General features: G+C 46.0%; 1 protein-coding gene across 1 annotated transcript; it reads right to left on the reverse strand.

Annotated features, from left to right (window-relative positions):
* Window positions 1-250707: 250707 nt before the first annotated feature.
* On the reverse strand, window positions 250708-253856 carry CD248 (CD248 molecule). The gene has a single exon (XM_069644900.1). The coding sequence runs from the start codon at window positions 253744-253746 to the stop codon at window positions 251554-251556; it is 2193 nt and encodes a 730-aa protein (XP_069501001.1). The 5' UTR covers window positions 253747-253856; the 3' UTR covers window positions 250708-251553.
* Window positions 253857-288358: the final 34502 nt, after the last annotated feature.

Raw genomic sequence — 288358 nt, forward strand, 5'->3', positions numbered from 1 at the left:
GCGCTCTCCCACAGGAGTGTCTCTTGTGGTGAGAGGAGCGGAAACGGAGGATGAAGTAGAGGAACTCAACCTACTACGCTCCTCGTAAGGTACAACCTTTGCTAATGGCCCCACCGTAGAGCGACCTTAGGTGTCGCTTCATACTAGTCGTACCAAAGCTGTACGAACCAAGCCTCCCGCGACTCAGCACCATTTTGTACTGGTTGCAGGTGACTTTGTTTGCACGCGCCTTGGGTACATTACCATGAATGGTAAATAACCGCCACACCAAAGACTCACGGCGAGTGCTGGTAGTAGGGACTTCCACTACCTCATCCTCATCATCCTCTTCATCCTCCTCTGCATCCTCACACCTGTTCCCCTCTTCAGGCCCTTGGGGAGGTGATGGTGGTGGAGGGGGTGAGGGTGGTGCTGAGGCAGATGTAGCACCAGGTGGCAGTAGAGGAGCCATGGATGCCATCAGGTTTCAGAAAAATCTGAAGATTGGCAGCAAAATACCAGCCCAAGTAGACAATGCTTTGTCAAATATCCACAAGCACAATGAGGATGAGCTCTGGGGTGTGGCCTTTTATAGGGGTGCATGTGCGCCCTCTGCGGACACCCGCACTGTCCGCGCACAGATCAAACATCCCAAAAAAGCTAAAAAAGTACCAAAAATTATGTAGAGAATCAGGGTGATTGTCTGGGACATGTGCTATAGTGAATGTTTACTATAAAATACTGTGGATAGCCTGAAAATGCACTTTAAATATGTTCAGGGACCTGGACAGTTTCCACAATTCAGAACACATGATCAGCGTGCGTGCGGTCACATGATGGCGTCGCGAATATGTCCGCGAAGAGAATTGGTGCCCACAGGACATCAAATGCACGGGAATGGTGCGCATGTGCGTGGGTGTTCTACGGACAGCGTTCGGGTCCTGAAATTAATTAAAAGTGTGACACAAGTGACGCGAACAGTTACGCACAGACGCAATGTTCGGAAAAGTTACGGGTGTGGTGCACATGCGCGTAGATGTTCTTTAGGCAGTACGGATAGGTAAAGTGTCCTTAGAACACCCCCATTTTACATATATGCGGACAACCCGGACACCAATTGTGTTCTTAGTACAGTTCCCATTTGCCTACGAACAATACGGACAGGTATAGTGTCCTTAGGACACCCCATTTTGGTTAATTACAGACATCCCGGACACCGCGTGTGTTCTAAGAACGTTTACATTTTGCTTGCGAACAGTACGGACAGGTATAGTGTCCTTAGGGCACCTCCATTTTGGTTTTTACGAACATCCCGGACACCGATTGTGTTCTTAGAAAAGTTTCAACTTGCCTCGAACAGTACGGACAGGTATAGTGTCCTTAGGACACCTCCATTTTGGGTTTTACAGACATCCCGGACACCGATTGTGTTCTTAGAACAGTTTCAACTTGCCTGCGAACAGCACGGACAGGTATAGTGCCCTTAGGACACCTCCATTTTGGGTTTTACAGACATCCCGGACACCGATTGTGTTCTTAGAACAGTTTCAACTTGCCTGCGAACAGCACGGACAGGTATAGTGCCCTTAGGACACCTCCATTTTGGGTTTTACGGACATCCCGGACACCGATTGTGTTCTTAGAACAGTTTCAACTTGCCTGCAAACAGTACGGACAGGTATACTGTCCTTAGGACACCTCCATTTTGGATTTTACGGACATCCTGGACACCGATTGTATTCTTAGAACAGTTTCAACTTGCCTGCAAACAGTACGGACAGGTATACTGTCCTTAGGACACCTCCATTTTGGATTTTACAGACATCCTGGACACCGATTGTATTCTTAGAACAGTTTAAACTTGCCTGTGAACAGTACAGACATGTATAGTGTCCCTAGGACACCTCCAATTTGGGTTTTTACGGACATCCTGGACACCGAGTGTGTTCTTAGAACAGTTTCAACTTGCCTGTGAACAGTACAGACAGGTATAGTCTCCTTAGGACACCTCCATTTCGTGTTTTACCTCCATCTCGGATATCGATTGTGTTCTTAAAACATTTGTAACTTGCCTGCGAACAGTTAGTGTCCTTAGGACACCCCCATTTTGGTAAATTGCGGACATTCCGGACACTCGCACTTTCTGTGCACATCCTAACTGCCTTTTTTTTTTTAAACGCAAAAAAGAACTGAATTAAAACGCATAATATTTTTGTTTTATTATATATAGATGTACAATTTATGAATGAGAAGGGGAAGCAGAAACTGATAAACACAGGGGGATTGGGGGTTTCAAGAGGATGGATAGGAGGCCATGAAGGGATGGAAGTCTCATCAAAACGTTTTTGTTCGTGAAGAGGGTTTGGGGATAATTGACTGGGATATGGAGAGGGGGGACAAGTACATGTGGGACAATGATATTTAATTTTTCCTTTTATGTGGTCCTCTACAAAGTTCTTCAAATGGTTGAAATTTGCCATGAGCATGTCCATTTTTTTTCCATGTGCTGGAGAGTCTTATCCAATGTATCTTTTGGTGTACTATTTTCAATGTTTGTAAGGTCTGTTAAAAAAATAAATAATATATATATATATATATGTTAAGTGTACGTAAAGTAATGCTTATTAATTTGGTTATATCGAGAAGTGTCTACCATTAGTATCACTATCTTCAGACATTTCCTCATGTGGGAAATTCTCCTCAGGCCACTCCAAAGTACTGGACATTTATGTGAAAAAATATATATATATCACTTTTATTGTAGCTTCTGGTAAATTGTGTTCTTATTGGTCTGTAGATCTGCTGTTGCTCCTAGTTGTGCAGTTTCTGTGAGGTAATTATGTTGAAGGCTATCTTTGTTTATTTTGGTATATTCCATTTAGTACATATGGTATTTAAATGGATGGTTGATGTGTTAGATATATTTATTATTTATTACTACATATAATGTGTTTGTGTGCTGGTTTTTGAACTTGTGCACTGTTCATATGGCACAATATAATAATTCAAGATACCCCCTGAGCTTTTGGGTAGTGTTGCTGTTGTCCGCGTACGTCCGCGGACATACGCACAGTCCGCGGACATCAAAATCACTAGCTGGGGGTTCAATATGTTCTATGTTACATGTATATAAAGTCAGGGATATGATGTTAAGTTGTGCTACTAAAAACCTATGAAATTCAGTAAAAAAACGTTGTTAAAGGGACATTATGGTTAAGTTGCGCTACTAAAAACCTATGCAATTCAGTAAAAAAACTTTGTTAAAGGGACGTTATGGTTCCAAGTATAACCGAAAAACCCCTGAAATTCGTATGTTATGGTAAGCTAACCAACCATAACTCGCGCCACCACCGTGCACTGCTAAGACTAACACCCAGGACATCAAAAATGACATCAGAAATGTCATTGATGACATCACTGATGACATCACATGTGCATTCACTTTTCATGAAAACTCTGTAGAAGGGATTCTTATTGTAATGTTGACAAAAAAGTGTCAAGGATCATTGGAATAAATATCATGAGCTAATTAGTGCATTAAACAATGCGTTGATATAAATAGCATTCTATTATGAAGTTCTATCCAGTATACTAAGCTACTCATGCAGAAACATAAGCAATGTGTGCAGCATACATGATGAAGGTGCAATATTCATAATCTTGCCATGTTGAATAGTGAAATGATAACTGCTTATTTATTAGAGTTTTGCGTACTGTGAAACATGTAATAGAAACATGTAATATGTAGCTAATAAAACCCAGTTACTACATTATTGCATTACTGGCCACAAAACACAAACAGACAACAACACATACAAATAGAGCATATAGAGAGAAAGTGAAGTAAACAAAAAAACAGCAGTATTACCCGACAATTTTCATAGCGTAACTGATTATCTTCATGTACAGAAATGATTGCTCTGCTTCAAAGCTACTACTTCCCTATGTATAACTATCACATATTGTGACTAGACCCTAATGAAAGTAATGCACGTGCATTGTGTACAAATATGAGCATATTCAGGGAAAGTACAGTAATAAAAAAACAACAGAACTATAAAACAGTGTTGATAACCGTACTTAGCATCTTCATACATACAAAGCATTTTTGATTTTTTCATAAGCTTTGACTGGACCCTAAGTGAATTACTGTAAGAACATATTTGAAGTAAAAGTCTACAAATATGGTACTTTGTACTATAGTATAGTGAATTTTTATTTCCTGACTGTTACTGGCCTAGATATATCAGTAAAGGAAAAAAAGAGTGAGCCAGACATGTGATGTCATCAGTGATGTCATCAATGACATTTGTGATGTCATCTTTGATGTCCTGGGTGTTAGTCTTAGCAGTGCACGGTGGTGGCGCGAGTTATGGTTGGTTAGCTTCCCATAATTTACGAATTTCAGGGGGGTTTCGGTTTTACTTGGAACCATAACGTCCCTTTAACAAAGTTTTTTTACTGAATTTCATAGGTTTTTAGTAGCGCAACTTCACCATAACGTCCCTTTAACAACTTTTTTTACTGAATATATATGTATGTATTCTACTTTGTATATGTTTGTTTCTTTATTTATAGCGCGCGCCAGACCAGAAAGTATCAGGGCGCAAGAACAAGAATACTTTAGGCTTACAGGTTACAAAGTTACTGTCAGGGACTCAGGTAGGCAGAGACAAGGACAGGCTAGACGTAGGGGTGTTGTGGGTACTGTTTTGGGCACTGGAGGGGAAAGACAAACAAAGATGCAACCATACAAAAGGCTGCTTTGCCCCATGTGCAGGAGAAAGGGTCTAAAGACTGCGTTTCCCAGCAGCCGGCGCCAAAGGACTACAATCCCCAGCATGCCCAGGGACGTTTTGGGCCAATCAGGAACCAGGAAGGGCGCGGCCGCCCCATCTCGCATGCGCAGAGCCCCGAGCACGGGGCTTGCGCTTGAGACTCCATGCCGACAAGACGTGTGGACCGGAGCTCCAGCAAAACTACACGCGAGGGGCCCAGCCCCACCCGAGCAGCAGCCCGGCCCCTCGCCCACACGAGATAAGTACTCCTCTTTGTTCAGGGCCCAAAGGGATCGAGGGGGAAGTGCAGGGGGCGATTGCTTGCCACCCGTGTAAGGAAACCTGTGTAAGCTCCGACTTGCGGGCTCCACGACCAAAGTGGGGGTGGTTGGTACTGCGTCGCTCCTGCGCCTTGGATTCTGGACTTCGTGACAGAAGCGCAAGCCCACGTAATATTCAGGTGCCCGAGCTACGTGGCCAGCCCCCATTGAAACCATGGAAGAGATAGCCAAAGCCCTGCAGGACTTACAAGGTGAACTGGCAGCGTCTAGACAGGACTACGCCACCCTGTCCGCTCAGGTGCGCAGTTTAGCGGCTCAGACAGCGCCCTTACCTACCCAACCACCCACTCCGGTGCAGGTACACGTAAGTCCGGAGGCAATAGTTCCGTTGGCACCTCCTGAGCGCTACGCTGGAGACCCACAAAAGTTCACCACTTTTATTACTCAGTGTCGTCTCCATTTTTTGACCAAGACTGCAGCCTTTCGGTCTGTTCAGTCCCGAACGGCGTTTGTAATTTCGTACCTCACAGGGGACGCTGAGGCATGGGCAAACCCATTAGTCCAAAAAGACCATGCCATTCTTTATGACTGGGATGATTTCCTGGCGGAATTCGAGAAAATATTCAACCGGCGAGCTGCCACCCTTTGCAAGGATCGGGAACTGTTAAGCCTCAAGCAGGGGTCTAAGGAATTAGTGACATACGTCACTCATTTCAATCGGCTGGTAGCCGAAGCCGACTGGCCCCGTGAGAAGCGGATGTCCCTCTTTTATCAAGGTTTGAGGGATGACATCAAAGACCTTATTGCCCAGGTAGATCCACAGCCAAGGGAATGTTCAGAGATGATTGATCTGGCCTTACTGCTTGACCATTGAATGGCAGAAAGGCGGGGCGATAAACGAAAGGGAGATTCACGACCCGTGCCTCGGTTGGATCTGTATAGGGGATCCCGGGGGGTGGCGGCCAGATCTGAGGGGGAAGAACCGATGCAGATAGGTTCGGTTCGAGGTCCCCTCACTAAAGAGGAAAAGGAACAAAGGAGGAAGGACGGCCTCTGTATGTACTGTGGCAAGGCTGGGCACTTTGTTCGTGAATGCCCAAGCAAGCCCAAGACCCAGGGAAACGCTTCGGCTCGTCGGTAGTGGGGGTCACCCGATCGAGCCTGTTGAGTAGTAGGGCCCCAATGGCAGGCATTTCGAACTATGCTACGCATGTCACCTTGACGGGTTGTTTGGAGTTCCAAACACAAAAGAAACAGGTCACTATGTTTGTGGACTCGGGAGCGACAGGTAATTTTATGGATGCCCAGTACGTGGTTACCTTAGGTATCCCAGTACAGCAAAAGGCAGACCCGGAACCTGTACGTGCTGTAGACGGCACTCCTCTCAGCTCAGGGCCCATAACACATAACACTTGTTTGGTGACGTTACAATGCGGAGCTTGGCATAGGGAAAGCATTGCCTTTGATATCATTGCCGCCCCGCAATTTGGGCTGATTTTGGGATTACCGTGGCTAAAAAAGCATAACCCCCAAATCCATTGGACCACAGGGTCAATCAGTCTGGACTCACCGCATTGTCTTGAACATTGCCGGCAAGAAAGTACACCTTCAGTGTGTGCTCTCAACGTCTCGGTTAAGCAGGAAATGCGTCCCGAAAGTATACCCCAAGAATACGCAGATTTCATGGACGTGTTTAACAAACAAGCTGCAGAATCATTACCCCCACATCGGCCATTTGACTGCAGAATTGATCTGGAGCCTGGGGCTACTCTACCGTGTAGTCGTATATATGCCCTAACGGAGGCAGAAAACAATCACCTCCAAGAGTACATAGCTGCGAATTTAAAGAATGGATTTATTCGCCACTCTGATTCGCCAGTGTCCTCCCCTTTATTCTTCTTACCGAAGAAGTCTGGAGAACTCCGGACTTGCATAGATTACCGCAGAGTGAACCAGATAACCATTAAGAACCGTTATCCGCTTCCTCTCATCCCGGTTCTTTTGGATCAAGTTAGGGACGCGACAATCTACACCAAGTTGGACCTTCGAGGCGCTTACCATCTTGTGCGGGTGCGCGAGGGAGACGAATGGAAAACCGCCTTCCGGACCAAGTTCGGATTGTACGAATATCAGGTTATGCCATTCGGTCTCTGTAATGCCCCCGCTGCCTTCCAACATTTCCTGGATGAGGTCCTTAGAGAATATTTAGACGTATGTGCGGTAGTGTACATAGATGACATCCTAATATATTCTCAAAATCTCCAGGAACATGTCCAACATGTACGTGCAGTTTTGCAAACGCTGCGAGAATACCACCTTTATGCAAAACTGGAGAAGTGCGAGTTCCATTGTACCACCGTGGAATTTCTAGGCTACTTCCTGACCCCAACCGGCGTACAAATGGACAAGAAAAAGGTGCAGGCAATCTTGGATTGGGCTCCCCCTACCAGTGTGAAAGAGATTCAGTCATTCCTGGGGTTTGCGAACTTCTACAGACGCTTCGTAAAGAACTTTTCTGCATTGGTCACTCCAATCACGAAGCTTCTCCGTAAAGGCTGCCCTTTTGAGTGGGGCACATCGGCCGACCAGGGGTTTCGACAGCTCAAAAAGGCCTTCACCGACGCCCCGGTACTGAAACACCCGGATTTGTCTAGACCTTTTGTAGTGGAAACGGACGCCTCTAGCTACGCTCTAGGTGCTATCCTGTCCCAGCGGGACCCTCAGACAGGCCTGCTACATCCCGTGGCCTACTTCTCAAGGAAACTACTCCCAGCTGAACAGAACTATATCATTGCCGATCGGGAATTGTTGGCAATTAAAGCAGCTCTTGGTGAGTGGCGACACTACCTGATGGGGGCACGTCATACCACCACGATCATAACGGACCATCGTAACCTCCAGTTTATAAGAACCGCCAAGACGTTGAGCCCGCGCCAATTGCGATGGGCTCAATACTTTGCCGAGTTTGATTTCATCATAACGTATAGACCCGGAGCCAACAATCGAAAGGCAGACATACTGTCACGATACCCCGAGTCAGCAGAGCGAGAGGCAGGCATTACACCACAACCTATTATTCCCCCAACACGTATCGTTGGAGCTACTTCTGATTTCTTTGAGGCCGTATTAAAAGACCTCACTATGCAGGACGTCCATCAGTGGTGCAAACAAGATCCTCAAAATACTTTCGTTGAGGGACTCCCCTACCATGGGTCAGCCTTGTACTTGCCCACCAAGCAACTACGGGAAAAGGCCTTATCTTGGTGCCACGATTCGTCATTGGCAGGACACCCAGGAAAGTCAAAAACTCAGGAATTGGTGGCTAGACATTTCTGGTGGCCCAAGTGGCGGCACGATGTTCTGCAGTATGTGTCTCAATGCGAGGTGTGTGCTCGAAATAAAGCTAGTCACCAAAAACCTGCTGGGCTCCTTCATCCTCTACCGACCCCTTCGGTGCCATGGCATACGATCACCATGGACCTTATTGTGGATCTTCCCGAGGTTCAGGAATTCACTTCTGTATTGGTAATTGTGGATACCTTTTCGAAAATGGCTCACTTCATCCCATGTAAGGGAGTCCCGACTGCTGGTGCAATTGCCGAATTAGTTCTGCAAAACATAGTCCGCCTTCATGGCCTTCCCTATTGTGTGGTCACAGATAGGGGTCCACAGTTCACCTCTCGCTTCTGGCGTGAGTTTTGCAAGATTCTGGGAATGGAAGTCTGCTTGTCGTCCGGATACCACCCCGAGACAGATGGCCAGACAGAACGCGTGAATCAATGCTTAGAGCAGTATTTACGGTGTTTTGCCACAAGTAGGGAGACAACCTGGGTCCAGCATACTTGGTTGGCAGAATTAGCATATAATAACGCCACACATGCATCCACCAAAAAGACTCCGTTCTACTGCCTTTATGGGCGACATCCACGGATCCTCCCAGTGGCCATTCCAGTTTCAGGATTTGAATTGCCTACGTTGGCTGGACAACGGTTGGGCATAGAGCAGGTTTGGAAGGAGGTGCAGGAGAATCTCACAAAGGCCAAGGACGCATATAAGCGCTATGCTGATAAGCGTCGTCGACCCAGCCCACTTTACTGTGTAGGAGATAGAGTGTGGTTATCCACTCGCAACCTTCGCATGGAAGGACCCAGGAAATTACAACCCCGATATTTGGGTCCATTCCCAATAGTTAAAATTGTGAACCCTGTTGCAGCTAAATTGACCTTACCTCCCCAAATGAAGGTACATCCCACTTTCCACACTTCCCTCCTGAAACCCGCTCCACATGGGACAATTGCTAGAAAACCACCTCCCGTTATGGTGCAAGGGGAACCTGAGTACGAGGTTCGAGCAATATTGAACTCCAAACAAGATAAAAAGGGCCAAGTGTTTTACCTCATTGACTGGGTGGGGTATGGCCCTGAGGAACGCACCTGGGAACCCTCCCAGCATGTACATGCCCCCAGGTTGCTGCGTACTTTTCACAGGAACTATCCTAGTAAACCCGGAACACCTGCCTTCTGTGGGAGGGGGAGTACTGTCAGGGACTCAGGTAGGCAGAGACAAGGACAGGCTAGACGTAGGGGTGTTGTGGGTACTGTTTTGGGCACTGGAGGGGAAAGACAAACAAAGATGCAACCATACAAAAGGCTGCTTTGCCCCATGTGCAGGAGAAAGGGTCTAAAGACTGCGTTTCCCAGCAGCCGGCGCCAAAGGACTACAATCCCCAGCATGCCCAGGGACGTTTTGGGCCAATCAGGAACCAGGAAGGGCGCGGCCGCCCCATCGCGCATGCGCAGAGCCCCGAGCACGGGGCTTGCGCTTGAGACTCCATGCCGACAAGACGTGTGGACCGGAGCTCCAGCAAAACTACACGCGAGGGGCCCAGCCCCACCCGAGCAGCAGCCCGGCCCCTCGCCCACACGAGATAAGTACTCCTCTTTGTTCAGGGCCAAAAGGGATCGAGGGGGAAGTGCAGGGGGCGATTGCTTGCCACCCCAGAGCCCCTGCACCGCTACGAAAAAGCTAAGTGCTTAGAGCTTCGGCGCTCAATGTGCCGGCGGCATTCTTTTGGGATACATTGACCTGTGCGGGCGTTTTGTCATTTGGGGTGTTTCCGCCTCTTGGAGACCATAGCAGATCCGTGAGGTGAAAACACAGCTCCGGAGACACCTGCCACAGTTTTGGGGCACAAATCGATCACGAGGGTCTGCAGGAAGATCGCTTGTGCATTTGAACATGTTTGCAGGGATCTGCAAGGAGATCGCTTGCGTAGCATAGTGCAATAGCACTATACAGGTCTTGAGGGGGGCATTAGAGAGTGTGTCTGTGTGAGTGAGTCTGCATGAGGTGAATGCAGATAATAACAGAGGGCATGTTCTAATGCTTGTTAATTTCTTTTAGCTTGGACCTTTTGAGAAACAACCCTTCAGACGTGCCAAGGACGTGACTGCTCTTCATGGACAGGACACAGAAGACCAGAGCTAAGTTGCATGCTAACTCCTGTACTGTTCCGATGACTTAGGGTTAGGCAGAGTTAAACTGTTCTTATGTGCAAATTGGTGCTAATGTACAAGTAGCTAGTAAGGGCTGGGAACACCAGAACAAAAGTAAGCAGCAACCAAACTTTCCCTGTAGAACTCCCCATTCCCACCCATAACCTCTACCTCACCCTCAATCCGGTTTACCTAATTCCCCCTACCTATCCAATCATCGAGACCCTAACCCTCCTTCCCTGCTCTGGTCCAGGAAACCCGTGTAAGCTCCGACTTGCGGGCTCCACGACCAAAGTGGGGGTGGTTGGTACTGCGTCGCTCCTGCGCCTTGGATTCTGGACTTCGTGACAGTTACATGGTTACATAGATCCAGGTCAGTACAAATATAGCATGTAGTACATATGCATTTACAGGTATGGGTGCACAGTAGTAAGGCCGGGTCCAGATAGGTTACTGAGTCGATTAGCCGGTAATGCTAGGATTACTGATCGTTACCTTTAAACCGGTTGATGATATTTGATCTAAAGTGGGAGTAAGATTGGTCAGTCCTTAGGGTCGGTGGAAGAGAGTTCCACAGTTGGGCCGCTTTGACGGGGAAGCTATTCCCTCCGGTTGGGGACATTTTGAAGTGAACTGAAAGGCAATTTGTATAGGCTGCTCTAGTAGGTCTAGATGTGACTCTTCTTTTGAACCCCTCTATCAGGTATCTCAGTGCTAGGTTATTGAGGCATTTGAATGTTAGGGATGCAGTTTTAAGTTTAATTTTGTCTACAGTGGAGAGCCAGTTGGATTGTCTTCTAATCGTTGATATATGTTCTCTTTTTGAGATTCCTAATTCTGCTCTAAGGGCATTATTTTGCTGTATTTGAACGTTGTGAGTAATATATTTGTTAGATCCCAAATAGAGAGTGTTGCAGTAATCCAGTTTGGACAGCACAAGTGCTCTTGCCAAGGTGGTGCAACTGGTTGTGGAGACGTATGGTTTTGATGATCTGATCAGCTTACACGTATGGGCTGTGGATGATACCATAGCATTCACCTGTTTGGCAAAGGTGAGGCTGGAGTCGAGTTAAAAACCTAATGTTTTTACCTCTTTAGCGACTTTGATTAAGTGGCCGTCTATGACAAATGCTGTGTAGTCTTTGCTGAGTTTCTTGATGTTCGGTTTAGTCCCCAGTATGATGAGTTCCATTTTGTCATCATTCAGGCATAGTTCGTGAAGTGCCATCCATGCCTGGATGATGAGGTATATCTTATTCACCAAGGCCAAATCCTGTTTGTAAGCCCTGGAAAGTGGGATGAGAATCTGAGTGTCATCTGCATATTTAGTGTAGGTGACACATAGAAGGTCCAGATCTTCAAACAGCGGCTTGGTAAAGATATTATACATGGTTGGGGAAATGCAAGAACCCTGGGGTACACTGCACGTAATGGGAGCAGGGTCTGCAGCTGCTGAGGTAGAAAAGATCCTCATAGTTCTTTCACTTAAAAATGATTTGATCCATGCTATAGCTTGGTACGAGAAGTGCGCTGCAGATTCTAAGTGGTTGCAGAGCACTTTGTGGTTCTCCAGGTCAAATGCTGCTGAAAGATCCAGGAGGAGAAGCAAGGCAGTCTTCGCTTGGTATCTAAGCTCGTGCACCTGGGCCTTAACATCAATACATGCTGTTTCAGTGCCATGCTGTGGTCTGAAACCTGATTGCCGGGTGCTAGGAGTTGGTGCAACTCCAGAAAATTTTGAATCTGTATATAGGCCACTCTATCTAAAATCTTTAGTAGGAATGGCACCGTGGTGATGGGCCTGTACTTTGTAGGTATAGCTGGGCCCAGTCATTGCAACTTAAGGAGGGGGGGACGCAAGATTCCTTCAGATTGCTCGGTATTGTGCCTGAGGAGAATGAAGCATTGATGAGTTTAGAGATAAATGGAGATAAATCTCTTGCAGCATCTTTTATTATTTGTGCAGGGCAGTTATCTCCTCGACAGTTTGAAGGTTTGAGCGATAATATTATTTTTTCAACCTCCAGTATGGAGACTTTAGTAAAGTTAAATCGTTCTGGTTTGGCAGTAATGTGTGATTTGTCAGGTTGGGTAGTTGTGGGAGGTATGTTTAGTTTTTTCTTATCGATTTTGACTTGGAGGGTGGCAATTTTGTCACAAAGGGCCTTCTGACTTTTAGAGCACCATGTTTTATTTTTGACACAATTGTCAGGTACTGGGAGGGGGTCCTCCAATTCCTTCCGTATTGTAAAGAGCTCCCTGGTACCGCATTTGGCTTGCATTATTCTGTTGTCAAAGCTTTCTTTTTTTGCTCGCCGAATTTCATTTTTGTATTTTGTGGAGGTATTGATGAGGGTGGCTTTATTCGCGTCTGATGGTACTAGTCTCCAAGAAGATTCACACTTACGTTTTTCTTTCCTTAGTGATTTCAAGTACGGTGTAAACCAGGCATTTAGGTGTGCTCTAGGTTTACTGTTTCGCATTTTTAATGGGGCAATAGTATCAGGGCGTTGGTCATAACGGTGTTAAATTGGTTAACTAAGGTGGATGGATCTAGTGTGTAGGGCAGGGAGTTTAAGGTGGGGAGAATTAATGGTAGTAACCTATGTGTAGTTTTGTTTTTTTATTCCTTGTTAACATAGGGGGTGCTAGAGTATTATTTTGGGGTAGGAAGATTTTAGCATCTATAGAGAAGGCTATAAGAGCATGGTCTGTCCATGCTTGAGGGCTAATGGCAGTGATGGTTGTGTTGCAATTATGGTCTGCCACCCAATCAAGTGTTCAGCCTTTATCGTAGGTGGGCTGTGTCACTTTTTGTGTGAAACCAAGCTCTGAGAGGACATTAGCTATGTTTGTGGCTTGTGCATCTTTCCGTGATGGCTAAGAAGTTGTAGTTACCTATAATTAGAATGTCGGCAATTTCTGTGGCATGGGCTATTAATGACCTGGCATTAATAAGTGCTCCTTTAAGGATGGGGTTTGATATAGGTAGTGTAGGTAGGGCAGGTGTAGTGTATTTGGCTTGACTAGTTCTAAGTTTGTGATGTTTGTTTGTTTTGTGGTTGTATTTAGTGGCGGTACTTGGCGAACGATTCTTTTGTTTGGTAGAGTCCTCACAATGAATACTACGACGGACACTTGCAGGGTGGTACCTAGCAGGCAATGTGTATATTTTTGGCAATCTCGAGCGTAAGTTAGAGTTCCTACGTGTAAGGTCACATGGTACAAGGGAGATAATGGAATTAGGACTGGGTACCTTTACTGGGGCTGTTCAATATCTAGGGTGGTCGTAGACAGTTTGGTACTACAGTTCAGCATTTTTGTATGCACGTTTTGTAGAGGTGCGCTTGTTAGAAACATTATTGACCAGGGAGCAGTTAGGTAGAGTAAGATAATAAACATTATGAAGCGAGGCTGTGTGGATATCTCTGGAAGTAGGCTAAATCGATAGGCAGATCTAACTAAACAGGTACATTAAACATTGCATTTGATGGGCAGTGCCATAAGGGCAACTACAGATCAGTTAGGGAGTATCTGGATTAGCAGGGTATGGTTAACTTTAAGTTTTCTTGATAAACATGCTAATACAGTGTAAAGAGTTCAATATACTGGCCCCGTTAGGGACTTACATGCATTTGCAGGCACTATTGCCAGTAATCAGTATAAGGCCAGGAAGTGAGCTGGGCGTATACATTCGATAAGGTGACTTCCCCCAAAGAGAAGTGAGGGTCCCACAAAGTTTGTCTATGCCGCTGTATTCCATACCTTGTGCTCGGCCCCATCACCTTCCCACACAGATATGTTAATGTTAAAGGTATTTGTACCATGCAATGTCACCAACAGAATTGGTCCCCAGGCGCTCAGGCGGATCTGCGAGAGAGAAGGCGGGATGGTGGCAGCAGACTGCAATTGAGATGGCCATTTAGGCCAGGCGCTCAGGCAATTGCCAGTCTTTCCTCCATTTGAATAGGAAATAACTCAAACCATTAAGACAGTGATTTTGGCTTTGAAGCTTCCATCTTTCAGGCAGTGCTAATGGTAATTGGCTCCTGAAAAGAATGCATTTGAATGCATTCTTATTTGCGTCGCGAACCATCCTTCTAGCCACTTGACCGTTTTCTTCTTACGCGATCTTGTAATTATAGTTATCGTTATCACGTAGCTAGTAAACAGCTGACAAAATCAAGATGGCAGTCATTTTTACATAGATTGCTGTCTTTCAGACAGTGCTAGTAATAACTGGCGCCAAAATACACTTTGTGATACTGTTTCCTCTGCATCTCGAACAACGCGTTCAGCTTTGGAAGGCAATTTCTGGCAGATATATGCATGTGTATTAAACAGGTAACGGTTAACCCTGCCCTCTCCCGCCGGGAGGACTAGAAGGCGACTTTTCATCACATATCCTGCCAGTGCATTGCGGTTTTCGCTATCACTTTAAGCCTCTGACAAAAAGAGAAACTTTGGTCGCCACACCCTCTGCTTTGACCACCCTTCTGTCTTAAATAATGCATAATAAGAAGCACGGTGTAGTGAGTTCGTCCACCAAAGAAAACACTGGACCCAGGCTTCGCTGTAGGCACGTTTATTGTCCGTTGGTGTACATGAGGTAAGTGACAGACAGGTAAGTAGACAACGTCATAGATAGACAAAACACTGGACATCCACACCCAGCCAGCTCCTAGATGTAACTGCCACTCCCAGAACACTCCAGCAGTCATGCACACAGCGTTCCACACTGACCTCACGTCATTCCAATGCCTCCGCATTGCAAACACCAACCTCAGTCGGGCTCCGTCATTAGCTGATTAGTTGGTGTCCCAACCTTACTTACCCTCACTCCTACCCTTTCTTCTTCCCCCACCCACCGTGCAATGACATATAGGGCAGTGAGGCACGACCCTCCAATAATGACATCACGGGAGGGGAGAGAAGCAGGATACTAGGCCTTTAAGCAAAGTAATGACATGCATTGCTAAAATGTGAATGCCTTCCGAGTGTGACCTCTGGGTGTTTTTATTTACTGTTTGCAGCCCTGAATTCCCTGCAATCACCTGTGCGGCTGATGTATATGAGGTCAGGACAATCTCAGGTCACAGATGCCAACATTCCCCACTCAATTCGGAAAATGCTAGTCCAGTTCTGGTTTTAATTTGGCATTCTGGGACTTGAGGTTCCGGGTTTTCCGCATTTATAATACCAGGGGCCAGATTATCTAACATTTGCACCAGCTCTAAATATTTAGCAATATTTAGATAATACAAAATGGAGCAAACAGGCTTTGTCACAATCTGTATTATCGAGAAAAAAAACGTTTGCACTAGGGCAAAAACGAGTCTGTTGTGTGTACTATGTTTGCTGCATAACATAAAACAAAATGAGTTTATTCCATCTCTTTGTACGCAGCCAATTTAGCACATGAAACTTTTCCCCTGTGAAACATGTTTAGACAATATTGATTGGGGCTAAACCTGCTTGCTCCATTCCATATTACCTAAGCAGCAAAACTGGTGGTGACTGCCATTTGCTCCATTTTTGTGGACATGCGTAAAGCTTTAATAATCTGGCCCGTAAAGTCCCAGAACACAAAGGAAACCCAGGACAGAACTACCATCTCCTGACACGTTGGCATACATGTCTGCATAAAATACACACGCTGGGTTTCCTTGATTGATTGCCATTTATATCAAGGAAGAGACGAGACTGGCAATGTCAAGAACGAGAGGTCCGTACTGCCCCAGTCACGCGCAGCCTGCAGTGCCCCCCTTGGATTCAGGGGAAGACAGAGCCATAAAGGGTTAATGGCGGAGGCATTGACATACTTTATAGCAGCTTGCAGAAGGACAACATGGGCCAGATTATCAAAGATTTGCATGTTGCAAAAAAAGTGTAGCAAATGAATTTACACAAGTTTTGCTGCTCTGATAATAGAGAATGGAGCAAACAGGTTTTGCCCCAATCGGTATTACCGGTTTTCACCTGGGTAAATTGGAGCAGACTGTTTTATTTGCTATGTTTGCTGTCTAACATGAAAAGAAATGTAGTGGACAACTTTTGTTGTATGCTATGCGGCAAACATAGTGCAGGAAATGGCCTGATAAATGTCTGCCCCAGTGCAAAGGTTTTAAGATAATATGGATAGTGACAAAATCTGTTTGCTCCACTTTTCATTATCAAAGCATGTGCTCACTATTTAGCACCAGTGCAAATCGTTGATAATCTGGCCCTTGAAGCTAAACGAGCGCAGAACAATTCCCAACAGGAGCCAGGTTATCAAACATTAACACAAATTATAGAAAGTGAGCAAATGCTTTGATGTTATAGAATGGAGAAAACAGGTTTTGTCACAATTGGTATCATATACAAATATTTGCACTGGGGCAGAAATATATCATACTGTTTTTTGTACTATGTTTGCTGCATAAGACAAAAAGAAATCTGTTTGTTATATTTCTTTTCATGTTACTCATCATAGTAAATAAAACACGTGTCCTTTTTGCCCTAGTGAAAAAATGTTTAGATAATAAATAAATCTGTTTGCTCCATTCCCAATTATCTAAGCAGTGAAAGCAGAGCTAAATTCATTTGCTCCACTTTATTTGCACAAGTGCAAATCTTCGATATTCTGGCCCCAGGTACAGTGAGGAAAACAAGTTTCAAGAAACAGCAGCCGAGCCCTGGTTTTGCGTAGCTATGAAACGTGTACAGTATGGAGGGAATCTGCATGTGTTTGCTTGGGAGCCCTGGCCCTCTTTCTGACAACTCCATCATCCATTTGACTCTATTAGGTGGCAAGCGGTCAAGAGCCCAGAACTGTCTGGGAACAGGGATAACTTATCATGCTCCCATGATCAATAAATACTGAATTATCTGTATTGTTAAAAGATGTCTGCATTATCCATATTTCATTGATTTAGAATAATAAATAATGAAGTTGAGGCTGACTTATTTTGTGTTTTAATCAATTTTTAACTGGTCGAAGTTCTATTTGTATAATCACTATTTTTACCACAGAATACATCGGGGTTTGGGGGTGGCTGCCACCCTCCACAGTCCACCCCGCACACCCACCTCAACCAATATATCCTGACACAACCCACCATCTATCTTATAGTGGTAAGAACATGGTTAAAAAAAACGATTTTGAAGGAAATACGAACAACAATAAAAAGTATTGTAATAAAACAGGCCGTTTTCAGACGCTGTACGCATTCTCTGCTCTTTGGTTCGAGATGTCACATCGCATGCTGCTACTTGCAGTTTTGCCTTCGGGAGTAGGAACAAAGCTGCAATCAGACTGTTGGTTGAACATTAGAATCCATATATTTTCAAATTAATTTATAAATTAATCTGTGTACTTTTTAAGTCACTGCTGTAAAATAGTATTCATTTGGTGCTTTAAAGTCAGACATTAACACATGATGGTGTACAAGTTTGTTAAAGAATATGCAGGGTACTCACTGAAAGGCATATTAACATTATATCGCCAATGGTTTACGCCGGTACTGGTGTATGGTTTAGAGGTCATCACTATTACCAACCTTTCATTTCTAGACAGGATCAAAGGTCTATTTTGGCGCACCATTCTGGGGGTGCCACGTTCGTGCCCTATTCACTATATTAGGGTGGAACTTGGCCTGCAGTACTTAAGATCCATTGTAAGGCAACAACGTGGTTTACTTAATTTGAAAGCAGTGTGTCACCCAGAGAGTGAACTGTTACAAATCATTGATACACATGTTGCTAAAATTGACATCTCCACACACAGGTGTAAATATATGACTAGTTGTAGTGAATATTTTCAAGAACTGCAGTGGGTGGCAAAAATGAATCAGTGTGTTTTTTTCCCTGCAATTAGAAAAGCGTTCAAAACTAAAGCAAAGAGAAATGATTGGGAGATTAATTTTACTCGTATGTATGAATTGAAACATTTTAAATATATTGAATGGATTGTACATACGTTCTATAGACCTCAAAGATATTTAATACAATGTCCAGATCCGTTGATTTGGAATTTCAGACTATTAATGCAAACTAACCAACTTCTGGTGAAATCTACCTTTGGTCATCAATGGAAGATCATGGAAAAAGATAGATATTGCTGCATGTGCCAGAACGTCCATGAACTAGAAACTGTGAGGCATGTATTAACCTCCTGTCCTGAAAAACGAACACATTATATGATGTATTACGGTCGTTTCGTTCATAACATGGAATCTGTACAATCAGAGGAATTCTGGACATGGTGCTTAAATGTGCAATCATTGGCTGTACACATTGCTTTATGTAGAGTATGGAAAACAGTTCCACCTAAAAATGAAAGCTTTTAACAAATATCTGTTATGGATATGTAATAATGCTCCAAGGAAATGTACCGCAGTTTTTAAGTATTGTATGGTTAATTGTACTATAATATGAATGATCGAGTATTTATTCTTTCTGCTTTTATAAAGCATTTAACTAATTTAAGAAAGTAAGTATGAATGTAAAAGTTGTAAAGTTTTATGAACTGAAAAACAACCTAATAAATAAATAAATAAATAAATAAATAAATAAATAAAATGAACACATTTGTATCAGCTGCTGCTGAGAAGATGTGTGTTGAAGTGGCTAAAGCGCAGATTGGGCTGAAATCCCAGCTTCATCGCTTGATTAAACTGTGTGACCCCGGAAAAATCCTTTTGTCTCACTGTGCTGCATCTACCGAAATTTAGACAGCGGCTATGCATTTTGTGTTGTTGTGTGTAGTGGTGCTGGAAACTAGCTTTGGGATTTGCATTCTAGAGTGTGAGGACGCAGGACACCAGGTATGGATTTTGTGTTGTGGGGTGGGGCTGTGTCAGGACAGCAAGTATGAATTTTGTGTTGTGTGGGGTCTGAGGTGTCATCATGGTAAGTAGGGCTCTTAACTGAGTCTTAGAGGTAAACCAGATTTCTGGTTAAGTTCATTCTGTCTCCCCTCCCCTATCCCAAACTATGCAGCGCATGTGTTTACTGTAGTGTATTTCTAAACCCTGTGAAGACTTCACACACAACAGCAAATTAATCAGCAGGTATAATAATCTAAGAAACATCAAGCCAATTCACCATATCACATAGTACCATATCACTGAGCACTACATTGATTATACAAAACTTTAGCAGCTGCCTGTGGCATGGCTTGGTCTATTAGCAAGGAGATTGAAATCTCTTAAAGGTATTTTGCTTGTAGAATAGAAGGGTCTGCTATTTAAGGAAATCTGAAATGACAAGATTGAAGTGGCATGGACATATTCCCTTTGATTGTTGACACAATACACAATGGGCCTCATTACAAGCCTGGCGTTGGACCTTGGTCCTGTTAGCACCATGGTCCATGCCGGATTCCGCCATAGTGGATGGCGGATTTACCGCCCCATTCCAAGGTTGGCGGGGCGGTAAATCGCTATTCACCATGGCCCCTTCCCCATTCCCATTTTTGGCCCATAGGGCTCAATGGGAATGGGGAAGGCGCTAATTACGGCACCGTAAATTACGGTGCCGTAATTAGCACCAAGGTCCCTTAGCGGGTTGGACTTTAACGCCTGCAAAAAGCAGGCGTTAAAGAGTGAATCTGGCGTTAAGGGTTTAACAGCGCCGCAGCCTTTTACGGCACCGTTAAACTCTTAACGCCAGGGTTGTAATGAGGCCCAATTTTTCCTAACAACCACCACTTTGTCAAAGTGTAACAAGGGATGTCCTAGGTTGGGTTTTGATGGATAAACAGCAGGGGACAGAAGCAGAATTGAGCGGCCATTTTCACAATAATTGGGCTGTAAAATGCACCATTTAACCCAATCTCGACGGAAAGAGAAAGAAAGACCTCACCCCCAAGAACCTTTCTAGGTTGTTTGTTGCTCACCTGATACGCTTGGTGGCACTGGCTCTTTAGTTGGAAAGAAATTCATCGACCGCTACTCCGCCTCTCTGCCACTCCGCCGCTCTGCCGCTCTGCCGCTCCGCCACTCCGCCACTGCCTCAGCCCCTGCGGGAATGACAGGTTTAAATATATTGATATTTCCCTATTGTGGTGTGTTTACTTGTTCAGGTCTTTGAACACATCCCATCTGTATCGTGTCTGATCTCACGATGGGGCGTGATTCTTTGTAATTCTGGATAGGAATTTAGGGACTGATCTGAAACATATTTTTTAATGTTGGCCAAATGTTGTACCAATACCCTCTTTTCCATGCTGTCCCAACCGCCATCACAATGCCTTATATTTTCTTAGCATCGATTACTACTACTTTTTAAATGTTATTTTATTCCTTTCTATGCCAATTTCAGTTAAAACGAAAGATGGTTGTGCATTTGGATCTAAACTACTCCATTATTCCTTAGGACATTGCCACATCCTCCTTTCCCTTTGTCTGTCTTCACATTCCACTCTCTCCTCCCCTTCCCCATCATCTCACATCCGTTTCTGAAAGATAATTGGCAACCACTTTCCACCCTCTAAACTCCTGCCCATACCACCCAGATCTTCTAAATATGGCTGTCCATAGATGATGCTGGTTTAAAGCATTGATTGGCATAGAATTTTAAAGGGGATGTTTTTTTAAAAGTTCTGTATGACACAGATCGTAAATTCCTATGGAAATGAGGTACTTTTGGATGAAAAAAGTCCTTTTGTAAGGTAAACACAAATTTAACATTTAACACAATTGGATCTATGTGGGCAGGACTTCCGTTCAAATGGCTGCATTGGAGTCCCTGGTAGGTCAGTTTAAAGATTATATTTTGTTGACATTTTCAAGAGATAGCGAGTAACCAGTGACAAGAGGCCTAATTCATGGAATGATTAGCGCCCGTTTGTCGATTCATGGAACACGATGTGCGATATGTTGCCAGGACTTGCTTGTATTTCACGCTGGCCTGGCAAGTCTGTGCGTGCGTGTGATGGCCGTGGGCTAAGCGCCAAGCATGAGGGTGGGCGTGGCCTGCGCATGGTGTGGGGAAAACGGCGCAACTTCAAAAATGGGGAGTAGCTAGCGAGGAAGTGGGTAAGACGCGTATTCATGGAATCTATCGTGCTATTGAAATGCCTGCGCAAGTCCTTCAGCACATCCGCCAACCGAAGGCTGGCATAAGTACACACGCACGTGTGTTTTCTGCGCACAGGTGGGATTGCACGTTGATTTTCAGGGTGAGTGTACTCGATCGTGGTTCCGACGTCACGTAGGGGTGCGCATATGCTGTGTTGCGGTGTACAGGGACATTATACATGGGTTCGCACAAACATTTCTTGATTCGCGATTTTGCATACACACGTTGTACATACACATGTTGTACATACGCGGGGGGCAGGATACAGTTATGGGGGAACCCGTGCCCTGTTTGTAGGGCGCATGTATTCGTGCTTGGGTGACAGCTCAAGGGTAGCATATCTGACAGTTTCATGCATTGCGTCTTGGCGCATCGGGGGCGTTCCTGCCATGACTTGCGCTTACGGGTATTTTGCACGCTCAATTCCTTGAATACGCATGCCGCGCAATTTATTTCATGTGCCAAGGCATCGCGCACTGTCCTTCTATGCGCACAGGCCTTGAGCATTTGTTGCACGCGATTCTATGAATCAGGCCCAAGGTGTCTTCAGCTACACCCGCAGAGGGACATTGAGGCACTCTGATGGCCAGTAGAAGCCACACACTCTGTGATGCGACCAGTGGAGGCAGTACATGAATGGGGGATGCCCAGGAGCTCCCCCTTGACACGCAAGATCTAAGGCACAGCTGCCTCCTGCTGAGAGTTAGTGGGAAGCCCATGGCAGAGTTAAAAGGCAGACATACAAATACACACACAGCTGATTCCCTGTAAACCTGAGCCATGATGCATCTGCCTGACCATAACATGAGGGGCAAATGACTTAAAGGGAAAGTTCGCTCAAAAATTGTATTGTTTATAAAGATGGGTCATAATCAAAAATATGTATATAAAATATTGTTTTTTTTTAAGTTCCTCTGTGAAATCTGTGGGAAGTGAAGCTGAATGTTTTCACATGGGGGCACCCATTTTGTGAAATGAAGTGGCCTCCTCTGCTCATGTTGTTAAACCCAAAGGTTCCCCCAAGTGGAGTACGCTACTGCCATATGTCTGGCTTGAACATAATGCTGCGCCGCACCACTGCACTCTTGCTCTTGCAGTATGGGGAACCATGGAGAGATGACTGCGAAGAAATGACCCGATCCCTATAAAAGACCTCAATTACTAACTTGATGATCCCAGTAACACTTATCCTATGTTAATCCTTGATACCTTAGTAGATGTTTGCTTCATGCAACTTGGAAAAGACCCATCACATAAAGCTTTGTCAGCTTAGCGCCAATCGAAAGTAACAATCCCCCAACCAAACAATCGCTGGTAATATTCTGAAATGAAGACGCTATATCTCTATGCCACTAATATGGATTTTGGCAGGAAAAGGATAGTAACATCAACAAGAAATTACTATTCCTGACAGATCCTTTCTACTCCTAGTCTATTGGCATCTTTCAACACCTTCAATCCTCCCACCGCCTGGGTCATTTCTTTCAGATGGGGAACAGTGATGACACTCTTGTGTCATTGACATCTTTCTTGTCTGGTCTCAATCAATCCATTAATTTAGCTTTTTTCCAAATTGCGCAGATTGTGGTGTAATGTAGAGTTCCTCAGGGTCCTCCCCTGAGCGCACTCCTTTTCTGTGACTACTTGGGATCCTCCAATTTAAAAATCTTTTCTTCCATGATGTGGACATCTTATTAAGCATCCCGAGTAGCCTTGGGGTTATGTACAAAACTAAGAAGCGGATGAAGTCGGATGAAGTCATAATCGTGAATCTAAAGCTCCTATTCCAAAATACCATTGGCTATGTAGAATATGATAGATTTAATAAACTGCTATTAGTAAAAAATAGCATGAAATTATGAAAGGTAACAACACATCGATGATTATGCTTACATTTAAATTGTGGAACGAAATTCAGAAATGTATGGAATTTTAATAAGTGATCTTTTTAATCCATGTGTCATATTTTATTTCCTTTTATTATTGTTTTTTCTTGTCTTCTACCTCAAATGTGAAAATATAATGCATAAATATCATGCTGATCGCTGTGGATATAAATAAAGAAAAAAAGGTGTAATGTATGGTTCTAGCATCTCCAAGTAAACAACAATGGTGTTTCTGTTAGGGCCTAAGTGTGAGTTCAGTATTATACTGAGATGTTATAAATGGTGGTCATAAAGAGAGGGGAGTTTGGGAGATTTGGAGGGAGGATCTGTCAATGAAATATACACCTCTGCCAAAGCCTTCAGTTTGGTTGGCAAAAGTAGGCAGTACCTCTGGGCAATGTTCCCTCTGAATATTTTTCTCTAAGTGCGCAACTGGTTGCCTTTCTTGCGCACTTCATTTTCCATGTGCACAATTGACTCATAAGGTAAGCCACTTTGTGAGCACGCGTAGTTAGTAAGATACCATCTCCAAAGAGAGTTTGAAAAGGAATTGCCCCTTCCAAACCTCTGCAATTCTTCACTAATCTGCATAAAAGTTGCATTTTACAACACTTTTTCCAAACACATATGTTACAAAAAATGTTTTTATATGTGATCATAAAGATAACTCATCAACCAGTCAAGACCTCAAGATATGCCACAGTAGCTATCAAAAGTACTTATGTGAAGAGAACAATTTGTGATTTATGTCACTTGAAAACCACTCAGGTGTATTACAAAAAAACAAATATTGCTTTTCATAACTGATGTGGTTATCAAAAATCAGACCGGATACAATATTTTCAGATGGAATAAAGTCAACCAAAAGCAATGTATCAGAAAACATGCCAATAGGAGTTAATGTGCCACTTTAATGAAGTAATTCAAGGGCCATGAGAACATGCCTCTCATATTTTTTGTAAGGATAATTGCGTCAGATTAACCGCACCACAAAATATGATGATCAAAATATCCTAACTTCTACTTATTATCAACATTATGTTGTCCTGTGAGTTACTCAAAAACAGCCTTACAGCTTAGAGGCATATACACCATCCATTTGTTTTCCCCTAAAAACCAAGAAATGTGCCCAATGGAAACAATCAACACATATGAACCAACCCCTGATTTCTGCCCACAAAACTCCACTGATATTTTTTCGAATCAGTGATCAGCAGAGCAGTGGCGTAGGAATAATATTTCTGTCCAATCTCAAGATGAATTTTAAGGGCAAAGAACATATTTTACTAAGCATAAATTATTCCTGTTGGCAAGTTGGCAAAGCTAATTACATGTTTTTCTCCCTGAAAAATCATTTCACTCTAAATAGGAAGCAAATTCTTATCAGAGCCTTGCTTGTAACTGTGTCATAGGAAGTAAAATGACAGGGCACATAATACAGCCTATAGTTTTACTCACCCTTCCTCACCACTGCCTAGGCACAATTCAACAAGAGGCTTACAGAGGTTTCCTATAGGTCCCTCTTGAAGTAAATCACATATTTATGCCTTTTAGGTTAATAGCATCAATACTCACTGTACAACAGCTTCACAGCCTTCTTCCGTAACTCAGGATCCCTCTGTAATACATTGTTATCAGTTAAACAAGATGCAGGGGATGCTACAGTCAGAAAACACAGAACACATGTTTAAATTGAAATGCCATCAGCAGTTGAGCATAGAAAGAAGCAGAAAGTGCAACTCTCTCTAGACTTTTGCTAGAGTTTCCTTTCCTTCAGCAAACAAACACATTTTCTACACTGTACTGTACTGTCAACTGACTTGATTTTTGAAAGTTACTGATTTGTTTACCACCCGCAAGGAGTGTGCTCCTGTGCCCCTTCACCAGTACCCTTCCCCACCTCCTGTGCTTGCCTCCAACACTAGTTGACATGGCACTGTAAAACATGAGGGATTTTAGCAGTGAAACACTCACTGGGATATTTGCATACCCATAATACTGTGCAAGCAAAACATATTTAGTGCCTCACCATTTTATTATATGCATATTAAGAAAATGTAATGAATCTGCAGGTTCACTAACATTTTGCAGAGCATACAAGATCGTTTGCAACATATTCCAGCCTTATATTGTTGGGTAGGATTATACAACTGATAAGCGATATCGTTATTGTATAACATCGAATTACAATATAATTTGTTAAGGTCTATGCCCAATGCAACTCTGAACACTTAGAAAGGATGCAGATTGTGTGGAAAGCATTCTACTGTCTGAATATCCTTTACCCTAATACTATAGATGAGTAATACTGTAAGTGATTTCAATCCGGCACTTCACCTAAATCAGTGCCTAGCGTGTAATGCACAACTGAAATCCTTATTTATTTTATGTTTAAAAGTTCTTTTATTCTGAACGATGTACCACTTATATCACGCCCCTCTCTTGGAGCCAACCCGATCACACTGAACCAGGAATAAGGCTGGTTTGCAAAGTTAAAATATTTATTTATGTATTCACAATATAATGACACTATGTTTAATGGGTATACAATAATCACCAATGGGGTGATGTGACACTAAGCAATCTCTTTAATCACAAGGAGTAATAGTGGCCAAAGCAATTCAGCACAGAAATAATACTTTTGTGCGTTTTCAAATCAAATAGCAATGGGGTTACTATTTCCCCCTGCACACCCCTCAACCCCACAATATGCAATGTAGAGAGATAGGAGGAGAGAGAACCGGTTTCAGGAAAGCAGAATTCAAGCAAATGTCAATCCCAATTTCCCCCCAGCAAACACAAGAGAGAAACAGAATGGATTGGCAAACTGTCAAAATAGTTTTAAAGTTATCTGAGAATGGATTGGGTAAAACACTAAATATGGTTTAAATCACTGAAATTGCTTAAATTCCAATGGGGTGCCGCTTTATATGGTTGCAGACAAACACTAGGAATGATTTGACACTAAGAAGCAATGTGCAAACTGAAATCTGAGGTCGTGTGCAATTGAAAGCTGTTATACACGTTATAGAAATTTCCTAAGACAAAATTTGCTGCAAACTTTTCCGTGCACGGTAATCACGATTGCGGGAGAACTATAAGGATTTCTTGGTTCTATGGAAAGCAGAGAATGTTAGCTACAATTTTTTTTCTAGCATAAAATTTGAAAGAGTTATGGATGTTTTCATGGAGGTTGTTTTTCTGAGATAGGTGCAGAAATGAGAAAACAGGGATGCGCTTTCAAAAGACAAACAGGGATTGACTATGAAGAAGCAAATACCACATGGGAGCACAGCCACTAGACCAGGGTGCCTCTGGATCAAGTTTTTGCCTGCCGAGGAGTTTGCCTTCTCCAGATGAAATATATCAGCGCAAAGATATGTTTAACAATGCAAGGACAGAAGGAAGATAGTAGGGATAAGATAAAGAGTTCAGGCAATTCAAAAAATATTTCTAACAATGCAGTTCTGGATATAAGATAGGATGGATTTAGATAGGGATTGCTATGGACAGTACATATGCTAGTGACAGTCCTATACTATGGATACTCACTATATAGGTTTGAACAGAACCATCAGGAATTCTGGTCCGTCAAGATCATGGATTCTGCTCATAAATTCTGCTTGGCACACCGGACTGGGACAGGCTGCTGGGCACACCACACTGGACTGGGTCTGCAATGGCTCTGGTCACAGCTATCTGGTCACTGCACAGCACAACTGGATGGGATCTTTTGGTTCTGGTAAGGATTCTTTTAGCAGGAAAGCAGTTACAGCGGTTACCAGACATTTGGTCGAAAAAAATTGGTCGACCAGACAAATGGTCGAACCAATTTGGTCGAAAACCAAATGGTCGATTTTTTTATTTTTTTTATTTTCACCCCTTTTTTTAATTTTTTTGGGGGGGTCCCCCCCAACCCCCTTTTTTTCTCTAAAAACCCCTTTTTTTAAAAAACGAAAACCCGAAAAATAAATATATAAAAAAATAAAAAAATTCAACCATTTGGTTTTCGATCAAATTGCGTCGACCAAATGTCATTCGACCAGTTTTCAGTTGACCAAATGACTGGACACCGTTACAGCACAGCCCGGCTGTTTCTTTGGTTTTATGGGATTCTTTCTGGAAATTCAAGGACTAGTTGAAAATGTTTCAACTGATAGAGTGGGCCTTTCTGCTTGCCAAGTTTCTGGAGTCTGGAGCAAGGAAGATGTCTGGTCCTCTCGCAGGGTGCTACGCCAGCAATCGGTAAGTGGGTGAATCTGTGTGTCCTTTCTAAGTCCTCAGCTTTCTCTATTTATGCACATGATAAAGGGGCGTGTGTGCTGAATTATCCTAAGTGCACCCCCTTGGCTGGCTTTTGGCTAGAGTCTCCCCTCTCCCTTGATTGGAGGAGACAACAGGGTGTCACCATGATGATGTGGTTTTGTGAGTCAGAGAATCCTCCCCTTGACTTTTGAACATGAAATCTACTTTTAGTATAATACATATTTACAATTTCGCAAACTTGATAACAATAACATATCTAGATCACATATTTTGGGCCGGAACACAATATCAAGTTTATCCAAAAATGTGTACAACTGTGCGCATTGCATATGGGCATACATGTGTGAGGTTTCATGCTTTTGACATGAATACATTTGGAGTAAAAGCATAATTTTCACAGTTTCTTCCCAGAACATAGCACAGATTTCTGGCTCCTCTTCAAATGTGTAGCCAAAAATTAGTTTCAGAAGTCCGGGATTTACATATTTTTTACAATTGTACACAGTAAAGTATCAGTCTTTTTAGAAATATGCTTTTTGTCCATTGTGAATCAACAAAAGGTTGTCTGTCCCTGCCTCCTTCTCCTTCTTTCAGCTCAGAAGCAATCTCTACCCCCTTCTTCTGGCAGAGGCCATTTACGATCCTTCCTGATTGGCATCTCCTTTCCTTGGAGGAAGTCCATTGTGCTCTTCTCACAGTAGCCCACATTCTCCTCCCCTCTTAATCATCACATGGATGTGAGTTCCTGGTCTAGAGAACAGAAGGGAGGTTCCTGGCCCTGTGGGGGACGTTGTTTGTGGTTTGGCTTGGAGTCAGGCTTAAATTTAAATGTCACTTTGTTGCAATTTTCTTTGTTTAAATAAATTTGTAATTTTAAAACAAGCAGCTAGAACACTGATTCCAGACTCTAAACCATGAAGTTTAAATAGTTACAACCTAGTTTACTCTTGATAACAGGTCACTTAGATTTCAAACATTAGATCTTAGTGGTACAAGTTTACAGTTTTAATGCAGGCTTTTGAAAACAGTCATTCAGGCGGCCGCTGGTACTGCGCCCAGATTTTGACAGATCCCACATGCAGGCACTCTGGCTGTGGATGTTTTCATGACAAATTCAGCTATTCAGGATACTGCAATTTCACAAGGATTTCTTGAATTCAGTAAATGTGACACCCAGCAAGAATATTGGATGTTTGTGGGTGTTTTGTACCAGCATTCTGCAGTTTCAGCAACCAGGAAAAGATTTAAGATGCAAGATTTTGGATTTCTTTCAGCAAGCACTGCTTTTCATGCAGGCTCCATTTTTACTAGTTGGGCAGCCCAATTACATGTTTCAGGAGTGAGGTCTCCGTTTCACCACTGACAACATGCATGGTAGACTTGGCAGCTATCTTTTTGTGCTTTGTAGAGCGCAATTTTCATAGGTTTTGGCGTGCATAGGGGTTTTGCGGCCATTTTGATGATTTTGGCACAACCAGAACACAGTGATGCCGCAGGGCAGAGCATAAGTGGGTTAATACATCCCACAATACCTGGCATAGCCCATACACATTATCCCTTGCAGGCCAAGTAAGTGATGTTGCAATGTTGCTTTCCACTTATAGGGGCAATGCTAAAGTAGGAGACTATGAGCATGACAATGGTCTACTCAAACTTCTTAGAAAGCCAATTAATATTTGAGTTTTATAATGCGTTGCAAGGGACCATTTTAAAGTGCTTGCGTGACATATGTACTAAGAATAGGAAGCATGGGATGAGGTTTCACATCCAAGTAGCCTGTTTAACTACAATTAGTATCCGATTTTTGAGATGATAATTAGGTAACATAGTGTGGGTGATGCTTTTATTATTAATATTATTAGTCTATTTATTGAGCAGAGACCTGGATTCGGGAATCAACAAGTGTTTTACAATCGTTGGGGTAAGAACACAGTGAGGGAAGCAGACACAAGGGAGTGGGAGCTATTAGGGGAGGGCAACAGCAGCCAATTTTCAGCAAGAGACCTGGGGGACAGATCAGAGTCTCAGGTATGATGGGAGTGGCAAGTGTGTTGATCTTTGTTTTACGGAGGAGCCATTCCTTGAAGAGGAAGGTCTTGAGCTCTTTCCTGAACTGTAGCAGCAATGAGGTAAGTGTGATGATGATGGTAGGAGGTTCCAGAGTCTTGGAGCATAGTCGGAGAAGGCTGTAATTCTCGTTTTTCTTTCCTGCATCATCAGAGTTCAAGCCTTTACATTTCCTTACTTCTGGTGGATTGCAGGCCTCTTGTGATGCTGACTTTCTCAGTGAGGTAGCTTGGGGGCTTCAGGGTGACAGCCCTTTAGATGATGCAACAGGATATGAAGATAATACAGGCTTGCAGCAGGAGCCAGTGCAGTTAGAGGAGTGTGAGGGCTGAATTTTCAGAGTCCTTTCATGAGTCGTGCTGCACCATGCAGGACACATCTCAGGAGTGCCAGGGTAGTTCCTGGAAAGCCTTCCAAAAAGGAATGTTGTATAAGGCACCATGAATAACAGATGTTCTGGTACTTAAACACTATTCTAATTACAACAAACATAAAATAAATGGATGCAGGTACATATCTGGTAACCTTTCACATAGCAAAGAGAGGATGAGTCAAGGTTCTCTGGTAATATCTAAATATGTTTTGGGGTAGTGGTTAGAGTAAGTGTGTCGTAGACTAAAGCATAGGATTCATTGCCGGGGAGGGAACAGGAGTTGGTTAATGTGTGCAAGCATATCTTAGTTAGATTTCTCTGTTTATGGAGACACTTTTATATTAGTTTCTACCTCTTGTGTCTGCATTCTGTTTTTAGGTTTTTAAGGTCATGTTTGCATGGTAGGGTAATGTAAATGAGCTACATTAGAATAGCACGACTAGCTAATTATTTTAAGAGAAAGCAAATGTTAGGTAATTGCTGTGGCTTGTGCCTTAATACATCTTTTTGCATAGGTGAGAATTGCCTGTGTGTGGTGCTAAAAATCTGATGAGCGGCACCCAGAAGGAAGCTGGGCAAGCGCACATGCGCACAGCTTAGAGGGAACATTGCCTCTGGGATGCCAGCACATAGAAGATGAACTTGTAAGAATCAAATAACTATGTTTTGGAGATGAAGACACAGTCAGGAATGCAGTCAATGATGGTGTTATAAATATTGTAGGCATTGCTCACAATGGGACATAAAAAGACAGCCACTAAGGAAATAAATGAAGGTTGCTCCTAGACTCTACACTACATTAAACTATTTAACCTTTATTTACATAACTATAGGTGGCAATATACATGAGTATAATTACACACTTTAAAATCAGTTTCATTAAATCCAGAATTGTTTTTGTTGTTAAAAGGAAATATTGATATAGAACTATCTTATCTAAAACATGATTACAAGTAACCTCTAAAGTGAGAGGTGCATTCTAAACATCTTCCCATCATGTAAACAATTAACCTTTTACACATATCGTACAAATGTGTATATCTAATATTGATAACGGTCTCCAATTCAACCTGGTTCAACTAGCAGCAACCAACAACTCTTCTATGTACAAATCATATGTCTATGCATTGAACATATGCTTTCGAGTAACTGATGGGTTAATCCTAGAGTCAAGAGCAGTTTCATTTAACTCTAAAAAAAACAAAATGATTTGTTCCTTTACATAGATCCTCATTAGTCAAGTAACTTCTTCAGGGGGTTGTTAGTCGAAAAGTCACATCACATTGGGAACTGGAATTGGTTGAATCCACCCTTAGAAATGCACAGCTCAACAATACATAACATACTAATCAAATAACGTGAGTCATAGCCCAACACAGAGCCACCATCATACAACATTTGAAAAATCTTTTCTTCCATGATGTAGACACCTTTTTAAGGCAAAATAAGGGGGCTTGATTAATGAGACTCGGTAGGCTCCTACTGCAAACAGTATCACTCTCCTGTCTTCAGACAGCCCAAATCAGTCAAGCCGCTCACTCTACCCAGCTGCTTCACTGCAGATCTTCCTGTCGCTCCATGGGATATGTGTTCGCTCCTCCAGGACCCGGCACAGAGAGCAAATCAATATAAGGAGAGCTAACACACATCCCTGCTTATGCCCTACATGTACAATGGAGTTTCGACAAAGGTGATCCGTGGAGTCCAAACTGACAGCCAAAGATCATCTTAAGGTATTCCCCAGCTATACAGTTTCTGCCATAAAAGATTCTGGTCGACAGTATCAAATGCTGTCAAAAAGTTGATAAATCCAGTGTGAACTGGTCTAATTTATGTATTCTTTACTTTTAAGTGATAAGGGGCTGTTTGATTATAGGGCATGATATCAGATTGTGTAGACCACTCACAGAGCTAAGCTAATGGCACACAGCAGAATAACTTGGAAGGAACAGCAATCATGGCTATTGATCAATAATTTTTGGATCATTGTAAATTCCTCATCTATATAGATCAAAATACTATCAGTCCAGTTAGTGGACAGGAGACCAGTGACACTTATGGCTATAAACAAAGCATGTAGAACATGTGCCCATTTTTTGGGGGGCCATGTCAAGCTGAGAATTATAAACCTGATAGTATTCTCCCATCTACTCCCCCAGGATCTTCCATTCAGGTGGCCAGGGAAGGGCCATCGCTTTTGTAACCAGACCCTGGAGGTGGCCAAGCGAGGGAGGATCACCTGAGTGAAGGGATATGGGGGATTGGGAGGAGAATACCCAAGGGTGATACATGGTATTCCCCCTATCCCAATTGTACACCAACCCACTCTCTGTCAGCCTTCATGGGGTATTTCCTATCTCACCCCATCTCCCCCTCCCCATTTACAGTAAGTACTGGGACAAGGAAGAGGTATTGAGAACAATGATGATTACCCATAGGAACAGCATGGGGTTGCAAGGGGAGGCATTCTACATCTCACCACTACGCTGTCCCACTAATAGAGTCAGACAAGGTCAGGCACTTTACTTCAATCAGACACACCTGACTCTACTTGACTCTACTTGACTCTCAGGTATACTATAAAGGTGTAGATCTGCCAGGACAAATGAGCGAGCTGGGGATGCTGGCTGGATCAGGGAAGCTAGGGAGCTGGAGGAGCCCACGGAAATCGGAGGGGGACGGGATGCCAGAACCCTGACTCAGTTTGTCAGAGCGGTTGCAGTGTGCGAGGGAGCCTTGTCTCCATGGAGCCGGATTGGGGATACCTGCAATTTATTGGCTGTGTCCAGGCCAGTGTTCTTTCCCCTGGGACGTGTGAAGGTACCAGGGCTGTCTGAGGGGCAGGTGGTGAGACCCTGACCCTGACTGTGACACATCAGCCTGCCAGCGCTGCACTACCGATGAGTTTCATGCGAGAGAGAGAAGCTCAGTATCGTGCAGGTGGCTGGAGCGGGAACCGCGACAGAACAGGCGAAATGTGAAAGGTGGAGCGAGGACCGCAAGAGAAAGACAAAGCCTAAGATATGAAAGAAAAAGGAAGGAAAAACAGCTGTGAGCAGTGCAAAAGCAGAAAAGAATAGAGGAAAGCGAAGAGAGGGTGCAAGCGACCTGAAAATGAAATATACCAAAGTCAAGGAGTGGAAAGCAAAGAGAGGGTGCAAGCAACCCGAAAAGAAAATATGAGTGTGCAATTAGCAGGACAAAGCGAAAAAGGTGAAAGGGTGCAAGGCAGAGTGGCACAGAAGTGTGAAAGTGAAATAGAAGTGTGCAAGCGGCACGGGAGAGTGGGAAATCGCACGAGGCACAACCAAGTGGAAAGTGGAAAGAAAGCAAGAACAGAAGGAAAAGACAGAAGAAAGAAAAGGTGTCAGGAACCATAGGGCAGAGCGTAAACAGAGGGGTCAGTGGTCAGAGTGGTCATGCCTGGGAGGATCCAGAAAACCTGGCATTCTCGAAAGTCTCTGACACTGCTCCTGTGCTGACTTTTGGTGTTTTGTGTTTGATCTTTTTGGTGAACGTTTGTTTGCGACAAGAGGGATCTAAGCATGGGGAAGGGAACCCCAGCAGGCCCATTGAAAATTGTGAAAGACAATGTTCAAAGGAAGGAATCTCAGACTTGGGAAAGGGAACCCTGAGGGGCCTGAAAGGAACTTTGAATCCTCAGTTGAGTTGTAATGTGAGAAGCTGTGAATCTCTTGACCCAGAGAGGCCTGGATTAAGAGGGGTCAGTGTTTGGGGATGGAAACCCCAAGAGACCGAGAGACATTTTAAAACTGTATTGTCCTGCTGCAAGAGCCCTACCTGGAAGATCCAAGGGCACCCTGTTGAATAGAACTGGCAAAGCTGAACCTGGATATTTTTGAGTTAACATATTTTCGAACTGGCAGAACTACACCTAATGGTAAGGCTACCTGAAACCACCTTTGGTTTACATTTCTTTTTGAGCCACAATTCTCACGGCGCACGCTCCTACAACACATGCTACTACAACACACATGCACACACTCTTACCACATTCGCCCTTAAGACACACACTTATGTCATGTGCTGGTAAGCTATTATGCTATAACACAATCCTGTTTGGGTATTTGACACAACTTACCACACTGGGCTCCCCAAGTCAACTGTCCAACACACGATTGGTTTTGACCAATCCCTATCAGCCTTCTAGAAGCCCAAGGTTGATATGTGGATGATTGTGCAGGCACTGATCCTTCAAAGGGACCAGCCTGACACACTGATAGACGTCACCTACCGTGACTGACACTATGCCATACCCTCCTGCCTTCCTGAGTGCACTCTAGAAGCGTGGGCTGGGTGTTTTTTTCAATGTTTTTCTTTCAATTCTCTTCAGTTCCAGTGCCCCCTGCCCCACTTAACACAGTGCATCATTCAAACATTGAAGACTGAAATGTGTGTGAAGTGTATTCAACATATAATACATGCCTCTGTTTTGCTAGTCTAATTATGGTACTAACTTGTTGTTTTCTTTTAGATCAATACCTCATATATATGTATGGCTTTATATATAATGCTTCTCATTGATCCCATCGTGGATATTCAGTACATACCTGAAACTCAACGCCTCCATGACTGAATTCCTACTCCTGATCAACAACACCAAACACCCTGACATTCCTGGCTCTCTGCTATGCATCTAGAGTGCTTCACCCCCCAGCTACCCACCTGCCCCAAGTCCCTTGGGTTCAACATTGACAGGCACCTCTTCAGAAAATCACATAGCAAGGAATACACTAACAGCTTGGCACCAACTCAGAAAACATCTTCAGATCTGCTGTTTGAGCCTTGCTTCTCTCCCACCTCGATGGAAGGCCTTCCAGCAACTACCCTGGCATCCCTGAGATGTGTCCTGCATGCTGCAGCACGACTCATCAAAGGACATTGCCATGACTCTCATTGAAATGCACTGGCTCCCACAGCAAGCCTGCATCATTTTCCAATCCTGCTACATCATCTACTGGGCTCTCACCCTGAGATCCCAAAGCTAGTTCACTGAGAAACTCAGCATCTCTGGAGACATACGATCTACCAGAAGTAAGGGCGTATGTGTATGTGAATTCCGCCAGTGCAGGAAGGAAAGAACGAGAAGGCAGGACGTCTATGTCTACGCCCGAAGGCTCTGGAACCTCCTCTCATCATCATACTTGCTCCCTTGCTTGTACTGTTCAGGAAGGAGCTCAAGACTCTCATCTTCAAGGAATGGCTTCTCTCCAATACAAATGTCCACACACCCTTCACTCCCCAACCTTTTTTAAACTTCGTAATCTGCTCCCCACTGTTTGCTCCCCTGGTTACTTGTAGATCCCCTGTTGACAAATTGCCCACCTTCCTCTTCCTCTGTTGTTAACTCCCCAGTCCTTTTTTTCTCTGCTCCCCACACCAGAGGCGTTGCTAGGGGGTGGGCTGAGGGGATTATAGCCCCGGGTCTTTTGGTTGTAGCCCTGGATAGAAGCTCAGCTTTAGCTAGCCCCAAATCACACCAGCCCCGACATTAGCCTAGCCCCTGATCTTTTCCAGACCTAGCAACACCCCTGCCCCACACCATGTTCTTCCCCCTATCATTTTAAAATGCTCCGTTGCTTCTTGTAGCTAGGTCTGCACTCAATAAATGTCCTAGCGCCTAGATGCCTCCTACGAGGCAAGCAGTGTGCTATATAAATGTACTACCAGCACCTTAATAATAATAATAATAATAATAATAATAATAATAATAATAATAATACCTGGCAGCCCCTCCCTGCCCCTGGAAGGACAGCCTAAAAATTTGGATGAGTAAAGCATGGCTGTTTTAGCCCTGGTTTTTCATGTATTTATTTTTTATTTATATTGCGCTGGTAACTCGCAAGTCTTGGGGCGCAGAGACATGGACACGGAAAGATAGTTCCATCATTTAACTGTGATACAAGCAGCAGAATCCCCCTGGGACCATTAACCAGAGAGACTGACAACTTGAGATTGCAGTGTTATGGGAAAGTACATCATACCCCCAAAACCTCTGTCTGTCAATGCCAACACATTGCTCTTCACCGTCTTGCAGCCGCCACACCCCGTCCTCTTTTTAAGGCCAAGGTGCTGCACACTTTTTTAGGAACCACACTTCACCTTCTATCTTTCCAACTCCTCATTTCATCATGAAGATCCCCCTGCAGGGCTGCAGCATCAATTGTTACCGAAGGTCTAGGGTTGCATCACAACCTGGTGAGTTCTAGGCATTGGTGGTGGGTGGATTTATTTTTGGACTTTGTGAGAAAGGTTTGGGGTTTGTGGGAGACAGCAGGGTAGACCTCTGGGTGAGACAAGCAAGGATTCTGGCCCCTGCTCAGACCAATGCCTGATATACACCTTGCCCTGCCTTGATTGGGCCTACTCTCAATGGGCAGATGTCCCAGCAGGCCACTGAGCATAGCACCCAAGCATGTTACAGTGAGGTTTGAGGCATCTCTCAGCCTGCCAACCAGCATGCTAAAGGAGGTGAAATGGTTGACTGCACTCAATTGTCAGCAGTTGTCCTCTGAACCAAGTGTGCTTGCCTCCCATAACCCTTAGGAGGTAGCCTAGAGCAATGTCTGAATTTCCACAACACCCCTTTCCCCCATTTGCCTACTCAAAGATGCTAGTTTTATACGCCTTTTCACTTCTTCTTCCCACTAAGTTGGAAAAAACTAATCACCATGCAAGTATAGAATCTAAAGTGATGAATACCCAAAGGGTTACTGCCAAAACCTTTGGGGAATTGGCTGTACCTCTTTTTGAAGGTCTTGCCCCATCTAATGAATCACATGTTTTATAGAACAATTTTCCAAGATAACTTCCATGGTTATAAACATTCTGGCGCCCATTACCATTCAAAAAACAAAAAAGAAATGTTTGCCAAAACGTGGTTCTCTAAGGACATAATTTGGCACAGAAAGTTGAAAATACTTTGGAAAAGGACATTTGTGAAAAAATCCCTCTCAGGAGAATCTCACTCAATATCGGAGTGCGGCACAATAAATAAAGATGTGATCAATACAGCAAAAAAAATCACTTTGAGAATCAGATTGATTCTGCCAAATCTGATGAAAGAGAACTGTTAACTATCGTAAGGGAAATGGAGGGAAAAACAAGTACCTTTCCCACCATTGTCAAGAGTGATGCATGGTGTACTAAAATTCAACAGGGCTTTGCCACAAAAATTAATTCCCACCGAGCCACTTTTGAGGCACATCGAGCTGCCTCAACTTTTGTTCACTACAATAAGATGAGCACAGTGGAACTCCCCACCAAAAACACAAACTTTCCCCCTGAGTTCTGCCTTAATCAATTTACTAGGTGGAGGTCCTAGAGATTGTAAAGAGTCTGAAACCATCTACCTGTATTGGGGATGGTATCAGGTAATATTATCCCCATATATATGGTTGCCGTAAATAATATCGCTGGGAAAAGGTTGCAGCGATATTATATGGGTGACCATATATATGGGGACAGGGGCAAAAAAAAAAAAGAAAAAAAAAAGTTTGGAAGTTTGGGGGTTGCGGGGGTGTTCCCGCATGTTCCATGCAATAATGTCACCACAAAAAACAGCCATTTTTCGGCAATATTTTTGCATGGCGAGATTTTTGTGGCAACATTATTACATGGAACCTTGGGGATATATGCCCAGCAAGTATGATTCAGGAAGCCATCATTCCCCTTCTCCCTTACGTTACTAATATCATTAACTCCTCTTTTGCATTATCTATTGTGCTTCCTACTCTTAAGGAAGTGTGTATTGCTCCTATTCTCAAGAAGGAAATACTGGATCCTGCGTTGATGGGGAATTATTGTCCTGTTACCAATGTCCCTTTCCTATTAAAGATCTTGGACAAGGCAGCCTATCTGCAGTTTCAGAACCACATGGTCAAGCATGGCTTACTAGGTGATTTACTGTCTGGTTTCCGTGCTATACACGGTACTGAAACTGCCATGCTTGACCTGATAAATAATTTGACTGGTATCGTGGATTCCGGGAAGGTGGCCTTGCTGATGATCCTTGACCTCTCGGCCGCTTCTGATCCTATCAATCACACTCTGCTGCTCAAGAGGCTGGGAAATGCCAATTGCTCACAATCCACATTACAATGGATGGCATTCTTTCTTGACCACAGGATGGCGTGTGTGGCTGTTAAGCGATTTCAGTCACCCCCATAGTTGCTGACTTATGGAGTACTGCAGGGTGCCTGTCTCTCCTCAACATTTTTTAATCTATATACCCGGCCGCTATTCTACCTCCTGGATGCTGCGGGTGTTGTATATACCAACTACGCGGATGACACCCAGGTGGTCTTCAAGCTGTCAGGTGTCTACGAGAGGGATACCCAGTTGATCAACCAGATATACAACATGATCCAGGAACGGATGGATGCCAACTCTTTGACCCTAAACAACAGTAAGACAGAATTCATGTTGGTGGGTTCAAGTCAACGGTTAAGTAAACTGGAGATTAGATAAGGTCAATTCACAGTAGCAGATTAAACTAAAGCCTCCTGCTCCTATACGACAAAAGTTATTAGACATATTAAACCCTACTTGTCTCAAAAAAATGTTGCCATGTTGGCCATGGCTCTCGGCAATTCAAGAATAGATTACTGCAACAGTCTGATTGCAGGAACCTCCTAAAACCACTTGAAAACCTTACAGGTGACACAAAATGGTGCAGTGAGAGCTGGCTGTGTTTTAGCAAAAACTGCTCATGTCACCCAGGCCCAGAGGTTACCAGTGCAGCACTGCATCAACTACAAATTCCTTACACTGACATAGAAATGCTTGGCAGGAAAAGCTCCATCTAACTTAGCAAAGAGGCTGACGAAGGCCACTGCCACACGCTCTTTACGCTCTAGCAATCTTGACCTTCTACATATTCCTAGACGTAAATGTAAGCACTTTGGTGGCACAGGTTTTGATTTCCGTGCCCCTAGGCTTTGAAATTCTGTCCCCCTAGAATTAAGAAATAATCCCTCTCTCCTTGGATTAAAAAAAAAAAAAAAATTTCTAGACCTTTCTCTTTAACTCTGAGGACTAGATATCCCTGTTGCTCTGTATCTTTTATTGTGATTTCTGTCTTTGATCCTATCGCTTGCCCACAACTTTGTCTCTCTGTTTACTTTTGGTCTTTTCTCTTACTTGTGTGCACTGAGGCTTCCGGGTGGGTTGCCCCTTACAAGAATGACATAATAATAATAATAATAATAATAATAATAATAATAATAATAATAATAATAATAATAATAATTTCTTTTGGGATATTATGTAGCTATTTTAAAGATTCTCAGAGAGAGCAAGAGAGAGAGAGAGAGAGAGACCACGAGGGAGTGAGAGAGAGAAAGAGACAGATAGTGGGATTGACAGGTGGCATTGCGAGCTAGATTGATGAAAACAGTAATTAAAGTAATGCCCATGCCCAAACGGGCTATTTTAAGCAGTAAACATATATTTGTATTCTAAAAGAGAGATATTTTTGTAATTCGTACCTCTTTATCTTTAATTATTCAAGCAACTTAAATGATGCATTTTTATTTCAAAGTTCCTTTTCAGATCTGGCAGTAATACTCTGAACACATCCTGGGAGATGTGTGGGTGGAAGCCGGGGACAGACCCCCACGGGTCACTCGTGTCCCACTGTTTGTTGGGAGTATTTGTGCTGCTTATTTTCTTTTGTTGGGAATATTTTCCCATTTTTAGGGAATGCAATTGGCTGGTAGGCGGCTTCTCTGTAGAGCTGGAAACACTTATCTCTATGCACTCTTGTTTTATGCAATATTTAGAAAGGGATGGAAATAGCTCAGTGAATTGAGTGTTTGACGCTAATAACTCTGCTCATCCTAAATCACATCACAATAAATCATACTTTACCCAAGCAATTTTAATAAAGATTCCTTTTTTAGTTTCAGAATGATTTCGAATGTGCTTTGCATATTTTACCACAGTTAACTGGTTCTGCTCACGAAAGAACATAATGCAGAATTCTAAGTAGGTTTTTGTAAAAGTGAAGATCAGATGGTGATTTGACCGACTGTAAATTTGATATAAAGAAACTGATCACCTTGGCACGTATCCCAGCTTCTCCACTCCACTTAACCAACATATGTGATACTAGGCACATTATTTTACCACATATGGCCTGCTGTTCCCTGGGCTTATGAGGCTGTATTCTATAAACATATTCAAAAGCCAGTCTGCTTTTAAAAGTGCCACATGCTGCAAGGCCTGCTCAGCTTCCTTGTAGATGGGGTGAGACACTGGTCTTGATGTCAGCAATGTTGCAGGTGTGCCTCCACAGGGAATGTGTGAGGGAGAAGAGCCTATGCCGCAGGTGCATGTTCATACCGCCCAGCGGCAATGTATGCATTTAGATGACAGATTCTATGATCCTGGGTGGTAATGTTGGTAGCACTTATTATCACTACTGCTTGTCAAGGAATTAAGGGTTCATGTCTTCTTACAGTTTGTCCTCCATCTCATTCTGTTAGAATGCTTCCCCTATGTTCCGATGAATTTCTTGATCAATAGTGGGCTCATTACAAAGAGTTTAATAGCACTGTCACTAGCACCAATGAAATGTAACATGTGGTGCTTATGTAATTAATTATTAGACTACAAACTAAGGCGGTCCTTCAAAGGTGGAAAGTTGGGCTGATTTTCTTTTTTAATGAAATACTGCTGGAGAAAGTTAATGTCTCCACCAGTGGTATTCCTGAAAATCCATCCAATTCAGAGTTTAACACTGTTAGAGGAGGTATTTCTGCAATACTTCTGGAGGTATTTTAGAAATACTACCTGATCCAATGGCAACCAAAAACTGTGTTTTTTTAAAAACATTTCCAGTCATTTCCACCTTTAATGTGAAGGTTACAATGGATTATGTGCAATAGGCTCACAACACTACTGCACCTTTTCTTGATGCACAAAAGGATCAATTCTGGTACCTTTATGCATTACATGTGTAAGTGGTGAGGGCTGCACCAGAGATCCCCATCTTTTCATCCCCTTAACATGGCCCTTTGTAAAAACATGTTTCACTATATCGAAGGGAGGGGCCCGGATTTTTAAAATGCTCCTCTTAAATGGGCAGATTTTCAGCAGAAAGACATTTTTACAAATCTGCCATCTATAATCCCATGGAAAACTGTTGTGGTGTCCGATCGAACCCTGAAATTGGCAGACAGTAAAATCAATGCCATTTACTAAATATTGCTGATTTTCCCATTACCACCCACATCTGAAAGACCGCCTGTATTTTTCATTTATTTGTCTTATTCAGAACACTCTTATGTGAGTAACAAAAGACATACATACCAATCAACTACATATTAACACATATATGGATTGTCACATGAGCACATGTGCATCCTTCCACATTTACTTTACCAAGTCATAAATAAACTCAAACTCATCACCATAGTCACAGAAACAAATGCATATACACAACAACCAGAAACACACTTCAAATTCCTTGAAAACACAAATAAACATGATCGCTTCCTCTTAATCCCACTCTATCAGCAGATCGCTGATAGATTGCCCTCACGGTTTGCTGTGCTTCCAAGAACTGAAATATGCAGCCAATTTTCCAACAAAGCGCATCTTGGTTGCAAAATAATAACCAAGTCCCCTGTGCCTTTTCGATCTGCGTTGGAATGCCTGAAGCTGGGAAAGCAGCAGCAGGAGCCAGAAGAAATCTCTTTGATATGAACTATGAAAACCCACCACATTATTTGGGTCCTTGGGGCCCAAATGCACCATACCCACCATGCACCCAGAACATGCACCCAGCAACCCGGTGGCCTGTTCCCAATGTATACTCAGGTTACCCACCGGGATCACCAGGACCACCAAGACACCTGGGACAAGGTTATTCCCCAGGACCATAGCAACCTGGACAGCCAAACCTTCATGGCTATCCTCAATATGGGTGTCAGAATACTCCTCTGCAGGGATCAGTGTATACAGACACACCTCAGAATTCAAGGTTTGTCATCAAGAGAAGAGGAGGTATGAATATGGAGAGGGGGGACCTTCGTCTTGTTTTGTATGTACCGTTTGCTTTCTTCTAGGGATAATTTTAGCCTTTGTCTGAATGACACCCAGTGTAGCAGTTCTATTTTATTATGTGAAGGAGCACTTCTTTCCTGATTTTGGAGATCACTTTTCTTTTTAAAAGTATGTTTCATGGGGGGCGCTGTTGCGCTCAATGGAACTAGCAGCATAGACGCCAAGCTCTGGACTGGGGTTTCCATTCGTTCAAAAATATCCTGCTCATAGCCGCACCTTCCTTCTTTGCTCCACAGCAAACGGCAAACAGACATCCAGAGGCTGCACCTGCCGCTCCACAGCCATCCTGAGCCACCAGGCTGCGACAAAACAGCGCCGCGAAGTCCGCGAAGTCCCGCATAGCAGCTCCAGCGGGCACGGCTCGCATATCTGCCGTACGCCGCGGCGTGGCGCCTGGGTGGGGGAGGGGCACCTGGTCTTGCGCTTCTCGCGCCCTGCCCGCGGCAGTGTGTGGCACCCACCTGTGATGGGGTGGGTCTGGTGTGCCTGCGGCTGGAGCCCCCGATCAGTCGCCGGCCCCTGGACTCCCAAGACTTGATCCGGCTCCCTCGCATTCAGCCCGAGGGATGGGCTCGGTGCTGGAATAGAGCATCGCTGAGGGCTGCGGCTCTTCTAAGAGGCTCCACACCGGCCCCCTATCCATTGGTTCACCTGCTGTTGGCGGTCTGTGATAGCGGACCCGAGGATACGGTATGGGGATGGGGGGAGGTGCAGGATTTGGCCCTCGTGGGGCTGGTGCCCATAATTACCACCATAATCACCACCATCTCGCCAGGAGCTGGGGTTATAACTAGATCAGCAGTTCTGGAGGCCATAAATCCCGCCCATACATGCCGCTGAGAGGGAGTTGGCGTCTCCCTTGGGGTCCTGATCATTAGCGGCCTCTCTGCCCCCCCTGCCACTCAACACCAACTGGCACCAGGAACAGTTTGCCCTCTGTGGACGCAGTCAAACACTTTGTACTGGACACCTGGGATTGCAGAGTAGTCAAGAGCTGGTTCTTATGGAATGATTTATAGCAGGCCCCTGCTGTTGGTTTGACTACCTTCCCTGCACACAGCCGAAAACGGGACTCTCCTACCCCTGCAGCTGGCACGGGCCTCTCGGCTGGTGGCGAGTGGACCCAACATCTCCTGCGGTGTCCCTACAGCCCCCTGGAAGTCTAAACACATAATACACTCTGGTGGTCCCAGCATAGCCCTCCTTGTTGGCTGAACAAGGGGGTCTTGGATACCTTGCTACACTCAGAGGGGCGATAACAACATCATCCTTACCCACCCGCATCTGTCCGTGTTCCTGGAGATCCCCTCCCACCTACACCATGACCAAAGGAACAGCCGCAGGAAAAAAACAGAGTTCCATGAACATGTTCACGAAGACCCCAGCTAAGCCAACAGCTGAACCGCTGGATGAAATACCTGCAACATCGTCCACGCCGGTCCCTGATGACTCGCAGAAGATGTTAGAATATATTCGCGAGGGGTTTACCACTCTACACACAAAACTAAATGACATGAATGGCACCATCTCATCTATAGAGGCTCATATCGAGAAGACTGATGGCAGGGTGGCGGAGATAGAAACCAGGGTGGGAGCCACTGAAGACGAGCTGGGTTCACTACGGGCCACGGTCTCCTCACTTTCCACCCGGATGCTGGCGGTGGAAAAAAAGAACGACGATTTAGAATCTCGCTCGAGACGTAATAATTTACGCATTGTCGGGGTACCCGAGGACAATATAAACGAGTCAATGGAAGACTTTGTGGAACACATGCTGATATCACTCTTAGACTCTCCGAAACTTTCCCCGCAGTTCGCAGTGGAAAGAGCCCATCACTCCTTAACTACAAAAACCAAAGCCTGGCGCACCTCCACGCCCCATTATAGCCAGAATTTTGAATTTCTGGGACCGGGATGCGCTCCTGAGAGTGACTAGAATCAAGGGGGATCTGCGTCTGGGCGCTGCAAGGATTCATCTCTATCCTGATTTCTCTGTAGTGGTGCAACAGGAACGGAAAACCTTTGTGGCAGTAAAAAGAAGGCTTTGAGATTAAGGGGTCAAATACTCCATGTTATTCCCCGCCAAACTAAGAATTGAACACTTGAATCAGACATTCTTCTTTACGATCCCGGAAGAGGCCTCAAAATTCATGGACAAACATTTCCCAGGCTGATCTTCAACTGCTGCAATGGTACTCACAGGGCCCAATCTTTAAGCCCCAGGTTTATGCCAGAAGGTGACCCCATCGTCACCTGCATTCACAGGTTTAACTATGTTCCACCGAAACCCATCAACAGTTTGGATCTTTGTTTGTTTCTGTGATATTGATCCACTCACGCTTCTCACACTAATTACTCTGGTTATTTGTACGGTATTGAAAATCTCAGAATATTTCCCCAGTCCGGTGCGTCACCGTCAGGCCAGCTAACAGGCCCCCAGGTGTTGATGCCAATGAGTTTGTTGTTGCTATGGTTGGGGGGAGTATCCTCCCTCTGTTTGGGGGAGGTATGTGGGAGGGGGGTTCGGGAGTTATGTTAAAAAAGACTTGACAACCACAAGAGATGACACACAAGCCACAGTATTGTTTCGCAGACATACGGATGAGATGAAATGCCCACTCCAGCTGGGCTGGTTGTGGCTACAGCCGCATTATAATCTAAAAGTCAACCAACACATCCACGTTAATGGTGGATAGTAGCTTAGCATTTATGAGCTGGAATGTAAGGGGGTTGGGTAACCATAAAAAGATGTGGCAGATACAACTTTATGCTGAACGCCATGGCATTAAAATCCTGTGTTTGCAGGAGACCCATGCCCGCTCTGAGCATTGCGAAAGGTTTGCTAAACAATGGGGGCCCCAGAGATATTACACCAGTTATTCCACCCAAAGTCGAGGTGTCCTCACTATTATACACAGAAGCCTTAAATTCTCATGCTCCCACTCACTGATGGACCCACAGGGAAGATACGTACTGATCCACGGCAGGCTGCAGAATCAAGAGGTAGTTATCCTGAATATTTATGGACCGAACATTGATGACCCATAATTTTACATGCACTTGGCCTCTGTGCTTGAGGGCTATCCCCTGGTTCCTATTTTATGGGGTGGCGACTTTAATACAATCCTAGACGTTAATTTGGACAGATCAGACACTAAACCGCGCCAACTCTCTAGGGCAGCCCATTCTGTTCTGACAACACTCCCTCGGCTGGCTGTTGTAGACACCTGGTGTCTCATGTACCCCGATTCCCGCTCATACTCTTATTATTCCTCATTGCACGACTCACACTCTAGGATAGATAGGTGGCTTATATCAGACATACTGGTCAGATGCCTATCCCATCTGGTGATACTCCCTAGAACTCTATCCGATCACTCGCCTGTGACCATCTCACTGAAATGGGGGCATGACTATAATAGAATGAGACAGTGGAGGTTGAGCCCCAATGCGCTACTTGATCAGGTCTTCGCTCCTGAGCTTGACTCCTCTATTGAGGAGTTCTTTGAGGTTAACACTAACTCTGTGTCATCACAAGCCACCCTTTGGGAATCCTTTAAAGCATCCATTAGAGGCATCGCCATCTCCAAAAGTAGTGGTATCCTGAAGGGGATCCGCTCTGATATCGCCAGTAGCAAATCGTCCACCCTAGAATCTCAATATGCCCAGGATCACTCCACTGAAACTCTGGCACTCCTCGGGTTGGAACTAGACATTTTTAGCAGCCTGGCCGAACGCGAGGTAAAATTCTTAGATAGCCCTCACTTGGTGAGGAAGTATGGCGAGGGAGAGCGGCCGGGTCGTGTACTGACCAGACTGATCCGCCGGGAATTCAGAGCCCCTAACATACCGGCGATAGAGAGACACGATGGCACTTTGGCCATGTCACCACAAGACATCAACTCAGAATTTATGGCATTCTACTCCTCCTTATACTCTAAAGTTGATGGTCCCCAAATATCAGAAATAGACTCCTATTTAGACAACCTCCCTCTCTCAGTCCTTGCCCCAGACGCCAGTGCCTCTCTTGAGAGACCATTCACTCCCGAAGAGCTTATGGAAGCTATTGAGTCGTTGGCGTCAGGCAAGGCCACTGGCCTTGACGGCCTCCCATTGACTTTTATAAAAGATTTAAATCGCTCCTAGTCCCACACCTGCTGGCCCTGTGGGAGGACGCATGCGAGGAGGGTATACTCCCCCGTCACTTTGTGAGGCGATGATAACAGTCCTCCTCAAACCTGGTAAACCCACCACCCAATGCGGCTCATACCGCCCCCTTTCGCTAATTAACTGCGATTTCAAGATATATGCCAAACTACTAGCTACCGATTCGCTGCATTCATGCCTCACATCATTCACCCAGATCAAGCGGGTTTTGTCCCCGGTAGATCCACATCCCTGAATCTGAGAAGGCACTTCAATGTGATCAATAGGATCGGTCCAGGGGTGCAGGCAGTTGCGGCCACCCTAGACATGCAGAAGGCATTTGACTCAGTTTCATGGGAATATCTGTGGCGAGTCCTGGAGAAGTGCAAATTCGGCCCCAACTTCCGCACCTGGGTTAAACTGTTATACACTAAACCATCGGCCAGGGTTCGCATGGAAGACAGATGGTCCGCCCCCTTCCAGATAGCCAGAGGAACATGACAGGGCTGCCCCTTTTCCCCGCTAATATTCGCAATAGCCATGGAACCCTTTGCTGATATGATGCGACAGGCACACTCTCATAGAGGCTTGCGTACTGCAGGCCAATCTGATATTGTCTCGCTATATGCGGATGACGCTCTCCTCTATATCCGCTCCCCAGAAATCAATCTCTTCCCCAATCCTGCAAGATGTGGTATGTTTCGGACACATATCTGGGCTGAAAGTAAATTGTTCTAAATCTCAACTATTCCCTCTTACAGATTGCACACAACCCCCTACTGACCTAGGGGGATTTACATGGTCCCAATCCAACATCACTTACCTGGGGGTCCAGGTCTCCAGGAGGACAACTACCGTAATTACCTGACGAACCTAGCTACCAAAACTGCTAGCTGGACCAGACTGCCCATCTCCTTAGCGGGTCGGATAGGAATTCTTAAAATGGTGGTGCTGCCCCAACTACTTTACTGATTCACTAACCTCCTCCTGTGGCCAGGTGATGAGTTCTTTCGTTCACTACGCCACATAACCAACACCTTCCTATGGCACTCTGGCGCAGTCCGACTCAAATTGACAACACTGACCGCCCCAAAAGAGCTGGGCGGATTTGGCGCCCCCGACTTCACCAGGTATTGGTTGGTGGCTCAGTCCCAATTTGCCTCCCACTGGTTCAACACCACAGACCCCCTCCTCACGTTCGGCTGGAGAAACAGACTCAGCGATCGTATAATTGGCTCCCTTACGCTCAAACCTGCCCCAGCCGATCCGGATCCAGCGGATCCAGTTGCTAGTACCTCCCTGGCCCTCACCAAGATTTGGAAACTGGTTGACACCCCACACCCTTTCCATGGGGACCTGCCACTCTGGAACTTCTTCTCTGATGTCCCACGCATCCTACAATCCATTGTATCCCGTTGGGCTGACGCAGGCTTCTTGGCTATCCGTGATATTTTTGAGCAGGGCATCTTTCTTGAATGGGCGGACCTCCCACCGCCCCTTAAGCGGAAGCCATCAGCATGGCTACAATACTCCTCGCTCAGGAAAAATCTCAAAGCCAGATACCCCAACTTCCCCTCAATCCCACCTGACGAGCCCATACTTGCGGAACTATGTTCCTTCGACTCCTTTAGAGAGAAAATATCAAGGCTCTATAACCTACTTCAAGCCAGAGCTGCCCCCTCCTTTACTAAACTGAGACAGAAATGGCAAGAGGACCTTGAAGTTGAGATCACCGATGAGCGTTGGTCCCGAATGTGCGCACGCACCCACAATGTGTCCTACAACTCCCGTTATACATTAATACAATTTAAAGTGTTACATAGATATCAACACACTCCTGACAGATTACACCACATGTTCACAAAGCTTCCGTCCAGCTGCCCTAGATGTGGTTCAGACCGAGCCCCCTACATTCACATGATCTGGTCCTGCCCGCAGATTGCACAATACTGGTCTGAAATATGCTCAACATTTTCAACCATACTGGATCACACGATAGACCCATCTCCAGCACGATGCCTTTTCCATGACTTCCCACAGTTGGGTAGTGATTCAAGGAAGCTGGCTGGACTCTGCATGATATTTTCTGTGCGCTGCATCTTGATGAACTGGCTTCAGCCCAGGACACCCACATATGCACAGTGGATCAGGACAGTCACATGGGCGCACGATACAGAGGAGGCCTGGGGTATACTGCAACATCCGCAATCGAGACCTAGAGACATTTGGCAGATATTTTGCACCTATATGTCCACCATTACCTCGAACTCAGACGCTGAACCCCCCAGCCCTTCCCCCTCCTCCCACTAATGCCTGCTGGTGAAACGTGACTCTCAATCCCTATAGCTAGAATATCACACTGCCCCCATCTTCCCTATAATGTAACTGTAATGCTGACACTGTCCTGAAATGTATGCTTTGTGTAAAAGTTCATATTGCTGTCTAGATAGTGATCATCTCTGTGTCTTCGTGTGTTGTCAAGTCAAATAAATAAAGGTTTAAAAAAAAAAGTATGTTTCATAGTTATTTGTTGTAAGTTAAAGAATAATTGTCCAAGTGCACACTCCATAGCCAAAATGACCAGCAAGACCCAGAACACAGCTTCTTGTCATGTATGGCAGTGGCTAACCAGTGATATGATATGAAATGATATGATAGGTTCTTTATAATGCGCTTAATACCCAGAGGTTTCTAAGCGCGGACCAGGGGATCGAACTTGTGTTGTTCTGTGTCGTCTTGCTTCCAAGTCGAGCACTTTGCCTCTGAGCTGTCCTCCCGAGACAGGGTAGTCTGTTGTCCACATGTGAGCCAGAGCAATGCTGATAAGGGGAGTGAATTTAAAGTTAATGGATGGAGCAAGAGGGGAATGGAAGTCTGAAAGTTAATTGTAAGGAAGGTGGGTGAAGGGGCAAAGAGGATGTAGTGCAAAGGAGGGACAACAGAGGGAGATGGGTATGGTAACTATGGTAAATAAGACAGAGATACACACCTGGAAAGGTAAGTCAGCTGACTGAGTGACAGTTGTGAATGTCGTGCCTGACCTGAGTGCCACTGCACACAATTGAGGGACTGGCTTAATCCATTTCTTTTTCTGATGAAGGGATGCATATATGCTTGTGAACATGTGCTTCAATTAGGTCTTCTCTTATATTATGTTAGGTTGCTTTGTCATGTGACTAGTGCTTTGAAAGCCAGATTTATTGAACACTTTACTAATTTAGGCTTTGAATATCAATAGCGCAGAAAGTGTTTTGTTGGTTCTAATATTGAAGACAAAATAGGAGAAGATGAAGTCTCCTCTGCTGTCTACACTTGAAAATGTGGAACCAGGAAGCTAGGGCCCAAATCCCCTCTTTCACAATGGACACATTGGGCCTCATTACGAGTCCGGCGTTAACCGAGGCGGTAAAACCACCTGGTTACCGCCGGACTCGTATTACCATTCCGCCTCCGTGATTCCCGGAATTACCGGGGCATTACAACCCCGTTTTTCCGGGAATCACGGAGGCGGAATGATGTAAATCCCCATTCCCATTGAGTCCTATGGGACTCGATGGAAATGGGGATCATGGAAACACCGGCAGCATCTCGTAATGATGCCAGTGTTTCCTCGTCCGCCTGCAAGCGGGAGGTGTTAAACCCGCCAGGTCAGACCTGGCGGGAATATCACCTCCCGCCTGCAGGGGTCGGACTCAGGCGGTCCGGAAACAACGGTGGCGGCGGGTTTACCGGCACCGTTATTTCCGGACCGCCTGGGTCGTAATGAGGCCCATTATGTGAGAACCTGTTTCGTGCTTGCAACTATGCATCCTTTGACATATCTTCCAATACCTCACCTATCCTCACTGTTTCTCTGCCATTATCTCCATCATCTTCTTCCGCTTAGACTATGCAAACTGCCTTTATCTAGGCGCACTGGTTCCAGCTAAGGAAATTGCAAAGAATCCAAAATGCTGCGACCGGCCTGCTCATTGGCCTCCCTCCAAGAGAACACATCAGCCCCACACTAAGAGTCCTCCACTGGCTCCCTATTGGTCAGCGTACTATCTTTAAAGCCATGTGTATCACTCACTGTGCCATCCACAGCATCGGGCTGAAATTCCTCCAAGACAAACTCTACCACCCCTCCAGGACACGCAGATCCGGCACAGCATCTCCCCTAGTTGTCCCACGTACAGCTGCACCAGACTGGGTGGATCCTCCTCCATCCACATCCAAGCTCCGATCATCTGGAACTCTCTGGCTCCCAACATTCTCCACATTGACAATCACCTAGCATTCAAAAAGGCACTAAAAACCTTGCACTATCCTTCCTCCTACTGAAATCTTTCCCATGCTATGCTGTGATACCCGCACAGAAGCACTGCCCCAAACTCGACAACACACCTATCCATTTAAATCTCCACGGATGCCGCCAGTATTCGCAGAGGCACACTGTGATAAACTCAGCCTCCCTCCCACCCCCAGATAATCATTCATCACTCCCCCATCCCTCTGGGCCCCTCTCCCACTACTCAGGCTCTCAATCTAGAGAGACCTCGGATGGTAAGAGCCACCAACCGTGTTGGACCTAGGGAAACGACATTGAAGATGAACTTCTTCCGAGTTTAAGGTATGTATAACTTGTACCACATCTGTGGACACAGGATGCAGGCATTGCCACCCATCCCTGCACCATAGAAGGCAGCTATGGCTGTGTAAATCCAGTCTAGTAGTTCGCATAGCCGTCCACACTAAAACCCCTGACGTGCCTCAACACCTCTGCTATTAGTATACAGTGACAACCTATGAAAATATTTTGGTATATCTGAGCACGCATCGAGTCTCGGGCACTAGCGCTCTACCCTAAACCACCAACAGCACCCACCCATGGGCCTGACTTCCGGACTCCTTATTGGAGCCTAGCCAGCCAGCCTAACCAGCTTACCTAAGTTCTAACCTGGCAAAATGCCAACACAAATCTCAAAGTTAACTCTTAGAATTTCAAACACATGGACTTCAGTCCCAAGGGCGTTCCAACCACAAAGCGCATTGAGCCCATACAAATGGGGAAATGGGGAAAGGGTGCTATATAAATGACGAATACAATACAATCCAGAGCAAACCACTTTTTATCACTGTGCCTTGTTTTCCACAACTGTCTGTAGGGAAAGTCTCTCATATATGGGTTTATAATCTATAGTGTAACTCCATAAATAAATATTAAACATTTATATCATGCTTTTTGGAAGGGATATAGGAAGCAAGAGATGTTCTTATGTGGGGGTGGGTAGAAAGGGTGCCAGGTATGGGTTTTGTGTTGTGTGGTGGGGAGGCAAGAAGCCATGTATGGGTCTTTGGCAGGGCCATTGCATTTCTGTCTCTTATAATGAAGCCAGACCCCTGGCTTGGCTTTACCAATGAGCTCTCTGGCATCTCCACCTCTATGCATTGGTCTAAAACTAAAGATGGGATATGATGAGATGAAAAGAGATGGAGCCTGCTGTCAAATTGCAAACTGGGACATGAGGAAACCTAGCTTCAAATCCTAGCTTTCCCATTTCACCACATTATTGTAACCTGGGGAAATCCTTTTACTTCAGTTGGTATGTTGGGGAGGGGTTCTGGGGGACTTGGTCTCTAAGAACCACAAACATAATTGAAGGATATGTTGCATTAAAGGAAAGCAATGTCATTGTTTGTTTCTTGATATAATAACAAACTATAACACCATTTAATTAAAAAAAAGGAAAGTAATGTCAATATTGCCTATTATATTTACTTGAGAATGTGTGGGTGTGGAAGAGGTTGGGGCACTGCGCCATGCACTAGAAAACTGTACTAGCCCCCGGGCCAAACATTTCTAGTCCTCTTCCGACTGCTCTTACAGCAGTGCATGGCATGTGAGCCAGTATTTACATGTTTATTTATATGCCTAGCATGTGAGGCTTTAACAGATATGAGATGGTCGGAAAATGTCCATATGAGGCTGTAGTGGTACAGGAAATCCTGGTCTATGATGGATCTGCCGGGTGTCCCCCTGGCACATCATGGCTGCACCCTCCGAAGCAGCACTGTAATTACCTGATGGGTGACAACTAAAATAGTCTCTTACCCACCTTAGTACTAGTGGTCATTTTATTAATCATATGCATCGTCGTTTTTTGTTAATTACTTTTGTGACATCACTTCCTGTAACACCCTCAGGATGAAATGTTATGTGACGTCACTTCCAGTGTTGGCATCAGCGAATTGACACTGCTGTGTAACAGAGTACTGTATTCTGCCAGTACCAGAGTTAAGGAAGCTTCATGGACTGATTCTGCTCAGTGCATGTGCTGTACCCATCTTGCCCAACGCCCATTACTAAACATACCTACTTAGAGCCAAGAGCTAGGGGCACAAGTAATCGGACTGCTGATGTCCGCTGCAGCCACCATGCCACAGTCTGTGGTTTCTTCTAACGGAATGCATATCTCTTGGCTTACTTCCGGCTGTAGTACTAGTACAAAAGACAGTAAGATAGCACAGCGGGTTGAACGCTCGCTGCTGCGATCTCTGCGTGATTTGCCGGTCTCAGCTTCGAATCCTGGCAAGGCCAACTCAGCCTTCCCTCCTTCCGAGGTCGATAAATGAGTGCCAACTTTGAATGGGTGACATTTTAGGTGGATATGTGTTATGTAAGGCATTTTGGAGGAAAGCGCTATGAAAATAACATATCTTTATCATTACTAGTAAATCTAAAACGGGCCTGAATTTTCAGTGCGGAAAATACTTTGAGGAAATTAGAAAAGCTCTGTGGAAAGCAGAAGTACTGTGATGCTGGAGGGTGGCAGGGTGAGGTCAACTTGAGCGGGAAAGCTAGACACCATTGACCTGGGAACCCAATCCCTGCAATGAGGGCACTGAATGTGATGATGTCCTTTGCAGCTTGTCCTCTGCAAGTAACTCAACCCTGGGTCCATTTGACCTCATCTCGTCCCTGTACTCTTTTCCGGTTCTTCTCAATAATGTGCACGTGCAGCCTGGGCAGCAGGCCGTCCTGTTTAATGGCCTGGCCCAAGAAGGATCAGCAAGGATGGCGATTGCCTGCAGAGGGTCAGGGATTTGCTCATTGCTCTTGCAGGAAGACACCCCAACAATCCACTCATCAGCAGAAATATATGGGAGTACCCCCCCCCCCTTTTGCTCAGCATTCTGGGAAAATGGTCCAGGAAATGGATGATGTGTTCAACACCTCCCAGGCGCCAGTCTCCTGAAGAAAAGAGTATGAAATAGGAGCCAGGTTCCTGCAGGAATGCAGGCTGTGGTGGCAGGGGTGAGAGGTGAAGTCGGTTTGCACATGAAGGAATTTGCTACGGTTTGTTTACAGCTTTAGGATCACTTTATGTAGAAGTACGACCTGCCAAAAGTGGGTCCCAGGAGCCCCAAACTCTTCAAGCCCCTGCAGCGGAAGGAGGGCGGGAATAATAGTTCACAGACCCCAGTCTGGGTGCGACTGCGGTGCCAAGAACCCCTGAGGTTCTGCTTAGGGTGATAACAGGCTGCTGTAGTCAAAGACAGAGGCTAGCGCACAAAAGCCATACCATATGCTGTGTGTCTGCGGATATCCATACTGTGTTACCTTGGGTAGGACAGCCTTGCACGCCTGCTTCACAGCAGGGCTGGGCCATGGCCGTGCAAGATGAGCAAAGCATAGGGAGATAGTTACGAGCTCTGCGGTAGGTCCCGAGTCTTGGAAACATTATTGCACATCATAGCGGCCATTTTCCCGGGATTTCCCATTAATCACATGAATACATCGGACTCGTTTTTCTTGTCTAATTCCGTTTGCTCTTGACCCGTGTAAACCATCTACAGATGTGTTTTTGTAAAAACTGTGAATGTGTTGGTTGTTAATGTAGCACTTGGCCGTTGTAGTGCGACTACCGCAGAGTGAGGCAAAAAGCGAGAAAGCAGTGGCTCAAGAATGGAGGGTTCCGGAGACCATCCTGGTTTAACAGACTGTAAACATCTCGTCGTAGGACTAGCACCTAATTTCCTAATCTGAGTAGACAGGCCCGGCTGATGATGTGTAGTTCTTTGGCTTACTTCACTATTAACTTGGCGCGAACATGCCGGCGCGAATGGGGCAAGCCGGTCTGTGCCTGTCTGGCAGGAATATAAAGTCCTTAGCCTTGTCCATCTCCTCATATTTGCTTGGTGAGTAGGAGTGACTGCAAGAATACCATTGTATTTTTTTCACATATTTTATAACTTTTAAGATCGCATTGTGGTGCTTTTAATTAGTTCAGATTGTGTACCTATCACCTGTGTGAAATACTTGCTATATACTTACATTGTCGTGTTAGCGTCTTCTAACGTAGCCAGTAGTGCGATTTCAATGAGGAAGTCTGACCTTACTGCACGCACGAATTACAAGGAAAAACTACATTTCCCAAGAGCACTTGTAGTTCTTTGGCTTACTTCACTATGAACCTGGCGCGAACACGCCGGCACACAGGGGGCAAACCGGTCTGTGCCGGTCCGTGGCCGGACGTGGTGACGTCTTTACACCTCTCTGTTTGGAATGGGTCTACAAGAGGTACTAGCAGCAATTGATGCCACAAGAAATATTTTCATTAAACCAGCCCAAAATAATTTCTCGTCCGTTCGCGTAAATACACCCATAACTACTACTAATTCGGAGCTTAACTCACTGCATTTGCAGGATCCTTTATGTGCCCCTATAGATTGCCTTATGACACAGGAAAAAAACATTGATAATGTCACTTCACATGCAGATGAGCAGACTATCCTTAGTCTGCCAGTAAACATTGCCGAGGTCAAACATCTTCGTCAGCCTATTGTGCCAGTGGATACACTACGTTGTATGCTTTTGAATACAAGGTCGTTGGTTAAGCATGCACATGAGGTACCTGATTACATCGAACTGCACCATCTGGATATATGTGCTGTTACAGAAACATGGGGAGCAAGTGCAGCGGGACCAGCCCTGCACCTCTCCATCCCAATAAGCTATAGCATGATAAGATAGGACAGAATTATGGGGAGGGGAGGAGGAGTTGTGCTTATATTGAAAAACACGCTATCGGCATGGGAAGTGAAAGGTCATTTGATGGATGGGGTGGAATTTCTGCATGTGAAAGTTGGTATGAATGCGGTTTCAACTATAAATATTATATTTGTATACCGCCCCCAACCTCCACTGATAATTTTATTTTAGCACTATCTAGCTGCTTACTGCCCTTCATGAAACCTAAAGCACATATTATAGTCCTGCGAGACTTTAACTATTGGTTAGGACACAAGGATGACCCAACTGCAGCAGAGCTTTCACAATCCCTTTTAGATCTGGGTTGTAATCATTTAATTCACGAACCTACTCATGTATTGGGTCATACCCTTGACTGGGTATCTGTAGTGAACACGCCCTGTCAGGACGTCTGGGTATCTCCCTGTCCCTGGTCGGATCATGCATTTGTGCATTTTTCAGTCTCTGCACCCTTTCCCATTAAAATAAAGCCGAAACCTGTACCGGCAGTAATGGAACAGAGTTTTAAGTTTCTGATTTATGAAAGAATTGAACCCATGTTTAGGCTCCCATCTAATATTTCAGATACAGAGATTTCAGAGTCCCTGGCTTGTAAACTCAAGATGACAGTGGACATGGTGACCAATACTCTTGCTCCACTTAAACGTAAAAAGAAATTTACTGAGAGTAAAAAAGTAAACCTTGGTTTTCCCCTGATTTACAAATACTGAAAGCTGCGTCCCTTAAACTATTCTATATTTGGAAGACTAATCAGATGCCTGTTCACTTAGCTAATTCTAAAACCACATCCAAGAATGATAAGGTGGCAATAATAGCAGCCAAGAAATCCTTTCATATTCTAAGAATCTCTCAGGCCACTTTTGATTCAAGAGAATTATTTAAAATATTCAAAGAACAGGAGACGATACCTCAACCCAAGGCTTCTACTAGTTTTAGAGATGATAAATGGTGCCTTGAGATCCAGAATGTCATGTCACAGAAACTAGAGGGGATCCAATAAGGGATTGCTAGTAAAAAATCTCAGATCTCTGATATTGGGGTAAGTAGGGCCCATACTTCTTTTGAGAGGGATAAAGACATTCCCATATTTAATTTTAGCCCCATCATTTTCTGAGGACTTAGCTTTGGTAACATCTAAACTTAAGGCCACAAAATGCACAGGTGACCCCTGCTCTTCTATTATCATTAAGATCTGCCCTCTGTTGTTAGTGCAGTCCATCTGTAAGTTTATTAATTCCTCATTAACATCTGCCTTAAAACAAGCATGGGTTACACCATTACTTAAAAAAAAAGATTGGACCAAAGTATCCTAACTAACTACAGGCTGATAACACCCTTTCTACTTAACATCTTGGACTGAGTGGCCTACTTGCAGATTTCCCGACACCTTGACCTATATTCCATCCTAAATCCTTTAAATCAGGGTTTAGACAAGGTTTCGGGACTGAAACATCTTTATTGGACCTCAAATCCAAACTACTTAGTAGAATGGACAAAGGCCTTGGATCTCATTAGATCAATCTGCGGCTTTTGATCTTGTTTATCATACCATCTTAGCTGAGCGGCTTAAGGAAGTAGCTAATTTATCAGCAGAAGCCACTCTATGGATGTTATCCTTTCTATCAAATAGAACTAGCAGAGTGAGTGCAGAGGATTCTATGGCGCTGGCTATCCCTGTGTTGTTTGGAGTACCGTAGGGTGCCTGCACCTCGCCATGCATATATAATATTTTCATGGTCCCCTTTTTTTTGTACCTAGAGCGGGAAGGGATCCTTTTTTCAACACTTTTTTCCAACTACGCGGATGACACACAGGGGGTCATTCCGAGTAGGGCGGTAAGGGTTACGGTCACCGGTAACGAGACCGGTGCCGTTAAACCCTTACCACCCCATTCCGAGTTCCCTTTGCGGGTTGGTACTTAACGCCTGCTTTTTTGCAGGCGTTAAAAAACCAACCCGCAAATGGACCTAGGAGCTAATTACGGCACCGTAATTTACGGTGCCTTAATTAGCGCCTTCCCCATTCCCATTGAGCCCTATGGGCCAAAAATGGGAATGGGGAAGGGCCCATGGTGAATGGGGAATTACCGCCCCGCCAACTTTGAAATGGGGCAGTAATTCCGCCATTCACTATGGCGGAGTTGGAAAAATACCGGCGTCAACCATGGCGCTAATAGGGCCATGGTTAACGCAAGGGTCGGAATGAGGCCCACAATGTGTTATCCTGCTTTCAGGATCTCACTGCCAGGACGAAATAGAATTTCCATCATTGAGGGCTGGATGATGCAGAACAATCTGGCTCTCAGCCATGGCAAGACAGAACTCATGGTTGTTTGTTCAGTAAGCACCCTGTCCAAATTGGACCCTGAGTATAAACATTTTCTGCTGGGGGATGTAAAAATGATTACTCTCCCCAAGGTTAAAATCCTAGGGCTTGTTCTAGATCAGGTGTTAGATATGAAACCTTATGCAGGTTGCACTGGTGCTTCCGCCACTTATTATATTAAACTACTAGCCCACCTGAGACCTTACATCTCTCAGGACAATGCGGAAGCAATCGCGCCAGCCATAATTGGAGCAAAGATTGATTATTGTAGCAGTCTTCTGGCAGGAGCTAGCAAAGTCTCCATCAACCGGCTTCAAGTTGTTCAAAATGGGGCTGTGAGAGTGGTGTTGGGCCTCTCAGCACGGGCCCACGTAACCAAGTCCCGCAGCGCATTGCATTGGTTGCCTGTGGAAGCTCGTGTAACATTTAGGAACTAGTAATCACATTTAAGTGCCGAATGGGCACAATGCTGACATAGTTACAAGACCATGTTAAGGAAAAACCTAACCCTAGAAACCTGAGATCTAGCAATCAAAAGCTATTATTTCTGCCTAGATGTAAGACTAAGAAGGTGCAGGGAGGAGCATTCTTCGGTATAGCCCCTTACTTATGGAACGCATTACCTATCACTCTGAGAACCCATCAATCCCTGGGTGTGTTCAAAAAGGAGGTAAACACATGGTTGTTTTGCTAAATAATCAGACTCTGGTGCCTGCCTGTCCGGTCCTTTGGCTGGACAATTTCTTGACTTTCCTTCTTTTCTTGATTTATCTGTGTTTTGTGCCATGAGTATTGTCTTGTCCGCGCCCTCACACCTAAGGGTTTATGGTTGAGCTCTATACATTAATTAAAGTAAAGTAAAAAGTGTGGGGGGACCATTTCGTCATGATGGTTTGGAAACCCCCTTGCTTAGAGCAGAGAAAAGTCTGAGGGGGCGTGGCTTGGTACCAACAAAGATGGCTGCCTGACCGCTTGTCTCCCACTGGCAACAATATTAAAGTCTTTGTTGCAGCACTTGAATGAGGATGAAATGTAACTGAAAGTATACGATGATCCTTTACTTGTACTTGGAGCCTGGGCCTATTCAATTTGTAAGAACGGCAGTGATCTCAGGATGCTGTAGCATGACAGAGAATGTATGTGTTTTCTGTTGCGCTTGTTAGTGATCCGAGCTTCCTGAAAGAGAGCTTATGTTAGACCGAGGTGTGCTGCGCCACAGTACGTATGCAGGCTGCTGCGTGTTACTTCACCTTAATATATTATAATTTAAACTTCGGAGCTCCCTCTGGTGGGTCTATTGCACATTTCTACCACTGCTTCTCTCTCTTTATATGAATTTACCCGTTGCCAAGCACTAGTCTTCATACCAGATTGCCCATAAGTGACCAGTGATGTAAAAGTGCGTGCTTGGGTGAAACTACTTTTATCATGGCCTCATCTGAAAACCCCCCAAAGGGCCAAACAATAAAGAGCTTGCTAATCCGACCTATGTGGACCAGAAAAGACCCAAGTGTCACTCCCCTCCTCCCATTCAGACACATTTTGGGCTCCACAATGAAAACTATTCTGTCAGAGTTGAGAGCTTTGAAGTCCTTATTATATAGTGCTTGGTTGGATACATGGAATGTGTGAGGTCACTGGAAGAACACTGTGAGGGTGACTGGAATGTTTGTGTATGAGTGAGGGTCCAGCCCAGGCAATTGATAGATCTAAGCCTGGGTGGTGAGAGCCAGTGGGTTCCTCCAGGGCTCCTGAGATCCTGTCTTGTCCCTAAGCATATACTTGATGTAACTTAAATAAAGGAACTTGTTAACAACCTACCTGAAGTGCCAAGGAGCATCTTTTATACCATCCTTCATGGAAGTACCCAATAATAAATTACAGAAACTTGATGACACATGGCCATCCTTTGAAGCTAGAATTGGCGAGATGGAGAGGAGAATCAGTAATGCTGAGGATGTAACACATCGCGTCATGCTGCTTGAGAATCAGTTCACCAACTTTAAAAGCAAAATGCAGAGTTAGAGAACAGAGGGCGTAGGAATAATACCCTGCTCTTACACGATCTGAATGACACAAGGCCAAGTAAGATTGTTGTTTTGTCCTCCCTTTTTGTTTCCCCCTCATTGTCTTGTTGCGCCCAGAGCCACTGGTGTACAGGCGCACTATAAATGCCATATAATATCATATCCTCATTTATGGTCTTCTGGATGGTATTGAGGGTAATGACCCAGTGTTGATTCTTAATAATATATTTCCTCATGTAATAACACTACAAACAACAACCATCCTCAATGTTGAAAGGGCACATAGAAATGGTTCCAAGGATCACATTAAATCACAGAGGAACTCCACATCACAAACTTTTATTTGTTATCTTCTAGAATATACCAAGGTTCAAATGATTATCAGTAAAGCTAGAGAAATTAATCAATTTCTCCAGAAAGATCACAGAATTTCTATGCCACAAGATGTTTCCAAAGTTGCTGCCCAATGCAGGAAGGAATTTTAGTCATACAGACCAGTTCTCCAACAATTGAACGCCAAATTTGGTCTCATATATCGACGTGCAATCAAAGTGAATCTTAAAGACAAAACATCAGCATTTCAAGACCCAGCTAATTTAAAAGCATTTATCAGGTCTGCTAAAATGGAGGATATGGACACATCTATTCCAAAGACTAATGTGCAGTCATTGACCTCATAGTCCAATGGATCCACCTAACAGTTACAAACGCAGTGAGCCAGCAAAGACTATTCTATTACAGATACTTTTAAGAGGGTATAGATGGTTGGGCACCATTTTTCATTCTCTTTGTCAACGCTCCATTCTCTTGTTTTCAAGCATCTCCAAGTGTGATTGCTAAGCCTCAAATGAGGCCCTTATCCCTTTATGGTCATCATAAACTGCTGCCTAGTCATGTATACTTTCTTTTTTAATTGCATGGCTATGCTGTATTTATATCATACTGTGCAGATATGTGTCTTCTCTCTTACTTCTTGTGTTATCCTTCATTGTTCTGTCTCGACTTATCATCAATGGCAATGCAGGGTGTGTCTAATATCTTTTGATATGACCAATAATGTGATCTTCTACCAGCATTTTGTATGGAGTAATCTATTTCATAGGTTACTTAAGGTTCCCATTAATGAAATTTAAATGTATAGCATGGAATGCTAAAGGCCTAAATAACACAATTATGCTGCAAAAAGTGTTATCCTATTTGAATCCTTGGTTGGTTGTATACAAGAGATGCATCCCTCCACATAGGAATCCAATAAATTAGAGAAATGGTTGGTGGGGGGATGGTAGCAAGCCACGCAGATGGTAAATCAACTGTGATGCTATTCTGACTAACAAAACACAAAATTGCAAAGTCTTGCATAAAGATGTGGATGGACAAGGCAGATGGGCTTTAGTAAAGTTTCAGATTGATTCTCATGTACTATCTGTTATATACAACAAACAAAAACACTAATTCTTTTTAAGATCTTAGGATGGATGGTGCTTTTATTTGCACCTTAGCCCGTAGCCACATGTATTTTAATATGGAATTTTATGACAGGAAGACATCGGAATATATAATGCACTTGCACTTTATGATTACCGATCTCTTTGATGGACTACTGCTGCTATGTCGATATGTTTACACAAAAATGCTCTGGCACTTTATGCTGTAGCTATGGGTTGTCCTACTTATGATATCGTCCATTTTTGCATTTGCACTTTATGGTTGTACTTTGAAACATGCTTTAATCTGATGGTTGCATTTTCTGACAATGATGCATTTATCTCTAACAGTCAATAGAGGCTCTATATTTCTAGTGCCACTCTATATATGAATCTTTTTGATTGTACACTGCTGCTATATTGATATGTTTACATAGAAATGCACTTGCACTTTATGCTGTAGCCTTGGGCTGCACTTTTTTTGAAAGTGATGCATTCATTTTTTTTTAAAAAAGATATCTCTATGTCAGGATCTGCACTCGTAATCCATCATTTTTAATTATGGGATTTCTATTTTTTCTATTATGCTTACTTTTATTTGGTGACATTTTAAACATGTTTCTTGACTTGTTTTACTGTGCAATGTATTATACTGCTATATCTAATTTACTCTATTATTGGCATATATGAGACTCTACTCCAGTCCAATATGGCTGCCCTGGTCTCACGGCATAGCGGTCGATCTTTGGAGATAGGCAAAAATGAAAGAGGGACAACACTGCAATATGTATTGTGATTTTTTCCCAGGTCCCCTAACGTAACCAATCGCTCAGGGAAGCACGAAATGCGTCATTCAGGACCCTTCCTTGGCATCCTGCTTTGTTTGCTGTGTGTATTTTTACCTTATTTTTACCATCATTAAACTCGTTTCTTCACTTTGATTCGAGTTTGTTATTTTTTTGGGGGATTGCAAGTACCTCATGTTTGGAGTGCGCTTTTCTTCCTCTGCTGTGTTGTACGATATATATATACTCAAGAAAAACCAATAACCTGATCCAGAATAGAACCAGGAAAAAAGTAGACAGGATGCACTCCCAAGAACAGCAGAGAAAGCCGGAATGACTCTCTGCAAAGAGGCAGGAACACCAGAGCAAGCCCAGACTGACAAATCCTTTTATTCTTTATAAGTCAGCATGGCAAGGAAAAAGACAAGAAACAACGTGTTTCGCGGTGCACACACCGCTTGATCACGTTAGAAGTGCAAAGGTCACTTTAAAAAGCTCATCAGACTCTATCACCTTGACTCCAGATAGAGTGTCTTCGTTTGAAGCTTAGTACTTCTTTAAATCCACAATGGCAGACATCTTTACACATGCAATGAACAGCGTAATTGCTGCAAGGTAATAAAAATGTTGAAATCATACTGCTTTACATTCAAACAGTTTGCATTTTCACAAACAATGTGGAAAATTCGTATAGCGGATTAGCTAGAGAAGTATTTATGCTTAGTGCAAAATGTTTCCCATAGTAAGTTGCCACTTTTTATTTAGCATACATTAGCTATCCATGCATGCCATAGATACAAGCATTGTAATGTATATCTGGTTATTTCCAATTATGTGTGCAGAAGGGATCGCTGTACTGTGCCACACATTGTTGCTGCTGACACAAATAATTCACACAAGCATAGCCCTTGTTTATATACACGTAGCCAAATTGCTGGCCGTGCTTGTGTGGAAGTGTTCAAGGACTGAGGAAAGCATCAGTGAATAAAGTGCAGAGTGCCGGTACAAAGCTACACTGTAAAAAACCTGACTGGTGCAAATCTGCAAAGCAGCATCTAACTGGAATTTGTTACTCCCAGTTAAGTATTTACAAATCGATAAAGTGCATACATATATGGTCCTACAAATCCTAACCCCAACTTTTGGAAAGATATTAAAAATACTATTATATAATCTAACATCTCTAGTCTTATTGTATGTGGTGACAGTAACCATATAATTGTCCATTTCTCTCTTACCCTCACAGTTTCAGCAATCTTGGCATTCATCCTCTCCCGCTTATACTATGCCAATTTTCTCTATCTGGGGACTTCTGCCTATCAGCTCAGAAAGCTCCAGTGGATCCAAAATTCTACAGCCAGACTCCTCCTTGCCCTCCCACCCAGCCAGAGAACACACAACCCCATCCCTTAGAGAGCTGCACTTGCTTCCAATTGCGATCTAGCACCTTGAAGCATCGTTTGTGCTTGATGGAATTACCAATAAAGATCTCAGACCAAATAACCGGAAACACTCAAAGAATATGGAAAAGTACTACTTTATTTTCGATTTAATACAGCCGGGTACAATAGGACATTCAGGGGAGTATGAGCACATCACTTATCTTCAATTGTAGCTTAATGAATAGCCCTTGGTTTCGACTTCTGCATCATGTGTGAGGAGACTGCAAATTTGTCAATTTTGACCTCCTATTTACTACTATTTGATTCAATTATGTTGGGTGTTATTGCTCCTTTGACATCTAGGGATGTGCTCACTCCATCTTGTATAAGCCCTTTTCTCTGTTAATTTTCCAATACCTGGCTCTTGCTAATTTTTTCATCTTCGTTAATCTAAGAGAAATATGTCTCACACTCATGACCTATCCCTCTGCCCCACTTCGTGTTTTGCAGCTATTTCTTGAAATAGCATCCTTGATTCCAGGCCAACATGGACTCCTTTTTGTTTGGACACTAATCTGTTTTCCAGCATCTCCTGACTCTATAGCTCTGGTCTGTTTCTGAGGAAGTTAGAATGAATCTTTGCACGAGTCGGTGTCCATTTTCCAATTATGGCCGTCCTGGCCACATTATTTATTTCTCTATAGTAAGTTTCTATATGTCTCATCTACCTTGAGTGCTGGCTATTTAACCTATTGATCCACGTTACGTTATCTTCTTTGTGCATTCATGATTACGTTATTATTGTGCACATGTTTCTCTTATCACTTCAGTTACATTCTCATTCTTGAGTATTTTCATACTGTTTCAGAATATCCTCGTATATCTTCTTCATGACATCACTCTGCCCTCGTCAGATGTCACTCAGCGCTCAATGATGTCTAATGGTGTGTACAGACATCCATCCACTCTCTTGATGTGAGAGGACATTTGATATGTTGTCTGAGTGCATAGCATCTCTCATACACTCAATATGTTTCAAGAACAACACAGGGGGTCCCACATGCAGCTCTTCTCCTTCTGTTCCAGCATGACGGCGGTGAGGGGGCAGGAGTTAGGGTATATGTATCTACCTTCTCTTCTGCATTCCTCCCTCTGGTCGAGTCCTCAACCACATTCTCCTCTTCAGTCGGCTTCATCTTCTCTTCATACTGTCGTTTCATTGGGATTCATATCTTTGCACCCCCCCCCCCTCAGGCACCCTGCATTCTTTATATGTTCATCCACACTCTAGGGAATGTAGTAACAATCTCCTTATGGTGGACAAAATATCCAGGGTCCTGCATATTTTTATGATCCTAAGGGTAATAGAACTTTGTTCCAGAATGTGCCAGAGGTCTTTTCTTTATATTCTCAAGGGTACTTTACTTATTTTGCATTTGTTCACCAGTTCCAGCATCTATGTCAATCATGATTTTCAAACCAATAGCTTTCTTGGCTGTCTTCTTACATTGTCCCAACATGATCCTTATGAGACAAAATCCTAGCAGTACAAACACTAGTACTGCTCCAGGTAATTTGAATGCATCCGCCAACCAAGTTGTAATCCATAAAAACAGAGAAGAAAACCAGCCAATGTTGGGAAGGAAATTAGCCTTCCCCATCCCCTTTAGCACTCTAGAGTGAGGCGAGTCCAATAGATCGATGGGCAATGTACCAGGGGGGAGAGGGCTGTACTAATAAACCCGGAACAAATACAATATTGCAGGAATTATAGATGCATAGACTTAGTGTGCGCATATAAAGAGACACCATTCAGTTCTTCATAGCTGCGCGGAAAACATAGGCCCAGAGGCGAAACCTGAACAGGCCCAAACGCTGAGGGCAGATGAACCTGCACTGCTAATTCTCATAGAAACTTCCCTTTGTTCCTTAACTGTTGTAATTACTTATTATCCCAGAGAGGAATGTGCCCTGCAAGGCCAAGAGACAGCACCAGGCTCCTTGCTGCACACAGTCGTCACAGCCAGACCAACAGAAGACCTCCAACCCCCACCCAGCCCATCAGGTAATGACACCCACCACTGACCCAGTCCAATAACCCATGCATTTCACGATAGTGGGCAACCTCCGACCACCATCAATAAAACCAATGGTCATAATAGATCTAAAAGAACACAATCATTTCACCTTATCTCATAAATATACCCATTGTAGTATGAGGTACAGAGAGCAATAAATTATAGCTCAAAACGAGAGTGGTAGGCTTGGGTGTGCAGAGTGCAATATTAACCAAGCAGACAATGTGTGGGTTAGCATGACCGTGCTCCTCCCCTGTGCCAGTCCCCAAGAATAAACACAGCAAAGAAAGAAGAAGCATTTCCAGCATAGCAAAAGAAACTAAAGAAAAACAGGCCTGATTGCTACACTAGTGGCAGGTCGATTACATGTGCACCAACAAGTTTTTGGTTACGTTTGAGTGGGCTGAGAATGTCAAGAGATGACCTCAGGAAACATTTTTTGATCAAAAGGAAAGAGCAAAGATCCACCTTGAGGAAATAACTGATCGCTTTACCAACGTAAAAAATGACTTTGCCTCTATTTTGGTTTTCTACAAGGGACAGGAACCCATACCAGCGTCTTCTTCTTCAGCTACGAATGCAGCAAGAAGAAAGAAGGGGAGCGATTGAAGAAAACAGATCCTTTTTTTGACAACATGTTTTGAATTTGTTATGTTGTCTGTTTTGTCATTTATTATTTTTATCATAAAGAAAGAGACGGTATAAATCTATGTGGAGAAGAAAGACAACCACAGAGAAAATGTTTCCTTTGCTATTAATATTGTTGGAAAGAAGGCCCATGAAAAAGTAGGGCAATGCCAGTTAAAAGCAAAAGATGTATACACTTTATAAACTCACGTCATAGCCACACCCCGGTATCAGCCAATATATATTAAGTATAAAGTTACACCAAGATGTGCAAAAAGGTAGAAAGGAGCAGCCATCCTATTATATCAGAAAAAGAGAAAATGCAGTAGAAATTGTTTTAGGAGGCAGGAGTGTTTAAAAGAAACACATAGCTATGTTAAAGTTTGGGTTTCAGAAGGCAGTATTGATGAGGAAAATACACTTATTTTTCAAAACCTCATTCAGCTTTTATATTACAAATGGGCAGGAGGCGCCTACACACCAGGTGATTGATGGCAACCGATCCTGCGAACAGGGAGAAAAGCCTAGCATAAAAAGGGTTTTGAGGGACCCAGCCAGATGCCCAGTTCCAACCACCTTTTGAAAAATGTGTCAGTAAGAGACTCCCCCATCCATGTGTTCCCCAGAAACAATCGAATGCCCCCCACTGACTATCGTATTCGAATCAGAAGATTAAGAATTTGAGTACTCTATGGTTGCAAACAACAATTCAATCGAAAAGACTGGCCTATTAAAAGTGGCCACTGAACTTGCTGCAAAGCAGCCCAAAGGACAAATAAAACAAATTGACTAATCATAAAGAAGGTTTGTGGACACGGAATAAGCTAAAAAAAGATGAATCGGGTAGAAGATAGGTCGATGGAAGACAAATAAAAAAGAAGACAAACATTAAAATGTGCATGGGGAGAGAGCGGGAAACAAGGAAGTGTTGGGGGGTGGGAGGAAGGCAAAAAGTGGATATAACCAGTAAATAAACTAAATGTTGCATGTGGAAGGAATAGGAGAAAATGGGCTGGTGGTTTCCCTCAAGTAATGATTTCTACCGATTCGCGTGGTGGCCAAAAATTGCTTGTTGTGTATGTTATGTTTACATTCAATTAGCTAATGGTGGTAGGATCTAGACAGGAGAAAATAAAGTTATCCTTTGATTATAAGAATATATAAAAGTTCAAAGAGGGTGAAACGTTGCAATGGTCTTTTGGCAAAAGGAGATAGATATATGTTTTAGATTAAGAAAGTACAAAATGATTGAAGACACTGTTGATTCCCTAAAAATGTTTTATGGTACCTCCCATGTTGAGATGAATTACCACACGGAGGGGGTGTGGCTGAGACATGGCTGTATAGGTACACTTTATATGGGGGAGGGTGGACACTGGGTGTAGTGGTCATACATTCAGTTGTATAATACTGAACAGAGTGGGAAGTGTCTAGGGGTACCAGACACCCCCCCCCCAAACTGTGATAACATGGTAGGCTGATCAATGGTTCCAGTATTGCAAAAATTAGAATTATAGTACTTTTAAAGATAAAAAGTGCACATGGGATGGGTCATATTTTTGAGTCAGAATGACTCAGGAAGTGAAGAGTGTCTCAGGTATTACACACACAACATGCATATGCAAAGATATATTGTGAATATGAGATAGAAGCTGAGATATGTTTAAAAGAAAGATTGACCCACTGTTTTGTAGCATTGCTGAACAGACTGAGATTTGTATTAAAATGGATGCCAAAGCAAAATGGTGTCTTGAGAGCAGGTGTCAAAAGGCCTGAATCATGCTTACACATTAGAAGGTCTTTGGCACCATCTTGCTGTGAAATAATTGAATCTGGAAATTAAATTTGAAACTTGGCCGGGAAAAGCAGACATGATTGATGGTAAATCAGATAAAGGCAAGAAAGTATCCAATTAGTACAGATCAGCTGAATTACTTGGCAGCATAATTGAGCTTATATGTGTTTTTCCACATATGAGACACTGGCTGAAAATTGGTAGAACCTCGAGAAGCAGGTAAGAACTGTTTTTGACATGAGTTAAAGGATGTGTAATTATGTTTGGCTAGGTCTAAAATAAGCTTATCAGTCTATGTGTCAGTCAGCAAGTAGTTGCCAATAATGAGCTAATGTGGGCCTCTGTGAGTGACAGATAAACCACACAATCAAAGATAAGGAGGGTTTATTTTGGCTAAGTGGACCAATCAGAGATGTATCCTGAATTTGTATATGGATTTTGCATCATTGAAAAAGGCCTATATAACCAAGCTGATTGCAGAGCTGTGTGTGTGCCTTCAAAGTGTATCTTATAAACCTGTAAATAAAGATGGCTCTGGAATCTCTTCCGGGTCTCCTTTCCTTTGCTTCTTGTATCAGTGCCAGAGTCCACAGATGCCTGGGAGCTTGATGGGATGCAGAAGGACCTTCTTTACAATGGATTCTGAATCACTTCTAATAGGAAAGCTGCTGACTCTGAACCAGTTATTACGTGATTAATTCTGAGGCAGGCACCCTCCCATTATGTGGATCACTCACACTGCCTTGTACAAGTACCTTTGATTTTAAAATGTTTCTAGTCTGAGGGATCTTGACACCTAGATAATCCTAGTCCCTGAACCTTAAACTCCCTCAGTCTGAGATGCCCTGATATCCTGCTGGCTTATAGAGTGTGGTCTCTGGATCATCCCATTCTTAGAGTTTCTGACTCTGAAATAGTTTAGGTTTTTTTTGGCAGGAGATTCTTATACGTCCACTCTCCCAGACTGAGGGACCATCTGAGTCTGAGGGGCTTTCTTTGACATTGATACCCTCGATTCTGATACGTTCTGACACCATTGTGTTATCAGGGGATCTGCTATGCTCCTAGTCTTAGGACCAATGGCTTGAATTCTGAACCCTTGGCAGTCTATGAAGGTCTGTCTTTGAGGGCTGATTAGTTTGTGAGCTTTTCTCCCAGGCACACAAATGTCCCAAGAAATCAGGCCTTGATGCAACCTCATTATGCTGGGTGTGGCACCCAGCAACACACAAATACGCATGACGGCCCATGTGTCTTGAGCATGATTGGTTGCCACTGCCAGCCTGCTACATATCAAAAAGACCCCTGATTCTGCCCTGAGAGCGCGAGGCACAAGAGTCATCCCAGGTCAGCCCCGCCCTCTCCCCCACCCAGGCAGGCAAAACCAAACTCGATGTAGAGCCCACCCCTCACGACAGTAATTGCTGGTGTTCTTGAAGAGAACGTGAAGCTGCCTGCCTGGAGCCAAACCAATCGATGGCTGGGGCTCTGGCAGCCCCATGACTCACGCTATTGGTGCATCATCACAGAAAAGTTAACACTTACTAAGTGTTAGCTTTACTTTGATGATGTTCTCCGACTGACACTGTGTGCATTCTAATCATAAATACATCTGTTTGCCACCGTGCAGCGAGCTGGCGGCAGGTTGTGAGGCAATGTAACAAGTACAACTTCAGTTACAAAAATCCAGGCCAGCTCCATGGATATTAATGTGGCTCATAAAACCGCCCCAAGAATGGCAGATAGGCCTGTCCGCCCGTGCTTCTTGTCTAAGAGGCATTCGCCCTAAAATAATTCGAGTCTTTAGGAATTTGATATATGAGCCCCAATCAGTAAGACTATGTGGTGGGACATTTCCTCTAAATCCATCAAAGTCTGTGGCGCTGTGACCCCGAAACTTTCTCAGTCTGAGAAACCTTGATGGGGAGACCCTCCAGTTGAGTGGTGTCTGCAGACCTGACTAGTTCCAGTGTCTCGGACAAGGACACCCTCCTAATCTGAGGACTCCTGTCTCTGACATACCCCTGGTTAGCTGATAAGTGATATTGCCCTTACATTATGAAATTATTCTGCTCTTTCCCTTTGTATTCTTGAACCGATTCATTTTTTTAAAGAAATCTTTTGTCCATTATACAGAAGGCCTAGGTCCCAGTGGTTGATCCCTTTATTAAGATATTTTAATGCCAATAATATTAATGATACTCTAAAAATGTGTTCATTGACAAATATAGACTTTGTTTGTAAGGTCACTTCAATATACCTTGTTAAGGCATTGAAGATTAGAGAAGACGTATTGTTATCTTTTAAACTGGTATGTTCTTAAAATGTATTTTTGTACATGTGTATGACCAATGCCATGGATTAATGAGAATAAGGTTTAGTTCGTTTTAATGAAACTGAGGTGATATTGTGTTTTTGTCATCTGTGTCTATACATATTTATAGATTGAATAAAATTATGAAATCTAATATATGTATTATGTACATTTAAAATCTTATATTAAACGCTTTCATGGCTAGCAACCAAAATAAAACGCTGATGATGATGATGATGATGATAATGAACCTGTTGAACATATCTTTAGTTTTGGAACATGAGGGCCTACAGCGTGTGCTCGCAGAGATGTTAAATCACTGCATGTCAGCTGGTAGTAATTCCAGTCCATCCAGCCCTGATCCATTGCTTTGCACTCCAGCGCTTGCCATTTAGAGTTTTCCCAAATTAAATGTCAAACTGCAAGTATCAGAATCCAAGAGAAATGAGGATTGACAGTGATCTAAACAGAACCTCTGTGAAGGGCACAACGCCCTGCCCTTTTAAAGAAAGCCCCGCCCAACAGAGGCAGTGCTAGGGGCTCGGGGGCCGGGGTGGCTTTAGCCCCGGTGCTGAGGGGCTCTTCCGGTGCTGGTGAAGCAGACGGTGTCCAGTGGAGGCATTTCAGGTCAGAGGTGAGTCCCTTGACTCCGCATTGCTATGTGAGGTCCTTTGCTGTTCTTTCCTTACTCATTGCCGATGCTTTGCCTTTGGTAGCAACCATGGGTCTTTGGCTCTGCCGACTGCTACTGCTCTTGCCGTCCAGGTTTTCACCTGATCACGTCCTGCTCTTGGAAGAGTCCAGGGACCAGAGGAGCTTCCTCGCAATTGCCCTTCAGGTAGGCAGCTTCTTCTGTGATCTAGGTGTCAACCACAGAATCGAAAAGGTGAAAATTGAGCTTCCGGGCATCAAAAGGAATTTTGAGGTCTGAGTGACAACATCTCCTAACCAAAGGGTTGCATTTGTTCAAAGTTCTGGCAGCGACCCACTTACTGGGGGCGGCCACATTTAACAGTTGAATTCTTCATTGTGACTTTCTCTCAGGTGTGGGCTCAGACCTTTGATCTATGACACCACTGACAGACAGGGCATATCTGGCAACTGCAGGGCTCACCCTGCAATGGAAGCAGTAGCCAAGGCCACATATGGCAACATCTCTATCCCACTTACTCTCTAGTAAGAAACACTGCCTAATTGTTGGACTTGGTACTGAACTTGCACACAGATTTCTTGTATGTACACTCCCATGATACTGCAGGTTGTACCCCACTTTAATCCAGAAAGGCTGCCCCATTTGGTCCACACACAGATAGGTGTGCTGGCGAAAGTGAGCATGCTTTGCACCCCTTGAACCTTAGAGGTACAGGGTGTCTAAGGGGCACATTTAGGCTTGGTATCCCTGATGAGGCCACACATGACAACACATCCACCAGGTAAATGACAGGAAAAGCAGGTCAGAGAAAATAAAAACAAACAAGCACTTTTTAGTATCAAAGTGTCTCTTTGATTGGTGAAGACGTTTGGGAGAGGTTGGTCTATAGCTGGCAACGTTCCATTTATGTATGTATTTTCTCAGGTGTTGCCTTTCAGCCACTGCAGTGCACCTTGTGGTGATCATTTTAGGACATTGTTTCTGGACGTTTGCTTGGAATCAGTCAATACAGACAGCATGGATTCCGCAGTGACTATGATCACGTGCCAGCCACTACTTGTGCTGTGACAAGCTCTGGGCATCAGCATTGTCAGGAAGCAGCCTTGCACCAGGCTATCAGTGGCAGGACCTCCACCGAGCACGGCACTACTTTGTGACAGCAAGGGAAGCACGGGTCTGTTACAGCAACATGCCTTGAGTTCCCACTAGCTTTTTGATGAACTCCCAGAGACTGCCTGGCAGTGCTGAAGGAATCGGTTAGTGATGATAGGTCCCTACTGCAAGAATGGGAAGGGTTTTTAATGCCGACAAATCCTACATGAAGTCACGACAGGCTTCCGGGTCTGTCATAATGATTTGTTGTCCAATCAGGAGCCGCAGATCTTGTGACCAATAACTGGTTTATTCATCGCGTTTGTCTACCCAATTGGAAGCCTCTTGGGTGAGTTGTGGAGTTAGTTCAGACAATCAGTGCCTGTGAACTCAACCCCTCCATGAGGCTCAGATCACTTCCTGTTAGCTTCTGGGTTTTTTGTATTCTCTGAAAGGCACAGGAAACCCCACGCTTTGGATTGGAGTATTAATTAAATATTGGGTAGCTAGAAGCCCATATAACATCAGGTGCAGCCAACCCTGGATTCGGGGAGTCACCTCCAAATTTATGACCGCTGGTTGAACGAGCGTTTGGACATTCTCGAGAAGAACGTTGGCGTCCACACACTTCGCTATCTGCAGGAACCTCTACGGAGAAGCTATTGTTTAATATAAGTGAACACAGCGTACAATTTAAGGAAGAGACGCACAGCCTTTCATTGCATGAATGAAGAATATATTTTTGTTACTCCTGATGAAGACGTCACTACACTAAAGTATATACGTCGAAACCGGTCGAGTTTGGACTAAGATGAGGTCGTGGTCAGAAAACTCTGGGACCCATCTTAATTGCCTAGGCCACTGATGTCATCTGCTGTGGCCCGTCAAATTGATTTCATGTTCTTTCTATAAATCTTTCAGATAAATTAATTATGATGAATTTTCTTATAGATTTTATGTCGTATATTGATTGGTGTTTAGTATGAATGGTTTGTCTAAATGGATGGATGAGGTTGTATGCTTGGATGATTGAATAAGATGATTTTTATTATATAGATGTGTCTTTTTTAATAAAAGTTGTTTCCTGCTATGTAAATTGTTATTACAAGTGCAGATTTAATCATGATTTGTTTGATATATTAAATTAGTATCAGGTTTAATAAAATCCTTGATACCTTTATTTTTGAATTGTTTCCTTTGGATGTCTTTCCGCTATCTAAAGCTTCTGGGTTTTGCCAGGCTGTCAAAGGAGGTGTACACAGGGCAGGCTCTCACTTGAAGGGTGTTTGGGGGGATTGTGAAGTTGTAGATCAGTGTTATGGCGAGTTTAGGGGAATTCTATCTTTCTGGTTTTGGTTTCTGTGTAGTTTATTGGTGGTTAGTGTGTTTTTGTAATTGATTGTCGTGCCCCTTTGTCTTGCTCTTTGTTCAGTGTGCGATAGTGTGTTGTGTTAGTCCCTTGACGTAAAAGAAGATATTTTGTATTTGTATTTATTTATAATTTGTTTTAGTTCCAATGACACTTTTCACATATATAAAAATACAAAATACATTTACAAACATACATGAATCTCATTGCATAAAATACACATTTGGTTAGCACTAAAAATCCTTTTGAAACAGTATTTAAAAAATCCCTACAATTTATAGTAAAAAAAGAAACAACATGTTGGCTTTTACTCTTGTGACTTTTCCCATTTGGATCCTTTCATAAAATATCAAAACGCCAAAAACAATTTCCTACACCTAATCATATTCCCAACAAACACAAAAAAACAAGAACATAGTTACACTTTTCCATTCCCCTCACATGCTCATCTTGTACTGTTTTGTATAGTGTTGTAGGAGTGGTCTATTAGTATTGCATTGTAGCAGAGTAGTGTTTAAGTCATAATAGTCGTTTTGTAGTAGGATTGTTTGTTCACTTGTTTATTCACTTTTTTGTTCACTTTTTGTTGTGCTCTGGTTCTCTCAGGTGTACTTGTATTAAACACTGTTGCGTTCTCTGCGTGTGCACACAGTTCTCAGCATTTTCATGTGTGGTCCTTGTCGTGGCACCCCTGCAGTGCTGGGGGGCTGCGAAGGCTCAGCGTGTGCAGGACACACTGGATTTCTCCTTGCAGGAGGAAGAGGGTTTTGCCATCATAGATGAGGAGGGGAGGGAGCAGATGGACGAGGTGGTGGAAGTGAAGCCTCTTCCTGCTCCTGCCATAGTGGAAGGGGCCCGCCAGGCACAGGAGGAGCCCCATGGATTGGCAATCCCAACCCTCTCCTGCAGAAGCCCACATTTTCCTCCTTGGTGTGGGACTATTTTGCTCTGGCACCAGGTAAGATTGTCAAGGGGCAGGAGCCTACGGTCGTCTGCAAGGTGGACAGCTGCGGGAAGAGGGCGAAGCAAGGTCAGAAGGGAAAGACAAAGGAATGTGCCCTGGGGATGAAAGCCTTTGGGAACCACATGCGTTGGTGATACAGGAAGTTGTACCAGATGCATGAGTTCTCTTCTTCCACAGAGGCTGCAAGGGATCCTGCAACTACCACCATCCCCTCCAGCAATGGTGAGGAGGAAATGTGGGTCTATGCAGTGCTAGTGTGCAGCCCGGTAGAGGCATTGGGCATGCTGTGCCAAATCCCCACACCTTTCCTAGCTGCCCAACGGTGCCCGTGGAACGCCCCAGTTGCTGGTACCACACCAGGAAGTGGATACAGCTGGTGCACCACTGTCAGAACTCATCTTTGGCCAGGACCCCGTGGTGTACATAATGGGGCATGGAAGGACTTATTGCCTTCATTTCGGGCAGCCCATTAACCAGCGGCCAGCAGCTGTGTAGTGGTGACAGCCAACCTGAGAAGGCATATGGAGCTCCACCGCTCTTCCCTCCTGCAGGGCATTGTGCATGCCAGAAGTAATGCGGCTACCATGGTGGAGGGACTGACCTCACAGGGAGACTCTCCATCTGTGAGAGTTGCAGCCATCTGTGAGAGAGACAGGGATGCTTAGGAAGCACTCTGTGGGAGTATTTCAGAACGTTAGTGGCAGGCTGAAGCCTGTGAAAGAGCCAGAGTACCTTGATCGATGGCTGTGGCCTATGGGAGAACCTGAGAACCTTGGTGCGTGTGTTTGTCTTTTGAGCAAGAGAACCTTGATGGGTGGCCACGCCCTTTGCGAAAACCCGAAAGCATACTGGGTGGTTGTGTCTTGTGAATGTGCCAGAGAACCTTGGTGGGTCGCTGTTCCCTGTGGGAAAACACACACACCTTAGTAAGTGGCAGTGCCCTTTTAAAGGGGACGAGATCCTTGGTAGATAGGGGAATACAGTGAAAGAGCCTGAGAACCTTGATGGATGGCTGCACTCTCTGAAAGAACCCGAGAACATTAGTGGGTGTCTGCAGTCTGCCGGTGACCTCAAGGACTTTGGGGGTGGCTGCACCCTCTGGGTGAACTGAAGACCTTGGCGTGTGTCTGTTCCCTATGAAAGAGTCAGAGAGCATGGTGGGTGACTGATTTGTGTAGTAGACACCTGTAGCAGATCCCCACGTGGCAACAAAAAACACTTTACCATGGCCTTGTAGGGCAGTGGTCAGAGCCGTGACTACAATGGCGTCACAGCGCACTGGTTGGCCTTTCCTTCCTCTAACCTGGAAGAGGATTCCTGGAGTACCTAAAGGAGCTGCAGGTGTATGCAATTCTGCACCACGCAACATTGTGTATGTAAGGGTTTCAGGGCTGAAGCCACTGGGAGTTGACATCTGGGAGAAGATGTAGGGGGTGGAGGCACGGGGTCTAAGGGATCATAGTAGGCAAATGTCATTCTTGCCGTACGAACTGGCAAGACAATGGGCATCCCCTCTTTGCACATGTCCCTCACCTGGTGGTCATACACTTTATCAGCTATAAGGATGTGAAAGGCCTAGAAATGAGATAGCTGATCACTGGATGAAAGCAATAAACATGGCGTTTGCTAAGAACTTGGGTGGATGCCCCTGGACAATGCTAATGAAAGTGGTTTTAATCATGCTGGCTGATCTTTCTCTTCTTCGTATGCAGCTTAATGTCATGGACACCAACAGAGAAACTCAAGAATGAATTGGTAGAAAATTACTTATGTTGAGCATCTAATCAGGCTACTTGGCACCTGTTAGAGACTTTTCAAGTGCTCCAAACCTGCTCCATGTTTTAGGTCCAGTGATCTGATACATTGATAGTTTCGGGTCTGGACTTTACTTTTTCACTGCTGGAGATAAAAGGCAATTAATTGATCAAAGGCTGCCACCTTCTGCCTAAGAAAGTAATCTGATAGCACAGGAAGGACTTCAGCAGACGAACCCTTGAAGACTGGTTGCATGCACTAGGGAATTTAGCGGGATTTTGGAAAGTACTACATATTGCAAGGGTGCTGGAAGCCAACCTACTTATTCATCCCACACCAACTGGTCTTGTTCTCCCAGCATTGGCATGTGCTTTGTTTCTAAAGAACCCCGCAAGGCGATTGCCCCCTTACTGCAATGAACCTCGCTTGTACGGTGTTTTTGAGCAAAGCACTCACTTTCTTAATCAATAAATACAATGTATTCTTAGAAGAGATTTTCATAACGGAGTACGTATCTGCTATTTGTGTCTTGTGATGTTTCCCTTGTTGAGAAAGTCTGTTTTCCTGTTTTATTTGTCTAAACTAGCTCTTAATTTTTATGAAAGCCCTTTTGCTCGAGTTTCTTGATAACTTATAGTGAGTTACAATGTGTGGTCTTTGTAGTGGTTTGCCATTGGTAGCAGTAAATATATCAATGTATTATGTTTCATGTCAATTTCTTTCATTTATTTTTTAAAGGGAAAGATAGTGGGATGCTACCTGAAGTAGAAGTGTGTGAAGGAAGAGGACCGGGCATACTTAGAGCGGGAGGAGCCAGGAAATAACAACAGGACCCAGAGAACAGAAGGTAGCTGGTCAAATAGGTTCAATGGTAGGACGGCTGCAAAGGCAAAGTGAGCTTCTATCCTTCAGAGTGCAAGCACGGTTATGAAGAGCTTGTCCCAATGTCCTTTCGCCTTATTTATAGGCAGGAGCAGTAGCTGCTTCTGCAGTGGTGCAGACGAGAAGCGTGGAAGGAGTATGCCTCTGTGATAGAATGTGGCCGACTATGCATGTGCCAGATAGCAGTCTTTAAGAGAAGCACATATGCAGTTCCTGATAGAGAGCGCCATCCTCTTCATGCCACCTCTGTTGCCCTTTTGGTTCCCAATGACTTTCCGGATTCCTGTGACGGACGGTGTTTCAAACTGTGGCAGTCCACAAACATCCGCGCACTAACAGACACCAGGAAAACCGGCTGACAATCGGGGTCCTGGTGAGAGTTTGGTGATATGATATGAAAGGTTATTTATAACGCGCTTAATACCCAGAGGTTTCTAAGCGCAGACCCCAGGATCGAACCTGTGTTGCTCTGTGTCGTCTTGGTTCCAAGGTGAGCATGTTGCCCCTGAGCTATCCTCCTGCCAATGAGAGAGCTGAGGCAGAGCCAGTGGTAAGAGCTGCAGCTGCTTGGCATGGAGGAGAGGGGGAAGGGGGCGGTCAGGTCCGGATGGTGAAGCATATGACAGTGGGTGCAATCCCCTTCGGAGCATATTGTGCTCTAGCACCTTGAAGCATCTCTTCTGCTAGATGGAATTACCAATAAAGATCTCAGACCAAATAACCAAACAGACTCAGAAAATATGACAAAATACTACTTTATTCTCAGTTCAATAAAGCAAGGCGAACTGGCGAAAAAAAGGACTGATGCTTGCACACTCACACACAAACTTGATTATACAAAGGTTATATACCCCAATATGAGTCATCTATTGTCATCCTACGTGGCAAACTGCAAAACCTATTGAAGGGAAGGGTTGCTTAAGGGAACATATGTATCTATGGTATACATAGGGGTTAGCACTTCATTGGCTGCCCCTTGTCTGTAGTGCACGCCTCAAACTACTTCTAAATACATATAATACTGATTGTAGCAGAGAAAAGGGCAGCGGATTGGCCTATGCAACATTGTATAGCACGTTGCCCCATAGAATCTCTGATTGGTTGGCTTGCTCACCCAACCTTGGACTTTCGGCTTGTTAGCAGCATGTAAGCAAAACAAAACCCAGGTGCTCAAGTCACGTCAGATCACTCCCCACTTTCCCAATTAATCTTTCATCTCTCATCAGTCCACCCATAAACCAAGGTTCCCCATCTGTAGTTGACCTTGTAGCCTGTGCTCTGTTCTGGGACTTTCAAGGGAGTGTAGGCACATCACTATTTTCATGCCATGCTAAATGAATAGACCATGTTCTTGATGTGTGAGGAGACCCCAAATTTGTCAGTTTTCTACCTCTTATTTACTGCTATTTGATTTACTTACACTGGGTTTCTTGCTCCTCTTAGCCTCTAGAGACTTGCTCACTACATCCTGAATAGACCTTATTCACTGTTAATTGTCTAATATTTGGCTTTTGCAAAGGTCTTGTTCTTCTTTAATCCAAGAGAAATATGTCTTACGTACTTGGCTTATCCGCCATCTGCCTTCTTTTGTGCCTTGCAATTTTTCCTTAAAATAGCACCCTTGATCCCAGGCCAACATAGACTCCTCTTTATTCTGCACACTAACCTATTTCTCCAACGTCTCCTTACTCTGCATCCCTGGTCTGTCTCTGTGGAAGCTGGGTTGAGGTTTAACACAAGCCGACGTCCATCTTCCTATCCACGTTATATTTCCCTCTATAGCAAGCTTCTATATGTCTCATCTACCTTGCGTTACTGCATATTTAAACTTATTGGTCAGCAAGTTACTTTATCTTCTTTGCATATATGGTTACTTTATCACTTTGTACATTTTTCTCTTGTCACTGCAGTTCCATTGTTATTCTTAAGTATGTTCATGTCATTTCAGTACGTCCTCGTATATCTTCTTCATGACATCACTCTGTCCTCGTCAGATTTCACTCAGCACTCCATGATGTCCAATGGTGTGTGCTGACATCCTTCCAATCTTTCAGTACGGGGGTACATTCGGTATGGTTGCCTGAGTGCATATTGTCTCTCATACACTCAATGTGTTATAGGGACAACACATGGGGTCCCACACAGAGCTCTTCTCCTGCCATTCCAATACGACGGTGGTGGGGGGGTGGACGTTAGGGAAAACACATCCACCTGCTCCTCTGTAATATTGGATCTGAGAGTGGGTGAGAAGTCCCTAGGTGTACATTATACAGACCATGGCCTGGTGTCTACTTGGTGAGTTAGAAGCCTGGAGAATGCCTACAGAGCTTGGTGTCTGCAGGGTGACTGAGAGGCTCTTGAGGGGAGTCACTTCAAGCCCTGCTGTCTGCGGTGCAGACTGGAATCCCCCAATGGATGCTCTACATGTCTCTGTTGGTCAATGGGAATGTTATATTAGGAAGCTCTACTGAACCTTGTGACTACTGATTGGGTCGGAAGCCCCTAAAATGACACCATAAGCAGCAGATCTACAGGCCATGGTATCTGATGGCAGGTGAGAAATCCATCGAAAAGGGAAATCTGTTAATAGGTGGAAGGACCTTTCAGGAAGTAGTACTAATGCTGGGAATCCATTATAGCGAGACCACACAGCATCTATGCTGACTGTTGTGGAAGAAAGAAGCAACTAGTAAATATTTCCGATCAGGCCCCGAGCATGGGCCTACTGTACCAATAGCTTTTCAAAAGCTATCAGTGGTTTTACAGCGATTTCTTTGATTGCTTCCTGCATAACCTAGAGCATCACTTAACATTATTGCAAACAGTCTTGTACCCTTAGATGGAATTCCTGCTTGCAAGTTATGAAGGATTTTATGAAGCCATGATCAAATAAGCCTGCAATGCCCCACCTTCTGTGAGCATGCCACACCAAAAAGGATTTGGGGCGGTAAACGGGCATGAAGTCAGGGTTGTCATCTATAATTGTGAGCGGGGTGGGAAATTATGTTAGACCAAAGAGGATCCTTAGCTTGTACAAGGTCAACAGGGAATTTCTGGTCACTGGGTTTAGATACAGTGAAATGGGCCTTGAATTTCTATTGAGCCAAAGTACCCACCAGAGTGGGATACCTCCAACATTACAGTGGACAACTAGGAGCAAAATCACAATGTGGCATAATTGCAACGCGAAATCTAGGAGCAAAATCCCAGCAGGGCAAAATTACAGAGGGGGAAATTGTAGTGGTAATAAATAAATGTATTGCTTCGACAGATATATTGTACATTACGTGCAACAAGGGTTGGGAATTGGCAGGTGGGGGTAGGGGCAGTCTAAGGAAGTGCTAAAATGTATGGTAGCATGAGCGATTGAGGTTAGAGAAAGAGCTGCCTGAGATATGGAAATCCCAGGTCATTTCACCTTCCTTCCTTCCTGTCAGACAGAGAGGTGCCTCCATGTTCAGTGGGCCCTGATGGGACTTTGATGATTAGCCAATGAACAGTATTGGTCAGCCAATCACCAGGTGATCAAGGCAGAGGTCAGAAACCCTGGCATTTCTCCCACAAGTCTACCCCAGTGAGCCGCAAAAGGGCCTCAAACACCAGCGCACACAGTCCCATGCCCAAATGAATCCACACTCTGCCCCGTCACCTCCTTCCAACTGCCACACACCTGATATAATCAGATAGCATCATAACTTCAGTTTCAGAATGATGCTAAAACCCAGCAGGGGATTCCCAAGGGGAGGTCAATCAGATCAGAAACAGGAAAGATAAAAAAAGTGAGGTGATTCCTCAAAGTTCCTCCAAAAGCTGGCTGTATCATCCCTTTGCCTACTCTGGGGTTCTGTGACTGTATGAAGGTGAAGAGAAGCCTGCAGACAGTGACATAAATGCTGTTGGGGTGACGGTGAGCAGATGAAGGTAAGATGAAATTTCCGAACACTGAAACACTGGATTCTTGAATTTTCAGCATTTCTAGCCCCTAAGTGTTCTCTGCCAGGGCTCATTGGAAATCTCTACAGAAGGGCTGAAGAATGAGCCAGGGCAGAAGACACTAGCATGGCACCATCACGAACGAAAAAGAGGTGAGTTCTCCCCCGGGCAAGAAATGTGAAGACTGCCCACATCAGGTGTCAGATTATGGCTGCACCTATAGAAGGTCAGCAGCATGAGCCATGGAGCAGAGCGCGTGCTGTGGCTTCCCAGTTCTCAAATGAATCGTGCATTCTCAAGCAGCTAGCATGATTTAATCTACTATTACAGAAATAGGGATTATCAGGTGCACAACATGTGAGCATTCCACGCTGGAGGTGTCCTCAACCGGGGTGTTGCTAGGTATGAAAGAAATCCAGGGCTACACAGATGTTAGGACTGTCAGGTCTCCGGGCTAGCTATCCTTTTGCAAGGACTCTGATCCGGAAGTTAGGCAGGGACTGTCTTACTCATCTAGAGCTATTTGCACTACAAAAAGGGAAGGAAAGAGGACATGCCTATTTCCACTTTCTTTCACCTCTTTTCTCTCTTCACAGTCCTCCCATCGCCTCTTTCTCCACACCCTTTACCACTCCTGTCCACTTCCTTCCCACCTTTCTTATGATGCCACCTCCTTCCTCGTCTCCCCTGCGTCCTCCAGTCGGCTTTCTTTGAGAGTCTTCTTCCACCTCTCTATGATCCCAAGAGCCCCCAGCTTTGCTTGCAAACTCCTTGAGCTCACACCTCTGTCAGATTCACCTGGCACTCTAATAAAAAGGTCTAGCCCTTCCGGTTGGGCTGTCCCATTGGGGAGTAGGGACCCCTGTGTATATGTGTGATGAATGGCAAAGGATTCGGCCTGAGGTTTCACCTGTTGTCAATATTCTTCTGGCACGGTGTGTGGTGACACACCAAGTCTATTTCAAACTCAGCCACCATCTTGGAACTCATGTGCTGCCTGTTCAGGTTACTGCTGAGGGGATCACCCAAGTAAAATCTCTCTCGGTCTGACACCGCCACGCTGACTTGAAGTCTGATGACTTTGCCACTACAATGTTGGGACCAACAATGTTAGTAAGGCTTTCAACAGTTCTTCTCCATTTCGGCTGCCACACAGGGGTTCTATAACGTACGGGGTCCGTCATGCATTGACTCACTTGCAGAACCTGAGGATCCCGTGTGTAAGGCATTTAAGTTAAGTGTGGGATGCTTGCAAATGTCCCCTGTCTCAGTCGTCGGGGTAAGGTGGAATGGTCCAAGGGTACCCTGTATACCTCCTAAAGGTCCGGCAGAACACGGTGGGTGACAGCAAATGGTATTACCCAAATTGACCTTTTACAATTGACCTTTTGTCCAAATTGACCTAATTATAGTGGTCATAATTGACCTTCTGCACAATTGACCTTTATATTATTTTAGTTATTTTATATTTGTTTTTGGGTTGGTTTTGGATTATAAATAATATAAGGGGATTGGGTGGGGGTCGCAGCGGTTTTTGGGTTGCGTGGTGGGTTGTGGGGGGTTTCCGCCCGCATATATGTCCTAATTGACCTTTTAAATTAGGTCAATTCTCCCGAGGTCAATTCTCCTGAGGTCAATTGTGAAAAGGTCAATTGGGATGCATCCCAGCACATAGCCCCTGTACGTGTTGCATCCTCCAACCCCATGCACAGGCCATGCTCTCAGCTTCACTCTGAGTCTTGTGCCCTCTTTGCCCAGGGGCCTTCAGTATAATGACTTTTAAAGATCCCATGAGGCAGAAGTCTAAGGGCTGCTGGGGAATGGCAGAAGGTTGTATATGTGAGTGCTACAGAGATATGATATCTGCTGGTGGGTGGGGAGCATGAAAGTGGTTTTGTGGTTTCTTGTTTTGTTTTTTGGAAGTATATTTTGGAAGTTTGGATCATGGACATTTTCAGCTTCACAATCCGCTTCTGCTGAACACTTGACGAACTACTGGGTCGTTTACGAAGTATGCTTTTGGGTACCAGTACTCTAGGGTCTGTTGGTGGACCATCAGCACGCTGAGTGCGAGTTCCCCAGTGTATTAGATGCCTGCAGTCGACTGTTGGTTTGGAAAGCTGTAGTGTGCGAGCTCTGATAGCGGGTGGGAAAGCCGTAGGTGGGATAGTTTTAGTGTTGTGGAAATTTGGGGGCCGGGCCTGCTGCTGCGGATGGGAAAGTGGTAGGGGGGCGGGATGGGAAAGCCGTGGGCGTGAGCATTGAAACTTAAAGCCTACTGGTGGAGAACAAGGTGGGGTGTGGAAAGAGCCCGGGGTGTGCTGAAGGATGTGATTGATAGTTGAAGGTGTCAGTGATGCCAAAGAGTGTGCGTGTGAGCGAGCGCGCGCGTGCGCACTCTATGCTCGTATTTGTTGAAGTCTTGCCTCTGCTGGTAGGTGGGAAAGCTAGCGGGTGGGCGCGCGCTGTATATGTCTGGGTCTGGGATATTATTTGTTTTGTAAAGAAGAATGGATAGGCACTTGGCTCCCTGAAAAAAAAAGCCCCCTCCCTCATCTGGTGCTCATTAGAACCCGCAAGAATGCATGTTTCGTGTATTCTCATTTTTCACGGTGTTTTTTTTTTCTTCATTCTGCCGTTCTCTGTCTCCCATTAACCCCCTCTGACCCAGGTTTCCCTTTCCGGATTCCTTCTCTGTCTCTGCCATGGGCACTCCAGGCAAAGTGTGTGTGTGGGGGGTGGCGGGGAATGTACCATTTGTAATTAACGCGAAGGGGTGGTTAGCATTGGGGTGGGGCATGCTTTGTGGCTGAAATAAGTAGATCCAGGTTCGGGTGATTGTGCGAGGAGGGGGGGCAGCACTAAGAGAACATGAGTGCTGCTGCGGGTCATGATGGAGGCGTATTGGGAAAGCTGTGGGTGTGTTTGCAGTTCAGACAAGAAACAAAGCAGTGCAGGACAGTAATACTTAGGCAGTGTTGTGGGCGAAAGGTAAAGTGCTGAAATATTGCTCTAGGGCAGGGGTCGCCTTCCAAGCATAGTCAATGGTGAGGGATCATGGGAGCTGTAGTGCAAAACATCTGGAGAGCCAAAGGTGGCACACCCCTGCTCTAAGAGAACGAGTTAAGTCCAAGTATTGAACAGCAGAGGGTGATGCATTACTGCAGTGGGATTCACGGGCAGAGCTGGGGTGGGAGAGTACTCGGGTAGTGTTCAGCTTGCTGCAGGTCAAAACTGAGGTGTAGTGGCAGAGCTCTGAGTTGTGTTTTCCAGAAGTGGAATAGCAGGGGTTCCACAGGCCAGGCAGACGTGTGCGGGGGAAGTTTTCCAAATAGTCGGTAGCATTCAACCGTGGTGCTTGATGAGGAATGGAGTGGGGGTCTAGCAATGGGGCTTAGCCTAAGTATGGATAGCAGAGCGTATGGGGGCCTAGAAATTGCTCCGAAGGGCATCTGGAGCCAGGTAGGAAAGGAGAACATAACCCGTCACCCGTTTTGCTCTGCCCACCGCTACTTTTGTTTCTAAATCACAGGTGCTGACCCTACAGGGAGTCCTTTAACCTAATAGAAATGGTCTCTGCTGCATGGTGAAAGGGCTGCCTGAAATGGTCAGCACTTCTGATTAAGAAATCAAAAGGAGGGGTGAGTGCACCAAAATGTGTGATAGGAGTGCACCCGACTCTCCTTTGTTTCTGAATGAGTGGCGCCAACCCCCGCAAGTAGCATTTCACCCAATAGAGATGGTCTCTGCCACCAGGTGAAAGGGCTGCCTGTAGGGGTCAGTTCTGCCACAGGTAATGGGGGCACCCGACAGAGCCCTGGCTTAGGAGAACTAGCCTTGGCCCACTTAAAGTATGAGGCACTGAAGCAGGCTTCTGCCACATCCTTGCTCTTCTTCTTTACCGACCTCCACTTTGTCTCGGGAGACAATGCTCAGTTGCAACTTGCTCGCCTTGGAAGCAAGATGACACGGAGCAACGCAGGTTCGATCCCCAGGTCCGCGCTGAGAAACCTCTGGGTATTAAGCACGTTATACATAACCTATGATATAATACACTAGCCTATAGGGAATATCCCAGTTACCTAAACCTTTTGCTTGACAGAGTCCTGTGTTAGCTTTATTTGTGTGCATTTGGACCTGTCTTGCATGGCATTATAGGTAGATTAAATTAAAAGAGAGGCTTGTTTTGTTATGCCTTCCACCGTCGTTAGTTCAGGCCCCTACCAGCAGAGTATTCACCTAATCACTGGCACCGTCCACTGTGGTGCCGGTGATTCAGTGGTTCCCATCCCATGGAGTCCCAAGGGATTCCATGGAAATGGGAACTTACTGTTTCAAGATTAACCTTGCCAGTCTGCACTGTCTTGGAACATTCAAGGGAGTGTAGGCCCACGACCATCTTAGTTTCAAGCCCAATAAATAGCCCATGTTTGCAAGCTCTTTGTCATGTTTTCAGAGACCACAAATGTGTCCATTTCAACAATGTATTTAACACTATTTGATTCAATTATACTGGGTGCAGTTGCTCTTCTTGGCCTTTAGAGACTTGCTCACTCTATCCTATATAACTTTATACACTTTTAATTGTCCAATACTTGGCATCTGTAAATGTTATTGTTCCTCCTAATCTTGAGAAATATGTCCTTCGCACATGATCTGCTCATTGGACTCCATTCATACTTTGCCTTCATCTCATGAAATAGCATCCTTGGTCCCAGGCCAATGTACTCCTTTATTTGGCAAGGGAAAAACAGCCTCTTCATCGTCTTTTCACTTCATGATCCTGGGCTCGTATTTTGAGGTAGCTGGGTTGATTGACATAAGCCGTCGTCCATCTTCTTCTAATGGTCATCCTAAATGTTGAATAAGTACCTCTTATAAGCAAGCTTCTATATATTCTTTCTACCTTGCATTAAAGCGTGTTTACAGTTATTGACCAGTGAGTCACTTCATTGTTCTTTGTGTTCATGATTGCTCTATCATTGGGTACATTTTTCTCCAGTTACATCGCCATTCTTTAGTATTTTCATATTGTTTCAGCATAGGTTCTTATACCTTCTTCATGACATTCTTTTGCTGTCGTCAGACTTTGTTTTGACATACATCCATTCTTTTCATGGCTGCATTGCGACAGATCAGCAAGGGGCATCCTTCTTGGTAGCATTCCTCCACTATGTCAGCTTGTGGGTAAACTCTAAATGGTTGCCTGAGTGCATATCGTCTCTCATATACTCGACGTGGTACAGCAATATTGCAATGATTCATACACGGGTTCCCACTTGTGGCTCTTTGTCTGTCATTCCAATTGGATGGTGCTAAGGGGGTGGAAACCATAGAGAACATGTGCACCTGCTCCTCTACACATAAAATATTGTTGCACATGCTCCCCAGCCTGTGGAAGGAATATAGACTTAAAATGCAACTGGTCACACTCAGTGGGTTTAGAAGGGGCCATGAATCCTGACTGGATCTGCATTGTATCTGCATCTTCCATGGATGACAAAGTGTGTATCAGTGTGTAGAGTAATCATACCGAATATTCAGAACTTATTGACAATTTGTGAGTGGTGTGTGATGCAAACATGCCCCCCATCACACACAGAGACTGTAGAAAATCATCAAGGCACTTTCATAAACCCACATCCAGCACAAGCACATCCCCAGCCACCCCAATATTCAGCTCCTCCATGGGCTATTTAAACACCAAAGCACACATCAGACAGGCCCTCATCTCAACAAACCACACTGCACTTGTAAACACTCCAACACATGGAACACATTCCATCCCTGCGACCAGGACACCCGTTTTACCCTCAGAGCCAATCAAAACCAGCAAGCCTCCTGGATGATGGATGGCCAGCCCAGGCCACATCTAACTGCATCACAGCCCAAGCTCCACATGGCACCATCCCCCGCATTCAAAACAGGACAAATCTCCTCCAACCTCTATAAACCATCCCTCAGCCCCAAGCTCCCTGACCATACTACCAGCCGATCACAAACCCGCCATACCTCAGAGGATTGTAATTGTTTATTTATAACAAGCTTAGTACCCAGAGGTTTTGAAGTGCGGCCCCGGGGATTGAACCTGTTTTGGTTCACGTCGTCTTGCTTCCAGGGCGAGCACTGCCCCTGAGCTATCCTCATCGATAATTGTGTCACATGCCAACTCCAACAGCAAATCACCACAAACAACCGCCTCAACCTCTTCCAATTGCGTTTCCGTCCCACCTACAGCACACTGAGACAGTGACACTTCACATCCTGGACAACTTTCACAAGATCACTGACAAAAGACACACAGCCCTTCTAGTGCTCCCCAACCTCTCTGCAGCTCTCAACTCCATTGACCACAACATTCTCCTAAACATCCAATCCCACAGGATGAAAAACGCTCAGGCACAGTTCTGCACTGGTTTGCTTCCTTCCTCACTGACAAGATGCATTTAGTGTGCATGCCCCCATCAATCAAATACTTCCTGTGTCAAGCACAGAGTATCACAAGGATCTTCCCCATCTCCCCTCCAGTGCAACCGATATCCTGAACTCCTCCAGCCACTTTTGTCAATATACAGATGACACATGATTATAATTCAAGATCTTCTTCCCCTCAGAACTTCATAACCTGGGAAGCAGTTTCTCCACCATTACCACATGGATAGCCACCCGCTTCCTGAAACTCAACCGATCCCAAATGGAAAACCGCCTCATCTACTCCCACCAGGCGCCAACCTGACCTCAATCCCTCCATCAGAGAATTCACCACGGACAATACACACATCTCCCTCTCAACACCAGTCAAGACTTTATGCTTCACTATGCATCCATGAATACCTGCCACCGACCACGTAACTGCAATCACCAAAGCATGCTACCCAAAGCTGCCCCTCTTACACAAGATGAGAAACATGCTTCCCCTTGACGGCTTCTGTACCACGATCCAGGTTCTAGTTCTCTGCAAACTGCACTATGGAAACACAATCCTCATGGGATGACTGAACAACACTCTTGCACTCCCGCAAGCCCTACCGAATGCATCCCAAACATGATTCCGAAATGTGGAGAACTTTATTTTGATTCCTGGGTATATTTTTGTTCCCTCTTAGACTCTGCTCTCATTTAGGAAATCTTTGTAGGGTAGAAGGCACAGAGAAGTGAACGCAAAACAATGGGCCATTTACCAACAAGAGCAAGTATAAGAAAGTCACTAATATTTGCTTATTCATAAATTGACATACATCAAAAACGGTTGTACGTCCGTGGGAATTTTTTCGAGGGAATTTTTTCCAAAAAAAACTCAATTGAAAAACTAATTGAACTGGCCACTAAATAGTATAGTACACCATGTATTTCACTTTTCACTCAGAAGAAGGCCTAATTTTCTAATGGTGTTGCCATAAGTGAGCCACAATTGACGTGGCTTTGTGGCGTGTGCTATGTAAATGATCACTGCTAAAATTATATATGGCACGTCACTGTAGTCTACTAAACCATGAGTGAGATTTTTTCTTCGATATAGTACACTTTGACTTGAACAATTTATAGGAACTCTGAATGTTGGCAGGTAAGGCACAAAGAGATTAAATACGTTACCCAGATCACATTCTTTGGTTAAGTGGTGACGCCGCCATTCGAGCGCAGTCTGCAATTTAGGCACTTGACCGCATCTCTTTCCAGCTCTAGTTGTATGGCAAGACACCATTGTTGTTGAATTATTGCCTTTTATGAGCTAAAAAAATATTCTCTTTTATAGCACTGGCTTGCAAAGTATATAAAACACATCATAAGCCAACCTGTAAATAAATAAGAAAGCCTTATAAAAACATGTTAAGCAAAAAGAGTTTGATTGGCTGCATCATCAATTGAAGATTACAGGTACCAGAATGAAAAGTGATGAAAGCCTAAAAATGATCCACTGAGTAGTACTGTTATACTTTCCAAAGATACATAACCCATCAAACGTGTGATAAAGTTACCTGATAGGAGTAATTGTTGATGCTGTGTAGAAAATGTGAAGTGCTACAAAAAATCAAAGTGCTTTTTCTTTTGCATATCAAACAAGCAGGAATTAAACAAGTGGAAATAAATGAAACATTAAAAAACAGGGGTTGTTTCATGATTCTACTTATTTGTTGCCTTAGCAGAGAAAACATATTGGGCCTCATTACGAGAACGGCGGTAGCCATGGAGCTATTAGCTCCATGGCTACCACTGTTCCGGGCTCCATTACCGGGTTCCTGCAATGGGGACTTACCAGGTTACTCTGAGATAGGAGGACCTGGTAAGTCCTCCATGCAGGAACCCTTCCCCATTCCCATTTGAGCCCCCATAGGGTTCAATGGGAATGGGGAGGGAGGTAATAACGGGCGGATTACATCTGGCCGGTTATTGCCTCCCTCTTCCCCTCGCGGGACCCGGAAAGCACGCCTGGTTTTACCAGGCGTGCGATCCGGGTCCCATGATTGGAAGCTTGTAATCGGCGCTCCCAGAATGAAGGGGGCCGGTGCTGTACCGGCCCCCTTCAATCCAGGAGCGCCAGGTTCGTAATGAGGCCCATTGAGTGGTTTAAGATGCTGTGTGTCATCAGGTTGATGAGTAATATCCCAGGCGCTGTTAAAGCCATGGTCATGCCAATGATCCATTCTAGGGCCCTCATTACAAGGCAGGCGGTGGACCATGGAGCTATTAGCACCATGGTCCATGCCGGATTCCGCCATGGTGGATGGCGGAATTACCGCCCCATTCCAAGGTGAGTGGGGCGGTAATTCCCCATTCACCATTTGCCCTTCCCCATTCCCATTTTTGCCCCATAGGGCATAATGGGGATGGGGAAGGTGCTAATTACGGCACCGTAAATTACAGTGCCGTAATTAGCACCAAGGTCGCTTAGCGCCTTGGACTTTAACGCCTGCAAATAGCAGGCGTTAAAGTGTGAATCAGGTGTTAAGGGTTTAACGGCCCCGACGCTCATTACGGCGCCGTTAACCCCTTAACGCCTGACTTGTAATGAGGGCCTAGGTGTGTTAAAGAAGTATTTATGCGGCCATCACAAGGCAGTGGGCCTTGTTACGACCCGGGCGGTAACCATGGCGCTATTTGCGCCATGATTGTCACCGGTAAACTACCGATTCCGCCATGGTGAATGGCGGAATTACTGCCCCATTCCAAGGTTGGCGGAGGCGGTAATTCCCCATGGCCCTTCCCCATTCCCATTTGAACCCCCATAGGGATCAATGGGAATGGGGAAGGCGGTAATTATGGTACCGCAAATTGTGGTACCGTAATTACCTCCAAAGTCCCTTTGCGGGTCCCGTCCTTAACGGCTGGTAAGGACTCGCAAAGGGGCCTCGGAATAGGGCGGTAAGGGATTACCGGTACCGGTGCCCTTACCGGTACCGGTTCTCCTTTAGCGCCTGGGTCGTAATGAGGCCCAGTGTGTTATTTGTATTTGTATTTATTAATATTATATAGCGCTTTAATCCAAAGCGCTTCACATAAAACAACTTCAATACAATAGAAGCAGAAGGTACAAGTCATGAGTCAAATCATCGAGAATAAAGTAGAACAATTTGCAGAGATCATAACATTAAGAACCATGGTAGGGATAGAAAGGGAGGAAGTAGTAAAGAATTGTCAGGAGGGAGGATCAAGTAGGTGGGATTTTAAGGAAGAGCGGAAGGAACAGAATGAAGCGATAGAGCGTATAGGGAGAGGTAAGGGGTTCCAATGGAGAGGGGCAAGGAGTTGAAAAGATCGGGAAGGGGCACAAGGAGGGGAAGGGGCGATGAGAAGGAAGTGGTCAGCAGAATGGAGGGGGCGAGAGGGAGAGTAGAAAGAAAGGAGGGAGGGGCAAGATCATGAAGACATTAAAAGACAAGACAGAGGAAATTAAATTTGAGATGGGAATGAAAGGAGAGCCAACCAAGAGAGGAAAGTGAAGAGGAGATGGAGTCATCAGGAGAAAGGGAGCAGAGAGTGTGGATTGCAGAATGGTAGAGGGATTTGACGGGGGCCAGATGTGAGGCAGGGAGGCCAAAGAGAAGAGCTGAGCAGTAAAAGAGATGAGAAAAGATGAGGGAAGAAATGAAAAGTTTGGTGGCATGGAAGGTGAGGGAAGAACAGATTTTGCGAACATTCTAGAGGTGGAAGCGACAAGCACGTGAGGTAAGGGAGATATGGTGGGTAAAGGAGAGGTTAGAATCGAAGTAGAGGCCTAAATTGTGGGCAGAGGCAAAGAAGGGGAGTTGATCAGTCGGAAAGAAGATGTGAGGAGGAGGAGAAGGGGGAGGAAGGGTATTAGCGGGAAAGAATAAGACCTCAGTTTTGTCTGCGTTTAGGGTGAGAAAGTGGGAGTTTTTGATCTCAGTGAGACAGGAAGAGAGTTTGAGGTGGATGTCAGGAGTAAAGGAAGAGAAGGAGAGGAAAAGCTGGGTGCCATCAGTGTAGAAATAGTAAGAGATAGCAAACGAAGAGATGATAGGGGCAAGAATGGAGGTCTAAAGTGAGAAGAGGAAAGGGCCAAAGAACAGAGCCTTGAGGGACATCAATGTCAAGGGAGTGAGTAGGGCAGCAGCAGCCGCCCCTAGAGACGTCTAAGGAGCGGTTGGAAAAGTAGGTTGAAAACTAGTTGAGGACAGAGTTTTTGAGGCCAAAGGAAGTGCGAGTGTTGAGGATTAATGGATGGTCGACAGTGTCAAAGGCGGCAGAAAGGTCAAGGAGAATGAGTATGGAGGAGTGTTTGGAGTAGCGAGCAGTGAGGAGGGAATTGAGAACTGAGATGAGAGCGGTTTTAGTGGAATGTTTGTGACAAAATCCGGATTGAGTAGGGGGGAGGAGAGAAAGTTTGGAGACAAAAGCAGAAATTTGGGAGTAGACAAGACGTTCCAGGAGCTTAGAGAGGAATGGTAAAAGAGAGATGGGACAAAAGCTGGAAGCCAGAAGGGGGTTCGCAGAGGGTTTTTTCAGCATAGGGATGATAGTAGCATGTTTGAAGGCTGAAGGAAAGGTAGCGGTGGTAAGACAGATGTTGAAGAAAGAGGTGAGATAGGGTATGAGGAGAGGTTAGATTTTGGGAATTAGTGGGGTGGGAAGTGGATCGGAGGGGGCAGCAGTGGGGTGAGTTTTAGATAGGAGGAAGGAAACGTCAGAGTGAGTCACAGGGGAGAAATTAGATATGCAGATGGAAGGGGAGGAGGAAGATGGGGAAGGGGGAGAGTAAGAGGGAGAGTGAAGAATGTTTTGTCGTAAGGTGAGTATCTTAGGGGAGAAGAAGTCAGCAAAGTCAGAAGGTGAAAGAGGAGAGGTGGTAGAGTGGTGAGGAGTGGGAGGGGAAAGAAGGTGAGTTAGGGTTTGGAAGATGCATCGAGGGTGAGAGGATTGAGAGTGGAGGAGGTTAGAGAGGTAGGAGTGTTTGTCTGAGGAAAGGCAGGAGTCGTAGAGGGAGTGGTAGGAGAAACAGGAGTATTGGTTAGCTGGAGAGCGGTGATTAAGCCAACGTCGTTCAAGGTAACAGAGAAAGCAGCGCATAGACAGAAGGTGAGAGGAAAGCCAGGGTTGGGCAGGTTTGCGGGAGGGGCGAAAGGTGGAGAGAGGGTGAAGTTGATCAATGCTGGAAGAGAGGGAGGTGGATAGAGTGGATAAGGCTTCATTAGCAGAGAGAGAAGAAAAGTGAGGGAGAGGAGGGGGAGAGGAGATACAGGAATCACAGAAGTGAGAGGGGTTAAAGTTGCAGAGGTCCTGTTTAGAAAATGAGATGGAGGAAAAAGGAGGAGGGTGTGGAGAGAGAGGGGGAGCGAGGGAAAGTGAGAGTATGATCAGAGAGATATTTGGGGAGGGTAGAGAAAGGGGAGGGGGAGAGGGAAGAGACAAATATAAGATCGAGAGTGGAGCCAGAAGTGTGAGTAGGTGAAGTAGGGAGGCGGGTGAGAAGATAGGAGTCCAGAAGAGAGAAAAGAGGGGAGGTTTGGTGGGAGGAGGAAAGATGAAGGTTAAAGTCGCCTCGTATAGTTAGGGGTGAAGGGGTGGGAGAGATGAGGAAGAGGAGGTGGTCAAGGTCATCATAGAAGGAGATGAGGGGGCCAGGTGGGCGGTAGATAATTAGAAAGGATATAGCGTGGGGGAGGTGAAAGATTTGTATGGGTATTCAAACGAGGGGACGACAGGAAGAGAAGTAGGACAGGGGGAAGACAGGCATTTAGGTTGAAAGAGAAGACCGATGCCACCACCATGGCCAAAGGGACGGGGGACATGGGTAAAGGAGGAGGAGGAGGAAGTGAGAGAAGCAGGTACTGTAGAGCTGAAGAGAGGAATCCAGGTTTTGGTGATACAAAGGAATTGAAGATTTAGCCGTAGAAACAAGTCCAGTACAGCGGTAGTTATCTAGCTTTCCAAAGGGCGATGTTGAAGATGCTAGAGGGTTCAACCAAGGAGGGGTAGATGAGGTTGGGGCAGTGAGTTAGGGTGGATGGGTATTGGGACGAACTGGGACGAGTGGAGGAGGGGTAGTTGAGTGTGGAAATGGTCATAATGAAAAGGCAAAGGAATTTGAGAAAGGACAGGGAGGTAATGTGGGGGAGCGGATGAGAGAGGGGAGAATAAGAAAGAGGGGCGTAGTCGTAGGTGGGATCTCGCATACCTGGGGGAGCAGTAGGAGCTGGTGGAGGTGTACGAGAAGTAGGAGAGAGATAGAAGAACCAGAGAGCAGTTCCACGGGGTGGAGGGAGGTGAAGTCTTAAGAGATTAGGGGCACAGTGCAGAGGGAGAGGAATCAGATTCGGCCAAAGGCAGGCCCTTGTGTGATTGGATGAAACAGGGGTGCGAGATATTAGTGCTGCAGGGGACAACCAGATCGGGTGTAATGCAGAATAGGATGTGTGTGTGTGGGTGAGGTCACGTTCTGTGGGGCATGCTGTCAAGTCATGGTGAAATGTTGTTGTATGTGACGTATGGATGTTCTTAAGTTAACAGTTGGAGATCGTTGCTGGCCTAATGAGATGTGCCAGTGTTCTGTACCTCTTGACCTACGTTACTTGATGGAATAAAGATACTTAACTTACCTGCTGGCTCGGGTGCTTATCAATCCATCTTCCATTACTACACTGGCGACGATGAAGTTTGGCAGCTGCTGCGGAGGGGGCGGCAACAACGGTCAAGACACTGCCCTCCGTATTTCACATCTCATTGAGTGGGCCAGCCTACCCTCGACAGGATGTTACAAGTCCAGGGAACTTCGGCAGGCCGGGCAGTGCTGAAGTAGAGTGGATCCTAGCAGTTCCACTGTAGCCGGGTGCTGAGAGTGAGCGCTTGTGGTCCTGTGCAGAGTCGTGGGACCAGTTGGGCTGAAGCTGGGTGCCGCAACACGAGCGGCCTGGGGTCCATTACTGGAGTCACGGTTCCGAGCCGAGTCCTCATTGCTGGGAGTTCAGGCAGGGCATCTAGGAGCCGCAAGAACCAGGACGTAGAGCAGGTCTGACGGGACCAAGAGCAAAAAGATAGTAGGGGGCTGCAGCTGAAGCTCCCAGCAGAAGACTTGTCGTGGACTGCTGTCACGTCTCGGTTGTGCGGGATCTGGGTCAGTGACCCGGCTGTTCTGGCAGTGGTTTTGGTGTGTTGGCAAGGACTTTGGCCGGTGGCCGGGCGGCGCTGGTGAACAGGCTATTTTTACAGTGCCAGTGGCAAGGCGGCGCTGGTGAGCAGGCTATCTCAGAGCACAGCAGAAGTAGTGGTCACGGACTGTTTGCTGGCAGGTCCGGGTGCTATGTGGTACCAGTTTGAAGATTTGCAGCGGTACCCGAGGATTATGAAGGGTGCCAGAGGAGTGGTCAAGCAGTTCCCAAGGGAAGGGGGAGACTGTCACTGTGGTTGTGGTGATGGAGGTGTTTCCTCCAAAAGAGCCCGGCGACAGGATTGATGACGTCGCTAGCTCCGGAGGGTGTGTTCCAGCAACGTAAGCTGGAAGGCAGCATTGCAATGGAACGCAACACAAGATCCAAAGTGGGAGAGCGGAGTTGCATTTCCGTTCCAGCACAATGATCGAGTGTTGCCGGAGTGGACCATGAAGGGGCAACGGCGGAGGAGGATGTGTCTTTGCAGAGGCCCAATGTAAATGCAGCTGGAATAAAGAGGAAGTGTGCATGCACAGATTCTCGCCAGGACCTTGGGAAGAGAATATGCCGGAGTACATGTTTCATCTGCGCCCCGGATGGGCGTTCTCATGAGGAGTGGTGCCACAGCTGTGAGGTTCTGGTCCAGAACCTTATAGAATCGGATCCGGATTTTGGGGATTTCTATGTGAATATAAATGCTCTCGCGTTTGCTGAGGACTAATCTTAGTAGGTGTGGGGTGAGGCCGGTGTGCACGTTGTGCGCGTGTCGTGTGTCCCAATGTGTGGGCTCTGGGTGAGTTTGTCGTTCGTTGGAGTGTGTGGTTGGTGTAGTTGTTTGAGCCTGTTCGGTGTGACTGTTCATGTTGTGGCCCATTTACAGTTTTTCTAGTATTATTGATGTCTTACTGTAACCCACGTTTCCCTTCCAGGTGGGGTTTGGTGGTGTTTTCCCATTTGGTAATGAAATGGATTCTGATTTGTTCCCATTTCTTGATGTGCTTTCCTTTACAGGTGGGAGTGGACTTGTGGGTGTGGGGCATGGGTTTACGGACTACAACGTTGTTGGACTTTTCGAGGTATTTGATTACAATGGGGTTGCGAATTCGAGCTATGCCCATAAACTTGCAAATCCAATCTGAAATGTAAAATTGTATTTATGTGCGGGTGTGCGTTGCTTGTGTATTTTTGTTGGTTTTAGATCCGTGATTATGGTTGGTTGGAGTGTGCGCATGTAGGGTGTGGGTGGGTGTTATGAAATGTTTATCTTGAGATATGTATTCGTGCTGTACCGGGTGCCGGGTGGGTCCAGGCAGGGATGGACCGTGGTGTGTGTGTGGATGTATGTGTGTGTATCTGTTAGGTTCAAGCTACGCTGTACTGAATGCTGGGTGGGTTCAGTCAGGGTGAGGTTACATTGGCCCAAGGTGGTGCGTTAGCGTTGGTGTTTTGGGGTTGTGTTTGTTCCTTTCTGGTACGTTAGGGGTTCACAGATGCCGGGCAGGTCTGTGGATAGTCTATTGTATGTTATAGTACGGTAGTGGTTCAATGTGTTGGTTGGCAGCTCAACCACATCATGTGCAGAGCGAAGCGGGTTCCCGGCCAGGTCCTGTTGTGGTGTGGCAGCCTTTACTGATGTTTGGGGTGATTATTTTTTTTGGTTAGGGTGTGGTGTGTTGCTGCATGGTGTGTACTGGTTAATCCAGTTGGCAATGACCTGGGGTCACGGGTTCAGGTTGTTAGTTGTTTCAGTGGTGACAGTGACTTGGAGTCACAGTTTCTGGTTGAGCCGTGTTTTAGTGTGGCAGTGACGTGGGGTCACGGGTTCTTGTTAAGGCGTGTTTTAGTGGTGGCAGTGACTTGGAGTCACGTGGTGTACCTAATTTTGATTCCTATTCAGTTAGGCAGTGATTGTTTTTTTTATTTTTTTTAATAATACATTTTATTGTATTTTATTGTATTTTCTGATTAATTGCAAACAATAACAAACAGTACAACAACTACATCAACTACACATACATACAGTACTTGTCATTACAATTTACTACAGGACTTTGGGTCAGCTACTCTGCAGATCATGAGTCCTTACATCATTAGTAAAGTTCATAGCGTATTCATACACGTGCATCAGGATAAGTTTGCTTATGATCGGGTCTGTTCCCACTTTTGCCAGATTTTGTGGGCCTTTCCGCGGTAGCCTCTAGCCATGTATACTCGGTGCTCCATCGCAATACATGGGTCCACGTCTGTTACCTATTGGTCATAATGCGGGGTAAAGTCTGAGCCCCATAACTGTGCAATATTTCTCTTTGCCAAGCCAGTTGTTGTTGAGAGCAAACGTTTTTCAAAGCGGGTCATTTCCCCTTCCTCTTCAATTCCCATATTATCAATTTAGGCTCTCTAGGGATGGAACGTCCCATAACCACCGAAAGTCTATCGCAGCATTTCTGCCAGAATGGTTGGATTCGCGGGCAGTCCCATAGAATATGGAAGAAGGTGCCTTCCTCTTGTCGACATCAGTGATTCTTGTTGATTTCATTCAGTGAGACTGTGACCTTGGGTCACACAGTGTTTTGGAGTAGTTATGTTTGGTGGAGTAGGATTTAGAGTTGTGGTTGTTTTTTGCGGGCAGTTGTGTGTCATGTTTTGGTGACATGTCAGGGAGGAGTTTTTGGTGATTGGGTTTTTGGCGTTGTGGTGTTACCCTGTTAGGGGTGTAGTTAGGTGTGGTTATTCTTTCCGTTGATTGGGTTTAGAATAGGGAATGTAGTGGATTAGGGTAAGGGTTATGTAAGGTTTATTGGGTTGGTTGCTGGGTGTGGTGTTGAGGGTTTAGGTTCAGTTGGATGATGTGGTAGAGTTCAAAGGTGAATGCAGAGGCATTGTTCCATGAGGACCAGGTGGCCATTGATTAGGGTCCAGGTGGTCATGGATACTGTTCGTGAGTGGTGCTTTCATTTGGATGGTGGTTTTGTGTGCCTTGTTCTTCTGCGTGCTGGCCACACATTGATGTTTGAGAAGCTTTGGGTGGGGTTCCTTTTGTAAGATTTTACAGAGGGAGAAGTGTTTTGATGTGTGTGTGTGTGTGGGGCATGCTGTCAAGTCATGGTGGAATGTTGTTGTATGTGACGTATGGATGTTCTTAAGTTAACAGTTGGAGATCGTTGCTGGCCTGATGAGATGTGCTGGTGTACCTCATGACCTACGTTACTTGATGGAATAAAGGTACTTAACTTACCTGCTGGCTCAGGTGCTTATCAATCCATCTTCCATTACTACACAGTGCCAAAGGAGCCGAGAGAGCGGCGCCAGGGTTACTGTGTTCCACAACCATCCTCCTCATGCTGCCTTTGACTAGGGTAAGCGGTATGAGAGAGGATCTAGTTGTGGCCCCTAAGAGTGGAGGGCCCTGTGCCACTTTACATTTCATCCATACCCAGCTCTGGCTCTGCAGACAAGGAGAGAAAAAGAGAACTTATATATCAGTAGCCAAGTATTTTTGTAAACTTCACATCTCTGTTGGTCTCCTATCACCTAACTGTCCGACACCGGAACCCAGCAAACTCAGTGCTGGCTCCATCATGCTACAAGCGGAAGTCAATAAGTACCTTAATCACATCAGAACATAGTATTACCGGCACATATACCCACTGCTATCCCGGTCCTAACATAATGTGTGTGTCCTACCATGGTAACAGGCACCTTGGTCCTTGGTGTCAAAAACCTAGAACTGTTGTGGCCCTGTCGCCTCTCCACCAATAAATGTATTTATTTATTTATTTTATACATCTGTATAGCACGCTTAAAGCTTGGGCGCCTAGGTGCAGGATGCAGCTTAGTGTGTTACAGACAGCAGGAATTATGCTGCTAATGAAATAGGAAGGTTTTCAGTCTCTTACGGAACACAATGTAGGAAGGCTTCGAACTCAAGATGGGGGGAAAGGGTGTTCCACAGCGTACCCGCAGAGATGGGGAAGCTGGAGCTGCTGGCTTAGGTCCACTTGAATTTAGGAATATATAGGTGGTTGGCATAAGCAGAACGAGTGGGCCCGGCCATGGCTGGTTTGGACAGTCTCTCCAACAGATAGCCTGGAGCGGTGTTGTCAAGGCAGCAGTGGGCGATGGCCAGGATCTTAAACTTGATCCGTTCTCAGATCGGGAGCCAGTGTACTGTTGCCAAAAGAAAGCCTTATTATTTTTTCTCACTTTTTACTATATGATTTGTTTAAACTAAAGGCAAGATGCAGCTTCAACAGGCGTTGACATGAGGCTGCATTCTTGCTTGCCTTGCCGAGGTGTTCCATGGGAACATTAGATAAGTGAGAGAGATTTAAGCAGTCCCATCGGAAGGGGTTCAGCCTGCAGACTGAGCAGGGAGTCTGCCTACCGCATGACTCTGGTCCTTGCCCAAGGCATGTCTTTCTTGGCAGGCACCAGCATCAGGAAGGCATTAAACCCCTCTGGGATGCCTGGCATGGCTTCTTGGGCACGGCTCCTGATTGGCTGAACGAGTTAGGGGTGGGGGCTTTGCAATTAAAAAAAAGAAGCATTTGCTGGTACACTGCACAAAGTATTTCCATCGAGTACGGCTCTGTGGCTAGCTTATGCAATAGTGATTTGTACTACACATCTCTGTCATTTGCCTGGTTTCAAGACTCCATGGCGGATCTGAACAAAGGGGGGGGGGTTATGTTAGAGGGCAGAGAGGAAAGATGCAAGATGGAGATGCTGTTATATTGATGCGGGCAGACTGGATGTGCACTGAGCTCTGCATGCCGGTCTCTTTCTAGGCATAATTTATCCTGGGTGCTGAGGCCTTTTTCTCTGCAGGGGATCCACGTGTGACCATGGCATGCTAGATTGTATTTTCTGAGGGTGTGAGATGTAAGTTAGTAGTAGAGATGTCAAGATGTTTCAAGCCTGATGGGCTTTAGCATGTCTTGTGTGAGCAGTGTAGCTGGTCTGCGTACAGTGCACTTGAGAGCGGAAGCTGAGGTTGCTTGGGCAGGACATTAGCGCTGGGCCCATCCGATGGTTTTAAGCTTCCTTTAGGCAGATTGACGGCATGGTGCCATGGCTAGTTAGGTGTGTTAAAAAGTCAGGTAATCCAGGGTTTCCTGAAAGGGAGGTGATCCAGGATCAAGCAGATTACTTTTGGTATGGAGTTCCCGCTCTGTGATGTTAGAGAAAACTGATCCTCTGGGTCTCTTTCTGGCCTACGGCGTGGTTTCAAGACGTAACTTGTTCCTAGATCTCACTGTCCTCATTGGTTGCTCCAGGGTGACCTTTTTTAGTTCAATGCGGGTCCCTAGCCCTTAACGGGCTCTATGAGCCTTGCTGAGTGCATTGAAGTGGATTAATGAGTGGATTAATGTCTTGACCGGTTACTAGTGGAGCGTTGTTAGTTCAAGCCTAATATGTTCCCTCCTGATGAGTCTAACAATAAGTCTTGCTGCTGTGCTCTGAAAGCGCTGATGTTTCTTAGCAGGGCAATCTGCCATGCTAATGCATATACTGTGGGCATAGTCCATTCATTATAATAACAGCAAGATGATGGTGCGTGTACTGCAATCTGCCATGATAATGCGTATGCTGTGGGCATAGTCCATTCATGGCGATAACAGCAAGATGATGGTGAGTGTCCTGCAATCTGCCATGCTAAGATGATGGTGAGTGTCCTGCAATCTGCCATGCTAAGATGATGGTGCGTGTCCTGCAATCTGCCATGCTAAGATGATGATGCGTGTCCTGCAATCTGCCATGCTAATGCGTATGCTGTGGGCATAGTCCATTCATGACAATAACAGCAAGATGATGGTGAGTGTCCTGTGTAGGAAATATGGAAGGGAATTAGCTGCCTGATCCAGGTGGTGGTGCACACATTTCCTGGCCAATGCATTGATTTGTGGTTTTAAAGTGAGTCAATTGTCCATAGGAATCCCACAGATCTTAATGACCTTTCAGGTTTCCCGGCAGGGTCCCATTTTGGGAGCCAGGGTATTTCTGCATGTAATGCGATGTGGTAAGGAGTGATCGTGACTTTGGTAATATTTGGGTTTAATTTAGGATTATTGTTAGTTATCTATGTGTTTACTAGAGTGAAGCAATTGGTGAGGGTGGTGCCTGAGTCCTAGCCGGTGGTCATTCAGAAAATGATTTGTGTGCCATCTGCGTAATTGTAGCAGGGGAGACCGGGTCCTTTGATGAGTCACATCAGTGTGACCGTGTATAGATTGAAGAGCAGAAGCGTTAGGCTTCATTCTTGTGGTACCCCACAGGCTACGTTGCATGGGGTTGAACTTCCAGGGTGTAGCCAGGTGGTCTCTGCTCTGTCAGCGAGGAAGGATGTCCTCCATTGTAGCACCGTGCTGCATAGTCCTGCATCTTCAAGCCTTTCTATTAGTGACAGAGTGATTGACCGTCTTGAATGCGACTGAGATATCTAGTAGTATGAAGGCCAAGGAGATGCCACTAAATAGTATAGTACACCATGTATTTCACTTTTCACTCAGAAGAAGGCCTAATTTTCTAATGGTGTTGCCATAAGTGAGCCAAAATTGACGTGGCTTTGTGGCGTGTGCTATGTAAATGATCACTGCTAAAATTATATATGGCACGTCACTGTAGTCTACTAAACCATGAGTGAGATTTTTTCTTCGATATAGTACACTTTGACTTGAACAATTTATAGGAACTCTGAATGTTGGCAGGTAAGGCACAAAGAGATTAAATACGTTACCCAGATCACATTCTTTGGTTAAGTGGTGACGCCGCCATTCGAGCGCAGTCTGCAATTTAGGCACTTGACCGCATCTCTTTCCAGCTCTAGTTGTATGGCAAGACACCATTGTTGTTGAATTATTGCCTTTTATGAGCTAAAAAAATGATCTGTTTTATAGCACTGGCTTGCAAAGTATATAAAACACATCATAAGCCAACCTGTAAATAAATAAGAAAGCCTTATAAAAACATGTTAAGCAAAAAGAGTTTGATTGGCTACATCATCAATTGAAGATTACAGGTACCAGAATGAAAAGTGATGAAAGCCTAAAAATGATCCACTGAGTAGTACTGTTATACTTTCCAAAGATACATAACCCATCAAACGTGTGATAAAGTTACCTGATAGGAGTAATTGTTGATGCTGTGTAGAAAATGTGAAGTGCTACAAAAAATCAAAGTGCTTTTTCTTTTGCATATCAAACAAGCAGGAATTAAACAAGTGGAAATAAATGAAACATTAAAAAACAGGGGTTGTTTCATGATTCTACTTATTTGTTGCCTTAGCAGAGGAAACATATTGGGCCCCATTACGAGAACGGCGGTAGCCATGGAGCTATTAGCTCCATGGCTACCACTGTTCCGGGCTCCATTACCGGGTTCCTGCAATGGGGACTTACCAAGTTACTCTGAGATAGGAGGACCTGGTAAGTCCTCCATGCAGGAACCCTTCCCCATTCCCATTTGAGCCCCCATAGGGTTCAATGGGAATGGGGAGGGAGGTAATAACGGGCAGATTACATCTGGCCGGTTATTGCCTCCCTCTTCCCCTCGCGGGACCCGGAAAGCACGCCTGGTTTTACCAGGCGTGCGATCCGGGTCCCATGATTGGAAGCTTGTAATCGGCGCTCCCAGAATGAAGGGGGCCGGTGCTGTACCGGCCCCCTTCAATCCGGGAGCGCCAGGTTCGTAATGAGGCCCATTGAGTGGTTTAAGATGCTGTGTGTCATCAGGTTGATGAGTAATATCCCAGGCGCTGTTAAAGCCATGGTCATGCCAATGATCCATTCTAGGGCCCTCATTACAAGGCAGGCGGTGGACCATGGAGCTATTAGCACCATGGTCCATGCCGGATTCCGCCATGGTGGATGGCGGAATTACCGCCCCATTCCAAGGTGAGTGGGGCGGTAATTCCCCATTCACCATTTGCCCTTCCCCATTCCCATTTTTGCCCCATAGGGCATAATGGGGATGGGGAAGGTGCTAATTACGGCACCGTAAATTACAGTGCCGTAATTAGCACCAAGGTCGCTTAGCGCCTTGGACTTTAACGCCTGCAAATAGCAGGCGTTAAAGTTTGAATCAGGTGTTAAGGGTTTAACGGCCCCGACGCTCATTACGGCGCCGTTAACCCCTTAACGCCTGACTTGTAATGAGGGCCTAGGTGTGTTAAAGAAGTATTTATGCGGCCATCACAAGGCAGTGGGCCTTGTTACGACCCGGGCGGTAACCATGGCGCTATTTGCGCCATGGTTGTCACCGGTAAACTACCGATTCCGCCATGGTGAATGGCGGAATTACTGCCCCATTCCAAGGTTGTCGGAGGCGGTAATTCCCCATGGCCCTTCCCCATTCCCATTTGAACCCCCATAGGGCTCAATGGGAATGGGGAAGGCGGTAATTATGGTACCGAAAATTGTGGTACCGTAATTACCTCCAAAGTCCCTTTGCGGGTCGCGTCCTTAACGGCTGGTAAAACCAGCCGTTAAGGTAGGACTCGCAAAGGGGCCTCGGAATAGGGCGGTAAGGGATTACCGGTACCGGTGCCCTTACCGGTACCGGTTCTCCTTTAGCGCCTGGGTCGTAATGAGGCCCAGTGTGTTATTTGTATTTGTATTTATTAATATTATATAGCGCTTTAATCCAAAGCGCTTCACATAAAACAACTTCAATACAATAGAAGCAGAAGGTACAAGTCATGAGTCAAATCATCGAGAACAAAGTAGAACAATTTGCAGAGATCATAACATTAAGAACCATGGTAGGGATAGAAAGGGAGGAAGTAGTAAAGAATTGTCAGGAGGGAGTATCAAGTAGGTGGGATTTTAAGGAAGAGCGGAAGGAACAGAATGAAACGATAGAGCGTATAGGGAGAGGTAAGGGGTTCCAATGGAGAGGGGCAAGGAGTTGAAAAGATCGGGAAGGGGCACAAGGAGGGGAAGGGGCGATGAGAAGGAAGTGGTCAGCAGAATGGAGGGGGCGAGAGGGAGAGTAGAAAGAAAGGAGGGAGGGGCAAGATCATGAAGACATTAAAAGACAAGACAGAGGAAATTAAATTTGAGATGGGAATGAAAGGAGAGCCAACCAAGAGAGGAAAGTGAAGAGGAGATGGAGTCATCAGGAGAAAGGGAGCAGAGAGTGTGGATTGCAGAATGGTAGAGGGATTTGACGGGGGCCAGATGTGAGGCAGGGAGGCCAAAGAGAAGAGCTGAGCAGTAAAAGAGATGAGAAAAGATGAGGGAAGAAATGAAAAGTTTGGTGGCATGGAAGGTGAGGGAAGAACAGATTTTGCGAACATTCTAGAGGTGGAAGCGACAAGCACGTGAGGTAAGGGAGATATGGTGGGTAAAGGAGAGGTTAGAATCGAAGTAGAGGCCTAAGTTGTGGGCAGAGGCAAAGAAGGGGAGTTGATCAGTCGGAAAGAAGATGTGAGGAGGAGGAGAAAGGGGAGGAAGGGTATTAGCGGGAAAGAATAAGACCTCAGTTTTGTCTGCGTTTAGGGTGAGAAAGTGGGAGTTTTTGATCTCAGTGAGACAGGAAGAGAGTTTGAGGTGGATGTCAGGAGTAAAGGAAGAGAAGGAGAGGAAAAGCTGGGTGCCATCAGTGTAGAAATAGTAAGAGATAGCAAACGAAGAGATGATAGAGGCTAGAATGGAGGTCTAAAGTGAGAAGAGGAAAGGGCCAAAGAACAGAGCCTTGAGGGACATCAATGTCAAGGGAGTGAGTAGGGCAGCAGCAGCCGCCCCTAGAGACGTCTAAGGAGCGGTTGGAAAAGTAGGTTGAAAACTAGTTGAGGACAGAGTTTTTGAGGCCAAAGGAAGTGTGAGTGTTGAGGATTAATGGATGGTCGACAGTGTCAAAGGCGGCAGAAAGGTCAAGGAGAATGAGTATGGAGGAGTGTTTGGAGTAGCGAGCAGTGAGGAGGGAATTGAGAACTGAGATGAGAGCGGTTTTAGTGGAATGTTTGTGACAAAATCCGGATTGAGTAGGGGGGAGGAGAGAAAGTTTGGAGACAAAAGCAGAAATTTGGGAGTAGACAAGACGTTCCAGGAGCTTAGAGAGGAATGGTAAAAGAGAGATGGGACAAAAGCTGGAAGCCAGAAGGGGGTTCGCAGAGGGTTTTTTCAGCATAGGGATGATAGTAGCATGTTTGAAGGCTGAAGGAAAGGTAGCGGTGGTAAGACAGATGTTGAAGAAAGAGGTGAGATAGGGTATGAGGAGAGGTTAGATTTTGGGAATTAGTGGGGTGGGAAGTGGATCGGAGGGGGCAGCAGTGGGGTGAGTTTTAGATAGGAGGAAGGAAACGTCAGAGTGAGTCACAGGGGAGAAATTAGATATGCAGATGGAAGGGGAGGAGGGAGATGGGGAAGGGGTAGAGTAAGAGGGAGAGTGAAGAATGTTTTGTCGTAAGGTGAGTATCTTAGGGGAGAAGAAGTCAGCAAAGTCAGAAGGTGAAAGAGGAGAGGTGGTAGAGTGGTGAGGAGTGGGAGGGGAAAGAAGGTGAGTTAGGGTTTGGAAGATGCATCGAGGGTGAGAGGATTGAGAGTGGAGGAGGTTAGAGAGGTCGGAGTGTTTGTCTGAGGAAAGGCAGGAGTCGTAGAGGGAGTGGTAGGAGAAACAGGAGTATTGGTTAGCTGGAGAGCGGTGATTAAGCCAACGTCGTTCAAGGTAACAGAGAAAGCAGCGCATAGACAGAAGGTGAGAGGAAAGCCAGGGTTGGGCAGGTTTGCGGGAGGGGCGAAAGGTGGAGAGAGGGTGAAGTTGATCAATGCTGGAAGAGAGGGAGGTGGATAGAGTGGATAAGGCTTCATTAGCAGAGAGAGAAGAAAAGTGAGGGAGAGGAGGGGGAGAGGAGATACAGGAATCATAGAAATGAGGGGTTAAAGTTGCAGAGGTCCTGTTGAGAAAAAGAGGTGGAGAAAAAGGAGGAGGGGGTGGACAGACAGGGGGAGCGAGGGAAAGTGAGAGTGTGATCGGAGAGATATTTGGGGAGGGTAGAGACAGGGGAGGGGGAGAGGGAAGAGACAAAGAGAAGATCGAGAGTGGAGCCAGAAGAGTGAGTAGGTGAAGTAGGGAGGGGGGTGAGAAGATAGGAGTCGAGAAAAGAGAAAAGAAGGGAGGTTTGGTGGGAGGAGGAAAGATGAAGGTTAAAGTCGCCTCGTATAGTTAGGGGTGAAGGGGTGGGAGAGATGAGGAAGAGGAGGTGGTCAAGGTCATCATAGAAGGAGATGAGGGGGCCAGGTGGGCGGTAGATAATTAGAAAGGATATAGCGTGGGGGGAGGTGAAAGATTTGTATGGGTATTCAAACGAGGGGACGACAGGAAGAGAAGTAGGACAGGGGGAAGACAGGCATTTAGGTTGAAAGAGAAGACCGATGCCACCACCACGGCCAAAGGGACGGGGGACATGGGTAAAGGAGGAGGAGGAGGAAGTGAGAGAAGCAGGTACTGTAGAGTTGAAGAGAGGAATCCAGGTTTCGGTGATACAAAGGAATAGAAGATTTAGCCATAGAAACAAGTCCAGTACAGCGGTAGTTATCTAGCTTTCCAAAGGGCAATGTTGAAGATGCTAGAGGGTTCAACCAAGGGGGGGTAGATGAGGTTGGGGCAGTGAGTTAGGGTTGATGGGTATTGGGACAAACTGGGATGAGTGGAGGAGGGGAAGTTGAGTGTACAAATGGTCATAATGAAAAGGCAAAGGAATTTGAGAAAGGGCAGGGAGGTAATGTGGGGGAGCGGATGAGAGAGGGGAGAATAAGAAAGAGGGGGGCAGTCGTAGGTGGGATCTCGCATACCTGGGGGAGCAGTAGGAGCTGGTGGAGGTGTAAGAGAAGTAGGAGAGAAATAGAAGAACCAGAGAGCAGTTCCACAGTGTGGAGGGAGGTGAAGTCTTCAGAGATTAGGGGCACAGTGCAGAGGGAGAGGAATCAGATTCGGCCAAAGGCAGGCCCTAGTGTGATTGGCTGAAACAGGGGTGCGAGATATTAGTGCTGCAGGGGACAACCAGATCGGGTGTAATGCAGAATAGGATGTGTGTGTGGGTGAGGTCACGTTCTGTGGGGCATGCTGTCAAGTCATGGTGAATTGTTGTTGTATGTGACGTATGGATGTTCTTAAGTTAACAGTTGGAGATCGTTGCTGGCCTAATGAGATGTGCCGGTGTTCTGTACCTCTTGACCTGCGTTACTTGATGGAATAAAGATACTTAACTTACCTGCTGGCTCCGGTGCTTATCAATCCATCTTCCATTACTACACTGGCGACAACGAGTTTGGCAGCTGCTGCGGAGGGGGCGGCAACAACGGTCAAGACACTGCCCTCCGTACTTTACATCTCATTGAGTGGGCCAGCCTACCCTGGACAGGACGTTGCAAGTCCAGGGAACTTCGGCAGGCCGGGCAGTGCTGAAGTAGAGTGGATCCTAGTAGTTCCACTGTAGCCGGGTGCTGAGAGTGAGCGCTTGGGGTCCTGTGCAGTCGTGGGCCCAGTTGGGCTGAAGCTGGGTGCCGCAACACGAGCGGCCTGGGGTCCATTACTGGAGTCACGGTTCCGAGCCGAGTCCTCATTGCTGGGAGTTCAGGCAGGGCATCTAGGAGCCGCAAGAACCAGGACGGTGAGCAGGTCTGACGGGACCAAGAGCAAAAAGTTTCGCACAGCGGGCCATCTGATAGTAGGGGGCTGCAGCTGGAGCTCCCAGCAGAAGACTTTCGTGGACTGCTGTCACGTCTCGGGTGTGCGGGTTCTGGGTCAGGGACCGTGCTGTCCTGGCAGTGGTTGGACTGTTTGGTGGCAAGTCCGGGTGCTATGTGGTACCAGTCTGAAGTTTTGCAGCGGTACCCCAGGATAATGAAGGGTGCAGGAGGAGTGGTCAAGCACTTCCCAAGGGAAGGGGAAGACTGTCACTGTGGTTGTGGTGATGGAGGTGTTTCCTCCGAAAGAGCCCGGCGACAGGATTGATGACGTTGCCAGCTCCGGAGGGTGTGTTCCAGCAACGTAGGCTGGAAGGCAGCATTGCAATGGAACGCGACACAAGAACCAAAGTGGGAGAGCGGAGTTGCATTTCTGTTCCGGCACAAGGATCGAGTGTTGCCGGAGTGGACCATGAAGGGGCAACGGCGGAGGAGGATGTGTCTTTGCAGAGGCCCAATGTAAATGCAGCTGGAATAAAGAGGAAGTGTGCATGCACAGATTCTCGCCAGGACCTTGGGAAGAGAATATGCCGGAGTACATGTTTCATCTGCGCCCCGGATGGGCGTTCTCATGAGGAGTGGTGCCACAGCTGTGAGGTTCTGGTCCAGAACCTTATAGAATCGGATCCGGATTTTGGGGATTTCTATGTGAATATAAATGCTCTCGCGTTTGCTGAGGACTAATCTTAGTAGGTGTGGGGTGAGGCCGGTGTGCACGTTGTGCGCGTGTCGTGTGTCCCAATGTGTGGGCTCTGGGTGAGTTTGTCGTTCGTTGGAGTGTGTGGTTGGTGTAGTTGTTTGAGCCTGTTCGGTGTGACTGTTCATGTTGTGGCCCATTTACAGTTTTTCTAGTATTATTGATGTCTTACTGTAACCCACGTTTCCCTTCCAGGTGGGGTTTGGTGGTGTTTTCCCATTTGGTAATGAAATGGATTCTGATTTGTTCCCATTTCTTGATGTGCTTTCCTTTACAGGTGGGAGTGGACTTGTGGGTGTGGGGCATGGGTTTACGGACTACAACGTTGTTGGACTTTTCGAGGTATTTGATTACAATGGGGTTGCGAATTCGAGCTATGCCCATAAACTTGCAAATCCAATCTGAAATGTAAAATTGTATTTATGTGCGGGTGTGCGTTGCTTGTGTATTTTTGTTGGTTTTAGATCCGTGATTATGGTTGGTTGGAGTGTGCGCATGTAGGGTGTGGGTGGGTGTTATGAAATGTTTATCTTGAGATATGTATTCGTGCTGTACCGGGTGCCGGGTGGGTCCAGGCAGGGATGGACCGTGGTGTGTGTGTGGATGTATGTGTGTGTATCTGTTAGGTTCAAGCTACGCTGTACTGAATGCTGGGTGGGTTCAGTCAGGGTGAGGTTACATTGGCCCAAGGTGGTGCGTTAGCGTTGGTGTTTTGGGGTTGTGTTTGTTCCTTTCTGGTACGTTAGGGGTTCACAGATGCCGGGCAGGTCTGTGGATATTCTATTGTATGTTATAGTATGGTAGTGGTTCAATGTGTTGGTTGGCAGCTCAACCACATCATGTGCAGTGCGAAGCGGGTTCCCGGCCAGGTCCTGTTGTGGTGTGGCAGCCTTTACTGATGTTTGGGGTGATTATTTTCTTTTGGTTAGGGTGTGGTGTGTTGCTGCACGGTGTGTACTGGTTAATCCAGTTGGCAATGACATGGGTTCACGGGTTCAGGTTGTTAGTTGTTTCAGTGGTGACAATGACTTAGAGTCACAGTTTCTGGTTGAGCCTTGTTTTAGTGTGGCAGTGACGTGGGGTCACAGGTTCTGGTTAAGGTGTGTTTTAGTGGTGGCAGTGACTTGGAGTCACGTGGTGTACATAATTTTGATTCCTATTCAGTTAGGCAGTGATTGTATTTTTATTTTTTTTAATAATCCATTTTATTGTATTTTATTGTATTTTCTGATTAATTGCAAACAATAACAAAAAGTACAACTACATCAACTACACATACATACAGTACTTGTCATTACAATTTACTACAGGACTTTGGGTTCAGCTACTCCGCAGATCATGAGTCCTTACATCATTAGTAAAGTTCATAGCGTATTCATACACATGCATCAGGATAAGTTTGCTTATCATGGGGTCTGTTCCCACTTTTGCCAGATTTTGTGGGCCTTTCCGGGGTAGCCTCTAGCCATGTATACTCGGTGCTCCATCGCAATACATGCGTCCATGTCTGTTACCCATTGGTCATAATGCGGGGTAAAGTCTGACCCCCATAACTGTGCAATATTTCTCTTTGCCAAGCCAGTTGTTGTTGAGAGCAAACATTTTTCAAAGCGGGTCATTTCCCCTTCCTCTTCAATTCCCATATTATCAATTTAGGCTCTCTAGGGATGGAACGTCCCATAACCACCGAAAGTCTATCGCAGCATTTCTGCCAGAATGGTTGGATTCGCGGGCAGTCCCATAGAATATGGAAGAAGGTGCCTTCCTCTTGTCGACATCAGTGATTCTTGTTGATTTCATTCAGTGAGACTGTGACCTTGAGTCACACAGTGTTTTGGAGTAGTTATGTTTGGTGGAGTAGGATTTAGAGTTGTGATTGTTTTTTGCGGGCAGTTGTGTGTCATGTTTTGGTGACATGTCAGGGAGGAGTTTTTGGTGATTGGGTTTTTGGCGTTGTGGTGTTACCCTGTTAGGGGTGTAGTTAGGTGTGGTTATTCTTTCCGTTGATTGGGTTTAGAATGGGGAATGTAGTGGATTACGGTAAGGGTTATGTAAGGTTTATTGGTTTGGTTGCTGGGTGTGGTGTTGAGGGTTTAGGTTCAGTTGGATCATGTGGTAGAGTTCAAAGGTGAATGCAGAGGCATTGTTCCATGAGGACCAGGTGGCCATTGATTAGGGTCCAGGTGGTCATGGATACTGTTCGTGAGTGGTGCTTTCATTTGGATGGTGGTTTTGTGTGCCTTGTTCTTCTGCGTGCTGGCCACACGTTGATGTTTGAGAAGCTTTGGGTGGGGTTCCTTTTGTAAGATTTTACAGAGGGAGAAGTGTTTTGATGTGTGTGTGTGTGTGGGGCATGCTGTCAAGTCATGGTGGAATGTTGTTGTATGTGACGTATGGATGTTCTTAAGTTAACAGTTGGAGATCGTTGCTGGCCTGATGAGATGTGCTGGTGTACCTCATGACCTACGTTACTTGATGGAATAAAGATACTTAACTTACCTGCTGGCTCAGGTGCTTATCAATCCATCTTCCATTACTACACAGTGCCAAAGGAGCCGAGAGAGCGGCGCCAGGGTTACTGTGTTCCACAACCATCCTCCTCATGCTGCCTTTGACTAGGGTAAGCGGTATGAGAGAGGATCTAGTTGTGGCCCCTAAGAGTGGAGGGCCCTATGCCACTTTACATTTCATCCATACCCAGCTCTGGCTCTGCAGACAAGGAGAGGAAAAGAGAACTTATATATCAGTAGCCAAGTATTTTTGTAAACTTCACATCTCTGTTGGTCTCCTATCACCTAACTGCCCCACACCGGAACCCAGCAAACTCAGTGCTGGCTCCATCATGCTACAAGCGGAAGTCAATAAGTACCTTAATCACATCAGAACATAGTATTACCGGCACGTATACTCACTGCTATCCCGGTCCTAACATAATGTGTGTGTCCTACCATGGTAACAGGCACCTTGGTCCTTGGTGTCAAAAACCTAGAACTGTTGTGGCCCTGTCGCCTCTCCACCAATGAATGTATTTATTTATTTATTGTATACATCTGTATAGCACGCTTAAAGCTTGGGCGTGTATTTTCTGAGGGTGTGAGATGTAAGTTAGTAGTAGAGATGTCAAGATGTTTCAAGCCTGATGGGCTTTAGCATGTCTTGTGTGAGCAGTGTAGCTGGTCTGCGTACAGTGCACTTGAGAGCGGAAGCTGAGGTTGCTTGGGCAGGACATTAGCGCTGGGCCCATCCGATGGTTTAAAGCTTCCTTTAGGCGGATTGACGGCATGGTGCCATGGCTAGTTAGGTGTGTTAAAAAGCCAAGTAATCCAGGGTTTCCTGAAAGGGAGGTGATCCGGGATCAAGCAGATTCCTTTTGGTATGGAGTTCCCGCTCTGTGATTTTAGAGAAAACTGATCCTCTGGGTCTCTTTCAGACCTACGGCGTGGTTCCAAGACGTAACTTGTTCCTAGATCTCACTGTCCTCCTTGGTTGCTTCAGGGTGACCTTTATTTAGTTCAATGCGGCTCCCTGGCCCTTAACGGGTTCTATGAGCCTTGCTGAGTGCATTGAAGTGGATTAATGAGTGGATTAATGTCTTGACCGGTTACTAGTGGAACGTTGTTAGTTCATAGTCCATTCATGACAATAACAGCAAGAAGATGGTGAGTGTCCTGCAATCTGCCATGCTAATGTGTATGCTGTGGGCATAGTCCAGTCATGACAACAACACCAAGATGATGGTGAGTGTCCTGCAATCTGCCATGCTAATGCGTATGCTGTGGGCATAGTCCAGTCATGACAACAACACCAAGATGATGGTGAGTGTCCTGCAATCTGCCATGCTAATGCATATGCTGTGGCCATAGTCCAGTCATGACAATAACAGCAAGATGATGGTGAGTGTCCTGCAATCTGCCATGCTAATGCGTATGCTGTGGGCATAGTCCAGTCATGACAACAACACCAAGATGATGGTGAGTGTCCTGCAATCTGCCATGCTAATGCGTATGCTCTGGGCATAGTCCATTCATTATAATAACAGCAAGATGATTATAATAACAGCAAGATAATGGTGAGTGTCCTGCAATCTGCCATGCTAATGCGTATGCTGTGGGCATAGTCCATTCATTATAATAACAGCAAGATGATGGTGAGTGTCCTGCAATCTGCCATGCTAATGCGTATGCTGTGGGCATAGTCCATTCATTATAATAACAGCAAGATGATGGTGAGTGCCCTGCAATCTGCCATGCTAATGCATATGCTGTGGGCATAGTCCATTCATTATAATAACAGCAAGATGATGGTGAGTGCCCTGCAATCTGCCATGCTAATGCATATGCTGTGGGCATAGTCCATTCATTATAATAACAGCAAGATGATGGTGAGTGTCCTGCAATCTGCCATGCTAATGCATATACTGTGGGCATAGTCCATTCATTATAATAACAGCAAGATGATTATAATAACAGCAAGATGATGGTGAGTGTCCTGCAATCTGCCATGCTAATGCATATGCTGTGGGCATAGTCCATTCATGACAATAACAGCAAGAAGATGGTGAGTGTCCTGCAATCTGCCATGCTAATGCATATGCTGTGGGCATAGTCCATTTATTATAATAACAGCAAGATGATGGTGAGTGTCCTGCAATCTGCCATGCTAATGCATATGCTGTGGGCATAGTCCATTCATGACAATAACAGCAAGAAGATGGTGAGTGTCCTGCAATCTGCCATGCTAATGCATATGCTGTGGGCATAGTCCATTCATGACAATAACAGCAAGAAGATGGTGAGTGTCCTGCAATCTGCCATGCTAATGCATATGCTGTGGGCATAGTCCATTCATTATAATAACAGCAAGATGATGGTGAGTGTCCTGCAATCTGCCATGCTAATGCATATACTGTGGGCATAGTCCATTCATTATAATAACAGCAAGATGATTATAATAACAGCAAGATGATGGTGAGTGTCCTGCAATCTGCCATGCTAATGCATATGCTGTGGGCATAGTCCATTCATTATAATAACAGCAAGATGATGGTGAGTGTCCTGCAATCTGCCATGCTAATGCATATACTGTGGCCATAGTCCAGTCATTATAATAACAGCAAGATGATTATAATAACAGCAAGATGATGGTGAGTGTCCTGCAATCTGCCATGCTAATGCATATACTGTGGGCATAGTCCATTCATTATAATAACAGCAAGATGATTATAATAACAGCAAGATGATGGTGAGTGTCCTGCAATCTGCCATGCTAATGCATATGCTGTGGGCATAGTCCATTCATGACAATAACAGCAAGAAGATGGTGAGTGTCCTGCAATCTGCCATGCTAATGCATATGCTGTGGGCATAGTCCATTTATTATAATAACAGCAAGATGATGGTGAGTGTCCTGCAATCTGCCATGCTAATGCATATGCTGTGGGCATAGTCCATTCATGACAATAACAGCAAGAAGATGGTGAGTGTCCTGCAATCTGCCATGCTAATGCATATGCTGTGGGCATAGTCCATTCATGACAATAACAGCAAGAAGATGGTGAGTGTCCTGCAATCTGCCATGCTAATGCATATGCTGTGGGCATAGTCCATTCATTATAATAACAGCAAGATGATGGTGAGTGTCCTGCAATCTGCCATGCTAATGCATATACTGTGGGCATAGTCCATTCATTATAATAACAGCAAGATGATTATAATAACAGCAAGATGATGGTGAGTGTCCTGCAATCTGCCATGCTAATGCATATGCTGTGGGCATAGTCCATTCATTATAATAACAGCAAGATGATGGTGAGTGTCCTGCAATCTGCCATGCTAATGCATATACTGTGGCCATAGTCCAGTCATTATAATAACAGCAAGATGATTATAATAACAGCAAGATGATGGTGAGTGTCCTGCAATCTGCCATGCTAATGCATATACTGTGGGCATAGTCCATTCATTATAATAACAGCAAGATGATTATAATAACAGCAAGATGATGGTGAGTGTCCTGCAATCTGCCATGCTAATGCATATGCTGTGGGCATAGTCCATTCAGTATAATAACAGCAAGATGATGGTGAGTGTCCTGCAATCTGCCATGCTAATGCGTATGCTGTGGGCATAGTCCATTCATGACAATAACAGCAAGAAGATGGTGAGTGTCCTGCAATCTGCCATGCTAATGCATATACTGTGGGCATAGTCCATTCATTATAATAACAGCAAGATGATTATAATAACAGCAAGATGATGGTGAGTGTCCTGCAGTCTGCCATGCTAATGCATATGCTGTGGGCATAGTTCATTCATTATAATAACAGCAAGATGATGGTGAGTGTCCTGCAATCTGCCATGCTAATGCATATACTGTGGGCATAGTCCATTCATGACAATAACAGCAAGATGATGGTGAGTGTCCTGCAATCTGCCATGCTAATGCATATGCTGTGGCCATAGTCCAGTCATGACAATAACAGCAAGATGATGGTGAGTGTCCTGCAGTCTGCCATGCTAATGCATATGCTGTGGGCATAGTCCATTCATTATAATAACAGCAAGATGATGGTGAGTGTCCTGCAATCTGCCATGCTAATGCATATGCTGTGGCCATAGTCCAGTCATGACAATAACAGCAAGATGATGGTGAGTGTCCTGCAATCTGCCATGCTAATGCATATGCTGTGGGCATAGTCCATTCATTATAATAACAGCAAGATGATGGTGAGTGCCCTGCAATCTGCCATGCTAATGAATATGCTGTGGGCATAGTCCATTCATTATAATAACAGCAAGATGATAGTGAGTGTCCTGCAATCTGCCATGCTAATGCGTATGCTGTGGGCATAGTCCATTCATGACAATAACAGCAAGAAGATGGTGAGTGTCCTGCAATCTGCCATGCTAATGCATATGCTGTGGCCATAGTCCAGTCATGACAATAACAGCAAGATGATGGTGAGTGTCCTGCAATCTGCCATGCTAATGCATATGCTGTGGCCATAGTCCAGTCATGACAATAACAGCAAGATGATGGTGAGTGTCCTGCAATCTGCCATGCTAATGCATATGCTGTGGGCATAGTCCATTCATTATAATAACAGCAAGATGATGGTGAGTGCCCTGCAATCTGCCATGCTAATGCATATGCTGTGGGCATAGTCCATTCATTATAATAACAGCAAGATGATGGTGAGTGTCCTGCAATCTGCCATGCTAATGCATATGCTGTGGGCATAGTCCATTCATTATAATAACAGCAAGATGATGGTGAGTGTCCTGCAATCTGCCATGCTAATGCATATACTGTGGGCATAGTCCATTCATTATAATAACAGCAAGATGAATATAATAACAGCAAGATGATGGTGAGTGTCCTGCAATCTGCCATGCTAATGCATATGCTGTGGGCATAGTCCATTCATTATAATAACAGCAAGGTGATGGTGAGTGTCCTGCAATCTGCCATGCTAATGCATATACTGTGGGCATAGTCCATTCATTATAATAACAGCAAGATGATTATAATAACAGCAAGATGATGGTGAGTGTCCTGCAATCTGCCATGCTAATGCATATGCTGTGGGCATAGTCCATTCATGGCGATAACAGCAAGATGATGGTGAGTGTCCTGCAATCTGCCATGCTAATGCGTATGCTGTGGGCATAGTCCATTCATTATAATAACAGCAAGATGATGGTGAGTGTCCTGCAATCTGCCATGCTAATGCATATGCTGTGGGCATAGTCCATTCATTATAATAACAGCAAGATGATGGTGAGTGTCCTGCAATCTGCCATGCTAATGCATATGCTGTGGGCATAGTCCATTCATTATAATAACAGAAAGATGATGGTGAGTGCCCTGCAATCTGCCATGCTAATGCATATGCTGTGGGCATAGTCCATTCATTATAATAACAGCAAGATGATGGTGAGTGTCCTGCAATCTGCCATGCTAATGCATATACTGTGGGCATAGTACATTCATTATAATAACAGCAAGATGATTATAATAACAGCAAGATGATGGTGAGTGTCCTGCAATCTGCCATGCTAATGCATATGCTGTGGGCATAGTCCATTCATTATAATAACAGCAAGATGATGGTGAGTGTCCTGCAATCTGCCATGCTAATGCATATACTGTGGGCATAGTCCATTCATTATAATAACAGCAAGATGATTATAATAACAGCAAGAAGATGGTGAGTGTCCTGCAATCTGCCATGCTAATGCATATGCTGTGGGCATAGTCCATTCATGACAATAACAGCAAGAAGATGGTGAGTGTCCTGCAATCTGCCATGCTAATGCGTATGCTGTGGGCATAGTCCATTCATGACAATAACAGCAAGATGATGGTGAGTGTCCTGCAATCTGCCATGCTAATGCATATGCTGTGGGCATAGTCCATTCATGGCGATAACAGCAAGATGATGGTGAGTGTCCTGCAATCTGCCATGCTAATGCATATGCTGTGGGCATAGTCCATTCATTATAATAACAGCAAGATGATGGTGAGTGCCCTGCAATCTGCCATGCTAATGCGTATGCTGTGGGCATAGTCCATTCATGGCGATAACAGCAAGATGATGGTGAGTGTCCTGCAATCTGCCATGCTAATGCGTATGCTGTGGGCATAGTCCATTCATTATAATAACAGCAAGATGATGGTGAGTGTCCTGCAATCTGCCATGCTAATGCATATGCTGTGGGCATAGTCCATTCATGACAATAACAGCAAGATGATGGTGAGTGTCCTGCAATCTGCCATGCTAATGCATATGCTGTGGGCATAGTCCATTCATTATAATAACAGCAAGATGATGGTGAGTGTCCTGCAATCTGCCATGCTAATGCATATGCTGTGGGCATAGTCCATTCATGACAATAACAGCAAGATGATGGTGAGTGTCCTGTGTAGGAAATAAGGAAGGGAATTAGCTGCCTGATCCAGGTGGTGGTGCACACATTTCCTGGCCAATGCATTGATTTGTGGTTTTAAAGTGAGTCAATTGTCCATAGGAATGCCACAGATCTTAATGACCTTTCAGGTTTACCGGCAGGGTCCCATTTTGGGAGCCAGGGTATTTCTGCATGTAATGCGTTGTGGTAAGGAGTGATCGTGACTTTGGTAATGTTTGGGTTTAATTTAGGATTATTGTTAGTTATCAATGTGTTTACTAGAGTGAAGCAATTGGTGAGGGTGGTGCCTGAGTCCTAGCCGGTGGTCATTCAGAAAATGATTTGTGTGCCATCTGCGTAATTGTAGCAGGGGAGACCGGGTCCTTTGATGAGTCACATCAGTGTGACCGTGTATAGATTGAAGAGCAGAAGCGTTAGGCTTCATCCTTGTGGTACCCCACAGGCTACGTTGCATGGGGTTGAACTTCCAGGGTGTAGCCAGGTGGTCTCTGCTCTGTCAGCGAGGAAGGATGTCCTCCATTGTAGCACCGTGCTGCATAGTCCTGCATCTTCAAGCCTTTCTATTAGTGACAGAGTGATTGACCGTCTTGAATGCGACTGAGATATCTAGTAGTATGAAGGCCAAGGAGATGCTGGCTTCGGTGTTGATTTTGGGACTGTCCCAAATGTATAGAAGTGCATATATGCATTCCTCCCATTGGTCTGAAACCTACATGTGCATAGCTTGCCTGGATTGTAGCTGTCTATGATATAATGGACATTTTATGGTCGTTTTTGGGGTCGTCCAGGTCTCCAGTGGTGTTTTTGAGGAGTGGTTTGACATACTGTAAACTGCATTGGTGCTATTCTGCGTTCCAGTGAGGAGCTCCTTAGTTCTCGGCAGAAAAAGTCTACGGTTTCCGTGCTACGGTTTTGTTTACAATGTCCGGGAGACAGGGGTCTACTGGAGAGCCTTCTTTGTTGTTTTCCTTTACCAGTGCAGATAACTCTGCTTCAGAGATGGGCTTGCATGTGTAAAATGTGCTTTTTGGCGGGAAGACGTTATGAAGAATATAGCCGTCCCTGTCAGTTAGTGAGGGGTATATGACATGCCCAATGTGTTTTACCTTGTTTGGAAAATGATTGATTAGTATGTACGAGTTGTATCTTTATGGTACGCTGATGATATTCGAAGCTTCTTTCTGCGAGTCGCTTGCCGTTCTAATGAGTTCGGCATGACGTCACTTCTTAGCCTTTAAGATTGCTGCTTTGAAAGTCTATTGCTGGTATGATGTTTCTTGCGTTCTAAATCTAGTTCATAGTTAGTTGCCTTCAGTGTTCTCAGTTGGAGAAACACTTTTCTGCCTTTTGTTCTCTAATGGGTTGTTTGATAGGCATTAGAATCCCGGAGCATTCCTGCGTCTTTTTCACGGAGCCAATTTTCCGAAACTGACATCATTTGCCATCAGAGTTGCAAGCTCCTCAGGGTTGAGGATTTTTAAGGCGCTCCTGAGATGGTGGCTGGTCTTTTGTGAGTAGTGCGCATCTGTGCAGCGTCAATGATCATACATTGTATCACAAGATGCACAGAAGGTGGATTAGTGGTCAGGCCTTCCTCACAGAAAATCGCATTTAATGTGTGCCCCGCTGAGTGTGTTGACACCTTGCCATCTTTTTAAGTTGAAGGCACACCATATAGGAGCTCCGCGATTTGGCTGAAGAGCCACGTTCTCATTCAAACTTAATGTAAGCTAATCAGTACAATTGTGTTCCACCACGAGATTGAAGACTGAGTCAGGTGCGTTGTATAATGGCAAAACCCCATCGGAAAACACTCTGTGAATAAGCGCCATAATCTGGTAGTTCAGTTGTAGCTGAATAGGAGCAATTCAGAGTCCGGGATATCTAGGGTGACCAGATTTCCAAAACGAAAAACCGGGATGACCAACAACATAAAAGAGGTACTGCCCCATCGCAGCCCACCAATTACCGCCCCTCCCCAACACACCCCCACAACCACCACCCAATCATATTCCCAGCACTTCTCCTATCTATAAACTGTATATAATCTTATTTGTGCAGTTTTGTATGTGAATCTTGGCATGTTCATTCAAAGCAAGCGTGTGGTTCCCCGGACTGTCCCGGGAAAACCGGGACGTCTGGTCACCCTAGGGATATCAATGGGTGGAGGAGCTCAGATTCTGAAGGGCTCCTTGTGTGCTACGTGCATTCCTCCTACTCGCTTGCCATCTTCGTTTGCTTGTATGAATTTAAAATGAGTTGACATGGTTTCAAGTGATACCACCTTGTGATTGTCCAATAACCAGGTTTCGTTGACAAACAATAAAACAGTGCCTCCTTCGCTGAAGACCTCATGTATTTATTTATTTATTTCTAACGCACCAACAGCCCGCAGGCATCTGGGCACACACCAAGTCATCAGACAAAAACATCTAGCGCAGGACTTCAAGAGAAGTAAATGCAGAAAGAAGGAATTCTATTGAAACAGTAATGTTTTCAACTGTTTCCTGAACGAAAGTAAATTACTTTCCTGCCGGAGTTTTAAGGGTAAGGAATTCCATGCCTTCCGTGCCGCCAAAGATGCAAACGATCGGCCATTACTGTCCGTTCGTTTCGTTTTTGGACATGAAAGCAAGCAGGAGACAGAGGGCATTCGAATTCCCTTGCGCTCATGTAGAGTCAGCTTGGCTTTAGGGTAGACGGGGGGCTTTGCCATGCACGTGTTTGTGTGTTAAAGTGAGGATTTAAAACTGCACCCCAGCTGCTTCAGGTAACCAGTGTAATTCCTATTTTACGGCAGATACATCTGCTTTCCAGGGGCTGTTTCATGGCAATATGGATAGCGTCGTTTTGGACAACCTGGAGTTTGTGAATGCAATTTTTATTTGCTCTGCCCGAAAGGGCATTGCAGTAATCAATTCTTGGAACGTGTTATCTGCCTCAAGAGCATTGATCGCCATGCTGTGTTTGGACATGGGTCAGGTTGCAATCTAGTTTACTCTCTGCAGCTGAGTCCATTCTTTCGGATGCAGTTTCTAATCCCGAACCCGTCGCACCATCTGCTCCTCTATGTTCATTTGTTTGGCTGGGCCTGGGGTTGCAGTCACCGCCTTCCCTGGCGCCCGTCCCTCAGTGAATAGTTCTGTGTTGGGTCAGTGTGTGCTCATCAGACCTCGGGCTGTTTGATGGATTCTGTGTCACTGATACTTGGGCAGGCTGGGGTCCGATGGTCGCGGCCCACCCTTATTCCTGAGGGCACAACATTGCCACATTAAATGCAAGCAAAGAGATGAGTGGGGAGTGTCAGTCAACCTGCTACTCTTGTTGAGTTAACTGGAATACTGATCACTGCGCTTATAAGTAAGTGAAGACACTTTAAACCCCGGGAGCACCTCCCACCTGGTTGCCTGAGACAAAGAAGTGAGTGCACATATTAAAGAAAATAAATAAAAACTCAAGATAATGTTGTGTAATGCACTGCTGAGGCACTGGGCATGCTGTCTGGCTGTTGTTAATAACTAAGCGCCAGAGTGGTAAGTTAATTCTGTAATGCCTTCTGTGTTCTCTGTGGTAGAACGTGCAATGTATGCGTTCACCATTGCTCAAACATGTGTCACACTTTCACCTTTCATTGGAGAACATACTGACCATGCGCAATACGCAAATTTAAGACGCATGCTGTTGAGTTGTTGGTCACAATGGTTCAGAAGATAGCTCAGTGTGTTAAGCACTCATTGCAGAGATCAGTGTTCATAGATCACCGTTCCAAATCTCGGCAAGGCAGACAAAGCCCTTTCTCCTCAGAAGTTAATAAACCTGGGTATATAGGCGTTGATGATAATAACACCTGCTTTGCCATTAAGAAAGCTTTGTGCACCATAAAAGGTTTGTTAAACAAATAAAAACAGAATCAGTGTGTTCCTGGTCTCGAGCTTGGTGCTGTCAAATGGGGTTTGGAAACCATGGGTACCCCCCCCAGGAAAGATCATAATGTGTGTTAGTAGGGGTAATTATGTAGTCAAATGAGAAACAGTGGAGACAGAGTTGAAGCCCATATCCGGCCTAGCCACTCGATGATACTGTGATCCTGGATTAATCATCTTATCTCATCTCAGTGTGTAGTACCGCGATAACTTAGGTGGGAGGGTTTGCCTTCTCACACCCTGATTGCATTGTTTAGCCCATTGTCTGCTCTTTATGTTCATGAAGGCTATTTGAGAGGAAAGACAAGAGACAGGGTGCCAAATGCCATTGGCCTATAGTAAGCTTATTTTAAGGTCATTATAATTGACACAAACAGGGTGGAGTTTGGCTACATGTTCAAAGGGTTTCCTTCGCATCGTGTATAACAGGGTACCCAGTCAATTTATCGCAAACATTACAGAGTGGTACATAACAGAGAGGACTATAACACTGAAACACACTGAAAATATTAAATACATACATAAAGGGTAGTGGGGTAAGGAGCTAAAATGGGTCAGGATGTAGTTGGGGTGGTGTTATAAGGGTGGAAAATCAGGGGTATTGGAGGGAGCCCCCAAATAAAAAATAAAATAAAAAAATGCAGTGTTTTTCAGCTTTGTGACCGCAATGAAATGTACCACTCTGTAATGTCAATCGGTAAAATCATATATAACTGAATAACAGTCTGTAAGTCTATGACAAACAATGACTACGGGTAGGCAAACTTATCAATAATGTTATTAGTGTAGGCAACCATGGGGAGATCTTTTAGGTTCACATCACATAGTATTCTGATATTCGTAGTGTTTCCATTCATGATGAAAACAATAAAGCTACCATTCTCCTTTCCCATAGCATGTTTCTAACCAGACTTAAAAAAAATATTGTCATGTTATGTTATCATGTGACTGGTATTCTATAAAAAATAAAAATATTTTTAGTACATGAAAGTCAAACATTCACAAGAAATTTCACATTTTTGTTTGACAACAATTGGGAAACAATGCAGTAAAGTGACACAGTTGCAGAGTTGGCCGCCAAAGTGTGTGATCTTGGGCCACTCATTCAACTTCATAATGGCTGACCTGTCAAAATTGACTGCCCCTAATATTTCAAACTTATCCAAATGGCAGTAGTGTTGCTTCATATATAATAGCGACCATTGGCATAATGCACACCAGGGTTTCTTGTCACACTCATGGCAACGCTACTTTAGAAAGAATGACCTCTTCTAATCACAGTGTATAGTTGTGTATGTGCACTTTCCTGGTAATATTGTTCCCTCTATGTTGTTGTGTTTGTACAGTACTTGTTGCTTCCAGTCTTTCCCCTTCGCCTGTTGTGCATTCTGTGAGGCTGCGAATCTGAGTGGTGCAGCTATGCTGGGTTGTGTGCACCTTTGTCACAGAGCTATGGATCTGTGTCCTGCATACATACTACAGTCTGTATACCATCATTGTGGCTGCTATTTTCCAAATGTGCCCTGTACCTCATCCTTTTGTCGTAGGCAGCTAATGCATTTATGCTATATACAAGCATGCGAAATGGAATACGATAGACCTGCCAGGACTTGCAGTAGGTGATTTGAGAGGCCTGTTTTGACCTATGTTTAAGTCATAGGGGTGTGCATGAAGGAACAATGACGTGTGCTGCTTGAGGAAAGTGGATTGTGTTTGTTCTGCATTTCTACCTTTAGCACTTCTGTATTCAGCAGGTAATTTGCCTGCATGTTTCTGCTCTGTGGCAGACGAGAAAACAGGCACATGTTCAAATTCTGCCAGGAGAAACTCTTTCTTATATCGTTCCACAGTCGATAAAATGACTACCGTTTAGTTGAGTAATATTAATAACATGCATCATTTAAAATGTTGTGAAGCTACTGGCACTGTGGTGCAGTTAATGCTCCTCCGTTGCCTGTTATAAGTAATTCTGGTATGTGTGAATGTTGGAGCCATTCGCACTTCAAGGGGTGTATCTGGTCTCAAAGCCACACACAAAGTCCACTTAGCAATGGAATCTTCCAAATCCACAAACTGAACCACAAAGTAACACCCTTTTCTTTTTTGTAGCACTTCATCTGCATTCATTACATCACACACAGCGGAAGCTGCATGTCAGACAATGATTTCAAGCAGGTACCCTTATCACAGCTTCTTTTTTTAATGCGTCTTGAAAGCACAGTTGTAAATCTTTTGGGCTCAGTTTGCTTGATGTTCTAGGAGGGCAATGGAAGTGGGCATTTGGTTGAATAATGTCTTTTACCTAGATAAACCTACTGATGGGGCTAGAATAGTTAAAACTTTGGCTTGGTCCATAGAAGCAGGCATCAGGAAACACCCCAATAAAATAAATATACCTCCTTTAATTGCACAGGCCTCCTGCCCTGGGCCTGCGTATGTAGCATGCAGGCGGGCCCTGGCAAGAAATCCTGGCTATACCACTGACGCCAGGAACTGCCATTTGTAGACATCAGCGGTGCAGCCGTTATGCGTTATGGGCTTGTGTCCCAGCTGACTGCCTGTCTGGAGAGGAAACAAAGGCCCCGCTACAACACTATGTCTGTCTTTAAGTGCATGGGGCCAATGCAAGCTACCAATTTGTTTCCCTGAGCGTTGTGAGTGAGATCCACCGGGATCTGCTGGTTTGCTGTGCAGCATGTAGCCCGACTGCAAGGAAAACGTGCTTCCAGCAAATTGCAGAGGAAGGGCCAGTGCCTTAAGTGGCACTGGAAAATGAGCCAGGGCTCATCAAGGGGGCGTGGCCTAACATGGGTCGCTTGTCAGCCCATTAGGCCACGCCCCCCTGACGAGCCCTGCCCGGCAGCCTTTTGTAGAGATCAGCAGCCTCTAACATGTGGGCGAGAGGGTGCTTATTTCTGCATTTATTTGCTAAAGGCTTGCCTAGCAGGGGAAAGCACCTCGCCTTTTCATCCTTTTAGCTGAAAAGGATGAGGCTGCTGGAAGTCGAGGTATTTTATCCCAAAGCCTGAACCTCCCACGAATGAGCAGGAGCTTCAGGATGTAGAAAAAAGGCCTCTCCTTCCAGCAGTGACGCAGGCCCACGGGCATCTCTTGATTGAAAGGTGCAGCACCACCATTATGCATTAAATTAATTTTTTTCTGAAGCCTGAGGCTCTCCCACATGAGCAAGAGCTTCAGGCTTGAGAAAAAATGTGCTGTAGCAGCCGGGGCTGCCAGGGGAGATTAGTGTGCCCCGGGAGGGCCTCGCCTCAGAACGAGATTTCTGACCCTGCCGGGGCCAGGGCTTGCCTGGTAAGGCTTGGCCCTGGTAAGGCCCCCGATCGGTGCTGGATCTAAAAGGATGGCAGTGTGTAAGTAAGTGCAGAGCAGAGTGAGAATCTCATGTGGCATCAGAAGCACCGGACTACAGTGCTGTGCCGCCTCACCTTAAAATGAATAAAAATGAAGCTTGTGACCGAGTACAGGTGAGAACATGCAATCCAAACCTCCAATGAAACAGCAAAATGGTTGCCATCCTCGTCGCCAAATAGATGTGCCACTCCTCTAAATGCAAGTATCCCAGCGCTGCATAGCCTTTGCACGCCTTCCAGGTGATAGGGTTCCCAAGAGTCAGGGAACCTGAAAAACCTCTGGTTCCCATGGAAACACAGTGGCAACAGGCTGCTCAGAAAGGCATTGTCAATTGGACCTCCATGGAGAACATGTAACAATCATTTATTTAAAAAAAATAACATTGCACTCCTTCGGGGGGGCGTGGCCAGCGCGCAAGCGATGCGGACGTGAGCTGCCTGAGCTCCTCCAAGCGCCGAAAGTATCCTGTTAAAATATCCTGATTCTGTGGGTTTAACAACCCCAAAATACAACGACTGAGCCCAGGGAGTGCCGAGCGGCGGTCGACCAAATTTGAAGCAGACTTCTGGTCGGAGTGCAGAGAAATCCGACAAGACGCAGAGGATCGTGGCCACATAGGAGCGAGTCCAAAATGGCGGACGCAGCCTGAAATTGGCTTGACACCGGAGGAACTGAGCTGGCCCTGGACCGTGGGCGGCCTCCAACGAACTCCTGTGGGGCCATACAGAGAATCCGGAGACTGGTACACACCAACCTCCGCGGAACCCACAGCAGAGGTGACACACCACATGATATGTGCCCTGCCTGGCGGCGTGTAGTGCGAGGTGGCTCGGGCCTCGGGGGCACCTTGATCCCACCAGCACGACACCCGGAGACACACAGCGCGCACCAGCCGTCGCTGGTCGAGCGAGCAGCAGATGTGGCGGCTCCTACGGTGACCTGTGGAGGCCTGCCCGTGGCCCTCCCTGCAACCGCGGACGAATTGCCTGGTCGCCTTGTGCGGCGGCCCGATGCAGTGAACAACCCGAGTGGAGGAGGAAGGCTGCCTGAGGCGGAGTCTAACCCGCCGTGCCCGGGTGGTGAAGGAGACCCGGCCTGCTAGACAACAATCAGTAAGAATCCAGGCACCCAAGTCAACAACACGATGGGCAAGGACAAGCAACAACGGAAGACAGCTACGTAGAGCAGCATGGACCAATTCGCGGTCGCCAACACCTCAGCATCGGCAAGTCGCCCGCCACACTCAAACCATCCAGGGGACGAAGAAAACCTGTCACTGCGAGATGTAATGGCCGCGATAGCCAGCTCACGCTCCTCCATGGAGATCAAGATGGACAGTATTGCTGCAGACGTTTCCTTCTTAGGACATGATCTCCAGAAGCTCACCGCCCGTACAGTGGATGTGGAACAGTGCATCTCTGGAACAGAGGACAACATCAGAGGCATCAACCAGCAACTATCGCAGGCTCTAAATCACCTCAAAACACTAGAAAACTGGGTGGATGAAGGTGAGGGCAGATCACGCCGCAACAACGTACGCATTCTCGGACTGACGGAGGGAGAGGAAGGGCAAAGTATGGAATTGTTTCTGGAACTGTGGCTAGTGGACATCTTTGCGCCCCACTCCTTCTCAAACTTTTTTTCAGTGGAAAGGGCACAAAGAATGCCATCAGGCAAACCACCCCCAGGCACACCTCCCCGAACGGTGATTGCTAAATTGCTAAATTATCGGGGCAGAGATGCACTCCTCCAAATGTCCCGCACAAAAGGAACAATCACCCTTAATGGATCCTGGATTGCATTCTATCCCGACTACATCAGGGAGGTACAGCGAGCAAGGCAGTCATTTGAGCCACTCAGACAACTGGCCCTCATGAAGGTGAAATATGGGCTACTGTTCCCAGCCCAACTCAAAATCTATTACAAAGGCTCTACGATCCACAAGAAGCGTGGTGGTGGGCGGAAACAAATATCGAAGGCGACTGGTCTGCGAGACCACAAAGAAGCGAAAGGAGGCCCTGACCCGGGCCAGAGAGCCCCCGCCCCTGGGAGAAACCCAAATGCCCCTGGCGTGGACGCCATGGGCCTGGTGGCTGATCAGATGAAACACTGACAGCCGCCTATGCCCCCCCCCCCCGAGTCAATGGATACCTGAATCATGGAATGGTGCAAGGCCAACCGGCTCGGAACTCTGGTGGGTTACCACATTAAGCAATCTAACATGTAAACCCCGGACATATGGCACTGGGAAGGAGCTCTAAGGAAGGTTCCTCCCAAAGGAAAAAAAAACCCTCCAGAAGACTTTCCAGCGAAGACCGGAAAGCGAAGATTGAGAACGAGCAGAGGGAGGGAAGTTGGGTAACTGTTACTAATTAATGAGTTAACTGTCTAACTTTGGCAGAGTGTTTAATTTGTTATATAGGGTGACAGATGCTTCAAGTTCGGTGGAGTATGGGTTGGCGGGATACAAGCTGTAATGTTAAGAATCACACCGTCTCTAACACACACACACTGTAATACTCTTATTGCTAGTAAATCACACAACACGAATGTACAAGCATGTCTCAATGGGAAACCACTCTTCACATAGTCACGGCAAGCCCTTAACTATGGCGCAAAACTACACAACAACCTCAGATGTCCGACTCACACTGACATCACCTATACACAACTCAGATGACAAGGGTTACCAATGTGAATAAAAATAGAACCATCCGAGTGATAACGTGGAATGTAAACAGGCTCGGTAACAGTATCAAAAGGCGACTGGTAATGCGATCATTGAACCGGCACTCCCCAGACGTGGCATTCCTTACGGAGACACATCTGGCTGGTACAAATTGTACACTATTCAGACACATTAACTAAAAGCTAACATTACATGCTGGATTCACCATGGGATCACGAGGGGTACTAATCCTGGTACAGAAAAGACTCCCCTTTGCGCCTGTGTCCATTACACACGACACAGGAGGGAGATTTGTACACATGACAGGGACCTTCTGGGAACACACTGTAACCATGACAGCTGTATATGCACCACCTAACTTACTAACCCCCTGACCAATGACATCACGCCTCTAATCGCGAACAACCCTGCAGACCTCACACTAATTGGAGGAGACTTCAACGAAGTAATGAATGTAGACCTTAATAGAACACATGTAAGATCCAGGAACCCAGACGTACGCACCAAACTCGCTACATTCACTAATGCACTGGGGCTACAAGATGTGTGGAGGATGTTACACCCTGACACAAGGGAATACTCATACCACTCCAGAGCACATGCCTCACTGTTTAGGCTAGACTATTTTTTCCTACCACTAAATACATGCATGAAGCATGTGAGGCACAACTACTCCCCAGAGGTATATCAGATCACTCCCCACCCACAATAATGATTAAAACCAACAGATCAACCCCCCCACCCAGCTGGCGACTGAACGGCTACTACCTAGGTTTCCCAGAACTAGTAGAACACATCCAAAGACTACTGAAGCATACTTTGAGATAAATACTGACTCTGTAGCTAGCCCGGTGACGCTATGGGAAGCGTTCAAGACAGTGCTCAGAGGTGAAATCATAGCCTGGACCACAGCCCACAAGAAAAAACACCTTAAAGCAATACGTGAAGCCGAGGCAAAAGTACAAAAAGCAGAGGCTGATCACCTAACCCAGGACCAACCGGAAACACACCGCGCACTACAATTAGCACAGACACAACTGCAACACAGCTTTAGACAATGCGAAACAGGCACATACAGCGATGAGGGGAAAGATATATGAAACAGGGGACAAAGCCGGGAAAATACTGGCATGGCTAGAACGTAGAGACCTGGGGCTCACTCAAATTAGGAAATTGACAACAGAAGGACCAGAACCACTAATAACAGAGCTAGATATTGCGGAAGGCTTCGCAAAATACTATGCTGAGCTATACAAAGCACCATCCTCACCACCCGCGACAGACATCCTGAACAAAATTACCCTCTGCACCCTAAACGCACAACATTCTAACTTATTAGATTAAGAAATCACTGAGGAAGAGCTAACCCAAGTCATGTCGGAACTCCAATCGGGCAAGACCCCAGGCCCGAACGGCTTCCCCATCGAAATATGGAAGAAAATAGGCGTGAATGTAATCTCCCCACACCTGCTACGCCTATTACAACACTCACACTCACAGGGCTGTCTCACCCCAGACTTAAGGAAAGCCACGATAATAGTTCTGCCCAAGGTAGATAAACCACCCGATAAGTGCAGTTCCTATAGACCTATCTCTCTTATAAACTGCAAGGCGAAAATACTGGTGAAGGTATTAGCAAACGGCTGCAACAAGTCATACACACATTGGTACATCCGGACCAGTGTGGATTCATGCCACAGAGGTCCACTAGGCAGAACATATACAGACTGCATACAGCGTTTGAAAAACTACCCGAGATACAGGATCCCCTGGCCCTACTCACCATAGATTTCGAAAAAGCCTTCGACTCTGTCTACTGGGAAGCATCTGGGTAATTATGCAGCGCATGGGCATAGGACCGTACTTTATGAGCTGGGTCAAATTGCTATATAACCTCCCAGAAGCAGTAGCAAAGGTGAATAGACATGTTTCAAACCCTTTCCATTTAGGCAAAGGCATGAGACAAGGCTGCCCTCTATCAGTCTTGATCTTTGCTATAGCAATTGAACCCTTAGCAATTCTATTAAGATCCACACAATCATGGAGTGGCTTCAGGTGGTCGAACGACTGGGAGGACAAGGTATCCTTATACGCGGATGACCTGCTAATATACCTGGAGGACCCACGCGAATCCTGCCCTACAGTGATGTGATTGCTAATTAGATACGGCGCGTTTAGCGGTCTCCGTGTCAATTGGACTAAGTCCATACTCTTCCCATTGAAGCAAACAGATAACGCAGTGGCGGACGAGTGCCCCTACCGTGTGGAGAAGGAACAATTCAAATATCTAGGTATACAGATTACGTATAACCTAACAGACTATGTGCCCAAGAACCTACACCCAATGACAGCGAGATTCAAGGAAGACGTCTGTCACTGCATGTCATTGCCACTAACACTACTAGGTAGAGCTGCACTTTTTTTTTAGATGCTGGTGCTCCCCCGCTTTCTCTACATATTACAAAACGCACCACTACCTATAGCGCCCAGTGAATTCCACAAAATAGACCAGACACTAAGGACATTGCTATGGAATGGGGGTCACCCTCGTTTGGCACTCACCACACTACAAAGATCCATATGGGAAGGCGGAATTGGACTCCCCCGCCTGCAAACCTACTACTGGGCCAGCCAGATGGCAATAGTGGACGATAGACTCCATGGGGACACCACACTACCGCACAACAGAATGCAAGACCCCAACCAACAAGAAAGGCCCATTATGAAACACCTCTACTGCAAAAAAGACCGGTCTGCTACCCCGTCCATGATGACACACATAACTAGCATATGGGCAGATAGACACACATACTTAGGCTGGGACAAAAAGCTAACTCCAGTACAACCACTGTGGAACAATAAACACTTCCTGGAAGTGAATAAACTACCGAAAAGGAACTCTTGGACCCAATTAGGCATTACCAAAATTGGGGATGTGGTGAAAGAAAACGAAATAATATCATTCACTGACTTAGCCACTGCCTTCGCACTCCCACCAAATGAGCAGTATCACTACACCCAACTTAAACATGCGCTACAGGCCCATCTCCCCGAAATGGTTGATATGCCTGACTATACCCCGCTAGAAAGCAACCTTTTCCCGGAAATGATTAAGCACAAAGTTACATCCACCATGTACAATGCCATAACCTCCTTTGCTACTGGGGAACTGTCGGGTCTGAAAACCAAATGGGAAAGGGACGTGGGTGCCATACTCCCAGAGGAATGGGTAACTGCTTTGATGTTCCCCAGAGAATCAGCTATCTCTTCTAGGCACAGACTAATCCAACTGAAGATATTGCACAGAATGTATTACCCAAGGGTAGCATTATTTAACTGGGGCAAAACCACTGACTCATCCTGTCTGAGATGTAAAAGAGAAGAGGGATCTTATTATCACATACTATGGGAATGTACCATAATTCAACAATACTGGCGGCAGTGCTGCAATGAACTCTCAAGGGCCATGGGCAAAACGATTCACAGTAGCGCGAAACATCTACTGTTGGGTATAGAAGAGGAAGTCGAGCTATCACGTTACGAAAAACTGTTTTTATCTACCACTACTGCACTAGTCAAGAGAAACATAGCACAACTCTGGGGTTCTGAGACGACACCGAGCTACGCGCAATGGACCACGGACATGGACATTTGCATTGCAATGGAAAAAAGAGTCTACACAGCTAGGGGATGTCCTGAGAAAGCCCAGAAAATATGGCAAAAGTGGGAAGACGCACACTGAGAGGTAATCAACATCAGTAAACCGAGCCAGCACCCAAGGACAGGCACCAGAAAAGAATTACAAGATAGTAGCGCAACAAACGCAACAAGATGTGTTTGGAGACTCCATCGCATTGGACCCATGGTGTGAAATTGTTGTTGGGCGGGAAAGGGAAATAAGCGTTACCTCACTGCGTGAGGCTGTATGTTTTTATGTTTTCAAAAACAATAAAATGTTTGATTAAAAAAAACATTGCACTCCTTCGGAAAACATGGTACAAGACTTGCTATTCTTACCCCAAGGGACTTAGCGCCTATCAGGTGGCATTTGCATCTTATGGTGGTGAGCAGCCTTACATGTTGCCTTTCTTCCTTCCCCCTGCACTCAGCGTTGTCACTTGCCCGATCTGAGTCTTGTGCTCCACTTGTCTTGACATGCCTAGAAACACTTTTTTACAGGTCCGTTATACATTTTTTCATTTATTGTTTTTTGTAACACGCTTAATACTGATGCAAATTTGGTTTCTAAACGCAGATCAGGGATTCAAACCTCTGGTGCTCTGCATGGTCTTGCTTACAAGACCAGCACGGTGCCCCTGTGCTATCCTTCGTTCACTATAAATGACATATCATATCTCCTAGGAATAAAGGGAATAAAGGGAGATACAGAATCCAGAAGACCCTCCAGCAGCTGCAGAACCGGTAACCAGCCAGCACACAGTGTACCCTGCTAGGCTCTGCAGCAACACACTCTTCGGTTTTGGGCCGTCCACTTTAAAGGACGACATGAGCCCAGTGAAAAAGAAGCTAGGAGAAGTGCTTCGACAAGCATCTAACAACATCCACCTTATAGGACGTTTTTGGACCAGTCGAGCCACTCGAGCTGCAACAGACTTCACTGCTGTTGTTAAGCCACAGTCAGTAAAGTCATCAGGGATGCCTTGACAAGTGATTCAGAACCATCGACCAGCAGTGAGGCAATTCCTGACCATGAGCCACCGTGTAGGCCAGCCTGCGACCATCTGACCAGCCTCGCCCACTCGCTGAACTGGTTGCCACCTGATACTTGCAGCTGTCTCCCATCTTGAACTCTGTTGCAGAAGCTGAAACGTGTCCTGAAACTGACACGACCCTGTTGAGCACCAAGAACATCTACAGCACAAGGTACGTTATGGCTCTGTCACCCAGGTCCTTCTCTGAAGGCCCTCAGTAACATTTGACGACCAATTGCTCCCTTTGTGTTGAAACCAATTATCCTTGAACTATCACAATTTATTACTCTACCGACAACCTCCTGTCAGTATCCAGAGTGCATTCCTTTTCCTACTTTGAAACTGTCTGTTGTCTGCATTCCTTCACAGGGTGGGTTGTATTTTGTAGGGTGCTAGATCATCTATTAGAGTGGGGTATTTGCTCCATTGATTGGGATTCACGTTACAGAGGATTGAAGGCATCCAGGCCTTCATGGGGACAGAAAGGGTTGGCAGGGTTCTGTGCCATTAAAGCTGACACTTGGATCTAGAGCCCCACGTCATATGCGTTCTGATCTAGTGTGGCACTATGTATGCACAGTAGAACTCCTAATAGTTCCATGGAAAAAATGAATATCATTGGGGACAGGATGGAACCCTGGGGTATGCCACACATCACAGGAAGGGGTGGGCATCTGAATGAGCCCGTTTGGATCGATTGTTGTCTATTTGAGGTGAAAATAGGATTTTGATTACATTTGTAATGGCTATTCCCACGCTTGGTTTCTTAGAGCAAGACCAGACCCCTGGATCACCTCTGGCTTGGTTCTCTTAAATTGTTTGACTTCCCTACAGAATGGAATTGCTTCATTATGATTATTGTTCTGGTTTTAACAACTCAATTTCAAGATTGTGGTTTGTTGACATTTCAGTAAAGAAGTGTATCCAAAAAGATTTCTGTTTTCTGATGTCCCAGTTATTCTCAGGAGAAAAGGCTGAGTCATTACAGGACACATGCACGCACACACACACACACACACCACACACACATGCCTGTGACAAACACTGAGTTAACAGGCTAGCTGATAAATGCTGTGGACATCTCCTATGAAGCCATTGGCTACCCACCAAGGAGACTGAATATCGCATTTTTGGCCAAGCCAATGCCCAACGGTTCTGTGTACGCATCTCCTGCATGCTCACGGGGAATGCCGGGAAACAGAGGGAATGTCAGGAGAAAGGAAAACTTCATTATCTGCTGAGTGTTGACCGTTTTCAGCGTATCACCTGTCAAACTTAGACAGGGGGTGGGGAAATGATGATTGTACAATGGGGTAGGTGCATGGGTGGAGAGTGGAGGGGAGGGAAGCAGTCTCTGCGAATTGAGCACAAGGAAGTGAAGCAATCGCAGTGAAACTGTATGGATGGGACCGGGCCAAATGGAGATGGGGCAGGGACTGTGATCAGCCCCACAGATAATGGGTGTATCAGCCACTTTTACTCTGTAAAAATAGGAAAATACTCCCAAAAAATGAAAATAGGGAGTAGAAATAGTCCCATAAAAAAGGGAAAATGGACAAATAGGAGTTTATGGCTCCTCATTTCATCCAAACTGCTCCATGGACGTGTTTGGGTCTATAGTGCATGTAGTACCACAGGAAGAAACTACTATAATTACAAAAGAGGTGAAATGTATCTTTTAATGTGCATGAATAACCAAATATTTCTCACAAAACGTTTCTGTTTTATAGTTGAACATATTTATACTCGTTAATAAAACACTCCCATTGGGAACGGGAGTTATGTTTTTACTCCCTGAAAAACTGTTTTACTCCCAACTTTCAAAAATAGGGAGTAAAATACTCAAACTTCAAAGTCTTATCTGGAGCACTGGCTGTGATGCAATGGGTCAATCAGAAACACGTTCTCCATCATGGAGCATTTCATTGTCACGAAAGACTTATAAGATATCACTGCTACAGTAACTCTGGGTGTGAGCTTACCCACCCCTTGCCAGACCTAAAACGAACTTCTGGAAAGCTTCTGAATGTATACAATGTGGAGGGCTAGCCCAGGAGCCAATAAACTGCTATCTCTAATTGGGATAAATCAGGAGAACCAAACAATGCAACCTTAACTACTATGGTGAAGCAAGAGCGGAAGAGTCTTGGAGATGGATGGACGAGGAAGAAAGTAGGCATGAGTAGGCACAGAGCCCTGTTGTAGATAAGACCTGATTCACTGGTGGCCTATTATGCTATATCAGATTTATTGTAAGTAACGACAGGGGTGGTCAGAACAAAGAAGGACTGGATTCTGGTGAAACAACTTCATGCAGTTTCCTCAGTTTGGGAGGAATGTGGACCTGAACAAAAAGGCAGGGGTAACATTCTTTAAGTGAAAAGTGGTCAAGTGCCGACTTTTTCCTTCACCCCCTGCACAGTAGCAGAAGTGAACATGATTATTCTTGATATGAAACCTACTACATGCAAGGGCAATGCCTGTCCCTCCAGGTTGTTGGTCGGGTGTCTGGATATCATCGGCCCTTGCGTCACCAAGCTCATCAACCAATCTTTTCTGGAGGGTTGGGTACCAACGGATCTGAAAGAAGTATGGATCAGGACACTTCTCAAAAAAGACAACCTCGATCCTCTTCAGCCCCAGCATTACCATCCAATCACCAATGTTCCTTTTTTGCTTAAGGGGATGGATCGGGTGGCATATCTCCAGTTGCAGAGATTAATCGAGGATAATTCTATCTTGGGGCTGCGTCAATCTGGCTACCGTGCCCGCCATGGTAGTGAGACTGTCATGCTTGATTTGAAGTCTAACCTGGTGGCCATTATTGATCGAGTTCACCTAGCACTTCTTATGTTGCTTGATCTCTCGGGCGCATTTGATTTGGTCGACCATGAGCTGTTGGCTTCTAGGCTGCAATCCCTGGTGGGCTGAACTAACTTAACCACACAATGGTTGGTCTCCTTCCGGGGTCCACGTAATGCTTGTGTTGCAATTCATGATGCCTCTTCTTGACCCACTCCCCTCACATGTGGTGTCCCGCACGGGGCTTCATTGTCTCCTGTTCTCTTTAACATGTATATTCTTCCCCTTCCCTTGTTGCTTGAGGACCTAGGTGTCCAGTATACCAATTATGCTGTTGACACCCAGGTCATCCTTGAACTCTCAGGCATTTACGCCCAGGATTCTCAGGCTATCAATACCACCTATACAATCATCCATTCTTGGATGATTGCGAATTCCATGGCCCTCAACACGGACAAAACTGAGATCCTTATCACAGCCTCCAATCATACGCTAAAAAATCTCTCACCGGAATATGCATCTTTTTTTATCTCTAATGTTTCCCTTCCGGTGGCTCAGAGCGTCAAAACGCTTAGTGTCACATTTATGATATGATATGATATGGCATTTGTAACACGCCTATCCACAAGTGTTTCAAGGCGCCACGAGGCAGGGAGGGGGGAACAAGGGGAAGACAGACAACGATCCTACTAGGCCAGGTGTCATTCAGACCGCGGAAGTGCAGGGGTAGGGAGAAGGGAAAAGTGCAGGGGGAAGGGGCGGGGGGACGTGCAGTACAAAGTAAGTAGAGTAAAAAATAAATAAATAGGGCCAGCTGGTGGCAAGTGCAAGGTAAGTGCAGACAAGTGCTGGGAAGGGGGGCTGTAGGGATACAGAGACAGTCCCGCAGTACAGGGGTTGCCAGGGAGGTAGTGCAAGTGGAGAGTGGCTGGGCCCAGGACCGAGGTCGGTGAGAGTGGACCAGTAGCAGATTCAGTGCAGTTTCAGTGAAGAATTTAGCAGGGGAGAGGGAGAGAGAAAGCAGGAGCAAAGAGGAAGGTTTTGAGGTGCTTCCGGAACCGGAGATGGTTCTCCTCAAGTTTCAGGGAGGCAGGAAGGCTGTTCCAGAGGGAGGCCCCTGCCGCGGAGAGAGATCTACCCCCAGCTCGTTGCTTCGAGAAGCGGCTGACCCTGAGGGAGTTGGAGACGGATGAGCGAAGGGCTCTGGAAGGAAGATATTTAGGAAGAGAGAGTTGAAGGTATTTAGGCCCCAGGCCCCAGAAGGCCTTGTGGACAATGCAGAGGGTTTTGAACTTAATCCTCGCAGCCACTGGGAGCCAGTGTAGAGATTTCAGTCCTGGAGAGATACGGTCCCTGGGCTTGAGGCCAAGGACAAGTCTCGCAGTTCTGTCCTGGATGAGTTGCAGAGGGCGGAGAGTGGAGGCAGGCAGATTAAGACAGAGGCTGTTACAGTAGTCCAGCTTCGAGAGAACCAGGGCTCAGGAGACAGTGATCTTCTGGGGGAAGGAGAGGAAGGGAAGAATACCTCTGAGGAGGTGCAGCTGGTAGTGTGACTTCTTAGAGACATCAGATATATGAGGAGAGAAGGAGAGTGTGGAGTCGAAGATGACCCCGAGGTTTTTTGCCTTGCAGGTAGGAGCAGGAAGAGAGCCAAGAGAGGCTGGCCAGAGAGCTGCAGGGAAGGAGGGAGTGGGTGTGCCGATGAGTAGAATCTCAGTCTTACTGGCATTAAGGCAGAGGTCATTGGCGGCACACCATTCCTGGATAGCAGACAGACAGTCAGAGATGCAGGGTCGGACTGGGACAAGAAATAGGCCCGGACACCCAAAAAAAAGTGGCCCACCCCTCACCTCAAAAAGTGGCCCACCCCTCGCTTCAAAAAAGTGGCCCACCCCGCGCCTTAAACAAAGTGGCCCTCAAACCATCATCTGACCGTGAATCGCGTCAATTCACGACTTTACAGAAAATGTTACTTATGGAGGGTTCATGTGTCTGTTACATTAAAACACAACACATAAAATAACATAACGTTGCATACAGTTCTGTGACAGGGTCCACAGCTCTGAGGCGCAGGAGTGGCATGAACACAACCTTTCCCCCCTTGACAAAACAGGAAGTGTCATCAAATAGCATTGTTCCTAAGTACACTACGAAAAATATGGTTATGATTTCACTAATGTGATATACATTTCATACAAGAATGGATCACCATATGTATCATTAATATCTGTGTGTATAGATCCATATTGTCAAATTACTGTGAATGCAAGCAGATGTCCAAGGCCAAATGATAATATGTTATTGTATAGCACTTACGCTTAAGCTCTTTTTTATAGAACAAATATGCATACAATATCACCCAACCTGTGTTGGTACTCATTTATCGCCCTCAGAAGGATGAAAGGCTGAGAGGGCCTTGCTGGAATTCGAACCTGCAACCTGCAGATCACACACACATCACAGCAGCGAGCGCACAACCCACTAAGCAACCACATTGTCTATAGTAAATTAGCATCTGCAGGTCTGGTGCAAATTTGGCTGCATGTGAATAGGGCAGGCTGAGCAGTGAACGTGGCCGACTTGGTAGTGAAAAGGTGATTTGGGTACTGGATGGGGGAGGCTGCCAGTAAATGGGGTATGCTCAGCAGTGAATGCTGCAGCGAGAGCAGAGACTGCAGCAGGCTTAGCACTGTGAGTTAGGCAGTGGGCAGCGAATGAGGAAGACAGCAATGGATGATGGCGTTCACCAGTCGATGACGCAATATGGGCAGTGAATGCCTAGAATGTTCTACTCTTGTTGATGCCCATCCTCACTCAAAATGTGCCTGACAAGCCACGTTTGAAAAATGTATTTAAGATATGATAGTAGAAAAGAGTTCTTGTTTTGCAATACGGATTCATCCTTGAATGTTTCTCTTAGGTGAACTATGTTATAATTCCAGGAAGTTAGTGGGGGAAATGTATGTAGCAAAACAAAAAGGTGACAATGATGGCTGAACCATTTTGCATGAATCGTATCCACTGGCAATGCTTTGGGCAATCCTCCAGACAACGTTTTTTTCAGCCTTCCATGTTATTTCAAAAGGGGAAAGACCAAATGCAATTCAGGCATGGTCCTATCCAATAGGGACAGCCCATCCTAAACTGCTTAGTTATGTCTCATCTGCACAAGGCCACAAACAAGCCCAGACAAGTTTCAGGCTCCTTCGGAATTGTCAGGGAGGTGTAGTTTGGGTCTTGAGGCCCAGCAGGTTTGGGGGAGAGTGAAGCACACAGACTTTGACCATGGTACCTCTCTCCCTTGCGGGACCCAACTCTGGGAAGAACCCACATCAGTGAAGCAAGGAGCCTTGTTGTTCATTTGCCTAGCCAGTCCCACCCTCCTCAATCCCACCTGACCTCCTATGGCAGTGCGGCTGGTTTGCTTGGTGAAGCAGGGGAAAGTAAGTAGGGACGTGTGTGTTCGATTACCGCCTCCACGGTCCCTCGGTCCATCTGCCTGGCTTTGGTAGGTTAGCTTTATTTCAGGTGGGTCTGCATAATTGTAACACAGGAAGGCACAATGTGTGGCAGGTGGCAGCAGCATCCTGACAGACAGTAGGCCCGAGGGCGGGGCGACTGTGGTGGGTTCACTGTATCTGTTGCAGGCTTTAGGCTAGCCAGTTCTCTCACCTGCTCGCTCTGCCTCTGGTCATGCAAAGGAGAAAAGTGGGGCGACTGTTGCAAATACCAAATCACTGTGAGGCTCTCTCTGTCAGCAGACAGCGGAGCTGGAAGTAAGGGAGGAAAAGACCACCGGCACCCCTGCATGGATTGCACGCTGCTGCTGGCATTGGTAGGGGAGGAAGAAAGCATGGCTGCATCCTGGCCGATAAGTTAACATGGGCAAGTAACATAACATTCCTTGGCACAAATGGTAACTGAATGCAAATGATCCCATTTGCCAAACCTGGTGCCCACTTCCAAACGCTCTGATCCAGAGGGTGATCTATCTGCTACCGATTATCACCCGTTAGATATTGTAAACTCCTGCATACTACTGAGCATACCATTGCTGGCAACATCTAGTAGTTATATAATCAAGGACAAATGGGTGCATTAACTGAAATTCACAGCACTTCAATTCTCAAATTGCTGATTACACCTGCTAAATATGATGCATTTCTAAAGCCAGGCAATTAGAAATAACTGATTTATGCGAGTAAGCACAAGCCACACGTGCGTTATAGCAATCGGTAAACACTGCAGCACACGAAAATCAGGGCACGCTAAATCACAGTTTATTCTGCCGAGAATGATGCCCGAATCAGGTGCATTTCGACCATTTAGCACTGAGCAGGCACCTTTAAAATGATAATCATCATGAAATGACTATAGTTGCTTCTTTCTGAAGAGGAGACGGACGGCCAAGATTGATGCATGTTCGTGCGTTAGCAGATTGCTTTGATTATGCCCAGCTGAGGCTGTACAAATGCACAAAAAAGACGAAATTGGTTCCCCATTAAGTACTACACTTTGTTGCCCTGATAACAGGTGCGTCTCACCCTGCTAGGCCGATACCATCCGCCAATGATAGGTTTTGAAGTGCAATTGTGCAAATAAAATACCACAAGTCAGCCCTGGTGGGACCCTGCTCTCTCTTCTCTTGCATAGCTTTACTTTGTCATGAGCAGCCTGTGCACTCCTGGGCTCGGGCTCCCTGAGAGATATATATTTTGAACAGCAGGCATTCACTCTCTGACTCACTTCGAGTGCGAGTGGCAAAGCACTGGTCGCGGGCTGCCCGCGGCTGGGCGGTCCGACCGTCACCCGTCACGCAGCCTGACAGTGACAGGCAGTGCCAGTGACAGGAGGAGCCACTGCTTCAAGCTGCAGTGCTGTTTATCGTTGTGTTCAGGCTATAATACGGCCGGAAGAACATACATAATATCTTTTTTCATTATATTATCGTCTCGTATCACGTTCAAAATCATGTGCTAAAACATGTGTTATCTATATCTCCATGCAGACCACAATGTAGTAGGGTGATGACATGTGTCTGCATCACAGGGAATTCTGAGTGTGAACTCAGAAAACACAGTGAGCTTGTGGCTTAGGGAAACGAAACGAGTAACACAGGTTAAACAAATGTAGTAGAGACATTTGTGGCTGGCTGCTGGCATCTGGGGCATGGCATGTCTTACCTCTCAGGTCCAGTGTGTGTGTCCAGAACTTCGCTCTCCTCCACTCGCTCCAGTCGAGTCGTCTCGTCGACGTCGGTCTCGTTGTGACTTGTGTCCAGACACTGTCTTCAGGCCAGGCACGGCGCGCTGACTCTGAGCCTGGCTGCCTGGGTCAGCTCTCAGGACAGGTCTGCTGCTGCCTGCTGCTGCTGTGGTGTTCTAAGTCCGTGAGTCTGTGACTGGGCTGGGTGGCTGCTGCTGCCTGCCTGCTGCCGCCAGTGTCACTGTGGCCACAAGCAAAATCATCATGCCCAGGGTTTGGAGGAGGCCCAACTATATCCTCTCTCTCAAAGAGAGTCACGTCACGTGTGGTAATCAATTGCGGCGACACGGAGTCTGCTCCCAGCCTGAGCTGCATCCTCATTCCCAGGGCCCGGCGGCGGCCCCAGCCCCCCAAGTTGCTTTCAACTTTGCAAAAGGAGGGCAACACATTCGTTGTTGTTGCTACTTCCTGCAATTGCAAAGTTAAAAGCAACGTGTTTTGATAAGGTGCCGGGAGGCCAGACTGTGTGCTGTGCCCCGGGGCCCATGCCCAGCCCCCGCGGCCCAGCCCTGTCAGGAGGCAACCACCAGCCTGCAGAAGGTGTTAATTCTTTACATTCGCACTTCAGAGGCTCTGATTGCTAATGTAAAAAATGAACAGCGAGCCGGGGGGGGCCCGGGCCCCGAGGCGAGCTGCGAGCACTCAGCACACTGTAGGGGCTGGCTGCATGGCCATCACTGCGGCTTGGCCTGAGCTGAGAGGGCAGGCTTAGCTCTAGTCTGAGCCTCTCCGTCATGCATGCACATAATGCATGAATGCAGATGCATTAATACACATGCATGCATGCAAATGATTTATCAAAGCAAGGTTACGATTGTTACCTTGCTTTGATTGATAATTATGCAGCGGCAGGGTTGTACAGGCACAGCATGACTGACAGCCCTGCCTTGCGCGCCCGCCCCGTGCACCATGGTGCTTCCTCTGACAGCTGCGAGGCGAGGCAGAGCCAGCGGCGACGCGACTGGACTCGGAACTTGCTGCAGCAGGGAGAGGCCCAGGGCCCAGGGCCCTCCTCTGAGCTCGCTCTAGTCAATAATAATTACATTAATAAAAAATAAAAATAAAAAACGGGACAGCTTGGGAATTAAATTATAAACAAAAATCCGGCCAAGGGCCCAAAAAAACGGCCCAAGTCCTCAGTTCGTATCGGCCAGTGGCTGATGGGCCGAGGCCGCCAGTCCGAGCCTGCAGAGATGAGGGAAGGAGAGGAGGAGGCCGAGGGTAGCCTGAAAATGAGCTGGGTATTGTCCGCATAGCACTGAAAGTAGGGGCAGAGGGCGGCGATGCGGTGGGCAAGGAGTGCCAGATACTGGTTGAACAGCCAGGGAGAAAGATTAGATCCCTGGGGAACACCACAGGTGGAGAAAAAGATGTCAGAGAGGAAGGACCCAAGTTGGACCTGGGAGGGTCGATTGGAAAGGAAAGAGGTCAGCCACGCCAGAGCCTGACCAGTGATACCCAGGTTATCACGGAGACGGTTGAGCAGGATGGCATGGTTGACAGTGTCAAAGGCAGAAGAGGGATCGAGCAGAATGAGAACACACGGAGTGTTGGAGTCGAGGTTCAAGAGCAGGTCATCACGGATGTTCAGGAGAGCAGTTTCCGTGCTTCTGGCCGCTCTGAAGCCAGATTGATGGTCATGAAGACTACCAACAGATTCGGCATGGAGGTTAAGCTGGGAGATGGCCAGTTTCTCCAGGAGCTTGCCCAGGAAGGGAGTGATGGAGATTGGGCGATAGTTAGCCGGGCAGGAGGGGTCGGAAGAGGGTTTCTTAAGAAGAGGGTGCACAAGGGAGTGCTTGAGGGGGGATGGGAAGACTCCAGAGGCAAAGGAGTGGTTGCAAAAGTCAGCCAGGGCAGGAGCCAGGGAGTCGATGTGGTCATTGATAGTTTTGGAGGAACAGGGGTGAACCTGTTTAGACAAGACTTTCATAGATCGGACTTGTCTGGAAGCCTCTTCAGCAGAAAAAAGGGGAAAGGTAGAGAAGGAGGGAGGAGGGGTGGCTGCAGAAGGGCCAGAGGAAAAGACGGGAAGAGATGGAGGGAGGTGATAGGAGGAGAGTGAGGACAGGATGCCCTGAGTTTTGGAGATGAAGTGAGAGGCCAGTGCAGTGCAGAGGGCCTGGGAGGGGACAGGAGAGGTAGAGACTGCAGCAGGGTTGGCAAGCTCCTTGCAGATTTTAAAGAGTTCAGCCAAGTTGTTAGATGCCGCAGAGATGCGGGCTGGGATAAGGGCTCTCTTCTTGGTGAGAACGGAGAGACGGTATTGCCTTTGGAGCAGGCGGCAGGCCAGTTTGTCAGAGGATGAACATGAAGCACGCCATTTCCTCTCTGCCACCCTGCACTTGCATTTTAGGGTGACGAGATCAGAGTCATACCAGGAGTTACATTTGGCTTTGGGCTTCAGGCGGATTCTCATGACAGGGGCAAGGATATCAAGAGTATCAGATATAGCAGAGTGGAGCATGGAGAGGGCTGTGTCAGGGTGGGAGTCAGCCGAAGGGGGCTGGGGGGTGAGAAGGTGGCAGTGAAAGCCTCAACTGACACACGCTTCATGGGTCGGATGACCGAGAAGGTGGGTGGCAATGATGAGAGTGGCTTTGCCTGCGGGGTAGGGAGGGTGAGGTGGGAGGATAGGAGAAAGTGATCACTCCAGGAGAGAGGAGTGGAGAGAGGGACAGAGAGGGGAAGGTCAGAAGAGATCAGAGCATCAAGAGTGTGCCCTGCAGAATGAGTAGGCCCAGACGGGAGAATAGAGAGTGAGAGAGAGTCGCAGAGGTCACGAAAGAGTCCAGTGGGGGGACAAGAGGCATCCAGGTGGATGTTGAAGTCACCAAGAAAGAGGAGTTGAGTGGTAGAGGACAAGAGTGAGGAGGAGAGGTCAGCGCACTCAGAGAGGAAGGAGGAAATTTGACCAGGTGGCCGATAGATAGTAGCCACGGTAAGGGAATGGCTAGGAGAGAGAGAGAGTCGGCAGACAAGACATTCAAAAGAGAAGTAGGTCTGCGTAGGAGTGACAGTGGTAGGAATCCATCCAGGGAAGATGAGGGCAACACCCCCCCCTGCACGGTTGGGCCTGGGCACGGAGAGGATCTTGTAACCGTCAGGTAGGAGTGTGTCAAAGCTGATGACAGAGCTGGCTGTGAACCATGTCTCAGTGAGACCGAGGACGTCAAGGTCCATATCCTCAAGAAGGCGACAGATATCAGAGGAATGCTTGATGGCAGAGCGAGAGTTAAGATTGGCAATGTGGAGAAGGTTGCCATCCTTGAAGGACTTCCGGGGAGGGGTACATATCAGAGGTACGCCCTGCTCAGGTGTAGAAGAAGGAGGTGAAGAAGGAGCACGAGAGGGGGCAGGGAGGGAGGGTAGAGGCAAGGTAGCCGAGGACAGAGGAGGGGGGACAGCAGGAGAGGAAAGGAAGTTGATGAGGCAAGGGAAGCGTCTATCAAACAGGTGAAGGTTGGCCTGAGGGCCTTGAACCAAGACGGTCCCATTAGCGTAGACATTAATGATGGCCTTAGAGGAGCAGAAGGGGGCCAAGAGGACATCCCAACGGGTGCCACCATTAATGGGAGAAGAGGAAAAAGGAGAGAGCACAGAGACCATATGAAGGGTCCATAGGTCAGGCGAAGGCACGAAAAAGAGTATGTCAGTGAGAGTTTCCTTAGAGCAGGCACTAGTGTAGGTGTCAGCGATAGGGAGGCCTGGGTTGGAGACCAGGATGTCCTTTTTAAACTTTTTCCTACCAGATTTAGTGAGGAGAGCAGGATAGTCAATAGAGAAGCAGTTAGAGAAGATAGGCGAGATAGAGAGCACCATGGAGTAGGAGGGAGTGGGGGGGAGACAGACGATGCGAGAGCACGCAGACAGAAGCACAGGTTTACCACATTTCAGAACAACAACAGTAATGTGTATTAGGTACACAGTGGAGAGGCCACCTAAGTTTGAGAATCCTGCGAGGGGAGAAAAAACCCTAGTTTACCACATTTCAGAACAACAACAGTAATGCGTATTAGGTACACAGTGGAGAGGCCACCTAAGTTTGAGAATCCTGCGAGGGGAGAAAAAACCCTAGTTTACCACATTTCAGAACAACAACAGTAATGCGTATTAGGTACACAGTGGAGAGGCCACCTAAGTTTGAGAATCCTGCGAGGGGAGAAAAAAACCCCTAGTTTACCACATTTCAGAACAACAACAGTAATGCGTATTAGGTACACAGTGGAGAGGCCACCTAAGTTTGAGAATCCTGCGAGGGGAGAAAAAAAACCCTAGTTTACCACATTTCAGAACAACAACAGTAATGCGTATTAGGTACACAGTGGAGAGGCCACCTAAGTTTGAGAATCCTGCGAGGAGAGAAAAAAAAACCTAGTTTACCACAACTGTGGAACACAGTGAGGTGAAGACACCAAGCAAATGCAGTGGCCAGGTGTAGGTGGGGTGGGCCGGGAGAAGGTGGAGATGACAAATTGAACTTGCGCCTTGCGTCCCCTGCGGACACCTGCAGACACACAGGGAGCCGCAACTGTAGGAGTCGCCCTTGGCCTTGGGTCCCTTAGCCGCAGGGGGGTGCCGGGCAGAGGGCTGCCCAGGAGGGGGGGTGGTTATAGGAAGAGGTAGGAGAGGAAGGGGAGGGGGTTGTGGGCGGGCAGGGAGGCGGGAGGGAGAGGAGGACCAGGAAGTGGGAGGGGAGAGCAGGCACAACAACGCGCTCAGAGCGCAGATGCAAAAAATGCAGTTACAAACAGAATTTAACTCACGGAGGCCCGCTAGGGCCAGGCAGGGCTTCCTTGGCCTGCAGATCCCTCAGGGCTACCGGCGACCGCTCTCCCACGCTCAGCTGAACAAAGAAGCGAGCAGGGGGAGCGGGCGTCGAGTAGCCCAGAAGGGAGGCAGCCAGACAGCCAATCAGAGGGGGGGGTGAGCGGGCAGGGAGGCGGGATGGAGAGGAGGACCAGGCTTGCCATGAGGCCTCATGTAGCCAAGATCTGTGCTTCCTGTGGTTGGATTAACAAGCAGCTGGGTTTTCTACGTCCCTTCCTTTTGGTCTATTCTAGCCTTGGCTTTAATCAACTCGAGGGTAGATTACTGTAACAGCCTCCTAGCAGGTACTGCTCAATCCAATTCGGCCGCCCTTCAGGTCACACAAAATGGTGCAGTCAGAGCAGTGCTGAGCATTCCTAGGCGGCACTACATCACCAAATCCAAAAAAAAAACTGCACCACGTCTCTTTCAAGATCCTGACACTCACGTTTAAGTGTCTGTCTTCTGCAGCACCCACCTATCTTTCTGAGTGCATTCAGCGATATGTACCTGCACGATCTCTTAGGTCAGTTGAACAGGTCAAGCTCAGCCAACCCATATTTTGCATAGCCAAATTTGGGAAGACAATGTTTGATGTTGTGGCTGCGACCACCTGGAATTCGATTCCTCTGGACCTTAAGTTATCCACTTCTCTGGCCGAATTCAAAAAGAAGCTGAAAACGTTTCTATTTAGGGCTCCCTGGATATAGCGCCTTTCTTGTTCATTGATTCTGCTTCCTCATTCTGTCCATCTCCTGTCTGTCTTTGTGTGTGCCTTGAGGCCTGCGGGCGATCTAGCGCGTTATTAAGAAAAGAAAAGAAAGAAAGAAAGAAAGAAAGAAAGAAAGAAAAAAAAAAAGAAAGAAAGAAAGAAAGAAAGAAAGAAAGAAAGAAAGAAAGAAAGAAAGAAAGAAAGAAAGAAAGAAAGAACAAAAGGGCGATACACCCCTAAGACGAGTTTCTTCTGAAGGAGAGCAGCGCTCATATGACACAGATGACCACAGGGTCTGGGTAGAGGTACAGCACATTGCTCAAAGAAAGGTGCCTCGGAGTTCAGGAACTCTGGGCTTGAAGGGTCAGAGCAAGAGAAGCCTCAGTGGGGATCCCACTGGATTGTGAGTCTCCACAAATGTGCAGCATGAGGGGAGGCGACTGAAAAGGTGATACTTTATAACCTCATTGAAGGCGGGCCATTCCTGCAAGTGCCAGTTGGTGCAGGGTAGGTCTGGCATGTGTAAATTTAAATTCCATTTTCTTTTAGTGGTCTTGAGAGAGATATGTTATATCATGCTATTGTATGTTGTTGGGTTTCATGCCATGCTACGCTCCTTTTTATCCTCTTTTTTTATTGTTCAAACAAGAGAATTGATGTATTTGTCCAGTAACAAAATATTGGCCACTTGCTCGTGAATTAATATTTCTTAGGTTACCCATATTGTATTTCCATTGTATATACAATATGAACAACAATGTGATTTTTGCAACTTATGCACAGGGTCGGACTGGGGCTTAACATTGTTTCGGGCACCAATGAAAAAGTGGCCCACAGCTGCAAAAGGCAAGGGGGAGTCTTTTGATAAAATGTAATGCAAATTAAAGAATATGTATACAGCAACAATGGTCAAAACTACTAGCCGCATAGTGAAGTAACTCATGAAACTGTCCCACTTTGACCCTGAAAACAGGCACACACTAGCATTAAGCTTTTCTGGTTCAGGAATCGCCCTGTTGCCCTTTAGGCCAGCTCCAGTCTGCTTATGTACAGCAATATATATAAGGGAAAACGGAGAATAAAAAAAAGCCATCCAAGCATTGACATTTTTTAATTATCTGTGTACAACCTCCATGCCTTTCATGTTGTTGAAGCTAATCTCAAAGTGGGGATGGATCGCTCCTCTTTAAATATGTACTTAAGCTGCCTGATGGTCAGAAGGTTCATTTCACTGGCTAGAAATCGCTGCCTTTGAGTAATGGGGAGGTGATCGTCTTGAGATAGCTGATCAAGGGCCAGAAATCCTACAATGTTGAGGCAGGTCAAACCAATGAGTTAGATGGGAGAGTTGTGGCTGTCCCTCCAGTTTTGAAGGACTTTTGGAATAGCTAAGGTAGAGGAAAAGTCATAGGGGAACTCCTCTTCCCAGCTAATCATTGGGCCATCTCCCCATTGGAGTGCATTGAGATGATCTCCATGTAGACCGGCAATGGGTGCTGTACGAAGAAAGGTATTTGCAGTATGGCCCAACTCATAGTTCCATTGTTGGGTGAATGGTTGCCGCCCTGTTCCTGTATGTATTAGCGGGTGTCCATTTGAATTCTGATGATTCTTCCTCTCAGCACCGGGAACCAGGATTGTACATGCAGTAGTGAATCTCATGTATTAGTATTTATTCTATGTCCTCCTAGAGAGTAGCCTCCCTCCACTCTGGAGCCGAACTCTGATGAGCCCATTGAGATTTCTATTTGAGACAGGAGGGCCAACAGCTCTATGATCTATAGGATGTTCTCAACCACATGGGCAAAGGGTCACAAGAGCTCATGCAGCCAGAAAGTAATCTGTGGTTTACCCCATGCCCGAATGAGTCCTTTCTACAGACAAAGAAGATCTGCACACTTGTTGTGCATGGTCCATGATACAGTGATCACCTCCTTCCCTGGAAGATGCTGGCGGCATCCAGCTGGATTAAGTTGCAGATTCCAGGTGCGAGATGATGCCGCGAGCTTGCGCTTCACCTTTCCTGAGGTCCCTTCTACCTGTGCATGGTCTGAGGTTAGCAACCTTCACATGGAAGAAAGTGAGGCATAAGGCCCCTGCGCCTGCCTTGGCTTGGAGAGGCATGATACTGTAGTCAGTGGCTGAGGGACAATATTTACCTCAGCATCCTTTCAGCGTCGAATGAGCATCGTTTCCCAGCGGTAGGGCCAACCAACAGATGGTTCTGCGAGAATCTTGGTGCTGTCATGCTTAGCGGCACCAACTAAGCCGACTGGAGAGCGGTGGAGATGTAGGGCCTCTGTGGGGATATCCGGGAGAGTAGGCTTTAACCACACGTCTGTCTCATTGGTGGGAAACCCTTTGCATATCCTTTGTTTACTCCTGCCACAGTGATTCATTTCAGCCTAGAACAGACAAACCCAGATCATCAGCAGGGCGATGGGGCAATTTACACCTCAAATCAAAACTCCCAAATCCTGTCACCTGCTATTTGCTCAAGCGGACTCCCTACAAGTGAATGAAATGTATATAAGAGGATCCTCGCCTCTTTCTCTTTCTTCAAAAATAACTTAAGGATCTGCGCTGTTGGTGTTGCTGACACAGCATTCCAGCCTATCTATAAAATAAATTCACACGGTACAACCTTTTCCCTAAACTGGAAACCACAAGTGGGTGTCTGGTACTTACTGCATAGTTACTTTCTGTTGTGGGAATGCAAATGGAATTCATATCAAGCATAACGGGAAGGTGCATGACTATCAAACAATGACTACGAGCAGCTTTGGTTAGTACAAGGCATATCCATTGGCCCATGTTAAGTATGAGCCCCTCTGCGAGCTCTGTCTGTAAGGCTGCCATCGCAGTGCATTTTAGTAATTGTAAACCTGCATTTTATCTTGGCAAAACAAAACTACCAATAACGTACAAGAATTCAGACTGATATGAGCTAAAATGCCAGATATCACAACCATGTCCCAGGACAACTTAAGGTGATATGCAAGAATGTGCAATGTGAACACTACACATTTGAAAATTGGGCCGGTTCATGGCCCGCCTAAATAAATCTTGCTTTGCTTCCAAAAGTGGATCCGCCTAGAAGGGATTCTGTGAAGTGTGCACTATACCCAAATCCTACTCATACCATACATGTTAAATAGACAGCAAGGTTTGCTCCATTTTCAACAGTAATATTGATCATTTATTTAGTGCGCATCATAGCTTGAATTGCTTGGTGAGTGAAGGGGCTTCCCTGTGACGCGTCTGCGTGAGTAGTCCGCCAGCATGCTTTGATTTGCTGGTGCACCGGTACTGGCAAAGAATCTTTGGTCTGAGATGGCTCGTTCCTAGCCTTTAATGATTTGGTTACCGTTGGATATGGCTCTATCCGACATTATTGGGTCATGGAAAAGTCTGAGATGTGGCCACTCTTCAGAGAGATTCTCTGAGCATCTTGAAGAATTTGCTCCCTATTGCTAGCAATTCAGGGATTTGACCTATTCAGTGTCCATTTACTACCTCTTCTTCACTTGATGGTGTGCCTCTTTCCCACTCTTTGCACCAGAATTTACTATCTTCTTCTCTGAGTCTATTGGTAAAATCTAACCTACCTGCTCACCCCTTGCGGGCATGGGTGGTCTTAACTATTGGCTGCATGCCCCGGATGAAGTTAACACTAGGGCTAATACTCATGAAGCAGGGCACTCCCTTGATTGTATTTTTGATAAACTTGACCTACTTTCAGTGGGTTGTAGGTTCCTCTCCCCTGGACGGACCATGTGGGATTATCGTTTTCTATCAATACCGAGTGAACTAGAAAAACTGCAGAGACCAGCACTAGCTCTCGTGTGAACCATAAATGGTCTAACTTAGCACTGGACCACCTTGAAGAACTTAGCAAAAACGTGCAGGATAATTTAAACAGTGAAACAGATCCCACTAAAATTGCTTAATGACTTCTACTCTAGAATCACCATAGCAGCGGAATGTAAAATTTAAAAAAGCAAGAACATTTCTCCTCACAACAAAGGTTATGTCACAGGAATTACGACAATAACGCTAAAACTTCTTATATTATTTTATAACTTGTAAGATGGCTCAGAAGGTTGAGTGCTCACTACTGCGATCTATGTGTGATCAGCAGGTTCCAGGTTTGAATTCCGGCAAGACCAACTCAGCCTTTCATCCTTCCAGGATCGATAAAAGAGTACCAACTTCAATTGGGATGGTTAATGTATGTAAATATGCACAATACTTAGGCGTAAAGTCTATATGAATAACTGATCATCATATCACAAAACTCTGAAAAATATAATACAAATATTTTTAGTAGAAAAAGACTTAGGGCCTGATTCAGAGAACGTTTTCCTATGGGATTGCACCATTATAAAATGCTTCTGTGAATCATGGCCTACATCTATCTAAAAAGAAGTCTATCGCAAAAAATCTCAAAGCATTAAATAGAATATTTATCAAGTCAAATAATGTCATCGTAGGCATCGTGTGATAAACTGGACTTGCGTTTTAGATGGAAAGGGAACTTGTGAACTTCTTCTGGTTTCTGCGGAGGGCGGTCCAGATGTGGCTGTGCGACCCTCCATTAAAATCACTAACTATCCATGAACTTCATCTCTCAGAGATTATCGCCCAACATTGTCCTACAAGACCCCCCCCCCCTGGACCTTGCCGCCACAGATTCTGAAAGGTGCATGAGCATTAATAGTGAGCAAACTTTGTGCCATCATTACTACCTAATTTTTACTGGGAATGTTGCCTGAGGAATGTAAAACCTTTGTTGAACTAAACGGTTTGGCGTGTTTTCAGCGCAGCAATTTTCACTGTGGCTTTCACTGTGTTGTTATCATTTCGGACGTTTTTTGCGATGTTTCATTTTTTTTTAAATGTGATGGGGGCGGGCTGATTTCCTAACTACAACATACCCCCACCTCCCCTAAAGCGCCTACACAAACACACTAAACATTTTCGGTGTCATATTCTTTACATGTAGATATGCTGAAATCTTTTCTTCGATTTTCACTAGACAATAATGCATTCCTTTTTATTGACACATATTACCTTCAGACGAGTGGGGTCGCAATGGGTGCTAAATACACTCCATCATTGGCCAGTTTGTTCATGGCCCAATATGAAGAGATACATGCTTTAGCTGACAGTGTTTTTGACCAGAATGTAATTGTGTGGAGACGATATATTGATGACATTCTAATCATATGGAAGGGATCAGCTGATCTATTTGAAGAATATCTTAACACAAATTATTTTGGTATCCCTCTTACTGGACACTGTGATCCTACCAGTATTGATTTTCTAGATTTGCACATATATGTAAAAATGGCAAAATTGAGAGCACTACATTCCCTAAACCTACAAAAGTAAATTCTGTACTACATGCTAGTAGTTGCCACCGGAGAACCACTATTAAGAACATACCAAAGGGGGCATTTCACGCAGAAACTGCAGTCAAGAAACGCAATTTATTCAAAAAGTGACCTTATAAGGGAGAGATTTCGGAGAAGGGGATATTCACACATCAATGTCACGAAATCCTGCAAAGAAATCCTCACTTTAAACGGGACAGACATGCTACAATCCATTTTCGAAACAAGACAAATACACTAATCACACTGTGGATATTGTGACCCAATACTCCAGAGATGCACACATCTTATATAGAATTGTGAAGAGACATTGGCACCTTTTGTGCATGGATGCTGATTTAAAAATGTTTCTAGCTGACAAGCCCAAGTTGGGCACCGACGATTAGAAATATATTGTGTCCATCTTTTTTGGAAACACCAGAATAAATGCAACTAGTGGTAGTGACTGGTTGCGAAAGATGAAAGGGGTTCACAATTGTGGCACCTGCAATATGTGCCAATATTCTTATCGAGACAGTGATCGATTTATATACAAAGAAGGTACTGTAATTCAGATCAATAATTTCCACATGTAGTTTTTGCCATTATTTGTGTTTGTAAAAAATGATACGTGGGAAGTACCGTCAGACCACTAAGAATACGAATAAGAGAACATGTACATAGACTCAGAATTCAAGGTTTCAGGCTACACGTAGCACAACATTAGCAAAAACACCATCAGATGCATGTCAAGATGGGTATTAGATTCATAGAGCTTATCAAAGCCAAATGCAGCAAATGTGGGGGAGACTTGACACTTCTACTGAGACGCCTACAACCCAAATGCTTATGTCTGTTACACAGTAACATTGATGATCTCAATTCAGACCATGAGATGCATGTTTTTCTGTAGTTGAAGTAATTTGTGATTCAATGTTCATTTCCTTTTACATTTGTTTACGTCTGCCAACTTCATATAGGTACTGTGAAACCTAATATAAAGAGGTGACATGTCTCTATGCATATACATAACCTGTATGAACATGTGATCATTTTCAATATTGCTAAACCTGCTGTCTTTGTTTATGATTATAGTATATTAATGCAACAATGAAGCACCCAAAATGCTGGATAATTAATGCCGGCAATAACATAGTTCACAATCAAACACGTGGAACAGAGAATCATGGAATCTCAAGAACATGGTGGCATTTATTTATTAATCAGCAATTAAAATAGGAACCCATCGAAACACGTGTTTGTCATACTTCTTGTCATTAAAACACAATGCGGAAGCGAACCACTGATACTCTATTTTGCATTCCAGACATCACGGTACATTACATGCAACGTACGTGTGATGTCACACGCATGCATGCAAGGTATAAACAATCGAGTTCAATGGTACCCTCGTGCTGATATACGTGGGTTGCCTTTGCAGATGGTTCCGAATAGGACATCTGATTGGATACTTTTTGAGATAAGTGTTATTATCATCAAGGTGCAACAACCACTAATTTCGAGATACTAGCACTGATCCTAATAACAACTCAGTGCCACATGTTGCCAGCATATTGAGCAACATATGGGGTCATTACGAGTATGGTGGTAGGGGCTTAACGTTACCATTAAGGATGGCGGTGCCGTTAAGCCCCTACCGCCATATTCCGAGGTCCCTTAGCGGGTCCCAGCAGGAACGGCTGGTCTGACCAGCCGTTCTTTGCGGGACCCGTTAAGGGACCTTCGAGCTAATAACGTGCTCGCAATTTGCAGGCCCGTTATTAGCGCCTTCCCCATTTCCATTGAGCCCTATGGGGCTCAAATGGGAATGGGGAATGGTTTACTGAATGGGTCCGCATAGGTCGGAATGTCCCGGTAAGTCCCCATTCAGTGATACCGGACCCGGGTTTGGAGGCCTGCCTCCAAACTCGTAATGACCCCCATAGCTATCCAATCAATGCCCTATATACTCAAAACAATCCAACGGGGCAATTCAGTATATTTCAGATATCTATTTGAAATTTGACCAAAAGTATCGGCCACCAAGGCCACAATATAACTATGAGATCCCGAACGGGCAATACCGAATATATCTAATTTAGGAAAGACAAGGAAAGCCTCAATATTCAGTTAGAAGGGGCCAATGATGCCAAAACAAATTCACTGCCAACTTTTAATTGTTAGAGTATGTGTAGATTATCAGAGAAACTGCCACAGTTACAACTTACTAGTAATCACCACAGCACGGGGTAAGCCTATAAATATCTTCTCCGGCTCCAGCTACCCCAAATTGAATATACATCATTTATAGTTTCTAATAAGTTTTTTCCTGGAACTCACATTGCAGGGATCTATGCGATTCAATGGGATAATGGCTTCTGTAGAGTACTATACTATGCGATTCAATGGTCAATAAACACACAGCTACGTTGGCTGATGGGAAGCCAAATACACAATTAAATGGACTCACCGCACAAACTGAATGCTCTGCAAGTACCAGCATTAGAGTGCCCCACGCGTGTATACACAAGACTAACAGGCATGTCATATATTTTGAAGCATAAGAGTAAGTATAGTTCTGATGCTTTAACTCTGTTAATGTGGAAACATTTTCAATATTAGTTTCTGTTACTCCTGTCTCCCATTTGTAATCCTTATCTGCATACCCATCCTGCCACTTGTATGTATATATATATATTCAGTGAAAAAACTTTGTTAAAGGGACGTTATGGTTCAAAGTAAAACCGAAAACCCCCTGAAATTCGGCAGTTATGGTAAGATAAGCAACCATAGCTCACGCCACCGTGCACTGCTAACACTAACACCCAGGACATCAAAGATGACATCACAAATGTCATTGATGACATCACTGATGACATCACATGTGCATTTACTTTTCATAAAAACTCTGTACAAGGGATTCTTATAATGCTGACCAAAAACTGTCAAGGATCATTGGGATAAATATCATGAGCTAATTAGTGCATTAAGCAATGCATTGATATAAATAGAATTCTATTATGAAGTTCTAATCAGTATACTAAGCTACTCCTGCAGAAACATAGGCAGCGTGAGCAGCATACATGATGAAGGTGCCATATTCATAATCTTGCCATGTTGAATAGTGAAATGATAACTGCTTTCTTATTAGAGTTTTGTGTACTGTGAAACATGTAATAAGTAGATACTAAACCCCAATTAATACATAATTATTACAGACAAAACACAAAGAGACAACAACACATACAAATATGAGTATATACAGGGACAGTGAAGTAAACAAAAAAGCAGAAGTAGTAGCAGAAAGAGTTCATAACCTAACTGATTGTCTTTATGCAGAGAAACTGTTGGTCTGTTTCAATGCTGCTACTTACCATATGTATGTGTATCACATGATGGGACTGCACCCAAAGGAAAGGAGAGTGAGTATAATGTATACAAATATGAGCATATACAGGGAAGGTAGAGTAATAAAAATAAAACTATGAGAAAGTGCTGATAACCCTAATGATTATCTTCATGAACAAAAAGGATTGCTCTCTTTCAAGTCTGTGTCTTCCGCTATGTATATGTTTCATATGATGTGACTTGACCCTAAGTCTACAAATATAGTACCTTTTCAATTTTTACTTCCTGACTGTTACTGAAGAAAACTATGTGGCCTAGATATGTCAGTAAAGGGAAAAAAGGGAGTGCCAGACATGTGATGTCATCAGTGATGTCATCAATGACATTTGTGATGTCATCTTTGATGTCCTGGGTGTTAGTGTTAGCGGTGCACAGTGGCGCGAGTTATGGTTGCTTATCTTACCATGACTGCCGAATTTCAGGGGTTTTTCGGTTTTACTTTGAACCATAATGTCCCTTTAACAAAGTTTTTTCACTGAATTTCATAGGTTTTTAGTAGCGCAACTTAACCATAACGTTCCTTTAACAACGTTTTTTTTACTGAATTTCATAGGTTTTTAGTAGCACAACTTAACCATAATATCCCTGACTTTAAATACATGTAACATAGAACATACTGAACCCCTAGCTAGTGATTTCGATGTCTGCGGACTACCGCCATGTCCGCGGACATATCGAAAATCTGAGAGTGGTGAATGTAAATTTAAATAGTGTGCACCATTTCTCCTTTGAGGTTGGCTCTGAAAAGAGCCATTTTTTTGTTTTTTTTGCAGATGCTTGACAGACACCTGTTATTTTGTATTTGTTTTCTTCTTTTTCTCTTACTTTACTCCTAAAATCTTCACATAACCTTCTCCAAAGCAACACTTACATTCTAAAACAGCATGGCATTTCCCATAAAAGATAAGGAAATGCCATCTTCTTTAAATTAAACAGCATTACTGGAATCAATATTATCATTATTACAGAAGAACATACCAGCTCTAAGCATGAAGGCACACATGCCTCGGTTGATTACACACCTAGCATTGTTTTGCTGAGGACAAAAAACTGAACTATTGTCCCATATTGCCCTAAGTAGTAATCCAGAAAAAAATACTTTGGCATTTGGAAGGATGTTCATTACTGCTTGAACCAAGTGTTCCAAATCTGCCAACAAAGTAGGGGCACTGACATAGCCCAAACGGAAAGCACCATACTGCAAAACTACCACATGGGGACTGTTGATCCTGCCCATATCTTCACAAACTTGTACAATTCCCTGTACATTGCAATCAGGCACAGTGCTCCACACGACCTCCACTCCTTTAACATCAAAATTCTTTCCAACATGCCTGCATTGAGCATACTGTTGTAAACCATGCACAAACGTATCTCCGAGCACCAACACCCTGACTTTCTCCACTTCTGCCATCTTCACTACACACAGTCTCTTTCAACACAAATCCACAACCTCAACATCTGATTGGCTGATCCCTACAGTCTTCTTTCCATGCTGGATTTGCTGGAAAACCCCGGATGTAGCACAACCTGTCCACGGACAGCCGCGGTGTCCGCGGACCACGTAACTCTTGGACAGCCCTTCTACCATTTCCACTTCACTCTCTGTGCCATTCCCTCATTGCATACAGCTAAGCAGTCACACAATACGGAGAACATCCTCAGAAGACCCCCATTTTGTTTATTTTCGAACATTTCAGGACACCGCGAGTGTTCTTATAACACATGCAACTTGCCAGTGAACAATACGGACAACGTCCTCAGAACACCCCCATTTTCATTATGTACGAACATTTCAAGACACCGCGAGTGTTCTTCTGGCTCACTCTTTTTTCTTTTGCTGACATATCTAAGCCACATGGTTTTCTTCAGTAACAGTCAGAAACTAAAAATTGTATTTTATTTGTAGACGTATCCTACAAGTAGGTTCTTATAGTAATTCCCTTAGAGTCCAGTCACATCATATGAAATATATACATAGGGAAAGACACAAGCTTTAAAGACAGCATTATTTTCAATCAAATAAATGATGATTTCTCTGTTTCAAAGCTGCTATTTACCCTATGTATATGTATATTGGTATGTGTTCTTGTCTCTTTCTGTTTTCTCTATAGTAATGCAATTATGTAATACATGGGTTTTATTAGCTACTTATTTCATATTTCACAGTATACAAAAATCTATTAAGAAAACAATTATCATTTCATTATTCAACATATTAACATTACAAATATTATACCTTCATCTTGTACGCTGCACACAATGCTATGTTTCTGCATTAGTAGCTTAGTATACTAGATAGAACCCCATAATAGAATGCTATTTATATCAATGCATCGTTCAAAGCACTAATTAGCGTATGATATTTATTGCAATGATCCTTGGCACTTTTTTCGCAACATTATAATAAGAATCCCTTGTACACATATTTCATGAAAAGTACATACACATGTGATGTCATCAGTGATGTCATCAATGACATTTGTGATGTCATCTTTGATGTCCTGGGTGTTAGTCTTAGCAGTGCATGGTGGTGGCGCGAGTTATGGTTGCTTAGCTTACCATAACTGGCAAATTGCAGGGGTTTTTCGGTTTTACTTGGAACCATAACGTCCATTTAGCAAAGTTTTTTTATTAGCACGCAAACAATATACAAAGATGGAGTGTAAAAAGCAATTTCTCAGAGATGGCTGTACACAGAATGTTGCAAACTAAGAATTTATGGTCGTTTACAGTGAAGGTCAGCTGCTTCCATTTTTTGCTCGCGTGCCGGAGAGGCCCACGACTAGCACTATAAGGTTCTATTGTGTTTTGACCTTGACAGACAGGGATCGTGCTAAAAGACTTCTTTTGAAGGAGTGTTGCAAAAACATAAGACACGATAAGGATGACATTTCTGAAACAAAACCACTTTTATATATTATATCACTATGAGAAAGATCGTTGGCACAGACGGAGTCATATTTTTTGTCACTGCGCTACGCTTAAACAATGGAAAATGCCAATATAATGTAAGTAACCCTTTAGATTATTTTATACCGGAATATAATAACAATAGCGTGGTGTTTAAGCCCGGTTAAGTTGTACTTGTTCGTTCAATGTGGCATAGTGTTTTCTATGGCGCACTATCACCGCCGAATTGGTCCCCTGTCGCTTAGAGGGCTCTGAAAAAGGCAGAGGACAGAGGGTGGGTTAATGGGAATAAGTTAACATACTCTGTTGCACTATCCTCGCTAGCAAATAGTTTCACGCCCTAATTAATAAAATGAATATTTTTAATGAAGATCGGCTGGTGAGACTAATTTATGTTTTTTAAAACAGTAATGTCCTTCCGTACTGTCCATGCCACGATTTTCAGACCCCGGCCGACTGATTTTTTAACTGCCAGGTGCAGCTACTTCTAAACAATTTCATGACCCTCACCATTTTATGGGACAATCGCCAAGGACCAATATGCCCTTATGCGGTACTAGCGGCTAGAAGCAACATACCAACCATTATGGTGGTCTAATGCCTCGTTGTTGGAACAGCCTTCCGATTATCAGTGCGACCATAGTGCTTCTTTTATCATAAACCAACACCCTGTGTACCGCAAAGGAACAGCGCGTGACTCAAGATGAACTTTTGCGGATCGACAGCAAAGACAAATGCAAATCGCTGAATATTCTCTAAACATTTGATGTCAAATAAAAGTACTTTATGAAATGTACAATCTTGCTGTTTGCTTTTAAATCACAGTTTCATATTCCGAATTGTTGCGCGCTGTGTTGTGAGATGATCTGTGTTGTTTTCCGGGTTCTGTGTAAAGTCGCGTAGGACTGGAGACGACTGGGTGCGTTTGGCTACGCACCCTGTACCGTCACGGAGAGAGACAGGGAATATGAATGCTTTGATAATGTCAGGCTTAGGGGCGGGAGATATGATTTAGTGTTGCAAAAGCAGGTCAGCCAGGTCGATGGGGCAAGTGATAGGATTATCACATAATGTCGACACACAGCAGCCTGATTTATCGTTTGTTTAGTGGACAAAAAGTCGGGTAAGGGCCATAGGAAATTGTAATGTCAACGGACATAAGGAGGGTTCTTAGAACACTTTCAACCTGACAACGAACAATACGAACAGCGTTCTCAGAACACCCCCATTTTGTTTAATTGCAAACATTACCTCCACATCCACTCTTCCTCGTCCCAGTACTTACTTCATGAGGCCCCTGCCTCCGACACAGGACCTTCTTCTATTTCTTTAAATTCCTATAACTCCTCCCCCACATCCACATCACTCAGTTTCATATTACCAAGCCGGAGCATGGGACCTTCCCCGCAGGGAGGGTGAGGAGGGTCGTCAGTACTGTGACAAGGAAGAGTAGGACTAGGGTTAATGAAGATTACCGGTAAGTAATCAGAGCATTTCAGGACACCGCGGGTGTTCTTAGAACACATTCAACTTGCCAGAGTACAATACGGACAGCGTCCTCAGGACACCCCCATTTTGTTATGTACGAACATTTTAGGACACCGCGAGTGTTCTTAGGTCAATTTTAGCTTGCTTGCGAACAAAACGGACACATACTCCGTCCTCAGAACACCCCACCATTTAGTTTATATAGAACATTTCAGAACAGCCGTGTTGTCCGCAGACAAATCGAATACAACAAAAGTATCTAGCATATCTAGCATATAAAAAAAACAGAACATTGAACCTATCTCATACTCCCCCACCCTCCCCAAACACTCTTACACACCAACACACTCCACTAAATACAATTTGTAATCCAAGTTTCACCGCGCTGTCCGCGGTCATCTGCGAATGCAAGATGGCGGGCGCCACAGAAAATCTGACGCGCTTCACGCTCCACGCCGTCCAATCAGCGAACACGTCGCATGTCTGCGGACATCACGCAAGCCGCTCGGCCAATCAGGGCACTGTCCGTGGAGCGAACCGGGAAGTCCGTCCATGTAATGTTTATTTCTCTCGCTAACTTCATTTCTATTCATAATGTTGTGTTATCTGGCCAACAATTATATATTTTTTGTTATTAATTTAACGGATTTTTGTCAGCCTTGAAAATTATGCTTTGTCCAAACACCTGTTGGCTGTTTGCACTGCAATGTCAGGCTGAATGTTCTTCAACATTAAACAACATATTAAGGGGGTAATTCATAGATTTCAGCGCAGAGGCAGCGCACACTACCAGCGCGGAAAGGGAGCGTGCACCAGCGTGCACCAGCCGCGTGTGCTAAACAGCATTCTGGCGCACCGCGTATTCATGGATTTTCCAAGCCATTTTGAGTGCTGGCGCAGCAAACATCCAGCAGCGCCAGTTACGCCCCCAAGAACGCCCCTTGCACAAGGAAAAGCCATTGAAATTCCCAATGCGGTGCAAAGGGCCGCACTAACCCTGGACCAGCTTACAGGGCCGCTACACTGTAATCACGTGAAAATACTATGCGTACCCCGCTCACAGCAGCCAAAATGCGTGAAAATGTACTTGCGCACCCCCCGAAATATGTGTACCCCGCTCGTGCCAGGTAAATTGCGTAGAAAGTGAACCCCTTGTGGTGTGGGCTGCCTGTGGGGCATACCCACGGTGGATGGCCTGCCTGCGGGGCATGGGGAGGGTGAGTAGGCTGCCTGTGGGGCATGCCCAGGGTGGATGGGATGCCTGCGTGTATTCCGGAGTTAAGCGGGGAGTTTCACACGCGATAGTCCTGGTGAGAGCCGGGTACGTGTATTTTGGGGGTGCGCGGAAGTTTCACACGCGATAGGCCTTGGGCAAGCAGGGTACGTGTATTTCGGGGTTGTATGGGAAGTTTCACACACGATAGGCCTTGGGCGAGCGGAGTATGTGTATTTCGGGGATGCACTGTAGTTTCACACGCGATAGGCCTTGGGCGAGCGGGGTACATGTATTTCGGGGGTGCGCAGGAAGTTGCACACGCGATATTGGCCAGCGGGGTACGTGTATTTCAGGGGTGCACAGGAAGTTTCACACGCGATAGGCCTTGGGCAGTGGGTTACGTGTATTTCAGGGGTGCGCGCGAAGTTTCACACTTCTGCGGCACTGAAGGTGGTAGCCCTCTGCCTCTCTGGCTGGGGGTTGCCAGTGGTCTCTGATGGTGTTTCCCCCAACATGGCAACCCCTGAGGCAGGTGTGGGTGGGCAACTGGGTCCTGGTGCTGGGCTGTGGAGCGATGGAACTTCAGTCGGGAGTCTACTGTTCCAGCAGGGTTTGTCACAGCAACTGGACCCCTCCAGATGGCTGACGTGCAGGCACCAAATCGCAGGGCACGTGGCCAGCAGGCAGGCAGGCAGCAGCAGATCGCAAGTGGGAGCAGGCTGGGAGTTCTGGGGAGCAGGAAAATGGCCTTCTGGGCAGGAGCGTGGTCTTCTCAATGTGACGGCCATCTTGGAATCCTCCCTCTTCTTTTTTAATTACGTTTCACTGTTCCTGCACATTTATTTTAAAAAGAAACCGTTCCGGAATGCTTTTGTTTTAAAATAATAGCGTAGGAAGAAGTTGAAACGTGCACTTCAGTGCACTGCACAAAACACACCCTTAAACAGCAGGCACATTTGTTTGGGGGTTTGTATTGTGCGTGGGAGAAGGCATGGTGATGGGGTTTGTTGTGGGGTTAGGGGAGCAGGACAGCATGGAACACAGTTCCACTACTTCTTTTCGTACACTTAGACCACTTGCTATTGCCTCGGCACTGGTACAGAGCAGCGCTCTTCAAGAAAAACTTTGCTGGAGTTCTGCCCAGTTCCCACACTAGAAGGAAATACATAAGGGAGACATTGAAACAGAAGAGAAGGCAAACTAAGGTAGAAACCAAATGAATCGACAGGTTATATAAAGGGAAAATACTGGTGAAACAGAGAGACTAGCAGAAGAGACTTTTGATAAGCTACAGACAACAAAGGATGACAAAGTGAGAAAATTAACGAAGCAGAGGAAGGTGGAAACACGTGATAAAGAGATCCAGATAAGTTGGAATTGCTGAGTTTGGACCACGTGGGGAGAATCAGGAGCAGTGGTTGAAGTGAGCGGGAAAGATCAGGAGCAGCTTTCCACTACTTTAATTTTTTACTGTTAACAGGGACACTACTTTTTTTTTGCACTTCGCCAATTACACACCCAATACCGGTTCCAGTAAAAATAAGATCTGTTTCAACTCAATTGGCTGTCAACCAGCATGGCTGCAACCCTTGAAAAATGTGTTGCACTGTGCACTCTTCCTGCCTACTCTGTCCTCTGCCAGGGTCACAGCTCCACTACTCTTTTTGATACACTTCTACCACTGATCAGGAGAGGGGGTGCCTATGGAAAGTTGGTGAGTTGATATGTTTGCGCGCATTTCTGAACTCTTTGAAAAACCGCCCATCTTCTTGTTCCTCACCCAGTTGTGCCCTGTCCTCCTCGTACCCCAAAATATATCATGTTTTGCATGCCACCCCACACTGAGAAATAAAGGCCCTGATTCATGTAAATATTTCTGTGGAAAATTGGGGATTTGTGTGCCAATCTGCGCGCAGGTCCCCATTGAGCGAGAGTTTTCTGGGACTTGCATGGATTCCGTGCAGGCCCGGCACATCTCTGCGAGTTGACGAGCACCTTGCATGAGACTCCAAGCAGAGTGTGGGCCGGGCCTACGCAACGACCCAAATAAGGGGCAGAACATGCTGAATGAGAACGAATACGCAAAAATGTGGTTGTGTTGAGGGACGGTCCACAGCCAAGCAATCACATGCCCATACAAATACAAATGCAACCGTATTCACAGAATGCTGTGTTGGGAACAATCACACGCAAACCCCAGGAACCATACACCACATGATAGTGGGCGTAAAGTCCAAAGGCCCATAGGAAACAATGCAAAACGCTGATCATATGGGTGACGGTACGTACAATCGCAGGGGTGCATGCAAGTTATGAGCACTCATAACTTGCATGCCGTCTGTAAGTTATGATCAGCTCCACTCAACTTATGATCAGCATCACTCAATTTACGATCAGCATCACTCAACTTGCATGCCCTTTGTAAGTTACGATCAGCACCTCATAACTTGTGGTCACGCAAGTTGAGTGGTGCTGATCGTAACTTACAGAGGGCATGCAAGTTGAGTAATGCTGATCGTAAGTTGAGTGATGCTGATCGTAAGTTGAGTGGTGCTGATCGTAACTTGAGTGATGCTGACCGGTAATTTGATTGATGCTGATCGTACATTGAGTGGTGCTGATCGTAACTTGAGTGGTGATGATCGTAACTTACAGAGGGCAAGTTGAGTGATGTTGAGTGATGCTGAACGTAAGTTGATTGATGCTGATCGTACATTGGGTGATGTTGATTGTAAGTTGAGTGATGCTGATCGTAAATTGATTGATGCTGATCATAAGTTGAGTGGTGCTGATCACAAGTTGAGTGGTGATGATCTTAACTTACAGAGGGCATGCAAGTTGAGTGATGCTGATTGTAAATTGAGTGATGCTGATTGTACATTGGGTGGTGCTGATTGTAAGTTGGGTGGTGCTGATCATAACTTACAGAGAGCATGCAAGTTCAGTGATGCTGGTCAGAATTTGAGTGGTGCTGATCGTAGGTTGAGTGGTGATGATCGTAAGATGAGTGATGCTGATTGAAAGTTGAGTGATGCTGATTGTACGTTCAGTGGTGCTGATGGCAAGTTGAGTGGTGCTGATCGTAACTTATAGAGGGCCTTTTAACATGCATGCTGCAGAAGACTAATGTTTGAAATTGAAGGACAACTTTTCTGTGTCAAAAGACTGCCAACATGGGGCAACTGCTCGAGGACCCCCAGAGCCCTTTTCAACTGAAAAAGCTGAAAGGTCACAGCGCCGTCCCTGATTGCCTCCCACTGTGTCCTGACCCGAGCAGTCCTGCTGCTGAGTTCCTTGTAAATTACCTGCAACGTTGATTTACAGAGGTATTGATCTCTGTGGTATATATTTGGTTTATATTATTATTAACATATCTTACCAAATAAACAGATATTTTGATTACCTGTTAGTGGTCTATTGACTTCAGCTGGTATTCGAATTTGAAATGGTCATTAACCACTACAAAAAATGAAACTGTTTGTCTGGGACTCTATTTGTTGTCTTTTGATTCCCATTGGGTCCTGACCTGAAATAAGATTGTGGGGAGACCTCATTTGTTTGTGTGCGTTCCGTGTAAAGAGCAGAGTTGCATTCCCCTGGCACTGGGTGGTTCACCATGCTGCCGTCTTTTAACATGCGTTTGCATCCGCAGCAAGTGCTGGAACGTCTGCCCTTTTGACTATCCGTTCTAACATCACCAGGCCCGACCGCTGGATACCCGCAACTAAACAAATAGAACGTCATAATGCACCTCCTTTCAAAAGCTTCGCCCACACACTCACCAGAAATCTCTAACATGGTATAGTCCTCCAAAAAATGCTGCTCACACACTGACATTCTCTAAACCAAGGTGGTATATCTGGGCACATCAAAGTTTGCCCTCTTCATCACCCACTTCCTTGGGCATCTATATAAATTATCGTTGACCCTCTGCTGTTATGGAAGACAACAGTGTTGACCACACATCTCTGGCAAATGACCACTCTATATCTACCCTCCTTTTCACTGCAAAGGCAGAGAGATCAGTGGTGACGTCCCAAAACACACCCCCAACCTGATCCCAGGTTAATACTCCGTGAATGCCAGTGTGTGGAACTGCCCCCTTTCTATGAGGAGAGGCAAGACTGCCCTCTCGTCATCCTAGGCCTATCTGCTGTGGGCGATGCCCTCATTCACCCAGTTCTGCTTGATGGCCTGGAAATGTTCAGAGTTTAGGGTGGTAAGGCCCTCGCCAGGCTCAGACTCTTCCTGGTCTGGACAACCAGGCTCATGATGACAGACGTGGATCTCTGAATTCTAGTGCTGCAATCATGAAAGGCAGCGCACCTCAGGGCGGGGGACTTCTTGCCAATGTTTCTTAACATGTACACGGCTATTTTTGTGGGTATCATGGAGACCCCCCCCCCACGCCACTCTGTCACGAGCTGCCTGATGATCACTGATCCATGTTCAGCAATGGATGCGCATCAGGCTCGGTCTGATTGGAAGATCCTGGATCGCACCACTCTGTCATGAGCTGCGTGATGATCACCGGATCCATGTTCATCAATGGGTGCACATCAGGCTTGGTCTGATTGGAAGATCCTGGGTCACACCACTCTGTCATGAGCTGCCTGATGATCACCGGATCCATGTTCATCAATGGATGCGCATCAGGCTCGGTCTGATTGGAAGATCCTGGGTCGCGCCACTCTGTCATGAGCTGCCTGATGATCAGCGGATCCATGTTCATCAATGGATGCGCATCAGGCTCGGTCTGATTGGAAGATCCTGGGTCGCGCCACTCTGTCATGAGCTGCCTGATTATCACTGGATCCATGTTCATCAATGGATGCGCATCAGGCTCGGTCTAATTGGTTTAAAGATGGAAATCCTTATCTTGGGGCCAGCAGACCCTAAACCTACGTCTTCTGGTGGACCTGATTCACTGGGCCCTATTGCATTTGAAAAAGTGAAAAGTGGGGTTACTCTTCGATGATGCACTCTTCCTCTCCCCAGAGGTTCATCACATAATAAAAAAAAAAACGTTCTGGGGGACATGGCCAAGAAGGTTAGCAGAAGGGACCTGACCATGAACTCCAGGGAGACCTCTGCTCCCGCCGCAGCAGCCCATAATTCCCATTAATTAAACTGCCCAGAGGAGAAAAGGTGATGTGTGCCGGGCGGGGGGCTATAAAGCTCTTTTTGCAAGCACCCAGAAGAAGAGACTGGTTGTGTTGTGGAAGGCTTCCATGCACCTTGTACTGGTTCTCTAAGATGATACTCTTATATAATGGTATCCTCTGGCCAAGCTTTGTCCCCTACCTCAAGGGTTTGTTGAGGTGGTATTACGAGGGGATGACACACAGATTAAGAGGCTTGTGGAGGGGAGGGAAGCCTCCCAGGTGTGTGTTAACAAGCGAGGCAGGTGAAATCCTGAGGCTAGGAGCAGAAGTCTCTGTTTGTGACAAGGGATGTTGATAGGGCAGGAGTGACAGGGCTGGGGCCTCTTGGAACCATCTGGAAGCATTTTAACGGATACAAGACGTAGACTGAGTGGCCCTGGAGTATCTGGGGGTGAAGCTGGACCAGGTGTTTCATATTTCTGTCGTGTGACCCTCGCATTATACGCAGCTACTCTAGGTACTGGAGGATCCTGTCGGTAGTCTGGGGCACGCACTGGTGTGGATCTCCCGGTACATATACACACTGGCTGGCCTTTTAGTGAAGGCGCACATGAGGAACAAAATAAACTGGAAGGGCGGGCCCCTACCCCACACATTCAGAAATTCTTTCAGGCTCCAGTCTCTGCATCGAAGTCGCTGGCCCGGCCCCCCAGGATGGCAGTATGCTGGAAGACACACAAGGAAGCCGAGATGATAATTTTTTGACAAAGCAGTGGGCCGATTTGTTGTGTCCTCACTAAGGAAGGATTTAAAACATTTCCTAAAGAAGTGGTCAGGACACTATAGAGAGTCTTTAAAAGGCTACACAAGAGAACAAACTAGAATTAGCAGACTTGGGAAGCCAGTAGGATCCTAATGAGAGGGGAAATGGAAATCTTAAGAAGGATCCCCCCGCACTAGATTCCGACCCCGCAAAGCTGCGGGAAACTGTACTGGTGCTGCAGAATAAGTGCAAAAACTTTGAACATCAATTTCGCAGAGACAGAATTAGAAGAGCCTTTTTAAAAGAATTGCCAAAAATGAACAATCCACAGCAATTTACACAGGCACTCTTTTGTGCTCTTGTTACAAACGAATTCATGAAGCGCAATTAAAATAGAAAGGTCCATAGGGTTTGCAAGCTCTGAGGGAATCCCAACGCTGAGCTGAGAGATATCCTTGTCGTGCTAAATAACTACACTGGCAAGCAATGCGTCCAGGGGGAATCCGTAGGCAGGTACTCTGCAGAGTTTCTCGAGAGTTCAGTCCACATCTTTGGTGATTTATCAGAAGCTGTGCTCATTAAGCTGAAGGCCTCTGCCCTATTACAAGCCTCTTGATCCAGCACAAGGTTAACATTGGGTGGACCTGTGCAGTAGGAACTGGAGCATTCCAAGTGCCAGATGGAATTACCAACAAATGATCTCAGACCCAAATAACTGGACAGACTCAAACAATATGTCAAAGTACTACTTTATTATAAGCTCAATAAAGTAAGGAGACCTGGTGAACAAACAGATTGCAGCTTACGCACTCTCAGCTATATTTTGATTATACAAAGGCTTTATACCTCGAGGTATGTCAGCTATGATGTCATCCTATGTGACAAACAGTAAAACCTATCGAAAGGAGGGATTGGTTAAGGAAATACATATACTTAGATTGCGTTTACGGGTTAGTAACATAATTGGCTGTTCCTTATCAGGTAAGCATGCCTTGAACTACCGCTTACTGCGTATAGTACAGATGAATAGCAGAATAACAGCAATGGTGTCATTGTTCGCCCCTCCTGGAGACTATTGAGATGCTGGTGTCTAAGCCATTGAGGTTCCGTCATGCCATTGCCTAGAAGCTGTCACCGCTCTAGTAATTTTTCAATATGGATCCTCCCTGTTCCTTCATTACTGGCTCCTCTTAGCAGCGCTGTGCGTTGCAATCCGTTGTCCTGCTTTGGGCAAGATGCTCAGTGGTTTCTCCTCTGCACACTGCATGCCTAGGCTCCTGGTTGGGTATTGCTTTCTTCTGGTTGCCCGCCTCTCCTGGGCACCGGCTCCTGACCTGCCTCCCTTTCCTGCAGAATTGGTCCTGCCCTCCGCTGCCTTGCTTCTCTCTCCTTCCTACTGATTCTTAGGAGTGGTGCTGCTCTGCACACTCCCTTCCTCCCTTCCTGGTCTTTCTACCGTTTTCACACTGTTCTCTGGCAGTGAAGCCCTATTGTTCACTTCAGTCGCATCCTTGTAACCATTCCGTCCACTACCACAAGCTTTCCTTCTGCTTCACCTTTGTGGATGAGGAATTTGTTACATGGCCTTCCGGCTGGCTGGTTTTGCTCCATTTTATCATCTACACTTCTGCTCTCAAGAATCAGCCACTGAGGACTGAAGGGTATTTTCTACCTTCTGGCTGTTTTCCTTCTTTTGACATATCCGAATTAGGGATCTCTTGCCTTTGCTGTTACATCTGCTGGCAAAGTGGCTTCCCCTCGCGATAAGCCACATCTCGAACGTTGACTTCTACCGCGAAGATACTGTGAACAAACAGCGAACCGCGGTGCCCGCCTTCTGTACTATCCCAAGTGATACATGGGACCAAAAAATCGCTTACAATTGTTGCGGTTTGGAAATATCGCCGGCTTGGATACCCTGTTCTCTCGCAGTTCATACCTGGGACCTGCATTTGAGAACACTGCGTTCCTTTAAAACGTCATGCAGCCCACGCTTTCCTCATTGCAGCCGAGCTGAATCCACAGAAGATGTATGATATCGGGGGCATTACAGATGGCTGTTGAAAAAAAAAACTGCAATTGAAAATCCGGGAAAGTATTTAGAGAAATGCTGGTGGAAAGTATAAAATAAAGACCATTACAACAACATCCAAAAAACTTTCATAATTGGATTGCAAGTGTCCTGATGAAAGCCCAAATGGGAAAATCACACATCTACTGGTGATTCTTTGTTATCAGTGATAACCCAATTGGGGCTGGAAACAGATCCTGTTACTGTCGACACATTTGTAGGGGGGTTTGTTGTTCGATATAACACAATTGTCAACCAAATCACCCACTAACTACTAACATCACTTTGAGCATCTAGGACATGGGTGCACAACATACGGCCCGCGGGCCAGTTGCGGCCCGCCATGCTCTTTTGTCCGGCCCGCGAGGCACAAAGACTTTCCTAATGGAGGGCGGCCCGCGGCCGCCCTCCATTAGGAAAGTCTTTGTTGTCTTCCGGGCCGGACAAAACACTAGCCCTCATTGGCTCAGCACACACACGCACCACGTCGCTCCTGCGAGCCACGTAATGCGTGTGTGCTGCACCAATGGAGGGCCAGCACTACGGCTGGCGTGGTCCATAAGGCTTGATGCCGGAAGGCATTTCAGCCTTGGACCACGCCAGCCGTAGTATGAGTCCAGCGTTCCAGCTTACCTGCCGCTTACCTGCCTACCTTCCAGCACGTCTCCGGTAAGTGGTCTGTTTGTGTTTGTGTGTCGGGTCTGTTTTGCTTTGTTTGTGTGTGTATGTTGCGAGGGGGGGTTGGATGTGTGTCGGATGTGTGTCGGATGTTTGGATTTTAATGTTTTTTGTGTGTATGTTGAGATGCGGGGGTCGGGGGGTGGAGGGGGTGTCGGATGTGTGTCGGATGTTTGTATTTGAATGTATTTTGTGTGTATGTTGAGATGCGGGGGTGGGGGGGTGTTGGATGTGTGTCGGATGTTTGGATTTTAATGTATTTTGTGTGTATGTTGAGATGCGGGGGTGGGGGGGTGTTGGATGTGTGTCAGATGTTTGGATTTTAATGTTTTTTGTGTGTATGTTGGGGTGGGGGGGTGTTGGATGTGTGTCGGATGTTTGGATTTTAATGTATTTTGTGTGTATGTTGAGATGCGGGGGTGGGGGGGTGTCGGATGTGTGTCGGATCTGTATGAATGTTTGGATTGTAATATTTTTTGTGTGTATGTTGAGATGCGGGGGTGGGGGGGTGTCAGATGTGTATGAATGTTTGGATCTGAATGTATTTTGTGTGTATGTTGAAATGTGGGGGTGGGGGGGTGTTGGATGTGTGTCGGATGTTTGGATTTTAATGTATTTTGTGTGTATGTTGAGATGCGGGGGTGGGGGGGTGTTGGATGTGTGTCGGATGTTTGGATTTTAATGTTTTTTGTGTGTATGTTGGGGTGGGGGGTGTTGGATGTGTGTCGGATGTTTGGATCTGAATGTATTTTGTGTGTATGTTGAGATGTGGGGGTGGGGGTGTTGGATGTGTGTCGGATGTTTGGATTTGAATGTATTTTGTGTGTATGTTGAGATGCAGGGGCGGATGGGTGTTGGATGTGTGTGGGGGGTGGGGGTTTGGGTCTGTATGTTTGCATGTTTGAGAGTGTGCTGAGTTGGGGGGTGGGGGTTCGGGTCTGGTTGGGTGCTTGTGTGTGTGTTCCTATTTGGGGGGTGGGGGTTTGGAGTTGGGGGGGTGGGGGGTTCGGGTCTGTATGGGTGCATGTTTGTGTGTGTGCTGAGTTGGGGGTGGGGGTTCGGGTCTGTGTGTGTGCTGAGTTGGGGGGTGGGGGTTTGGGTCTGTATGTTTGCATGTTTGAGAGTGTGCTGAGTTGGGGGGTGGGGGTTCGGGTCTGTTTGGGTGCTTGTGTGTGTGTGCTGATTTGGGGGGTGGGGGTTTGGAGTTGGGGGGCGTGGGGGGTTCGGGTCTGTATGGGTGCATGTTTGTGTGTGTGTGCTGAGTTGGGGGGTGGGGGTTCGAGTCTGGTTGGGTGCTTGTGCGTGCTGATTTGGGGGGTGGGGGTTTGGAGTTGGGGGGGTGGGGGGTTCGGGTCTGTATGGGTGCATGTTTGTGTGTGTGCTGAGTTGGGGGTGGGGGGTTCGGGTCTGTGTGTGTGCTGATTTGGGGTGGGGGGTCGGGTCTGTCTGGGTGCATGTTTGTGTGTGTGCTGAGTTGGGGGGTGGGGGTTCGGGTCTGGTTGGGTGCTTGTGTGTGTGTGTGCTGATTTGGGGGGTGGGGGTTTGGAGTTGGGGGGTGGGGGGTTTGGGTCTGTATGGGTGCATGTTTGTGTGTGTGCTGAGTTGGAGGGTGGGGGTTTGGGTCTGTATGTTTGCATGTTTGAGAGTGTGCTGAGTTGGGGGTGGGGGTTCGGGTCTGGTTGGGTGCTTGTGTGGTGTGCTGATTTGGGGGGTGGGGGTTTGGAGTTGGGGGGGTGGGGGGTTCGGGTCTGTATGGGTGCATGTTTGTGTGTGTGCTGAGTTGGGGGGTGGGGGTTTGGGTCTGTATGTTTGCATGTTTGAGAGTGTGCTGAGTTGGGGGGTGGGGGTTCGGGTCTGGTTGGGTGCTTGTGTGTGTGTGCTGATTTGGGGGTGGGGGTTTGGAGTTCGGGGGGGGTGGGGGGTTCGGGTCTGTATGGGTGCATGTTTGTGTGTGTGCTGAGTTGGGGGGTGAGGTGGGCCAGGGTGAATAACATCAGAGACAACTGGCAGCCTTGCCTGGTGCCCTGTAGGATCACACAGGCAAGTGAAATGTGTTTGCCAGTGCGAACCCTGGCCACTGGCCTGATGTATAGCAACTGCACCCAGTGTGTAAATCCTGGGCCAAACCCAAATCGGCATCACCATGTAGCTCTGTTCCCATTTAGTGATGCTCTTTGGCATTCGCTGCAGTCCCCTAAAGATCATACTCCTAGGTCCAGAATTGTCCCTGGACATGGTATGATAGTAACAAATGTTTGCCCCCCACCCCCACTTACTATCCCCTCTCCCTCTCCAGCACTATCTGAAATGTCGTCAGGCCTAGTACGATAAAAGCTTGTTTTGTTCCTCTCCCTCCTTTCTCCTCCCCTCTCCCTCACCTTGTGTAATTCTCCGGCTCTACCAGAAATAAACTATCATAGCATATCATTAGAGATGTTGGGCCAGAGTGTCAAGGGTCAGCAGTGGGTGTGGTTATTTGTACATTCCTAAAGCTTTCAAAATCGGCTGCAGCCTTTTCTAGTATGGTCCTGGATGATGTCTGCTCCTGTAATTTTGCAACTAAACCTCGATCAAGCGTTTGAGACCCATTGAGTGTGGGTAATTGTTACCTTTCTACAACCCCATCAAGCATTGTTCAGGGGGATAGAAGCACAAGCAGAAACTATTTCTCTGGCGCTCCTGCCAGTTTTGCCCTGCCCAGGAAGAAACTGAGATCACTTTCTTTGTATGTTCACTAAAGTAATTGGTCATCCTGTGATAATTCCTTTCAAAAGCTCATAATTTGGCAACAGCGTGTGCTTTGAAATGTTATTTTTTTTAAAAAAGTATGTCCTCAATTTCCACCTTAATCTCAAACATAGCAGGTTGATATGCTATGCAGCCCGCTATTCCTCAAAGTATCCATCAATAAGTGCATGAAAAGGTATGCTGGCAAGGCTATGTTCTTTATCTGATCTTGTTCTTTTGTCGCTTCTAGGATTCTCAAAAAAGTATATAATTTGTATATACTCTAGACTTGGACCGTCGTAGTGGGAGCATAACAGTGGAGTTTGTATCTTTATCCAAAGATGTCCCTGCCAATGTTCAGTGCAGTAAAAAAAAGAAAAATTGACCAGGAGCACCGTCAATTTAAGGATGAGTGGACTGAGAAGTTTTTTTTCATTGAGTCCAAACCTGATGTGTACTCGTGTCTCATTTGTCTCGAACGCATAGCAGTCCCCAAGGAATATAATATCTGTCCCCATTGTGAATCAAAACATTGACAATATAAGAATTTGCAGGGGGAAGCGAGAATTAAGAAAGCTGGGGAGCTAAAAACACAGCTGGCTAAGCAACAGGGTGTTTTTGCCCAGAAAAAAAAGAATCTGAATGTGCCACCTTTGCGAGTTATAAGGTTGCTCGGCTTATTGCAAGGTCAGCACGTCCTTTCACAGATGGGGATTTCGTTAAAAGACTGCCTGATGGAGATTTGCGAGGCAGTGCGTAAAGAAAAAAAAGACAATTGTTACAGCCAACTGAAAATTCAGTGTAAGGATGTCAAGTTCTTTTCAGCTGCCCTTGATGAGAGCACAGATGCAAGTGACACAGCCCAACTCTTAATTTTCATTCGGGGGGTCGATAATCAATGCAAAGTATTTCAGGAACTGGCTTCCCTGGTATCTTTGCATGGCAGGACTACTGGTGCTGACATTTTTAATGCCTTTCAAAAAGTCATTGATGATTTAAATTTGCCATGGGATGCGTTGGTAGGCGTGACGACTGATGGGGCGCCAGCCATGGTTGGGGAGCAAAATGGGTTTATTGGCTGCTTGAAAAGGCACTTAGGTGAGAAGGCTGTCCATTTAAAAAATTATCACTGCATAATCCACCAGGAGGCATTATGTGCAAAACATTTGAAATTCACTCAAGTGATGGACTTTGTTGTGAAAACGGTTAATTTTGTCCGTGCACGCTCTTTAAATCACCGATTGTTTCAGGCGTTTCTAGAAGAGGTAAAGGCGGATTATGGTGATGTCATATATCACACCGATGTTCGATGGCTTAGTCGTGGCAATGTGCTGAAGCGATTCTTTGCTTTACGGCACGAAATAAAAGCATTCCTTGATGAAAAGGGAATGGACACTTCTGTCATGCTAGATATTGATTGGGTAGCCGACTTTGCTTTTCTGACTGACCTGACAGGCCATTTCAATGATTTAAATTTACAGTTGCAAGGAAGCCAAAATCTCATATTGGATCTGTTTGAGGCAGTTTGTGCCTTTGAAATAAAGTTAAGGCTTCTGACAGCCCAACTGGAGAAAGGGATGCTGGCACACTACCCCGCATGTGCAGAGGTTTTCCCCCATGACAAGTATGGAGGGTGGTATCGGCATGTGAAGGTCCTGAAGGAACTGCAAAATGTTTTTGAGAATCGTTTCTTACAATTCAAATCCCAGCGAGCCTCTTTTAAACTTTTTGCAGACCCTTTCTCAGCTGATGTTGACAGTGTGCAACCTGAACTGCAACTGGAACTGATTGAACTTCAGTGCTGTAGTGCCCTCAAAAATAAGCACAGAGAGATGCCTTTATTAGTCTTCTATCAGTCTCTGGACACTGCGCAATTCCCCAATCTTTCACGGGAAGCATTAAAGATGGTTTCTATGTTTGGCAGTACTTACATTTGTGAGCAAGTTTTTTCACAAATGAAACTACATAAATCCAGCCTAAGGACAAGACTAACTGACCAACATCTCCATGCTATCCTGAGAGTAGGAACAACCTCACTGGAGCCCGAGATCCAGAAACTGACAGCTGAGAAACACTGCAATGTTTCTCACTGATCAACTATGTCTGGTTCACTGTTTCATCCTGTATGATTTGGGGAAATGTATAGTACAACATGTAAGTTTTAAATACAAATAAAATGGTCCACCTCCAAAAAGATGTTTTTTCCAACTGCCATAGTGTTTGGTTGGGGGTAAGGGGGCCCTGGGGCATAGTGTTTGCTTGGGGGTGATGGGGCCATGGGGCATAGTGTTTGCTTGGGTGTGAGGGGGCCATGGGGCATAGTGTTTGGTTGGGGGTGCGGGACATGGGGCATAGTGTTTAGTTGGGGATGAGGGACATGGGGCATAGTGTTTGGTTGGGGGTGAGGGGGCCATGGGGCATAGTGTTTGGTTGGATGTGAGGGGGCCATGGGGCATAGTGTTTGGTTGGGGGTGAGGGACATGGGGCATAGTGTTTGGTTGGGGGTGGGGGACATGGGGCATAGTGTTTGGTTGGGGGTGAGGGTGCCATGGGGCATAGTGTTTGGTTGGGGTTGAGGGGCCATGGGGCATAATGTTTGGTTGGATGTGAGGGGGCCATGGGGCATAGTGTTTGGTTGGGGGTGAGGGACATGGGGCATAGTGTTTGGTTGGGGGTGAGGGACATGGGGCATAGTGTTTGGTTGGGGGTGAGGGGGCCATGGGGCATAATGTTTGGTTGGATGTGAGGGGGCCATGGGGCATAATGTTTGGTTGGGGGTGAGGGGGCCATGGGGCATAATGTTTGGTCGGATGTGAGGGGGCCATGGGGCATAGTGTTTGGTTGGGGGTGAGGGACATGGGGCATAGTGTTTGGTTGGGGGTGAGGGTGCCATGGGGCATAGTGTTTGGTTGGATGTGAGGGGGCCATGGGGCATAGTGTTTGGTTGGGGGTGAGGGACATGGGGCATAGTGTTTGGTTGGGGGTGAGGGTGCCATGGGGCATAGTGTTTGGTTGGGGGCGAGGGGGCCATGGGGAATAATGTTTGGTTGGATGTGAGGGGGCCATGGGGCATAGTGTTTGGTTGGGGGTGAGGGACATGGGGCATAGTGTTTGGTTGGGGGTGAGGGACATGGGGCATAGTGTTTGGTTGGGAGTGAGGGGGCCATGGGGCATAATGTTTGGTTGGGGGGAGGGGGGCAAGGGGCATAATGTTTGGTTGGGGGTGAGGGGGGCAAGGGCCATAGTGTTTGGTTGGGGGTGAGGGGGCCATGGGGCATGGTGTTTGGTTGGGGGTGAGGGACATGGGGCATAATGTTTGGTTGGGGGTGAGGGGGCCATGGGGCATAGTGTTTGGTTGGGGGTGAGGAACATGGGGCATAGTGTTTGGTTGGGGGTGAGGGTGCCATGGGGCATAATGTTTGGTTGGGGGTGAGGGAGCCATGGGGCATAATGTTTGGTTGGGGGTGAGGGGGCCAAGGGGCATAGTGTTTGGTTGGGGGTGAGGGACATGGGGCATAGTGTTGCACTCCAAGAGTGAACCCAATAATAAAGCTAAAACAGGCACAGTTGGGAGATGTTCATCTTTGGCTTTTTGAGGAAACCTGACTCAACGAAGGCCATACTCCTCTTGGGCAACCCAAATAGCAAACTGTAGCAGTCCAAAATAACGGCATGTCCAATCTAGGGTCAATAAAATATATATAAGTTAACTAAACATGCGAGATACAATAACTAAATAGAAATAAATTATAACAATGGAAAATGTGTAGTACAAAATGTAAGTTTGAAATGCAAATAAAAATCATTACCCCTCAAAAACTTCTTTTTCCATGTGTTTAGTAGAAATTGGGGGTTTAAAAAGCCTCCTGCCACGCCCCGCCTACCGCCCCGCCCACATTTACTTTTCGGCCCACTATAGCCCTCATGTAAGGTACTTTCGGCCCTCTGTCAAAATCAGTTGTGCACCCCTGATCTAGGACAAGCAATTTCTTTGAATGGCAAAATAATACTTTTTTGTATATTTTTCTCTCTATTGTGACTGTGTTGTCATTTATTGTTAAGTTTTTACCTAAATGGGCTTTATCTCCTTTGTCCATTTTTTATCATGTGTTAAATAATAAAACTGTATTTATATTTTTTCAAACCCGACCTGATCGTCTGTATATTTGTTTGATGACGATACCTTTGCCTTGTTCACCTGAGGTGTCATGTGAATCTTTTCAGCCCAATATGACACTAGCAGGTAGTTTGTTGTGGACCTTGGTTGTTCTGACACATCTATAAAAGGACAGAAGATCCACCAGGAAAAAAGTGTTGTCCCCTCCTCCAGAAGACTTATCCTCTCAAACCTCGGATGAAGAATCATATGAGGAGGAACAGTCTAAAACTGACAAACGGATTGGCCCCTGCAACAATGTATAGCACACTGCTCCATAGACCCTTATGATTGGTTGGCATTCTCTCCCAACCTTGAACATTCTTCTTGTTAACATGAACAAAATGAAACCCAGGTGCAGAGAATAACATCAGACCACTGCCTACTACCACCTCTCACTGGCTAGGCCCCGAGCCAGGGCTTCTTCTCTGTAGTTGACCTTGCTGGCTTTTCTCTTCCTAGCAGACTGTTAAGGCTGTGTAGGTACATCACTATCTTCAATTGGACCATAATGAATAAGCCTTGTTTTCGAGTCTTGCACCACATGTGAGTAGACCCTGATTTTGGCAATTGCACCCTTTAATTTAGTGCAATTTAATTCAATTAAGCTGCATGCTATTACTCCTCTTGGCCTCTGGAGACTTGTTTGCTCTGTCTTACATATGCTTTCTGCATTCGTATTCCAATACTTGGCTCTTGCAAATGTTTGTGTCCTTCACTTAATCTAAGAGAAATATGTCCTGCATATGCAGATTATCGTCTTTGACTGCCCATGTGCTTTACAGTTGCCTCTTGATGTGGCATCCTTGAACCCAGGTCAAACAAATGTTCTTTGTTCCTCACATCTGCTATTTTCCAGCCTCTGTCAGCTCTGCAGTTCTGATCTCTCTCTTCAAAGCTTTCTTTTTAGCTCACTATTATCCAAAACCGACATCCATCTTTCCATTATGGCCACTTTACCCGTGTTATATTTTCTCCTTCAGCAAGCTTCTATATGTCTCGTCCACTTTGTGTTTCTGTATATATACATTTGCTACTTCTCTTCTCACATATCTTCTTAGTGTATATGATTTCTTTATTTCTGCATACATGTTTCTCTTGATGCTTCAGTTACATCATCATTCTTTAAGTATTCACATATCGATTCAGTGCATCCTAGTATCTTCTCTTCATGATATCACATTGCTCTTGTCTGATTTCTCTTAAAGCTCTTCTATATGCAGTGGTGTATGCAGACATCCTTCCACCACATCAGTGCAAGGGTACATTCAATACGGTTGTCTGAGTGGATAACGTCGTTCACATCTTCGATGAGGTATTGGGACAATACCTGGTGTCATACACAATGCTCCCTTACTGTTCTTCCAGTATGACAGAGGTGAGGGTGCGGGCTCTAGAGGTGATGTGTACATATGTCTCTCTACATTCCCCGCTCTGGTCGAGTCCTCGGCCACCTCCTCCTTAATCCTCTTCATCACTTCTTCGTGGTTTGGTTTCTTTGGAATCCATTTCTTTGTCACCCCACTTAGGTCACCTGCATTCTCTATGTGTTCGTCCACACTCAAAGTCATATGGCTACACTCCCCAGTTGGTTGACAGAATACCCAACATCCTACATAGTTCTTATGATCCTTGGGGTAATAGAACTTCATTCCTGGGGGTGCCAGGGGACTTCCTTTCACGTGCTCACACGATGTGTTTTCAGTCTGGATGTGGTCGCCAGTCTCATCATTCACATTGATCATTATCTTCATCCCAATAGCTTTCTTTTTTTTATTTTTTATTTCTTTATTGATCGATTCGCATCTCATCAACATTAGCAACATTGAGTACCGTGTGATTGCATCTTAAAACCTTCACATCGTCAAATAAAGCATGCAGTCGAGCCATTGAACATTATGGAAACATGTTTTGTTTAACAGGGATATTACGGTGCACTGGGTGATCCTTCCACTCTCCAAGGGACACAATAAACCCCACCCAGGGGGTGACATATGCTGATGACCTTGTGCATTCTGCCCTAGCAGGGGGCAGTCAGGGGAGCCATCCCGGGTTAGTAGGTATGTAGTGAATGGGTTCCAGATGTTTTTGGGCCAATTCTGCAGCCTGCAGAGATTTGCATATTCTTTGTCTGTGTCGCTTAACCAAGTTAGAAATTTCAGCCATACTTTCACCCCCGGGGAATGCACTTGTCCATTTCTTCAAGACACACCTCCTTGCAGCTATCATGCAGGACGAGAGTAACCTTTGGTACTGTTTTGGTAACTCAGGGAGCCACCCAAACATGCAACACAGCAATTCACAAGGCACAATTTGCCCAAAATTTCTGACATGGTACCTGCCACTCCCTCCCAGAAAGAGCGCAATTTAACAAAGGGCCACAGCATGTGTAATAGATCGGCCAAGTCGGCGTTATATCTCAGGCAGTTAGCGGTTCTTGTGCTGTCATATTGGTGTGTTTGTGATGGGGAGATGTACGCTGTATGCAGTGTCTTGAGCTGGATTAGTTGTAGCCGAGAGGTAAAAGCACCCATGTGTGTAGTGCCGCAAACCAACGCCCACTGTTTGTCTGTGAAGAGTACCTAGGAGTCTTCTTCCCATTTACTCTTACATTTCAAGGGTCCCGGGGTGAATCAGTCTGGATTAGCTTATATAGTATGGATACCACCCCTTTACACTACAGGGGAGCTCCTAATATATTGCAGCAATGGGGTGGTGTGTGGTATTTCCAGGAACATTGGGTACCACTCTCTGAAAGCTGCTTTCATTCTAAAGTACTGCAGTGTGTGCTGAAAACCACTTCCCATCTTTTCTACAAACAATTCCTGAGTGACGAACATCCCATCTGGGTACATATCATCCATACGGTTAATGCCTGCTCCCCTCTAGTCTTGAATGATAACCTCATTGCAGGTTGGTGCCAGGATCTCTATATTCCAGAGTGAGATGCCCGGATCAAATGGGCTGTCCACCCACAGTCTTTTTAGGGCTCTCTTCCAGGCGTACATTGTACATGTGACCGGATCAAATCTGCATTTGTCTGGAGCTTTGCTGGATATCAGCACTCCTTGGATAGAGGACGGATACACTGAGCATCGTTCTATGCGCATGTGAGGAGTCATTTGGGCTCCCGGCATCCAGTACTTTGTAAAGAACAGTTATGCTGCCAGAAAGTACAGTTCAACGTCTGGTGCATCGATTCCCCCATTCTCCCAGGGCTGGGTTAGTGTCTCCCAACTAATGCGTGGGCTCTTCGGATGCCAACCTAGCTTAATCAGTGGGGAAAGTAACTGCCTGAAATAGTCCACCCCCGGCCATACCGGAATATTCTGGAAAATGTAAAGAAGCTTGGGGACCACTATCATTTTAGCAACCGCAATCCTACCCATGAGCGAGAGGGGAAGCCTGCACCACCTATCCACGCTAAACTTTAAGACTTGTAAATATTTATTATGGTTGTCCTCTTGCAGAGTTCGAGCGTCTCTACTCACCCGCACCCCAGCTATGTGACCACATTCTGTTCCCAACCATGTGCTTCAGTGTTTGGAGGCCGCACTGTACACTATAGAGAGTATTTCCGAATATCATAACCTCCTGTGTTAGCAGAGCTAAGTTGCTTGCGGGGTCCATGATATATATACAATCGCGTCATCCATGTACAGTGATATTAGTTCCCTAGCTCCAAGCCCCCATCGCCAGGACCTTATGACAATGAAATCTGCGCAGTCAGGCTGCCAGTACCTCGATTGGTGAAGAATAAGGGTGAGAGCAGGCAGCCTTGTCTGGTTTCCCGCCCCAGCTTGAAGATGCAGGATTGCGTGCCACCAATGCCTAGCTGGGTGCTCAAGCCTGCATACAGGAGCTGCACCGCTGAGAGATAGTATTCTGGAACCCCTAACTGAAACAGTACTTCGAATAAGTAGCTCCATTTCACTGAGTCAAATGCTTTTTCCATGTCCAACAGTGCTGCCACTGTTGGACATGGACCTCCATGTCGACCTTCCTGGATTGAACCAAGATTGGTACATATGGATGATATGGGAGACTTGTGGGAGCAGCCTGTCTGCCAATACCTTGGCAAATATTTTCGTATCAAGAACAGGGATATTGGGAGGAACAAGGAGCATTCAAGGGGGGGGTCCTTATCCGTCTTAAGGATCAGTGTTATCACCGCCTCCCGCATTGTGGTGGGAGGTGCCCCACATTCAGCCCCTCCTCCAACACTGCCAGCATATGCTGAGCTACCTTAGGGCCCCACTCCTTGTAGAACTTGGCAGTCATCCCGTCTGTGCCCGGTGTTTTGGAGGAGGGGAGAAAGAAGCAGCTTTGTCTTTTTCTTCTTTCTACTCTCTGCCTTCTTCTTATTCTTTTCTTGTAACAATCGACAATGATGTACAATAGTCAACTGTATTTCTGGTCATGACTTCGCTCCCCTCAGCCACCTCTTCTCCTTCCCTCATACCAGACAGTCTAGCCGCAATTAAGGAATGGTGTGCCACCAATGATCTCTGTCTTAATGCCAGTGAAACAGAGATCCTCCTCATGGGGACAGCTGCTCCCTCCTTTCCTCTCTCTCTCTCTCTGGCCACCCACCCTGGGCCCTCTTCCTGCTCATTCCTGTGAGGCTAAGAACCTTTGTGTCATCTTCGAATCCACCCTCTCCTTCTCTCATAACATCTCTGATGTCTCTAAGAAGTCACACTATCAGCTTCACCTCCTCAGAGGTATTCTGCCTTTTCTCACTTTCCCCCAGAAGCTCACTGTCTACAGAGCCCTGGTCCTCTCTAGGCTGAACTATTGTAACAGCCTCTTTCTAAATCTGCCTGTCTCTATTCTTCTCTCCGGCCTCTACACCTTATCCAGAACAGGACTGCGAGACATGTCCTTCGCCTCAAGCCCAGGGATCATATCTCTCCAGCTCTGGATTCTCACCACTGCCTCCCTGTGGCTGCAAGTATCAACTTCAATACCGTTTGCATCGTCCACAAGGCTTTCTGGGGCCTGGGACTGCACTACCTCCAACCTTCACTTCTTTTAGATCTTCCTTCTCGAGCCATCCGCTCATCCACCTCCAACTCTCTGATGGTCAGACCCTTCTCCAAGCAGAGAGTGGGGGTAGATCTTTTTCATTGGATGGGTTCTCCCTCTGGATCAGCTTCCTGCCTCTTGCCAACTTGAGCAGTACCCCCACCCACCCGGTTATGCAAGTAACTCAAGACCTTCTTTTTCACTTCTGCTTTCTCTCTTCGTCTCCCTTGCTGATGTCCCTGACTGCTCCGCACACTGGTCACCTGGCCACCCACTGAAACTCAGGGCCAGGCTTCTGCATGTCCAGCTGCCCTTACACTACCTCCGGGAACCCCCAGCTCTGAACGGTCTGTATTTGTAACCCTCCAGTCCCTTGTCTCTCTGCGATGAACCACCCTTTGGCAACACTTATTGAGGTACCTGCACTCCCCCTCGCCCACTGGCACGTCTCCCCTCTGTCCTCCCTGCACTTGCACGATCTTAATGACACAAGACCTAGTAAGGTCATTGTTTGTCCTCCTTCTGTCCACCCCTTTTTGTCTTGTTGCGCCTAGAAACACGTGTGTACAGGCGCGTCATAAATGACTTATCATAAAATATCATATCCCTACCTGTCTTCATTTGCTGTTACACTGGCTCGGACAATCCCTGACATAAAATATTATATAATAATGCCACTGTTTTCCCATGGTTCTCTCGTCTCGAGACGTCAACTCTACTGAATCTCTTGAATAAAAGCAGCAGGATCTTCGTCCTCACCCATTTTCCTTGTCATAATCGCACCCATGTCTGATGTGTCAGGATATTTTACTATAATTGCCCTCCATAAACCTGCTCTACAAATATTAAATGGCACACCATCATGTGTCGTGTTTTGTGCTGTCACACTAGCATACCCTGCTCGTCTCCATATGTCGCTAGCTCTCTCCCCTAGAATAGCTGCTAGCAGGCCTTTTATGTTGCCCACTGCTAGCATCGTTCCTGCTGTAATTCTTCCTAACCCATGAATCCATTTTACTGCACCTTTCACATTTCAAATTGTCTTTTTCCATTTGTGCTCCCCTTTCTCTAATAGTAGGAATTGCGTAAACCTTGGTTCGCAATCATACCGACCTACGCTCCTTGTTTTCCAGGTGGAGCTAGTTTTGCCCATTTGTCGCTGTCATGGCAACGACTTTAACCTGCTTACATATGGAGGGGATAAATCCTCTGCGCTGCGCGATTGTGCTGGTGGTCATTCAGTATATGGTGTCGGATCTGATGCTTTTCTGTGGAGTCTTCTAAATCTGACCATTTTACCCCTCTTTCTACATTTTTATGTATTGAAAAACCACATGCACCTTATCTTTGTGCTCTTTCGTTTTCTTCCCTTTCTTCATCTGGCATCATTATACCCCGGCTTGTATGGCTGCCGTCCCTTTCCTCATCATCAAGATCAAGCCTTCGTAAGGTCAGCATTCTATGCATGTCTGTTATTGTATCATCTAAATGACCTCCTGTTTCCTTTGGTGAAGATCCTACTATATTGCCTTTGGCTTTATAACAATATTTATACATCATTTGACTATATAAATCCCAAATCCTTATCCCTATGTCTTCTGTCTCATGCTTATCAGCCCATGTCTGTTTTCTCGGTATCCCTTGCCGCTCCCTGCAGCTGTTGTGACCATCTCTCTTATTCCCATCGTTCTTATGCTTCAATTGGCACTATGCATCCATTAACCAAATTATCTATTTCATAATCCCTTTGTCTCCAACTCCTTCTCATTTCTTCTTCCTGTCTTCTCATCTCCCTTTTCTATTCTTCCTCTTGCCTACTTTTCATCCTACATTCTTTCAATCTTTGTGTTTCTATTTCATCCTGTCTCTTCTTCTCTAATCTCTTTCTCTTTCTTTTGCTCCTCATACCTTCGTCATTCTTTGTTTCACTTCCTCTCTATCTCTTTCTCCTCTTTATATGCTCTGTCGTTCGTTTTCCTTCTTGTCCTGTTCTTCTCATTTTTCTCTTTCTCTGACACTATCAATGCTCTTTCTGCCTAACTTCACTAATATGTGCCTGCCCACCCTCTCGTTCTTTACTACTGTTACTACCTTAGCTTTGTACTTCCCCTCTTTTTGTCTCTTAGCTTCTTCCTCTATCTCAATCTGTCTGTCCCTCTTTCATCACACTCCTTATATTCATCGCTTGTCGACATATATTTACGTTCTTTAATCTTCCTTTCTTCCATGTTATACTTGCTGTTATAAGCAGCGTGTTCATATGTCGGATTAACATACATCGCTGCCACCGCCTTTAACTGCTTTAAAGGGTAGAATCCCTGTTTCTCAGGATCTGTACTACTGTTTCAGAAGGAGAAGTAGGAGCCGAGGGTTTTTCAACCTCCCCTATATGCTGATTAAGCATCCACTCCTTTTCGGGTGGGTCCTCCTTCTCGCCCTGATACGTTTTCCATAACTCTAACACGGCTAACCTTTTCTATAATTTCTTCCCTGTGTATTCAGCATGTAAGTATGTTGTCATGTGTTGTCATATAGTTCTTGATACTGAACCTTCTTGAGGCAAGGGCATATACATTTTATCATATGGGCTCTGTCCTCTCTCCTTTTTCCTCTTCTCCCATTAATGGTGGTACCCGATGGGAGGCCCTCCTGGCCCCCTTCCACTCCTCTAAGACCATCATTAATGTCTACTTAAATGGCACTGTCTTGGTCCAGGGCCCTCTGGCCAATATCCTCCTCTTTGATAGATGCTTCCTACGCCTTATCAACTTCCTTTCCTCTCCTGCTATCCCTTCTTACCCCTTTCTGGCTCCTCTGCTGTCTCCTTCGTCTGCCACCTCTTCAGCACCGACTGATGCTTCTCTGGCCACCCTATTGTCTCCCTCCCCTGCCACCTCTCTGGCACTCTCTTCTCCCTCTCTGACTACCCTGCCTTTTCTTCCTACTTCCTCTTCCTATCCTCGGGCACCTCCAACACTTCCGCAGGGTGTACCTCTGACCTGTACCGCTCCCCGGAAGTCCTTCAAATGTGGCAACCTGCTCCACATCGCTACTCTCAAATCCCGTTCAGCTGTCAAACACTCCTCTGGCATCAGTCATCTCCTGGAAGAGCTTGATTTAAATGTACTTGGTCTCACTGAGACTTGATTCACGGCCAGCTTTGTCAAAAGTTTCAACACTAAGATCCTCTCCAAACTCAGAACCAACCGTCCAGGTGGGGGTGTAGCCTTCATTTTCCCAGAGTGGATTCCTGCTTCTATCATTCCAATGCAGCACTACTCCTCCTTTGAATGCATAGTCTCCAGGCTCTCCATCTCTCCTGTCCCCTCTCTCTCTCTCTCTCTCTCTCTCTCTCTCTCTCTGTGGGCACTATCTATAGGCCGTCTGGCCAGGTCGCCCTCTTCCTCTTCGAGTGGGCTGACCTCTCCTCCTCGCTCCTTGCCTCTACCTCCAAACATCTCCTCCTCAGAGACTGGAACATCCACCTTCCAAAACAAATCTCACAGCCAAGACATAGAGAGAAAGAAGAAGAATAACTCACAAAAATATTATGCATATTATGCCCTTCTTTTAAGGAAGGTCAGAATGGTGACTTGTCCTTCAAACAGCCACCCATTTAGCTGCCCAGGCTACTAGGCTGGTAATTCGAGAGAACTGTCCAGCACGTAATCATTTGTGGTGGTCTTCACAAAGACTTCACTATGCATCTTTCTTTTTGTTGCCCTCTACTTTCAATCATCTATTGCTTCTCTTGCAGGTGAAGCTGATGAGCTAGGTCCATTTTATACCTCCTTTGGATGCTCCTTGTCTGCAAGGCCTCCAAAGAGTCTCTTGCCTCTTCAGCAGAGGAAACAGTCACCTATCAATCTTGAAAGGCAATCTGGAGACTCATTGCAAAGGTCTGTAGAGGGGCAGATGTACACATCACCTCTAGAGCATGCCCCTCACCTCCGTCATATGGAATAACCATAAGAGAGCATTATGTATGGCACCAGGTATCGTCCCAATACTGCATTGAAGATATGAAAGACATTATGCACTCAGATAACCATATAGAATGTAACCTCACACTGATGTGGTGGACGGATGACTATATACACCACTTAATATAAAAGTGCTGTAAGTGAAATCAGACCAGAGCAAAGTGATGTCATGAAGAGAAGATACTAGGACGCACTGAAACGATGTGTGAATACTTAAAGAATGATGATGTAACTGAAGTAACAAGAGAAACATGTACACAGACATGAAGAAATCATATACACTAAGAAGATAAGTGAGAATAGAAGTAGCAAATGTATATATGCAGAAAAACAAGGTAGACAAGACATATATAAGTTTGCTGCAGGAGACAATATAACACGGGTAAAGTTGCCATGATGGAAAGATGGATGTCGGTTTGGATAAAAGTGAGCTAAGAAGCTTGGAAGGGAGATATCTGAATTGCAGAGCTGGCAGAGCCTGGAAAACAGCTTTGTGTGAGGAACAAACAACATTGTTTGCCCTGGGATCAAGGATGCCACTTCAAGAGGCAACTGTAAGGCACAAGGGCAGTCAAAGACGATAACCTGCACATGCAGGACATATTTCTCTTAGATTAAGTGAAGGAGAAAAACATCTGCAAAAGTCAAGTATTGGACAATTAAGAATGCAGAAAGCATATGTAAGACGGAGCAACCAAATCTCCAGAGGCCAAGAGGAGTAATAGCACCCAGCTTAATTGAATTAAATAGCACTAAATAAAAGATCAAAATGGACAAAATCCCGGTCTTCTCAGACTGAAAACAAGGCTTATTCATTAAGCTCCACTGAAGATAGTGATCTACCTACACTCACTTAAAGGTTCCAAAGAAGAGAACAGTCAGCATGATCAACTACAGAGTAGAAGCCCTGGTGCAGGGGCTAACCAATGAGAGATGGTAGGCTAGTTGGCCAAAGTGGGCAGTGGTCTGACGTTGTTCTCTGCACCTGGGTTTCGTTTTGCTCACGTGCTGCTAACAAGCAGAATGTCTAAGGTTCGGAGAGAATGCCAACCAGTCATGAGAATCTATGGAGCAGTGTGCTGTACATTGTTGCAGGGGTCAATCCGTTGCTGCTATTCTGCTAGTAATCTGTACTATACGAAGTAAGAGGTTGTTAAAGGTGTGCTTACCTGACAAGGAACTGCCAATTATATTACTAACCCATACATGAAATGTAAGTATATATGTTCCCTTAACCACCCCTGCTTTCGATAGGTTTTATGTCATAGCTGACGTATATCAAGGTATAAAGCCTTTGTATAATGAAAATAAATCTGACAGTGTTTGAGTTGCAATCTGTTTGTTCACCAGGTTTCCCTACTTTTCTGAGCTGATAATAAAGTAGTACTTTGCAATATTCTTGGAGTCTGTTCAGTTATTTGGGTCTGAGATCATTTGTTGGTAATTCCGTCTGGAACTTGGAACGCTCCAGGCGCTACTGCACATTGTGGTAGCAGTGCGGATTGTTCTGATCTAGTCTCCTGAGCCCAGATCCAGACTCTCGGATTCTCGGTGACTTCTACCATTACCCAGATAATTGCTGATTTTCCTGTGGAGAACGGAGAAAAAGACACAGAGAAAAAGACACACGTGTGAAAAAGAGTTTGTCAGCAGGTGCCCCTTTGAAGAAATTCCTGTTCGGTTTCCACAGGCGCCCCGTACACAGAAGGCAAACTGGTCGATTGGGGAAGAGCGAATACCGCGGGGCTCCAGCTCAGTACCAGATATAAGTAGAGCATCGAAAGTGGAAAATAAAGGGGAGGGACTGTATTATAAATGTATATATACAAAGTAACAGGATTTGGGTTAAAGAAAAAGAGATACCTCGAATTCCTGGTTCCAAGGAGGCAGACCAAAATGTGTTAAACTCCAAGTGGGGTGTTGTTAGGGATTCTGAGGCAAGGTTGAGATGAAGAATCCGTGTCAAACTCCAAAATGGGATAATCTTGAGATGAGATACATTTACTAGAGACCGTAAAGTACGGCTATCGGAGGGAAAAAGTGCACCCTTGTTTGGGTTTATAAATATATCAGCATGAAACTTTTATTGTGTTTAAAATAGGAGCCATCAAATTATAGTAATCATTTAGTTGGGTATTAGGCGCTATAATCAAGTGATTGAAGTCAATCAGAGAAGGATCAAGTTGAGGAAATAATTATAAATAAGAGAAGATTCTTAGTATTATTAATAAAATGGCTGAACAGTAAGAATTGATGGGACTTTAAACGAAGGAATAAAGAGGATATTATTGTTTTTAAAATTGGTTGAAAAATTGTATTTTGGTAATGACCAGTGATTGATGGTGCTTGCCCAAAACTGACTATTGGGGTGTATTTGATTAAAAGGTAATAAAGGAATAAAAGGTCCGGCAAGTATCGACAGTTAGAAACGACTTGTCATCATTGGGGACACACCCCTGTACAGCTGTGTAAGACATTACCGAGATACACACTCAATATTAGAAAATACCATTCTGAAAGGGTAAAAGGCACGGCTGATATGATATGATGTGGCATTTATAACGCTTCTGTACAGTGTTTCTAGGTGCGACAAGACAAGTAGGGGGAAACAAGGGAGGACAAAATAATGATCTAACTAGGCCATGTGTCATTCAGATCGTGCAAGTGTGGGGAACAGGGAAGCGATGAAGTGCCAGGGGCAGGGGAAGGGTGAAGTGCAATTAACTCAGAAGTGCACTCAGTGGGTGGCTCATAAGTGCAGAGAGAAGGGACTGTAAGGTTGCAGATACAGACGCTTAAGTGCTTGCGAGCCCGGAGACAGTGCAGGGGCAACTGGACATGCAGGAGCCTGAGCCCGAGTTCAGAGGGTGACCAGGTGACCAATGTGCGGAGCAGTCAGGTGCATCAGCAGGAGAGAGGAAGAGAGAAAGCGGAAGCGAAAAGGAAGGTCTTGAGTTGGTTCCGGAACCGGATGTGGTTCTGCTCAAGTTTGATAGAGGCAGGGAGGCTGTTCCAGAGGGAAGCCCCAGCAGAGGAGATAGATCTGCCCCCAACTCTCTGCTTGGAGAAGCGTCTGACCCTCAGAGAGTTGGAGGTGGATGAGCACAGAGCTCGAGATGGCAGCTGTTTTGGAAGGGAAAGTTGAGGCGGAGCACTCCTAGACCCCAGAAAGCCTTGCAGACAATGCAGAAGGTCTTGAAGTTGATCATTGCAGCCACAGGGAGCCAGTGAAGAGATTTCTGAGCTGGAGAGATACAATCCCTGGGCTTGACGCCAAGGACAAGTCTTGCAGTCCTGTTCTGGATAAGTTGTGATGGTCGAAGAGTAGAGGCAGGAAGAGTTAGAAGGAGGCTGTTGCAATAGTCCAGCCTAGAGAGGACCAGAGCTCTGGAGACATTGAGCTTCTGGGGGAAAGTGATAACAAAAAGGAAGGATACCTCTGAGGTGGTGCAGCTCATGATTTGACTTCTTAGAGATGTCAGAGATGTGAAGAGAGATGGAGAGGGTGGAGTTGAAGATGACACCAAGATTCTTAGCCTCACAGGAAGGAGCAGGAGGAGGGCCCAGAATGGATGGCCAGAGAGAGAGGGGAAAGGAGGGAGTGGGTGTCCCAATGAGGAGGATCTCAGTCTTACTGGCATTAAGGCAGAGATCATTGGTGGCATACCATTCCTGAATTGTGGCCAGACAGTCTGGTTTGAGAGAAGAAGCAGAGGTGGCCGAGGGGAGCCTTAAAGATAGCTGTCATCCGCATAACATTGAAAATGGGAACAGAAAGTAGCGAAACAGTGGGAAAGAGCTGGACAGGTAGTGGTTGGAGAGCCAGGGAGATGGGTTAGACCCATGGGGAACTCTGCAAGTAGAGAGAGAGAGAGATAGAAGAGAGGAAAGACCCCAGTTGGAGCTGAGAGGATCGGTTGGTGAGAAAGGATGTCAACCAGACTGTGGCCTGATCAGTAATACCAAGGGTGTCCTAGAGACGATTGAGCAGGATGGCATGGTTGACGGTGTCAAAAGCAGAGGATAGATCATGGAGAAGGAGGACAGAAGGGAGATTGGAGAGCAAGTCTTCACGGGTGTTCAGGAGAGTAGTTTCTGTGCTCTGGCAGCTCTGAAGCCAGACTGGTGGTCATGGAGACAACCAACAGATTCAGTATGTAGATTAAACTGGGAGATGGCCAGCTTTTCCACCAGTTTTCCCAGGAAAGGAGTGATGGAGATCGGGCAATAGCTAGCCAGAGAGGAAAGATTGGCTATGGGCTTTTTTAGAAGGGGGTGCAGAAGAGAGTGCTTAAGGAGGGGAAGTTCCAGTGGCAAAGGAGTGATTGCAGAAATCGGCCAAGGCTGGGGAAAGGGTGTCGATGTGGTCCTTGATTGTTCTGGATGAGCAGGGGAGAACCTGCTGTGATGAGACTTTCATAGATCAGACTTGTCTAGATATTTTGTCTGGGGTGAACAGGGGAAAGGAGGAGAAAGGAGGAGGAGAGACAGCCTCAGAAGTGGCAGGAGTGGTAGAGGGAGAGGAGGTATAGGAAGAGAGGGTGGACAGGATGTCCTGAGTTTTAGTAGTAAATAACATTGTTTTACTCTAACCCAATTTAATGGCGTTATTATCTTTGAAAGAATCATTAATTAATTCCATCTAGGAATGTTCACCTATTACTGCAGGCTTGATGTAGCCCTGCAGCAGCCCTCTGCAGCAAGTGCTTAACTCCTCCAGTTATCAGACCATATTTTGAAAACTTTTAAACAAATATATATTCTTTATTTCATTTTCAAAGGTAGCACCTGCTCCCAAAAAGAAGGCATAACTTATCTGAGGTACCTTTATTTTTTTTTACAGTGGAAGGATGGTAACTTATGAAGGCGTTTGCTCTAATGAGGAATCTTGCTGGCATTTCTTGCCTTTTGAAATTGTTCATTAGTTTCATGTGTTTGCATTGCCTACTGATCTACCTGGCAGTAGAGTAAGCACATTCTGCTTGCAAAATTACTGAGAATGGGCTTTGTTTTAAAAACTTAGAAGAGACTTATGACTTCAATATGCATACTAACATTTTCGGACTGTTTGTATTTGCACAGTCCTCCTTGTGATCTATGTTAGTAAAATAACCTGACCTTCTTGTCTCTAACCATTGAATATTTGTCCACAAATGTTGTAAAGGGAACAAAGCAACATTCCTGTAGGGGATATCTGTAGCGTACTTTTCTAAATGGGTTTGTGGCAATCTTTGAAAAAAGAAAATCCTCACGTCTATTCATTGTGGTTTCATCTGGAACACTGCATCACAGATCTGTGTAACACTTTGTGGCTGTGTCGCATATTCCCTTTCTGCCGTACCTTGTATGTACATACTTGTCACATTTTTATGAGGGCAGCAGATGCAGAGAATACATAGTGAAGGCTTGCATAGAATGGCTCCAAATGACATATACGCCACCTACAAACAAATAGTTGGTGCTTCGAAAAGAAAAAGCATCGTCTATTTCAATTCCACAGCAAAAGATCCAAAATAGAGCAGATTAGGTTTTTTTTTCACAACCGATTGTTAGAACATCTTGAGTGCAGAAAGGGAGGACCACAAGTTTGATTGCGGCTCAGTTGATCTGCAAATTGGTGAACCTGCTGTGGCATTTCCATTGTCTGTGTGCACTGAATAGTTGCAAGAATGTGCACCAGTAGCTATGGCTGCCACAGCAACTGAGTATTATATAATGTGAGCACATTTTTTTCCTCTTTTGTTTCAGGGCTAGGGTGATTGAGGAAGTAAATACGTAAAAAAGAAGAAGAAAGTCACCACTAACCTCCCTCCTTTCCCACACAAAGGCAGTGGGATGAGTATTCCCTGAATGATTTTGACTTTCAACGTTAGTTCAGGTATCAAAAAGGCATATTTTAAAATGTATACACAATCATATAAAAGATGGGCGATGTATTCCCGCCTATGTGATGTTTGGACAATTAGAAATAATGTATGGTTTAGTTTAGTTTAGTTTAGTTTATTTGTAATGCGCTCCAGACCCGAGGATTTTCAGGTGCAAGGAACAAGGATATTCGAAGCTTGGTTACAAAATGTAAAATACATTTGTGTGCAGGTGCCGATTGGTTACATGTGGGCACAATAAGGTTACGATATATACAGGCAGGTACATTGAGGCATGCATAGTTTTACAAAGCAGTTGATGCAGTTGGTGCATGCAGTGTAGAGGGGGGTGCCGGGCAGAGTCAGCAAGGTATGTGCCTAGATGTCAGCATCTTTGAGCCAGCTAGTGACGCTCTGGCGGAACTTGTGATAAGTTTGATTGATTCTTAGAGGGGGTGGTAGCGAGTTCCATAGGAGTGCTGCCTTGACCTGGAAGCTGCTGCCTGCGATTTTGGCACGTTTTTATCTGGGGACCCAGAGGTAGTTGGTGTTGGCAAGTCTGGTGATTCTTGTGGTAGGCTTCAAAGTGAATCTGTCCGATAGGTAGCGGGGTGCTGCATTGTTTAAGCATTTGTGGGTGAGGGAGGCAGTTTTTAGTTTTATTTTATCAAGAGTGGAGAGCCAATTGTTGGATCTTCTGGTGTTAGAGATATGTTCTCTCTTGGGGATTCCCAGGGCTGCACTCAGCACATTATTCTGTAGGAGTTGGATTTTTTTGATGGTTTGTTTATTGGCTCCTATGTATAGAGCATTGCAGTAGTCCAGCCTGGATAAAATGAGGGTCCTGGCTAGGGAGATGCAACTGTCCTGTGACAGGAAGGCCTTGCCAGCTCTAATCAACTTGCATGTATATGGCTTGGCTGAGGCCAAGGCATTGGCCTGCCTGCAGAAGGAGAGAGTGGAGTCCAGATAGAAACCCAGAGTTTTAACCTCCTTGGCGACAGTAATGATATTGTTGACTATGTTGAATGCTGAGTATTCGGGGCTGCGTTTTTTGAGGGTCGAGGGAGTGCCCAGGATGATGATCTCTGTTTTGTCATCATTCAGGCATAGACCGTGGGTGGCCATCCATGCCTGGATGATGAAATATATCCTGTTCACCAAGGCAAAATCCTTTTCGTAATCACCTGTAAGCGGTAGAAGAATCTGTGTGTCATCTGCATAGTTAGTGTAGGTGACACCCAGAAGGTCCAGATTATCGAATGGGGGCTTGGTAAAGATATTGTAGAGGGGGGTGAGACGCAGATCCATGGGGCACTCCGCAAGTTATGGGGATGGGATTGGCTGCTGCCATGGGGAAGAAGACTATCATGGTCCTGTTGGTTAGTAATGATTGTATCCATGCTATGGCTTCTTTGCAGAAGTGAGCTGCCGAGTTCAGGTGGCTGCATAGGACCCTGTGGTCGACCAGGTCGAATGCAGCTGATAAGTCCAGGAGAAGAAGGAGGGCTGATTTCCCTTCATCCTGGAGTTCATCTATCTGTGACTTGAGGTCTAAGAAGGCTGTTTCTGTCCCATGTTGGGGCCGGAAGCCTGATTGCCTAGTTCCTAGTAGAGAGTTGGTTTCCAAGTATTTTTGTATCTGGGAGTATGCCATTTTATCTAAGATCTTTAAGAGAAAAGGCACTGTAGTAATCGGGCAGTAATTGGTGGGTATTAGTGGGTCTAGGGACTGCTTTTTCAGTAGAGGAAGCACCCATGATTCTTTGAGGTTGGATGGGATGGTATTGGTGGAGAAGGATAAGTATATATTTTTTGTGATAAAAGGGGCCAGATCTCTGGCTGCATCCTTTAGGAGTTGAACGGGGCACAGATCACCTTGACAGTTGGTGGGTTTGAGAGATAGTATGGTATTTTCTTTTTCTTTTATGGTGACTTTGGAAAACTTAAATCTGGGGTGATTGGTAGAGTTACTTTGTTGCTCTAGGTTGACGCTAATGGGTTTGTTGTCTGCGAGTGTGGCTTTTTTCTTGGCAATTTTTGTTTGAAGGGTAGTGGCTTTGCTGGCTAGAGCTTGCTGTATGTTGGAGCACCAGAGTTGGTCTTTGATGCAGTTGTCTGGCACAGGGGCGGGTGCTTCTAGCTCTTTGAGGATGATAAAGTGTTCTTTCGTGCTAGAGTTGGCTTGGGCAATTCTAGCGTTGTAAGTTTCGCATTTTGCTATGATGATTTCTTTTTTGTATAGGGCTGTGATGGAGCTGAGGTTGGCTTTCTTTACGTCAGAAGGTTGTGCTCGCCAGGATGTCTCACAATGCCTTTTTTGTTTGTGCAATGATTTTAGGTAAGGGGTGTACAATGAATTGAGATGGGTTCTGGGTTTGCTTTGTCTAAGTTTGAGTGGTGCAATAGAGTCTAGAGATGTGGTCATGATGTCGTTAAATTCCTTAACCATAGCTTCGGGGTCCAGGTTTTCCGGGATATCGTTTAGTGTAGGGAGGATGAGGGGTAGCAGTTTGTCACAGGTGATGTTTTTTTTGTTCCGGGTAGGAATGGACAGAGCTAGAGGTGTGGGTGCCAAGGTGGGTTTGGCGGTAGTTAGGGTAAAGGTTATGAGGTGGTGATCTGTCCAAATCTGGGGGGATATGGAAGCTATTGTGGCTTTGCAGTTGTAGTCTGCTACCCAGTCAAGGGTTCTGCCTTTGTTGTGTGAGGGGGTGAGCACTCTTTGGGTAAATCCTTGTTCCGTAGGATACTAGCCACATTGGAAGCATGTGTGTCTTTGGGGTCGTTATAACCTAAGTTCAAGTCGCCTAGTAGTAGGACTTGAGAGGAGTTTTTTAGATTATTCTAGATGATATTTGATATGTCATCTTCAAAGGTCCCAATGATGCCTGGAGGTCTATAAACCAAGTATATTGTGAGCGTCTGGGTGTTATTTATGTTTAGTTTGGCTGTCATGAGCTCGCATGAATTGATGAATGGGGATGGCACTAGTTTGCAGGGTAGATTGTTTCTCGTTATGAGTGCAATGCCTCCACCCCGAGTATCGGTTCTGTCTGATCGCAATATCGTATATCCGTTTGGTATGGCCAGTGAGAGGGCGGGTCCTGCTGCGGCGTGTAGCCAAGATTCGGTGACTGCTAGGAGGTCTAGCTGTTCAGAATGGATGATATCTGCTATCTCTGTAGCGTGTGCAACTATCGATCAAGAGTTTATTAATGCGCCCTTGAGGCTAGGATTGTTTGTCTTGGGTAAGGTGGGACTAGCTGTAGTTTGGGTCTTGGAGGGGGGGCTGTTGGTGGTGGTCGGATTGGGCCAGTGTTTAGTTGTTCGTTTGTTAGAAGATGCCACGGTTCTAGTTAGTGGTTCATAGAGTTTTGCAAGTCTTGAACGGAGTCTGCCGTTCCTCTCGAAGGTATTGCAGGGTAGAGTGTTTTGTGTCTGGCGTTGCAGGAGGCAGTCGGTTGGCCAGGGTTTGTTGGCTTGGTTGAGAGGTAATGACATGTTGTTGTAGTGAGTGGTGTGGTATTGGTGCGTTGCTAGTACTAGGAGCAGGATGTGTATGATACTTGTTATGTGGGAGGTGGGGAGCAGGATGCACAGGGATGTGTGCATTGTTGGTAGGGGTGCTGTAGGCGGGGGAGTCTGTATCAAATTCTGTATTGGTGCGCTAACTAGGTCTGGTCTGGACTGTGTGGCTTGAGTGCAGAGTTGAAAATGCAAATACCGGAGTACTCTAGGTGCAGTGATTGTAAAGGGTGCAACATTGACTAAGTACAAAGCTCAAATATGCAAATAGAAATACAGCTACAGCGTTTCAAATACACAGATAATGGAACACCTAGATTCAATTTTGCAGTGGGAGCTTAAAATGCAGCAATTCAAATACACAGACAATGGAACACCTAGATTCAATTTTGCAGTGGGAGCCTAAAATGCAGCAATTCAAATACACAGACAATGGAACACCTAGATTCAATTTTGCAGTGGGAGCCTAAAATGCAGCAATTCAAATACACAGACAATGGAACACCTAAATTCAATTTTGCAGAGAGGATGGGACAATGCTGTAGGTGTACAATAGGATGTAGAGTGCAGGGTCAGATATGCAATTGGAGTCACGATATGTAATGGGGGTTGCCGCTGAGAGGTGCTCAGTACTCCATTACTCTGTGGTAAAGGGGCACCTGAGTCCAGTTGTACATTGTGGTCTTGGAGTGATAGTAGTAGGCAATTAGTACACAATCAGCAAACAGGCATTTAAGGTCTAAATGTGCACAGGTTATTTAAGCTAGGGTTGGCGCTGCAATAACGCGACAAAGTAAATGCAAGTTGAATGTTAGGTAGGTGGGTAAGTTCCGGGTTTCATATGTTACTCACAGTCTCAGGAGCTAGAACAGGGGTTATGGCCCTAGGCTCTGTTCAGCTTGGGACAGTCTCCGGACAGTTGCTGGCCTTGCCTTCAGGGCCTTTCCAGGAAGGGCTGGCTCACGTCTGCCGGCTTCCGATAGGCTCGTGAAGTAGGTGCAGAGACCATGGGGAAATAATACAGAAAGTGGTACACCTTCCAAGCAATAAGGTAAACTTGGACATCAAGAATTTGGATAAATGTATATTTGAGATTGAATCCAATATTTAGGAAACTAATTCAGGGAGAGATACATGGAATTCTCTTTCTTGCATCCTCAGATTAACTTGGATGTATACATTTGTATGCAGATCCAATAGAATTGCTTCTGCATTCCTTCCCACACCAGAAAGACACTACGAAAGTAGCAGGTTAGTGGGTTGTGTATTCCTTTTGCTGTGTTTCAATTACTGACACAAGCAACACAGTGGTATCCTAGATTTTAAAATGTGTTCATTTTTAATTTTAGGCAGAATTGGTAGTGCACATGGTCTAGTGCACATTTCCATAACTTCCTTATAATGATTGTGTACAAGAGCGGCAGAGTGTCCTCTGACGGGCCCATAGGTCAGAGCTCGCCCTCAAGTACCTGTAAAACAAGATAGCTGCACCATGTGAGGAATGGGGTGCAGGATTCACTTACTCCAACACGATTCAATAAGGACAACTCAAATAGTTTGGCAAAGTTAAGTCCGTTTTATGGGTGTCTTAGTATTAATTAATCAATAGTTGATGGCCAAAACCATCCTCACGCTATCAAGTGTACAAGAGCGGCGGAGTGTCCTCTGACGGGCCCATAGGTCAGAGGTCGCCCTCAAGTACCTGTAGGGAATGGGGTGCAGGATTCACTTACTCCAACATGATTCAATAAGAACAAGAAACGGGGAAACAAATGGGAATCAGCAGTGTTGTGATCGCCTGTCTCTCTTCAACTTCCTCGAACTTCATGCAAACAATAACGTTTATACCCAAAACACGTCATCATTGACGTCTAACTCCACAAGTTTGTCATGCAATATAATTGGTTGGAAAAGGTAACTTAAGTATAGGTGCTATATCTGTATATGGTAACAGAGCATGCGGATCGGATAACTCTTATTGGGTGGGCGTCTATGCCCATCCCTCTACATCACACGTGATAGACGTCACTACAAGTACGACTTCCTATTGGTTCTACTATCTATAGGACCCTAGATAACTTGGTCCATTGTGATTTGGTAGGTTACACCTCTAGACATAAATCTCCACTTTAATTAGCAGCATGCAGAATGGACACCCAGGTGCCTAGTGTCCCAAGATTCACCCTGCCTCCTTTTCATCAATCAGTACTTTAGGGCTATGTGCCAATTTGTTGGCTGGGTACGGCCTCGAAACTGTAGCCTCTTATCTGGAGAAGTTATGGCATTCTTGGTTCTGGGTGACATCAGATGTTGGTAACTCTTCGCGCATGGCTGGTCACATGTCTGTTCACCGTGAATCTGCTTCAGTTTCCAGAATTTCATGTATTTGATTCTTCCTTAGCCTCGCCACCTGACTGGGCCCCCCTTATCTTGATCTTCACGGGCAGGCTGGTATGCTCTGAAGTTTTGATTCTTCCGAGTTGCCGCTCTCCTCCCTTCCATAGGTTGACCTCGAATTCCCAGGCGTGAGCTGCTTCTTTGCTGAGTTTCGATTCCGCTCTTCCTTCTAGCAGGAATATGAAACCTGGCCTGGTAGGCCTCTGGCCGCCTGGGCATACTTCTGCTTACAAAATGGAGTCGCACTTGTATAATGTGCTTTATTGAGGTAGATATATGGTTGGCGCTTGCCGCTTTATTCTTCTACTAAGCATGGTAAGCAGTACTGTTTTCTTAGCTTCTTGCATTCCAAGCCTAATTACACGTGCTAGCTGGTTGCATATTTCCATCTTGTTTTACAGTGATATTTCCTTACGTTTCAACATCTTCTCTTCTCCTGCATCCATTACATCTATTTTCATAGCTGCTCGCACTGGCGTGTTATCTTTGATTGTCATTTTCGTTCATCCGTGAGTCTGTCCGGGCCCTCGTGTCATTTCCACTGGCCATCCATTAAGGCTCTTTGGGTCTCTTCGTGGACCGTCGTAGGTACTCTTCATTTCGTGTCAGCTGCTGGTATGGTTGTCTAAGAGGGTACCGTTGAGCACATGGTTGTCTAGTTATGGGTGCTTCAACAGGTATTGCTCTTCTGATGTACACTGGGCAGAGACCAAGTACTGCCCTCTGTTGGTTCATTTGCTCCTCATACATCACATACCTTGGCGAGTACGTTCCTGGTACCTCGAAATGGGGGGCAGGGGTACAGGCCATGTCTGGGACCTCCTCTACACTCCTCCCTCTGGTCGGTTCATCGACCCCTTCTGCTTCCTCCTTTGGATTCATCTTCCTCGGTTCTTCTGTGTCCTGTTCATCGTCTTCAGGATTTGTACATGATGGTGAGAACATGTGTATCTTTGGAGTCCATATTTTTATCACACCTTTCAAATTTCCTGCTGTTTTTACATGTTCTTCATTGTTCCAGGTCATTAGCTGGCATTGTCCATTTGGGCTGCAATAGATCCATTTTCCTTCATACTTTCTTCGTTTCCTGGGATACGTAAACTTTGTTCCTTCTGGCGCAAATTTGCTGGCCTTCACAAAGTATCTTATTTCTTCATTAGTCAGGTCTCTGGGCTTCCATTCTGGTTCGACATTGACCATGATTTTCTTCCCAATGGCTTTCTTCACAGTTTTCTGGCACTGTGTGATGATTATCTTGATAACACAGAATCCTAGCAGTATCATTGCTAATATGGCTCCCAGAAACTTGAATATGTCTGCCATCCATTGCGGGACCCATGAGAACAGTGCTCCAAAATATTTATCATCATCCAATTTGTCTGTTTAGTCGATCATCTATTTTTTTAAGATTGTCAGCATAACTATGGCTTTTGTTAACGTTCCATTTTCTTCATCATGCGAAGGTATTAATGTGCAACATGATTGCGCAAACACCTCCATCCATCACTGTGATCATGTCAAGTACATATCTGTTCTGGAGGGTCATCAATCGGATTGCTCTCAGTTCTTCTTTGATCGCGTTAAATCCTTTTATGGTGGTGTTGATGGTCTGCAATAACTCCCATCTGGTTATCTGCAATCATTTAGCATTCACTCCGACTTGGATGTGTGACAAGAGTAGTGTTGTGAATACTGTTGAGGTGAGGCTAAACAGCCTGTGTTTGTATGGGTTTGCATGGAATGCTTCTTCTGATTTGGCAGAAAAGTAATTCTCCCTCTTCATCCGGGATACCAGTTCCACAGATCTGCTCTTCCTTAGATGAGCATCTGCTTTCGGGAAACTGTCAATACTCAAGTCACTTTTTGGGATCACTAGTGCGGGAATGTGGATGTTCACTAGTGTGCATATGCCTCCCCAGTTTTTCGGTAGTCTAATATATGCCTTGGATCCACACGCCCAGTAATGGTCCATTATAACTGCGGTCCCTTGCGTCACTCCTGGGGCTTCAAAGATTCATCCGCAGTTTTGATTCTCTCCCATCTTCCTTGTGCCATTGTTTTTGAAGCACAGTTTTGGGTTTTCCAGTGGTACTATTTGCAAGGGTCCTCCTCTGTCTTCGACCCATGTCAGCAGTCTTACCAACTTTGGCCATAGAGGTTTGCATAACCTCTGTGAGTTCTCTATCACTTCTTGGCAGGCTCCAAGGACCATCCAAGCTCGGCAGATTACTACTCCTTCTTCCCAACCATCTGGGGAAACCACTGTCCCCCAAATCTGCATTTGGCCTCTGTTCATCCAAATTTGAGCCTCTTCTGCAGTTTCTCCTTGGACGTTCAGTCTCGAGTTGATTTCCCATCTTGTTCCTGATCCTTTAACTTCAGGGTTCTCATATCTGATCACGTGATTCCTGGTATGTGCTCTGTTTCTTGTTTTAATGTCCTGGACGTAGCCGTCTTCATCTGGGAAGTCCTTTTCAGTGGCCCATATCAATGAGGCGTCTCTCCCCATAAATTGTCCTCTGGTGTTGCACATTGCTACATGTGACATACAGTGTGCTTTAGGGACATCAATCTCTACAGCCAAAAAGCTCTTGGATTTTCCCATGCTGTACGGTAGGAGGGCACAGACGAAGAATTCTCCTTTTGATTTACTTCTTCCTACTTCCTTCATGTGTTGGTACCATATGTTGTTTCCGAGATGTGCTTTTCTGTCCAGGTAATCATTTAGTTCGTTGTCGTCTTCATGTGGGCTTCTCTTGATTCTCAGTGTCTTCCTGTAGTTTGCTATAACTATATCTTTGAATGCGTCTGTGCTGCTTTTCCACTCTCGAGATCTCTCAGGCACGCTTTCCGGTGGAGCAGGTTTCATTATCTGTATCACTGTGGTAGGGGAAGGTTTTGCGTTTGCTTCCTCTCCTCTTGTATCCTTTTGTACATCTCCTTTAACCACCATTGGTTTACCATCTGCCCAACGCGTGGCTGCGTCGTGGGCCTGGTGCTTGTTCCTTGCGTTGGAACCGGTGTGCTTTTGCGGGTTTGTCTTTTAGCTCCTCGTGTAGTTTCTTTGCTCTAACTATAAACGGGAATAAATTATCTATAAACATTTGCGTTTTTCCTGTGAATTCTCTTGTGGCTGCTTCAGTGCTTTTGAGTGCCTTTGTATGTCTTCTTTAATCGGCCTTTCGCTTGCTTCTTCTTGGTCACTTCCACTGTTTTCTGGGACTGGTTGTTCGGTAGGCAGTCTTGTAGATTCTGTTGCCTTTGCTCGAGGTTCTGTAGCCATTTACACTTGCCCTGGTTTGTGTGCATCCTGTGTGTGGGTGCGTACAGTGGTCAGTGCTACGTTTTCATTCATTCCGTGCTAACCCTGTCTCCAGCTTTTCTCTTCATTCGTTACCTCAAATGTGTATGGATCACTGCTAATTACATTCAATTTTAGTTTGTTTACTTTACCATCATGTTTTCTTGGGACTGGAATAACTATGTATTGTCTGGATGCTTTCGTGGGATTTATGCGTACGTTATCTGGTGGGTGCACCAATAAAGAATGCAGTTCTGATTGCTAGTGACAGAAAAACAATAGTAATCACTATACATATGCACATTATCGTTCGATAGGACAATTTGCAGCATTTTCTTCCAGGGATGTGGGGGAGCCCCTCTGCCTGTGGGAGGACTAGGTTACTGTTCTGGGCCCCCATTCCGAACATGAGTCTGTTGTCAGTGTTTATTTCCTTTCACTTACTCTGATCTTGTCACTCAAAATTTTATCGTAAAGTGTCAAGTGCTTGTCAAGTGTCCCCCCTCTTGCGGGTGATGACGGTAGTCTCTGTTTATGGGATACAGTTCCCTTGCTAGACTATGGAAAAAAGGTTAGACTAATGCCTTTGGTAAATTAGATTCATTATGCATCTCTAAAATAGGTAAATTCCCAGTTCACCTCGCGAACCTGCTTCAGTCCTGATGATATGCTGGGACCTGATGATATGAAAGGGAAAACTTGGTACCAATCGGAACTCAAAACCAAAAATTAAGGACAAAAATAAGGAAAAATAAAAATAAAAATAAAAAAATAAAAATAATCGTGAACAATAAGAGTGAAAAAATAAAAGAAAAAAATAGAAGAAAAAATAAAAAACAAGACGGTGAAGCTCTCATTTCTGCTCTTTTCAATCTGTCCCACGGCGAAAAGATGAAGAACTGTGTCTCTGTCTCTTGGATCTGTCCCTCGGCAGAAAGATGAAGAGCTGTGTCTCTATCTTCTCGATCTGTCCCTCGGCGGAAAGATGAAGAGCTGTGTCTCTGTCTCCTCGATCTGTCACTACTCAGCGGAAAGTTTCACTGGAATCTCCTCAGGTATTCTCACTGGAAGTTAGATAGCTCCACCTGGATCATGATTCCATGGAGGAGTGTGCCCATATGTGTGCCATTGGCTGGATCTCTGATGAAAGTGATGACGTCAACATCGGCAGGTCTCCCCACCTTTTCTTGAAAGTCAGTGACTAAACGAAATAGCACGTTATATGCCAGCCGGCTGTCCTCGGGTGACAGGGACATTTGTGTTTCTTTTGCTGGGCTCTGAATCACAGGCCTTTTTGTTGACGTGAACAGTCTCTGCACTTTCCTGCTGCTTGGATTGCCACTAAATAATTGAGCATAGCCCACAGCTAGTTCAATTGTTCACTGTTTCTTGGATCTCTGACAAATGTGTGTGTGTCCGTGGTTCTTCCGACAAGTGCTGGGCATTTCTCGATTATGCGAAAGAAGAGCATAAAAGTGAGTTCATCAATAGTTGCCTGTGGTGGAAGCATTTGTGTCCTTATTCACCGTACTCAGGCAACTCGACGAAGGCCTCCGCGAGGACAATCAGTAGTTGCTGTATTATCTTCCTGTTAGCAGGATCTTGAATGAAGTCTGGGATACTGGTGTCTCTCCCTACAAGTGACGGATATGTCTCTAATACTAATTGAAAGCAGGGCAGCACATCCCTTGTGATATTTCTGCTGGGGGATACCATAAGTTCTGAAGACCAAAGTAATGGTGTGGGCTGCTTCAGGATACTGTTGTTACGCTTTCAGAGAAAAAGTCTTGTCTGTAGTCTATCAGAGTCTTGGTTTTTTCATAATGCTCGAGTGACTTGATTCAAAAGTTCGTTGTGGCTTAGATGCGCTTTTCTCTTTTTCACCCTGCAATTGTGATGCACAGAGTGTCCATAGTATTGTCTTTTATCACCTTTTCATGCTTAGAGGGAATGTCTCGTTAAAAGCCACAATTTCTTCAAAACCAGAGTTCCTTTGTCTTGGCTTTGCTGGTCATGTGTCCTTCTTCCTCGTCATGGATCTTGTCTGCACGTGCTGAGGTTCTTCCCCGTTGTCTGTCTTTTCTTCGCGGCGAAGTGCACTCCGATGTAGTGTTTAATGTCATTTAGAAAAATCCAAGCCCTCCTGCCCTGCAACTTGACGGCAGAAGGTGTGCAGTCCCCTACGATGAAAGGACCCTTGAATCTTGGCTCATCCCACCTTTTTCTCGTATGGTTCCTTATTAATACTGCATCACCAGGGAAGACGAGGGATGCGCGTAGACTTTGACCTGCGTCTGTTTCAGCACCTCCTGTTGTGTTTTGTGCTGTGCTGCACCCTTTTCGCCGTCGCTATAGTTGGCCTGAAATGACAGGGAGGCTCGATGTCATGCAGTTCAAATACTCCTGCATTTCGGTCCCCAAGACCTCTCTAGTTGGCTGGGCATCACATCTAGCTCTATCTCAGGGGATAAGGGGGGTCCTCATTCTCCTGCCCGTGACTATCTCGTGCGGCATAAGATGATGGTCGGAGCCTGGCTGGTTCCGAAGTGCATACAATGCCAGTGGTAGACAGTGCAGCCATCCCTTTTTTAGAGTGAGTTTCAACTTGGCTATCCTCTCTTTTAACAAGCTGTTGAGCCTCTCACATACACCGTTACCCTCTGGGTGATACGCCGATGAGAACCTGTGCTTTATACCAAGCAGAAAGCTGATCTGCTCAAATACTGCATTTACAAAGTGAGCCCCGTTATCTGACCTCATTCTCGTACACCCCCCATCTAGGGAACACTTCCCTCACCAGGAATTTTGCAGCACAGGTTGAGTCTGGGTGTTTACAGGGACCTGCTTCTATCCATCTAGAGAATGGACACACCACCACAATTAAGTACCTGTACCCGTTGAACACTTGAATCATGTCGACATAATCGATATGTAAGTGCTGAAACGGCCATTAGGCTGAGGGATGACTCCTCTCACTACTTTTAATGTGTCCCCAGCGGTGAATTGCTGGCAGATTATGCAATTACCAATAAAGAATGCAACATGCTCCGCTAAATTCAGTGTAAACCAGTCTTCTGTGAACGTTGCAGCGAGATTTTCTTTTGACATGTGCAAAGGGTAGTGTAATTGCTCCAATGATTTCTTTAGTAGGGCTACAGGCATTACTGGTTTACCAGTGCTGTCTTGCTGCCACAATCCGTCAGAGGGGATTAAAGAACACCCTTGACGCTGCCAGAGATTCTTCTCTTCCTGAGGTGTCTCCCCTTGGAGCTCCATTAGTTGAGTCTGCCCCATATTGCTATAGGCCTCTAGTGTGGTTCGTGCTACCATCATACGCTCATGGGTGTGTGCCACCTCCACGTCCATGATTGTTTCACTCTTGGATGCCATACGCTTGGCTACCGTGTCCGCTTCATGGTTTCCACGTGACACGAAATCTGTCCCTTTGGTGTGGGCCGTGCATTTCACGACCGCTATGCCCACTGGGAGCTGTAGTGCCTTTATCAGCCTGTCCAATAAGGCTGCATGTTGCACTGGCATGCTGTCTGCTCAGAGGTAGCCCCTCCTTTCCCAGTGTGCTAAGCCTGCATGCACGGTTGACGTCACATAGGCGGAGTCACTGTACACCGTTACTTCCTGGTCTGCATGATTCTCAATGGCAAGTATCAACACCAATAGTTCTGCAGCTTGTGCTGAATAGTGAGATGGTATTCGTGCACTGACGAGTACTTGAAACTCTCCATTCGTAAGGTGTTTTACCACGGCCATGCCTGTGTATCTTTGTCCATCTACTTGGTCGATTCTTGAAGAACCGTCAATGAACACGATCTCACCACCTGCCAGGGCATTGTCCTTTACCCTGGGGATTTCATTATAGAATTCCTCATAGTTTGCAAAGTCGTGTATAGGTTCTCCCTCTGTGACTGGCTCAGCTATGAACGTAGCATGGTTTACTGTTTTACATGGAACTACCTTGATCGATGGGTTAGAGATAATCACCTCATAGGCAGACGCTCTCTGAGATGTCAGTGTGCCTTTTGGTTTCTCTAGAATGGCAAATAATGAGTGCTCGACATATAACGTCATGGAGCATCCCATTACAATGGATGACGCCTTCTCTATGGCGAATGCAGCGGCAGCTACATTTTGCTCGCATGGGAAGTGGCCTCTCATAACCGGGTCCAGACTCCCACTCTAATACGCTAAGGGCTTATACCCCAGTGAGGTTCGCTGAGCGAGTACTGCTGTCATAACATTGCCATCTGTATGTGAAAACAGGTAGAATTCCTCTGCATAGTTAGGAATCCTGAGAACTGGGGTCTTACAAATTGCCTCCTTGAGTTCTGCAAACCCCTTCTCCATTGCCTCAGTCCATTCAATATTTTCATTTGTTGCCTGGGCCTTCTTTAGGGCCTGAAGCAAGGGCTTGGTATACGAGCTGTAATCGAAGACCCATGCTCTGACATAGTTGCACAGGCCTAGGAAGCTTTGCATTTGCTTTATCGTGAGTGGCTTAGCCGTGTTCATGATAGCTTCAGACCTTTTTTCCCTTGTGTGAGATTAGCTGGCCTATGTACAGCACCACTTGTTGACAGAATTGTAACTTACCTTGTCAACCTTATATCCCTTCTCAGCCAGTATAGTCAGTAGCTGGATAGAGTCACGCCTGCATTGCTCTTCAGTGGTGCTGCAGATCAGAATGACATCTATATACTGCAAAACAACACTGTCTACCGCAATATTGCTTAGGTCCATTTGCAGGACTCTATTGAAAATGGACGGAGACTCACAATACCCCTGTGGCAATCTCGTGCTCATCAGACGCATCTGTCTGAAGGTCAATGACATCAGATCTTGCGAGTCACGGTGCAATGGGATTGAGAAAAAAGCATTTTTCAAGTCAATCACCGTGAAATATTTTGCCTCAGTGGGTATGTTGTATAGGATTGTAGATGGATTAGGTACTAGAGGGAACTCGGCTTCGACTATGTCGTTTAATGCTCTCAAATCTTGGATTGAACACCGAGACCCACCCTTTGATTTCTTGACGGGGTAAATCACCGTGTTACAGGGCGATTCTGACATCACTAGGATGCCCTGCTCCATCATGGCGGAAATTGTCTTTGCGATCCCTTCATCCGCTTCTATGGACATGGGATATTGTCGTGCTTTTGGTAAAATTGCTCCTGGTTTCAGTTTAATTTTCACTTCTCCTGCCCCTTTCAAGAGGCCTATGTCATAGGGCCCTGTAGTCCATACTGTGACAGGTACTTGGGCCATGTCATCATCAATGTATTCTGGACGTATCAGTGCCAACATCATTCTCTGTGGCACCTCTCGTTTGTTCATTTTGACCCAAAATATGAGACTCACTTCCACCCTCGTCTCTTCTAGGCCAGGGTTTTCTTCGAACAGATCATCATCAGTGACGTCAGTCACTCGATACCCTTCTTCAATGGCGATAATCACGCACCATTGTCTGCCTTCATCGTCATACCCTTCAACCAGTGCTACTTTTCCTCTCACTGCAGCTGTATGTATCATTACGGGAAATACTTGTCCCTGTTCTTCATGCATGGGTATTCTTGGTCTGAATAGGAACTCATCAGGGGTTCTCATAGTTCTATCTGCGAGGCCTGGCAATCCCGCCATGAGCACACGCACACCATATGCGAAGACTTCTGGCTCTAACGGTATAGCTCTCATGGCTATGCATCCGCAGTATGCTCTGATTACTTCGCACACATTTGAATAATACATTCCTGGAGGGGAGCATACTATGCCATCCTCCGTAAATGAAATTGTCATATTCAACGTTGTCATTAAGTTCCAACCCAAAATGTTTACTGGGGTCTGGTGTGAATATAATAAGGGTACATTCATCTCACAATCCCCTACAGAGACTGGGAGATTGTCCATAAAGGGAACTCTATTGTGAGCTCCTGTGAAACTCTGAGTATCTATGGCCTGGCCGGACAAGGAAAACTTGCCTTCTCATATGCACGAGCACATTGCACCCATGTCAACTAAGAAAGAATATTCTTTCCCTCCTATGACGACATTTACCCTTGGTTCCCTGTTAGGGTCTGGTGTCACTGACAGGATAGAGCACATCAGAGTTCTCCGCAAGCTGTCCTATTTTATATAGAGCTTCGGACCACTGTACACTTGTGGATTCCCTCCATTTCCAGGGTTGACTCCCCCACCGGAGTTCGTTCCCTGAGGCAGTTGTGGTAGTGCTTGTTTGGTTTGCCCCTGTGGCGTGCTCCCCAGGTTTGAGTGTTGAACCCCTTATTGCATACCTTGCTGCAAGCCTGGTGCTTGCTGCTGCACTGTGTTATTCTGTGCACCGCCTTGTTGTGGGACGGCAGGCTGATTCACCATTCCTGTTCCTATTCCTTGGCCATTTTGTCACATGCCTTGGCTTCTGCATGTGCGCGCCACGTGCCCTGTCATTCCACACAGCCAACACACTGGCGGTGGTCGGCCATCTGTCCATTTGGCGTATCTGGACTGCACATCTGCGCGTTTTGAAAGTAACCTTGATTATTCTGAAAACCTCCCTGATTACTTTGAAACCCTCTGTGATTACTCTGCCATCCTCTTCCTCTAAATCCCCTTCCCCTCGGGTAAAATCCTGCGCTACCCTGGTTATTCTGCGATGGGTTAGTCACTTGTTGTGCGCTTGGTTCAGCTGGGCTTGTCAACATGGCTCCCTCGAGAGCATACTTTGAGAGTTTCTTTTGCACCAGCTTCGCTTCCTCACCCAGACGAGTTGCCTCCTTTTTTTGGTTCTTTTCTTGCAACAATCTACAGTAGTGTGCAATTGTCAACTGTATTTCGGGCCATGGCTTAGCTTCTACACTCTGAGCTGTTTTTTCACTGGTTCAGGCAACCCTTGACACAATATATGGTAGAATACAGGGATAGATTTCGTCCAAGATTCATGCGTTTTCGAGCACCCATGCGTCTTGAAAATTCTGGATATAAATCAACGGATCCTCTGACTCTGTCATTTTTTGAGTCATTATAGCTCCCATATCGGAAGTGTCTGGGTACAGTACTCGTAGCGCTTTCCACACTGCTGCTCTACAGTTATTAAATGGCGCTCCGTCATGGGTAGTGTTAATTATGGTTACCCCAGGGTACCCAGCTTGTTTCCATACATCGTCGGCCCTTTCACAAAGTATGGCAATCTGGAGCCCCTTAATGTCCCCTATAGCTAAGGTGACACCCCATGTTATTTTTTCTAAAACTCATGTATCCACTTCCCGGCTCCCGAAGTCAGCATTGGAAGCTTGTATTTCAAGTTCTCTCGGTCCATGTGTGGCCATGGAATATATTGTGGTCCTGCTCCTCCTTTTTCTAGCAGTGGGAATTGGAATGTGCAGTCTTCCTTCTCTTTCCCCATTGCTTTCCTATCAATTGCCTGGGTAACATTCCTGCATCGCCGTCTACCTGGCAGTGTCGTCAGTCGGTCTACATAGGCAGGTGCTTACACCCCCCTCTGACCATGGGGAGTTCCCTCATGTTGGCCAGGCTGCGCGGCGGACTAGGTTGATGCCCTAGGTGCGTACTTGCTGGCGTCTGACCATCGTACCCCTTGGTCCCTTGGGAGCCACTTTTCGCACGTCTCGCTTCTTCGTGTGCCTCGTCCTCCGTCTCCTCATCAGAGTCGGACGCTGATTGTTCCCAGTTCACGCAACTCCTTGCATCTTCTTCGTTCTTACCAATTTCTAGCCTATCTAGGGACATTCCCCTGCTCCCACTACTTTGGGTGACGTCCTCAGTGTCATACAGTTGAGTGCTTTCCAAGCGCTCGTCTTCCCCTCCCCCTTGGGAAATTCGTTCCAGTCCCATTTCATCGTATATTTTATCAATCGTTTCCCCGATGCTTCTGATGTCGAAGTCATCTTCAATATTCGTCCCACTTGTACCTGGTACTGAGTCGTACGCAGGAAAGAATTCTTCTATGTCTTCCCATTCTACAACAGGATTGGGTTTTTAACTTCCCGCTCCAAATATTCAAGATCCCGTGCCCTCTGTCTGCTCTTACGTTCTATTTCCTCTTCGACTTCCTTGTGCTTCCTCGCTTCTTCTCTAGTCTAATCTTCTTCCCTTCTCCTTTCATTTCTACGTTCCTTTGCCCTTCTAACTTCCTCATCTTCTCGTCTCTTTACTCTCTTCTCACGTACTCTGTGCTCTTCTCCCAACTTTTGCATGTTCTGCCTGTTCTTTTCATGGGCTACTTATTGTGTGCGACTGAGCGGTATTCCTTGCTCTTCGCGATATAGTTGTTCTCGCCTCAGCCTATCCTTCCTTTTCGTTCTCTCGTCCCTTATTTCCTTATCCTTCTCCTTTTCCTATCTTTGTGTCTCATCGGACTTCTCTCTCGGTCTCACATCATCACTTCCTTTTCCATCAAGTTTCAACAATATCTGTCCTCCCATCCATTCTTCTTTTGCGAATGCTATCTCATCAGTTCTGTCTCTACTCCCTTTCCATTTCTTTCCCTCTCTCTCCTTAATGAGAGGTGCACAACTCTGTGCCTGGTCCTTCCTTTTATCATCCCGTTTCTCCTTGTCCCTCGGGACTGCAGAGGTAAGATTAATTTCCTGCTCCTTCCCCTTGATTTCATCACTACTGTACGTGGGTGACTCGTATGCAGGGTTGCTATACCCCATGGCTGCCTTGAGTTCTCTTAGCGGGTAAAGTCCCTCTCACTTACTCCCCTCGATCACTGGCTCAGGTGGGGCTGTTGGTGCGGTAGGCGTCTCACCCCCCTCCGTGCATACGTTTAATATTCAGTCTGTAGGAGGCTCTTCCTCCTTTGGCTGTTCCAACATCTTCCAAAGTTCTAGAACAGCAAGACGTTTATCTAGTTTCTTGCCTGTATATGTGGCATGTAGGTAAGTCGTCATATGCTGTAAAACGGCTTTAGATAAAGACCCATTCTGTGGCCACAGCATAAACATCTTGTGGGCGGTACCCTTAACCCACTCAGTGCTGTACTTTTTAAGCTTGGGTGCATGCTTGGGCAACTGCTTACATAAATGGGCAAGTGGGGTAATCTCCTCCATTCTTAAATTGCGTTACCAACAATATTTATGCAGTTTCAACACGTTCACCAGTATGAGCGAGCACCAAATACGCAAGCTCCAATCCAATCCTTCCTGTTGAAATTCTATATCATCAATTCACTTAAGAACAACAATTCTTTGGCGATTCCCTCTTAGTTACAGAATCGCTTAAAACCCAAGCTTCATTTCAAACAATCACTGTAACAGTTATTTACATTTGACATATAACAGGACAAGCATGACAGACATTTGACAGACTAGACGGACACCAGCTGGACACACATATACCTACCTTCTAATCAATACCCCGACATGGAGTTTAAACAAACCCCCTTAGTGCCGTCTTTAATCGTCACCGTAGTCTAATTGTCCCCCATGATGTCGGCTCTGAGTTCACGTTTCTTCTGACCGCTATATTAAAGCGCAGGAACAAGGCGAATCCTCTGGCTTTTTCTCTCGGGTGCCCTCCCGGTAACCTACTTTTTCTCTCGGGTGTCCTCCCGGTAACCTATTTTTCTCTCGGGTGTCCTCCCGGTAACCTATTTTTCTCTCGGGTGTCCTAAAACACTTTTTCTCTCGGGTGTCCTCCCGGTAACCACTTTTTCTCTCGGGTGTCCTCCCGATAACCACTTTTTCTCTATTATACTCGAGTCATTAACCCCTTATATATATATACAGTCTTCTCTACTTCTGATTTTTTCTTTTTCCGCCACCCTCCGTTACCTTTCCCTTACTTGTTCTAATGCCTACAAGACATTTGCCAAAGTAATGAGTTTATTGTTTCACTCACCGCTCGCATCTTTTCCTCTCTGGAACCTCGGGATCACCGCACCTCTTTTCCAGCCTCTTGCGGTCTTTTCGTCCGATCCGCTGCCTTTGGGAATGAGAAGGGTTATGCTTTGAAAGGCAGGTTCCTTCAGACCCACTGCAGATTTTATGAACTTACACTATCATTGTCCACGGTAAGCTTCTCAGTCTACTCAGCTGAATGGCGAAAGGACTTGTGATATTGCTGAAGGCCTAGAGTTACTTCATGGCGTCGGTCTATGGGTGTCTTAGTATTAATTAATCAATAGTTGATGGCCAAACCCATCCTCACGCTATCAAGTGTACAAGAGCGGCGGAGTGTCCTCTGACGGGCCCATAGGTCAGAGGTCGCCCTCAAGTACCTGTAGGGAATGGGGTGCAGGATTCACTTACTCCAACATGATTCAATAAGGACAAGAAATGGGGAAACAAATGGGACTCAGCAGTGTTGCGATCACCTGTCTCGCTTCAACTTCCTCGAACTTCATGCAAACAGTAACGCTTGTACCCAAAACTCGTCATCATTGACGTCTAACTCCACAAGTTTGTCATGCAATATAATTGGTTGGAAAAGGTTACTTAAGTATACGTGCTATATCTGTATATGGTAACAGAGCATGCGGATTGGATAACTCTTATCGGGTGGACGTCTATGCCCATCCCTCTACATCACACGTGATAGACGTCACTACAAGTACGACTTCCTATTGGTTCTACTATCTATAGGACCCTGGATAACTTGGTCCATTGTGATTGGGTAGGTTACAACGCTAGACATAATTCTCCACTTTAATTAGCAGAATGCAGAATGGACACCCAGGTGCCTACTGTCCCAAGATTCACACTGCCTCCTTTCCATCAATCAGTACTTTAGGGCAATGTGTCAATTAGTTGGCTGGGTATGGCCTCGAAACTGTAGCCTCTTATCTGGAGAAGTTATGGCATCCTTGTTTCTGGGTGACATCAGATGTTGGTAACTCTTCGCGCCTGGCTGGTCACATGTCTGTTCACCGTGAATCTGCTTCAGTTTCCAACATTTTGTGTATTTAATTCTTCCTTAGTCTCGCCACCTGCCTCGGCCCCCCTTATCTTGACCTTCACTTGGCAGGCTGGTATGCTCTGAAGTTCAGATTCTTCAGAGTTGCCACTCTCCTCCCTTCCTTAGGTTGACCTCAAATTCCCAGGCGTGAGCTGCTTCTTTGCTGAGTTTCGATCCGTTCTTTCTGGCCCTAGCAGGAATATGAAACCTGGCCTGGTAGGCCTCTGGCCGCCTGGGCATACTTCTGCTTACAAAATGGAGTCGCACTTGTATAATGTGCTTTATTGAGGTAGATATATGTTTGGCGCTTGCCGCTCTAGTCTTCTATTAAGCATTGCAAGCCGTACTGTTTTCTTAGCTTCTTGCGTTCCAAGCCTATTTAGACGTGCTAGCTGGTTGGATGCTTCCATCTTGTTTTACAGTGATGTTTCCTTACGTTTCAACATTGTCTCTTCTCCTGCGTCCATTACATCTATTTTCATAGCTGCTCGCACTGGCGTGTTATCTTTGATTGTCGTTTTCGTTCATCCATGAGACTGTCCGGGCCCTAGTGTCATTTCCACTGGCCATCCATTAAGGCTCTTTGGGTCTCTTTGTGGACTGTCTGTAGGTACTCTTCATTTCGTGTCAGCTGCTGGTACGGTTGTCTAAGAGGGTACCGTGCAGCCCGTGGTTGTCTAGTTACGGGTGCTTCAACAGGTATTGCTCTTCTGATGTACACTGGGCAGAGCCCAAGTGCTGCTCTCTGTTGGTTCATTTGCTCCTCCTACGTCACATACCTTGGCGAGTACATTCCTGGTACCTCGAAATGGGGGCAGGGGTGCAGGCCAGGTCTGGGACCTCCTCTACACTTGTTTGATAGCGTCCTGAAGACGGGGGCTGACTGCACAATAACATCAAGACTCAACCTGTCTATATGCTGTTACACCCCTAGAAACACGATTTAAGTTTTGACGCGTCATTATGAATAATAACTTATACATGACCATTGAAAATCACAAGTGTTACTAACATCACACATTGTTGAATGCTAAAAAACGGTACGTATGTCTACTTCACTGCCTGCAGCTGTGAAGATTATCTCTACATGTTTTTTGAGTGATGCATTTGGTTGAACTCTCTTCATGAAAACGCTATTTGTTGTATCGGCCTTGAACAGGCATTTTGTCTATTTGTTTTAGTTGATTGTCCAGATATTTTTGTTACATGTGGTCTTTTATATGATTGTGTATACATATTAAAATATGCCTTTTTGATACCTGAACTGATGTTGACAGTCATAACTGGGTGAAAGTCAAAATCATTCAGGGAATACTCTTCCCACTGACTTTTTGTGGGAAAGGAGGGAAGTTAGTGGTGAATTTGTTCTTTTTTACGTGCCACAGCAACTGACCTAAACCTAACGGTTGGCTATGTTGAGGTGAAAACAAAGGTGAGCCCCCAAAAAGAACTCAAAAATCCTTCTGCACTTGATTCTGATCGTAATACAGAGAATGAATGTATTACTAAGAGAAACCACAAGGTGATACAGAATAAGATCTGTTCATTTTCTAACATATAAAGTGTAATACAAAGACACATTACTCAAGCCAAACTGTGTGTTCTTGTTTCTCATGGTGCATGTCAACCACTTGAAAAATACTTTTCAGGTGGCCAATATCCAGGAAATGTCAGCTTGCGCCACTTCTCTGCTTCATCATATTTTATAAAGAAAGCATCCAATGAAAGCGCAAGAGTGAAATGGCTGGTTTAGACAAAAAAAATATGCATATTGCTATTTTTGCTGGCCATTTGGTGACCATGATGAAGCCACAAATTTAAAGTGGGCTCAAGGCTTCAATGATTGGTGTCATCTTCCACAATCAATGATGATTCACAAAAAAAGCAAATCACACATGAGACTGATTTCCGAAAGAAGCTAGGAAATGGCACAAAGTGCTAACTTTTCTCTTAGGCACAGTTGGAAGTTTGGCTACTTTAGGAATGCTTTTCCAGGTTCATCGGGGCAAACTAGATATTCTAAAGTCTGGACCTTTCTTGATGGTTAAGTTGATTGCAAGGCACAACCGTACAGTTAATGCTTATCTCGAGTCACAAAACCGTATCAAGTATGTCAGCAAAACAATAACTGATGAGCTCATTGGCATGATTGTTTGGAAACTAGGAAGTAAATCCTTGCTTTATGCAAAAAGGCAAAGTTCTTTACACTGAGTGCTGATTCAACGACTGATATCACTTGTAGATCAAATGACGATGTTGGTAATGTATATTCAGATTGACAGATGAACAAACAAAGTGACTATCAATAAGAGCTTTTTTCTTTCATTGACATACAACAAGCAGATTCAGCTGCATTGTGTGCTCACATTGTGAAGGCTCTTTTTGAGGAATATGGGCAGAACCCCAAATATCTATGTGGGTAAGGATATGATAGAGCGAGTATGATGTCAGGTGCAGAGAGAGGTTTGCAGGCAAAAATGAAAGAATATTTGAGTGACTATATCTATTGCCCTGCTCACCGAATTGACGTGGTTCTAATTCATGCAGCATTGAATAGAGTGGTGCATGTTAGAGGGGGACATTGGTGGGGACCGCCTGAGTGCACCCCAGAGCTGGGGCTCAGGCCGGGGATGGAGAAATTACAATTTTGTGACTGCTAATCATGGATCTAATGATAGCAACTATGAGTGTGGCCCTCCTGGGGAGGCCAGGCGGTACAACCACAGACTGCTAGTCTTGAGTATCCTGTGCTTAATATCTGAGGCTGGTGGGTCTGCAGTGGAGATTGCCTGGCACAGACCTGGGAGGGTGAGCTCACTTGGTCTGCAATGTTTGCGTTTCCCATACATTGATGTGCATTGACGCATGGAAGTGGTGGGAAGAGCTGCAAGGCATGGCAGGAGTGAGTGGTTGTAGTGGGGCTGCCTCATTCAGAATACATTGCTTCTACAACGGCAGTAGGACCATAAATGTTGTAACTGTGCCTTGGGAGTCCACAGTCCGTGGTGTGATCCCTGGTGCTGCTGTTTTCTCTGGCTGCCTGGAGTGATGCCTGGTGAAAAGGGCACTTACGGGATATTGTAAAAGGATATTGTGCAGGTGGATGTGAGTGTTGTCTTGGTTCTGGTGAGCTTGGATATACTGCAGACCTCCACAGGTGCTTGTGTCTTTTGGAAAGCAAGACTTTAGCTGACTACAAGATGTCTCCTGGCTGGTGTGCTGCTGGTGATTGCCAGTCCTGGTGTTAGCAGACACCCCACAGTGGCGGAGTCTGCCCAGTGATCGATCCTCACTGCACTCAACTCTGGGAGAGAGGAGACTCTGTTTTCTTCCTGATCCTGGTGTTACTGGTTGGTGTGTTGCTGGTGTTGGCCAGGCCCAGCCTTTCTTGCAACACAACAGCAACCTATAAGAATTATACACCTCCACTTTTTAGCCAAGTTCTGTATCGGCAGAACGTGGGTCTCTGTCCTCATGGCCTGTTGCTGCACTTACTGGATGGTATTGTGCAGGACTGTCCATTAACACTGCTTGTCTGCTGCTGCCTTATGACTGGTGATTTAAGGCATCATCCTCGTACTCTGGCGAAGGGTCAATCCCACCAGAGTTGCCCTCCTTCCTCCGTGGCTGCTGCTCAGTGACCTGTGTGACGTGGTGGTCAGTCAAAAGGCCGAAAAAAAAATATCGAATGACAAAAATCTCCCAAAAAAAATATCGAAAAAAAATATTGAATTTTTTATTTATTTATTTATTTATATGTATTTTTGGGGTCAGGTAAGTAAAAAAAAGGATTAAAATAAAAAAAATGAAAAAAGAGGGGCCAGGGGGGAACCCCCCATTTCGAAAAAAAAACGTATTGAAAACAAAATGTGTATTTTTTTTTTCAAGATTTTTTCGTTCGACCTTTTTTTCGATATTTTTTTTTCTGGTCTTTTCACTATAAACCGTGTCACGTAGCCTGTCTTACTGCTGCTGCTGCCTGCTGTCACCTTCATCGCTGTTGCTGGAGCTATTTCACTGCTACGACTGGTTGACATTTTGCACCTCGTTTGCCTGTGCCTGTGTAGCTGCTGGGCCACCTGGTGATTTAATTGTTGTTTTTTCAGTCTCCTCTCGCTCTCTCTCTCCTCCCATCTCTCTGCCCTCTCCCTCCAGGATGCTCTCCATTTCCCCTATCTACTCTAACTGTTACTCTATTACATATCCTACCCCTCTTTTGAAGCCTGGAAAAAAATAGTTCAAGAAAGATCTCCTGGTCTCTAACGCAGGCCTGCTCATCGCCGACACCCACATCAATGCATCTTTCAAGCAGGCTGTCACTGACAGCCTCTTTAACGCTCACTCTCCGGACCCATGGACTACCCGTGTGGTCTCTGTCCTCTCCCCTTTCTCTTTGTTGCCCATTAATGGTGGAACCAGATGGGAAGTACTCTTGGCATGCTTCTCATCCTCTAGGTGCATCATTAATGACTATCAGAATGGGACTGTCATGACCCAGGGCACTCAGCCCAACCGCCTCCTCCTTGATAGGCGTCTTCCATCTCTCATCAACTTCATCCCTTACCCTGCCTCATCTCTGTCTGCCACCCCCTTGCCCCTTCCCCTTCAATGACAGGCATACCACATCCCTGTACCCCTCCTCGAAAGACCTTTGAAGGTGGCCACCAGCTTCACCTAGTTACCCTCAACTTTCGCTCTGCTGTTGAACACTCCTTTGATATCTGCCTCCTTCTTGAAGAGTTTGATCTTGACGTTCTCGATCTTACTGAGATGTGGTTCACTGGCAGCTCTGTCACTGCTTTTGACACACTCCACCCTGAGTGCTACACAATCTTCTCCAAGCCCAGGCCAAACCGACCTGGAGGCGGATTTGCCTTGATCTTCCCTGAATGGGTCCCTGCTACTATCATTCCCACTCAGACCTATTCTTCCTTTGAATGCCTCGTCTGCAGGCTTGGCATCTCTCCAACCCTCTTGTTGACTCTCGCCACCATCTACAGGACCACTGGTTCGGTCACCTCTTCCTCTCAGAGTGGTCTCACCTCTCCTCTTCTTGCCTCCATCTCCAAAGTTCTCCTCCTCAGACACTTCAATATTCACCTTGACTCTCTTATTTTGGCCACTGGACTCTGACTTTCTTTCCCTCACGATTCATCCCTCTGGTCCGACACACTTAGCCGAACATACCATAAATGCTCTCATCTCAGCAGACATCCCCATCTCCAACCCTCTCAATATACCTCTCTGCTGGTATGACCAGGCTCTCCTGTCCTCCCACCTGGATCTCCTAGGTCCCTCGGCTAAGCCTCTGCCTGTACTGCACTGCCAGTCTCCTTCTCCGTAATTCAACCGATGAAGCAAGTGTCAGTTGCTGCTTTTGCCGCCACTTTCATTCCTCCACCCACTCCTACCAGGGACTCCCACACTGACTCTGCCCTTGCTAATCTTCATCTATCAGCAACACCCTGGACATCCTTGCCCCTGTCATGAGGATCCGCATGAAGCCTGCCTCCAAGCACAACACCTAGTATGACTCTGACCTGGCCACTCTGAAACGCAAGTGCAGAGTTGCTGAGCATAAGTGGTGGGCATGAGGCACATCCTCTGACAGACTGGCCTGCCACCGGCTCCACTGGTAATACAGACTCTTCATCCACTCCAAGAAGAACGCCCATATCCAAGCCCACATCTCTGGGGCCACTAACAACACTGGCAAGTTTTTTAAAATCTGCAAGGAACTCACCATTCCTACTGCAGTCTCCACTTATACCTTGCCATCCCTGTCCCTCTGTACTTCCTTGGCCTTCCACGTCTTAACCAAAACTCAGGACATCCTGTCCCGACTCTCTTCTACTCCCCTTCCTTATCCATCCCCTGCTGGCAGGCCCTCTCTGCCCCCCATCTCGCCTTCCCTCCAACTCTCCACTTTCTCACACATAGCATCGGATGAGATCTCTAGACAAGTTCTCTCTATGAATGTCTCCTCCAGACAGGTGCTCCCCTGCTCCTCCAGAACCATCAAGGACAACATTGCCTCCCTTGTGCCAGCCTTGGCCAATTTCTTTAATCACGCCTTTGCTGCTGGATCTTTCCTGATACCCCTCAAGCACTCCCTTGAGCATCCTCTCCTCAAAACTTCCTCTGTCGATCCCTCCTGCCCCGCTAACTACCATCCTAGCTCCATTACCCCCTGCCTGGGAAAACTCCTGGAGAAGCTTGTCATCTCCCAACTGATCCAATACACTGAATCTGTGTGTTGTCTCCATGACCACCAGTCTGGCTTCAGAGCAGCCAGACGCATGGAAGCTGCTCTACTGAGCACCAGTGAAGACTGGCTTTCAAATCTCAACCCCAACACTCCATCCGTTCTTATCCTTCTAGATGTTTCCTCTTTCTTTGAATGGTCAATTATGCCACCCTAACTAATCGGCTCTGTGACACTGTTACCATCACAGGCCTGCACTTGACTGGCTGACCTCATTCATCTTTGACCGTCGTTTCCAGGTTCAACCTGGCCCTTTTCTCTCCCCTATCACACTCACTGCATGCAGCATCCCTCAAGGCTCTATCCTCTGGCAGTGGCTTTTCAACATCTACCTCGCGGCTCTGGCTCATCTGATCTCCTCCTTCTCTCCTCACTTCCATTGTTATGCAGATGGCACGCAGCTCTCCTTCAAGATTCCCTCTACTGCCTCCTTGTGCTCCTCTCTCATCACTGTCTGACTGCTATTCAGGCATGGTGTGCTGCCAATGATCTCTGTGTTAATGCCAGTAAGACTGTGATCCTTCTTATAAGGACCCCTGGTCCCTCCCTTCCCCCTACCCTCTGGCTGCCCTCTATGGGTCCCCAGTCCCTCACCCTCTTGTGAGACAAAACACATTGGTGTCATTGTTGTCATCTTTGACTCCTCTCTCTCCTTCTCTCCTTACATTAGGGACCTTGCCAAGAAGGACTACTATCAGCTGCACCTCCTCAGAGGCATTCTCCCTTTTCTCACCTTTCCCCACAAACTCATTGTCTACAGAGCTTTGGTCCTCTCTAGGCTGGACTACTGCAACAGCCCCTTCCTCAATCTTCCTTTAACACCGATAACACCCCTGTCTGCCTCAGTGACTGGGTGCCTTGTTCCCTCTGAGTTCTACAGGATACCCCTCCTCCTCACACTTAGCATGTGGACCCCTCACCCCTTGCACCCCATGTAATTCCCTAGCACTTGCCCTCCTTGCCTCCCCTTAGCACTCGCCTAGCCCCTGTTGCTCTTCTCCCCTCCACCTCCATCTCTTGTACTTTCTCCTCTCTACCCTGCACTTCCCTTCCCACCATAACACTTTGCATTCACACAGACTGGCACTTTCCCTCATTCCTCTTTCCCTTGCACTTCTTGTTACTGCACTTGCATGATATGAATGTCACATGGCATAGTAGGACCGTTATTGTTATAACCTTCAGAAAAAGACAAACTAGGATACTTTGAAGTGTTGGATAATATGCCTGATGAAAAGAAAGAGCGATGCAATGACTTGCAAGAAGTGAGTGGACTGTTTGACTTCCTACAGCCCCCAAACTTTGTGAGGCTTGAAAAGAGTGAGCTAACGAAAACAAGTTGAAGTCCCCCTAAAGAAATATTCTTTCTTCAGTCAGGTGTTACTGGACAACCTGATGTTATTCCAAACCTTCTATTTTGGGGTTCAAGAACAAGTGACAACTGGAAGTGCCAGCCCCACAAGTGCAATGCTAGACTATCATCTGCAGTTTATATTGCCTTCTTCTCTGTAAAATGTCTTGCCAGAGATGTCCTTGCTAGACTATCTGCAGTTTATAGTGCCCTCTTGTCTGTAAGATGTCTTGCCAGAGATGTCCTTGCTATATTATCTGCAGTTTACAGTGCCCTCTTGTCTGTTAGATATGTTGCCAGAGATGTCTTTGCTAGACTATCTGCAGTTTATAGTGCCCTTTTCTCTGTAAGATGTCTTACCAGAGATGTCCTTGCTAGACTATTTGCAGTTTATAGTGCCCTCTTGTCTGTAAGATGTCTTGTCAGAGATGTCCTTGCTATAATATCTGCAGTTTAAAGTGCCCTCTTGTCTGTTAGATATGTTGCCAGAGATGTCCTTGCTAGACTATCTGCAGTTTACAGTGTCCTATTGTCTGTTAGATATGTTGCCAGAGATGTCCTTGCTAGACTATCTGCAGTTTATAGTGCCCTCTTGTCTGTAAGATGTCTTGCCAGAGATGTCCTTGCTAGACTATTTGCAGTTTATAGTGCCCTCTTGTCTGTAAGATGTTTTGCCAGAGATGTCCTTGCTACAATATCTGCAGTTTACAGTGCCCTCTTGTCTGTTAGATATGTTGCCAGAGATGTCCTTGCTAGACTATTTGCAGTTTATAGTGCCCTCTTGTCTGTATGATGTCTTGCCAGAGATGTCCTTGCTATAATATCTGCAGTTTACAGTGCCCTCTTGTCTGTTAGATATGTTGCCAGAGATGTCCTTGCTAGACTATGTGCAGTTTACAGTGTCCTCTTGTCTGTAAAATGTCTTGCCAGAGATGTCCTTGCTAGACTCGCTGCAGTTTAAAGTGCCCTCCTTTCTGTAAGAAGTCTTCCAGAGATGTCCTTGCTGTGCAGGATATTGGTGACCTTTCCAATAGGCATTGCAAGTTCAGAGAGGTGCATGAGTACATTAATGCATGTGAAAAACGACATGCCCACTACCATGACACAGAAGCACCTAAGTGACTTGGAAATTCTGGCAATTGAAAAAGATACTGCATATCATTTTGACTGATCAAAACTGATGGAAGCGTTTGCAAAGGCAGGAATAGGAATTGTATGCCTGTAAAATGCCTTTTTTTATACTTCTAATATTGCACTTTAATCTATTTATGCACTGGGCATTTAAAACTCATACGTTTTAGCTGGCAATTGTTGTTCACTTCTATTATAATACAAATAAATGTCTATACCAAGGTACGAAGGAACTGTTTTTTGCACAAGAATACTGAACCTATTGTACTGTGAAACGTGCATTTATTAAAGGCATATTTACACAGGGTGTTGTACTTTTTTGAAAAATGACGACATTTGTAATATCAAAAGTCGGATCCAAATAGCCTTTTTATAGCCATTTTTCTCGGAAGTTGTGTCATGTTGAAAAGCTGTAACTAATTCTCGATTGATCTTAGCCTTGAAACTTGTACATTCCCATCATTAGTTTCAAGCTTGATCGTCCGATATTGCCATAGCAAAGCCTACTGGGGAGGCCCAGCTGTTCCCAACTAGCCAGACTCTTAAACACGAATAACTATAAAGAGGACAGAGTTGCTTTTGTCCCTAAAGTTTTGCCATTGTTTCATCTGACCACAATAACTCCCGCACACCCTAAGCCCCACCTCCAAGACCCGCCCACCTGGGACCCTGTGTTAGGTCCTGCACACAGGGCCCTTTGCCTTAAATCAGCCCCTGGGGATCGGAAGGTTGAGTGGTGGTAGGGGGCTCACTGCGAAGACCCTGTGAAACCAGCCCTACTGTGACAAGACCACACAGACCAAGAAGCATACAAACCCACGACTACACATTCAACCCGAGAAGATGGAGTAATGAGGCTCAAGCCTCGGTATCCAAAAATCACTGCTGATGGATAAAAATCTCACAGCAAGAAGAAGAACAAGCGCGGAAGGTTGGGTTAAAGGGGCTAGGGAAGAGAAGAGGGCGGAGAGGGGTTGAGTGTAGGGTGGCCAACTGTCCCGGATTTCGCGGGACTCTCCCGCAATTAGGGACTCTGTCCCGCAGTTTGCAGAGTGGCTCTGCGGGACGCAGGTTGTCCCGACCTGCAGCACAGCCACTCTGCAAACCGAAGTGGCCATTTACACAGCATGCCACTGCCGCCTGCTGCTTTCTTTCTCCAGGCAGTGCTGCAGCCATTGCTCCTTTTGTGCCTACAGGTCGAGCTGTAACGCTCGACACTTGGCTTAATTCAAATGCTAATGCTTTTCAATTAAGTCAGGAATGAAGAGCCATTAAAAAAATGTTCATTAAAAAGACGGGCGGGCCAAACGTGAATGACGTTGCAACGTCATCACCGCCTTGTGGGCAAGTGTTCTGTGACAGACTATCAAAGAGTTGGCCACCCTAGTTGAGTGGCAAAGCCATTCGTTTATGTTGTTGCCATCCCAGTTTTTTATCTTGAAAATCAGGTCACACTAACCTGCACCCAACGCACAGTGCCAGAACGGCTGCGCCTAAAGAGGGCATACCACCGCTGCTTTGCTCTCTCATCTTTGACGTCATACAGTCGAAGCCTAGCAGTGGGCAAGCTGGCTATTTATAACCTTTGTAGGGCCAGGACCCTCCCTCGCATGAATGTCTGGCCATATCCCTCCACAAATTCTGCAGAAACTGCTGAGCAACTTTACGTGTGTCTCCTCTGGCGACGAGGCGACGCGAGCTGTGACGTAGGAGGCACGCTGCACTCTGTGTCGTCATAGCATGGCATTGGATCCCCGACGCACCGCCATGCCCCCTCGAGAGAGGATGCGACGAAGGCGCGAGCCCTAGGGAGCACCCTAAATCATGATTCACTTTCCTGGATTCGGCGCGGCTGGTTCTGCGGCCGCCCTGGCGAGCCCGGCCCATCCCTGGTGGGGGGGGGGGGAGCTGTGTTATTTGCTATGGTTACTCTCCGCATTGGTTTCAGCGTTGCCTGCTATTATATATTGTTCTCTTTCACATCACAAGATAATCCCGCAGCAGTGACAGTCAATGCTCCAGCCAACTCAGGCCTCGGGCAGAGGTCGTGCCTGATATGTCACAGCTGCCTTAGCTTTCCAGAGTCACTTTGGAACGAACAGGCTGTTTGAAACGCATGCAGCACACTTTGGGCTCTGTGAACTGTACATGCCAAGTGACATTGTAAGGTACCATAATGGTACTCATTTTATCTACCTCGGAATCATGAGAGGCTGAGTCGTTCCCCCAAGGCAGCAATAACCCAGCAAGTGCTGTAACTGGGAGCTGTGTTGAAAAGCGAAACCATGTTGGATTGTAATTATTGATTGGAACCAGATTTCAAGGAATGGAAAAAGGAGGCGGGGGATGGGTGGAGGGAGAGGGGGTAACCCAGAGCACAGCTTGGACCCCACCTACCCACCACCAGTACATTTTCAAAGGTCAAGGGGAATCCCTGTAGTTCCCATGGCGCAGGGTCCCTGCAGGTGACTGCAATAGTGGCGGTGAAACTGGGCGAGAGGGGGAAGGAAGAGGGGGGGGGCGTGCATGACACGGAACTCGGCTTTACTCGTCCGCCTCTGCCTGAGAAAGAGGGACTTGCTCTGAAACTGGGGACATGTGAAGGGGAATTCCCCCATGTGTTTTACATGTACAAACCACGACTTCCCAATCGCGTATTCCCTTCCACCGAGACGAGCGTAAGAACATGTAATACGTCCCGCAATACGCGCCTGAGTGCGCTGCCATTTTAAGCAGCTCTTGGTCGCCGAGGATGGAACCCCCAAATACTACGTTTAATGTGAGAGGCTGATAATTGGCAGGGAGTCACCTAAATCTGCAAGGGGTCCACGGTACTGCAGCAATAAGTCGGGTTCCTTCAAAACCCTGAAAACAAGGCGGATTTGGGTGTCTTTAAGGGCACCCCCACGGAGGGAGAGGCGCTTGGGGCCTGTGTTGGTTTTTTGATTTGATGAAGGCAGTTGGGTGCTTATCACTTTAGGCTGTGTAGTGTGGGCTTCTCCTTGCTCTTGTTTCCTACCTCCTATACTATGGAATGACTTACAGACAGATTTGTTGTGGAAAAAATGATTGGCCGTAGGCATTTATTTTCTACAGAAAATAACACAAACAAGAATCATGATAACAACATGTGTCTGTGCTTTTGGGCACACCGTGTCCAGGGTTAGCGATGCCAGCCTTCTCCTTGGTCAGTCTCGGTTACCCTCGGGCATCCGTTCCTGGACACGTGCCGCCACACCTGAGTGGGCGTTGCCTCGGCCGCTCAGGTTCCCCCCAAAAGTACCTGTGTCTGCGTCCCCTCTCCTCTAATGCCTTGAAATTAGTGTCTGCAAAATGCCCCATCCTATGTTCTATGTGGTATTATTGTTGACATGAAAATCTCTTTCTCCCTCAGCCTGAGATCCCTTTAGATCCCCTGTTAGCATTCCCTCTTTCCAGGCCATCCCCTGCTACAGTATTCCGGTCTACTGGCTCCCTTATTCTACAAGCCCTTTAATATGCTATCGCATCTTTTTTAACTGCCCCTTCAGCCTAGCCCCAATCCTTCAACTCGTACTTTATTAGCGGGCTGTTTGTTGGGTCTATTACTCCTGCTATTTTCGCGGTGTATGTAGCTGTGTCTAGATGTGCTGCCTCCCAATTTTTACTTTTTCCCTTTGGCCAAAAAGCCCCTTCCAAGGATTCACATATATTTTTTTTTTTGTTGTTGTTGACCCTTCCCTTAATTTTTTACACCCGTCTAAAAAATTACATCTGCACATGCTTTCTGCGTTGCTTACCCATTTCGTAACTTTTTTGGGCGTTCCTGCCCAGGTTTCCTTTGACTCGCCCTGTTTCCTTTAGTTTAACTTATTTCTCGGATATCTTTTTGTTGCTAACCTTCCCTTCTCCTCCAGTGGAACCCATGCCTTTACCGGTGTGGGTGTTTATTTTCCTGCCATACCAGTGGCCATAATCTCCTTTTTCAGTCAGCCTTATGGCTAACCTTTTCATTAATTCCGGTGCTTATTCGTGGAACCCATGATTTTCCTGGTATGGGCGTTTATTTTCCTGCCATACACGTGGCCATATTTTGTTTTCCAGTCAGCCTTTCTGGCTAACCTTTTCATTCTTTCTGGTGCTTCTACTTGGAACCCATGCCTTTCCCGGTATGGGCGTTTTTTCCCTCTGCCATACACATGGCCATCTTTTCTTTTCCAGTCAGCCTTTATGGCTAACCTTTTCATTCTTTCCAGTGCTTACTCTTGGGACCCATGCCTTTTTCGGTATGGGCGTTATTTTCCTGCCATACACGTGGCCATCTTTTCCTTTTCCAGTCAGCCTTTATGGCTAACCTTTTCATTCTTTCCGGTTCTTACTCTTGGGACCCATGCCTTTTCCGGTATGGGCGTTATTTTCCTGCCATACACGTGGCCCTCTTTTCCTTTTCCAGTCAGCCTTTATGGCTAACCTTTTCATTCTTTCCGGTTCTTACTCTTGGGACCCATGCCTTTTCCGGTATGGGCGTTATTTTCCTGCCATACAGGTGGCCATATTTTCTTTTCCAGTCAGCCTTTATGGCTAACCTTTTCATTCTTTCCGGTGCTTCTACGTGGAACCCATGCCTTTCCAGGTATGGGCGTTATTTTCCTCTGCCATATGCGTGGCCACCCATTATTCCTGTTGCCCTCCTGAACTGTGGACCCTGTGGTCCCCTTTATCTTTTAATCCGTTAAACCTGTACCGATTAAAACTCTCCTCGTCCCACCCTCTGTCCGGGTAACCTTTCATTTCCTTCTCACTCCCGCTCGTATTCCTTTCATGCACCCCCCCCCAATGCTTTGCATACCTTCAAGACCCTTGTTGCTAAGTTTACAATGCCACTCCATTCTCTGGGTATTGTTGCAATACCGTCAGTGCCTATTGCGGGCTGTGTCCCGGATCCCCTGGGTCACCTAGTGGAAATGGACCTGCCCCAGCACTCTTGCCTGCCCGTTCTATGCCAGAGCCCTTAACTCTCTCCTTAACTATTACTCCTTTCCATTTTTCCCATGCTTCCAAGGGGTCCCACTGTTCCCCCTGCTGCTCTCAACTTTGGTTGTAGAGTTGGACCTGCCCCTGCACTCTTGCCTGCCCCTTCTATACCAGAGCCCTTCTCTCTCTCGTTACCTAGTACCCCTTCCCATTTTACCCATGGTTCCAAGGGGTCCCTCTCTTCCTCCTTTCTGCTCGCTACCTCGGTTGTGGAAACCCCTTCCTCCCTGTATTTTTTCCGGCTTTCTCCCCCTCCTGTCAATGGTTCTGGGCGACTTACCCGTACCAGTGATGCCTGCGCTTAACCTCTTTACGATTTGCTTCCAATTTTTCTTCTGTCCTGGTGGCAGTGCCCTCACCTGCCGCTGTACTCCTCACTCAGCAAAGGCGACATTTTCCCTTGCCCTGTCCTCCTTCCGCAGGATGTCCAGTACCCCTTTAGCCCCAAACCTTTTTCTGCCTTCTTGACCCAACCGCTGCATTTCCTTTTGCCCTTTTTGCTCTTACCTCAGCCATTTTCTTTTCTCCTTGCCTAGTTAATTTCTTGTCAGCTCTCTTCCTCCATGTTTTCCTTGTGCTTCTCCTGGTTTGGTAAATTCTGCTGCTGTATCCCCTCTCCTGCTTTGCACCGCTGTGCTGCTCTCTTGTTTACTGCCCTTCTTTTGTGGTTACCTGCACGTCTAAGGAAGTCGAACCCCCAACCGTTCAGATACAAGTCACAACTCTTAATGACTGTGCCACAGACGCTTGCCTGAAGCTACCTGCAAGAGAGTGCTGACTGATGCGCACGGCGTACTGTACACCACAGCCCCATTCATCTCGCTGGACATCCCACCAAACTCTCCCTTGAGACCCCCGCTATCCCTGGTGCAACCAAACCCTGGCCAATACCTCCTTCGTTGTACCAGCAATAATAACACCAGTATTTTGTATAGACAGACTAATTAAGTTGTTGCATGCTTTAAAATCGTAATTATTTTCCACAACGCTTACAAAATTTTGAAGTTGGAGGTTTGGCTCGCACCCCCAACCTCTCAGGTACAAGTCACACAACATTTACTGACTGTGCCACAGACCAGTTCAGACACAGCCTGTGTTCACAGACCAAAGTGCCAATACTTTAGCATTTATATAGCGCTGCGAACCCTTAGACTTATTGGCGCTGCTTATTTCCCATGATGTGTGGTGGCCATTTATCGACTTCGGGAGGATGCATGGTTTAGTTTGACCCTGCTGGGATCCGAACCTGCGCCAGCACGCTCTGCCCAGATGTCAACGTGAGCCCGCTACTCGCTGCGCTACCGGACCAGCTGTTGGCCCTTCCCTTTCAAAGTGAATCTGACATCGTACCCACAGAAGCAACTACCTTGATTGTAACGCTTTGCCCTTTCACTCCCTGAACGTGGTGAACCATCGTGTGTGTACATTAAATCGTAATGGGGTCGCCTCTACCCCAGCACCTATGTGTAATTAGCTGCAGCTATAAATTTGCGTGTTAAATGCCACCGCTCAAACACCATGCAATGCCCATAATGACTATACCCTCCATACTTGCTTATCATTTCCTGCTGTGACAACCGCACATCAATTTGCATGGTCATCTGCGTTGAACCTGCCCTTATCAACTCAGCACATGAGCAACACAGCCGACTTGTGGGACGGCGCCCGCTCCCTTCAAATCCATACCATCTCGTATCCTCATACCAGAAAGCATAGCGTCTGAATCGTATGCTGCATCTCGTGTAGCTCCCACAACTTGCACGCAATAAATCATTTAACCAAAAGTAAACGCAGCATCCGTCCCAATTGTAAATGATCAGAATGTCCTACTTAAACAATGTAAAGCAGGTCTCTACCAAGTCTCTTCCGATGTCAGGTGGCCATAACACCTGACATCGTTCCTCATCGCAGCATTAGCACGGGCACCAAATGCGAGCCTGAGAACATAATTTCCCCGGCTGACCATCATTATGTCCACCGCCGGTTCCCCTCCTGAAAAAACAGTACAATTACAATTCATGCATATTATATCTGCCTAAGAGGTATACCCTATGCAATGGGTGGGCGCTTCCGTGAATGCTTATTCTTAACTCGAAACGCATGGCGCGGCCTCGCGAAGCGGCAGGCGGATTTGAAACCATTACGGCCCCAGAGTACTGCTAGCCGCTCCTTACCTTGAACAGGCAAATTTGTGCCTTGCTCCTCGCTACCACGTTGCTATCTTCCCGTGCCTCCTTTTCTGTGATCCTGAACGAAAACCGCCTTCATCTCAAACGCTGCCCTGGAGCTCTTCCATCCTGGCACAGCAGCAGGAGCAACCCGAACCAGCCAAACGAAATCCAGCAAAAGAAAACTTACCCGAGTGAGGTTGGCTTCCTTCTCCTTTGCCCAGGTCCCAAGACGCCTACCCGTACGAGGTGAGCGTCTTGCCTGGTTTGTTTTTCTCCCTTGTCCTTTGGCCATACTTATACCCCCTCTGTCCTTTTGTTATTATCCTGGGGGCCGGGCCCTGCCCAGCCCCCCTGCAGGTTTCCCCTCACACCTTGCCTGTTGTTAGGGGCTGTTGCCTGGCAACGCTGGGGCAGTGGCGCCAACTGGCTGCCCCTCCCCATGTTTCTTCGCGCCATCTCGCCCCCACCCCGTGCCTAACCCCCTCAGGCCCTCTATCGGGCCGTACTTTGCACAGCCCAGGGCCTGGGGCAAATGGTGTGCGAAGGGGTGAGGCGGTAAGGAGGGCCCAGGGGTGGACTGGCCTTTAGGGAACTCTGGAGATTTCCCGGTGGGCCTCTGCACCCTGGGCCTCTTTTCTGTGGTATTTCCAAATTTTCTCATAGGAAAAGCATTGGGCTTGCTGAACATGTGTCATATGGGGCCACTTTGAACTTTATTTCCAGGGCCTCTTTTGGTCCCCAGTAATTATTTCCAGGGCCTCTTTTAGTTCCCAGTCCAGCCCTGGGAAGGCCACGTGCACCCTGTAATGACATGCATATGGGGTAGGTAAGACAAACTGATCAAAAACCACACACCCAAAGGCATAGCACTTCCGACTTCTAGCAACACACATGAGAATCAAGAGCCTGGATCCAAAATTACCTTCTGCAAAAATCGACAGCAACACCAATCCTGGCAAGGAGCAATTCTACTGAGAAGGTACCCGTTCTGGTTAGTAGGGCCGGCTTTAGACCGCCTGGGGTGCCACATTGGCCCCCTACCACACGAGCTCGAGGGAGTCTTTCAAGGGCCCGTCCCGAGGTGGCATGGTGGGACTAGGCGCGGCAGGTGCCCTATTGTAATGAAATGTGCCCTGCTCTCGTGCTGGTTGCACCAACAGGAGAGCGGGGTGCTTCTTATTACAACAGGGCGCTGATGCTAAATCAGTATGGGACAGCCTTTGAAAGGCAGCCCCATGAACCGTGCTCTATTGAAGTGATCACTCGCTGTTCCTGCATGGGAGCGGGGAGATAAGCACTTAGTTAAACAGAGCGCTGCAGCTGGCTTTGCAGTGGCGCTCTATTTAGCAGAGCAACTAAATATTTGGTGCTTCCCCCTCCCAGCTCCTTCATTCTCCCCTGCTCTTATCTCAAATGGCAAGCAGGAACAACTACTACTCCGCCCCTGCCGGAGAACAACCAGACTAAAAATCCATGCACAGCTCAACAGCAGACCGGAAAGCAGAAGACCGAAACTCGAACGGTTCAGTCTAGTACTAAGACTCCACGACAGGAGTCTGTGCTAGTCCCAAATCTCCCGCACTCCCCATGTTATCGACTCACCTCAAAATCTCCTCTGACCTTACAATGCAGACACATACCACTGTGCAAGATGCAACTTCATGCCTAACGATGCTACAGTAACCATAGGGATCCATGCCAATGTCCACCACTTAAGCCCTATCATACATCCCACAAGCCAGCAAACAGATCGATTTCATAACAAGGGCCGGCCTTAGCGGCAGCACAACCTGACCAGAATTGCCCCCCCCTTGCAGTGCACCCCGGGTCAACAGGGGAGGGGCAGGGGGGTGGCAGGAGTGCCACATTTTTTTCTAACTCCCCGCTCCGGCACCTGGCAGGGAGTTAATCACTGGAATGTGACACTCATGCTAATGGTAATCCTCTGAATAGGGTGCTTATGCAAAGCATCAGCACCATCTTGTTATGAAATGCGCCCCACCACCGCGGGCGGATTTAATAACAAAAGGGCACCTGCCACGCTTTCTCCCACTACGCCAGCCCTTGAAAGACTCCCCCCCCCCGAGCTGGCATGGCAGGGGGTTAATGGTTTCTAAACCTCCAGGGGACAGCATGAAAACAATCCACTGCCCTTTCATGGTCGTAGAGAGGCATTGAGCTGTATTTTGAATATTTGAAAAAAGCTGTGTGGTAGCTGTAGGTTATAGTTTGTATATTAAAACAAAAGCCATATTGTCACTTAAGGGTGGGCTACCTGTGAAATCACATAGCAGCCTACTGAGACACATAGCAAAGACAAGCCCCGTTATACTAGTCTCCAAGCAGGGTCGGATTGGCCCCTCGGCCTTTCGCCCCGTGGCCGGGCCGAAATCGTCCCTGGGGAGTGTGGGCAGGTGTCTGACCATGCCTGGGCCGGTTTGTAAGAAAAGAAAATGTAAAAGATAAAGATATTTTTTTTTCACTTTTTTTTAATAGCCTTTCATCCTTCTTAGGTCGATAAATGAGTACCAATAGGGGTTGGGTGATATTGTATGCATATTTGTTCTATAAAAAAGAGCTTAAGCGTAAGTGCTATACAATAACATATTATCATTTGGCCTTGGACGTCTGCTTGGATTCACAGTAATTTGGTGTATTTAGGAACAATGCTATTTGATGCCACTTCCTTCAAGGGGTGAAAGGTTGTGTTTCATTACTTCCCGGGATGTCACTTTGTGGTGGGCACAAATGACATCACTTCTGGTGATGTCATCAGAGGTCAAGGGTCGTGAGGCAAGGGGTGGGCCATTTCTTTGATGCAAGGGGTGGGCCACTTTTTTTGGGTGACTGGGCCTATTTCTTATCCCAGTCCGACCCTGTCTCCAAGAGAAAGTGGAGTCTACCAAGGTTCCATCCTCTCACCGATCCCTTTTAACATTTACCTGGAGCCTCTGGGCACTCTCTTCGAATGTCTTGATATAGCCATCCACCAACAGGCAGACGGTACTCAGTGTACATGAGAGTAAAGCGCCAACAGAAACTCACTCCCGTCCCCTGCAGAGTTTCCCAAGGATCCATCCTCTCACTAATCCCTTTTAACCTTTACATGGAGCCTCTGGGCACACTCCTCAAAGATCCTGATATAGCCATCCACCAATAGGCGCCAGTACTCAGTTATACATTAGCCTACAGGAAATCACTTGTCTTCGAGATTACCTTGCCATTATCCATTCCTGGATGTTGACTGCCTACCTCAAACCTAACCCCTCCAGGACTGAGTTCATCCTCATTGGTTCCCCCTCTAAACAATAACTTCTCCAACAATGGCACAATTCTCTGCGCCCAGAAGTATTTGATCTGCAACTCTCTGATTCAGCAAAATCCTTAGGCTTCACCATTGACAGCAGCCTGTCCCTCCAGAAACACACAGCCAAGATGCTCCAAATCTCCACCCTTCGCAAAATGAAACCCTGCATCCCACTGCAGGACTGCAGTGCAGGCGCTTGTGGTCCCGCACATCAATGGAGGAAATGCCCACCTGACAGGGCTCGCAGCCACTCCCTTGGCTCCACTAAAAGCATTCCACCATGCCACAGCATGTCTTATTACAGATGCATGAAAAGGTGACAGAATCCCCTCGATCCTACACTAAGCACATTGGCTTCCTTTCCAGGCTGCGATACTGTCGAGGACTGCATGTATCATCGACAAAGCAGACACGAGTAGCAAACCAGTGCACCTGGTGGCTGAGCTCCACATATCTGGTGGCACACCCTCTTCTTGCAGCAAATCCACCAACCTGCTTAAATCACAACTCATCCGTCAAGAGAGGACCTGCAAACAAGCCTTCTCTTGTCACACACCCACCCTCTTGAACTCGATCCTGGTATCAGCTCAGAATGACCCCACAATTCTCCAATTTTGCAAATTCGTCTTCTCATCCCAAGCTATTCACCTAGCCCCCGGCTGGCGATGGAGACCGCAGTGGCGTTTTTCCTTCCCGATTTGCTTACAACGCATTCACAGATTAAAGCAGGGGTCGTGCAGTGACATTTTGAATCACCCACCTCAACTTTAAAACTTTTCTTCACCAAACTGGAGAATGGATGGCAGTAATGGTACAAAATGCATATAATCCGTCGGTTCATTCTTATTTTAAAGGCCGCTGCTTTGAAATAGTCGCTTTGTGGCGCCACGTGGGGGGAAGGGTTAGAAACACAGCCTTGGAACATTCTGACCAGGGCAGGGAAGTTCAGGGCGCCATGCCTGGGGTGCCACGAATCCCACAGCTTGGAAACAAGTAACAGCCACTCAGCCTGCAGGGGCTGTGCGGTGAGAGCAGCACTTTGCTTAAGGCGAGTCACTAACGAGCACAGCAGGGACGCTCTTGCACACTGTTCATTTTCTTTGTATGCAGAGCACTGCCGATGAGATAAGCACAGTGGCGCCTGTGCCCTCCCCAAGCCATGTTTAAATGGGCAGCTGGACAGTAGTCCAGGGGAGACAAGAACGAGTCAAGGGAAGCCGTGAGAGAGGGAGACATGGCACCTGTTAAACCGTGTGGAGCAGAGAGCAAACATGTCGACTTCATCAAGGTGCAAGGGAGGGAGAGAAGTAAAACAGTGGGGGGAGAGAGACACTACAAGGGAGGAAAAGAGACATCTTCAGAGAAAATGCTGGCAAAGAGAGAGACAGACAATAGGGGAAAAAGAGGGTGTTAGAGAATAGGTCGAGTGACAAGAGACAGGGCAAGAAAAAATATAGGGTGTGCGAGAAAATGGAAGTGGGAGAGGAGCGTGAAAATAACAGGAAAAGGTAAAGTGACAGAATGTGAGGAAGAGAGGTGATAAAACAGGAAAGAGGAAGCAACAGAACTGAAGAAGAGAAGAGGGTGAGACAGAATGGTGCAACAAGCAGAGAGAGACATTATTTAAACAGATAAAAAGGAATAAAGAGTGTACGAGAGAGGGTGCGAAAACTAGATACAGGGAGTGTAAAAGGGAGACGGCACAGGAGAGAAAAGAGAGAACCCGAGCAGGTGCAAGAGACTAAAGATGGGAAAGAATGAACATGGTACAGAGTTAAGAGTGGCAGAGATGGTAAGTAAAGCGGGTGTGACAGAGAGGGGTAATGGTCAAGGAAGCATTGCGAAGGAATGAAAAAGCAAAAATATGAGCTCATTATATGAGGGCGTATGGCGCTGTACTTCACTCTAAATCCCTCGTTTGTACCTAACATTTTGATGCTGTCTCTTTGGGACATATGTCTACCTCTCACCCTTCCATAATGAAACAAACCTGGGGAGCGAGGCTGCTGGAACAGACCTCTGCCTCAACCCTCCCGCAGACACAAGCAAACCTCTCAACACTCCTTTTTTATTTATTTATGTATTTTATTTCAATTGTTCATTACAAACTTTTAAAATATAAGACTAAGAAGAAGGGCAAAAAGAAAACAAGAACATCCCACTTTTTATCTGTTTTTCTCTTACAAGTCTTTCTCATATCAAGTATCATTTTCCGAAACTACTTAAAGTTTTTTTCCGTTGCTTCTAGGAAAAATTTTAATGAAAACGTCACTTGTTTGTTTTCTCCTTCATGGAGTAGACTCCAAGCATCTTCCGTGTTTTGACAAGTTTTATTACATTTACTCTCTTGAGGATAGATTGCCTTATATCCTCAAATTTAGAACAGTGTAAGACCAAATGTTTTAGCGATTCATTTGCATTTTCACAGAAACGACAATGTTTATCGCTAATAAACCTTTATTCCAAATATTCCTTTTTTCTTTGGTTCGATAAAGGTTTAATCAGAACATCATAAATGATCTTCTCTTGGTCTTGGAGGGAAATTTCTCTAGATAGCTTGGCAGTTTGTGACATTCACGAGCTTCAGGAGGAGCATTTTTCATACACCTGTGTGCTCTTCGTAGTTCTGCTGTTTCATACCAATCTTGATCCCATTATCTTCGTTTGATATTTTTGGGATTCTGGATTAACGGTTCCATGTAATAACGTCACCACAAAAATCTCACCATGCAAAAATATCGCTGAAAAATTGCCGTTTTTTGTGGCGACATTATTGCATGGAACATTTTTTTTAAACGTTTTTTTTCCCCCTGTCCCCATATATATGGTCACCCATATAATATCGCCGCAACCATTTCCCGGTGATATTATTTACGGTGACCATATATATGGGGATAGTATTACCTGATACCGGATTAACGTGTCAACACCCGATGCCAGAAGAGTCAACATTTTTTCACAGGCTCCTTTCCACAGCTCAAAAATTGAATATCGCCGTTTGAGTCTTCTGGGTTGTAGTATTTGGAACTGTGTTAGTTTGTCGGCCCCCATACATTTCTGGTATAAGATCAAGGTATTCCACTGGATTCTCGTATTTATCGAGATCATACCGAGTTCATACCGGAGACAAGCGATCTGTGCTCCCTTCTGTAATTGGAGAATCATAGTCCAGGAAGTGTTTTCGCACCAGGGCCAGATTTTATGTGTGCAGCCCAGCATGATTCCCAGCTCCGAAGATAAGTGATGGTATCACTTTAGCTCGGTAAAATTTCATAACTGGTTTTAAGCTGAATTTGCTATATTTTCTGTTGATTACAGCCCCTTGGGCTGTCAACATTCTGCACTTTCGCTTTATATTTTGAAGCATTGGTTCATCGGTTATGTTTGAATTTATTGTTACACCCAAGTATTGAACCTGATTTACTCGAGCTACTATTAAATCGACCCCGATATGCCACTTGGGGTCTTTCGAGTTTTTCTTCCACTTCTTTCTCCTCAGGTTTTGTAAGATCAAGCTCTCTGTTTTACTTGGGTTGATTATTAGACCATTTTTTTCAGTATATGTTTTAAGGGCAGTTAGTTTCTGCTGCAAACCGATAGGAGTTTGATTTAGTATAACCATATCGTCTGCATAGACCAGGTGCCCTAATTCTCTCGCATTTATCTTGGGAGGGAAAGATCGCACTTCAGAGAAAACCGCATCCACGGCAGAAATTTGTAAATTAAACAGCGTAGCTCCAAGCGGGCATCACTGCTTTACACACCGGGTTGTCAAAATCGGGGTAGAAAGCAGACCGGCTTGGTTTAATCTGATCCTGATTGATGTCTCAGAGTGTAGGTCGTAAATTGCTGTCATAAGATTTCTTGGGCAGTCAAACCGCTCAAACCGCTCAAGCTTTTGCCACAGGATTTGTCCGTCCACACTGTCGAATGCATATGCTAAATCAACGAAGGCTACGTATACCTTACTGTTGTTCTTAAATGCTTCAACACTCCTTCGTTTTGATAGTGTCACAACCTTTGGACAATTTCACTGCACTACAAATAAAATGCCTAATAATTACTTCAATGGGACCATCAGAAACAACAAAACATCACATTTCACTCTGCTTGGAGACTCAACAGGTTGACGTGAAAAGCTCATGTGTAAAGAGCAGGTTTCTGCTATTTATTTTATTTTTTCATTTAATTTTTTATATAGCGCATCATGCCCAGAGGCCTCAGTGCACACAAACAGAACACACAAGGGCGAACAGACATAAAAAAGACTAGATCAGTTACTGGGAATCAGGTTGAAGAATACAAAGGGCCAATCCTTAGGCTAAAAGGACAGCCTCAACTTCAAAAGGTGAAATCCCATTACATGGCTGACTCAGCCTTTCATCCTTCTGAGATGGATAAATAGAGCAGCATAAAATGGATTTATAACACATGTTATAACAGCAACTAGAAGGGGGATGGGTTCCCTACCAAATTTATTAGGCAATTATAGCAAGCAATAATAAAACTCCACTTCTAAAGCTTAGTTTACAGCTACTTTCAAAATCACTGCTGCATAGCTAATTGATAGGTGTAACTCTGAATAATTTGTTTTTATATATAGTACATCTATATCGAGTTTCTTCCATCTTTTTTTTATTATGCAGGACCAATTGATTCAATTTTCCTTTTTTTATATTTCAAAGTGGACATTTCTATACATATATTGACACATTACTAGTAGTAAACTACTATTCGACTCACTATTAAGTTCTGGACGAATACTTAGACCAACTATTCAGTATTTAGCTGAATAGTAAATTGACTACTCGGTATATCCCTAATGTTATACCAAATGAGTGAAATAGTGCTGGCAAGGTTTGCACCTGTTTTGTCTGCAAGGGGTCTGCACTGCAAGAGTAATTGGAGGGTATGAAGTAATAAAATCGCAGCAAAAATATCACCTTTACAAAAAATCACGGCAGAAATGCTGTGGTTTGACCCGGTAAAGGTGTACCCCATTATACCATTTAAAGGGGAGCAGGGGTTGTGGGGGTGTCCCCCGGTCCCCTTAAATGGTATAATGGGTCTGGGGGTTGCAGGGGTGTCCCCCAATCCTTTACATGGATTACAGCGGCAAAACCACAGCCTTTTTGACCCGTTTTTTGTGTAAACGGCCATTTTTGCCACAATTTTAACACATGGAACCAATTGGAGTGCTGATGGTCTCAACTTCAAGAGGTTGCAGATATAGAAAACCCAAGACGTTGTGTTAGTTGTGGGCTTTTTAGCAGTATGAATAGGTGAGTAAGGTCATTTAGGAGCCAAAAAAGATGGTCACAATTAGACCCATGTTCAACTGGCAAGAGCACGAATGCGCTACACAGAAACATCGCGGAAAAGTGACAGTGGTTTCCCGGAAGGAATACAAAAGGGTGTAAATGGCACTAGCTTGCAAGGTATTTCAGCTCACCGTGCCTTCATTTCTAGACAAGTACTAGTGTGAGTTCAGTTCAACGTGAGGGGGCGTATGTGGTACGGCAGGTCATGATCCCAGCCCTAGTAACCTCTTGGCAGGGTTTCCAACCCGTTCTCAACCCCCTGACAGCTCTGAAATGTCACCACAGAGGAAAGCAATCTCTACTCCCAATGCCAAGAGTGTGTCCCAGGCATTGTGGCCTCGAGCATGGAACCACCCTCTCCCATCTATGATAGGGCCAAAAATACGGAATGTGCTGCACGGCTACATTGGTGAATTCTTAGCACTGTGTGCCTGCTTATACAAGGAAGTGGAGTGAATGATATGTGAAAGCATCATCGCAGGGGTTGAGTCTGAAGAAATGGAATATTTGTGCATAGTCGCATCGTGGGGTAACCCGGGTAGTATCGCGAAGCACGATGCATGGCCAGAGACTCAGAGAAAAAAAGAGCGTAATGAGTTTTCTTAAGTGGTCATTTAGGGTTTTGCATAGGTATCTGTAGAAAAAAACGAATCTGAAAAAATCGAGGAAGAAATAGCTGCCTTTCTTTGGCCGATTGTTTTCAAAATATGTGTACATTTTTATTAAGATATAGGTGTGGGGTAGGGTAAGGGTATTAGTTAAGGTATGGGGTCAGAGGAGGGTGCAGAGGTCTCCCCCGCACTATAAAAAAGTGTGAAAAAGAGGTAGGAAGTTTGGTTTTTCGACCCAAAAAATGTGTCATTTTCTCCATTCGTTTTTTAAAATTTGTTTTTTTTCATGGACAACCTTTTGCATCCCTTCTCGCTGCTTTTTTTGTTCTGCTGTGCAGCAGCCAATCAACCTGCTCCATGATAATCTGCAGTCACTCACCCCCTACCCTCTCCTGTAAGCCGGTAAGATAGCTCAGCGAGTTGTGCGCTCGCTGCTGCGATCTGGGCGTGATCTGCAGGTTGCAGGTTCCAATCCCAGCAAGGCCAACTCAGCCTTTCATCCTTCCGAGGTTGATAAATGAGTACCAATTTCGGTTGGGTGATATTGTACGTAAGCATGCGCTCTGTAAAGCGCTTTGGAGTAAGGCGCTATATAAATAACACATCATTATGCTTAATTCAGGATGGTGTCACTGAATGAAGTGGTAAGTGCAGCTGATGTTATGCACATATTTCCTAAGGAGGCATCCGTGTTCACAAACTAAGGCTGTGCCACGGTAACCACGCGCTCGCTGGCCAAAGGCAGACCTGTCTAAAGGTGGTCCATAATCACACCTATGTTTCCCCTGCTTATAGCTCTTTGGCATGTGGTAGCAAATAGGATTGGAGATGAACCAAGTTTAGAGAGGGGCTTTTGTCATACAAACTTAATGATAAAACCTGGGAAATCCCCCATTGGAATTTGCATTAGGAAACGTATTCGCTATTAGAATGTACTCCTCTACACAGCTGCCCCCTTTCCCTGAGCTGCACCTCACTGAGCTATCTTACCGGCTTACAGGAGAGGGTAGGGGGTGAGTGACTGCAGATTATCATGGAGCAGGTTGATTGGCTGCTGCACAGCAGAACAAAAAAAGCAGCGAGAAGGGATGCAAAAGGTTGTCCATGAAAAAACATTCGTCCCATTCTGTGCAGTGCACATTGATTGTGGGATGAGATGTGTGCTCTTGGGATGCAGAGCTGCACCAAACAAAACGACTTGTGCCTCCTCACATATTTTCCAGTTCGCGGCTGCCAGTCAATGCATCTTTTGTTAACCTATGCAAGTGGGTTCCACCAGCTGTGGGCAGGGGGACCCCAAACACCATTTTGAAATGGGGCCTTGGATAACATGGACAACAGCAGGAGACTCCTCGAAGGTCCGTGTGGACAGGGTAATGGTAAGATATATGGCTGTTTGGTGTGGTAGTTCCAACAGCGGAGTTTAGCACTATACAGGGATGTGATAGTTAGACACTGGGGCCCCACAGAGGGAGGTGCACACTATAAGGAACTGGGAGTTTGGGCATGGGCTCATCCGAGTGGAAGATGAATATGCAAGGAGGGCCCTTATGTATTCACCAAAAATAGCACACAGTGATATGTTGGGCGAGGGAATGTTGACAGAGAAGGGGGCGAGTATAAGGAGACTGGATGCTTGGAATGGGGAGCACAGTCAGGAAATGTGGACTGCATAAGGAGCCTGGGTGCTTGGGATGGGGAACACAGTTGAGAAATGTGGACTGCATAAGGAGCCTGGATGCTTGGGATGGGGAGCACTGTCAGGAAGTGGGGACTGCATAAGGAGCCTGGATGTTTGGGATGGGTAGCACTGTCAGGAAATGTGGACTGCATAAGGAGCCTGGATGCTTGGGATGGGGAACACAGTTGAGAAATGTGGACTGCATAAGGAGCCTGGATGCTTGGGATGGGGAGCACTGTCAGGAAGTGGGGACTGCATAAGGAGCCTGGATGTTTGGGATGGGTAGCACTGTCAGGAAATGGGGACTGCATAAGGAGCCTGGATGCTTGGGATGGGGAGCACAGTCGAGAAATGTGGACTGCATAAGGAGCCTGGATGCTTGGGATGGGTAGCACTGTCAGGAAATGGAGACTGCATAAGGAGCCTGGATGCTTGGGATGGGGAGCAATGTTAGGAAACGGGGACTGCATAAGGAGCCCGGGTGTATGAGTTAGAGTGTTGAAGAAACAATTTATGGTATCAGGAGATAGGGCTGGGATTGGGTGCATTGGCAGGGAATGTGGACAGTTTAATGAGTATGGATGTTTGTGAGTTGGAGTGTTGTTGGGAATGTGAGAGGGATCAGGGGAAGGGATGGATGGGTGTAGCATCCAGGCTCGAACTGGCCTATAGGGCAATAGGCCAATGCCCAAAACAAAAACACAAAATGCTAGAGTGGGCCAGTTGTTTTGGTCAAAGTGGGCTTCTTTTTTGACCCATATGGGCAGTTTGATCAGTTACTTCACCATACGGCTAGTAGTTTTGACCAGTGTGACTGAATAAATATTCTTTAAAATGCACAATTTGCATCACATTTTATCAAAAACCTCCCCCTTGGGTACTACTCCAACAGTCTGTCACAAAAGAAATGAATTTCCATTTGCAGCATCGGCCCACATTTTCACTGGTGAGCGAGACAATTTTATGCTGCAGTCCGACCCTGGTAGCAGCAATACATAGTGACATGTCAGTACTGCATTTTCACACAGTTCTGTTCATTATAAACCGCAGTAACATAACATGACATATGTTGGAAAGGGAATATAGTCTGAAAATAGTCCGTTTTTACATATGTGTGAGACTGGCTGTCTTCCCTCCACATGGTTGGAGTCGATACTTATACCTGTATACAAGAAAGCGGCACGTTTTGACCCTAATAAGTACAGACTCTTGGGAATGCTAAATAGTAGCTCCAAGATATGTTCATGCTAACTATTGGAGTTGCTTGTCATGTGGACTCATATTAACGCCATATTAGATACCACACAGACAGGCCTCAGAAAGGGTTACTGCACAATCTACTCTATCTGGGTACTTCTGACGCTTATCTCTGATACGCATCGAAACCATGGATCGAGACTCTACATGTGTTTCGTGGACTATAGTTCTCTTCGACTCTGTTGATAGAGGGTGACTATGGACTAAATTGAGGGACAGGGGCTTGGACCCATCAGTGCAGTTCTATATTGAGAAGCTGCACAGTGAGACAGTAGTTAGGGTCAGGATGTCACAGGAAGGGACACTCATTGAGGTATTCCCTACTAACACAGGCCTGAAGCAGGGCTGTGTACTTGCATCACTACTGTATAACATATATGTTTCAGATTTTGCTGATGCCTTAAAAACGGTACATAACTATCCTGCAAGACACAGTGATAAAAAAGCTACACTTGATCACGTATTCTGACGATGCACTCATTTTTGATCAGACCCCAATGGGACTGCAACGCTCGCTTGATGCCTTGACGGAATATGCGGACCTGAATGGCCTACGCATAAACATTGGTAAGACCAAGATCATGATCATTGGAAAAGGGACACAAATGGGGGGGTGCCTTTACCTGGCGATTGGGTGGGCAGTGCTTAGAACAAATGAGGTATATAAATACCTTGGCATGAATATAACCTCAAAAGCTAGTGGTACCTGCCATGCCAATGGAACTATCTCATTGGCATGAACAAAATGGCTATCTTTAAAAAATGTCATTGACAGGCAAGGGGGAAGGTCTATTGAAGCCAAACATATGGACTATAGAGTGTCAGTGGTCCCTGGCACACTGTACGCCTTGGAGCAGGGGCGGATTGGCCCCTCGGCCTTTCGGCCCGTGGCTGGGCCAAAATTGTCCCTGGGGAGTGGGGGCCGGTTTCTGGCCATGCCTGGGCCGGTTTGGAAAAAAAAAAGCAAAACATTTTTTTTCACACTTTTTTTTCCAAAAAGCATTTCATTCTTCTTAGGTCGATAAATGAGTACCAACAAAGGGTGGGTGATATTTTATGCATATTTGTTCTATAGAAAAGAGCTTAAGCGTAAGTGCTATACAATAACATTATCATCTGGCCTTGGACGTCTGCTTGGATTCACAGTAATTTAGTGCACTTAGGAACAATGCTATTTGATGCCATTTCCTGTTTCGTCAAGGGGTGAAAGTTTGTGTTTCATCGCTTCCCAGGATGTCACTTTGGGGTAGGGTCAAATTACATCACTTCCGGTAATGTCATCACAAGTTAAGGGTCGTGAGGCGAGGGGTGGGCCACTTTTTTGAGGCAATGGCTGGGTTACTTTTTTTTGGGTGACCGGGCCTATTTCTTGTCCCAGTCCGACCCTGCCTTGGAGACATGACTGGAAGAGGTGGTGTATTGGATGACAGGGCTGGAGGGGAATTTAATTAGATCCATGTTGGGGGTACCTACAGCAGTCCCAGTGGAAGCTATTCACTTGGAGTTAGGTTTAACACCTCTCCAAACATTATGGAAGTTGGCTGTGTGCACATTATGGGCCGATATATACTTTAAACACCAGAAGAGAGCAAGCTAATTGGGTTCAAAGTATCAACACAGCCTGAGTTGCACGAGTAGCACAAGATTTAATGATATGCAAGGTGTGGTGTTGAAACACTGTATGAACATTGGTATGAAGGATTACCGGGGACAATGGGTGAAATAGGCGCTTCTGATTTTGAAAGAAAAACAAAGGATTTTGACCGCATACAATCTATTAATCTATTAATAAACACATTAAAATACACCCAGTACTCGACCCAGGATATGAATATAAACACACCACGGTAATATCTAAATTACATATGCCTTCAATCGTACATTTCATACTGAGCTTATGATTAGAAATACTGCTGGTATATGCAAATACAGGGGCATGGCAGGGCATTGCTAGGGATAAGCGCTTATGTCGCTTTTGTGATCAAGCAGTAGAAACCCCTGACACAGTGCATAATATTTGTCAGAGCATATGAAAAGGGTTACCATGACATAACTAACATCTGATCAGTTTTGAAGCTCCGTGTATGGTGTAAACTCAATGGTAATGACGGCAGCCGCATACCACGTTTGGTTGCTGGTGATAAAAAAATTGGTAATTTAAGTGGCGAAGCTGCGGCAATTGCTGTAGCACAGAGACATCATTTGAACTACTAGAGGAGTGGGTTATATCCATGGGAATGTGATTGAAACCTTAGCAAATATATTTTATATAATTGTATTGTATTAGTGATGAATTGCAGTTTTTAGTGTATTTAGTCAAATCTGATGTGGACATCATATGTTGCACTACGTGTCTTTTATGAGATTTTAGTATGTGTGTAATATGTCAATATGTTCTAGTTTAAAGGTCAATGTGACCAAAGACACTTGATAAATAAAACACACATTATGTATAGTCTAAGAAGGAGACACATGAAGGAGCCAGGACTTTAGAATTAAACATCGACACTGACGACGTCTACAAACACTTGTGTACGGGCGGTTATAAATGACTTATCTCATACAACCCCACCGTTGTATGCAGCAGTTTCCGGGCCGGTTCTCTCTAGCTGCGCGTGTCGCCCAGGAAACTCACAAGGCAGTCACGTGCACAGGGCTATCACAAAGTAACTGCTTCGAGATGCAAGCCCTGAAGTGGAGGCACGCGGCCAAAAACATCAGCGATGAGGATCACAGATGTGAAATCAGCGGCCACCCACGCACACGGCTGCGTGAGATTTGCGCGCGCAGGCATCCACTCGTGCGCACTAGGGAATTCTTGATGTCAATCGCTTATTTGCAGAATTTCTTCCCACATTCTTCAAAGGCACGGAACTCCTTTCAAATGGCGCGCTGTCAATGCATGGCACATGCCCCACACACTCACTCTCAGGGCATGTTCAACCAAGAGGCATTCAGACTGGCATGTCTACCCCTTCCCACAACTAGACCAAATCACGCCGTCCTGAGCAAATATCCAACCTCGCAGTAAACGTTCTGGATCCGTCATGAGCTGAGTCCACCATTTTATGCTGTTGAAGCAAACCAGGGTCATTGGTCCTAGGGCTGTTTGTAGCGGTGGGCAAATCAGGCAATGGCCCTGGGCACAGGTAGAGGCGAGGGGTGCAGCAGGGATAGCCAATACACATCTCACCTGGGAGAGCAGGGAGTCTTTTGCACGTTCACAATTAACAGGCAGTGGCAGCATGCTGACAGAGACACAGGCCAGAAGCCCGCCCTGTCCTGTCCACATGGATGCACTCCCATGATGCCGCCAAAAGCGTACTATTCTGCTCAAAGCCTTTTTAAAAAGGCTCACACCTCCCAATATGTAGCAGCTGTTTGTAAAACAAAACATCCGCAATCTGCTCCACAATCTTGGACGGCTGATTGGAGACATTGGTATGCCATAAGGGAGGGGCTTATGGTGGACCAAAAACAGCTTTGGTTTTCTTTGGCTGGCTTAGTCAAAAGGACCACACACCGACTGCAGGAGTGAGAGGCTGTGGGGACAGAGGTGGGCGACGGGAGTAAATGGACAAAGGAACGTATCATTTGAGGAGAGGAAATGGTATTCGTTTAAGGGCTTGTAGTAGGCGACTAGGCACATTGTCCGGTGTGTGTGTGATGTTTTCGGGGGATCAAATGAGTGGCCAAATGTCATTTGGACACCAGTGGGATTTCTTTTGAATATTATGGTTTTCTGGTTTGTCAGTCCAGTTGAAAAAGACTACAACTCCCAAATTGCAGCAATTTGTTACATGAATACCCAGAAGTGGAGAACACATGTTCAGGTGACATGGAGTCGCAATGCCAACTTGTGAGGTTTAGTGGGAAGCACACTTTTGTTGTATGAGTAGGGGTGAAAGCAACATAGTTAGCCATTATGTGTGTCGCTGCCCTTTAAGTTTCAGGCAAAGCTAGGGGCCAGGAGTTGGAGAAATGGGAGGGTAGTGCTTTAAAGCAGATGAAGTTTTGACGGTTGAGAAATTGGAATTCAAGGTACAACTGCGATTGTTTGGTGTCTAGAATCAATTTTGTGCGCCAGAGCCTATGGCTGAGTGTGCATCTGTGTGATTTGATATTAAAAAACATGTGTGCGCAAAGATCGAAAACAAGCACTAAAAAAGCCAACAGCTGTGACTTGTGTGTCGTGAAAATGTTTAGTTTGTCCCTGCGGTCTGACTTTAGCTCACCTGGCCATGCACCCTCAAGACTCACATAGTGCTGCAGTCGCAGGTCTAAGTTACAATCATCTGCAAGGTTTTACCAAGATACGTTCACAAACTCACAACATTTTACAGGTATCTTCATCATACAGTAAGGTACTCGCATTACCGCCAGGTACTCATAACCAATTGCCAGGTTTTGCGATCAGGAAACAGCAGCTCACACAATTTACTAAGTGTGTCAATATGTTGGCCTTATCCTTGCAGCATCTACTAATATAGTGCTTCATGTGGGTGGGCAGCTTCTAGGTGCTCTAAGGCTCAGTGTGACTACCTACTGATGGCACTTAATTGATTGCCTACAGAAGTGCGAAAGGCCTACTGAGCCCGACCAGGGTTTTGAACTTGTCGCCTGTCATTGCCCCATTCCCTAATGCCAACCTACTTCTCTTGCACTCGCCAGTGGCCCTCACAGCTGGCTTCAAGGCATTCTTTGCACGCTGACATTACGTAATATAGCTGGCAACTTTCCCACCACCTACCCCTCTCCCCCCTTCTTTCACCCTCCTCTTCCATGCTTCCCTTCGAGCATTTGGAACGTTCTCTGAGCGCTGGGTTCACCAAATGAAGAGAGCTATCAGCTCTTGGACGCTTTCAATTGAGAGTGAACGTGTTAGGAAAAATAGGTAACGCAGAACCACAATGTGCTTTCGCAGTAGCGACATGAAGGAGAATGCCATTCATTTCCCTAATAAACATAGGATAATGATTAATTCCTGTTTGAAATTCGGCCTTATACATTATTGACTATTTTGTTTTGAGTAGAAGTCAATAAAACATTATTTAATTTGCAATGATTTAATAATGTTGAGCGGGAGTGCAGTGCAAAGGAGCAGGAGAGGAGCAAGGTGGGGGGTTGGCTTATTGTGGTGTTTCGACACCTGGGCACAAAATTGTCTAGAAATTGCCCGCATTGCTGGATCAGCACTGTGGGAGAGTGTGGGGGGTTGGGAAGGTCTGAGTTATGTCGGTACCTCAAGGGGCACAGAACTGACCTAAAAGTAACCAGCCCAATCTCCACAATGCAGAACCTCTCCACAAAAAGCTGGTGTTGGGATACAATGGCGCTACCAGGGGACCATCGGGCACTGAGTTCAGCCGGGCATCCACTGATTGAGGCCCTCCCCTTTCGCCACAGCACTCACCTGTGATCTGCACACCTCTTACATGGGGGCCACGGGATGATGCCCAACTCCTCCAGTAACCAGGTGGGCTCCTCAAGGACCACCAATACTGAATGGACCTGCAGGAGGATCACACAGGGCCACAGGAGCCGGGTGGACTGGGCATGTTTACCCGCGACGGGCCGGCCACAGGACCTTCTGACATTCCGTGACATGGTGCTCAGCATCTTTGTGAAAGGGGAAAGGGACTGTACTCAACGACAAATAATCGACCCTCTTGTAAAGGGCTCTGGCCCTTGTTTTTAAACTTGTAACCCTGTTCAAATGCGCCCAGATACCTTCGGGTTAGGCGCGCAATACAAATCAATAAACAAACAAACGGGGCCAGTTGTATCTTCTTTTTTTGCTCTGCGTACAGTTTTTCGGTGGTCCGGTGCACATGAGAGTGAGGCCTGTCGGAGCATGTGAATGGCTGGGGATTGGAATAAGAAGGGCAAGGTAGTGAGGGGAAACCCCTTGCTCTTTAGACCAGGGCTAGACTATGTTTTATAACCCTTGAAATGTTGAAAGAGCATTCTTGTAGGACAATCTGTGGCCCAGATATATGAACCAGTCTAGCCACAGATTGTTCAGTATGTTACATTCCGAGGTTACTGCCAGTGCAGAGAACATCAGCAGCCAACTCTCTGTGATGGCTCAGGTGGATTTGTTTAATAGCAACTTCTATGTACCTATGTATACACCATCACACGGGTAATAACAGCTTTGCAGAGCCCATCCTCATGCCGTACCAGGAGCTATGGACCCCAGCCATACAGGGTGTTATGGGCTTGTAAACCTTGTTAAATGCCATTTCTGCACTCTACTCTTTAACTCCGCCTTCAGGGTCCGCAACACTGTGTATGACCCTTGGGCGTGATCTATGCCACTTAAGTAGATTACCAGAGCAACCAAGCACTGGACTAAGTCACAACCACTTTCATATCATGCAGCCTAAATGCCCCCAGGCAGGCTGCCAGCAGGACTGAACCAACATTCTTACATTGCACGCCCTGGCCTTTGCTTCTCCTGACCTTTTCCTGGACGTGGCTGATTTAGGAGCAGTCAGGCACCAGCCCTAGCCTACTTGGGGAGAGGAAGTGGGTGCTAGAGCTATGCCGAGGTTAAAACAAGCATTGGCAATGCCAACAGTTTAGGCTTTGTGTAGGCATGGTAAAGGCGCTTGCCAGGCGCAGCCATAGTGGTATTAACTGGCCATTGATGGTAGCAGGTGAAAAATGGTGCTAGCACCTGGGCATATAATAGCAGTGCCTGGCAAATGTCTAATACTTCTACACAAGCCAAAACTGTTGGCTTTGCTGATGCCTGTTTTTAACGGGACTTCATTGAAGGACACGCAGAGTGCTTATATGTCCAGTGGCTGAAGGCAGACCTGGTTTTTATGATGCCAGTAACGGGTTTACAGTTCCAATTAAGTCATTAGCTCTCAGAGGACGGCTTTGAAAAAACATTGGCTGACACTTCCAGTGCAAGGTTTGATGGTAAGGCTTGGATAAAACAAGCTTTAAAAGTTCCCATAAGGAAGTGCTTTGGGCATGGAGTGGCAGGAACTGGGTGGGAATGGCCCTGGGGATTAGCATGGTCATGGGCAGTCAATGGGTGGGCGAATAACTAAACAACACCTATAGGCTGTGTGTTCCTCCCCAAATGTCGTTCCTTGCTAGCTATACTCTAATGCAATCATTTTGGCTGTGTGTTCTTCCACAAATGCCATTCCTTGCTAGCTATACTCTAATGCAATCATTTGGCTGTGTGCTAGCTATACTCTAATGCAATCATTTTGGCTGTGTGTTCCTCCACAAAAGCCATTCCTTGCTAGCTATATCTACTGCAATCATTTTGGCTGTGTGTTCCTCCACAAATGCCATTCCTTGCTAGCTATACTCTAATGCAATCATTTTGGCTGTGTGCTAGCTGTACTCTAATGCAATCATTTTGGCTGTGTGTTCCTCCACAAATGCCATTCCTTGCTAGCTATACTCTAAGGCAATCATTTTGGCTTATAGCTGTCTCAAGGGGCATATAATAGCCCAAACTAAAAAAAGGGTACTCAGGTAGAGGTGAACTATGTCAGCTTTCAGCTACTGTAAAAATGATGGTGTGGATCAGATGTGGTGCAGTAAAGGGTGACGCCAAGAGAGAGCGTTGCAGGCCCGTGTTGCAGGCAAACGCGTTTAGGGAAGAGTCATCAGCAGAGACGCCACAGACTGAAGCTTGCACTCACCTGTGAGTGTCCCTAGAAATCTCCACTGGATATTTTCGCTAGAGAAGCTGGACTGTCGGGGCTGGGAGGTTGGCATGGGTGCTTGCAGGTATTCCAGACCGTGCTCTCGGGTCACCCCCGAGCACAGATTCCTGCTTTCTGCCACTGTTCGAATCCCCTTTTGTTTTAGGATGTCAAAGTGCTCTGGAGCAGCCATGATAGCACTATGTAGAACCTAAAAATGAGGTCACGGGGCAGCCACCCACAAGGAAATCACAGTGTAGACACAGGCAGGTAGTCACCGAGCAACAAGGATACACAGCGATGCCACAGTGCAGCAGCACACATACCCTCACAATGAAGCTACTCACAAGTAGGCCCAGAGTGGCTCACACCCGACACACACACACACACACATTTAGTCACAAAGCAGCCACATAAAGAAAGCTACAGGACTGTGTAGACACACAAAGCCAAAAAACAGTCACACATTCACAGCATGGTCACCCACTGGCAATCAAAGACTACCCACACACATACAGTCAAAACGCAGCAGCGCACTGGCAGTCACAAACCAGCCATACATAGGTTGCCAGATCATCCACACACATAGAGAACAGCCACACGTAAACTGGAAGGGTGTTATGTTTCTTGGTTGGCATGTGTGTTAGGTTGTTTTTGCTCAGCGAGGAGCAATGGTTGTGCTCAGGCGTGGCAGGTCTGAGGCCTTGGGTGGCAGCCTGTTTCCTTGGTTGCTTATTTATCTGGTCGGATAGCAGTGGCAGTTATGGTCTTTGTCCTTTGGTCAATTCGACAGGTGCCATTTTGCCATTCTTGCTGTGTGTTGTTTAAGTTGTGCAGGAGGGAGTACGTTGGAGTTTCAGTTCATGGTGGTCTGCACATGTGTGTGTGTTTTGCCTATGGAACATTGCAGATTGCTAGGATGTGTTTTGCATTAGGGTTGGGGTCTTCTGTTACATTCAGTGGCCGAGGATGGTTGTGGGATTTATGTGTGCGTTGGTGCAATGCATTTGGCATTTTTGGAGATATACGAAGGGAGAGGTGTAGTAGTTTGCTGGTCAGAGTGCATTCATTTAGAAGGTGTGGTGCAGCTAGTGGAATGCATTGCATGGGGGGAATGTTATGCGTACCTGCCTCTGATTGTTCCGCTTACTGGCAGATGGAAGGAACTGGCTGGGGGTAGTGTCAGCCAGTGATCTATTGTCCTATACTTGGAGTTATGTTGTACACTGGAATTAAAGCACTTACCATATTCTGGACTCTCCAGACACTCATTCATTAGAAGACCCCTTGATACATCATAATCACACAGCAGCAACATGCAGTCAAGAAGCAGCCACGCACTGGCAATCACGAGCAGTGACACAGCAAACACCCTTTACTGGGATGCAGCTTAGAGTGCAAGTGAAGAAACAGACACAAACATACAAGGAAAGCACTAACTAACTTGTCAGAACTACTGTCACAGACACGGGTAGTAAAAGTCCAGCAACAGAGCAAGGGAAGTCACCCAACAGAAACACCCAAGCTGTCACAGAACAGCCAGCCACAAGTAGAGCAATCACTTGGGTGTAAATATAGGGCGAAAACAAAGTACAATCATGCTGGTATTCAATCACAGAACAGTCACATACACAGAGCTGGCAAATAGCAAACAAGGGCAATCACAGAGCAGACACACATGGTGGCCTCCCCGGAGGACCCAGGGTAGTTACATACCATCCAGTCAAGGAGCACCTGCAGCAAAGTAAAATCACAGAACAGCCCTCACTACTCAGACAGACACAAACACAGGTGCATGCAGTAAAAGAGCTGCCATGGGCACGCAATGAAGCCGTAGATTACATAAACACAGGCAATCACATAGCAACCAACATAAAGAGGCAGCCAGAGACCAGGTAAACAGAGTTGTGGCATACAAAAGCAGCAACAGAATAGCTGCACACGTTGCATGTCGCAAAGTAGCGACACCCAGAGGTATTCGCAGTGGAGCTTCTAAATACACAGCGGCAAAGCAGCCACAAATACAGGCAGTCATGGAGCATCGACATGAAAAGCAAGTCCGAGCAGCCACATGCAGAAAGACACAGGCCTGCCAGGGACAGTAGCAGAGAATAGAGACACAGAGGCACCGCAGAACAACCACAAACAGGCAACCGCAAAGCAGCCACATGTACGGGCAGTCATGGAGCCTCGACATGAAAAGCAAGACCCAGCAGCCACATGAAGGAAGACACAGGCCTGCCAGGGACAGTAGCAGAGAATAGAGACACAGAGGCACCACAGAACAACCACAAACAGGCAACCGCAAAGCAGCCACAACCGCCCAGGCGCACAAAGCAGCAACAGAGCACAAACAGTGGCAATGCAGACAAAGGCATTTACAATGGAAGGAGCACCCCAAATCCCACCAACCTCCTATCCCAACTAACTACTCAACCCACCTCTCCTGCATTCCGCCCTCAGACTACCCTCATTTGTAAATGCTGGTCTGAGATTCTCAATGTTTAAAATGCTTTAATGTCCTCCAGTCCCTGGCATATGTATCTATTCTTACCCCGTCATCACCCGACATGCGTCATTGCATAGAAGAATGCTCATATGGAAAGGCTGTAAAAAATGGAGATGAGGCGCGCACTCTGGTTCCCAGTCAGATTTACCTGCTAAAGCAACATTTAGTCTCCTCCAAACGTTTTCTTGACTCTAGCAATCATCAGGGAGGCTGTTTTCCTTTTCCTTTTCAGGTGTGTCTGGTTAATTCTCATTAAAGTCTATAAGGATTCTGGTACATGTATTCGCCCAATTTTTTCAATGCAGTTGACTAGGAACTGATGATTGATAGAGTCAAGAAAACGTTTGGAGGAGAAGACTAACTGCTGCTTTAGCAGGTTAATCTGACTGGGAACCAGAGTGCGCGCCTCATCTCAATTTTTTCATATGGAAAGGCACTGTATCATAGGAGTGCCTTGGCTTTCTGTTATTGCCTACTTTGTAAGTCATTTATGTTTGAAATGACGTCATTTTCATAAATAAATACACAAAATGCAAATTCATAGATCGCTGACAATGAGACACTTAGATAAGGGTCAGGAACACCCACAGGCTGTCTCAGAGCAGTTGCACACAGACAGTCACAGAGAGGTCTATTAGTAGCAGTGTGTACAGACAGCTACTCCGGACCCACACACACAGGGTGTTGCATGGCAGTGACACACACAGGGAAGTTACAGGGCTGCAGCACACACATAAATGTTAAAACACACACTTGCACTAACATAGCAGTCACACGCAGTATGCTAGCAGAGCAAACGTGCACACAGACAATCACACAGAACCCGCACATATTGACATTCACACTGCAGCAGCATACACTGATTGTCCTAGAACAGCCTCACGCAGAAGATCAGAGAGCAGGGAGGCCGCAGAGTAACCACACACAGGCAATGACAGAGCTCAGTCAAGTTAGAACACACACACACACACACACACACTCTCTCAGATTAGCCACTCATGCAGAGAAATCACAGAGCATTTGCACACAGGGACTTGTTGCATATATACAGGCAGTCACAGAATAGGGGAACACATCGTCAGCAGTCACAGAACAGTCCCATGCAAACAATCACTTAGCAGCCACACATATAGGGATGTCACAGAGCAGTTGCTAAACATTTAATCACAAAACAGGCACAGTCGGTGGACGGCCAGCCCCTGCAGGGGGCGCTAGAGGGACAGCCAGCAAAGCGGGCCACCCATCCCTCCCCTCGCCCTGGAGTACTCAATGCCTTGCCTCTCCTGAGGGAGGCAGATGGGGCATTTCCTGGGCCGGCCAGAACCACTCGGAGCCCAGGGGGTTGCTTACAGGTCCAGGGCTGCAAAGACTCGTCCTCTTTGCAGCCCTGGACGAACTCCCACACACACCTTTTTAAGAAGCAGAGTACAGGTGATGGCTTATGGTTGAATAAGATGGGGTAGGGAGATGTTCTTTAACAAAAAAGTATCTTTGATGGCGAGAAGGGATATTCTCTGGAAAGAAGGTAATGTGTTCATTATGATGTGCTCACAATTTTTCTGTTCATAGGTTGTGTGGTTTTTGTTGCTGAGTTTCTTTTTTCTGTCACAGGCAGAGTTACAGGGCAGTCCTAGATGGGGAGGAGCTTTTTGCTGCGGTTTCTGCTGCGAGCGATACCTGATGGCCGCGCTCGTGACAGGTGCGGGGTTCGACGGGCACTGCCCCCTTACGAACAGTTGATACTCCTTGTGAACTGAATGCAGTGGTCCCATGTTTATTTGCTCGGCTATTTAACAACCGGAAGTGCCATGGGTCACCAGATGACAATGAAATACTGGTGAAAGCTCTGGCATTCAAATGGGCTGTCTAAAAGGTAATATAGTCCATTTCGCTAAAGGTGGCTGGGACCGCCCCCCATTTTGTTTGCTGACCCCAATAAAATGTGTGTGTTCCAAAAATATAATTGTCTATGTGGCCTATTATTTTGTAAGTAGATATTGCGTATGGGTCTGGGGTTGGGGGCCAAAGTCGGGAATGGCCCCACTGAGACTTTTGCAGACGATTTCATAGATCAGCCATCAAAGAATCAAAGAGCAGATACCAAGATTAAAGACTGACAACAGACGCACGAAAGCCAGAACAAGGCAGACGCACAACAGCCACGCACATGCAAAATCACAGAGCAACCAGGCAGAAAAGATGCTAGAAAGAGGAGCTCAACGCCACATAGGCAGTAACAAGGCAGCTTCACACAGGCAGCCACAAGCCAGCTACACTCAGACAGTCGGGAAGCAACCACGTCACTCAGCGAGATCGCACTGCATTCACACACAGGAAAGCCACGAGCAGGCACAAACACGGGGAAATCACAGTCCAGCCAACCACACACAGTGACATTAGAGAGCACCCGAAAACAGGCGTAAAGTTTACATTGTTTTATCAAGTGGCATTGAGTGCAGCAGAACAACTTCAAGAAATGCCAAACCCACGAGTAAATGGATGTGTTTCCTTCCCTTCACCCCCTCTGACCCAACCCGTGGGCTACCATCTGGCTGTAAATACACGCCTCATGTTAATGCCACAATGAAGCACTGACCCGAACACCAGCAGGTTGCCCCACCATGCCCTGTCCAAACCCCATCAGCCAATGCCTTGCCATGCTGATCCGACTCCGCTGTGATTCGTGTCTCTTGCAGGTCGTCCCGGACCACTTCACTCTTCTGCTGTGGGGGGCGGGGTGCTCTTGGGAGACTTAGCAGTGACAGTGCCACTGGACTGATGACAATCCCACTTGGAGGGAAGTGGAGAGAGAGAGAGAGGCATTTGCTTCAAACACAGGCGACAAAAAGTTAGGTTCTGTGCAGGCTTCGTGCCCCTGCAGGGTGGCATCGGCTGGTGGCAATCTTATGTCCACCAAATGTCTGCCAGCCGTCCACTGCCAGCTCCAGGGCGCCGCAGGCGGGATCCTGAGTGTGCGTGTGTGTGTGTGTATGTGTGTTTGTGTGTGTTTGTCCATTTTTCAGCAAGAACAAGAAGCAAAGCCTGTCCCCCTCTCCCTGATGGTAGGTGGCCTTCAACACCAAAGCCCACCATGGACAATGCTGCATCCCAGAGAGACCTCTGTGTGCTTGACCCCCAGCATCGTCGATCTGCTGGCACTGGCCGTAGAGCAGAATCCGACTGTCTCCACAATGTCTCTCTTGCCAGCCCTCTAGCCGTCCCAAGTCTTTGAGGTGGCCACTGCCCACTTCCTGTGCCGGTCCTTCCTATGCACTGAGTTTTCCGGCCGTTGCTGAGGGGTTCTTGTTGGTGATCCAGCGATAACAGTCTGTGACACTCTTGGGCTTGGCTTTGGCGCCGCAGCGGGTACAGTAGACAATGCCCAGGGCCAGCATGATTACCAGGAAGATGCAGAGGGGCACTAAAAGGGCCACCAGCAGCCATCGGTCATCCCGTTTCTGAACGGCCCGGTGGGAGCCCTCTGAGCCCGGAAGGGAGGCGGGGCTAGAGGCAGCCATGGAGGGCAAAGTAGAAGCCAAAGTGGTGCCAGGATGGTCCCGAAACTCTAGCCTTACACTGTCCACCGAGAGCATTGAGCCTTCAAGGAGTGTTGCATCCTCTGGTGGCGAAATGGAACTGGTGCCCGCTGGCTTCCAACGCGGGGCCTCTGGGGTGGACACCACTTCTTCACTGATAGGGGAGTCTGTTTCAGGCAATAGGTCATCAACCACCGCTTCCTCAAACACCTGGACTGGTGTTGAGTCTGTTGATGTGGCCATATTCATCCGGGTGGTGGTGGTTGTGGTATCAATGGCTTTAGACGTGCTCTCATGTTGGCTGGTCCACTCTTTGAGCCCGACGGTTGTATCTGCTGCCTCTGGTGTGGTGCGGGAGGAGGGCATGGTGGTGGTCAACGTTCGCACTGTGGTTATCTCCTGGCTGGGTGTTTTTGATTCTGGGGTGTTCATAGCCACAAGACCCTCACTGTCAGTTTCCTCCTCTGAGTAGTCCCATGGCCAGGTTTCTGGAGATGGTGGCATCAAGGTGATGGGCTCGAAGGAGCGATCTTCTCCGGCATCCCCGGCTTCCTGCATGGAGTTGCAGCTGATCCCATCATCGTCAAGTTCATAGCCGTCATTGCAGTAGCACTCAAAGCCCCCAATGTAATTGACACACATCTGCTCACACATGTTGGCGATGCGGCACTCATCGGTGTCTACGCAGTGGTGTGGATCCTCCTCAGCAGGGCTGAAGCCCAAGTTGCAGTGGCAAGCATAGGAGCCCGCCGTGTTCTCACAAGAATGTTCGCAGGGAGCTTGAGTGGCGCACTCATCGGCGTCGCGACACTGCCCGTCTTCCAGGTGGTACCCCAGGTGGCACTGGCATTCATAGCCCCCAGCATAGTTCAGGCATAGCTGGTCGCAGGAGCTCTTGGCGCACTCGTCCACGTCCTGGCAGCTGCGGCCATCAGACGCCAGCTCGTAGCCCTCGGGGCAGCTGCAGTGGTAGCTGCGTCCATCGCTCGTGCAGTCCACTTCGCACGGGTTGCTCTCGCAGTGGTCGGCCAGGGCACAGCTCTGGCCATCCTCCATTAGAGCATAGCCCTCGTCGCATTCACAGAAATAGTCCTTTCCCTCGTCCACGCAGATGTGCTCACAGCCACCATTGTCCTGGTCGCACGAGCTCACCCCGGAGAGCTCGTGCAGGCCCATGCGGTGGCTTTGCTGCTCCTCAGGGCAGTAGGGGTCATCTTTGGACCAGCCAATGGTGCCATCTTCCTTCAGCATGCACAAGATGGCCAGGTCAGGGACGCCACCGCCGCCACAGGGAACACTGGCCACCGAGCCAAAGGGCACGTATGTCAGGAGGGTGCTGACCAGGTGGAAGGGGGTGGTGTACATAACCGGGCCACCTTCGCCCACAATTCCGGGGCACATGCCCTTGTAGGCGAACTTGCAGACAAAGCCATCCACAGGGAGCGTGCACGAGCCCTCAAGCCACCTGAAGTTCTCCGCCTGGGCGGCGCGAGAGGCCCCGTAGCTCATGACCACGCAGCGGGAAGCCGCGCAGGTGCCGCCGGGCGCCCCCTCCGGCCGCAGCCAGTTAGTGTATAGAGTGTCCTGGTCCCCCGTGACCCAGGTGAAGCCCCGCAGCGGCCGCGTCGGCGAGCACTGGCGCGGCTGCCGCTGCAGGCCAATCCAGAAGCGCATTGTGGCCTGGTCTTCGTGCACACCTAGGTTGCCAAATAGCTCTTCTATCAGCGCAGCCTCCTCGGGGTGCCGGGGAGTGGCGAGGTTGCCCCCACGCTCCCGGCAGACGCGCCACGACTCGAGGAAGGTGCGCCGCTGGAAGTAGACGGCGTAGCAGCCTTCGGCGCTACACAGGGCATCGCGCTCGCGAAGGTCCTGGGCCCCAGCGAGCAGCGCGGGAACTAGGAGCAGCAGCAGCCACAGAGCCATCTCGTCACGCAGCCTTCCCTGCCGGCCCCTGAGCCTCCACTGACTGCAGCTGCACAAGAAACCTTTCTTTAAAAAAAAGGAACATTTTCTTGGCCGGCTTCTTTCCCCCCTCGCTTGCTTCTCCGCAGGGAGAGGGCGGGAGCAGAGGGCGTGCCTCGCCGAGTTCCCCACATGTGCGGCTGGTTCTCATCCCCCCTTTGACCTTGTAAGGAGAGGTTTTGTTTTTTTGCCATAGTCCTGGTCCTTCACCCCCAGAGAATTCAGCTATTTCGTTTTCAGGCAATTTGAAGAGAGGGGAGAACGGGAGGGGGGAGACTAAAGGGAAGGGCAGGGGATGAAGTAAGGCGATAGGCAAAATGAGGTGAGAAAGAACAATGAATTGCCTTCAGACAAAGGAACACGACTGGAGGAGTGGGAAACGGAAAACGCAGCAAGAGGGGCAACTTAGGTGGGCGAAGGAGAACGGGGGGAGCACAGAGACGTTCTCCAGCCCTTTGAAGAATCGAACGAGAGGGAGGGGGTGAAGAAAATGCAACAGGGAACAGTGAGGATATGGAAACTGAAGAAAGGAACAGAGGCTGGAATTAAAAAAGCAAGTAGGAAGAAAAAGAGCGAAGGAAAGAAAGAAAGAAAGAAAGAAAGAAAGAAAGAAAGAAAGAAAGAAAGAAAGAAAGAAAGAAAGAAAGAAAGAAACGAACGGCATGCAACGAGAGAAAAGGAGAAGGGAAAGAAAACAAGATATAAAGGAATAGAGAAAGAACATAAAAAAGAATGGAAAAAAAGAAAACAAGGGAACGAACTGAATGAATGTACTATGCAATGAGAGAATACAAATAGGAATGTAAGATGAAAAAGACGAAACAGAAAGACAAACTAAAGAAAACAGGACAATAAAGAAAGGAATACAGGGGGAAGGAAATAAAGTAAAACAAAAGAAAGGAAGAAAGAAAGAAAGCAATAGAGGAGGGAGGAAATAAAGTAAACGAAAGAAAGAATGAAAAGGAAGGAAGGAAGGAAGGAAGGAAGGAAGGAAGGAAGGAAGGAAGGAAGGAAGGAAGGAAGGAAGGAAGGAAGGAAGGAAGGAAGGAAGGAAGGAAGGAAGGAAGGAAGGAAGGAAGGAAGGAAGGAAGGAAGGAAGGAAGGAAGGAAGGAAGGAAGGAAGGACAGACACTATAGAAATACACAGAAAAAAGGAAGAAAAAGGGAAAGGAAGATGGAAAAGAAGAAAGACAGAGAAAGAAATAAGAAACAAACAAACGAAGATGAACATGAAAAAACAGACACATGCGGTGCAATGGAAGAAATAAATACATAAAGAAAGAAGGAAGGCGAAGGGTGGGGAGGGAAGAAATGTAACCATGAAAATGTGATTAGAAGAAAGAATGGGGGCAAAAAAAGACAACTGATATGGGAAAGCACTATATAGGAAAGCACTGGCATTTGGGGTGAGAAACCAAAGAAAGAACGTTGCCACACGGGGTGAGCTGGGAATCAAGACGAAATGCCAGACACAGGAAGTGGTCAGGGGATAAGGATATAAAGTAAAGAATATGGAATGCCTGGAACAGAAGTAATGCCTGGAAACTCAGACAGAAGAAATGTGAGTAAAGGGAAGCGGAGGAGGGAGCAGCCCTGACAAAGCTCTGCCTTTGCACTTAACCCATGACACGGTCTGGAGCACTGCCGAAGCCAAGGCAAGAAGGCGGAGAGCAGACGCAGGAAGGTGGATGGGCGAAAAGCAAGGCTGAGAGGAAGGAGAAAGACCCAAAAGCGGGAAGGAAAGAACAAAGCGAGGAAATAGTAGAGCTAACAATCCAGAAAAAAGAGAGAGAAAGACATTACAGGAAAACACAAGAAAACGAAGAAACGGTGGATGGGTGATTGAAGGAGGTGGACTAGTGCCAGGGAAGTTAGCGTTCGCTTGTCAGTTTCTAAGTATCAAAGCATTGGAAGCCCCCCACCATGTGCCACTGGGCAATGTCCAGAAGACAGGTCTGACAGGCCAGTGTGGGCCAACATGGCCAGTTTGATCACTTAGTGTAGTGTACTGCTGCTGGCAATCCTAGGCCAATGCCACTGGCCTAATGTGTTTCAAGATGCACCAAGGTCCACACAGTCACCCCACTCTCAAGGAGTGAAGGAGTGGCATCGTGCATGTCCACATTACCTTCAAGACAGAAGCATCACCAGCAAAGCTCAAATGCCCAAGATGCCATCACGCTTCCCTGAAAATATCACCATCTCAGGAGGTCAACACAATGCCAGGAGCCAAGATATCACCACTCCGGAAGCCAAGAAGTGCCAGAAGGCGAAGACCAAAAAACAAGCATTCTGCCGCTGTGCTCCCGCACTCTCGAACAACCGTCCTGCTCATATCAGGGCGGCTCCCTCTCCCGTGTGATTGTGATGTGATGGGTTAAATGCGCTTAAAGCGCAGGCTCGGGGATTGAACCTGTGTTGCTCAGCGTCTTCCAAGACGAGCGTGTTGCCCCTGAGCTATCCTCCCGAGTCTCCCTCCCAATTTAGAAAAGAACCAAAACCCTGCTCTTCGAGGACACTTACCAACAAATGAGGACCATAGAAGACCCGCTACGCCCACTATGAACTATTCTACAGCGCTCTGTCGCTTGCCAGCTAGGTTTGCACTGTATAAATCACCTACACACATGCGGTTTCCCAAGCTTGCACTCCCAGGGGCTATACACACAACTTCCAGCAAACTGCAATTAACAAATATGGACCACTTTCTTTTTGGTGTGTGAGCATGTTTGTCCCTGTCTGACCCTGAAACTCACCTTCCAGAGGTACATGTGGGTGTCCTTATGACCACTTTGAGTGGTGCCTTCTAATGTGCCGGACGTCGGGCTTTTAATCTGATACCCTTCACAAGCACCAAATCCACACCCTAAATTCACTGAAGCACTCGATGGCGGCTCAGTTGTGTGCATGATACAAGAACACCTCCTTGCACAAAATGACTTGAGGAATAATAAACAGTGGGAAGAGGGAGACAGAGAGAGAAAGAAAGAAAGAAAGAAAGAAAGAAAGAAAGAAAGAAAGAAAGAAAGAAAGAAAGAAAGAAAGAAAGAAAGAAAGAAAGAAAGAAAGAAAGAAAGAAAGAGGAGGCGAAGGGTACGGGCCCTGGAAGAGGATAAGCCACAAGGGTTGTGTGGAAAGAACTAAGGGAAAGGAGAAATGATGGAAAGAGAGTAGACAACACAATAAAAAGATGTTGGTTGAGATTGGGGTCAGGGTGCAACTAGAGCAACACTTAGGATAAGCATATATATGTGTGGGGGAAAGAAGAGCAAACGTAAAAGGGACAGAATATATATATATAGACAGAGAATGTGCGAGAGAGAGAGAGAGAAGGAAAGATTCAGATTGGTGTCAGGGGTGGAACTAGAGCTAAAATTCAGAGGATAGGGCGAGTAATATTTTAAATGGCGAGGGAGTGGTTACCTTCACAGACCTTTTGTGGGCATTGCAATAAACTTACTTGTGTAGGGCACCTTCCGTTCACCCCACTTGGGGGAGTTAGAGTTAAAGCACATTGGGCCGGTGACACTGCCCAAAAACATAAGATTTAAAATCTAAATTAATGCACATTTGTATTGGTTCAGGCCGGCATTTTAACATTGTGGGTGTGGGTGGTTGGCTTTAGGGGGTCAGGGGGAGCAACGGCATGACATCCCCATGGGGAGTCACACTCTGCATGCCTCAGCCCTATCCCTCTTGCTCCTTTCTTTTCCCAACTGTCTTTTTTTTCCCAATCCAACATCAGCTCTTAGCCGAGTCCATTAAAGCAGACCATGTAGGGGAGAACGAGCATTTCATGTCACCTCCCAGTTAGGAGTATACCATATCCAGTCACCCCTTGCATATTCCATGTAGTGGCATCACAACATCTAAATAAAAAATGTCTTTTCAATGGACTAAAATAATGACTTCATAGTTATTTCTTTACCTGTCATGGAAACCACAGGTGCACCTGGGTGATGTAGAACCTGGGTTAACACTGAGATATGTGCCTAACCTTACTGTCACTACACCAATTTGTGGGGGTGACTTGGCCAATATCTTTTTTCTGACGAAATGATGCATACTTACCTTTTAAACGCGTGTTTCTATTAGGATGTCTCTTATATTTTGTCAGGTTGCTTTATCATGTGTCTTGTATTATGTTCTTGGTTAGTACTATTACTTGTTCCTAATAATTGTGCAATGGGCCCATGGAATGGCACTTCATCAAGTTGGTGGTGTTCCAACATAGAACACTGACTGAAGAATGTTTGTGGTTGAGCTGGTGGAAATGATCTATGAGGTGTCAGTTGTACGGAAGGAGAGTCAGGAGATGGATGTGGTTGGGGGCCATTTTTTACTCAGGCACTAAGGGTGATGTTGGATGAAAATTAAGGAGTTCTTACTAGATACTGGTGTGGATCCCCTTTTCATCACTGGCAACGAGCTGGCTGGGCCCCCATGTCATTCTGCGACGCAGTGGCTGGTTTCCACCTCTGACTATGGCAGTGACACGGAAGGCGCTTGCTGTGATAGTGCCATGCTGATCCTCGTTGATGGATGGATCTAATCCACCGTCAATGCATGGAAGCGTTGGGAGCTAAAGACATGGCAACACAGAACTAAAAGTGTCAGGACACAACAGCTGCACGTAAACTGTAAGGCAGAGAAGGTGTACGAGTGAGTGCAAGGACCCCGTACGCACATGCTGGCATTAGCAACGGCAGCGTGAGGTGACCATCTTAGGGTCAGGCATGCCTGAGACGAGTCCATTCTAAGCATTACAGGCAGCCACTCCCTTCAGGTACCTACTCACAATTAAAGCACAATGCTGCAGTATATTTGAAGATATCAAGCGTGCCATTGAGGGTGTGCGGACATTAGTGGATTTGGACAAGTCACGTGAGACCTATGTAATGACAGACGCGAGTGATTATGGGTGAGGAGCAGTTCTTTCACAGAAACAAAATGACGTGGAGAGGATAATATCCTTTGCTTCGCGTGTTATGAAAGGGGAGCAAATTAGATACTCTGTGATTGAAAATGAAGCCCTCAGCATGATTTTGGCAGTAAGGAAGTTCAGGGCATTTTTTTGGGGTGCAGCCTTTTACAGTATGCACCAATCACAAGTCCCTCCTGGGAGTATTTATGAACAAAGGGTTGGAAGAAGTCTGAAGGAGAATAATGAGATGGGCTATGTCCATGCAGGGTATGAAATTGAAGTGAAACACGTGCCGGAGAAGGAAAATGTTGTTGCCGATTATTTGTCAAGAGGAAGTTGCACGATACAAGAGGAACACGATGACAGTGAATGTGCGGGTGGGTTGAGGAACACGTTTTTGTCGTCTGTGAGGGACCATCACAGAGTGCAAGTGGGCAGAGGCCACAGAGCAGGACTTGGATCTGCAACAGATCATGAACTGTGTTAGGACTGGATGGAGGGGGTGGGTGTCAGCTAATGGTGTGATGACTTACTGCAAGGTCAAAGATGAATTGAGTTTGGTAGGTGTATACCTGTGTATGGCAGGATGCTTGGTACCTCCGTGTGGCATAAGGAGAAAATTGCTTGAGGTGGGGCATAGTGACCATGTGGGTGTGACTAAAATGAAAGGAAGATTGAGAGGAGATTATTGGTGACCTGGTGTGGATGCAGAGATTGAAGAGTTGGTCAAGGGATGTAACATGTGTTATTTCTCGGATAAAATGTGTCAGGAATTATGTACAACCGTTAAGTCCCATAGAGTTGACGAGCATGCCATGGGAATTTGTATTGATGGACATTTTGGGCCAGAGCAACAGTGAGAGAGGAGTGACGAACTTTGTCATAGGGTTGATGGACCTGTTCTCTAAGCGGGTAGAGGTTCAGGTGGTTTGTGAAGCTGACTCTAGAGCAATGGTGGCCATTTTGGACAATGTATGGAGGGATGGAGGGATGTAACAGGAAATAGCTCACAGGCAATGGAATCCAGTTGACTTCGAAAGTCATGGAATCATTCCTGGAAGGTATAGGAGTATCTCATTACCGTACCTCATTGTATCACCCAGAGAAACATGGAGCGGTAGAGTGATTTAATGCAGGTCATCAGGATGGCAATGGAGGATGGAACTGGGAGTAATTAGTGAAGAAGAGGGGTTGTGCTTACCGCCTAGCCATGCTCGGAGGATAGCTCAGGGGCAACGTGCTCGCCTTGGAAGCAATACGACACAGAGCAACACAGGTTCGATCCCCAGGTAGGTGCTTAGAAATACCCTTTGGGTATTAAGCGCGTTATAAATAACCTATCATATCATATCATGCCACTACAGATCTTGTCACATTTGAGGTGTTAAGGAAGAGGAAACCACACATGGCTTACAACCCGCCAAGGCTGGGAAGATCTGGGTTTGTGCAATGAGGGCGAGAGTGTCATGGAAGAGCATAAGAATGTAAGAGAGGTATGAAATGCAGAATCATGTGAGGAGGAGAGAGTGGGCTGTGGGAGACAGAGTGTTTGTGAGGAAGCCTAGGCACGTGCCGAAATGTGAACGTAGGTATTGGGGGCCAAAGGTCATCAGGGGAATGTCGGAGGATGCTGTGGAATTAGAGGATGGCAGGGGATGAAATAAGGGAAGATTGGCTAATGCCGTAGGGCGTGCAAGGGGAGTTTTAGCCAATAGTTTGTCCTGGTGTTCAGGCGTGCCCCTGTGCATCAATTGTTGTCAGGGGGCGGAATGCATATTACATTGTTTCGGGGGGAGGTGTGTTATTTTCTTGGTTCATTCTATTACATGTTCTTAATGATTGTGCAATGGGCCCATGGGACGGCATGTCATCAAGTAGGTGATGTTCCAACACAGAACACGCACTGAAGAATGTTTGGGGTTGAGCTGATGTGAAGGATCTCAGAGGTGTAAGTTGGAGGGAAAGAGAGTCAGGAGTTGGATGTGACTGGGGGCCCTTTTTTCTCATGTACTAAGGATGACGAGCCTCATTACAACCCTGGCGTTGGACCATGGTGCTCTTAGCACCATGGTCCATGCCGGATTCCGTCATGGTGGAGGGCGGATTTACTGCCCCATTCCAAGGTTGGCGGGGCGGTAAATCCTCATTCTCCATGGCCCCTTCCCCATTCCCATTTTCGGCCCATAGGGCTCAATGGGAATGGGGAAGGCGCTAATCACGGCACCGTAAATTATGGTGCCGTAATTAGCACCAAGGTCCCTTAGCGGGTTGGACTTTAACGCCTGCAAAAAGCAGGCGTTAAAGTGTGAATCGGGCGTTAAGGGTTTAACGGCGCCGCAGCCTTTTACAGCGCTGTTAACCCCTTAACACCAGGGTTGTAATGAGGCCCGACTTCTATATGAACATAAATTAGTTCTTACTGGATACTGGTGTGGATACTCTTTTCACCAGCTTGGTGATTTTACAGTCTAATTTACTGAACAATGTGCTCGTTTGGGCATTGGATAACAGCTTTTCAGAAAGTGTTTTGCTGGTTCTAAAGCTGAAGATGGAATAGTAGAACATGAAGTCTCCTCTGATGTCTAAATGGAAAACCTTAGGGCATCCCCCTTTACTTCGCCCAGAAAACCTCTTCTACGCATACCTTTTTTACATTCACTTTATCAGACATTTACTTTTTCATACATTTAATTCCTCTTACCTTTACTTCATCTGCATCCTCTCATTTTCAGGGTGACAATGGATATGGCAAGGTTGGCTGTGAGGTTAGGGTTGGGTTCATGGGACCTCCCCCTGTAATGTCAGAGTGAATGTTAGAAGAAGTGAAAGACAGAAGAAGTAAAGGTATGAAGAAGTACAAGTGACAAAGTGAATGTATGGTGAGGTGACTGCATAAGAAGTAAAGCCATACATCCAACTATAGAACCTTGACAGCAGGACTCAAATCCAGCCTTCCACACGTCACACATCAAGTCATCCTGAGCAAATCATGTTACCTTCCTGTGCCGTATTTTACTTAACCATCACACTTAGAGTTGCCCAACATAGATTTTGTTCAATGTATGCTGTAGGGAAAGTCTTCCATAAGACTTTATAATCTATAGTGTTACTCCATAAATACATATATCATTAGGCAATTATATACTGCATGCTGGTGGGAAGGCAGGATGCCAGGTGTGGGTCTTATATTGTAGGCTGGCAGGATTCTAAGTGAGGGTCTTGTTTTGTGGGGTGGGAGAGGATTGACAATGTAGGTGAGGGTTTTGTGTTTTGGGATGGGGGACAGAAGGCCAGGTATGGGTCTGCTTCCGTGGTGGCCTGTGCTTGGCTCTCAGAGTGAAGTCAGACCCCGTGGCTCACAATAAACAATATGTTCTCTTGCTTCCCCATGCCTTTAGATTTGAAACTAAAGATGGGCTGGAATGAGAAGGAAGGAGATGTGGCTTTCTGTCAAATTGCATACAAGAATATGTGTAAACCTGGGCTCAAATCCCAGATTTCCCATTTCACCAAATTACATTATTCAGTTCAAATCATTTTTCTATGGGCGGTATGTGGAGTAGGTTCCAGGTGTCCTGGGTCTCTAAGAAACTACAAAAGTAACTGAATGTTATGTTGCATCTTGTCTTCAAATTATAAAAATAAAGTAATGCCATTAAGTTCTACCATATATAGATATATATATATACATATATATATATATATATATATCATATTCAAGGAAAAAACTTTATTTGAAGTGCAGTTAAGGTGAGTAAACTGAACGCAACAAAACCCTTGAAAATCAGCGCATTGGGAAACTAGGGAGCAGCTTAACTCGCACGTTCCCGTTGATCTCCCCATATCCCCCATAATGCCATTGTGTATGGCATTCAGAATTCCTTCTCTGATAATTTATATGTGCTCTTGGGCTTTGTAATGATAAAGTGCCACTTTAAGCCGGTCCTGAGTTCCCCAATGTCCTGAAGTTCAAGTGTTTTGTTGTGTTAAGTTACTCATCTTAACTGCACTTCAACAAAACGTGTTTCCTTGAATTTCAATGGTATTGTTATACCATATATTTGTTGATGCCCACTGAATATTTTTTGGCACCACTAGCAATGGCCTTTGGCCGTGCCCACCGTATAATTTTCAGTGTCACTGGACATGGTCTGCGGGACTGTGGCCATGGCCAGTGGCCACGGCCTTTGGCTGTGATCATTGTATTTTTTAAATCACTCCCTGCTCACTAGTCATAGCCTTAGGCCCTGGACAGTGGCCGCAGCGTTTGGCCTTGCCCACTCTATATCTTTTTAACACTACAGCCTTAGGCCGTTCCTACTCTCTATTTACTTTATATTTTACAACATTACCAGGCCTTCAGCCATTTAAAACACTACCAATGCATGGCTAGTGATTTTTCACTCCCAATGTCACTGTAGCTGTAAAAATATTGATAAAAAAAAAATGATATTTGTTTCTATAAACACAGATACATTGCAATGAACTGCAATTACCCTCAGTTATGCCCTCGGTTATTTGTAGTCATTATAGCCGCGGTTATCGGGAAAAACGTTAGAAACAAATTCTTCCCTGCACACCCAGACCCTCACCAAGTGACCCACTCATGTGTGCCTACTCCCTCCACTCCCCTGATGGTCTCCTCACCTCACCTGTCCTCTCCATTCCCCCCACAACACTTGTTTCTGTGATGCAGTTTCAGTTGAAATGTCGGGTAGGCAGAGGCAGAGTAATACCCATTGGTATACCTGAGGATATGAAAAAGATGTTTGAGCCTCGTGGTGTGAACTGTAGCAGGGCGACGCTACAAACCACGCCACATGGCTTCATCTGGAGTTCGAGACTCGCCTGTCGTCAGAAGGCCCAAGAAACGCCAGAACTGGGAATGCGGGTGGTTTTTCAAGGTCCACAGACAGATTTCGGGATAGAGAGGCAAGGATAGTAAGGTTGTTTTGATTCCAGGTTGAGTGGCACTCTACACCCTCTGAATTTGCTTCCAACCAGCACAGTATGGGCAGCGACACGACATCTACTGTATAATGAGCGCATTCACTCTAAAAACTCGACCATTAGGCTGTTCCGCCACACGAGGTCACTCATGCGTCTATGTCTACTGAGAAAGAACAACCGGAAATGGATCATGAAAGCTACTTTGCTGCTCTCATCCCGAGAGTGTGCAGGCCATCATGGGGACAGAAGTAGATTGGTCCCAAAAAAGAGCTGCAGTGCTTTAAGTGGAACGAGAAATCAAAGGGGGCGGGAAGTAGACTATAGGGCCCATAGTACCTAAAAGGGACAGAAGGCAGCGTATGCAAGGGCTGCACGCCTCAAACAATATACACATTTTTTTTGGAGGGAGGGCAGTCAGGCAATAAACATGTTTAAAACAACACACATGAATATGTTGCAACAAAGAAAAACATCGTCACTATCCAAACGCCAGAACTGTTGGTTTTATTAATGCTGCGCTTGTGTCCAGTGAAACATGAGTGAGGCTTCTTTCGCTGCCATTCACTGTGAACTGAATAACTTCAAAGGACTCCCAATGTGTCAGTAAAGGCACAGCGAGACTACATGATTTGCCCAAGGTCACACCCTGGTGAAGCTGGGATTTGAGACCAATCTACAATTAAGGCACTTAATACAATGGCCCTCATTACGATACTGGCGCTAAACCATGGCGCTAAACCATGGGGCTATTAGCATCATGGTTGGTGCCGGTATCGTAACGAGTCTGCCAATGTTCAATGGGGAATTACCACCCCATTCCAAGGTTGGCGGGGCGGTAATTCACCATTGAATATTGGCCCTTCCCCATTTCCATTTTTGCCCCATAGGGCTCAATGGGACTGGGAAAGGCCTAAGTACGGTACCGCAAACTGCGGTACCGTACTTAGCACCAAGGTCCCTTTGCGGGTCCCTACTTTAACGGCTGGTCTAGACCAGCCGTGCAGGTCGGGTCCCGCAAAGGGACCTCGTTGTAAGGTGCTAATGGGTTAACGGCGCAGCAGCCTTTTACGGCACTGTTAACCCATTAGTGCCAGGGTCGTAATGAAGCCCAATATCTTTTAGTTGGTTCAGAAATGTGTTAACGTTTGGCCTCCCAGGGCTAAAATCACATTCTACTTCATTAGGATATCTTGAAAAGTACACAATCACGTACAGCAAACTGACAATACTTGTAATATGAACAGGTTAAGAGAAAAAAAAGAGCCTGGTTATTTGTAGCTTTATGCTTGCCATCCTGAAGAAGGTAAAAGACTCACAGCAAAGGAAAACACATAAGGTCGCCTGCTTGGATTTCAGGCGTTCGTAAATCACACAGCACATACCTTGCGCCTCACCCCCCTTTTCTAATCACACAGCGTCCACACTTGGGTCCAATGCTGCGTCTGCAGCTATCAAGCACTAAGTGCCCCTTTTGAAGATGTGCTGAACATAGACAGCCCTGTATTCCTGTGTCCTAGAAATGCAAAGTTCCCAAAACAGGAGGTCGGGAGCCCTGTCATGAACAGCTGGTTCTACACTCGTTCTGTTCACCAGCCCCTGCTCCTTCATTGCTTGAAGGGGCGAAGAAGACATGTTAGGCGCCGGCAGCCATTCCTCTTTTCTCCCAGCACCCAGCGGTCTTTCATCCAGGGACCTACCCGGCGGGCACACGCTTTACATTTAAAGAAATATTAATGGGGGATAGAGGTGATCCCCGGCAGCACCTCGGTTAAGGAGCCTTTTTTAGAGGCTGACGGGGCTCTGCCCTACTTAGCCCTGATCCACTTAAAGCCCTTCAGCAGCTGCAATTATGTCACATTAGAACCCAGCGTGTGGGGGCAGTCGGCCTCCCAGCCAATCAGGGAGGAACCAGGCGGCCTCCCAGCCAATCAGAGAGCTTGGAATGTGAGCTTTACCTCATAGTTAAACCAGTGTTTTGAGTCCCCTGGGCAGCGCGGGTGGGGGGTGGACCATTTTCCCCACCAGGAATCACATAAATGCTCCCCGTCCCTTCCCCAACTAACCCACACCAAATTTCCACCTCCCTCGCCCTGCCCTCACCCTCATACCACATACCTTAGGCTGCCTGGGTCCTCGCCTGCAGCCGGAACACTGTGTTCTGGCGCATCCCCATCACAGCAATGGCCACCATAGAAAGGAAGAAGGGACTACAAATACTTCCCTTCTCCATTGACGAAGGCAGCCATCTTGGGTTGTAGTTTTTTTTAAAGTTGAGAAACAACAAATGTGCAGCCTCCCATCAAAGCCATCACTTTGCTCGCCCATGTAACTTTCCCAGGCATTACCTGGCCCGGTAAAGCCCCCACCCGTCTGGGTTTATTTCTTAATTATAGTCTTTCATCTCTCCCTCTCTTATTCCTAATAGCACCTGAGTCATGTGGAGTGCAGCGGCCTCCCCTCTGGCTATGATGGATCTCCAAGAACTTTTGCAAATGAGTCCCATACGGTGAACCCAATCTCAGTCGCCGTTTTAGCACAGAGGCCTATGTCAAGGCCACGAAGGAGCCTACAGACATCTGGGCCCCAGGCTCAGTGTGAAGGCTCCGGTCATTAGCATGCCTCTGTTATCAACACTCGCCATCGACCCGACATGGCTCCTCCAGCAGCGGCCATTTAGGGCTTCCCATGCCCATCAGCTTCTGGGTTTCAAACTCGAGCAATCCTTAAGGCTAATGTGGTAAAGCTGTCACAGTTTGCAACCAAGAGTTGTACACACGTTAAAGTTGTGAAAGTGTGGGATATAGTTTGAAGGTGTCTAAAGGAGCATACAAGTGCATCATTTTGTAGCACAGCGTTTGTTATCACAAAATATATGCTCCCTGGAGATGTGTATGTATGTGCCCCAGCCCTCCTAGAATGAACCCCCTTGTTTACAGAGGTACATGTTTTCACTTGAGCCGCACTGCATGTAGTGGCGGCTGGTAAATTCTTTTTAAATGGAAGGGTGTAAATGTTTCCCCTGAATAAGCATGAGCGACCAAGAGTAGCTACGGATCGCAAACCAGTTTCTAAGGGTTCGGGGGAAGAGGAGGTTCTCCCCCAAGAGAACTCAAATTAATAAATTAAAATGGTCATTTTACAATGCCTTTTCTGTGAAAAATGAGGTAAAAGGTCACACAGTGATTTCCTTTGCATGGTAACACATGAAAAAAAATCAAATAGATGCCAAGTCAGCAATATTTAACAGGAGCATTTCCAGCACATTTTCATGATGCCTTTGTGCACAATATATTCCAGTATAAAAATCATGTTCATGCTGGCTGCGCCAATACGTGTGGGTATTTTCTAATAATGCTTTTATCACTGCCTGTCACGTCTCACATTGCATCTCTTATACAGTGTGTTTGACATGTTCTCCCAACAGGAGAGTGCTCCAGCCTGAAAATCTTACTTGTTTTCAGTTGCATACTAGAATTTTGGTAATCTTCCATTCCCTATTCTATCAACTTTTAGATAAGCGGCACACCAGCGCAACCCAGTACAAGAGGGAATCTAGGCAGTTGTAGATAGAATTTGATCCTATCCTACTGTCTTCTTTGAATGCAATCTGCACGCTGTGGCATTAACTGTTTTTATTCCATATTGGTCCTTTCGGACAGCCCACCTTGGAATAACATGATTTCTTGTTGCTACTGTTAAATAAATCGGGGATTGTGTCCCTTTTTTGTGTTAAAATGCGCTAATGCATGTCTATGGTGAATGCACCAACACAAGGCAGTAACTACACGCAAGAGTATACCTCTGTTGGCTTTGCTAATAAAAATGCCATGCCACTAAAAGGAAGTATGTCCAGAGTGGCGGAAAAAGTATGGACCAGTATGGTCACATAAAAACACTCATTGTGTGGGTTGTACCATTGATGCAGTACAAAATACCCTGTCACAGTAAGAAAACATATCCAGACTTGTAGGTCAGTATGGCCACATAAGTACATTTATCATGTTGGCTTTACCATTAAAGCCTGTAAAAAATGAATGATGCTGCACCAATGTAGACCACCCACACTAATCAGGGGCCTGATCATGCCCAGCTCACATGCCAGTGCACACATTCATACAGCACATGTACCTTTGCACATGCATATACAGATGAAATACACTCACTCATTCACACGTAAACAATATACCTTTTCTCATTCTTTTTTTTATTTTTATTTTTTTATATTTCTTGTTAATATTAATGTTAAAGGTATTTATATAGCGCACCGTCACCAACAGAGTTGGTCTCCAGGCGCTAAGGCGGATCTGTAAACAAAAGGTGGACAGGGTGGGTTAGTGGGTGGAGAGGGCATAGGAAAGTGAGAGGTGGTGTACTGTTGCCAGCTTCAGTTCGGTTTTCACCGTGCGCTGAGCTTGGGTGTGCAAATAGGATCGAAGCGGGTTCTCGCGTGCTGTTGTTGCGATCTATGTGTTAGTTATTTGTTGTTGCAGTGTGGTGAAGTCTGGGTGGTTTGCTGTGAGAGAGGTGGTTGTGTGGGTTTTGTGTGAATTAAGTAAGCAGAAATTGGTGGTTTTGGTTAGTGGGTTTTATGTTTCATAATCCCTGTAGTTTAGTTTATGTATCTGTAGTCAAAATGGGTTGGTATATCTCTCTCTAGGTTTACTGAGTATCTGGTTTCTGAGGCGATATTGCGGCTGGTTCAATAGATTAATTGGTATATTACGCCAGGTTCGGTGAGCATCGTCCTTATATCGATAGTGGTGTTTTATTATCATTACCAAGCTTCTTTCTATCTATTTACTGTCAGTAGTCTATTGTGTGGTATAAGCTTCTCTTCCCTTTCCTGACTCTCTAGTATCAGGCCGGGGAAGAGGTTGGCCTCCAGCTAACTTAATGAGCTTGGTACACCAAAGGCCAGGCCTAATCCTGATAAAATAGCGGAGTTATATTATCTTTCCCCGTCTTTCCTATGTATTACTGTCTATGGTCCATTGCTGCCTGTGCCCTCGAGGGTGCCATGTGTCATTGCTGGGTAATACCTTGTCCTCCCTTCCGATTGATCTATGGGTTTTCTCATTTATGATTGGTGAGGTTTGTTTTTAATTGATAGTGGATATGTTACATGTCCGTAAATCCTTATATAATAAGGGTTGATGATTTAGGGATTAAGGGTAGGCTCTTCTCTCAGACTAGTTCCTCAGTGTATGTCCTCATGGGCATTATTTCTGGTTATGGGGTGAAGAGCCATGATTTGAGGAGTTTCCTGAATTGTAGGTGATCTCTTGTGTTCCGTATGTTCTTTGGTAGTTCGTTCAAGGTTTGTGGGGCTAGGTGAGAAAAAGAGGATCCTCCAAGTTTTCTCTTGTTGTATGGTTTGGGTTCCAAATAGATGTCGCTGCTGGATCTGAGTGGCCTTGCAGTGTGATGTACATTTAGTTTTCTTCTTATGAGCTGTGCATTAGCCAAAAAGAAATATGACTCAGTAGACAGTAAAAAATGTAAAGAAAACCAAGTACATATATAAGACATCAAAATGGATTTAAACAGTGCACAGAAGTAAAAAACAAAACAAATTAACAACAAATAAAACAGAAAACCTTCATGGTATTAGCAGACCATTTGTAAAAAACCCATTATCTAATACATTCAAACCCAGACAACTTCAAATGTCAAAAACATTTAATTTCCAGAAATGAGTCTGTCCCAGAATATGCCTAGAGACAAAAGAATTGGGATCATGTACAAAGAGCTTGAATCTTGCAACTCTCATAAACCAGGTTCCAGTACACTCAGTCAAAAGATGACGAGTTGACTGGGTTACTTTAGCGCTGCACTTATCACATAAGTCCGAGGGATAAAGATCTGCAAAGCGAACATGGAGGATTTCCAAAGTTGGCAATAGATGAAGACTGTGTCTTAGATAGTCCATCCGTGTACGCGCGTTAGATGATTTCATAAGGTATTGCGGGATGAGAGACCTAGGTTTGTCAATTTACATTGGGTATGAAGATAATTTAGCACTCCTCATTTTGTCCATAGTTCTTATCCAATCCATTCGATGTAGACTTTCCTTTACCTTACATGGATTTTGGATAAGAGTATCGGAATCTAGGTCGGCAAGGGAAAGAGGTTCAACACAATGACCTCTCAAAGTGTTTAATAAGAGATTGGAGGATTTTCTCATTCACATGCGCACCAAACAACATACACTTTCTCATGTACACATGCTTCTGAATAACATTTACTCTATGTCATTCATAAATTCACCTACAGACAAAAACCCTGTCAGGCACACATGAACACATACATACATACATACATACATAAATATTGTCGTCTTACCTGCCACTCCGGTCCAGACTCCAGACTCCAGAGACCTCAGTATCATGCCACCTCCTGTGATGGCCTACCAGCTCCTGCTCAGCATGCAAACTGAACCAGGAAGCTATTAGAGCTTCCTGGATCTGGTACATGCACGGTGGAACTGGAGCACTGTCAATCTCGAGGCCCAGGTCATCCAAACATGCAGAGAAGCACAACAGCACACCCTAGGACATTTTCTCCTGTAGTAACACAGGCAGGATCACCAAAGGACCATGCAAGACTGGTAATAAAAACTTCCCTGGCCTTGAATCACCCATTGGGCATGTTCACTGGGATACTGAACCGTGAGAGGCAAACCAGGTTTTCTTGTACAGATAAAGATATCCCAGCAGTTCTCCCTCTGGTACTTGAGGATCTGCATGAAATTACAGAGTTGAAAAGTCCGATCACCAAAAGTCTGTTTTATTCTTCTTTTTTTTTTGCATATATTTGTGGGGGGACCCCACCCCACCTTACACCCATACATTTTTATTGACTTTACCCCCCCACATATACATATGCGAATAAATGGGCGTCAGACTTTTGGTGGAAGGACTTTTCTACTTAGGTAATTTCATCCTAACCCGTACTTGCTGTAGCTGAGAGAATGAGAGGTAGGCTGGAGTTCCATCATGCATTACGGACAAGCCACCCCTATCTCAATGCATAGTATCTCTTCACGATTCAATATTAGAATTCTAAAGCCCACCAAAGCCAATGATGTGGGCAAATCACTCCCCGCATTCCTCACCTAAAATCACTACTTTGCTAACACTCTTGTTATTAAACATTTACAGAACATAATTCTTGCATTTTTAGCACACTTTATTTAAGCAATAAACGTCATAGGGCGATGGACGCTGCTTACATACATGAGCTGTGCCATAGGGTAAGAAGTTAGCACACAACCTTGGTGATGTGAGTTCCATTCACAGGTATATTACATGTTTAAATAGTCGCAAATCCCAAAATATGTATAACTTATTGTTAATATGGGATATGATTTTATCCTAAACGTGCTCAGAGAATACCACATATGGTATTGAACATATATACGCTACAGCATTCGTTTTTGAAGACCTAAGAGGCGATGAGAAGAATTATAAATTGTAGCAACCCTCCTAGATTTGAAAATAATGAGATGCATAACAGTGTTGTGTAAGGAAGCGACATATGACTAAAGGTCTAAAGAAAATGTTTAGGTCTCATAAAGTGTAGGTTGCAAGTGGCTGTTTACCCCTGAAGAAGTTCCCTGATTAATTCAAGTGAAAAGGATTGAAACGTGGTGGGTTTGTTGGTCAGACTAAGATAACCAATAGATGTGAGGTAAACGTGACTCGTGTGCATTTCAGGCGATGACATAGCTAAGCATTGTACATAGTAAATGTTTGTTGTTGTTTGATTTTTGATGTTAATTTGGGCTGAAATGAACTGACATACAGAATGTGATTTACAAATGTAAAAATCAGTAAGAAAATAATGTTTTCATTGCATGTATTGAGTTTCTGTATGTTGTATGTTTTGGTTAACGATATGACACCAGTAGACCTCTGTGTAGAATTCGAATACATGATGGGATTAAAAAAAAAGTTTATTGTTTGACGACTTTGAAGTATTGAATACAATTTTTAGTTATAGGCACCTGTAGAAATATTGATTATCCCTCATCAAGAGTGGGTGTTTTGTATGTAAATGAGTGGTCAAGAAATAAAAGGAATCTAAGCTAAAAGTGTTAGGAAAGTAGGATACTGTAAAGAGACATGCACTAGATTGAGAGGAGACATTATAAATAGACAAAAACTCCTGTCTATATACAAGAAACAGGATTAGTAGTACAAGAGAAAGAATGCGTCTTGCAGTACAACATATGAGATGTAATGATATAGGGAAATATCTGAATATCTGACATCAATAGTTAGTCCAGACGAGGATGAGTGATGGTACTTGAATATTTAATAAGAACAAGTAGAACTTGAATTCTTCATTTACGCCTCCAGGGGCCAGAGAGTCTTTTATGGGTATTCTCATAGGGCTTAAATGTGATCACTTCTAATATCTGGAATCGTATTTGTGCCAGTTAATGTCGTTGTTCCCCCATTTTATCCTCTCTTTCTTCTCAGTTTTTTTTGCCTTTTGTACATTTGGCTCCAGATCCAACTAATCTTTTGACGCATTCACATCTATGACAATGACATCATCATGGGTATACGTGATGGCGTCATCAATGGATCTTAACGCTGGCTTCTCCATCTTTGACTCTATCCACCTTTCTAAGATCGGTAAAGCAGTCCTTTAGCCATCCACTGGTCCGCAATTCTAGTGAGTCTTCTTGACCCTGTTAGACAAGTTGAACTTATTATTTCTATCCTACTTTTTCAGTTTCTTTTCCATTTTTCCATTCACACTGTGGAGGCCTTCTGCAACTACTTGCAGGTAACACCTATTATTTTCATTTTGTTCATGTTTTGATGAATACTTACAGCAATCTAAATCTTCTTCATTAGCAATTAGATGTTGTTTTAATTTCAGTGTCTAAATCTCTTTCCCCCTCCCTTCACAGAGGCAGGAATTTTGTTTTGTTCCCTTTACCCGCGTTTTTTGATGATTCAGATTCTAACATTGTTACATAATATATGTTGACATTGGAAGCTGATTTTATTTCACGACAGCCAGCTAGCTACATCCCAGTGAAATGTGATATATATTATGGAGTACTTTGATATTTTTCTTTACTAGATCGCAGACTGATTTTCTGTTTCTCTCTTTTTTCTCCTTTGTTTTTAATGATTGTGTTATGTAGATGTACTCTGACGAAGGATACTTTGTTGTCCGAACTGCATTGGCCATGATATCTGCTCTCCCCTGTATAAATAGTGCATGATTCTATTTGGATCAAGACATGTTTCTTTTTTTTACACAAACCATTCATAAGTTTTCTTATCTGGATTTACTATACGTTTGGTGGTCTCTTAAGGTGCTTCTAGTGTGCTCAGGTGTTGAGCACACAGTATTGAAGCCAATCCGCTCCAGTATTAAAGGAAACACCAATGACCTTAAAAGCCAAGGACTTGCAGATCTCGTTCATGAGCGGTTTGGAGCCGGTGAAGTGGGCCGGGTGACAATGAAAGTTGATAACATCTCGCCACCACAGAGATGACTAATGAATCTTGGTTCATGGACTTCCATACATGCACGTGGGAAGTAATCCACCCCCCCCCCACTGTTGGTCGCATAGCTATCGGGTGGAGGAGGACATTAGGCCCAGGCAGATCTCTTTCTGTCTACTGCTGGAAAGGCCCAGGGAGAGGGAGGAAGCTGAGTAACCCCTGGGGCATTTTTGAAAGGTAAGGCCGAGCAATGCATCCATGGATTGGTTGAGGTTCGACGGGTCGGATTCCAGATAGGCAATCTTCAAGTGTAGGGTTCCATTTATCCTAGGAGTTTCTTTAAGGCTAGAACACAATCCTTGCTTCTGTGTGTTTGTGCATGAATAACGCGAAGTGTGTGCTGTTCATCGGCCGTGGTTTAAATAGCCTTCAAAGTAGTCCCAGGTAAGAAGTCCCAAAACCACACCCAAGCAAAAAATAGTCCCTAAAGAAAAGTAATCCCTTCCAGGCCTCACGATGGCCTATGCTTAAGTTCCTTGCAGCATGGTCTGCATGAGGTACATTTAACAATATGAGCCTGGCGCTTATGGCACCAGGACCTCACCCATATAGCTCCTAACTGGGATTGTGGGATGCCTGTTTCCTGGGCAGATGGACTTGATCCTGATGTCCGGGGGCAAGCATCATGACAGCACTCCCCCCCCAAGGCCCCTCCTAAGGTTGTTCTTCTCGCTGGTCCGGGTTTAACTGAGAAATTCCTTGGTGCATGGATGTAGTCACTCGGTTCCCATGAGCTTTCCTGTGGCCCATAACCCTTCCAGTCAACTAGATAAAAGAGCCTTGATTTGACTATTTTTGAATCCAAAATATTTTTAACTTCAAATTCGGGTTCCCCGTCTATTAGGATGGGATCAGGTGGCTTGGTGAGTCTTATTCCAGGTTGTACTGGTTTCAGAAGTGAAACATGAAAGACGGGTGTATTTGCATAGTTGAAGGTAACTCCAATTTAACGGCCACAGGATTCATAATGGCTTTAATAGTGTAAGGTCCCAAATATCTAGGGTTAAAGGTCCGAGTTCCTTTCAGAGGTATGTGTTTTGTTGCCAGCCAAACTTGGTCTCCTATCTCGTATAGCGGAGCCTCGCTTCTGTGTTGATCTGCAGTCTTCTTGTATCTTTCCTTAGCTTGTTTCAAATGTTCAGTCGCTCTTTTAAAAGCTTGTGTAATAGTGGTGTGTAGATGGTTTACAGCGGGCATTTCTAAGTGTTGGGGTGAGTCGAGTTCTGAGGTCCGAGGATGTCACCCATATATGGTATAAAAAGGGCTTTGTCCAGTTCCTGAATGTAAAGAGTTATTGTATGCATATTTGGATATCCACAAGATTTCCTTCCAATTGCCTTCGGTTTGGTGTAGCATGCAACGTAGGTATTGCTCAAGAGTTTGATTGGTCCTCTCTGTCTGACCATCGGTCTGGGGATGGTGGCTGGTTGATAATCTCACATCGATTTGGGCCAATTGACAGCATTTTTTCCAAAACTGTGAAATAAACTGGCTACCTCGATCGGAAACCAATACGGAGGGGAATCCGTGTATTCGAACAATATTTTCAAGAAATTCCTTAGCCAAGGTTGAAGCTGAAGGTAGCCCCTCCAAGGGGATGAAATGAGCCATCTAGGAAAAATGGTCCACTATAACTAGAATGGTGTTAAATCGATTACATGGGGGAAGGTCAGTAATAAAGTCTAGGGATAAGGTGTGCCAGGGTATAGGTGGAATGTCCAAGGGTTGTAAAAGACCAGCTGGTTTCTTCTTCTGGGACTTGTTTTGGGCACAAATACCACAAGACAACACAAATGATTTTACGTCCTTCCGCCAAGTCGGCCACCAGAATTGTCTTTTGATTTTGGCCTCAGTCTTGGCGATTCCAGGGTGTCCTTCAATCAGAGCGTCGTGGTAATTGGAGATAACTAATTCCCGTAGTTCCTCGTTTGGTAGAAATAGATGACCTTGATAGTAGGGTAGACCATCGATGACTGAATAATCTTGGCCCTTGTTTAACCAGTCTCATAATGCTGCTGGGTGAAACAGTTGTTGGATTTTAATATGGACGTCATCTAGAGTTTGTAGAGTGGATATACCAAGGATTCTTTTCTCCGAAATTATAGGTACTGGGTCAGGGCTTGAACATGCTTCTGCCATTCCGATACGGGATAGGGCATCAGCTTTGCCATTTCGACAACCTGGTCGATAAGTAAACACGGAATCAAATTCCACAAGGAATAAGGCCCGCCTAAGCTGACGTGATGATTGGGCCTTGGCTATCTTTAAGTATTGCAAATTCCTGTGATCAGTGATTACAGTGATGGTATACCTAGCACCGAGAAAATAATGCCGCCAAGCCTTAAACGCTGACTTGATGGCCAGTAGCTCCTTGTCGGTAACAGCATAGTTTAGTTCAGGTGCTGAGAATTTTCTTGACCAGAATGCCACTGGATGAAGTTGGCCAGTCTCAGCATCCTTATGAGAAAGAACGGCCCCCATGGCTAAGCTGGATTCGTCAGTTTCCACCACGTATGGAAGTTCAGGATGTGGATGCCTTAAAATGGGAGCAGAAGTCAATTTTTGTTTTAGATTCTGGAAGGCCCTTTCTGCCTCTTCGGTCCATAGGAAGCGTTTATTCTTTCGCGAAAGGGCCGTGATAGGGTGTACAATATGCAAGAATTCAGGAATAAATCTGTGGTAGAAATTAGCAAATCCGAGCATGCTTTGTACTCCTTTAACTGTGGTGGGTGAAGGCCACTTGAGGATAGCGTCCACCTTTCGTTAATCCATTTGAACTCCATTTGGGGTCAGGATAAATCCAAGGAATTCTACTTCAGTAGAGTGGAAGACGCACTTTTCCAATTTCACATAAAGCCGATGCTTACGTTATTTTTCAAGGACAGCACGAACATGTTTCACATGGTCTGATTCTGAGGAGGAGTACACTAAAATGTTGTCTATGTATACAACAACACAGACGTCAATGAGTTCATGAAGGACATCGTTCATAAAATACTGGAAGGCTGCCGGTGCATTGCACAGCCCGAAAGGCATCACCTGATATTCGAACAATCCATACTTGGTGCGAAAGGCAGTCTTCCATTCATCGCCTTTCCTAACTCGTACCAGATGATATGCCCCTCTAAGGTCTAATTTAGTGTAGATACAGGCATCTTTTACTTGGTCCAGTAATCCTGGGATCAGGGGCAGCGGGTATCGGTTTTTTACCGTAATTTGGTTTAATGCGCGATAATCTATGCAAGTCTGAAGGTCACCTTCCTTTTTTGGCACGAAGAATAAAGCTGATGCTGCTGGAGACTTGGATGGATGATTGAACCCATTAGCAAGGTATTGATCCAGATATTGCCGTAGGTGGAGGTTTTCAGGTTCTGTGAGGGCGTAGATCCTACTGCATGGAACTTGGGCACCGGGTAAGAGATCGATTGGACAATCATATGATCTGTGAGGTGGTAACGTGTTTGCTTGGTCTTTCTGAAAAACATCCTGAAATTCCAGATATTCCTGAGGTAACTGAGTCATCAGGTTCGCGACCGTGGCCAAGCTTTTGTCCAAGGTTTCTACTGGGTAACAAGTGTGTGCACAATCCGGGAAGGTCACTCTCTTTTCTCGTCATTCAATACAAGGGTTATGCTTTTCCAACCATGGTATTCCCAGAATTATTTGGAACTGGGGGGCCTTGATTAAGTCAAACACAATGCTCTCTCGATGCCCATCTTGACCCAACAGTGTCATCTCCGAAGTTGAATGAGTCAATGGTCCGGAGGCAATTTCAGTCCCATCGACAGTGGTAATGACATCAGTTGTGGTCTTTTTGCAAAGAGGTAGGTTCATCCTTGTAGTCAATTCGTGGTCCATGTAATTTCCTATAGCTCCGCTATCAATGTATCCTTTCACTCCGTGCATACGAGATGGTTGCCTGAAATCAATAAGGATCATTGGTATAATTAGGTGCAAGGCCTGAGTGTCCTTCTTCATGCTCGGCAAGCGGACCTCTACGCTTGTTCGGCGTGGTCGTTTCCCCGACTCAGACTCTATATTGCTTTTGACAGCAGCTCCTACCATCTTTTTGGGTGGTTTCACTGGGCAGTCCTGTAAAAAGTGTCCCGAGGTTCCACAATACAAACACAATTGTAACTGCCGTCTCCTTTCCCTTTCTTTTTGAGTTAAAGGTCCTTTAACCCCTCCAATTTGCATAGGTTCAGATATATCAGTTCCTTTGGGGATAACTTTGTCTTTAGGTCTTACCAATACACGATTCTCGAACCTGGCTCGATCTGCCTTACGATTCTGAAGTCTGTGATCCAACTGGACCACCAGATCTATGTATTCTGCACAATCTTTGGGTGGGTTCACTACTTGTTCCAGAACGTATTTTAGTTCACCTCGTAGACCACGATGAAATAATGTAATTCGTTTGACCTCTGGCCACCCGGTTTCTACTATCAATATGTTGAAAGTTGCGATGTAAGTTAACAAATCCTGGTTACCCTGCTGTAAAGACAAAAGTTCATTATCCAAGGCCTGGCCTTGGAAATGTCGGGCAAATAGTTTTTCCATGCTTAGTTGAAAACCTTGGAAATCCCGAAGAATGGGGTCATCCTGATTGACTAATGGTATAGACCAATCGGCAGCACTGCCGCTGAGATATGATAATACAAAGGCCACCTTTGCTTGGTCATTCGGAAAGGCTCCTGGTCTACACAAAAAATGCAGGCGGCATTGGTTCATAAACACAGCAAACCTTTTTGAGCCCCCTGCAAAGCGTTCTGGTGGTGCTAAAAGAACTGTTCCTGGTAGGTTTATCTGTACAGGGTTGCTTGAAGGAACTGGAGCAGCAGCTCCCCCGAGTCCAGGTAAAGGCGTGTGCCCAGCTTGGGCTTGAAGTAATTGCCTGGCAAGGTCATCCGTATGTTCCTCGGACACAATCAGTTCTCTCCTAAGAGCATTAGTCTCTTGACGGGCGGAATGCACTTCTGCCCTAAGTTCGCTTAGTAGTTGGGCTAATTGGTCAGTCTCAGAGGTCTCCATGACGCCCGGGTGGATGTTTGTAGAGAGGCTTTGCGTTCTGTTACGCTCACCTGGACCCCACAGGGGCGTCGAACGGAACTGGACTGCTACGGACTCCACCAGCATGACTCGTAGTGTGGTGATGGCTGACTGGACTGGCCCTCCTAGTTTCGTCTGCTTGACCCGTAAGAATAATTTCCTTATAGTTTGAAAAGATGAGCTCTCCATCCTGCGTGGAAGGCAGGGGCGCGTAGAAAACCAGTTATTTCACTGGTCTGAAGGAGTTGGGCGAGTTCCAGACAACTGATGACTCCGAGGTAAGTAGCATATAGTTCTTTAGAGTTCAAAATGTCTGTTATTCACTCTTGCCCCTCTTTTCTCCCTTTTTTCTTGCAGCTTGAGCCAAGGGATGATCACCTTATTGGAAGCAGAAGCGCTTAGGAAAGGGTCTGTATTTCCCAAACTGTCCGGCGAAAAATAATGGTCCAAATGTATTTAACTGACTACTTTCTGTCTCCCTACAAGTGCGGGGTAAGAGGAAATGGTGTGGAGAAGAAGAATGCCTCGGGCGATTAACTCAAGTAAGTATCTTGCGGTGAAAGAAGATTATCCTTGTTGGCAATTGGCTCACCTTGTTATTTGTTTTGTCTTTTCAGATGCCAGGATTTCAGCGACGAGGCGATGGAGGCTGCGCCGGGTCGTGGAGATGCTGTGAAAACTGGTGAGTATGGCGCGGTGCTGCAGCTGGCGATGCAACGCGTTTGAATTTTAAGTCTTTTTCTCTATTCGATGGTGCGGCAGCTCTGAGAACTGCTGATGATCAAAATGTAATGTCCTTGTTCTAACTTTTCCTTCTTCTTTCCCTTCTTTCTAGGATCTGGTCCAGAGTTATTGTGGTAATCCCAGTGGGTGCTTGGTTGCCTGTTTCCTGGGCAGATGGACTTGATCCTAATGTCCAGGGGCAGGCATCATCACAGACTGTTACTGCCTCTGGTGCCCCCTAAAAAGGGGAGTGGGGGGGCATGAGAGGCAGTAACAGGCCATGGCCCGGTTTATTTATTCATTTGCGCAATGTTTGTCGGGTCCGTGGACCCGATTAATTTATTTACTTCTGCAATGGTGGTCGAACCAACATTGCAGAAATAAATTAATTAATCGGATCCACGGACCCGGCAAATATTGAACAAATAGATAAATAAACCGGGCAGTGGCAGAGGACTGTTACTGCCTCTGCCACGTCCCGGTTTATTTATTTATTTGTTCATTGATTGCCAGGTCCGTGGACCCGATTGATTTATTTATTTCTGCAATGTTGGGTCCGACCAACGTTGCAGAAATAAATAAATTAATCGGGTCCACGGACTCAACAAACATTGAACAAATAAATAAATAAATCGGGCTGTGGCCTGTAACTGCCTCTGGTGGCTCCGGCACCAGAGGCAGTTACAGGCCACGGACCCGGCAAATATTGAACAAATAGATAAATAAACCGGGCAGTGGCAGAGGACTGTTACTGCCTCTGCCACGTCCCGGTTTATTTATTTATTTATTCATTGATTGTCAGGTCCTTGGACCCGATTGATTTATTTATTTCTGCAATGTGGGGTCCGACCAACGTTGCAGAAATAAATAAATTAATCGGGTCCACGGACACAACAAACATTGAACAAATAAATAAATAAAACGGGCTGTGGCCTGTAACTGCCTCTGGTGGCTCCGGCACCAGAGGCAGTTACAGGCCACGGCCGGGTTTCAGGGGTGCCAAGTACATGGGTGCTCCGGGCCCCCCGCCTGGGCCCCCCAGGCCAGAGAGAAGATACGCAGTATGGATGGCCCTTTGTTCCATCCATACTGTGTTTCTCTCTCTGGCAGCCCGGGTAAAAACCGGGTAAAAAACGATGTTTAAAATTGAGGGATGGATGCAAAGCAAGATGCTCTTGTTTTCCATCTGTCCCTCAATTTCTAAAAATCGTTTTGGTTTGGGTATACTTCTACATCTGTGTGCACGGATGTAGAAGTACACCCAACCCAAAACGAAACCCTCGATGGGGGTGCACAGATGTAGAGGTACACCCAACCCAAAATGACTTTTAGAAATCGAGGCACAGATGCAAAGCAAGTCTGTCCCTCAATTTCTAAAAATCGTTTTGGGTTGGGTGTATTTGTACATCTGTGCACCCCTCTTGGCAAGAGGGGTGCACAGATGTAGAGGTGCACCTAACCCAAAACGATTTTTAGAAATGGAGGCACAGATGCAAAGCAAGTCTGTCCCTCAATTTCTAAAAATCTTTCTGGGTTGGGTGTATTTGTACATCTGTGCATCCCTCTTGCATTGCATCTGCGGGAGGAGGTGGCAGAGCGAGGGCAAATGAGCCTGTTTGCATGTTTCTGAGTGTGTACGTGGTGAGGGTGAATGCTATGCTATGGGCGGGGAACGGAGACGTTGAGGGAGGTAACTCCCCTGAATTCTAAGGAAGGTAACAGCGTGGGAGAGGGTGGGAGTGTGGGGTGAGGTGGGATCACCTTCTTGGGGGGTTTAGCGGGGTGGGTGGGAAGTAGAATGTGATAATTTGGCCTTTTGACCACACAAATCTGCCGAAATAAATTGGTCTTTTTTGTATTTGTTCTTCAAAATGCAGAATCATCACATAGAACCCAGTATGGACCTTGCCATACTGTTGACCTTAATCAGTGTAATAGCATTCAATGGGACAGTACTTGCAGGCCCTAATGGTGCAGAGCTAATGGGCTTCTATATTTCTTATTGACAAGGCCCTAGCACTTTTCAGCAGATTTATTTATTTTTATTGGTTATTTATAATGCACATAATATACCCAGACGGATAGAACCTGTGTTGCTCCATGTCGTCTTGCTTCCAAGGCGAGCACGTTGCCCCTCAGCTATCCTCCCGAGACACTGAAGATCTGAAGTACATTTATTAATACAGAAACAGAACTATTGAGCAAGTCTAACATCATCTTCATCATCATCAGAATAAAACAACACTGTTGTGGTTATACAAGAGCTAATATATTTAAAGGGATGGAATTACTCAGAATGTAGCAGCACTATTCAATAACCCAAAAGTGCTTAAGCAGAGTTAATGTGAAAATACGACACTTCTCACCGCTGGGACAGTACTGCCTTGACCAGAGTTTCACACTGAAGAAGTGAGCAAGTGATCTGGAGTATGCAGCCCACACACGCGCATGGTATTCCCATTCACCCACTTGCGAGATTTGCACCAAATTAGTGAGATTGTGCTCCAAGGTAGGAGGCACACGCACGGTCTTTGCTCTGAGGTTGGACACACTTACAGGGTGGGACGGCATTTCGTTCTCCCATCCTAGTTGTGTTGCTCTGCCTTTTGAGGTCTACTACAACCTGGATGATTATAGAGGGGTGGAGTAGGGGCAAGTGATGGCCTACTGGAATGCAACTGGAAGGCTTAAACCTCCTTCTTACTTGACTTTAATATATGCAGTACATGATAGCCAATGTTTCCACTGTTCTGCACCCCCCGCACCCTTTGCACCAAGTTGGCGACTACGTGCAAATGTGGTCATATAACTGCTGGTGATGTCACTTCCTATATTTGGGCATCCCCCGGGAAATTCATAAATCGGTTCCCCTGCCCGATTTATTTATTTGATCAATGCTTGTCGGGTCCGTGGACACAATTAATTAATTTATTTCTGCAATGTTGGGTCCGACCAATAAACCAGGACGTGACAGAGGACTTTTACTGCCTCAGGTGCCCCCTGGAATTGGATTATGCTTCTTTCATTAGCACAGAAGTAATGAATGTGTATTACAGAGATAAGCTGGCATATGTATTGGGCACACTGCACCTGCTCAGGCAGCATCAATCATGCTTTGTAGAGGATATGATATGATATGGCATTTATAACGCGCCTATGCACAAGTGTTTCGAGGTGCGATGAGGCAAGGGAGGGGGAACAACGGGAAGACAGACAATGATCTTACTAGGCCAGGTGTCATTCAGATCGCGCAAGTGCATGAGAAGGGGGAAAGGGAAAAGTGCGTGGGGGAAGGGAGAGGGGAAAGTGCAGTACAAGGGGTAGCAGAAAAAATAAGAAAATGAACAGCCAGAGGTGGCAAGTGGGCAAGTGCAAGGTAAGTGCAGACATAAGTGCTGGTACAGGGACTGAAGGGATCCAGAAAACAGTCCTCAGGTGCAGGGGTTGCCAGGGAGGCAGTGCAGGAGTGCAGCTGGCGGTGCCTGGGTCCGAGATCAGGCAGGGTGGCCAGGTAACCAGTGCAGTTTCAGCCAGGAATTCAGCAGGGGAGAGAGGCCAGCCAGAGAGCTGCAGGGAAGGAGGGAGCCAGTGTGCCGATGAGAGAATCTCAGTCTTGCTGACATTAAGGCAGAGGAGAGAGGTAACACCCCTGGGGGACACAAGAGGTAGAGTAGAAGACAGAGGAGAGGAAGGACCCAAGTTGGACATGGGAGTGTCGGTCAGAGAGGAAAGAGTTCAGCCACGCCAGATCCTGGCCAGCAATACCCCGGTTATCACAGAGACGGTTGAGCAGGATGGCATGGTTGACAGTTTCAAAGGCAGAAGAGAGATCAAGCAGGCTGAGGACGCAAGGGGTGTTAGAATCAAGGTTGGAGAGCAGGTCTTCATGGATGTTCAGGAGAGCAGTTTCCGTGCTTCTGGCAGCTCTGAAGCCAGACCGATGGTCATGAAGACAACCACGGATCGTCGAGAGGTGCCGGGAAACTTGGCGTTTGGTGTCGGGGAATCGACGGCCCTTCTTGAGTGCCCTCCCTTTAAGGCGGGAGTCACGGGTCGTTGAACGTCCGATGGTTAACAGGGTGAACTACGGCAGGGAAGTGGCAGCTTCGTTCCTAGCGGTGCTCGCCGACGACAGAGCGTTGGCATCCTGCAAGGAAGAGGCGTGCGGGGCACCTCGGTGACGATAGTTCTGGACCGCAAAGAGATGATGAACTGTGGCCCAGCAAGGGCGTCGAGTCGTCGGCGTCTCTGTGGTCCTTAGGTGGCGGGAAACCCACTGGTGGATGCTCCTCGGCGCGTTGATGGTCAGGCCTTCTCCAGCGGGAGACAAGCAGGTGACGATGCAGACGAGAGCGTCCGATGATCAATGGAAGTTCTTAGGCAAACGGGAGCACGGCGGCTCCGGTCGGCGACGGCGGTCGTCGACAGTGGCGGACAACAGTCCGAGTGCTTCTCCTTGGAGTTCCGCAGCAGTCCCTGTATCGGGTCGGCAGCCTGTCGAAGGTCTGTCTACCAGGGAGCATTGTCAAAGATCAGCTGTGCACGATGGTCCCTCGTAGCTCGGGAAGAGGGCGCCTTACCAAGTCCTCTCTGGGTCAGTCCTTGGAGGCACAGCAGCTTTCAGATTGTGAAGGAGAGCAACAGCAATTCTTCTTGTCCAGCAGGGCTTCAAGGTCAAGCGTCAGTTAATCCAGTTACTCGTCGTAGTGGACTTCAGCTTCTGAACACGATTCCTAGCAGTTAGAGGTCCCCAGATATACTGTTGATCTCTCATTCATTCCGCTGGGTCACACTGAAGCATCCAATCATGACTACGGGCATTCATGCAGGTATGCAGCCAATCAGGCACACGAGGTATTCAGGCCATTCACTTCTCTCCAGACACTCACAACAAGTTATGTGTATTGGGACAAGTACTGAGCCATTCAACACTCCAAGCTGCATTCACACCGGTTTCAGGCAGGGGTGTCTCAGTCATTGTGTCAACCACCAGATACGAGACACCCACAACACAGAATGCATATTCGTCACACACTCTATTCACCCAGGTCCCACCCACAGGAGGTACCCACAACATACATCACCGGGAAGGCTCCAGCTAGTCTGGCCGGGCCTTCACAACAACACCATATATGGCATTTCCACCCAACAGCCAGTCAGGGGGAAGGGACAGGGTCAGGGCTTCCCAGGACTTTGGGAAAACAATGTAATGGGTAATAGAAAGCAAGAGGCACCGGGGCCATCTTGTTTTCCATCAGGAATCAACTGATCCCAATGGCAGGGCCGGGGTATCCCAAAATGGAGGATATTCCGCGCACCTGTCAAATTCAGCATGGAGCTGCCACCAGCCCATACCCTGCTCTGCGGGCCACCCACAGGTGCCCAATAACATACACTAGGGGCACAGGGTTGTACCGCCACCAATGGGTGCCAGAAGGGTATCCCATGGGTCCGGTCACCAAACCAAAAGAGAGTTGCACCGTCAGGAGTCCCACATGAACTCCTGCGTGGAAAACACGACAAACCTCACAATAAAAAGCAGTAAAGGACAAGGATACAGAGGCCCTATCCCTCCGATGCATTTCCAGCATCACAGTCGCCCCCCCAGACTGAGGTGGAGGGTGCCTAATCTCCCACGGGATAGACACCCTCATCCAGACGGTCAACATACCTTCTGGAAAGGCCATCTGCATTATCGTGACTCTTCCCTGGTCTGTGCTCTATGGTGAAGTCTAGCCCTTGCAGGCTAATTGACCACCTGAGCAGTTTCAGGTTTTCACCCTTCATCTGCATAAGCCACTTCATGGGCTTACGATCTGTTTGGACCTTGAAGGTAGACCCCGTAAGGTAGGGCCTAAAACGCCTAAGGCTCCAAACTATACTAAAACATTCCTTTTCAACAGTAGCCCACCTAAATTCTCTACCCTTCAGTTGTCTACTGATGAATATGATAGGATGTTCTCTCCCTTTGTCATCTAACTGGGACAAGACAGCTCCAATTCCGGTGTCGCAGGCATCCGTCTGGACGATAAAGGGTCGGCTGTAGTCAGGCGCACACAACACAGGTGCCCGACACAGACTTTCTTTCAAGCCATCAAAGGCCCTCTGACAGCCTTCAGTCCAATTGACCTTCCTAGGCTGCTTGGGTGAAGTTAGAGCTGTCAGTGGTGCAGCTATGGCTCCATAGTCTGCCATGGAATTGCAATAATACCCGGTGAGGCCCAAAAAGGCTCTCACCTGGGTTTGAGTAGTGGGAGTCTCCCAGTCCTGTACATCCTGTACCTTACTGGGGAGAGGCTGGACTTGACCCCCTCCTACCTCATGACCAAGATACGTGACTTTCCCCTGAGCTATCTGGCACTTGGTGGTCTTGATAGTGAGGTTAGCCCTCTTTAAGGCCTGCAACACCCTACCCAGATGTGTCAAGTGCTCTTCCCAAGTGGAACTGTAGACAGCAATGTCGTCTAGATAAGCCACACAAAAGGCTTCCAGCCCACTGAGAGCATGATTGACCAATCTCTGGAAGGTGGCAGGGGCATTCTTCAACCCAAAAGGAATGACCCTAAACTGGTAGAGTCCCTCCGGTGTTGAGAACGCCGTCTTTTCCTTGGCATGGTCCGTCAGAGCTATTTGCCAATAGCCTGAGGTGAGGTCAAAGGTGCTCACAAATTTGGCAGCCCCTATGGTGTCCACGAGCTCATCAGCCCTGGGCAATGGGTGCGCGTCAGTTTTGGTGACGGCATTGACTCCTCGGTAGTCCACACAAAACCTCCAATCCTTGGTACCTGCCTGGGAACTTGCCTTGGGGACAAGGACCACGGGACTGGAACAGGGACTGGTTGAGGGTTCAATAACACCCAGATCCAACATCTTGGCGACCTCAGCCTGGATGTGGTTCTTAACCGTATCTGACATTCGGTAGCTCCTGCTCTTGACAGGCACGCTGTCACCAGTGTCAATCTCGTGCTTACACCACGGTGTAAGGCCTGGCGTCAGCGAAAACAGAGAGGCATATTGCTGGAGCAAAGCCCTGCAGGCCCTCTGCTGCTCGGTTGTCAAATCTGGAGAGAGCTGCACTCCCTCCACTGAGCCATCCGGAGGGTTGCTATGCAGCAAATCAGGAAGGGGCTCACTCTCATCCTCTTCTTGCTCTGAAGCTAGCAAGAGACATGAGACTTCTGCTCGCCGGTGGAAAGGCTTGAACCTATTGACATGGAATACCTGAGGGGCTACCCCTGGGACTCCCATGTCAACAAGATAGTTGACCTCACCCATCTTGGAGATTATCCGAAAGGGTCCAGTCCATTTATCTGCCAATGCCCGAGGCTTGGTAGGCTCCATCACGAGGACCTCCTGTCCCGGAGTCCAATCCACTTGCAACGCTTTAAGGTCATGCCAGTATTTGTTCAATTCTTGGCTGGCCTTGAGATTCGCCGTTGCTTGACCCATCATCTGTGTCATCCTCCGTCTGAGACCTAACACATAGTCCCCAACTTGCTTGGCGGGACCGGGAGGGGTGGCTTCCAAACCTTCTCTGATCAAGGCGAGGGGCCCCCTTACGGGATGTCCAAAGAGTAACTCAAAGGGGCTGAAACCAACGCCTTCTTGAGGTACCTCTCTGTAAGCAAACAGCAGGCATGGCAGGAGGAGATCCCATTTCCTCCTTAGGGGCTCTTCCAAAGCACCTAGCATCCCCTTGAGAGTTTTATTAAATCTCTGAACCAGACCATTGGTCTGGGGGTGGTAAGAAGTGGAGAACTTGTAGGTTACCCCGCACTCTTTCCACATGGTTTCATGTAACTAGACATGAAGTTGGATCCTCGGTCAGAGACAACCTCCTTGGGGAATTCAACACGGGTGAAAATGCCCAGGAGAGCCCGGGCAACCACCTTGGCCGTAACAGTCCGAAGGGGTATAGCCTCAGGGTACCTGGTGGCATGATCTACCGAAACCAGGATGAACCGATGTCCACGTGACGTGGGAGGGTCAAGGGGACCAACGATGTCGATGCCCACCCTCTCAAACGGTGTGCCAACCACTGGCAAGGGTTGCAGTGGGGCAATGACACTGCCTCCAGTCTTGTAAGACAACTGACAAGTTGGGCAGGTCCTGCAGTGGGACTCCACTTCTACTCCCATCCGAGGCCAGTAGAAATGGGCAGAGAGCCTCTGCTTAGTCTTCTTGGTACCAAGATGACTAGCCAAGGGCACCTCATGTGCCAACTGCAGTAGGAAGGGCCTGTAAACCCGGGGTACCACCAACCTCTTGAGGGCACCAGGTTCAGGCTTAGTGGGCTCACCAACAAGGAGCTCAACCTCCCAATAGATCCGAAAAGTCCTAGGCACTTCTCCTTGTGCCTGGGACAGGGCCTGTTTCCTCAGACCCTCGAGCGAGGGACACTGTCTCTGTCCTTTACAGAAGTCTGCCCGGGAGGGTCCCCCTTCAGCTAACAAGCATTGAAGATCAGTATGATCCTCTGGGTTGAGAACCTCTCCCACAGGAGAGTCTTCTGGCTCTTCTTCCACAGGAGTTGAGACAGGGTTTACCACTGGACCCAGCCCGTCTGGAGCATGGATCCCAATGGGTGCTGTAGGAACAGCAGGAAGAGAAGGAGCTCCCTCCACAGAGGTGGCCTTCTTGCTCTTCCTTCGTCGTGCCTTAGGCCACGCCTTCGGCTTGGGTACCTGACTCACAGCCAGACCCGGTGTCACATGCGATCTAGTGACCGCAGCAGCAGTCATAGGAAGACCATCCGCGATCAATCCCAACTCGACTAGATCGTTACCTAACAGAATGTTAGCAGGGACATTGTCCTGAACCAGGACAGGAAGCTTTGCTGTCTTGTCTCCAATTACGAGTGTGACTCGGGCTACAGGCGATAATTTGGGAGGCCCACCATCTAACCTGGTGGTTCTCAGAGGAGCATCTACATAGTCCTCTGGCTTGAGCAGGGTCCTGTCTACCACTGTCATGCTTGCCCCAGTGTCTCTCAAACCAGTAGAAGGCTGGCCATTTAGGAAGACACTTCTCAAAAATCTACGGGTGTTCTGTGGGATAGTCGCCAGTACTTCTGCGTACTGGTGCCAGGCCCCAAGGGACACTAAGGAAATCTCTACGGGAACACCAAAAGTGATTCCTGTAGAGGAGGGGAGGACAGTGGCCTCCACCTCAGACATGGGGTAAAGGTAGGTCAGGCTGACAGCCTGTACTCCGGGTGCCTTACCTTTACACTTGGAGTCATCCCTTTTGTGATCCAGAGCCCCACAGTCCCAACAAGTGCCGGGAGTGCAGGGTATGGTACTGGAACCACCGGGAGCCTGCTTTGAAGCAGGTGGACCACTACTCTTATTCCCACCCACATATGACTTATCCCCACTAGATGTTTGGGTTTTAGTAG

Source organism: Ambystoma mexicanum, chromosome 2p, assembly GCF_040938575.1.
Source record: "Ambystoma mexicanum isolate Mex_15411 chromosome 2p, UKY_AmexF1_1, whole genome shotgun sequence".
Taxonomy (NCBI): Eukaryota; Metazoa; Chordata; class Amphibia; order Caudata; family Ambystomatidae; genus Ambystoma; species Ambystoma mexicanum.

Excerpts from the sequence above, each read along its gene's own strand:
- CD248 (XM_069644900.1), bottom strand. The coding sequence starts at position 253,746 with ATGGCTCTGTGGCTGCTGCTGCTCCTAGTTCCCGCGCTGCTCGCTGGG.